Genomic DNA, 282,675 nt, shown 5'->3' on the forward strand with positions numbered 1-282,675 from the left:
ACTTCTTTTCACCTTGCAAGTTTGCCCTGGCAGCAGCAGAGCTTGGGGAAAGCCCAACTGAAATGAAGAAAAATCACTGCCTTGGCCATGTAGTGGCAAACTGCCATTCTTCAAAGTTATTTTCGTCTCTCCCGGGTCACTGAGTCGGTCAGAAGTTAATCAGCATTTCCAGACCAGGCTGTGCAGTGAGAGAGAGAGAGAGACACCTCTGGCAGCAAGGACGGGAGTGTGCAGCCCTCTAGTGCCTGCTGCCAGCCACGGTTCTGCCACAGTGGCCGTGTCCCTGCCGAGCTGCACAGCTCCCACCTCTGCCGTGGGGACCTGTCACTCCTGAATCTGCTCCTGGCAGGCAGCACGTCACAGGCTTTGCATCCTGAGACCCAGGGCACATTAAAAGAAAAATAAAAGATCCCAACATTTTGGCTTTCAGCTGCCTTCAAGTACAGAGTCTGCCCAGAAGCTCTCTTCTCCTGTACCTTCTGCTGTTCCAGCTCCTTCCAGTCACAAACCTTCCCTCAGCATGCAGGGCTGGCACATCTGCATCTGTACTGGAGGGTAACATTCCCATCAGGCCACATTTTTTTCAGATCCCCCTAACTTAGCCCTGAGTGCAGAACATTTCCTCTTGGACTGGGGCACCAGCTCTGACTTGGGATGCAAACCAACACTTCCTCGGGGTCTCTGCTATACTGTCACAGCTACTGCACTTGAACACCTTGCACACGATCCAGCTGCCCTGTCCCTTCTGGCACAAGCTCCTCACTCACCCAAAGGGGCCCAAAGCTGGGCTGGCAGCCAAAGTGGCATCAGGGCTGCAGCCCCTGTGCCAGGTCAGCTCTTCTCCACCCACACAGCAGCTGCCTCCACCCCTCCTTAGGGTCCCTGCTGGATTTTAGGGGTCTTCTCCCCTTGTATCCCCGCTTACCTCTACCTTCTGTGCCTGGCAACTGTCTGAAGACCCCAGAGTGCACCTCTGGGAGACACCCCGCTATTCCCCAGAACCACACCAAGCTACCAAGTTTGCCTACAGTGACGTTTATTTGCTGACAGTTCCCCTCAGTCTGCTCTTACCACCTCCCATCATTAGGTCCTAATGATGCCAAGAACTCATGCCAAATGCTCTCCAGGTGCTAACTGAATCCACCTTCCCTTTCTGCTGCAGACCTGGGCCTACAGCCCTGGGCAGCTTGGCTTAAAGGCCACATTTGTGGGACAGTGCTTAGTCTGCCTGCTACAGCTCTTGGCAGACACAAAGACCTTTCCTCACCTCATTGATTTCACATAGAAGTAACATTTTTTTGTTTGTGATGCTGAGGGCTTGGTTTAGCTACCTGAGCATCTGCCCAGCGGCAGAGGACACCTGAGACAGCCCTGGGGGTTGGCAGAGATATCAGAAGACCCCAGCAGGCCTGTGTCCTTCTGCAAGCCAGGTGGAGCACCCCAGGCCATCTCCAAGGGCTCTGGTCTCTTTGTTCAGGCAGATGTAGTAACCCCATCCTTGCTATAGCAAACCCATTTCCAGATCAATGCCTTCCTTCTTTCACATCTAAAGAAAAGCATTTGTTGTCAAGTGTCTTCTCTTCCACACCAGCCAGGACATCTCCCTGGAAAACTCACTCTGGAGCCCCCTTGGGCCAGCCTGTGGGGAGCAGAGCACAGCTGCTGCCAGCTGGGATGGGTTTAGCCCCCCGTGTTTAACGGGCTGGGCTAGAAACAGGTGCCTGTCCCAGGATATGGATTCCTCCAGAGCCAGCCCTAGCAGCTATTCCCAGGACACCCGGCCTGCTCCCGGTCAGGTGCTCTCCCAGCAGCTTCCACTTGCCCGGAAAGCTTCAAAAGGCCCAAGTTTGTTGTGTTTTCCTTCCCCGCACAGATGATTCACGGCACTCTTCTCTGTAAACAGTGGGTGGATCCCGGCTGGATTTCCGGGAGTAGCGCAGCCCCGATTCCGGGCTCAGGGAGCAGCAGCTCCGCTCCTCCTTCTCCACATCCTCCACATCATCTGTCCACAAGGGCAGGAGCAAACCTGTGGTTCACGCACACCTTCAAAACACTTATGGAGCGTGGAGGGAAAAGGGGGAAGGGGAAAGTGGGCCCTGAGCCCGGTCACTGGCTGCAGGGGAACCGCCGGGCACTGGGCACCCCTCTCTGCCGGGCCCCCCTCTCTGCCGGGCCCCCCTCGCCTCCGCAGGCTACTTTCCCCCCTCCCCGAGCAGGAGCGCAGCCTCCCGGGCAGTCTCATCTCAGCCGCCTGGGACTGGCTGAGGAAAGCTCGATGCCAAGAGTTAACTGCTCTCGCCTCCCACTGTGCCCTACTTACAGGGCGAGACCAGCGTTTGCAAAGAGAAGTGCTGGCAAAGCTCAAAATCTATTTATTTATTTTTTTTCCAAGGGACTAATTGCAAGGCTAGCTGAAAGGATTTACTTAGGGAAGAGCTGACATTTCCCTTGGTATTCCTCATCGCGCATTTGTGGGCATGGAGCAGTGTCGGAATCAGCATGATGCTTGAAAACTTCCCTTTATGTGCAACGCTGTCCCTAATCCAAAAAAAAACCCTGCAAAACTCCATCTCCTCTCAGATGAGACCTTGGGGCAGGCAGGAGCATCCCTGTCAGGGGGGCCGTTAGGGGCTGGGGCCACCTACGCATTGTCCCAGCACAGGGGCAGTGCCCTTACTCCCCGTGCCCCAGCGCCGGGCGCTGCCGGGGGCTCTGGGAGCCCCGGGAAATGCCGGGATTTTAGCCACTAGAGGGAGGAAAGGGAGGCTGGACATTACCGAGATGGTGCACAGAGCTCCAGCACTGTGCAATGCATCTCAGATCCAGACACAGACACTGAGATCTCACCCTGAGGTACCTCCCTGAGCTGGGACCCGTCCCAGGACCCATCCTGCTCCAGTCACACACAGCACCTGGCTCTGGCAAAGATCTTTTCAAGCAGGAACATGACTTGCACATCAGGGAAATTTAAACCTTGAGAAAGTATTAACCTGGGTGCAGAGCATAGGGAGAAGCTCCCCCAAGATGATTCTGAAGGGAAATAAACACCAAATTCTTAGACGCTGTTTTGTGTCACTTTCATTCCTGGCGAAGCTTTTTCCACCCTGTGACCTTCTGGGTGAATCCACTTCCCCATCCAGTTCCCACCACCAGTAGGTGACTCCAGCCATGCAACCTTTCCCCCAGCCCCTCTTTCACCCCTGCCAAAAACTCAAGCTTCTGCAGGTGCTGGGTCAACATTTGGGATGCTCCCAATCCTCCATCCTTCTTGCATGCTGCTCCTCTCCTAGTCTAAATCCCTGGAGCAGACTCTCATCCCAAATCCTGCCCATTTGCTAATGGAAAGCTCAGATGGGGGAGCAGCCCCACTCTGACACTTTCAGGAGATGCTGAAAGGCAACACCCCACTTTGCCATTTCTGGGAAGAGGCTCAGCTTCCTTGAAGCCTCACTTGCCTTCACTCTCACTTCTGCTCACCAGCAGAGCTTTCCCCTCTAGAGAAGCCTTCCTGTCTTCTGATGGAAACCTGCCAAAGTTGGCAGTGGATGCTGCTCGGCTTCTGGCTGAGTGTAACCGGCCAGGGAAGCTCTGTCCTGGGGAAAAGGGATGTGGCCATTCCTGTAAGCCACCCCTGACACCCCACACAGAGGTAGTGGGAAGGGGGTTTGGCTGGAATTTGTCCAGATGCACATGACTTCCAAGGAGTGACTCAGCCCTGTTGTTTTCCTCCCATCCTTGCCAGCAGATTTGATTCCCAAATTGCTTCAGGGCTGCTGGAAGACAGGGCTGCTGTGCCAGCAATGGGTCAAGGGGGCACCTCTGCCTCCCCATGCCCTCGTCTCCTCAGCCTTCCTCCATCTCTCAGACTTGTTCAACCCCAGCCACTTGTTTTGCTCCCTCTGCAAAGCTACATGGAAAAGGGGAAGGCTGCCAGCACCCATGGATGAGGGTTGGAGGGGAAACAGGAACCTTGAGGGAAAAACATCCCAAGAAACTCCCTTTCCCCCTGGCCATGCTTCTGCTGGGGCTGCCAGCACTGAGGGGACTGGTTTATGCTGGCAGATCACACTTAGTAGGGAGCTGCATGGGGTATGTGCTGCTTTCAGCATCTCTTTGGGGGAAGAAGGAGTTGCTCCAGAGAGATAAATGCCATCTCTGATGGTCACACCATCTGAACTTCTGCGCATTTCCCATTCATGAAATCTCATCAGATTTCTATCCAGGTGGTCAGACAGCAGGAGGTCTCAAAGGATGCAAAAATATGGCATAGGCTAAGGCCAGGTGGAGGGGGAGCCCAAGCTCAGAGCAACACAGCCTGAGCAAAACCCTGGCTGCATACAAAAAGCCCTGCTGGGCAGAGAGGCAGAGCAAGTCCCCTTGGCAGGAAAATACCCACTGCTGGCCAGGCCTTTGCAGGGGGAGGTTTCTTGCAGGCCATCATTGATGATTATAACCACGCCTGAGCTCCTCTGCAGCTGTGCAAATGCTCAATGCAGGGCCTGGAGGCAGGAGTCCACACCAGCATCCCCCAGGCTGTGAGGTCTGAGTGCATCTGTAAGCCCTGCAGGAGCAGCCCATCCCACAGGACACTTGCTGTGATGGAGGCTGCACCTCAGCCCCTCCAGGTCTCCGTGTGCAATCAGGGCTGGAAACACAAACAAAGGGGCTGAGAACAGGCTGAGCACCAGCCAAGCTGCTTGTCCTGCCACCCCAGCTCTGAGGCCTCTGGTGTGGCCTCTCAAACCTGGTTTTGAGGATCAGGCTCTGTGGACAAACCAAGGCTGCTCAGCTCTTTCAGCAAGGGCATCTCTGTCTTCGTGCTGTCAGGAGAAAAAGCACCTGCTGAGCCCAAGCTGTCTCTTAACATCACATCCTTCTTCCCAAGGGCAAGGCTGAAAGAAGCAGTTTCCCTCATGTATGATGTTTCTCAGTGGAGGAACAGGGGCTTGCAGGCAGTTTGCTGGCTTAGGGGAGAGGGAAAAGGAAACACACACAAGGGCCACTAAACCTCACAAAACCTGATGTTTGTGGGTTTAAGTCTGGAGATGGACTGAGCCTCAGCTAAGGCTGAAGTGTGGAATTAGCTCTGTGTTAGACATCTGTGAGTCTACACGTGAGAGAAACTGCCTGTGGAGGGGCAGCAGCTGCTGGCTGGGCATGACCCTGCATCTTGGCACTGCTGTGGGCTTCTCTACTAAAGGGCCAAACAGTGGCTGTTGCCTCCAGTGCCTCCAGCCACATCTCTCTTGCTGTGCACAGCCTGGGGCTGCAGCCTAGAGCAATCTCCCGGCAGGAGATTGGATCTCCCAGGAGGAGACCACCTCAGATAGCCATGAAAGCCCTTGTCCCACTCCAGCCCCAGAGGCAGTGGCTGCCACTGGGCCACTCCTGGAGGCTGCAGACATTTCACTGATCCTCTTTCCAGTGTCCTGCCCCGGGGCAAGGAGCAGCTGCATCAGCTTTTATCCTAAACCCCACAGAGCCGTGGGGCTCAGGCGCTCAGAAAGCACACATCAGCCCTTCCCTAGGGCTACTTTCTGCTTTCAGCAATAACGCTGAGGTGTTCTAATTGCTGGCTTATTTCTGAGCCCTAAACCACACCCTGGTCCTGCTGCATGGCTTTCTCTGCAGTCACAGAAGATCAAAGGTGGGGGATTTCAACCTAATTTCTTTGGATGGGTAGGAGAGGCCAGCTGCTCTCTTCCTTTGCCACTTCCCCAGAGGAAGAAGGTGGATTTTCTCCCCCCAGGGTGAAGTCCCAGCCTTGCAGAGGCAGTTCCCCAGCCTCCTCTCCCACAGGACCCCCCCAACAAGGGCAAGCCCCTTGTGTCTAGCCATGCTCCCAGCACAGTGAGGCTGCAGGAAGCTCCCACTTCCCCCCAGTAAATGCCAAGCCATTGTCCTTCCACAGGGGGCTGGGCCAGGCTGCTCCTCACTCACACCTGCTGCCTTTGGCTGAAGGAGACTGGGGGAATCTGGAGAAATGGGGATTAGGAACAGCATCAGGTCCCACGTGTGCCAATGTCATGGGGAAAGGGTGGGTCCTGCATGCTGCAGTGTGACCCCAGAGATTGCTTCTGCTCCCTCACCTCTGCTAACCAGACCTACCAAAACTGGGATTCAGACAGTCACTCCAACTCCAAGCACATTCCTCCTCCTCTTCCTTCCACAACCTGCATCGTGGGAGCTGGCAAAGTTGTTCACCAGAAAAAGTGTGCACTCCTTTCCTCCCACCCGTGCAGGGTCTGAGCTGCCTTGATGCCCATCCCCTTGGCACCAGGCCTGCAGTGACTTCCCTGTTTGCCCTACTTGTGTCTCTCTCTTGCTTGCTTCTTTGCTCCTTCCCCTGTTACCCAGTGGTTTTCCAACTCAGGAGCTCACCAGACCCTTCCCAGCAGGCAGACACATATGGAGCATGGGGGTACCCATGTGCCAAGAAGGGTGCAAAGAAGTGGCCAAGCCAGCCATGGTACTGAGAAGGAGGATAATCCTTCTGGGGGCAAGATTTGTCCTGCAGAAGGTATCAGAAGCAGTGGCCAGAGGGATGTCCAAGGTCAAGGACAAGCAATGCAGCCAGTGCTAGGGAGGGATTTGGCCAGGCCCCATTCCCAATGGGGACATCAGTGTCACAGCCATGATGCTGCACTGCTGCCTTGGAAGAACTGAGCAGGCAGCAAGAAAGGAACAGGGAGATCTCCAGACCTCCAGAGCGGCACTGAGAGCTGCCAAAAGTGATAGCTGTGGGGAGGGAGTGCTGGGTGCTGTAAGCTGTGTCATGTTTGGGTGGAACTGCAGCAGGTGAGCAGGAGGGCAGCCCCGCCTTGAGAAATCAGAGATATTTCAGGTCACAGACATGTTCCTGTCCAGCCCCTTGATGGAGCTAAGGGGCAGAGAGTGGCAGTCATGCAAAGTTGTGGTGTGCAGCCAAATCACACCTGAACACCTGAAAATACACTGCGAGGCCCGGAATTGCTGATGTTGCCTGCTTTGAGGACTTGCATTGATAAAACGGTGGCTGCAGCTTGGTCACCTCCATGACAGAGCCTTCCAGGTGCTTCCCACTCCAGAAACATTATGGCAGCTCCTAAAAGACAAAATCACTCTGTAAATTTTATCTGCACCTGTGGGGCAGCTGTCGAGCCTGGGCAGGGCAGTGCAGGCAGCCAGGCATGTGAGGCATCTCGCCATCCCCCATCAATTGATTTGCCAGTTTATTTCTGGGTTTGTTCACCATGGCACAGAAGGAGCAGTGGTGCTCACCCCACCATCAGCTCAGTGCTACAGCCAGTGCTGGGGCCCAGATTTTCATTTCCAGACTGCTGGCAGAGAGAAACCCCGAGGGACCTGACGTCACTTCTGAGCAAAAACAATGGTTGTGCGTTTGGTGGTACTGACAGAATGCTCAGTGAGAATGGGACCTTAAGAAAAAGACTACTTTTTAAGAAAAAGGAGTCTCATCAGATACATGTGTTAACCCTCCAGAGCTGGCAGTAGCTAGCAGAGGCTTTATGTCCCAGGGAACATCATCTATCAATGTCCCCAGAGAGGGCAGCCAGCTCCATGTGGTGCCAATGGGCGTGCTACTGGATGAAACACTGGCTGTGGAAGAGAATACTGGCTGGCACATTCCCAGGCCCTTGGCAGCACCTGCTACTGGCAGGGCTCTGTGGGCTGAGGACGGACACAGCTCATCACAGGTGTCAGTGATGTGTATGTCACCCCAACTCTGGCGCTGTCCCCACTTGCAGAGGCACTGCATTAGAGGAACTGAATGGGTTTTGGTGGGGTGAGGCCAAGGTATGTCTGAGTCCCGGGGGGATTTTCACTCCCAAAGGAGGAGGCTGAGCTGGTCAAGCAGCCACCCTTGAGCTTGTGCAGGGAGGCAGCACTCAGGTGCCCCCTCCACTTGGCTGGAGAGGAAAATCTGCCTAACCCAAGAGGGTCGTGGAGTGCTGGGCCACGGGCACAAGGCACTCCCAGCCACGCCGCAATTTCCCGGGAAAGCGGCCCCCTCTGGCATCCGCCCCTTCCCGGGAAGGAGAGGCTGCTGGGGGCCGTGGCCCTGGCACGGGGATGCCGGTTGCTCCCTCCCACGGCTTCCCCTTTTCTCAGAAAGCCTGGAAACCAAAGGTGAAAGAAGTGGGTGGAAACTCTGCGCTGCCGTCCAGGAAGAGAAGTGAGTGAGTAAGTCGGCTGCAATATTTAACGGTGCCTGCGGCCCCGCCGCCCGCAGACCCGCCTCGACGGGAGCCGGAGCTGTCGGGTGAGTGCCGGGGTCAAGGGAGGGTCCGCGCCGGAGCGGGGGGACCGCTGTGGCTGCAATGAGGGCATTTCTTGGCTGCTGCTCTCCCCACGGAGCCGCAGCCCGGGCGCTGCAGAGGGCGGCTCTGGCCGTGCCGAGCGGCGGGGACGCGGTGACGTCTCGCGGTTGATGGCAGCGCACCCGCCCGCGGCTGCGGGGAGCGGGACAGGAGGTGCCGGACACCGTGTGTGTGCACGAGCATCTTCACTTCTACCCGCAGCTTTTTTGGTAACCTGCAAAGCTGGACTCACGCTTCTCATACTTTAAACGGCGGGGGGCATGCTCCCGGGAAGACAAAGTGAAACTCCCTGGAATAATGCTGCAGCCACCATGTCCATGTCAGCGCGGTGCCGGTGGCTGTGCAGCACCCACAGGACTCCGCTGCTTGGGCCTAGGCACGTCCTAGCTAATCAGTAACTCCCGGGATAATTAGCTGCAAATGCCAAAAGGAGGGCGCTGCTGGTTTTGTTGTGGGGTTTTTTTTGTTTTTTTTTTTTTTTTTTTTTTGTTTTTTTTTAAGACATAAAGCAATAAATCATTAACCTCTAAGCGCTGGAGCTGCCTGGGAGTCACGTCCCCTCTGGAGCAGTGGCTTGTGCTTTGTCTCCCCCAGGAGCGAGGGACAGGGCAGAGCTCCAGCCTGTCCATGGAGCCACGGGAGGGAGGGAGCGGAGAGCGAAGGGCAGAAAGAGCGCAGTGCCTCTGGCAGCTCAGGGCTGAGCTGCTGCGGCGCAGCTCTCCAGCAGCAGAGCTGGCCATGAGTGAGCTTCTACTTCTCTGTGTCCTCCCATCGCCTCCAGCGGGGCTTGCCGTGGGGAAATCTGCTCATGTGGCCATTTCTGCTGTGCTCCACAGAGAAAGCCCCACAGCACCAGTATCCTCCTGGGCACCTGATTGTCACAGTGTCTCTCGACTCACCATCATTTTGGGCTGAGGTCAGGAGCCTTGAGGAGCTCTCAGCATTTGGCCAAGGGCTCCAGCTCCAAGGTCAGGGGAGGCAGGTTGCAGTGGGGCTATGAAACCCCACCTGCAAAGGTGGCAGCTGGCTTGATGCAATTCCCCGGGGTTGAGCTGGGGCAATGGTCACCCCACAGTGCAGTGCTGCAGTCTGACCCTGACACAGCCTCCAGAAACACAGGGTCAGGTGAGGGCAGGGCACCTTCACACCAGCAAAATACCCATCACTGAGGTGGCTCCCATATCTCCATTCATGCCTGCTCTTCCAGGTATTACCTGGCACCCCACTTCAGTGCAGACCCCCTACGGTCTTGGGATAATCCCAAATACACAGGGCCAAATCCAGCCCTGGCCCTGCCTGGGTGAATGAATACAGGACAAAGCTGGGTCAGGAAAACCAAGGAGCAAAAGCAGAGCATGTGTTGTGCTGTGGATGCCATGCCATGGGCATGTTGCTTACAGGAGCAGCCAGGAATGAAATCAGAATTGGAGCTTGTCTGAGTTTGCATTTGAATCATTTCTTTCCCAGCTGATCTCCCATGGGGCTTTCCAATGCACTTGGACCAAACTGTTTCTGGTGCATTTTGGCAATGGGGTGCCCAGTCCCAGCACCCACAGGTAGGATGGCAAAAGTATCATGCTGGAGCTGTCCCTGCCCCATGCTGGGGAGGGTGGGACATGGGGCATGTGGGAGTTCATGCCAGATGGCTGCTGGGCTGTCCAACTCAGCCCCAGCACCCACATCACCTCCCTGGGCCATGGTGCGAGGGAAGGAGGATTATGAGGGAAGGCTTATTGGTGTTGACCTCCATCCTGCTCACCTGCCTGTCTGCTTGAAACCCTTCCCCTTTTTTTGCAAATCAGCCCACGGAGGAAGATGAGGAGGAAGGCTTTTCCTTGCCCTGCACCTTTCAGTTTCGGAAAGCAATGGTTGCTTAGAGCAGCAGAGGGCTGAAGGCATATGGATGGCACTTTGAACAGTAGACATCCATCAATTATGTGAAGCAAATGCCTCAGAGGAGAGTTTTACATCTTAAAAAATAAAATACAAAGGTTTTCCATCCACTGGATGCAGGGTAACATCCCCCTGAGCATGAGATGGACAACAAGCAGCCCCAAAGCATCCCAACCCTACCAACCATTTCAGGCTGGCAGGTGCTTCCACATGGCTGCAATGTCTCTGGCAGGCTGCCTTCCTGCCCACTGGATTGCACGGGTGGCTGCCTGCAGAGCAAGGGGAGGAGGAGGAAGAAGGAGATGAGAGTTTGAGGAGCTCAGAGCTATTGAAGACTCTCTAACCCTGACCACCTGCTGCAGGGTGGGGACCCTGGTGTAAGCTCTGCTTTACCCCATCTCCCTCCACTGCTGCCCCTCCAGGCAGCCCCTGTGGTACTGCTGCACGTGGTCCCTGGGATACACCAGAGCTGGCACTTTCAGCCTGGAATTCCTCAGCTTTTGCAACAGGGTTTGGCTGCCTTGCTAGTGCATCAGGATGGTGAGTTCATGCTGCCCCAACTGAACTGTAATTCCCAGCGGAGGGATTAAAATAGAGCCCGGGGCCAGCAGTTGTGCAATCCTGGAGTTCACTGCTCGTGCAACAGTTGCTCAGTGCTTCCCCCACTGAAATCTTTGCCATGCTCCAAAGTGGTGTGTGTCATTTCCCGTCTCTTCTGCTGACATACAGGCAAAGGGCTGGAATCCTCTCCTGGTGCTTACTCCTGCCTGAGCCACTGTCATCACAACTGTGCCAAATATTGCTGAGCCAAGAAAAAGCTTTTCAGCCATTAGCTCAGTCCCCAGGTTTGAAAGTGAACTTTTACCGAGAGGTGAGGCTGCCCAAAGCTGCTGGCAGCATCAGCAGCTCTGTGGGTGCTCAGGGGGATCCCCGTCTGTCCCTCAAGTCTGCCCCTCCATGCATGTGAGCTTTGCAGCCCAAACCAGAGGGTGGGGGCAGTGGGCAGCAAAGGGCATGTATATAGTTCTGGGATGCACCAGCAAGTCCCAGGTTAACCCAGATGGAGACCAGTCCCTCCCTGAATCCACTCTGAGTTATCTGGAAAAGGTCTTTCACTCTATACAGAATTACCCTGTGTCCCTTCCCACTTCCAAATGGGCAGAAAGCCCCTGCACCTCATGGTCCACCCATGGTAGCACCTGCTGCACAAACCGTTGCCCTCAGCTGGCACCTCCCAGTTCAAGGGTTTCCTGTGGGCACTGGTTTCAGTATGAATGGAGCAGAGGGTCAGTGCCTCGAAGTGCTGAGCTGCTCTTATAGGACTAAGCATCCCCTTGGCACAGCTTGCCCCTTTTCAGACACACACACTGAGGAAAGAGCGTTTAGGAAGAGCAGTTTAGACCAAGGGTTGTGTGACACCTGCACACAGAGCAAATACATAGGGGGTTCTCAACACACCTGCCAATACCAGTCCTAGGTGGCAGAAATGGTGTTTCTCTTACAGCTCTAGCAGGTTTGCAGAGCTCAGGGCTGACCTGAAATTTTGCAGTGACTCCAAACAGCATATGTTGAAGCAGTGGGAAAAAAAAAGAGCCAGCCAACTTGAGCAAAGTTTCCAAAGAAAGCTGCGTCTGTCTGTGCCTCTTCTGGGGTGAGAGGTGCCAGAGTCTTCTCCTTGTGGCAGCTCCCAGTTGCAAAAATCTGTGTCAGCTCAGTGCCTGCCCTGTGTCAAAGATATGATGAGCTCTTTGCTATTTTTTCCCCCCTTGCAGATGGAGACACAGCTGGCTGGAGCTGGGGAAGCTGACTCGCACTGGCTGCTTGGCTTTGAGAACTGAATTCCATAGGCGTTAAAGCCTCCAAAATGCCCTATGGATTCAGTTCTGCAGCTGGGCAGCAACTGAGCCTCAAACCTTCAGGAAGAAAAGGCAACTGTGAGCTCTTCCTACAAGGAATATGTAAATTTTGTTCCTGCACAGAGACCAGGTTAGGGGTGGAGGGGAGTTATGGCCACCACAGAAATATCTGCTATCAGAGAGCTACTAGAGGTTTGTGGCACATCTTCCCCCAAAGGAAAAAAACCACCCAATTATACAATGTTTTCTTCCTTCTGGAAGTGAAATGGAATTTTAGAAAATAAATACATTACTACCTCCTGATGTACTGCAAGCAATTGTGAGCCTCTGCTAAAAATACACATTGTCAGAACAACAGCCTGGGTGTGCCCAGCAATCTCCTGTTCAGAGTCCAGGCAGCAAAACCAAACAAAACTTTGCAGAAGATAAACAGGACAGGATGAGTAAAGTTAAGGGTTATGCCCTCTGTCTCCTCATGGGCTTTGGAGATGACCCCAGCAGCAACACATATTTAGAGAAAGTATTTGTGTAGGCAACAGGCTCTATCCATCACATACCTCTGGGAGAGCCTGGCTGTGCCCCTTGATTTTGGGGACATTTCCACTATAACATGGTATCATGCTGCCACCAGGAACCTAACAGCTGGAGGAATGGCATTTAGGATAATTTATTGTGCAAGTCCTTGTAATTTATGTAGCATTTCAAAATCACTATATGGCAAACCCCATGCTCTTCCTCGCCTTGCCTAGAAGAGCTAGTTTGCACCTCTTCCAGGATCTCACCTAAAGCAGCCCCTGCCCATGGCAGGCAGCATCCAGTTCTGACAGCTCAGCTGTGTCCCAAAACAGCTACAGGGGATGGGGAAGAAGCTCCTTCCCACACCCCACTGAGGTGCTGAACCACTGTGCAAGGATCCAGTGCATGAACTTTGGTTTCACTGCCCAAAGGAGCTGCTTCTTCTGCTGGAAGGACAGGGAGTGTACCACCAATGCAGGCATTTAAGTGCACATCCCTAGCTAGGTAGGAGAGCCTGCTCAGCCAAGGAAGAGATCAAAAAAACCTCAACAAACAACCAACCAACCCAGCAGGAACTGCTGCCTTTTTCCTATACTAGGTAAGCAGAAGCATAACTTATTAGCCAGCTGTCAGTAATGGAGGCCTTTTCTAGCACATTCAGCAAGTCCCACTGCCACTGTTTGCAACACAGCCAAAGAGCACCAGTTTGGTTCAAGGTTTCTACAGCAGTTTTTCTGATTCAGACCTCTTGCAGCTTTGTCTGGCAGCAGAGTTAACACATTTCCAAGAAGCTAAATGGGGAAGGGGAAATGCAGACAGTTGCTGAGACATTTTGGCAATTGGTTAAACAAAATCTGTTGCACCAACGAAGAAAAAAAAATTAAAGAAAAGCCACTTGCTTTCACTTTATTGCAATTCAGAACAACCAAAGGCCTCCAAGTTCATTCACCCTCAGTCTCTCCTTTGCTATGCAGATTGATAACATCCCATTCCCTCCCATGTGTGAGGCCAGGGGGAGACTAGGAGACTAGTGACAGAGAGGTGACAGAGGGTGACAGAGAGGGTCCCCTATTCTTCTGTATGCTTATAAAGTTCCTGCTCGTCCCTACAGAAGCTGACAGAAAATAAGCTAGGGCAAGGCAGGATACTGCCAAGTGGGACAAGGTACCATGGCTGGGCATGAACCACAGCAGAAGCCATCCCTAATTTCACAAAGTGTCAGATTTGATCGTAAGTTGTTCACAAAAGAGACTGATGTAAGGTATTTAAGAATCAGAAATATAAGCATTTGCATTTGGTTTTTTTTTATTGTTTATAGTCATTTAAAAGGTAGAAGTTTTTAGAAGTTTGCAAGTAAGTCAGACCCAGCCCCTCACAGCCCTCCAGACTTCCAGCACAGCTCTTCCAGTACAACCACCAAGCCATGGAAGTGCTGTGATTCACACAACTCCAGTAACCTCATTGGAGAGCCAGCACCTCCAACGAGAGCCAAGTCAGACCCAGAGCAGGGCCTCAACAGCAGTTTCAATAAGGACATGTGGCCAGGAGAAATGAGCACCACGCTATCAAGTGTAAGAGGATGGGGACACCAGAGTGTAGGGAAGTGCTGCACAGGCCTCACATGGTGATAAAGCACAATGATATGGTCATAAACAGCAGTGACAAGACATGCAGACAATTGTTCTTCAGAGTGTTCAAAGAACCCCTGTGTCCTCTGGGACCTGCACTGCCCTCAGCCTGAAGGAAATTCAGCTTTTATCGCTCCAGGAAGAGAACCAGCTTACAGGCCCTTCCCCTGGACAAGGTAGGAAGAGGCCCATCTTCTCTGATCAAGAGCTGCAGTTTGGAGATCCCCCACCAGGCTGTGACCAGTTAACCAAACCAGTGGAAATCAAATGCTCATTTTAAAACCAGGACCAATGAGCTGACCCAACAGTCCAGTGTCATGTGGTTTCTTCACAGGGTGGGCATTATGCATCAATAAGGGTAAATCTGCCATAAGATTGTGGTTGATGGGGAGCAGTTAAAAGAAATCAACAAGAATGGTGGCATCCATTGCTTGTGTTACTTGCCAACCACACCAAAACCAGCTGCCAACTGGCTCCCATGAGGGTACTGGAGCATCAGTCCATTGGGTATCTGACTCCCTCAATGTCTCAGTTTCTTTTTCTTCTTACGGTTCCGGTCCTCGCTGCTGTCATCTGCCTCACTGGCACTGGGGGTCACAGCCTGCTGGATGACCTTCTTCTCCACTGCATATTCCTGGTCTTCTGTCTTGGGGTCTCCCTTAACCAAGAACTCCCCTTTCCGATAGGATATGGAAACATTGGTCCGGGGGTAGGTGCCATAAACCCTCCGGAGATCATCCTTCACAAATTCTGGGAGGTCTTTCCTTGGCCCAAACACCTTTCCAAGCTTCCCCCATTGAAGCTCCCCTCTCATTGTGAAGCCTTCTGGCCACTTATCTCGATACTGATCTGACCTCTGGCAGGCAGCATAGGGATGGTAGTTTGCATAGGGGCTGTAGATAGGGATAGGGACCATAGGAGGGAAGTGCCAGCTGTGGTATGGATGGATATAGGGACTGGAGGCACTATAGAGATGATGATACTCCACCTGACCTCCTGCATAGTCAGGGTAGCTGTTCCTGTCCACCACAAAAGTGATGGGTCGACTGTAGAAGTTGTGCATGTGGATGGGAGGGAACATCACAGATCTGGATGTGTCTTCTGCTCTCCCAGGCCGCAGTGGTGGGTAGGTATAAGCAGAAGGTGGGATCATGGCTGGGTAATATTCCCGTGGCACAAAGCTGGACTGGTACATTGTACAGGAGCCTGGGGTTTTACACAAGGGGCACTTCTCTGGAGCAGTTGCTAAGTCTCAAAAGCTGTGAGGACAGAAGGGGAAGAGAATCAATTTATACTGGATATATACATTTTGGGGCGAATAAGGAGATACACTCACACTGTAAGCATACCAACTAATTAATAATTAATACAAGGAGCTCCCCACAGCTTGCAGGAGCAGTAACCTACCAAGAATAAGTAAGCCACATTGCCAGTGACTGCTTGTTAGCTCCTCTGCAAGACATTATTTAACCCACACATTTCTGAGTTGCAAAGACGAGAACAAGCTGACATAAAGACCACTGAGAGCAGAAGAGCCAACCTCATATCCTCATGACTTGTGTTTGCAGTGCTAGGAGGCAGCAAGACACTGCAAGGAGCTGAGGCCCTTGAGCAGGCATGAAAGTGGGAAAGGCAGGCACAAGGGAAAGAAACAAAGCAAGCGGGCAAAGAAAGGAAAGAGGCAACACAGCCCAACCCTGCTGCAGTCATGTCAACTGCCGTCCTGCCCAAACAAGGAAATCTTAAACAAATAAAAAGATCTTCAGCTGCCCTTGACTCTCTCCCCATCCCCCCAAAGCCCTGCTTTTACTCTGATAAGCAAACAAGAGCTGTACCTTTTGTTTATTTCTAGAGCAAAATCCAGGCACATCTACACTTCCTCTGACAAGTTCTCATGTGCAGGTTTCTCCTTCTGGTCTCACTAATTACCATTCACGTTTAAGTGCGCATTTACCTTGAGCAACTCTGACCTACAGCTGAATTTGCTCCTAGCCTGCCTTTGCCAGTTATCCAAGCACCCTCCAGGGCATGAAGCAATGTCCTCCCATGACTCATTATTGTCTCCCCTAGGGCCAGAAAGGAAGCTGTATATAGCATAGGGTTGTTGTTTTTTTTTTTTTTTTTTAAGAAGAGTTTGCTATCAGAGACAAGAAAAGATCATGCATAGGACTATAGGCAGCAAACTAGATTTTTTTTCCCCACAGAGTTCAGATCCTATGGGCTCTTCTTGCCTTAACTAGAGTTGCCTCTCCCACAGGTGTTAACCAAGAAAGAGAGATGAAAGTTCAGCTGTCCCCTAAGAGTTGCCTGACACAATCAACGCTGGGTACTGCAAAATGTTTTTTTTTTTTCTTTTTAGCTAGCACAAGTTCTTCCTTTTCCTAGAGGTTCATAATGTACATTAACTAGCTCAAGCCTTTTTTTTTGCCATGGGTTCAGGGGTAGACGCCTACACTCCACAAAGGGAACAGCAAAACAGCACTGGAATATTCAGTCAAGACTAGGCAGCACCCTTAAACAAGACTTGCAGCCTTGGAGACAAAGCCCATCACAACCATCACCCCCTCAGATAGGAGGAAATGAAACAAAGTTCACAACCTACTTGCCTAACTTGCTCAGAATGACCACAAAAATCCAAAGGGGTGTTGTATGTCAATGGCAGCATAAAGTGGGCACGTGGAATAAATGGTCTCATCTTGAAAACCAGTCTCAGCATCTCTTTAAGTAGCTCATTCATGCATTCCTTTTGAGATCCACACTTTGTAAAGTGCTTGTATTTCAGAGCAAGTGGTCTGCACAGAGAGTGTGCAGTCATTGCATCCATCATATGAAATAAAGCAAGCCCAGCTTACACCCCTTCTGTTGGGTCAGTGTGCTGCTCCAAGCCAGTTAAGAACCACTCTGGAGAAGCTGTTCACATCTAGCTGATGACCAGCTCTTGCTCAAAAGCTTCTGTAGCACCCTGCATTTTGGCTGTCAGCATCATTGCTCCCAGGTCTTCCTGGCAGCTGCAAGGAGAAGGACTGACAGGCCATCTAAATCACTGGGGGTTTAATCACAAGGCAGCCTGAGCACAGCTACTAATTGCTTTGATTTTACACTGAAGAAAGATAAGGGGAACAAGCTCGTGTCTTAGGACAGAAGGAGAAGACAATCAGGATGACCCACAAGAGGAAGCAAACTGAACAGATAAGAAGGGGAAACAAGATGAGGATTAAGCAGGGCTAGAAGTGCTTCAGGGCAGCATTATCACATGCCCTACCACAGAAGCCAACACATTTCCCTGGAAGCAGATCACCCGGGGGGGAGTGTGTTGACAGCCTACACAAGACTTCCAGCCCCGGAGGAAGTTTGCAAACCTGTCAGGGCAAGCCTTGACTGGGTGGCCTCTGCCAGCCCCCCCTGCACAGCTGCTGCCCTGCCCCTGCCTGCTCCCAAGCACAGAGCTCTCAGACTGCCCAGCCACAGTCTTACCTGCGGAGGCACCGAGCCCCAGCTCCTGGCTTGCACTGCTCCGAATGCTCGGGTGTGTTGCAACAAGGTTTTGGTATGCAGGAGGCACAATGCTCCTGCCCTGCCCCTGCAGAGCAGCACCCTGGTGCCCCCAGGGGCTGACAATGCGATTTACCCCACCATTACACAATTGCCTGTTGTTCATACCGACCTTCAGGCTGAGCTACAGCATGACAAATCCACGTGTACAGGAGAAAAGGGCTTTGAGAACACCAGTACCAGCTTGCCCGACCCAATCCCTCAGTTACCAGGAAGTAAAAGCAGACACTGCTGCAGGGAAAACAGGGTTTGCCCAGAAGGTGATCATTTGTCAGGCCATCTGATGGCTGGAAGGCATCATTAATCAGATGCTTAAGAAAACCGACTCCAAACACCAACATCAAGTGGTACCACTTGAAGAAGGAGTCCAATTCCTTCTCCTCTTCCTCTTCTCAAGGAGACCTTATAGCACCTAAAGTGCCTAAAGGGGGCCTCCAAGAAGGCTGGCAAGAGAATTACACAAGGGCAAGCAGTGATAGGACAGAGGGGAATAGTTTTAAACTGATGGAGAGTGAATTCGAATTGAATATTAGAAATTAAAATTCTTTACTGTGAGAGTGGTGAGGCACCAGAGCAGGCTGCCCAGAGAAGCTGGGCAGATGCCCCATCCCTGGAAGCATTCCATGGGAGACTTGATGGGGCTCTGAGAGCTCTAGTCTAGTGGAAGGTGCCCCTCCCCATGGCAGAGAAGTTAGAACTGGATAATCTTTAAGTCCTTTCCAATTCAAACCATGCTATGATCCACCTGCTCTTACTTCTCTTGTTTCTCCAGTACCAGCAGCCAGAGGCTGGCCTGGTCTTGGAAGTAAATATGTGACAGCCTCCAACTCTTCAGGACCAACTACAGGACCAGAAAGGGAGAGGGGATCCTAGCTGATCTGTCTCTTCAGACTACCACCCTCCTTTGCTCCACCTTCAAGCTCTGTTATCCCTTGGGGAAAAAAAAAAAATTAAAAATCACCACATCTGTAACTGAGCACTTGAATGTCCTGAGCAGGAACAGGCAAAGCAGACCTTAAAGCCTGAGCTGAACTCTGCTAAATGCTTGCCTGCTCCTGAGAGCCACTGACATCCATCAATACATGCCAGGTATTGGTGGCACAGACAGAAAGCCTGGATGGACAGACAGCAGGCTGTGCCTGGGAGCCAAGCCTCCCCATGCCAGGGCATCCAGAGCAGTAGTTGGCAACAGGGAAAAACAAGGGGCCAACACAGCAAGAGACAAGGCAGCCTCTCCTTTTAAGCCTTTCCAGCAGTTTTGACCTTGCTGGAAAAGGGTTCAGATCCCACTTGGCTGTTGCTGAATGAGACACCAGGCACAACAAAAAGAAGAGAAAAGTCCAAAGATGGTCACAGAAAATTAACGTAAGATTGTCATCTCTTCTTGGTGAGAACACGATACTGCAGACTATTCCCAGACTTGCCAGAGCTGACTCCAGCAATTCCCTTACCCACTGGCCCAGTCATCTGGCAGGGCCTTTCCCTCCTCAAACATCTCAGTGGAGGTCAAGGGGACTGACACCACAGCTCCCAAAAAAAGGCCTGCCAAGCAAAGTGTGCTTCACACCAGCTGCCCCACATAGAGTTGCTATGGAGCAACCAAGCAATGTTTGCAATACAAAACTAGAGAGGACATTTGATAAGAGAAGCTTTTGTTTCAGTCCTCTCAGTTACTACAGGTGATGAAACCACCACTAGTCAAAACAGAAATGCCCAAGTCTGGTAGAGCTTTCCTAGTATCTAAAGCAGCAGAAATTACCTGCTAAAAACACAGGGGACCATGGTTTTTCTGAACATCTCAGGGCAGTAGAGATTTACTATCACCTTGGCTAGCTTTGAATTTGGTGAGATTTCTTTTTAGGTATTTCTTGAACACAAGATACCACTGTGAGCTACAGAAAACAGAAAAAAGTAAATATTAAATTCATGCCAGACTTCACATTCTGTAGGAGAGAGTCTGAAGTGAGCCTGCCTGTATCATGGGCAGTACCAACACACAGCTGTGCCACAATACCCAACATGTGAATCTTCATACAAATATTTCACCTGTCTGGAGAGTCTGGTTTCACCAAGTCCTCTGTCCAGCAGAAGCAGGGTCCCCAGGTCAGGCAGGCAGTTTGGATGGGTTTAGATACTGCCTCAGGGAATATGCTGCAAGCCAACACAACTGTGGAGACATTGGGCCCATGGGAGAGGACATGACCATCTAATTTACTGTAACACTCAACCCAGACTATTCTCACCTCATTCCATAGCTCTGTGATCAGCTCACAAATGAAGATACCATTAAGTTACCCTTTCCTCTGCTCGAGAACTCAAGCTTTCAGACTATTCTAGCTTTTTTCCTGACCTCCACCTCCTCCCCCACCCCACAAAAAACCACAGATCTCCTGCCATTGCCCTGTAACAACTCCCAAGGGTACAGGGATGAATACTGCAAAAGCGCCAATTTCCCCCAGCCAAGAGGATGAAGAAGTAATGAGTTATTTCCAGTAAGTCCCCCCATTTCAAGCAGAGTCTGCAGAATTGTTACCACCTTACAAAGCTTTGGTAAAGCCTTTTAAAAAAGAAAAAAAAAAAAAAACAGCTTCAAGGACTGCTTACAGTGAGAAGTTAAAACTGAATGTTTTTATTAAGCCAAGGTTTGTCCTCCATCACTCTGGTGTCAGTCCCACACACTTATCCAGCATCCTGGTAGCTGGAGATAGTGCGTGGGAGAAGATCACGACAAAGCAGTTTCATATTTTTCCTTATCACTTCTATCCCTTTATTGCCAGGTTAAGGTCATGCCTGGTTTGAAGTCTTTTCAATAAAACTTATCCAGGAGAAGACTCCCAAGTACTTTTTGGGGAGGTGAGAAAGCAGTACACAAAAAGCCACAACACAGTAACTTTGATCCTCCACCAGCAGTACCGATCCTTAGGACAGAGGCACCTGGCTGCCTTCCTAAATGGGATGCTTTCTCTTAGCCAGACATGCCTGGCAGCAACGCAGGAATTCCAGGAAAATGCAAAAGCTTGTTAAAAGCTGGGCCTTTTCAGGCCTTCATTTTTATCTAGAGGACCAGATTCCCATACTAGTGCTGCTAAATAATGGAAAAACTTGAATTTTTAACAGAAACCCACTCACCCCCCAAACATAAAATAGCACCACATTTTGGTACACTCTGCAAGAGAAAATCAGCCCCAGGAAAGTACTCCAAGAAGTGTTAAATACTCGCACAAGGGGTGACTGCATCACACCCAGTTCAAGGTACCAGCACAGAGCAGTGATTAACAGCAATACAAATCAGTGCTGTAGAGAACAAGCCTCCACACATCACTAACCCAGTCTGAGGAACTCCCCCAGCAGTGCTGGGGCTCTGACCCTGTTTCCTCTCACCTCCTTTCTATATCAGGAATTACTTCACTGCCCAAGCCAACTGGAAGAATACCACAAGCACAGCTGATACAAGAGCTCCATGCACAATCCCTTCAGCTCAGCCAAGGGGAGAATTTAACTACTGAAGCCAGAAGACACCAGTCTCACCCTGCTGTTACTAGTGCACCATGAAGAAAAGAGCTCCAGCTGGCATTGGTAACTCTGGAAATAGCAGCTAATGCATACTACAGTCAGTCAACCCTTACAGAGGCCCTTTGAAGAGGGAATAGATCCATTTCAGCTATTCAAAGCAACATTCCCAGAAAGCACTGAAGTCTGGTGTGGGTCTGGCATTTGTTTCTGAGGTCTGTGCAAAGCCCAGACTCTGTATGAAATCAAAACACCAGGAAATGGCCAAGTCATTGCAGAGCAAGTCTTTACTTGACAGCCGTCATCCAAAAACCACCTTCCTGTATAACTCTGCTCAAATAGCAGTCAAATGCAACTCACTGGTGACAGAGAGGTTTGGAGCAGCCATTCCTACTCTGACTGCAGCTGCTGGGTAACACAGCAGCTCTGGAACAGCTGTGCCACCAAGAATAAAACATGATGAGTGTTACCATAGGGTGACTGCATCAGCAGGCAAGGCTCTAGAAAACATCCCTGCTGCTGCCAAGGTGATCCTGACACTGTCACCTATTCAGCCTCTCCCTGGGCATGCATCTGCTGCACCAGAGGATACATTTTGGAGATACTCCACAGTTTCTCTTTTTCTGACACATTCTCCTTTCAGCTTAGCCTAATTCCTGTGTTATTAAAGCTTCCACCACCACCATTCCTATCTTCCCAGTAACCACTGCAGGCACCTTTTACATCAGATGTCTTCCTCACCTGAGGTTCAAATCTGTGTCCCATGTCTCAGTATCCCAGCCACCATGTTATTTCTCATTTAAACCCTTTCCCAGATGCAGCTGTGTATCTGGACACTACTGTTTTTTTTTTTTTTAGTTGAGCATATTTTAATGTGTATGTCATAACATTCAGTCGTTAGGATCCCCTCCATGTTAAAACACAGCCTCCATAGACCTGCTCCTCCTCTCACTCAAGAGTTCATCTGATACCCATCATCTCCATCCACACATGTTCTTCAAAGAAAAGATCTCAGTACCAGGTAGGTCAAGCTTCCAAATGAGAAGGTCCTGGTTGAGCCCTCAGCTGTGACTTCTGCCCAACTATTCCCCTTCATATTACAGTGTTGAGGGAACAGACTCAGGGCACTAATTGTACCAAGCACACCAATAAGTCAACTAAACAGCCAATAATCTCATTAATGCACCAGTAGCATCTCAGGGCTATTTATACCACTTTGCACACAGCTATGAAGCTACTAATGAAGTCTTACGAACCACACATGATGCTGTTGAGTCACCCTTCCCTCCCACAGCACTTAGCACTAGGATGCACATCTACCCCACTTTGCTCTGCCCTCCCACAACAATTCTTTCCAGGATAGACCTGATGTAGAGTCCAGCAGGTTGTTCAAGGAGCATCACTTCAGCATTCCTGTGAGCTTGAGTCCTCAGGCTTTGCTATCATCCAGACACCTGCAATCCTTCAGTCAGCTGATCTCACTTTTGTCTCATTTTATACATTACTCTCTAATTTCAGGATCCACTTTTTCTGCCACGTTCATGCTTTCTTTACCTCAGTCTCCTCCCAAACAGCCAATCCACCCAGATTATTTCTTCCTCAGTTTTGCCACATCCATAATTAAGCCTGACAATTCTGATATCGTTACCTTGGTAATCTCAGCCTTATGTGGTATTACTGATATGGTGCAGGTGGCCTTGAAAGGTTTTACCCTGCAAGAGCTGCTTCAGACACTCCATAATTATTTGGTTCCTCCTGGTTATATATTGTTTACTTTACACACTCCAAGACAAATCATTCAATTCCAGCCTTAATTCCCATACCCAGCTCCAGTTACCTACCGGAACTTTCTTATCTTACACAAAGACAGTTTGCATAACAGAACAACATGTTTTGTACTTCCACAGCATCCTACTCTCACAGCTGCTCGATTACAAATCTTTGTCCTTGAAGTGCTCTTGGGAGAGTCTCCTGATACCCTGCAAAGGAGTTAATGGATGATACAGCCAGGTTCTCCAGAGGGAGGTTGTGCCCACAGTGGGTTTCCTCTGTTGACAAACACCAGTGTCACAGAAAACTATTTGCATTTTAACTCTTTCTCCTTTAAATAGACCTTATGCCCACATATCCTGCATTGAGGATGGATATGCAGAAGTACAGAAGGCATTATCTTATGCATTAACACTACATCTTCCCAGAGTGTCAACACCCTAAACAGTAGGACAGGAAAGATTATCCGCTCTTTGGGGTTGTATTACATACAACATACCCCTCTGGCATATAAGGGAGTTTTCTGTTACAACAGCAATACACGCTGCATTTCTAGTGTAAGTTCAAACATCTGAGCTAGAACTACCCATGGGAATACTGCTCTTATTGCATCCCCAAGGCAGACAGCTGCAGCATCTGCTGATCTACAACTTTGGTATAACTTTAAAAAAAACCAACCAACTACCTTCTGTTATGTACAGAACATAGCTCACAAATAACATTATTGATTTTTTTTTTAAATAGGAATCAAAAGAAAATCTTGTGTTTCCAAGAATATAATCACTCAGGCTTTTCTGTGTCATTTTTTCTAAATTAAAGTGTTTAAAGCCTCTCATCACACAACAACAATGATTTACATTAGTATCTTCCACAAGCAGGTGGTGCCAGGAATATTACAGAGTAGAGCACTAGCAGGAGTCAATACTACAGCCAAGTTATGCTACTATACATGGACTGGCACCCACATGATCAAACAGCAGATGTGAAAATGGCACCACCTGCAAAGGGATTTGTGTTTTTAAGAAGCCAGGCAAAATACAGAACATCTCAGTCACATACTGCTCTGCTACTGCAAACATTAAAGATAGCATATAACTGCAGAAACATTGCAAAACAGCCCAGTCTATAAGTGCAGAACATAGAGAGAGATTTGCTGGGCATGTGTGTACTCACATGTGGAGAAAAGACAACCAGGAGAACACCTTCACTTAACCAAGGAGCAGTAGGATACACAACCTGATCCTAAGAAAGCAGGTTATTTCCACAGGCTCTTTTTCACTCAAGTACCTTAGGGACACACAGAGAGTAAAGAGATACCCTAAGATACTGCATTAGACCTAATAGAAGCTTTTCCTGTGGTAACTAAGGCAGCAAAACTTGTCTGAACATGCCTTATACCTTAAGATGATAACAGGAGGCTCATTCCTTCAGCAATTACATTACATGCTCAGACAGGGAACAAGAATACAGGATACAGGTAAAGAAGCAGCTAAAATCAGCACAAAAGCCAGCGTGGAAAAACCTCAAAAGTACTCACCAAAACTTTGGGTTCTTTCTCAAGTCAGTAAAACTTAAAGAACTATAGCCTTTAAAGCAACAGACTAACTGACACAGAAAAGAAGCCTCCATTAAACACTACAAAAACAAACCTTCCACTTTTCTCTCAGTGCTACTTCCCCCCAAGCTTTTTACTCACACTCAGCTACAGCTAAGCTGGTATTTGTACTCACAGCTCATCCAGGTTGTAATTAAGTAAGAAGCCATATCAATGGCTCCCATCAGCACTATGTTATTGTAAGCACCTGCACTGTGCTGGACCTTCACAGACAGAAATCTCCACAGGAGTTTTAAATAGGTGACTCCTTCTGTAAGGTCAGCTCATCATCACCCAGCACAACAGCAGCAGTAGTGCAGCTCCTTTGGGATACTTACTGATTCTGTGATCTTAAAGGTCTTTTCCAAACTAAATGATTATTTGATTAGTGCCTTATGCCTTGCTCTGCTGCAGGTGATCTCAATAGCTGAAGCTAAATACCTACAAATCACTCTTTAATTACAAACCATGTTGATTACAATTAGTTGTCTGGCTTCTAGGAATTTATAAAAATAACCTGCTTAAGAAGCTACTAGTAAGTCTAATGTGCAAAACCATTGGCAAGTAATAGTGTGCAATAATACCTTTCTGTGCACAGCAATTGGCTTTTGCTTCAATTTTTCGTGGTGAAATTTCCCCTGGTGAAATTTGAGAACAGCTTAATGGAAGCAACTGTTGCAGTGAGAGACCAAAGGTGATACATATGCTGAACAAAGGAGTTGCTTCTTTGAGAGAAAGAGCCACAGAGAGATCTTAAATGATAATGGACAATAATAGTCCCTATTTTCTGAAATACACAGGATGAATGGAAATTAATCATGGGAGAGAAATGCAAGTCTCTGATTACAAAGAACAGAGACAGGATATTTGCTGGATTACTGCCCCACCTTCTGAAGCAGCCATGTATATATTTTTGTTCCCACTAAATTGTTCTGCAGCTTGGCACCTGCTCCTTGGAGAAGAGGAGGCTCTGGGGAGACCTCACTGCTCTTTACAAACCCTGACAGGAGGTTGTGATGAGGCAGAGGCTGGTCTCTTCTACCATGCCTGCAGTGAGAGGGACAATGGAGATTCAGATTCAATACTAGATATTTTTCGTTTGAGTGATCAGGCATTGGAATTGGTTGCACAGGTGGTGGAGTTCCCATCCCTGGAGGTTTTCAAGTGGCCTCTGGAAATGGCACTGGGTGATACGGTTTAGTGGCTTACAGGTAACAGTGGTGGCATTGGGCTGGCAGGTGGACTGCGTAAACTTGAAGATCTGAAGCAATATCGGTGATTCACAATTCCCTGACTCCAAGCGCTGGCGTTCCGGCCAGGCCGCGTTTCCATGGCGACGGGAGGACTGACCATAGAGGTGGCGCCACACCAGAGAGGCTCGTGCGGCTGGGGGCGGGGACACGCAAATAAGGGAGCGGAGTGCCCTCACACGCGATGGCCGCCGGGAGGTGCTGGCGGCTTCACTTGCCAGGACGCAAAATGGCCGCGGGGCGGGGTTGGGGGTGCGCATGCGCGGCCGCGCTGTGCGACGGCGGAGCGGCGGGGGAGCGCCGGTACCGGACGCAGGTAGGAGGCGCTGACGCGGCGCGCGGGCGTCTCTCCCGCCTCATCGCTGGTTCCGGTCTGTCTCCCTCCCCGTCGTGTGGTAGGCTGGCGGCCCCTCGTCCGCTCAGTAAGGTGCTTCGGGTAGGGTGGGAGAGACAATACCCCCCGGGGGGCCGCATCTGCGGGGCAGGGGGCACCCCCTGTCCTTGCAGTGGTAGAGCCCTGGCGGATATTCCTTCTTGTTATCGTGGATGATTCCACTTCGGGCCTGGGGGTGCCGTCGCTCCCTGGTCTCAGTGCCCGTGGGCAGGGGGCTCAGCGCTGGAGCCGGGTCTGCCTCCCGGCAGGGGAAGGCGGCTCTGGCATCGCCCTCTTCTCCCCGAGTGTGCCGCGGGTCTCTGGTGTCCCTGCTACTTCTTCCCTCCTTTCACCTGGCAGGCTTCAACCCACTGCCATGGAGCCTGCGGGAGAGTCCACCAGGGAAGGATGGCAGCGCCTCTGCCTGGCCACCCAAGGTTGCCAGGCCTCTCCTCAGCGTGGAGGGTCCTGCGGATGGGGTACAGGGATGTCAGCGCTGCTTGGGCATGTCCAGAGTCACGGTGTCCCCATGTCCAGCCTGGCTCCCTGTGCTCCTGTCCTGCCCAGGAGGCCAGCGGCTGCAGTTGGGGACCCACTCAGTGGCGTGTGGCCTTGTGGCTGCAGCCGGGGCCCTGTGCAGGGACGGTGCCCTGGGAGGTTGCACAGGTGAAGAGAATCCCTGTTCCCGGGAAGATGTGTAGCAGAAACTCCTGGTGACTGCACTTGGCGGAGTGGTGAAAGTTGCTTCTCACCTGGAGTTTCTTCTTAAGTCTTAACAAAGAACAGGCAGAATGTGTGCAGTAATCCCCTCTTATAGCTCCTTTGAAGCAAATCTTGGGGTTTGTTTTCAATGATGATTTCAAATTTACTTCTAGTTTTGTAATTTGAGGCCAGAGTTACCTGGCATTGGTTCCCATCCTTGTGCTGTGAGGTCCATTACAGGATTAGAACTTATATTGGCAGTAAATGATCAGGAACAAGTTTTTTAATACATCTAACACACTTCCTTTACACTGTAAAACAATGAGTTCTTTAGACAGGGGATGTTGCATGTTGTTAAGGTAAAAGCCTTGCCAAGTTCCATGGCTATGAAATCTGCCCTGTTATCTCTGTATTGACAAACCTTGTGTTCTTATTAGGCAATGAGATCTGATTGAACAAGATTGCTCAGCTGGAGCACAGCTCCACGGAAGCTACCAGCTGGTTCAAGGTATTAATTGTCTGTGTGGCAGTTGTGTTTGCGTGTATGAACTCAGCAGGGGTGATGGAAGCACATGATTGCTTGTAATAAGAAGGGTATTACTTAATCTTATGATGCACAGTCATCAATTGTTGAATTGGTAAACAGTACTGGGAAACACCCTCGTAACCTCTTTCAGTCATGTTTCCATGCCTGATCCAGGTGGTTTCAAAGTTTTCATTTCTTCACACATCAGATACAAAGCTGCTGGGAGCCTGCTTTGGGATGTTTGTTCATGTTTCACACAGGACTGTGTTTAATGTTCCCTCAAGAGTCCTTGTTACTAAGGGATTATCTGAGGGTGTTAGGAGGGTTTCAGGAGAAGTATGGAGTGGAGAAACTGAGAGCCTTGGAGTTATATTCATCTCTAAAAGGGTGCACAATATCCAAGTTTTGTCAGAGGAGCCTAAATTTTATGAAATGTGTATCTAGGAAGGAGGTTTCCTGGGACAGAAATAGGATTTTGAGAGTTTTTTTAGTTTTTTTTTTTTTTTTTTTTTTGTTTAAGTGGAGGCTCTGTTGGTTTCATTCATTCACATAGCTCTGTGGGGGGATTCTTATTTTACTGACAGAGTTCTGCCAGAATCCAGGTAGCTTTGTGAGGTGAGGACCCTCTGAGATGTATTGTGGAGGTGTCCTGGGGTACCACATATGTGAAGGAAGGAGTGTGCAGAAGCTGGTCTGTGCTCCCAAAATGGGCTCATCACTGACAGATAACCCTGACCAGACAAAGACATCCGTGACTGTCACTTGCAGGCTCTGGGAGGAGTTGATGTGCCTAGGGCATCAGCTCTTCCACAGGTGCAGCTCCAGCCCAGCTTCCCTGTGAGTGGGGCCGGACCCCCAGCACCCCAGTCCTGTCTGGCTGTGACAAATGTCTATAAATAGGGTTTTCTCTCAGGTGGTTTTTCCAGCTGCTGGGTGGATTTATTGTGTGGAAGCTGCAGACATACAGAGCTGGCTTAGTAAGCCCTCAAAACCCAGAATATGCAGCAGAGGCAGTGTAGTGGCAGCTCAAGCAAGCACAAACATATCCTAAAGTATTATTTGGGATTCCAGCCTGCATTACCCACACAGGGGAGAATGAACACAAGAGCCATCCTGATACTGCAGGCAGGTCTGCAGATGGCTGTTTCAGGTTGCTGAGTGGCAACTTGAGCACATAAAAATCATCTGGCCCTGCTTAAAAGGTTGGCTTGAGCCAAGATTCACATGTATGGCTCTTTTGCTGGCTCAGTACAAGTGGCTTCAGCTGTGGAAGGCTGGAGCTCAGCCTTGTAGTAAGGCCAAGGCATTGCCGAATCACCACGGGACACAGGGACTCGTGCATCCAGCTGTGAGCTGGCTAGGAACTTAGAGCACATGTGTGAGCCCCAAGCTGTGGTGTGTTCCAGACACAGCTGGATGCCAGCACTCTCAAACAAAAGCAGTGCTTTCCTGGTAGCCAGTATTCCAACATCCTCCTCAGGAAGATAAGATCTGTGGACGTCACTGGCAGGAGCCAGATGTCAAATGCGGAGGAGGAAATTTCTCAAATAAAGACTCATTGCTTTTTAATTTATGAGCTTGTTCCTTTATGACTGTGTTAGAGGTTCAGTGTGAATGAATGATGGCTATTCCCTCCTGCAGCTCCTTTTCCCATTCCTTCTTACAGCCTCATGTTGAAAAGTTCTGACATACTCCATGAATAATTCTCCATCCCAAGGAAAAGGTTATGAAAATACCAGTGTGGCAGTAACATAGTCCTTTGGGTGTAGAAGTGAAATCTGTTTTTTACAGACAACTGTGATTTGTTTCCTTTTAACTGCACATTTGCAGATGAGGAGGGAAAAAATATCTAGCAAATGACCTAATGACTATCCTAGCAAAAGTGACATCACTGGCAAATATCAGCTGGCTGGAGGGGTTGCACATCTGTGAGGGAGTGATGAGGGAGCAGAAAGGAAGTGGAACTTCACCCTCTTTGAACAGTGCTGTAGCATTTATATGACAAAATGAGGTGTCTCTGGAAATTTCAACAGCTGTGGTTTGTGCAACATGTGCTCAGTGAAGCACTTTTTGGATGGGGACAGCATGAAGTGCAGCACTGAGACCAAGTCTTGAGCAGGCTCTGCTTTCACTCAGCTTTTGGATAGCAAAGGCAAGGCCAGGATAAGAATCACCCTAGTAGGTCACGCTGTTAGTCTGTCTGTCCCCATATCCTGCCCCATGATGGCAGCAGGAGATGCTTTTTAGGGGGAGAGCACACGAGTCTGGGCACCATTTATGGCCTTTCCACTTGTCCACCCCCAGCCTGCACAGCTGGCTTGGGGCAGTTAGAGGCGATTTCCCTGCCTTATTCCCTTTAGTAGCTGTTTGTGTACAGCTGTTTTCTGTGAATTTGTCTAATCCTTTGAAGCTGCTGCCCAGCTCTCTAATATCCTTTGGTAGTGAATGTCAGGTGTTTACTACCTGCCAGGTAAAGAAATATTTTAAGCTGACTTCCTGTTAGTTACAGTGAGTGTTCCCAGTTCTTGTGTCCTGACAATTCCATGAAGGGGCCCAGTACATCGATGTCTTCATCTCCTCCACAGAAGACTTTTGGCGAGAGACAGGGGGCTTACCTCTGGGGCAGAGGACTTAGCTCTTGCCTTAACTCTCCCTTCTTCTTAACCTTTGTCTTTATGCATTGTGACTCCTTTCCAATTCTTGACCATACAAAAAGAAATTTCCCCTTGAGGCTTGTCTGTCTTTAATTACGTCTATAAAGGTTCATTGTCTGGCTGAATTCTCTTCCAAGCAGTGTCTTCCTTTTTTCTGGCCATGGGTTTTGGCCTGGCAGGGATGCAGAATGGTGTCTGAGCTCTGCAAGGGCTCTGCAGTTGGATCCAGTTGAGGTCTAGTGCTTTGGCTGGGAGTGGAACCAAGGTGCAGTTTCAATCTAGTGATGTAATTGATTGGAACAAATGCTGTTCCTGCTCCTTCTGAACTAGTTATGAGGAATTCCTTGGCCTAGGCAGAGCAGATGGTTATTTTTGCTTTTCTAATCTTGCCTAGAAGTGGTCAGGCTCATGGCTTCAGGGAAATGCTGAATGGGACTGGCCTTTTATCAGGTTTCATACCCAGACGTTTATTCTTCTGCTTGATTTCCTGCTGGGACTTGCTGCAGCTGGTGTTGCAAGCCCAAGAGGATGGTGTGGTGCGTAGGTTCCTATTTCTTATGAGTTCAGTCTTATCCCACATTGCAAAGCCCCCATGATGTATCTGAGGTGGGTGAATGCAGACCCTGGAGGGCTGAAACAGGAGTGGCACACAGCCCTTTATCTTGCTTTTGACAGTGCCAAGATAACCTTTTTGTCACCCTTCATGTGTGTGCTGTGAACAGGGCATGATGGCATGGGCTGGAGAAGCTGACTTGTACTGATTTAAGAAACCCTTATGTCTCACATAAGTGCCTTGTGTTTGCCTTGGGTCTGTAGCAACTGGCATGTGAGAAAGGGCTCAGCCTGAAAAGCACAAGAGAACCTTTCTGGCCCCAGCTCCTGGCCACAAGCTCCAGTCGGTGCAGGTGTGAGGAGTCCTCCTCTCACACTCAGCCCCTTGAGAACATACAGCGACTTGTTCTGGTCTAAGGCTGCTGTGTCCACGTGTTTTATTTCTGTGTATGTTGCTGTCCAGCCAAAGCACCTTTATCTCAGACTATGGTCCTAAGACTTAGGTCACTCCAAGACAAGCTGGACAACTGCTAAGGCACTTCTGGTTACCTTTATTGCATGATGGCAGCATGCCTGCTGCAGTTGTGTTTTGGTCGTGTCTCTTCATGCCACAAAGCAGCAGCACTGCTCACCATAAATAACTCCTGTCTGAGCCAGCCCAGGTGCAGTAAGCTGTGACTGCCTAGGGAAAGCATTGTGCACATGTGAGGTTACATCACAGCTCCTGTCATTTTTATTTGGATAAAAATTTATGTGAGTACCTAAAAATACCAGTGACTAGGTGTGTTTTCTGAAGGCTGCTTTGTTGTTTGCAGCTATCTGGCTTGATTCTTCCTCTGACCTTGCCTTTAAAGAGCTGGATTAATTGTCTGCTTGCTGGATAACAAAGAACATTACAGGGTAAAGGACAGGGCAGGCTCCTCAGGAGGAGGCAGCCATACCCCCAGGAGCCTACAGCCCGGCTTCAGCTTAATGAAACAGCTTTAGTGCAGCAGACAGCTTCTAGTCTCTTAAATCCCCTCCAATCCACTTTGTAGCAGCTCTTCAAAACAATACAAATTCTGATTGCTGCATACAGAGATTTACCAATTAACTTAATCTGTTAAAAAAATTGATCTGTTTGCATTTTATTTTATTTATTTTTTTTCTCTCCTGCAGGAGCAACAATGGATTGGCCCCATCAAAGATGTAGTAGGTGTTGGGAGAAGACATCTCACCTGAAATGGAGGTGATCGAAGGAGCTGAACACTGACTGCACCAACATGGGGCTGCGACTGCTGGCTTGTCTTTTCCATTTGCCCACTGCAGTGATCTACGGGTCTCTGTCGCTCTTTGTTTCCATTTTGCACAACGTGTTCCTCCTATACTACGTGGACACCTTCGTCTCTGTTTACAAGATTGATAAACTGTCCTTTTGGATAGGAGAGGTTAGTTTTTTCCATCGGCTTCTGCACTCTCTAAGTAGGAAACTCTGAAACCAAGACTGCTCCTTGCTAGAAATGTGAAAACTGTTCATTGTAACAGCAGTGTTCCCTTTTGGAGAGGGAGCGAGGGAGCCTTCCAAGTACTAACTTGGGCTTTTCAGTTTTTCCCACCTACATAAAAATAGAACAAGCTGGGACAGAAAATGCAGGAACTTTGTTCTTAAGACTGCCTTTCCTCTGGGGATGTTGGGGTGTTTCACAAGCAGTGAAAACCACTGGTCTTACTGCCAGTTGCCCCAGACAGGGGCATCATACAGTGGTGATGGGACAGGGAAGGTGTGCTGGGACAGTTCCTGCTGGTAGCTCACCATGCCAGCTCAGCACTGCTTGCTTTGGTGACAGAACGGAGCTGTCCTGTGGTTTGTTTCACTGTCCTGTGCTTTATTTCACTGTCCTGTTTTCTTTCCTAGACAGTGTTTCTGATCTGGAACAGCCTCAATGACCCTCTGTTTGGCTGGCTGAGTGACCGAGTATTCCTTAGCACACAGCAGTAAGTGGAGTTCTGCTTTCACAAGAGTCTGGGAAGTTGTTTAGTCTCTGGGGAAGATGTTGTCAAATTGGCAGCTTTAAAAAGATGGCGTGGGAATGGATTACTGGGCATGGAACTCTTAAATACCTCCTTTTCATGGCATCTTTGAAGTTCAGTGCTCATAAATGTTGTTTCAGTACTTGCCTGTTTAGAGAAAGTCACACACACTTATTGGGTGGATGTGGCCCTAACCCTTAACAGTCATGAGTGGTGCAGAACCTAAAATATGGGCATCTAAAATCTCAAGCCCCTCCTATATGACCAAGCCTGTTAATGGGTTGTTAGAGAGTGTGTACATGGTTTGGGAGGCACAAGTGGGAAAAGTACAGTTATTTCCACATGAAATGCCTTAGACCAGTTGTTCCCAAACTCTATAGGATGGAAGGCAAGACAGCTCTGTATTGTTGGCCATTAGCATTTCTCATGTATTTATGTCAACATTTTAATGAAAATAGTGGTGTGGCTTCCTGAAACTAGTAAAAACATGAAAATCATTTATATTGCACAAAGTGCAGACAGTACTGCACTGTCAGGGAGACAAATGCTCTGGGAAAAAAAAATCCCTTTTTGGCTTTCTTAAACCCATATTTTCAGTGTATTCACTGTTAGCTGAGAAGGTATCTGATGTGGATGGTTGTTACTTGAACAAAAGCTGTATTTGTGTCTGTGCCACTTACATGACTTCCTTGGAGAGGAAAAATATGTGATCATGCAGGGTTTTGTCCAGGTATTTTTATATTAAAAAAAATATAATTTTTTTTTTCTTCTGTTGCAGGGCAGGAGCAGAGATTTCGTCCCCTGAAGTAGTTCTGAAGAGGCTCAGAGCACTAAGCCACAATGGCCCCCTCTTTGCCATTTCTTTCCTTTCTTTCTGGGTTTCCTGGGCTCATCCTGGTTTGCAGTTCCTCCTTTGCCTTTGCATGTACGACAGCTTTCTCACCATGGTTGACCTCCATCACAACGCCTTGCTTGCAGACCTGGCTGTTTCAGCAAAAGACAGGACGAGCCTCAACTTCTACTGCTCCCTCTTCAGTGCCATAGGCTCCCTGTCTGTCTTCATGTCCTATGCAGTGTGGAACAAGGAGGACTTCTTTTCCTTTCGCATATTTTGCGTCCTGCTGGCCCTCTGCTCCATTGTTGGTTTCACCCTGTCCACACAGCTGCTCCGCCAGCGGTTTCAGGCTGATGGGAAAGCGAAATGGGACCAGGAATCAACCCTGAAAGAGTAAGGGTCACGAACTATCAGCAGAGACAAAGGCCTGACATAGATCTGCAGCAAACTAAATGTGTGAGAAGATCCAGAATGAGGCAAAAATTGTTAATTATCTCTCGTTCTTGTCTATTAATACAGTTTTCAGGATCAGGTGTCACACTGCCTCCTCTGAAAATAGAACAAAACTGTCTTGTGTCAGCCCTAGTCCAAACTGGAGGCAGAGGCCTAACCTGCTATATGGCCATCCAGTGTTTGGAACACAAAATGAGTTCATGTCTAGAGCACCCAGTGAGGCCTATGAGTGGTAAAATGTCAGAAGCAGCTTACGAAAGCATTTGTGCTTGAGCATGAGACCACATTGCTGCCCATGTCCTACGGAATTGGACAAGTGAATGTCTGTCTCTGTCACTCAGTTCAGCTGCCTGATAGTGGCTGAGCTGTTGGTAGGCCACACCAAGCTGATTTTCCCTGTTCAGCTCAGTCCTTGGGCTGCCTCACTTGTCATCTCTTGTTATGAGCTGCCAGCATTATGCTGTAGTAGCAGCAGATCCTGATGAGATCTGCCAGGTGAGCTAACTGCAGGGACCTGGAAGAGGAAGGCATGTATAGTGGAATGGTAATCAAGTTATAGACTCCACTGTTTTGATTGGTCCAGGAATATGAAAGGTCAGGGTGGGGGCTGAGGAGAGACAGCTCTGCATCTACACAGGGAGAGCTGGCGACTCTGTCTTGGTGTGAGGGATTTATGGTTGCTTTTTATCCCTCCTTTTCCTTGAGGCTGTACATTGAGAAACTCTCCGTCCCCCAGGAGAAGAGGATCACCCTGGCAGAGTATCTCCAGCAGCTCTCCCGGCATCGTAACTTCCTCTGGTTTGTCTGCGTGAATCTCGTCCAGGTAGGCACAGAAGTGACACACTGCGATTCGGAGGATGAGTGCTGGCTCTGGCTCTTTGAGATGGATGATTCAGCAGTATGTAAGTTCCTGAGGAAGGGCAGAGATGTTCCCAGCACCCACTTGCTCTTGGAGCCTCCTGCACATGCTGGCTGATTCAGCAGCTGGTAGCCACTCTCCCTGCTTGTGACAGGATACTTCTGAGCAAGCTGTGGGGTGCCCCTTCCTCTCTCTGCAGTGTAGGCTGGGTTATGGAGGCTGACTGAGCTCTGTGCAGCCCATATGGGGTGCAGAAGCACAGGGCCTGGCTCACAGAGGGGATGAGTTTAGGAGTGCTGTTTGCTGGCGTGGCTGTCAGCACAGTCTCCTTTCCCTTTCCGTTTTCCTGAGGCTCACATCACTGTTCTCGCTGTCCAGCTGGATCCATCTCTCAGCTGGCTTTTACTATTTCTGTTCTTCACCCTCTTCAGTGATGACTACCAAATGCTGGCAGCCTGCCCAGCTTTGTATGCTGCAGTCATGGCTCCCTGAGGATCCCTCAGTTTCCCTCAGGCAGATGCTGGTTTGCATCTTTGTGTTCAAGCCTCACTGCTTTACCGATGTCCTCCTGCCGGCTGCCTCTTCCCTCCTGCCATGCCACTGTCTCTCCCAGCCTCTGGTCACTGCTGTCACCTGCTGGCCCTGTCTGCCCTAGCAGCACTGTGCTGTACAGCTGGGCAGTGGGGCTGACTTGGGCACAAAGTGGGCATAGCTGATGGCATTGCAGCTCTGCAATCTCAGCCAGCAGTGTCAGAAATGTCACAGCCAAGGTCTTGCTCTGCTGAAGTACTCCAGGCCTATCCTGCATGATCCTTTGGCATGGGGCTCCTAGGATAACAGAGCCCAGTGGGCTGTTAGCCTTTTCTGTTCTTTCTCACTGCTGTTCCTGCTGACCAGCTCGTCTGCATGCTGCCTTCACAGGTTTTTCACTGCCATTTTAACAGCAACTTCTTCCCTCTGTTCCTGGAGCACCTGCTGTCAGACCAGATCTCTGTCTCTACTGGATCCTTCCTGCTTGGTGAGTTTCAGGTGGGACGGGAGGGAGCGGCTAAGTTACACAGGACCTGGCCCAAGTCTGGGTTTGCCCTTCCCAAGCTCCATCTGGGGAGAGGTGTGCTCACATGCAGGACTCTGGGCTGTAAGATTCACACATGCACGCACCCCACGTTTCCCTGGGACCTCTGAATTGTCCTTCCTGGGCACAGAAGTAGCTCAGAGCCTTTTCTAGTAAGGACAAGCCTGGTGTGCTGGACACCAGACTCCAGAGAGGTATTGCTCTGAGCACTGGAGGCTGCAGAATGCAGTGTTCCCAGGATGCAGCAGAGAACACAGCCCTAGATTTTATCCCTTTCCTTCTGCAGCATACAGACCGTTTCCAAGCTACCACAGATATGTGGGCATTGGTCCTAGAGTTACCCTGGGAGGGTTCTGTGCAGGCCAGGTCTGGTCAGGCAGTCCTGCCTCTCTCATTTCTGCTCCAGGGCTGAGTTGCGGCCTCTGCATGACACTGCACAAATCTTTTTTTCCTTTCTGTCCATGAGGTTGATGGAAGAAGGTCTCCCTCTGTAGGAGAGTGTGTGCTGTGCCACAGTGCCATGGAATAAATCTGCTGCAGCCTTCTGTATATGTATATTCTGTATATGCGGAGGAGCTGCTCTGTATTGTCCTGCTGGCAGTAGCCAACCTTTCTGTCTCTCTTGGTATCATGTCTGGGGGTATGGTGGAAGGTGGAACTCCATCAAGATGTTTCTGCATCTGTCTCTGTTCAGGTGTTTCCTACATTGCCCCCCATCTCAACAACCTCTACTTCCTGTCGCTCTGCCGCCGCTATGGGGTTTACGCTGTGGTGCGAGGACTCTTCTTCCTGAAGCTGGCTCTGAGTGTTGTCATGTTCCTGGCAGGACCTGATCAGGTGTATCTGCTCTGCATCTTCATTGCCAGGTAGGGAAGCACTTCCCCTGCTCTCTGCTTCCTGGGAAGCAAAATGCATTGTCCCTGTTTTAAGAAGAGGAGTGGAAGTCAGGGAAGAGGGGGCAGGATCATACATAGGCCATGTGGTTTCCAGCTCTGACAGTACATGGGACAGGTCACTGCAGAATCCACAGGCTGTCCTGCTGCAGAGTAAGGGAGGCAGTGATGTTCAGGAGGTCACAGACCAGCAGTACTGGTGGCAGCTTGCACCTGCATTTGCCAGCTGCTGAGAGCTTCTGTCCTCTGCAGCCCTCGGTGTGTGCTGCAGCTGCCTGTGAGCCACAGGCCCCGTGTGTCCTGTCCCCAGGCCTGTCTGTGTGGGAGGTCAAGAGTAAGGGTACTGTCTTGCAGGGTACTGCAGGGTAGAAAGTCTTACTGATAGTGGTGTTCCTCTTCTGTAACTAGGGCACCTGAAATTCTTATTTCAAGTATGGGGAAACCTTTTCAACCCTTGCCATTTTTTATGATCTTACACATTTTTCCTGTCATTTGATAGCCCTATTCAGTGCTTTGCCTGTTGTTTTGCAGCAACCGCGTGTTCACAGAAGGGACCTGTAAGTTACTCAACCTGGTGGTCACTGATTTGGTGGACGAGGATCTAGTCCTGAACCGTAGGAAGCAGGCAGCCTCAGCCCTGCTCTTTGGGATGGTGGCTCTGGTCACCAAACCGGGCCAGACTTTTGCCCCTCTGATTGGCACCTGGCTGCTCTGTGAGTACACAGGTAAGGATGGTCCTGGGGAAAGCAGTGGAGCAGAACAGGGCAGAGTTCAGTGTCTGGCACCTTGTGCTGTGTTCTGGGTGGGTGCAGAGGGCTCTTCAGTTGTTAACCTGTGCCTGGTCTCTGCATCTCCACGGCTGGTGACTCAAAGAGAATGGACAAAGATCCATCCCCACAGCCCCATTCTCACAAACTCTTCTCTGACACCAGGCTATGACATCTTCCAGCGCAACCCCCTGAACAATGTGGTGAGTGCCCAGCCGAAGCTGGAGTCTGCTGCAGCCTTGGAGCCAACTCTTCGCCAGGGCTGCTTTTACCTCCTGGTCTTTGTGCCCATCGCGTGCGCCCTGCTGCAGCTCCTCAGCTGGTCACAGTTCAGCCTGCGTGGGAAGCGGCTGCAGGTGGTGAAGGCTCAGCGGCAGAGCCTGACACAAGGCCAAGCACCAGAGGTCAAAACAATCTAAGGGTGCCTGAGCCCCCCAGGATGCTGCTGGTTCCAGGCTGGTGCTGGAGGGCAGGTGAAGGGCAGGGATGGTGGGCTGAGAGAGCCTGATGTTCATGGTTCAGCTGTGAAATGCTGTGATGCCAATGTTTGTTCACTCCAGGTGGTCATCACTGGGGAAGGCAGAGAGGTTCAGCATGTGCGGGGCCTGAGATAGATCGCTTGATCTCAGGAGCAAGAACATTTTATCCCAGCCTGTCCCAGGGAGCAGAGCTGCTCATTCCAGCAAAGAGGTGCTGGGTTGCAGGTGCTAGAAAACAGACACATCCCCTAAGTACTTCTCTGCATTGGGCATGGCTCTAGGGAGCCACAGCCTCTGCAGCTGAACAGGAGGAGACTGCACAGGGAGTCCTTCACTAGAGCCTTTCACTCTTGTGCAGTGGGAGGCTTCTGAGGGACCAAGTGACCAAAGGAATGATTGTCAAACAGGAGCAGGGATGACAGGACCTTGAAGGCCTTTCCCAGTAGAGAACCCTCTGCTGGGAAAGGTAGAACCCTCCCACTTGCAGTGCTGTGGTTCTTGGACCAAATCCATTCTTAAGCATTTATTGTTCACGAGACAATATGCTGCACAGCCAGGATCTGCTGGGTGTGCTGTTTTATGCTGAGGTTCCCTTCTCTGTGGCCTTGTAGAGGAAGTTGTTGCTGGCCTGGAAAAGGTGCTGGGCTCGAACTGAGTTCAGAGCCTTGAGCTGTATCATTTCACTGGGCATCCCATTGCATGTGTTTATTCCTCATTTGCCCTCCACAGTCCCTACTACTCAGTGCTGTCACACAGCTGTACCATGAGTCCCCTCCCATTCTGGGCAAGGTCAGGGAGCCAACCCCTAATTCAGCCGCTGGCAGTGCCTCCCTGCCCAGGGCAATCCCAGGTGACCCAGTGAGGCAGCCTGGTGCCCTCCCCTCTTGCAGGAGAGCACAGCTTGAAGGAGACACCAGGTCTTGCTTTTGTGCCTTTGATTCCTCTTTGGAGCCTGTCTGACACAGTACTGGGCAGTCACAGGGTGGGGATTTTACCCCTGTGGGGAGGGGCAGACACCTCAGCTCCTCTGTGCTAGAAACAGCGGCCAAGTTAGATCATCTCACCTGCTGAGAGCAGGTCAGAGAGCTGCTGAGAGCTGCTGAGCCAGGGACCCAAGGAGAGCAGGTGCTTTGGTCTCCCTGGTTTTGGCTGAGAGCAGATGACAGGTAATCACTGAAGGGGTCCCTGAGGCAAGGGAGTGACTCCTCACTCCCTGTAATGTGTTTGGGGGCAAGGAGAAGGGGTGTGCCAAAGCCTGTGCCTGCCTGCTGCAGGAAGGTGGGCTTGGCAGGCAGTGTTTGAAGCTGTTGCACGTTGAGGGATGTTCTTTGTTTAGTCCCAGGTTCCCTCTGGGGTCTCAGCCCACCAGCGTGCCATCTTGCCTCAGGACATGGCTGCCTTCTGTCTTGGACCAAGACATTCCTGCCATGAGGCTGCTGTAGTTCTTACTGGTTCAATCATAAGTGATTTGTGCAATTTCTGACCAAGTTTGAGAATGATTCTCCATTTCATAAATTAAAGATGATCTTTTTCTGAATTGCTTGATGATTTTCTTCTAGCCAGTGGCTCGAGCCTGGCTGGGTGGATGTGGTGCTGTGGGGACACAGCTGTGGCTGGGTGGAGACAAGGGGACAGCTCCTTCTCCACAAAACTGCACTGAGGCTTGGCTGTTTCTGCAGGGGGCAGAGGGGATTACCTGCCTTTGAAGGGAGGCATCACTTACCCCTGCTGCTTTGGAAGGGCCCAGAGTTGGGCCTGTCCTGTTCCTATACCACTGGGTGCTGGGGACAAAATGGGACAGTCATAGCACTGTGCACTGTGCCACCTTCCCTTTGAGAACAACTACTCACTGCTCTCTCTGCAAACAGCAGTGGCATCACCCTTTCTCAGCCCAGGCTGCCGTCTTCCAGCCTTTCACCTTTCTGCAGTGACAGAAGATTCAGGGATAACGCATGTAAAGGAGAGTAGATGTGGACACCACGGCTGCAACCCAGGAATCTCCTCCCACAAAAGCCAGACCAGGAATGCAATCCTGGACCAAAGATGTTGTCTGGCCAGCAACAATTCTGCACAGGCAAGAGAACACAAGTTACCACCTTAAAATTGCAAACGTGGGCGGAGAAGGAGGCTTGAGTGTTGTATATGAATGACTTTATTTAAGTATGCTGGGCACCACCAGGCAACATGGTTTGGACAGTGTGCAAGGGAACAGTCAGGCAGACTAAACAAATGCTAGATTGGAGACAGCACCATCCTGCCCAGTCACTGCAGGTTACAAAATGGAGCACTGCTGCTGCAAGGCCAGCGGAGGGGCTGGGGGGAGGAGAGCACTGCCTGGGGCACACAGTAATGGAATGGAGGGGAATTTGCTGGAATTCCCCCGTGTGCTGCAGCAAATCAGCAAGAACACAACCAGTTTCCCAGCAGAAGGCTGAGCATTGATGGCTCTTTTCTGACAGGTTCTTGCTTAAAAAACAGTCTGCTCCGATGGGGCGAGGGGAACAAGCAGCCTAGCTTCAGCTGGAAGAGACCACCCTACCCACCTGCCTACAGCCTCTCCAAACCCAGGGGTGAGCCCTAAGAATGTGGTTCCTGCAGTGGCAACTGGCTGCTGCTTACATTTGTCTCAGCTGGGGCAGTGCACTGGTGGCCTTTCCCTCACCTCTGTGGCAATCCTCCAGCTCTTACCCCATCTCTGCACCTGAGAGTGACCCAAAGGTGATGTGTGGCAAAGAACAGAAAAGAGAGAAACAGGGAGGAACTGCCACCAAGTCCAGCTCCATTGCTACTGCCATGTTCTGCAGAAAACTAATGGGGAAAAAAGAGAGCACCGAATAATGCACAAGTAAAACTGGAACAGTGGCATGCCCCAACACAAGCAGGTCTGCAGGCTGCCCAGGGCTGTTAGAGCAGTACAAGCAAAGCAGCCAGCAGGTGAGCAGAAAGGCACTGCAGTGCAGCAGAACACAGCCAGCAGGACAACTTCCTGCTCACACACGTGCCACCCACAGCGGCCTCCCAGCGCTTTGCTCCTCTCCCCTGGTGCATTCCCAGTGACCAGCGAGTCCCAGCGGAGCAGGGACGGGGGTGGTGCAGGGCTGGCCTTTCTGCTAAGCGTGGGTGCTGTGCGCAGTGCGAACATCGAGCAGCGGGCAGCTGGGCAACAGGTGCTCAAAGAAGACCCAAAGCGTAATTCCCAGGTGCTGTGGTCAGTATTTGAGATATCTTCAGGCATTTCAATAAATAAAACAATTCTTACATTACAATGCACCTTCCCAATTATTATTTTGCCCCAGAATGGATAAAGTACACAAGAGTTATGCCTGGCTGTGAATACATGCTCCCTTTGCCCTGACATGGCAGGAAGGAGGGAAACAGCCTCGACTCTTACAAAGAACATGAGAAGTCAGCACTGTAAATCTTGGCAGGTTGAGGGGGAACACACAAGTGCCTTCACGCCCATTCCGGGGTACTTGCTTCCAGAGGAGAAAAGGTATTTAAAACAAGGTACGAGAGAATAACCGTCTAGTACAATGATAGCTGATTAGATTTGCTTTGTTCTACTCCATGCAATACAAACTAAGTCCTATCGCCAACTTCTCCAGCTGTGGTGCAGACCCCACATCAGGCTAAGAAGTTACACACTCATACACACACTCACACACCAAAACAGTGGGGGCAAATGGACTTAACTGTTGAGAATGTGCTTTCTCTTAATAAAAAATATATTAAAAACAACTTCAAAAACTTACTGATGGTGAAGACACTGCTGAAGAAGGAAGTAGCTATGGGGCCTCAGCCTCAGCTATGTGTTTCCAGACAATCCGGGCATTGCAGTCAGGCTGACTAAAGCCTGCACGAGCAGTCTGCAGTGGTTGGCTCCCTTCTGGCTTGCCAGGCAGTTTCTATAAGCTGTTCCCTTTGTTTTTGCTTATTTGTTTTACAATGACAGATGTGACTGTGATACAGAAAATAAGGGACTGAAATGAGAAAGGAATGGGCCATTCTGGAGAAATGTAGATTGGTATTTTCTCCTTTCCATAAAAAAAAACCAAACCAAAACAAAAAAGTTAGTAGTACTAATACAACCCTCCTGCTGCTGTCGTCTTTGCTCAGTGACATCGGGGCATGCTGGCGCACACACACACACACAGGCAGCTCTCAGACACTCGGACTCAGAAAAGCGAGTTTAAGTGAGTCTTCGGAGGAGACTGAGGACAGGTCCCAGGGCTAGAAGGTTTTTCGGTGGATGGCACGAGCTCCATCTTCTTCATATTCCTTTTTCGAAACCCACATTTTCTTAAAGGTGTCCAGAGAGGCCAGGATAGAGCCACTACAGAGAGACAGGCATGTTACGGGTTAAAGGAAAATGCTGGGGGCACTCTCACAGTATCTCTGCAGAGATGGGCTGTTTCTATCATGATGCTTCCCCATGACAGTAAGGTGCCTAGGCTCAGTTACGCATGACAGACACATTCTCTGGACAGTCACTCCCTCTCCTACTATCCTCAAATGTGCCAGTGCTACAGAGCCTGGCACCACCTGCCCCCTCTCACATGACCTGGTGACTGCTGCTTCATGAACACAGCAAGCATTGCCCAGCTGAGCAACACAACCCCCCTGACACACAGCACCAGCTGGGATAACAACATGAGAGCTACTGGGCTGTGCCTCCCCAGCCCAATCCCACAGCAAAATGTGTTGCTGTACAGCACATACATACCCAATCCACGTGGAATACAATCTCTCCTGAGGAGCCGATATCTGGAAGAAAGAGAGAATCAGTCTGTACCTCCCCAAGCTCCAGTCTGCTCCTCCTAGCACACTGCCCACACTTCACTCCAGCTAGCACCTGACACAGATGTGACCTCTCCCAACAGAAAGACACCTGGCAGTCCCCCCAAAACAGCCACTCTTGTCCAGAATCCTGGACAGGGGTCATGTCAGAGGAGCCAACTTCTCAGTGATGAAACCTAACTGATTTTCATCACAACAGCAAATGCTGTTGGGCATGTGAGTGTCTCAGGAAAGGCATTTCTGATTTGAAGTAAATGGCAGCTGCAGTCTGAGCGAGGTTTTTTCAAGGTCACAGACCAATACACTTGGTAAGTGACAAACACAAAAGGGATGGCTCTTACCCTTATTTTGACATCCTTCGGAGCCAGTTTCTTCACTTCGCTCAACAGCCTGTCACCAAAGCCTACACAAGACAGAAAACATGTAGTGTGAGCACCTCAGCAAAATCCCAAGTCCCATCCACTAACAATGTGGACATGGCCTGTGCAGTCCTATACAAATACCCCATTCCACATCTTACACTAAGTCCAGTCTGGGGAGGCACAGAACACAGACAATGACGTAACAGGACTTTGTCTCACTGAAAGCTCAAACACTGGCACAATGGGCTCTATTCCTCAGCAGCAACCTGAGTCAAGCAAACAAGGTTTTTAGCTAGGACCTCCTCCTTCCCTAGGCATTCCTCCTGTGTCCAGCCCATTTGGACAGGGGGTTGAATGGGAAGACTGGATCTGTTTGGAGATGTCAACCACTGGATAATAGACTGATGGGTTCTGGCAGAGTGTATCTTTAGGTCAGCAAGTACCAACTGAGCCCTGAGGAGATGGGTTGAAACCTTTCTGCACACACATAGCTGACACTCATGCAGGACAAGGACCATTGAACTCTCACGTATCAGAGACCTAAAGAAACCTTAGAAGATGGAAGAGTCCTTTTTGGTATCTAGTCTCAGATATTGTGAGCTACAGCAGCAGGAATAAACACAGCTATTCAGTCCTTCCACAGGCATTGACTGGAGGAACACAGTAACAGCCCTCCAAGCCCAGAAAGTGATGTACGAGGGCAGGTGTCCTGCATACCCAGCAGGATATGACTAGGACTCAGAAAATTAGGAAGTAAATGCCCTGATAGAGCAGAATTTACACAGCCCTCACCCCAGAGGATAAACTGGGTGATCTGGGTTATCTTCCCAGTTTCACATGAGAAAGAAGCAAGAGATCAGGTATGTCACAGCACACTGAAAGAGGAGAGGCAGGAACCTTTGAAAAGTGTGGAGCCTCCAGACAGCACAATGTTGGAGAACAGCGTTCGCCTCAGATCCATGTCTGACTTCTGAATGGCAAAAACGAGCACTTCGTGAAGTCCTTCACATTCCTCCCCTATCAGGTCCGGCCGGAACAGGAGCTCTGGGGCTCGGAAGCGGGCAGGGCCAATCTGCAAGAGCAGAAGTTAGGACACAGGCAAGAGAACAGTGTGGCTTTCTTCACTACCTACAGATGGGCCTGCCTTTCTTAGGTGAAGCTTCAGAGTAATGAAACTTCCTGGACATTGATGCTGCATCACTAGATCCCAAGTGAATGCCAGTCTGGACTACAACCCCTACAAAGGGCACCATTTCCAATTTGCACATGAAAGAGATGAAGAAACTTGTTCAGCCCCATACAGCAGGTCTGGTATAAAGGGAGCAAATCCAGCCCTGGTAGTGGAGGTAAAACCTGTATTTCCTCTCTTTCGACCATTCTACAGTGGGCTAAGTCTTCTAAGGAGTATTCCTAACTCCTCAAGTCAACTGTTAATGCACAGGAGACAATTCTAGACAGGACAAAAGGCACTGTATATAAAACCACTGATGGATTTAGTGAGCTGACACCTACTCACACTCCATACCTAATCTGCATAAAGTTTATTAGGTCAGAGTCTGCTCTCAAACAGCTCAGAGTCCCCATTGTTACACTGCATCCTTACTCAGGACTTCTAGAAGTTGTGAGGTTTCTAGTAAAGTTTTCTTTCGTTAAAGATTCTAGTGCCCAGTCAACAGCCTAGGATGAGTTATGGTCTTTTAAAATTAACCCCTCCCACCTAACAGCGCATGAAATTTCCCATCACTGTGGAGCTTTTCTGGAAAACCACTGCCTCACATGAGGAATTCTCCAAGAGTGGTTCTTACAAACCTCAATAGTGCTTCCATCTGGCAGGTAGTACTGAGCCTTCTCAGTCTCCAGAGTCTCATCCTTCTGGGGGTTTATTGACAGGTAGCAGGCACGCTGGAGACGAAACAGAGTCAAGGAGAGGGAGATGAGATGGGTAAACCCAAATGCCTCTGATAAAATGTTTTTCTCACTAATAATCAAAATCCATGTATCCCTTTGGGGAGACTGATTTCAACAGTATTATGTGCTGGAGAAAAGACCTTAAAGGTTCACAACAGGCAAACTACATTGCAATATCCCACTTGTGATCCCTAGCTGCCATGGATTTTACTCCATGAAGGGAAACAAACACTACTGAAAGCCATCATCAGACCCTGAAAAACTGCAGCACAGGTAAATGCAAAACTAATTCTGAACCACCAGCCCATCCTCACGTCCATGTTAACAACCTCTCAAAAGTGATTAATGTGATTTTGACTATAATTCTCTCAGAATACAGGACAGCTGAGGTTGCAAATGACCTCTTGCAAATGATCTTGTCCACGCAGGGTTCCCTAAAGCAGGCTGTCCAGGACCACGTCCAGGTGATATTACCGAGGATGGAGACTCCACAACCCTCTAGACAAACTGTGCCAGCACTTGGTCACCCTCGCGCTAAAGAAAGTTTATGTTCAGACAGAACCTCCTGTGCTTCAGTTTATGTATCTTGTCCTGTCACTGGACGTCACTGAAATGAGTCTGGCTCTGTTTTCTCTGCACCCTCCCTTCAGACATTTATATACATCAATGAGACTCTCCCCAAACATTTCTTGTGGCTCAACAGTCCAAGCTCTCCCTGCTTTTCCACATGTAAGAGTCCTTTAATCATCTTAGTTGCCCTGGACTCCCTCCACCAATGGATTTAGGTGCAGAGCTAGGTAGGCTGAAACTTCCCACCAGATTTCACAAGCCACAACTTCCCTTGAGAAGAAATCCCCTCTTGGACAAACACAGAAACAAGGCAGGGCATCACCTCCTTGATGGTCTTGACAATCTCAAACTCAGAGGTTGTGTGGAAGTCATAGCCTTCCTTCCGGAGATAGAGGCGCAGGAAGCGGGAGACATCCCGGCCAGCGATGTCAATCCGCATGATGGAGTGAGGCATGGCAAAGCCTTCATAGATGGGAACTGCATGGGTGACACCATCCCCAGAGTCCAGCACCACTCCCGTGGTCCTGCCGGTCGCGTAGCTACCAAAGGGACAAAGGCTCAAGTCAGAAGAAGCAACTCAAAGCGAGCTCAGGCAAGCAGCACATCCACATTCAACTCAGGAAGCAAAGATTTCACATAAAACAGGACCTAAAAACCCCTCAAAACACAAGCTCTGTTTGCAGTTCAGCAAATTTCCTGTAAACTCTTTATTACACAAACTGAGTTTCAGTTCTTGCATGAAAAGGGGGGGAAGACATCAGTGAGGTCTCCCACAGTTTTTTTTGTAGAATGGATTTCACAGCAACATTCCACGAACACAAATCAAAGACAAAAGACACTTACAGGCTAAGCACAGCTTGCATGGAGATGAATAGTGCTGGCACATTGAAGGTCTCAAAAAACACCTCAGCAGCACGCTCTCTGTTCTTGCGCGGGTTTAGGGGTGCTTCTGTCAGCAGCACAGGATGCTGGGAAAGAGAAGAAGGAGCTGTGCTGCAGTAACCAGGAGGCAGTAGGGGTATGTTCCTAAATGTTTCTGCTTATTTATTCATTTTAGGAACCACTGGTGCAAGAGGGCAGGTACAAAGGAGTAATTTCAGCTGAGCTGTATTAGATTGAATAATCTCTATTAGATTGGAATACCAGCAGGGTTCTGGTCTAGTTATAAAGAAGTGTTAGGAAATGTACTCTGTGAGTAACTCTGACCCATGAAGGACAAGTAGGATGACTCTCAGTGACAAAAAATCAGCCAGATTAGCCAAAATACACACCCTAAGAAAGGGTGAAGGCATATGGCCTTTTAGCACAGGCAGACAGAAATATTTCTACTCCACAACTTAGATTGCTCTCAGACATTTAATAAGTTTTGGTCTGATCCTTCCAGACCACAGGACTGTGGTTTTCTCCTTCCTCACTTCAACTCATATCACTGCAGAGTGGATATGCCTGATGTGCAGGCAGAACAGGAAAAGTCAGAAACACTTGGCCAAGAGTAGAATCATTAGAGAGAGTGTGAATAGCAAATGTGAAAGGCAGATTTTCAGTTAGGCCAGACCATCAGATCTGGAGAAGAATTCTGCTTGGACACTTCTTGTGCAGTATCTCTTGAGAGGTGAAAAAACCTAATTTAGCAACAGACACGCATTCAGAAAGAAGGCCAAAGGAAAAGTCCCAAATCTTTCCAAGTTCCAATGCTCCTGGTATTACACACGCATTGAATGACGCCTGTGCCTTTACATAACGTGGTCTCTCACCTCTTCTGAGAAAGTCTGGAGCTGGTCTTTAGAATACACGTACTGCCAGATGCGCTCCATGTCATTCCAGTCCTTCACTATGCCATGCTCCATCGGGTATCGGATCGCAAGAAGACCTCTGTGCTCCTGAGCAAACAGGAAGAACAAGAGAGCATCAGAGCTTTCAACAATCACACTTCTGAGCACTGTGACTTACTGTCAGACTCACCTACATTTTTGATTCCACTAAAATATAACTTATCTATAGCATACAGGGCAAAACCTGAACATTCATCACAAACATCTCTCCCAGAGAAGCCAAGACTAGACAAGGCCTTTTCATACCAAGTAGGAATGTCTACATCTGACATTTGCAGAGCATATTCCATCAAAACACTTTTAAAGTCAACACATAGACACCTATCATACGGTATCTTTGTATTACCAGATCAGCCATGACATAAAAGACCATAATAGGATGTTACTGGGGAAGCAGTTTGAAGGGCTCACAAGAAATGTGACCACACAACTGACTACATGCTGATAGAAGCAGGACTGTGGAGAGAAGCTTCCTGCCCACAGCAGGGAGATATACAGCAATTGAGTAGGGTCCATTTCTAAAGTTCCCAGTCAAAGTATGTAACCACGTAGAGCTAAAAGTAGCCTAAAAAGAAAAGAGAGATATTGAAGACTTTGGGAACTAGGTCTGTGTCAGCAGATTGGCACAAGAATTTAATTAAGCTTTACACTCCACTGTGGACACACATGCAAGTGACAATCTGTTCTACTCTTCGGACCTACACGATACCAAAGAACCACAGCCCAGCTGCCATATCCCCCCCTTACAGCAGCACACTGAGATATATGGACAAGTGCAGTGTACAGGTGTTCTTACCTCTGCCTTTGGACCAATGAAAATGTCCCCTTCTAAAGCACCAGCCATAACACGAACGTGCTTTGGTCTGCCCACACTAGAACAGAGACAACAGAGTAAATGCTTCTACAAAGAGCTCAGATGCACCTAAGGATTGCATACTTTGTGTTTCCCTCTGAAATAACCAGAACTTTCTCAGTGGGTGAGTTTGGGGGTGTCACCAGGTGCAGACAGACCCAGGTTTGCTCTGAGCTAATCTCAGAAATCAGAGGTGAAGGGGACTGATTGTAGACAGTTCTGAACTGGCTGGACATAAACCAGCTGAGTCTGGCCATATTTTCACTGATTATTCAGGACTCACCTGTTTCAACAGTGCCTGGGATGAACATGGCTAGACTGAGCAATTGTCTGAGTTGTTGGATCCACATGTGCTGCCTGACCTCAGGCAGACTTCTCAGCTTAAACATTTGTGTCCCATACCCCACTATCCCATATAGAAAATATTGCTCAGAACACAAAACTACTCACTAAAACCCCACCACACTGAAAATAAAAGCCAGTGACTATTCAGAGTTCCTGTTCCAGCAGTCTTCATCCTGGCAAAACTCTTAGAAAACTCACAAAAAAGTCTGGCAGGAATCAAGACATCATACCACACACTGAAAAAATACAGAGGTCTTCACACTTCTTATGCCAAATTTTACTTTTTCCAGGTCCTTTTCCTCATGTGTGCAGATTAAAGGATCCTACAGCTTTGGTTGTGTGTTGAGCCTGACAAAGTGATGTCATCTTTTATGATGTGTGTGTATGTCCCCAAAAATCTCAAAATATCTAACAGTGGAGCTCTCATCTCCCTGATGCTTCTCTGCAGCAGGCAGAAAAGAATAACTCAATTTTTCCATTCATAAAACTGGGCAATTCTTCCCCTCTACATATCAAAGAATTGGTACACAGTACTAAGTTACCAAGACCAGCAGAGTACTTACTAGTTAGGAAAGCAGTATTTTGGTATTTGATCGCCCGCAAAACCTGCTTTAATCACACCCGAGCCCTGTGGAAGCAACAGACAAATACGTGAGCTTATCACTCATTCCACCATCTTCACAAGTTTTAGAGGAGCAGCAAAGTACATCAGGACTGCCAGATCCTCTCCTTTCTACTAGGAATAAAGCTCCCAAGGGACTGACTCTCCAGGCTGCTTGGGGATGGGAAGTGCCAGCTTGGCTGTTGTAGAGAGTGACTGGCACCCTCTCTGGCAGTGACACATCTCACAGGGAACAACCATCCCGTGCACCCTGGTACTGCTCTGCACACACCCAAACACCCTGTTATAGATGAGTATTTTTCTAGCCAGGGTTACGTGAGGGGTGCAGGAAGCTAAATTCACACTCCACAGGTGTCTATTGATCTTAGATAACCTTTGGGGGGAGGAGAACACTCCAGAAAGCCCAGCAAGAACAACTGAACTCTGCCAGCTTCAGGAGGCACTGGAAGAATGAAGGCTACAGGCCTCTCAGAAGGAGATTTGAAAAGATGGAGGGAGGGCAGATAAAGTCAGAGAAGGAAGTAGCAAAGAATTGTGAGAAACAGACTGGAGAAGAAATAGGGAAAAGATGATCAGATGGTGGATGAACTAGCTGATGCTGAGGAGGCAGAAGTGTGGTCAGAAAAGGCACTGGAAGCCAACCCAGACTGGTTGGGAAAGGACAAAAGTGCCGGTTACACTGCAAGGGGAAAAACTGAGGGCAGGAAGCACAGCTGATGGGATAGAGCTTATTCAGAAGAGTCAAAGAAGAGATGAGAGATGGCAGTCAGGAAGGCACAGATCCAAGAGCCTTCTGCAACATTCAAAGTAGCAAACATAGGGTGGGTAAAACCAGCCACAGCAAGGCCCTGGCAGGGAGTCAGTGCCAGGCATCTGGCCCCACAGCTCTCATTCCCTGTCCGGAAGCATCCTGGAACACCATCATCAACTTGGATCTGTGCTGACTCCTTCCCCTCCTCCATTTCCTCTCCCTGCACAAGGGAATGACATCTTGAAACAATGAGCAGCTTGCAGGAACACCCAAGTTTTGCTAAGGAGCGGATTTTCATAGGATCTCAGATAAGCCGTTTCACGGGTAATCCCAGCCTACCATGGGCACAAGCTCTTCTGCAAAAAGAGGAGCAGTTCTGCTTAGCCCCATGGTGGGAGCAAAGTGTGTGTGAGCTTGCACTGAAAGCTCTGACCTGTGAAGTGCCTGTTCACTCTCAAGGGCTCTGCAGTAGGAATGCTCTGGTATGGAGGCCAAAAATATATTTTGGCTACCCCACCGCAGTTTAAAATGAGTAGCAACACAGCTCCTCCATAGCTTTCCACTTCTCACCACCTCTGCATGGGTCAGCATCACCACTTTTGCTTTGAGGCTGGGCCCAGATGAGTTGCTGAGGGCTCTGACAAGCAAGCTCTGGCTGAAGTGGTTTCCAATGCTGCCTTCCCAGTGCCAGAGGTTACCAGCCAGAGCAGGCTCAGCAGAAAGGAATGTGGGGTGGCCCCAGCCTCTCCCGTTCACAGTCCAGTGCTTTACTGCCAAGCTACTTCCATCAGCAGCTTCATCAGGGATGTCAGGCTCTGCACAGCGTGTGTGCACTCTGCCACCAGAGCCAGGATACTCCTGCCTCTAAACCACCAGAGTCAGATTTGCCAGGACACATCTGTAGGAGAGGAGTGTCAGGAATACTCTGCAAACCAGACACAGCTATTTATAAAGCATATGAAAGGCAGATTGCTTGAATCCTTGTCTCCTGATAAACACCTGCAGCCAGGCTGGCTCCAGGAGCACACCCAAGCTGCCAGCTGGGCAGGACTAACTACTTCCTTTCCACACAGGGACTCAGCTCCAGGTGCATCCCAAGGTCTGCACTAACTGATAACAGTGTGACAAAGTAGCAGGTGAAGTGTTAAAAAGACTTCCCTTGACACAGACTATCTTCTGGCTATTCCCTTCAAAGTGAAGCAAGGAACAAACCAAAACCACTATTTTGATTTTTCTTATCATAGCTTATAAACAACTCTCTACCTGGGAAAGAATACCATCCTGTGGCAAGTCTTCTAGAAAAATAATTGAATGAAATGCAGTAACATATTGTAACCAAATTAGAATATTGCACTTAGTGAATATTTTGTTCAGGATTATGAGTGATCTTGTTGCTAGCACATTCTGCTGTGGAGAACTGGTTTCAGGAGAACAATGATGTTCCTATTTAAACTTAGAGATTAAAGCTTCCTTATGTCAGGCCAAAAATTGCCCAGTGTGTCCTGGTGAGGTTCTTAGCAAGTTATGTATTTTAAGATTTACATACTGAAGTTCAGAGTTAACCAAATGTGTTGGGAGTTCAGAACTCCAACTTGGAGTCAAAGACAAACGACTGCTTTGAATGTGCCGGTGGGATGGGGCTTCAACACAACTGTGCTTCCAAGTGCCTGGGAACAAACCAAGAGCAGCTGTTTGATATCTCCGCACTACAAAGACCTGACTGCACTTTCTGACCTATTCAATTTTTCTTGAAAACATTTTACTTCTTTGAAGATATGTGCACACTGAGTAAATCTGTTTATTATAGACCAGTTTGAGATTCCTATGCAATGAGAGGAAAATGTTTACATTTTGAAATAACTCTGATTCAGAAGGTTTAAAGACCTATTTTTTCATCTTTGTTTCAAATAAGCAAAACCACATGCATATTCTCTTTTGTTACAAACTCTGACTTATTAAAACTTTTTAAAAAATTGAAAAATTTATATACTTCCACCAGTAACTATCCTGGCTGGGTTTTCATTCCATTTTATCTGGCAGCGGTTTATTTTTTTTTTTTTTAATCAGAGCAAAAGAATATAAGAAGAAAAACTACATGTAAAATGTAAAAGTCAAGAAAGATAAATTCATTAAAAATTCTTGTGAGTGTCTTGAAGGAACTGAACATACCTCATCCCTGAACATACCTCATCTATTAGCTCTGTGGCCAATTGGTTATGGATTCATTCATCTTGGTGCATTTAGGACTCAAATTTAAATGGAAATCACGAATCAATCTTCCATGTAGCACTTTCTATGGAGAGTGCACATTTCATATTGTTGTAAAACTGTTTTATTTGATACAGAATTTATAAGATCAAGAACAAACCAAAGACACAACAGCACTTGCTGACAGCTCAGTTGCATAAAATGCCACCACTTAGACTACAAGGCAAAGAAGAGAATTCCAGGTTCCATGGAGGTCAAGAAATTTTCACTGACTTAGGCCACAGCTGGTCTACTGACATGTGCATTATGCTCAGCAGGGCTCCTAGACATTCAGAGAGAGCTTGCTGGACTGCATATGGGAATACAACTCTTAAAAATTAGACAATGGAGAGTATAAAGTTGTGCTGAGGTACAGCTCCAACCTCCCACTGTACATTACAAAGCTCTCCTACTGAAAGCATACAGTTAAGAGCAATGTACTGTAAGAGAAAAAAAATCTCTGCTAATTTTTTAGCTACAGAACTTCATGTCCTTTTGGAACACACTGAGATTCTAGAGCAGGGCTGGAACTGGAGGGGTCTGGCTCTCACCAGCTCAGTATCTCACTTCCCCCTTCCCACACACAGGCATGTGAGACAGGATAACATTCAGCCTTCAAAAGGCATCTGCAGCTCTCTGCAGAAAAGCAGTAATGGAACAGCAGTGGGAAGAGTGGTACCTGCTCTGTGCAGCTCCACTTCCCATCCTGCCTGAACTCCAAAGAGCAGCAAAAATGCAGTGTCACCACGAGTCTCCTTGGCCCACAGCCTGCCAGCGTTCCAGGCAGATGCAACAACAACTGCTCCATTCTGCTTCTTGTAGGGAGGGGAAGGGGGGAAGCTCGTTTATCGGAGAGGCAAGAACAAGAATTAGCTTTTATAAGACCAGCTGATAAAATGAAAAAAGACACAGAATCAGCTGCTGGCACATGAGCCTTCTTCAGGTCTGAGGCAGAGGCAGCAATCATTGCACTAAATAACAAAAGGACATGCTGAAATTAAATATAGGCTGCTACTACATTAATAGCTCAACAAAGCGATCCTCACAGTGCCAGAAAACCTAGAGGTAACTTTAATGTTTAGCTAATCACTCAATAACGCAGCAGGATCAGTGCTGATACAGGCATTCCCAAAAACAATCAACCTAATGCATTTTTTAACATCTTCAATAAAGAAGATACATGTTTTTCTCAACATAGTCAATTTTACTGCTTATTCTCATTTTCTATTAAATACTTTCCTTCAATGTCTAACGCAAATCCCTCTGCTGTAAGATTCCAGGGAAATAAACAAAGCCAAAACTGTATCAGAGAGCTCATGCTGTAGAGAGGAACTTGGGATCCATAATAAAGAAATAGTCAGAAGAATAACCACCTTTATCTGAGAAGACCTACAATTATTCACCTTCTGAAGAGTTAAAGCAATAGGTGGAGAAGTACCAGGCCAGGAAACCCAATTCATATGGCAAAAAAATTCAGGAGAAATTAAGCTTGTGGAAGAAGAATGGAGCACAGTACTGACCCTTCAAAACAACAGAATCTCAACCACTGGCGATAGAGGTCAGAAGGGAGGAGCACGGGTTTGTGACTCAGTACACTGAAGGAGGCTCTGTCCAAGAAATGCCCTCCCATTCCTTCCTGGATGGTCCTTCCTCCTGGGAGGGCAGCATGGATGGGGCAAATCAGAACTGGACCCAGAAGTACCTCAAAGAGGCACGGAATCACTGTCATTCATCTCCCGCAGAGCTATTACACACACAGACTGAAGGTCTGCTTTGTGCTAATGAGCAGCATCAGCACACTGGAGCAGCCATCTGCAACACCACACTACGCTGATGCAACCCCGGGCACAGATCCGTCAGCAGTGGCATTCCAAGGCACAGGAATCCATGCCTTGGGAACGGCACTGCCTTGTTGTGACCACTGTGCTGGATGCGCTGAAGGAGGGGCAATACAAGAGGTCAAGGCTTCTGTCTCGCTGGGCCTGTGAGGGGTGCCTGGCTGGAGAGCTCCATATCCTGCATGGGCCCAGGGAAGCGCCAGCACCCCCAGAGCTTGCCGGGGGTGCATCCACGGCCTGCCAGGAGCACGCTGGAACCCTGGCGAAGGCCTCCCCTACAGCACGCTGGGAGTGTGGCCATGATCTGGCCCGGCACCCCCATTGTCCCCCCGCACAAAGAGGGGTGGGGCGGGACCGGGGAAGCCCCGCCTGACTGACAGCGGCAGCTGCCAATGAACGCAGGTGTTCTGGCGACGGTCCCGCCCCGCTCCGGCAGGTAGCAGCGGGCTGTCCCGATGACTGACAGATGTCTCAGCCAATGGGGGCGCGCCGCCCCTCCCAACCAGAAGCAGCTCGGCGGCGGCGGGGGCTGCGCCCCCCAGCGCGGAGCAGCGGCCCCGCTGCGGGTGACTGCCAGTCGCCCCAGCCAATCGCGACTAGCCGACGCGCAGCGGCCCCGCCCCCCGTGGACGCCGTATGGCGCCGTGAGAGGACCGGAGGCGGCGGCCGAGCCGGCCGAGGTGGGGGGGCGGCGGCGGCGGCGGCGGCGGGTGGGGCGCGGCCGCCCCGATGACAAAGGGAATGCGGGCCCTCCCCGCTCCCGGGACGCGCGGCCGCCCGGACTCACGTTGTCTATCACGACGGGCTGGTTCGCTATCACATCGTAGGACTCCATGGCGAGGACCCGCCGCAGCCGCCCGTGAGGGAGCAACAGCCCAGCCCTCGGCGGCGCATGCGCGGAGCGGCGACGCAGCGCCGCCTGGGTGATGTATTCCTGCCGCCGCGGCACCTGCCGGGAGCTATAGTCCGGCGCTGCGCAGAGTCAAGCGGGGAGGCGCGCCGGGAGCGGCGCATGCCGGGAGCTGTAGGCCGGCGCCGGCAGCGAGCCATGCTGGGAACTGTAGGCCGGCGTAGGAGCGGGGCGTGCTGGGAGGCGGAGTGCGGAAAAAGGGAATCCTGCGGACACATCCACGGCCCAGAAACCGCTGCGTGTTGCAGTCCAGGAGACAGCTGGGTGATTCCACCAAGAACGCTGCATCGCAACTGGCTGGTTTATGCTTAATAGATTTTCCCCTGCCTAATTTTTTCTAATAGGAAAGGAGAAAAAGATGATCCCATAAACTTCTGTAGCGGGGATCTATGACTAAGGAAAGCGTATTACTGTCCCATAATTTCATGTGCTCATCTTTACGAGCTACTGGTCATAACACATCTGTTCCCTCCACGAAATACCAGTTTCTCTCAATTTTTGAGGCACGAGAGCCACACAAGAGGTGTCAGTATAAAGAATGCACATCATGAACATGTCAGTATTGAACAATGAACACATTGTCATTTTCTATTGACTAAGTATTCTAAAAGCACTCAGAATAATCGGTGCCTGAAACTCTGGGTCTTGAAATTAATTAAAATGGACTTCCATGCCAGTGAGCACACCTGAAGGCTTGATTCACCTGTCTTGTCTCACATTTCTCCTGCAGACATGGACTTTTCTCTTGTAGTTCCTGCCTTTAGCCCCAGCAGATAAGTTTCATCCCAGATGTTTACCTTTATAAACCTTCTCCATTCACCTAGTCTACAAGAGGGAGTTTTTGTACAACAGGATTGAGGGATTTAAATTAAGGCCAGTGTTGTATCGCTTCCGTGAATGCCAGGAGACACTCATGGGTGTATGGAGCAAACAGAGCTTTTCATAGGTACTCTGTTACATTCCCCTTCTCAGCTGACTGTAACTGACTACTCAGGCAGATGTCACAAAAAGTAGTATGGTAACAGGACAAGTGAAATATTTTTCACTGTGGGAAGTGAGGACACCAAATGCTTACCTCCTCTATCAGGAGATTGTCACTCGGCGTCAGCTTGTCAGCTTCTTGACCATGTGTGTTCTCCCAAATGGTGTCGTGAATGTTTTTAGAATAAACTCTCACCTTTTTAAGTGAGAAATGTGAGCATGAGCGCCCACCCTCTCCTCTGAGCACTCTATAGCTCATTTTTTTCTATTTGCTGATTAACAAGCAGGACCCTGCTCTAGCAAAGGTGTGAAGGACTATTGTGCACACACCATCCACATGTACATACCCGGCTTTGCATGGCCACAGTTGTAGTTGGGGCTCAGGAATGAGCCAGATCGTCAAGGTGAGCCCCCAAACTTCACCTATTGGCAGCTTCCAGCTGCCTGCAAGGGCCCTACCGACACAGAGATCGCACGGGGAGAGGAAAGGTGCCTTGAGCACTGGAGGAGGTGTAAAGGTAGCAGTAAGAACCCCCGCTGTGTCCCAGGCCTGCCCGAGTGCGGGACCTCCCGCTCGTCCCGGGACCCGCTCCGCGTTCCCGCCACGGCCTCGCGCGGGCATCGCCCCGCCCACCGCGGGCCCCCGCGCCGCCGCTAGGGGGCGCGCCCGCAACGGAGCGAGGGGCGGGGGCAGAGGCGCGGCCGCCCTCCGGCCCGCGAGCTTCCATTGGTCAGACCGTCCTGTCACTCACACCGCCCTTGTAGCGGGGCCCCACCCCCTCCGCGCGGAGCCCCGCGCAGCGCCGCCATTGGCGGAGCTGCTCTGTCACTCACGCGGCCCGGCAGTGGGCCCCGCCCATCCTCCGCGGCTCCGCGCAGCCGCTTGGGCCGGGCCGGGCCGGGCCGGGAGCGCCTGGCGGGAGCGGAGCGGCTTCGGCACCAACTGGGACGGGCCGGGACCAGCCGCCTCCGGGACATGGAGGGCGTGCGGCCGGGCGGGGGGCCCCCCGCGGGCGGGCCGGGGTCCGGCTCGGGGTCCGGGTCTGCGTCCTTCCCGTCGCTGTTCCCGCCGGGGCTGCACGGTATCTACGGCGAATGCCGCCGCCTCTATCCCGACCAGCCCAACCCGCTCCAGGTCACCGCCATCCTCAAGTACTGGTGAGGCGGCCTGGATGGGGCCGGGGTCTTGCGTGGAGCTGGGGGGAGCCGTGAGGCCGGCGCCTTGTGTGGGATAGGAGAGGGTTTGGGAGGAGTGGTGGGAGCGGGAGAGGTTTGGAAGAAGCCCGGGGGCTGGGGACGTTGCACGGGTAAGCTGGAGGGGCTGGGGAGGGTTGCAGCAAGGGGAGAGGGACTGGGGATTGCGTCCTGTGTTAGGGGTGAGGTGCAAGAGTTTTGGGGACGTGCAGCGGGGGATGGAGGGATTGGGGGTGCAGTCGGTTGCCTGGGGCGTGTGTTTGGAGGGGGCTCCTGGGGAGAATGTGCTGGCAATAGGAGAAGGGTCTAGAGAGGTCGCACTGAAATCAGGAGAGTGCATTGGGGGTTTCTGGGGTGATTTGGAGGGTCCCTGAGTGAGGGGTTGCTGATGAAGGCCCCAGCTGGGGCAGATCTTAGGAAAAGGGAGTGTGTTTTACTCAGTGGAGGTGTTCCCACAGAAGGTGAGGGTCTGGAGTTTCCCCCTGGACAGGAGGCAGGAGCTCTGTCTCCTGCCGGGACCCTGGGGTTCCAGTGTGGCAGCAGTGACCAGAGTGAAGCCGCTGTTGCAGCCTGCAGGCCGGACACATGCCTTGTGTACCCATACAGCCCACGGGGCAGTGCCAGCTTCCCTTGCCCTTACACAGCCATGTGTTATCACAGACTGTGGATCTGCTGTGCAGTGTCTCTGCTGACACAGTGTCTGACACCAGGAACAGCAGTTGTTTATGTGGGAGAGTGGCATGAAGGAAGTTCTTGGATGTTTAGCTATCAAGATAAGTGTCTAGCATCTAATCCCGTGTGAAGAGGAGTTCCTTTTGCGTTTTGCTGTCGCTTAGCTGGTCAGGCCCCTCTTCTGGGGCTAAGGAACACGATCAAGTCACCCCTGAAAGTTTGCTTTACATGACATTGGCCAGTCCCTACCCCAGCACTTGAAAAAAACTAATAAATGCTGAACTTCTTTATTTACAGCTCACTTCAACCTGTATGTTTTTATCTAATTAGAGTCCTGAACAACAGTAGAATAACATCCTCCCTGTGTGCTGTTCTGACAGACAAAGCTATTGCTGTTGTCCACAGAAGTGTAGTTTTTTAAGTGATTCTAGCAAGAAGTTTGTGTGTTAGCCTTTAGTGCCTAGGAGAGTATTGTATTAAAATGACACAGTGGGCTGCGATAAGATTTTGCAAATCTGAGACCTCAAAATATAAATTTCTTAGTCATCTATGCACATCAGTACTTTGGTGGTGGTCTGATCAGTCTGTTTTTACAGCTATGTCTAATCTTAGATACTCACGAAGCATTTCCAGTCACGTTAGCACTTCTTTTCTATCAACAGCTTAAAGCATACTGCCTATAGTGGTGTAGGATTTGTGGAGGTTGAGGGAAATTTAGGTCTATAGTGAAGAATGGCAAAGACCGTTGTTTGGGAAGAAACCTTGTTGCTTAAGGGATTGATGAGGGTTTTGCTGCAGTTGGAGCTCAAACACTAAAATAATTACTGCTGATAGTGATGGCAGGTTGCAAGTAAGAAGTAATGTGAAGGCCTGTTTATCCTGGCATTTTCCACTTAGTGGTTCCTCCAGCTGTTAGCTCAGCCAGCAGTGAAAGCTGAGAGCTTCTGTTGTGAAGGTGAGCTTTCTACTGCTGTCCTGTGCAGGAAATGCTTGTGTGAGGTAAAGCCTCCATGGGCGCCACAAGTTCTTTCTTTCCTGTTGTTGGGTGAAACTTGGAGCTTGGTTTTGTTATGTCTGGTAGAACAACTCCTGCCACAACACTCTCTGTCCTACTCTGCCTGGGCTGCCAGCTATTAGCTGGTTTAGATTAGAAGAGGAAATGGCTGAATGAAGTTCTCTGCCTTTGGAGAAATATTGTAACACTAATCAGCTTTTAATTATATGTATCAGTTTCTCTATGGTTAACAGCGATTTGGTTTTTTTGTTCAGGGAGCTGACGTTGTAGTCTTTGGCTTGCAGATCAGAGCAGATCCTAACTGTGTAACGTTGGAGAATCTGCAGAACTCCATGCCTGTTGCACAAAGGAGTTTAGCCATGTGGATTATTTAACGGAACTAGTCTTCTAAAATGCTATTTGCATAGCTTGGGATCCAATCAGAACTTCTTGGAAGAGTTTCTGTCTGTCTTTGTGAAGGCCGTGCACCAAGATGGAGTTTGTCTGTTGATATCCAGTATCCACTTTTGTTACAAAAAATATGGTAGAGTATCTCAGATTGAAAGATCTTGTTGCATAGAATTGCTGGTGAAAAAATCAAATTTGTTCTCTTTTTTTTTCGTGTGATAAGTTTTGAAATAAGCATAATTTGGGCTCGACTACTGGGTTTTTATCACCTGTCTTAAATTTAGGCCATACTCTCAAAAACCTGTGCAGTGAGCTGTGGTCTGCGGCCATTTGGGAATCACAGACTACTTCTGAAGGGTTGTCAGAAGGTGGCTGTGAAAAGCAATCCTATTGTCAGCTGCTGGGAAGTGACTACAAACAATACACTAAGGACTTTTCAGGGTGAATGAATTAGGAGTTTTCCAATGTCTTTCCATTGTGGGTCTCTTTCCTCTGTGTTTCTCCTTCCACACAAACTTCAGAGCGCTCTTAACATCAGTCAAAAGAAGACTCTTGGTGCAGATGCAAATACAGGGTTTCCCCTGAGGCTGCCCTTCCTGCTCCTGAATGAGCTCCATGAATAGAGAATGTAACAAATTTGTACTGTACCTCTGGCTTTGAAGTTGGGCTCTTCCTAATAAAATCCTCCAACGCTTCCAGCTCTTTGTGTGAGTGCATGTACTGATATGTAGATTGTGATACAAGGTCGAACCCTGCTGCGGCGGCCGTGGGCGGGAGGAGGATGTACCTCAGCAGTGCCGACAGAGAGCAGTGAAACCTGCCACCGAAACTGGATAAATATCTGTGCTGACTAACCTTTGGTGAGCATTATTGCCATGGCTGTGTTACTGAGTGCTGCAGGTAGCTGGCTTAAAGCTCATGCTGGATGTTTGTGCAGTTACAGTGGTTTTGGGATAGGTGTATGGCTTGGATATATGTTGTTCAAAATTTAATTAGTCACTGCTGCAGGCTTTTAGTTTATATCTCTTCCAAGCCTACTACATTTCTTAGCGAGTAAAGATGGTGTGACTGGATAATTGAGCAGCATGTGAACTAGTTGGTAGTGAACTCTGGGCAGGGCTGAGCTCAGCTTCTCCAGGTCACCTGCTGCCACGTTGCCGTGGCCACCTCTTGGTGGTGCGGTGCTGCAGCTCTCCTGAGAAGTTTGGCCTTTGGAGACAAACACAGGATTGCTGGCAGGAGTGGGGGAGAAGTGTCTGGCTTGCCTGAGGCTGTCCTAGGCAGGACTTGCCATCTGCATCAGACCTGACAATCGTGTTTGAGTAGCCCTAGGGAAAAGCATGTGCTCATGGAATAGTCCCTGTCCTGAAAAGGGCAGTATAGAGGTTTCTCTTGTGTGTTGTCAGTGTCAGAGTACCTGTGTCAGCAGTGTTCCAGCATTGATTGTTTGACTTCTAAAGTGTTATTAAACCCAGTTTGGAAACAGGTTTTCTTTATGTAGGAGATGCTGGTTGCTTAGCAGTGTTCCCTTCATTGCAAAGCCCACACAGCTGCTCTGACCACTGACTAACCTCTCACACTGGTCAGTGCATGAACCTCCCTCACTCCAGATCCTTCCAGTCCAGTAATAATTGTGTGTGGCTGCTGCTGGTCACTGCCACTCCTCCAGGGTGAGTGACCATCCTGGCTGGAATTGCTTCCATCTGACTGCTTCCATCATGGATCCCTGGAGGGCTGAGCACTGGCCAGGACACAGGTGCCGTGCTCTGAACAGAGCCACCTGGATGGGTGTTTCTGATCGAGACCTCAGCCTCCAGTGTGACCTGATGCCAGTGAAAGGGAACAGGTGAGAAAAGGGTGTCAGAGGGGACTTGTTTTTTTCCTGAGTGTTTCAAACTATTGCTAGACTTTGAAAACAGGTTTTTTCAGGTGTCTACTGAAGATCAGACTCAGCTCCATCATGGGGGTCTGATACACTCTCCCTGTGTTTGCTCACCACTTTGCCTTTTATGCCATGCGGATGCCACTTGTTATATGAGGAGGCTGCATGTAGCCTTTGACAATGGACACCTGTGCCACTACTGGGGGTGAGCTGCTCATCCCCTCTGTCCTGCCCCAGTATCCTGGGCTGCATCCTTGACTGACCTGTTGGAGAAGCTGCAACTGGTCTCAGTCACCATGATGGCAATATATGACTTAGGAGTGGGAAGCTGTCCTACGTAAAGTCAGTCATGTTAGGCAGCTGCTCTGGTTTTTTGCCAGCAGCAGTAGGAGCAAGGCAGCACAGCACACCTGTGGAGAGGCCTTTTAGTACACCAAGCTGATAAGCTGTTTTGTACAGACTTGATAAAGTTGGGCAACAGGAGGAGGGCAGAGAATATAAAACAGTGTCTCACTGTCACTAGGGCTGGATCCATCTGTCCAACCATGGAGACTGTGTATCATGATACACAAACCCTCAGGACAAGTGAAGGAAGCACAGCCATGCCCTGAAACCTGCAGATGATTGTGTAAGGGTCTGTCTCAGACAATACACATGAGAGGAATTGATGTGTAGAATCATTTGTTCCAGTGAATGGGGTCGTGTGAGTTTGGATTTTCTTGTTTGGAGCAGCTGGGAGTTCTACTTGAAGACACAGTGTGTTGTAGGCACAAAGTGGTTAAACAGCTGCTCAGCTGTGCCAAAACTGCTTGTGGGTAGGTGTTTTGTGATTGACAGGGCAAACAGCAAAACAGTCCAGCATGTTTCTTCCTTCAGCAGGGAGTTGTCCTGTCTTTGCTCAGACAGAGGTGACGTGAGTGGCAGGAGGATGTGCTCTGCTCTCTGCTGGCACACAGCCTCAATTCCCTGTGCCTTGTAGCAGGAAGGGTGGCTGCAGGCTTTGGTGGTTGCTGTGTAGCATAACCTGCCTGTGCTGCATTAACTTTTGAGTTATGTTCTTTTAAGGAAGCCATTCTAATGCTGATGCACAGAGTACAGTGGTGCTTTTTATTCATTCTTGGTTAATGCAAGTGGTGTATTTTTAGAAGTTTTGCTGCTAGTTTTACTGAATTAATGTTTTTCTCTTCCACTGTTTGAACTATTTTGTCTATGTTCAAAAGTATGGATTACTCTCTTCAAAACTTAGTAATTTCAAAGTCTGCTTGGAATAGCATCACTTTTTCTGAGGTATGTGCCTCTGGACTGAATTAAGAGTTTGCAATGCAGATACAGCCATTGCTCTTTTACTAGTACAGTTTTTCAATTTTCTTTGTGTTTTGTGGAAGCTTTAATATGATTTTCCAGAGGTTTTTATGCTTTAACATTAAAAACATTTTTAGCATGTTGCACACATGTACTTTGTCTTCCTGTGCTCAAAGCTTTCTGGACTTAACCTAACCTTTCTCCTCAATCTTTTTTTTTTTTTTAGAGGTAATTTGAATGTTCTAATTTTTGTTTTAAATCAGGTCTTTGTACAACCTCTTCTAGCACCTGGGGAGACTTACCCTTTGTCTTGAGCGAACTAACTTATGTAAGAATATTTCTGTTTTTCATGCAGGTTGGGAGGACCTGACCCTCTGGACTATGTTAGCATGTACAGAAACCTGGGAAACCCAGCACTGAATGTTCCTGAGCACTGGCACTACGTCAGCTTTGGGTTAAGTGACTTGTATGGAGACAACAGAGTACATGAGTAAGTGTCATTTAGGTTCTGTAGCTGTGTGTTGAGTTTTGTGTTGCATTTTGGGGGTGTGTAGGTAAAACCCTGTCCTGCTGCTCATATTATTTGAACAGCTGGTTTTCTGTTGAGAACACTCTAGCCCTGGTCTCAAAAACAATGACGTATGCCTGTGCTTGCATGTAGAAGACATTCTGTGTTCCCCTCTGCAGGCTTTGAATGCAGTATATTTCCTTTCAGTGTTGAGTGAGTTTTTCTTTAAATTTCTTTCAGCTTGTTGGGAAATTTTCTTTTAACTGTCTGTCTTGTTGTGTTTTTCACACTCTGTAATCTGTTATGGTTGTACACTTAAATCCTGACCTCTCCCTGTGCATGTTAAATGCCTTCCTCTGGAAAACTGCTGTAAGGGCATTTTTGCTGTTGCTGGCACAGCAGTGTTACTGTCAGCAGACTGCCACTCCAGTGGCTGCTGTATAAAGTGCCAATTTGTGTAACAGAAGCCTAAAACTCTAATTGTTTGACTGTCTTTTTTCCAGTAATTAAATTATTATCTTAGGTTGTTGGTATGAATGGTTTCTAGCAGGAACTTTGGATTAGACCAAGCAGGCAGCACGAGCTAACCCTATTCTTGTTTTTCATTAGCTGACCTTACTCCTTAACTCCAGTTGAAGTGAGTAGCAGTAGCCAGTCCATCATGATTTTGGGGCTGTGAACATGGCCTTTTAACCAGCCAGAAATGGCACAAGGTTTCTGCTGTCACTGTTTACTGAAACTATCTTTGCACTGTGTTATAGTTGCAGGATAAATGTCCCTGATGAATGGTGCAGCAAAGGCTCCAGTTTGTTCACACAAGCTTTCCTTCGTTTGTTTGTCTTGGTTAAGATTCAGCCACCATTTTTTTTTCCATCAAAGTGCTTCTCTTGCAACAGCAGCAGTTGGGCAGTTTCTTTAGCTTTACCCATTCCTCAAGGCAGTTTCTCCTGTTTTTTTTCTCCTTGTGTTTGTGATTACAGAACTGTTTTTCAGAAAACAAGTCTGGATTTTATACAGGGCCCTAATGTCATAGAGATCTGCCTGGGACATTTAAGCAGCCATTAACAACAAACCCCAATTGATAGTTGCAGTGGCAGAGGAAAAGTAGGGCAAGTGAAAGAAATGAAGTTTAAGGCTTCCTTCCCTCCCAAGAGATCTTACTGTGAACGTGTAGGCATTCACATGGTGCTTTTGTTCATAGATCAGGTGTGTGTTCCCTCCTGGCTGGAACAGCATCCCCAGCTCCACAGCACTGTCCTTGTGTCACTTGCCCTGAGATGTTCAGCTGTCTGCTGTGTGTCACCTTTAATTTGGCCTCATTCTTGGAGCTACAAAGCTTAATAGTATTTGTCCTGTCCAGTAGATTGGTTCTCCCTTGTGTCCAAAAGCCTTAATATACAATTATGCATGTGGTAGAGCTGTCAAGACCTACACATCTCCTAAACACTGAACCTGAAGTTACCAGCTGATATGTGAGAGAAGGTTTTCAAAGGAGCTGAGCACTCACCAGCAGTTCTCACTCCCAAGAGCAATTGCCGTTTGCTAAAACTGCTCTGGAAATTTAATGGCTGCGGGAATTGCGCATCACCAGCCCAGCCCTGGGTGCACACTGTAGGAATGTGGTGGATTTTCCTATGCACTCAGGAGTTCTTGTTCTCTGACAGGGAGTTTAATAAAGCTTTGTTCAAGAAAATGTCTTTTTTTTGCTTGAAGGGCTTTGGGATTCTGCTGTCCCAGGTAAAGTGTGCTGTAGAATGGTTGGCAGGAGCATGGGGTTGCAGGGCAGTTTAAATCTTTGGTATATTTCCTTTAATACCAGTGTGGCACTTTGTTCAATTGCCCTGGCCTCTGGAGACAGGAAAGGGTTTGGTTTTTTTTTTTTTTTTGTTTCCCAGCTGCCTACAAAGAGTGCAGAGCTGGATCTGCTTGTGACAGTCAGCAGGATTCCTACATCAGGGATGTGCTTCCATAGCCTTGCTGTCCTTCATACTTTAGAAAGGGAAAGACAGAACACTGCCAAAGGTCTTGTTAATTGTCCAGTTTGGGTAACGTGTAGCTTACTTCTTGTGGACCTCTCATGGTAATACAATACAGTCTAGAACAATTATAATGCAGTATTAAATGAAAAGGACTTTTTGATTTTTTTTTTGAGTGAACTAACACTGAATTGGAGGCCCCGTATTTTTATTTATAATGGAATAGCAAACAGATGTAGCAAATAATGTGAAAATGTTGACTTTAATTTATATTTTTTAATAAGAACCTGAAAAGTCTGAAGTAGAGCTCTCCCTGTGCCTCCTTGTTGACAGATTTATTTTCAGTTAAAGCAGCACTGTTTCCTGCTCTGCTTACGTATCAGCTGTACTCTGCTTACAGAACCAGTCTGGTTTTAAGAATCTGTAGAATAAGATGGAAGAAATCTTAAGAATTTAAAACAAGGAAACCTTTTTCATTTAAAACCCCTTAGTGTTTCATGGTATAATGGCAACCATGACACCAGCTGTGCTGGGCTGATAGCTCTAAAAATCCTAAATCATGATGTCATGACAGCATTAGGGAACCACAGGCCTTTCAGTGGGATTTCATGCCAAGCTGCTTGCATGGAAATAAGTTTCTCCAGTTGAGCATGTTGCACAACTTGAGTGGCAGCAAAAATCCTTCCAGTATGTTTTTGCAAGTTATACTCCATTTTTAGCTTTTTCTATCTTCTTTCTAATCAAAACAAATGTGTGACTTCTTGAATCTATTTAGCAGGGTTAAAGTAGGGCCTTTTTTCAGACTGTTCTTGCATTCTGAAGAGATTCTGCACTGCAGTGGTGAGTGTGTGCAGCCTGCTGGCAGGAGGCATGTGGCCAGTGCAGTTGTGGGAGAGGAGATGCTGAGTCCTGCACTCTTCTCCACCCCTTGCTGGCAGCAGCTGCCCACAGCAATGCCAGCAGCAAGGAACGTGTCCCTGTGTGTCTGCACAAAGCCAGTGCCTTAGCTGGCAGTTGCAGGTTCGTGCTCTGATGCCAGGCCGTCAGTGAGGTCAAGGGACAGATCATCCCTGCAGTTTACAAACATTATGGTGACTTCTTCCTTGGTGGAGAACAGGTGCATGTGGAAGGCAGCATCAGCAGGTGTAGCTGGACTCAGACTCTATCAGCGGCAGTGCCAGCTTCAGCTGACTCCCTCAGGAGTCTCTGACCCAGGAGGCAATGGGCAGAAACTGATGCATGGGAAATTCCACCTGCAGATGAGGAAGAACCTAATTACTGTGTGAGTGACCATGCACTGGAACAGATTGTCCAGAGAGGTTGTGGAGATACTAAAGAACTGTCTGGACGCAATCCTGTGCCATGTGCTCTGGGATTACCCTGCATGAGCAGGAAGGTTGGACCAGATGACAGTGGTGCCACAGTGTTTGCCAGCCCCAGATTGTGCTGGCACAGGTTTGCAGGGCTGTCCAGGGACTAAGAAGGAAAATGTTTTTTCCCAGACTGGCTTCTGACTTCAGTTTGCTCTAAGGCTAAGGTTTGAATCTCCACTTAACTGTTCACTGTTCTGTAGTTTGAGTGCTCATTCATTTTCTGAACACTTTAAAGTGCATGGAAAGTGAAAACCATGATGCAATAGAATTCCTGAACACCTTGAATAGTCTTATTTGTATTAAAATTGCAGGGTTGTAATTCAGAGCTGAAATGGAAAGTAAGGCTTAAATTATGGATAGATTGAGATAAGATTTTTATTTGTGGTCTTCCCACATCCCGCAAAGTGACATGCCAACTGTGTTTTGATGTTTACTACATCAGCTTCATACTGACAAGGGTGGTGGGGTTTGGGGTTTTTTGGTTTTGTTTTTTTTTCCTGGCCCCTAGCCAGGAGCCGAAGTGCAGCATCCCATTTGCATAAAACCAGAGAGATTACAGCTGCCTTCATCTCTATTACAGATGCAGGGTACCACCCGCTGAGACAACAGGTTCCAACTTGCTGTGGTCCTTTTGATTTGTGCTGCTTTCCATTTGGATCAGGAGGGAGCGGTGCATGCCGGGATAACGTGTTGTCTCTGTGGGTGGTGCCTCCCTATTAAAGGTGAGGGTAAGCAGGAGCCTTTCAAGATCTTCAGTCCAGCTTGTGTTCTGCTTGCTTGTATAGATCCTCTGAATGACCTTAACTTGTAAAAGGGCAAGGATGCTTGTTAGAGTTGGGAGGAAGAAAAAGGAGCGCAAAAGTGGATCAGGTAACCAATACAAGGCTTGCAGAGGGGTGGATGTTTTCTGGAAGGCTTTTTCTGAGTATAAAAGGAGTTTGAAAAGAGTATTTAGAAAATAGCCTGGAAGTTGGAATGAGTCCTCTCTTTCTTTTGAGTGCATGCTGGCTTCTCCTTTGAACCTGCATGAATGTAGGATGGAGTGGTGCTGACAGCTATCACTTTAGTGGCCTCTTAGTTCTGTAGCCTTTCATAAATTTAAAAGCTCACTGCCCTCAGCTTGCCAGCCTTTAGCCTTAAATTTTGCTATTTAATGGGTCCCTAAGTGCTTTATAAACCACATGCCTAAAGCACTGCTGAAATATTACACCAAGCTCCAAGGTAACTGAATGCTTTTAAAATGGTGGAGAGTGACTCTGCCCCTCTTTGTTTTCATGATAAAACAGAGGGCCTTTTGGAAGATGGTAAATTAGAGAGAGGTGGTAGATCCATATTTCAGATAAGATTTGTAAAGTTCAACATGTCTACCTTGAGAGGTTGCTGGAGGTGAAGCATCTGCCCCAGCTAAAGAGAATTACATGGAAGAGGATATCGGTGAGCATCAGTTTAAGAAAGCAGTACAAGAGGTAGGATTTGGAGGAGAGAGGGTCCAAGGTGGGCACCATACTCTGGACTTCCTTTTTCTTCCCAGGTCTTGTTTGCCTATCAAAGGCTGACCCCAAATGTAGTGGTTATTTTTTCATTTGGTCTTCTGTCTGAGGCAGAGGGGAGAGAGGAAGGTTCACGGCAGAGTGCAAAGGGAGAGGCCATAGAATTAGGGAGTTCTGTAACAAAAAAAAAAGGGTTTTCTTTCTATGGTAGTTTATTTGAGAATCTGTCAGAGTAGGAAAGAGTAGTTTAGATGCACAGCACAAAAAATCTGTCTTTTAATTTATTTTTTTTTGTGATTAGATTTTTTTCATACCTTTAAAGATATGAGTTAGAATGAGCTTTTCTTAAAATTAAGGTACTTTTAACAAGTCTCACCTGTGTGGATTCTCTGGAAATACAGGTGTGGTTCTACTTAAACTTGCTTACTGGGAATACCTGTAGATCCTTCTCTTCTGTCTGCCTATTTGTTTTTGCATACTTTGCAGAAATGTGACATTTTTGGGACAACTCTTGCTCTGAAAGACTGGATTGATTTTGACCAATGAGTTTAGACATTTTAATGAAATATATGCACAAGTGTGATCACGTAGGGTTCAATTCTCTATTTCCCAGACAAAAACATTACAAAAAACCCAGTTAAACCATCATGCCTATTTATGTCCCTCTGAGGGTGTCCCTCCAGTGACTGCCATGCACCAGAACCCTCTAAGGCTTGTGTTTCACTGCTGGAGGCAGACCTCCCCTGAAGCTATGGTCACTGCAGGGAAATCTGATTTTCCTCCTCCAAGGCAGAGTGCACTTGGCTTCCAAATGTCACTTGCTGGAGGTAGTTAGTACCCTTAATGAAATGGAAGATGTGGGCCACCTACAGAGAGCAGCCTGCTTTGTGCTGCGGTCTATCTGTGTTTACGTGCAGGGGCTGTGGGACGAGACCACTCTTGAACTGTGCTAGATTTGGAATGTTTTTTTGAAGCATTGAAGGAAATTCATTTAACGTTTACAGCACAGTAGTTGAATTTACAAGAAAGACTGTTTTCAATTAAAAAAAAAAGAAGGGAAAAAGATTGGACGAAGGTTTAGTGCTGAGCATTGAAGGCAAACGCCACTTCCTGTTCGATTGTGGGTCTGCGCTCCAGTGCTGCATCCTGTTAGGATGAGCCTCTTGCTGCCTTGCAGGGAAGGGGCATAGTGCTCAAAGTGGATGATTTTATGGTGTTTTTTTTGCCAACAGAACTTCCACATTTATGATCTTGGCACATTGGAAGAGAGTTGATCTGAGACATGGCTTCCTTACTCTGATCTCCAATGAGTGGAGATGTGGGAGAGTTTGCAGGCTCTGCTCTCCCAGCAAGTTCAGCCTGCCAGGAAGAGAAGTGACTGGGGATCAAAACTGGGTCTTCTAGTGAAAGGTTGCTTTATGTGATAAAGATCTGTTTATGATGTTTTTAAAATCAAGAATTAAAAAACAGCTTTTTTTTCAGTGCAACATGAAGGTTAAAGTATTTTTGAGTGGTGCAGCCATTCCAGCTGTGAGATCATTGACATTCATTGACATTTTTTAATCCATTTGCTGCCTGGAATAGAGATACTAACAAAATAAAGGTTTGAAGAAATAGATCCGAAGGCTGTCATTCATACCTAATCCCCTTTCTTTTTTCCTCAATGCATTTTTAGTGTTAGGAACATGCCTTCTTGACTAGTACTAGAATAGTGCATGTTTCTTGATGAGTCCTTGACTATAATTGGTAACAACAAATTACCACTGGTAATAAAGTTACCAATTTTATGTGAAATTTGAGCTATTGGTGTTTCTCTCTTCTATGCTCTGTGGTGATGACCTAACTCAGCTGCCTCTCTACTGTCATCTCAATTTTGAATCAAGGCCCAATAGGCAGTGACACCAGGCTAACAAAAGAGGGCTGCAAATCTTGGTGGTCTCCCATTCAGATGGTATTGCCTTCCTTGGACAAAGGGGTGAGTAGGGCTCCTGAGTGCCACTCTGCTTCTAGGGATGGTAAACAAGGAACGGATCACTGGTGGGAGGCATTTTTTCATCACTTGACAAAGCTGGGTAGATGGGATACCACCTGACAAAGGGCTGAGGTTTAAAGGAAGATTTTGCAAGGGCTCTTAAGAACAAAAAGAAAAAAAAATAGGCCAGAAAACTGTTTTTTTCAGGATGTAAACAGGGTGGGCGGAGGTGAAGGGGGACTCGGCCATTCTTGGGGAGCTCTGATTTAAGCTCAGAGGATACAGACAAGGGAAGGAGGGAAGAGTGCACAGATGGCTCATTGTTTTGTCTAGCTCAGCATTCTTGTACTGCCGAAGTGAAGGGCAATTGTTTTAAAATCCTTTTTGCAAAAAGTGCTCTTTGCTTTCCAGCTATCCCTGGTCCCTGAGATGCAAACTGTAAACCAGAGGGACTGGTCTTAAATGCCCATTTGTTTTGGAGGGTCAGTCCAAGGGGCCCTGGGCAGTTGCTGGGTGGCAAGGCATTGCTTCTATAAAGGAATGGGGGGAAAAGAGTACTCCTGGGAAAATGCACTGCAGCATTTGGGGAGGAGGCGAGAACAAAAGGATGCACTCGGAGGGACTGATGCAGAGCAGTGTCTGGCTTGGGGGCCTTTACCAAAGCTATGAAATGTAGCATGAAACTGGCACATACCTCACCTGCCATGAGGTCTGATGTACAGTATACTTTTCTTACAGTATTTCACTCTTTTTTTTTGTATCAAATAATTCATTATATAAAGAAATACTGCCATTTCTATACTGTTATTCTTTCTACTGTTCCAGTTACACTGGCACCGCTCCTTCCCCTCCTCCCCTGTAAATTGTTGTGGCCTTTCTGGAGCAGGGGCCTTTTTTGGCATAGTCGACAAAAATAAACCATAAAGGCAGCTGTTGTTATGAATAAGGCTCAACAGGGGAATTTTACCAGTAGAACTACAGCAATATAATTATACTGGTAGACTAGTTACAGTAAATTTCCTCATGAAGACAAGCCTTAAGTTGACATTTCCTAGCTAAGTTGAATCCATATGTATAACCTTATTACGCAAAAATAATATGTCTCTGGGACTTGAATTCCTTTTTTACCCAGAAGAGTAACATTAAGCAGAAAAGCAAAGCATTTAGTATTCAGAGATAAATGGGGGATTTTCTCTAACAGAATGGTTGTGATGAGCTGTATGCTGACCTCTGTGTTTTTTACTGGGCAGGTTATTCCTCCAAAAGTGGTCAGGAACACGAAGAGAGTGTTCCTGCTTGCTGCACTCAAATGTAGGCAGAATTGAAATATGCTGTAAGTTGACATCTCTCTCCCAGCTTTGCTTCTGATTGAAAGACAAGCTGAGCCATTTTGCAGTTTCCATAACTGAAGTGGTTTGACCGAGAAGCAAAACTATTTTGCCACTATTAAAATTTTTAGGGGTAAGCCTGGAGCCACTGAAGGGATGGTGAGGTAATGACACTTTCTTTCCTCCTTTGTTTGATTTTTAAGAGGCAAAGATTTATTTTATCCTTTTGGACATCATCTTACAACAAATAGAGTTCATGTAGCATTCACAAGCCTAGAAGTTTCAGGTGCTTCAAAGGGAAGATAGTCTTGCAGGAGAAGCTTAACACTTAAAAGCAGATTAAAAAAAATCTGTAGACTTTTCATTGCAGATGTCTCATATTTCCTTTTTGGGAGTCTTTCACCAGCAGGTGAAATTGATTAAGATCTCTCATGGTGCTCATCAATATATTTTTAAGTGCACCCTTTGCAATGAAAAGAGACTATGTAACAGCTCACCAAGGAAGGCAGAATTGTCTGGGTTTCTATAGTTGATGAAGTGAAAGATCAGGGGTTGAATTCGAGATCCATCAGGATCGGAGAGACATAGGTGGGTTTAGGTTGGAAGGAACCGTAAAGATCTTCTAGCTCCAATCCCTGCTAGACCAGCTTCCTCAAAGCCCCATCCAGCCTGGCCTGGAACACTTCCAGGAATGGGGCACCCACAGCTCTGCTGGACAGCCCTGTGCCTCAGTAAAGAATTTCTCCACCCTCACAGTAAAGAATTTCTTCCTAGTATCTAATCTAAACCTACTCTCTGTCAGTTTAAAGGCATTCCCCCTTGTCCTGTCACTTTGTGCCATCGTCAAAAGTCTTTCTCCAGCTCTCCAGCCCTTTTGGTACTGGAAGGTGCTCTGAGGTCTCCCTGGAGCCTTGTCTTTTTCAGGCTGAACAGGCCCAACTCTCTCAGCCTGTCCCCAGTCCTCTGAGCCTCTTCATGGCCATCCTCAGGACTTGCTGCAACAGATCCATATTATTTTTAGGATGGGAGTCCCAGAGCTGGATGCAGCAGTCCAGGTGGGATCTTGCAAGAGCAGAGTAGAAGAGCAGAACCACTTCCCTCAACCTGCTGGCCACACCTCTGGTGGTGCAGCCCCAGATACAGTTGACTTCCAGCACAAATCAATTCACCTTGCTTGTTCTCATTGAGCATTTTGCCAACCAGCCATGGGTGCTTACAGCCTGTTTGCAGGCTTTTGGAGTTCAGGCTCCTAAAAGCTCCTGAATACCTTTTACGCCCCGAGTTAATTTATTGCACAGCTGAGAACTTAATTGTATGAGAGTTATAAAAGTGTGCTCAAGGATATGCTAAAGTTTCCTTCTTGCATGATTTTTCTTAAGGTATGTTCTTTAGCCAGCAGGAAAGTAATGGGAGACACCAGTGTTTATATTCTACATAAGGTATTGGAGTCCTGATCCTTGCCTGAGACCTTTAGGCAATGCTGAAAAATACTAACTGTAGCTGTCAGTGGCTTTGAGAGTTTTTTCATATTCTTTCCACCCTCCCGTACTGCTTTTGAAAGGTGCTTTTGTTATGCGAATAGGTTCCTCCCGGCAGCTGCAGAGCTTTCCACAGTAGCAGCTAGGAGGGAGCCAGCAGACACTGCAAGGAAAGCTGGTGCCCTGTTCCCGGCTGCTCACCAAACACAACAATACTGCCCTTCCCAGCCATGCTGGCTCAAACCAGCCCTTTGCTCATGTTCTCTTGCCTGGTGAGGTTGCAGCTGAGCCTTTAGGTGAGGTTGTGGAGATGTATTGCCATTCTCTGTCTATCAGAGCTGAGGATTCAGATCCAATAGGAAGTGGGACCCACGTGCAGATGGAAGTTTGTCTTCTCTAATGCACTGTGTCGTGCAGTGACTGTGTGCTTTGTTGGCAGAATCACCTCCAGCTCAGGCCAAATGAGAGCTCTGTTCTTCTGGGCCTTGTAGAAACAAAGTATGAGTAGTTCTGAAGTGCAGCATAAATAGGCAGCTTAAGTAAAATGTTACAGATCTTGATAAGTTTTCTTTTTCATTAGTGCCTTCACTCTTGTTCTGTGAATGCAATAGTAAATCCTTATTGTACTCCTAGCTTTTCTTTCCAGATCCTTTCAGTGGGCGTTAAGATGATGCCAGTCTGCTGCAACTTCCCAGGCTTTTGCAGTGAAACTGTTTGCACTTTCTTTGTCAGGAAGCACAGCCTCACTTGTGGTGCTGGTTGTGGTGGTTCAGAACTTGCTCTCAACATGTCACCTGGGCTGGGACTGATTCTGCTGGCTATGAAGTGGAAAGCCAGAGTAGCTCTGTGGGGAAATGTGTGAGCCCTTGAGCTGAAACACGTCAGTAGTCTAGTTACTTGATTGCACAAAGATTTATTTATTTTTAATAAGTTGCTTTGGAAATCATGAAGAGGAACTGGTTTAGTCTTGTCAGTTTAGCTATAACTGTAATGTAAGAATAAACCATCACCTACTGGTATAGCTACATCCAGGCACCATAAAATAGAGAAAATAAAATGTAAACTGCCCTCATATGAACATCTTTTGCTGGAGTAGGGAGTGACATATCCCATGCAACCTCCTGTTTCGTATTTGGTTGTTTTAGTCATTTCCCGTGTTCTGTATTTGTCCATGCTGTGCAGAATGTGGAGTTAATTTCCCACCTTTTGTGACCTTGATAGATGGAGCATAATAAGCATTTCCTATATGATGAGCGTGTCACATTACTCTTTGAAGCAGGGAGCTATCATTATTTACATCTGAGAATCAAATCCCTAAGTAACTTGTTGAGGAGAAGTTTGTAGCAGACAGGAGGTTCAAACTTAGGTTACCTGGATGCTGTTTGAGCGCTTTCAGAGTATTCTGAAGTTTCCTGTTAATAATGAGGCAGATTCATCCCTTTGGCACTGACAGGGCCTTTGCAGCCTTTTGCCCTTAATCTGCAAGCACTGTCCCTACAGGTGTGACTGTATGTTGGCACTCTCCAGAACAGGACAATAATGCTTCCATGCCTCTAGAGCTCAAAGGGATTAACCTCCAGCAGCTAAGCATGATCTTGTCCTCCTTCCAGATGCTACCACTTTCATGGCATGGACAGCAGAGCCTCAAAGAAACAACCCCCAGATTGCCTTAACTTGCAGCCCAGCATATTTAGGTGACCAGAAAACTAATGGTGGCTTACTTAAACATACAAGGCTGGAGATAGCACAGTTCAGGAGCTGTTTTGTAGGTGGTTGGGCAGGAGCTGAGTATAGGAACCACTTCTGTCAAAATGAGTTTAACACAAGTATTTGTGATCAGCTATGGGTCCTGCAAGTGGAGTTCTGGGTACAGAGTATCAGTAGCAGAAGTTCATACCTGTGTTGTTGGCCATGATGATTTGTAGAATCACTTGGATTGGAAGGGACCTCCAAAAGTTTCCAGTTGATGCTTTCTCAGAGGGCTGAGTTCCCTGGATCACATCCCTAGATCTGATTCCAGAGTTTGATCACTATCTAGTGACACTATATAAAACAGTTGTGCCTGCAGAATTACGAATAAGGTTGACTTGACTCTGTAGGTTTAGAGGAAAAAACAATTTATCTGTTGTATCAATGTTTTTACAGAGGCAATTGTGTAAAAACGAAATCTAAACTGTGATTCTCCGGGTTTCAGGGACAAGATTGTAACTGGCTGAGTTTTAAAGAAGCTGAATAGTAAAATCTGTGAAATCAGTGTTGTGTATATGTGAGTGAAACTGTACCTTGTCTCCTCTTCCCCCTCTGCCCTGTAACAGCTCTTCCCTCATTGAATGGTAGCTCAGTGAAACACAATTCTGTTTTCATACTGGCCAGCACAAATCAATTCACAAATTTTTACTCAGCTCTATCTCAGTGTAAGCTTTCTAAGTGGATCTACATGAGTTTTTCAGAAAGCTGAGAAACTCCTCCAAATAACTTCAGAGTGAGTGCTCTGCATCTGTTTGGATTTAGATGTTGGAATAAATCTCTAAAAACAATTTAACTTTCTAGAAGAGTTTTCCATTTGGTTGATGGCTTACACATTTGATATGATGTACTGCAAGAGCAAGCTCTAAGCAGCAGCTGCTACAGACTGATATCTCTGAGCCCTGTGTCACTCACTTTCCAACCGATTTTACATGAACAGAAATCTTTGAGCATGTGTTCGTTTTATGTTTATATTTGTCCTGCTTATCCATGAAGTTTTTTCTTAAATTAAGCTGCAAAGCAGTCCAGTAAGATTGTGTGTGCAAGTTTGGAGTAGCAGGAGCTCATGGAATTTCCTGCTAAGTACTCTGAACAGATAACCATCTGACATCCAGATAACCACCTCTTGCTTCTCTTAAATGTTTTTATGTGAATTAATACTTTTTTAAATGTCAGGAGACAATCCAGGAGACTATGTGAGTAAGCAGGTAGGTTTTGGCTGAAATTACTCTTCTGGATACTTTTTAAGCCTTTTATGTAAAGGGGTTGCTGTGCCTATTTTCTTATGGAATTGCTTTACAGGAACCTCCCAGCATGCTGTTGGGGCTCTCAGATGAGAGTTTTATAGTTTTATACTGTTTGACAGCTGCACTAAAAACAACTGCTTCCTGTTAGGCAAGATATTGGAAGCACTAGGTAGGGTCCTTTTTCTTTTCTTCCTTTTTTTTTCTTTTTCCTTTAAGCTCTGAAATCTGAGGGTCATTTGCTTATGGTGGGTAGAAATTGCACAGTGCACCTGAAGCTTGAATTCAGAAGACTGACTATGCATAATCTTTTTTAAGGCACATCAGCTCTTGCCTGACACCCTTCCCAGGAGATAGAGACACTGAAGTGTTTAGCTCAGTGGCTGCTGAAGTCTTCTCCTCTGGTTTTGGACAGGAGACCACCCTTTGTGTTGCTTTTTAGTGGACAGTAAAAAGGAAGTGATCCACATCTCAGGTGATTCAGGTGATTTTCAGGGAGGACCTGTGAAGTCAGGCACTGGCTACCTTGATGCTTTTTGTGACACCAGTCCTCTGTGTTGCTAATAGTAGGCTCTTTGCTACCTGATAGAAAAATCTTCTGGGACAGGTATTAGCTCTGCAGCCTTGAAACACTGTTGAGTGTTGGACTCCCAAGTGCTTAGTTCTCATCAGGCAGAGTGGTGGATCCTGTCTGTCACCTTGATTTGACCATCTCCTTGAACTTTGAAAAGATCCTGAGATGCTGATCTGGAGTACTGAACTATGGATTGGCAATTATTCTTTTGAGGATTTTTTGGTGGGTGGGATGGGGATTGTGGGCACAATTAAAATTGGTCCTGATACAAATACCAGCAGCTCTTTCTGATGTCAGGTTTAGAAATGTAATGATACTGTATTTCTGCAGCCTTCAAAATGGTATCAGAGTAGCTCACCAGCAGCAGAACAGGTAACTGTCTTTGTAGAAGATGTGGAAAGATGCAATTAAGAAGTTTAAGTAAAAGACATCTTAAGTGGTTTCAGAAAAGTAGTGTTGAAGCAGCTGAACATTGAGTCTGAGACAAGTCATTCCAGAGTGCTGTGACCTTGCTTCCCAGAAGAGAGTCGGTTTATCTCTCTGAAGCTGTTGGGAGTGCAGCTGTGACTTCTGAAAGTGCAGTCCTAACTATCCCCAAACAGCCTGAAAGGGCTTTCTTGTTGTTCTCAGGCTGAAATAATCATAGTGATTTCCCTATGTAAACTCCCGTTTCCAGGGATTGGTTCACCTAATATATTTATATGCACATACTCTTAAACTCTCAAAAAAATAAATACCTAGTACACTCTGCTCCTTGTACAGAGCTGTGTAGCTTTCAAAAGCAGAATTGCAGAAATACTGCCATTTGCACTGCAGTGAAGCAAATCTTCCCTTCTTCCTTGCAAAAGTGAGAATGAAAATGCTTTGGCATATAGCTTTGATTTAAACTGAAAAGCCTCTGGTTTTCAGAGCTGCTTTTAAAGCAAAGGGGTACTTTGGCTTTTGATCCTCTTAAGCTGGGTTATTTGATGTGAAAAACGTCCTGGGTACTCTGCTGCAGAGGGGAGCAGCTTTTCAGTTCTCTGTGTGTGGTTTCAGAAGAGGGCCTGGCAGAGTGTGGGGTGGTGGGGGGCTCGGGGGGGGCCTGGTTGCACAGCTCTGTAAATAAAGGGGCCTCTATTTCTTTGGATTCTTTTGCTGGAACTAAATATCATGATCAGTGAAACTCTTACCTCATTAAAGGAGCAAGGCAGGCTCCTCCAGCATATGTGCAGTGCTGCAGTGTGGTTTGTTCTGAGCTGATTTGCTGAACAGATAACGGGAGTTTTAACCTAAGAATGGCATGTAATGTATGACCTTGGCTTTTGAAAGGTTTATTTTTGTTCTTTTGACAAAATAAGGTTTTAATATTAAATATGGGGTTGGATTTGACTTGGCAGATACCAGAGCCTCTATTACTGCTGTAGTCATAATATTAAACTATCTGCTGTGTGCCAGTGAGCATGCAGCAAGCCAAGAATTTTTCCATCAGTGTTTATTTTTCTGAAAACTTACCCAGTTGCTTTGCAGTTGGGTTGGCTAAAAAGGTGATGTGCCCTTATGTTGGAGGGAGCAAAGCGGTGGTGGGCACAATATAGTCCATGTAGACTCTTTATACTTAGCATCTTTAGTTTTGGGGCAAAATAGGGGTTCCCCCTCCCCCTCTTCCCCTTTGTATTTTAGAAATGTTTAGAAGAAACTTTCACTCAAAACTCCAGGGTTCACCAGAACCAAGGCATAAAACAAACTATGTGAAATATTCAGATCTGTTAGTACAGAAATTTAATGCTGTACTGCAGCTTTCAGTCTATGTAGCGGGGCCATGCAGGGATACAAAATACTAATTCTGAGCCTTTCTCCCTGCACATGTTCCATGTCAGACCATCATCTTACTGTAAAGCTGAGAGGCTTTTGGACTGCTGTGCTGCAAGAATTTGACTGAATAAATTACCTGTAAAGCACTTCGGTGCTGAGATGCTGAACTAAGCTCCAAAGTCCTTATTCTAAATTGGCTGTAGTTTGAATTGGTTACCTTCAGATTCAAGCCACTACCACCCTTCCCCGCCCCCCCACAAAAAAAACCCAAAAACCCGCACTAAAACCCAAAAACAAACAAACCACCCAAAAAAACAAAAACAAAACAACAAAAGCACTCAGCCAACCTAACCAAGACCAGAAAAACCTACACCAAACCTATCATCTCATTCCTCACTTCCCGAGCTCTCAGAGAAACTAGCCCCAAATAGTGCCAGAATCTAGTTTCTGTAGATCAAAGGCTGTAGTCAAAGCATGTTGCCTCTGCAGCTGGCACAGGAGTTGTGTCAGGCTGACCTGCTGGGAATGCTTTCCACTGGAAAGGGAGCAGGTACAGGTAGCAGAGAATGTGGGGAGGTCTGTGGAAGGGTTCATGGCTTCCATGTGCTTTACCAAGATTTCTTCCATCTGTGTATTGTTACCCTTCCACCCAGTTTGTTTTTTTTGTTTTGTTTTTTTTTTTTTTGTGGAAATGAGGCTTGTCTGGTCTTTCTGTTCTGGAAATATTCTTAGGGTTTTTAGCTTGTTCATTGTCTGGCTGGATGACAATGATTGATTTTCTAGAAATTTTCTGGAAGTTTGGGGGGAATTTGGAACTTACAGGAAGAAGCACAAGTTTGAAAATCAAGCCTGCAAGGTGTGGTGGGTTTTTTGTCCAGCTTCTTGTCATCTTCCTAAGATAATGCTTAAGCAGTTGAGACCTACTCTGAAAGGAGAAGACTGCCATGAGGACCAAGTGTTTCCACATGAGGAGTATCTCTGTCCTTGTGAGAGATGATAAGCCATTTGTTCTGTCTTCCATTGGCACATGTATCTGGAGATCTTAGGTTTCTAGTTGGGAAAAATAATTTCCCATGCTACTTGCCTTTCCACTAGCAGACTGATGCATCCTTATCACAATTTTGAAGCTGGGGCCAGTGTGAGCACTTGCAGTAAAAAGGATATCTGTAAGAGAAGCCAAGCTGCATAACTTTGCTATTGGATAATAAAAGCAAAACCTTTGGCAAAAATACTAATAAAATTACTATGCTAATTACATTCTGGATATTAATATTTCTTTCTATGAAAGACCTGTCTAAATTAAGCATAAAGTATTTCCAAAGTAATCATGAGTATTCAAAGCCACACATGTCACAATTTCCTCAAAACCAGATTACCAAGCTAAAATTAAACAGATCAAAGACTTTCACTTTATTGACTGTTACTTCAGAACAGCTGCACAGTGCAGGTGAATTACATGTTTTTAAATTTTCCCTGTATTTTCACCAACTTGTGACCATTAACCATTCAAAAACATTTTAAGTCTAATCTTTAAATACAAATCTCTTAGATGCAAATAAAATTCTTCTAAGATTTAACTGTTAATTTGAAAATATAAGCATTGTATGCTGCTGCATTTTCTGAGTGTTCTTTGGAAGGTATGTCTTGAATCTTTGGGGATTTAAAAAAAAAAATCTTATAATGGAAGTAGCTTAATGCTTGTTTCCTTACCTTTTTTTTTTCTTATTTAGTAAGTCTCTGTTTAAGAGTCACAGTACCATATGAACAAATCCATTTAAGTAACGTTGCCTGTCAGCTTTACTGCTTTGTGACTACTGGTGTGTTGTGACCAGCAATGTTCTCCTAAATACAAGTGTTGCTTTAGATTTGATGGATATTCACCTAAACACTTCTGTTATTCGGTAATTTTCATATGGATCAATGTAAAGCATGTGTGGTCTTCTTTAAACAGTTATTTTTGGGAAGCAGAGATCCAAGAGGTTAAAAAAAAGCCCACTGAACTCTAGCTCATTTCATATTAGAAGTAAAGCTGTGTTGTTTCAGAACATGCCTTGAAAGGAGGAAAGTCAATAGGGAGCCATCTTACTTTCAGAAAACATAGCTGTGAAACATCAGCTCGAAGGCTTTTTGTTAACTTTGATCTTTCTTAAAACTGACCCATTCATAATGTATTTCAGTTTCTGGTTTATGCTTTTTCCTGGAATCAGTTCTTGAAAATTATCCACTTTGAAGCATTTTTATTTCTCCCTTTAAGAAATATTTTTTTTTTTTCCTTTACTAACTGATATTTGAAACTAATAAAACACTGTAGGGATGCTGGTTGTCCAAGATACAACTTTGCATTTGTGAGGCTGCCAGTGTCCTGTATCAGTCAGTTAGGTAGATCTGCATGTGTGGTTACAGAACACAGGATCCAGATTCCACTCCCTGGATGGCTGGTTCTGTGAGGAAAACACTTCTCCTTTTTCCATGGTCCTAATCTCCAATCCTGCTCTGGTTACAAGAAGTGTGTCATGACTTTTTATTTTTCATTCCCTCCAGGTTTACAGGAACAGATGGACCAAGTGGTTTTGGGTTTGAGCTGACATTCCGGCTGAAGAGGGAGACGGGGGAGTCGGCACCACCCACCTGGCCAGCAGAGTTGATGCAAGGCTTGGCCAGATACGTCTTCCAGTCAGGTACCACAGGGTCAATACAGGCCTTGCTTTTTCCTGTTCTGCTTCTAAAGGGCCACATCTGTTACAGGGTGTGACACTTGTCTCATCAGCACCCAGTCAGGTCTTGGGAATTGTCTTGTATGGGAACCCAAAAGAGTGTGTTCCTTCCTCCAGCCCGGTCTGCAGGGACAAAACCAATTGTTGTTCAGGTTACTGCAAATCCTGAGTATTTAAAAGCTGAAGTTACACAACAGTCAGTAACTATGGGAGGTCTGCCCAGTGACTCTTTCCTGCATAGCTGGGTTCACAGAATCGCAGAATCACAGATTGAACTAGGCTGGAAAAGACCTTTGAGATCAAGTCCAACCTATGACCTAACACCTCCTCATTAACTAAACCATGGCACTGAGTGCCACATCCAGTATCTTCTCTCAGCAAGAAAAACACATTTGATTATCCTGAATGAGGAACAGCCATCTGATAAGGTCTCACTTCTCAGCAGAACTTCCAAAAACATTGGAGCTCCATCACAGGCAAATCCCTTCCCATGGTCCTGCAGCCAAGCAGTAGCAATGCATATAGACATGGTGTTGTTGAGATGTGAAAATGTAAAAGTTGTAAGGAATGCTAAGGGCTGGGAGGGCCAAGGAATTAACAGTTGTGAATCATTACTGCTGGTGGAGAATTGCCAGAAAACTGGGAACCAGGGTACCTACAGACCATCCTCTTGCACTGTTCTTTCATAGTTTGATTTACATCAGCAGAATGAATGTTACTTTGAGTGCCAGCACATGAAAACCTGTGGAATGGCTGATGGCTAATGTACTTGAAAGGCACTTTCCAGCATCACAAGATCTGAATGAAAATATTTAAAGAACATTTTTAACTTAATTTGAGGTCCTTTATAGGTAAAGTACCTTGTAAATCTATGATTATTGAATTTGTAGCATTTGGTACCTGCTGAACTAGTTCATAAATTGCTCAGTAACTTCTGATTCTGCTGATGATTTTCAGTCAGCTGGAAGAGTCTCAAAAAAAAAAGGTCTTAAGAACAGGATTGCTCTGCTAACCTCTATGACAAATCTGAGGAAGTGCCAATCTTTTGGGTATTTTTCTAAATATTGGTAGTCATAGTTCAGTGCCAGCCCAGATTATTGCTTGTCCTTTTGTAACCTTTGCTACGTAGCTGTCTTCCCCAGTTACCATCCAAAATTTGTCTCACTTTTCTGTCTTGATTTTTACAACTGTTAAGCATCTAAATCTATGAGACTGTCATTATGTTTTACATTGTTCGAGATTCCCATCCTGCCTAAATTGTATTGCACAGCAGCTTTTTGCTACTGACCATGCAGGGATGAATTCATACTCACATTTTCTATGCAATGATTGCAGGATCTGAAGAAAACATCTGAATCTAAATTCTCCCTCTTAGATACAAAATAATGTACATGTTATGTGTCAACGTATACTAAAGATCCTACATCCCAATTGAAACATTTAAAATTTCCTAGTCCAGGCTAGTTCTCACAGCAGTTGCTTGTTGGTCACTGTGTTTTCATTGGTGAGAGGAGGTCTGTGGAATGAAATGGGATTTGGAAGGGTACTTAAGGGCAAACTTCTTGGTGACTAAGTTGGCAGTCAGGGCAGAGACTTCCCTTGTTTGGTTCCTGCAAAAATGCAGTCCCATCTTTTTGAACCTCAAAGCCAAAGAACTGTTCTTAGAATGAAAAGAGTGGTTGTGCCCATGCTTATCAATCTGGCATGAACCATCCTCCAGTGTTATCTTCTGCTTATCCATGCTGGTTTTTACATTATATCCACCATGACTCTTTAAAGGCACACTGAAACTCATCCATGCTGATGGATTCTAGCCTCTGGGTGTTTAGTTTTCAATTTGCCTTATGAAAAACAACAGTGTATGAATCATAAATTCACTTCTTTCTTTGACTATGTAATTGGGTGTGAGCCAATACCATGCTTATCATACAGTGGTCAAACCACATGCTGGGTTACCTTAGGAAAAGCATGAGCAGCAGATAGAGGGAAGTTATTACTTCTTTGGCATGGCACTGAGAAGGGCTTGCTTCAAATATTGTGTCCTGTTTTGGGCCTTTAAGAGATACTGAAAAACTGGAGAGTGTTCGAGGTGGTCAGGGTTCTAGGACGTGTGAGCCATGAGGAGAGCTGAAGGGCCAGTTTAGCCTGAGAAGAGAATGTGCAGGGTGATCTAATTGGAGCCTACAGCTGTAGGGAGGGTAGTTACAAGATTGTGGGGTCATGCCCTAGATAGTACATCAAAGGGCTACAGCTCTGAGTTGCTGTATGGGAGGCCCTGGAAAAGCTTCAAGGAAAACTTGCTCACAAGGAGAGTGGCAAAGGACAGAGAATGGTTTATAAGAGAGGTGCTGGAACTCCATTCCTGGAAAGGTTCAGGAATGGCTCAACAAAGCTAAGTTGGTCCTGATCTAGCATTGGGGATGGCTCCCCTTCAAATAGGGAGGCTGGACAAGTGACCTGCAAAGGCCCCTTAAAATACCATGGAAGTGTTGGATTTTGGGCCTTTTTTTCCATGCTGCTTTATGCTCTTCAGCAAGCAGCTGTGTGTTGTCACTGACTGTTACCAACCATTCCTTGCCTTGCATAAAACAAATCTGTGTGCTGTTGCAACAAGTGAAAAAGCTCTAGTTTTATTTTAGTACAAATTTGATTATCACATATCTCTTTGAGAAAAAATTTTCTCAGGCTAAAATCATCTGGTTAATAATAGACATCACATTAATCCTGATAAGATGATGCATTTAAAAGTAAGACTTGTAATGGGGCCTATTTTATCATGTTTCTTCTTGATCTTTCAGGGCAATGCCAGTTGACCACAGCTAGATGCAGTAGTTTTCTAATTTAGTCAAAGATCTCTCACTCCATTGCTCTGCAGAGTCTCCAGTACTTCTACATCTGACGTGTCCTGCTTTATTTTGTTGTACTCCCTTGAGCTGTCTTGTCTCAGAATGGCAGTGTCCAGAGCCGTTCTCCATTATGTCGCTCCTGGGTAATCAGGCACCCAGTCCTCAGCAGTGTTACTTTCTTTTCTGCCTGGTAGAGTTTCCCCCAGTTTGACATTCTCACTCTGCAGAGCCAAGTGAGCTTCTGCCATTGTTTTTTCTCATTTTTTTACAGGACTTCTCTATTCAGATGTTGAAACTTTAAAACTGTGAAGTATTTGAAGGGTTGGTTCTTCTGAAGCCCATTGGGCATGAAGCAGGCTGTGGCATGACAGCATTGTTTTACATGATGAAAGGTTTCTTTTTGCTCAAGTTCTTTCTGACTGTAGTGCTTAGAGCATTTGTCAAATGAAACTCTGGTAAGTGTTGTTTAACTCTGGTGTATGTACTTTAATGTCGTCCTCTTCAGTTGTTTAAAAAAAAAATAAAACTATGGTGTATCTTTAATACTCCAAAGTAGCCTTAAAAACATTTGAAGAACTGAAACAACTGAAGTAAAACTTACGAATCCACTCTGAACAAGAAGTAAGAAAAAGAATAAAATCAGCAGAAACTTTTTGGATGGGCTCCAAGCACTTTGGCATGTCAGAAAATTGTTTACGCTGAAAGCTGTACTAAGAACTAAATTCTTATCTCTTGATAAAAGCCAACTTTTTAGTTATCATAGAGGTGTGCTGCTGAGTCCAGCTGAAGCTGGGGGAGAGTAAGGTGTAGTCATACTCCTGCTGAGCCTGAGCATTTTCAGGTGGTGACGACTGAGTTGAATATTCACCTAGCAGCTACTGCTGTCCTAAATACTTTTCCTGTGTATTGCAATTGCAAAGCATGTCTCATTGCAAGTGATGTATTTTTCTAACAAATTCTTCTAGGCAAATGAGTGTTGCATTCCTTTGTTTCTCTCTCTCCTGCACTGTGGCAATGCTTTAGAAAAGCAATCTTCTGCATTGAATTTCAGACCTCTTTCAGCCTTGGCTTCTCTGTTCACTGTAACAAGCGCTTGGTGCTTTTGATTAAAGGGCAGTACTTACCCTCCTTCAACAACACCAAGCTTTCAAGTCTCAAAGAGTTTTATTTGTGGCTTTATCTGTTCTTAATTTTATCACTGTTTGACCATGACCACAAATTCCAACTCTGTTAGTTTTTAAAAATCCCCAAACCTTCAAACCTTGAAAATGAAACTTTGCACAATTCTGTGACCTTAGCTTGTCATGGTTCATGGGTGTACTGCAAATATCTCACGGTAGAACAAATTTATACTTCAATTCAAATGAAAAGGAAGAAACGCTCTTCCTACAGAAAGCTTATCCAGAGCTTACAACAACTGTTAACTCTTTATGTACTACAGTACTAAGACCCTTAATCACTAAAGAGGGACTATGGTTTGTGTTTTCCTGAAATTAAAGTTTGCATTTTTTTTCTCTCTAGGATAAATTTATGTTGTTTCCAAGGGTCAGTCTGATATGTGTGATGAGGGCAATATATTGATGTAGCATGGGAACAAGTACATGTGTGTATTGAGCTCTTGCTGCTTCCATGTTTTTAGCCTGAAAGAAAACAGCTGCAGCTGTCAGGTATGGGTTTGGAGAAATGGTCATGAAAACTCATCATGCAAAGAGCCTGAAGATAATGATGTGGCATATGTCATGGTTATATTCTCCACAATGCACAAGCTGTGGTGGGGAATGAGCCCAAAGTATGAAGAGCATGTCCATGAGTTAGAAGCTTGCAGGTTGGCTGAGCTTGATGACATTTACCCCAGAACATATCAGCATGAGCAGGCTGAGTCCCTGCTGGTTTAGGGGACACAGGTAGCACCACAGGAGACTGGAAAACTGGCAAATACTGTTCTTCACATCCCATTGAAAAACCTGTATCAAAACCAAAACAAACTCCCAAAACAAAACAAAAAGAAAATCCAAACCAAAACAACAAAAAAAAAGCCCACCAAAAAAGTTTCTAAGTGGTCAATCAGATTTCAGGTCTTAAGAAACTGCTAAGAGAAACAAACCATCCAGAAGGCATCCACAGAATAATGGATGTTCCAGCATGGATTTATCAACAATAAATCAGAAGAAAGTAAGTTACATAGGAAGCAGTGAATGTTGGTTACCTTGATACTACTGAGGCTTTTTACATTGTCCCAACAAGTGTGTGAACGAGCTATAATTCTTACACTGAAAGTGGGGCTCAGTGGGATTAGGGGATCTGATGGGGGTCTCAGACCTGCAGGCATGAGCCAGCAAGTACCTTGGCACCTGCTGTCCTGCCATACCCACCAGGCCTTGGCTTCGCATCTTCTGGGGTCCAGAAAGCTTCAGAGTAGTAGCCTCAGTGACTCTTTGCTTGCCAACATGTTTTCAAACATTCTTGACACAGGCCAGTTTCTGTGTGTAAAAAGGAAAAAACCAAAACAAGCAACCAAACTCTAAACCTAAAACAAACTACTTGCTTCCTTGAATACAAATGAAGCTTCTCTGGCTTGTTTGTAAAGCTGTTTATTTCTTCCCAGGAGAATGACTAAAGCCAAATAAAATGTGCCAGTAATTCATACACATTTTTCCCTGACTGTACCCTTATCTTTTTCTTCCCAACCCCAGGCCGATTTATTATTCTCTTCTGGTTGCTATGGCTCTGGAAAATATATATTTTTTTCTATCATCTGTTTATAATATTGACCCGTTTCCAGTGTAGAGCTGGCCTGTCTCCTCTCTAGTATTCCAGGATTTTAGATTAAAATTGTATGGTGATTAACTGTGTTTTTTAGCTCTACAAAGAAGTATAAATCAACATCAATTTCAATTCAACAGAACCTGTTATGCAGTGAACTCTGCTGTGTGAATGCTGAAATTGTTGCACAGTAAATTGCTGTAGGTGAACAGGACACTCAACCAAGTGCACAGGGGCTGCGTGCCTTTATTCTGCAAAGGGGTATGGAAACATTAAGTCACTGGTTCCAATTTAACCCAAGTTTGTCATGGCCAAAAGCTCTCATCATCTGATAGTTATTCAGCAGTCCATGAGAAATTGGTTGGGTTTTAGCCTAATTCCTCTTAGATGTTTCCCATAAAACAAGCTGTTCTGTGAGCAGCAGCTCAGATTGAGCCTGGGCCTTTGCATTTTTGTGCAGTGTCCTGCACTGCTGCAATAAATCCCCTCTCCCCATAGTGCTGCCTTTGAGCTCACCTCCCCAGTACTTCCCATCCCTCCCCCATCTCCTAAGCCAGCCTTGTCACATCCCCTAGCTTCCAGCTGGGACGTACGTGCTGTGAGTGGTACCAAATGATGTGCTGGCTGACAAAACAAACCAGTTGCTGGCGTGCAGAGTGGTTGGCTGATGAGCTGGGCACGACAGGCAGCTGTCAAGCTCGTGCCTTTGTCCCTAACCTGTAGCTGGCTTCCTCTGGAGCTGGATGGCATTGCTGATGTTGTTGGCAACAGAATTGCCAGATGTAATTCTTGTAAATTGTCGTGAAAGGCATTGCAGCGAAGTGCTGGCTGCAGATAGACCTGGCTCTTTTTACTCCCCGTTGTAGATCTGGGTTCCCATAGTTAAAGTAATGCAGGTCCTCTCTGCAGGCTTGCAAAACTTAATATTAAGTAAGTTTGTATTACTGTAATTTTTGGGACCTCCAGAGCCCAATGCTTTTATCCTCACTTGTGATTTTACACAGCTCTCTTTTGTGGGTGGCTGCAGAGGCACAAGCTTGCCAATCCTTGGAAAGCAGCTTTGCAGTGGCCTTGGCCATGGCTGAGGTTTCCCTGGCTGTGAACTAGTACCAGCTGGTGGCCTGTCCTTCCTCTCTTCATCAGAGTGCTGTCAGGTGTGGGTGGTAAACTAGGAGAGGGCATAGAGCAGGGACACAGCTGTGAATGCCACCACGTGTGTGGTGTGCCTGTTCTTCCTGGCAGCGCAAATGGAGTTGCATGGCCTTAGATTTTGTGTGATTACACTGAATTCACTTCTCTTCCTGTTTCCAGTAGGAAGGGTATTGCCCCTTTACAATGCTAGAGGCACCCCAGTGCCAGACTCAGCCCTGCCCTTTGCCTCAGAGCACTGTCACTTCATCAGCCACTGATGGGATAAGCTGGCCATTATTTTTGCTGATTTGTTATGGGTTTAGTGAGTAGCATCTTTCTGGCCTTTGTTTGTGAATTGCTGGAATCTTGGGCAACACTAGAGAATCTCTTCCCTATACATTTAATTCAGCTGCTGTATAGAAAAGCCCCTGCAGCCCTTTGGGCAGGTTTGAGATGTGCAGGATGATTTCCCAGGAACATGAGAGGAAGGGACCAGCACCACTGCTGACTGATATTGCCTTTTGCTTCATCAGCATGCGTGCTCTGAAGCAGGGCTGGGCATGAGGCTCCTCCCAGTCAGAAGTGCAGGAGTAGGAAAGCATGACTGGAACCCCAGGAGTTTCCAAGGACACCTGCACTCTCATTTTACTTGGAAGATGAAAAGTCTATGTCTTATGTTGTCATTAAGCTAGTTGTATAATATAAATTAAAGTATTTTCTTCTCTGCCTCTCTAATCTCCCACAGTTTGGGCTTTTTTCCTCTCCTGCAGTTTGTCTGGATTCATGGTTATTTCCTGTGTCTTGCTGTGGAAGCCACTGTTGTCTCTCCAGCTTTTAGTTCTTGGCTGGGAACAGGTCTCTGACCTTCACCAGCCCCAAAGGATAGGTTCACACTAAGGCACGGAGAGACTTTGCCAGGAGCAAAGGCACAGAAAGCCTTTGTTGCTTATAAAAGACTTTGTTGAAATAGAAGGAAAGCTGTCTTCCCCTAGACTGCTTTACTGATTACATAGTATTTCCAGGCAGTAAGTGAGGGATCTCAGTGCTGCCTGAAAGAGAAGGCTTGTTTGTAGCTGCTACTGCAATTTAGATAAAGTAGGTTTAGGCCCAGTTTGAGTTGGCGAGATTTCAACTGATGCTGTCCCTTTTAATTCTGTCAACTCATGTCCTGTTCCTGCCTGGGAACTGAACTTGGCTTGTTGTTTTTCAGCTGTTCAGTACAGTTCATTCAGTTGGTTTATTTAAAAAAAAAAGAAAAAGGAAAAAGAAAGGGGGTGGGAATTTGTCTTCTCTCTGTGTTTTACATCAGTCCATGTGCCCTGATGCTGCTCCCAAAGGGTCAGGGATGAGCACAGCACCAAGACTTGTAACTTTGATACATGGTTATACTTAGAAATGCGCAACTTATTTTAGCTTTCATATTGCAGGTGGGCTGCTATTGGGAGGGAGAGGGAGGGAAGAAGCTGGCACAGAGACCTGGAGGAAGCTGTGTGACACATCTCTGTGCAGAGATGGCAGAGGGACAGCCAGCAGGCCCCACGCCCAGGGACGCCTGGATGCTGGCCCCAAGCAGGTGCTCATCCACAGTGGCTGCAGTTCAAGATCAGGACTGATCTGGCTGTTTTCTGCCCAAAGTGGAGGGGAGCCAAGCTCTCTGCAGGAAGCCTTTTCTTCCATCCTATCCAGAGCCTCCCCACTGTAGGGGAGTGAGGAGGAGCCCACATGTTGAGACCAGCAAGCTCTGTGAGGAAGAATGTCTCTTAAGGCTGGAATAAAGGAAGCAGGGGAGAAGCTGCACATGGTGAGCCCTGCCTTGGATAAAAGCTCTGTCCCCTGTACTGAAGGAGGAATGCAGGACAAAGGAAACAGCACAGGGAAGGCAAAAAACTCCCCCTCCTGCTGGTGTGAGGTCCTTTGGCCTCTCATATACAAGGTCTTTGTCCCACCCGGCCTTTCCTGGGAAACGGAAGCAACTGCTTTAGCAGTTAAAAGCTTCTGCAGAGAACAGTATTGCCTCCTCCTATGGAGGAGCTGAAAGCAACAACACAGAGGGATTGTTCTGCAGTTGCAAGAGCATCCTCTCTCACTGCCTGTGTGCAATTGTTTGGGATGCACAGAGGAGAGTTTGAAGGTTACACGTACTGAGTAGCCTTCTGAAAAGGACTGTGTTTTCCCTTGACAGCTGCCAAGCCTATGTTAGATGAAACTGCAGAGTAGAGTAACTGCAGATGAACTGCAGAGCTGGAAGTTGGGTTCACTGTAACATATCCACCTTCTTACACATTCTATTGAAGATCTGTGCAGCAAGTGGTGCTCAAACTGTGCTTTCTGACTAACTCACTCTGCCTGTGAGAGTGGCAGTGTGCAGAGCTCATTACAGACCGTCTTCTGACAGCCTCAGAGCCAAAGATCCTTTGCAGCAGCCCGCTCAGCCAGGAGGCAGCAAATGGGCACAGCAGGGGAAGTGTTTTGTTCTTGGTGGGAAAGAGAAACTGGGAGAGTATATTCAGAGGTTGTGGGCAGCCCAGAACCTGAGGGAAGTGGACTCTTGTGCTTTTTGATTTAAAATTAGGGGCTTAAAGGAGTCGTCTCAGAACACTTGGGATGGTGTTTCAAATGATGCTCCATAAACAGGCTGTCCATTTTCCATTTGAACCATAAATACAACTCTTGGAATGGAATAAGTGTGTTTTTCTTGCAGTGCTGTAATGGGTTGGTAGAGCTCAGTGGTAATTATTTTATGCAAGCATGTGTGAATGCAGAGTTTTTCTGTTTCCTGCCCTTTGGCCTCCTGCTTTGCCAAAGTAAAACAGAAGTTTGGCCTGTGCAAGCTTTAAATTCCTGAAAATTTAAGGGAAAATAATCAACCACTGAGAAAATGACACAGTGCTCTCTTGAAGACCTCTGCCCTCTTGTCCATTACAAGTCCCACAACTAATGCCTGAGTAATTAGAAGCTTTTTCTGAAAGGGTTATAATGTGATAACTTTGTGAATGTTTTCTCACAGACCATCTCCCCTTTCTTGCAGTTTCTTAAATAATTTTGCTAAAACAGATACCCTGGTGCAGTCTAAGAGTCTCTCTGTCAGATGTCTGTGCTGTGAAAGCTATTCAAAGAAGCTGCTTGTGTGTTCTTTGGGTTCTTCAAAGACAGATCCTGCCTTTGCATTCCTTCAAGCTCCTTGAAAGCTCTTCAACAGAAATGTCTTATAGATGCATATCTAGGGGAAGGTCACAAATGACTGTACAAGCTTATGGTGCTTATGGGTCCATCTAAATATCCTCCCTTCTCAGTGGCCTGCACATGTGCAAGTATGCAGGAGGTCCAACAAGGAAAAAAGTTTTTCTCACCTGCTGCAGTTCTGTTCCCTTCTGTTCCCTGAGGACATTTAAAGGTTGCCAAATGCTGTGGGCACCAGTCTTTGTTCTAGTTGCACCTTGCTGGGAAACATTCAGGTAACTGTAAAACATTCTGGCTTTCCTGTGCCAGAACTCAGGATAAAGTTTGTAAATGACAGGTAAGTATCTCTTCAGACTGGTCATGTGGGGCCACATGATGTGTAAATAAACTGTCATTAAATACCTGTTTTGAGCTGAGTCCTTATCTGACAGGAGATCCTGCTGTATAACATCCTTTCTGGCTCCTGGGGCTCCACCCCATCCTGAGGCTGTTCACTTTTTGAAACTGCTGACGATGTAACTGCCATCCTTTAAAGGAGTGCTGCAAAATGCATCTCCATCCTCCTGAAGGATGCAGAAGACTGGTAGCAGAGCTAGTGGGCAGGGATGGAAGGGTTTCTTGCCTGACCTGGAGCAAGCACATCACTCCTGCTCCCTTATGGTTGCTGGAACAGGAAGATGGAGAAAGTAAAAGGAAGACTGGGGGAGGTGAAAACATCCCAGCCCTGCAGTACCAAAGGGGAGTGGGTCTGAGTGATGGGGTGTAGAGGAGCAAGAGCTTGGAGCAGCAAACTTCTGTGGGACTGAGAAGAAGCAACTCACATCTGTGTTCATTTTCTTTTTCTGCCATACTCAACAATGCCAGCTAAGTCCTTTCATGCTGCCATGCCTTCTTCCAGCTTCCCCTTTCTGGAGAAGGGAGCCATGCAGATAAATCTTCAGATGGGTGAGAACTGTGTTGTTGTAAAAGCAAGATGAGAGATGCAACCTGCCCTGGACAGTGCTTATACAAAGGGGACAGCAGACACGATGAATGTGCCAGCTCCTGCTGTTTGCAAGAGCTGCAGAAGCCTGAGGGGAACAGAGTGGAGGAGCTGAATGAATTTTTGGGAAGAGAGAAAGTGTGGGAGGAGGTGGCTGGAGGAGCAGGCTGCACAGAGTCAGGGAGAGGACGGGGGCCCACCACTTGCAGAGGGTGGGAGTGTGCCCTGGGCACTGGAGTCACTTGCTGGGAGCCTGCTGAGAAATTCCCAGAGTTTGCAGTCATGGAAATTGTGTACACACGTAGCATGGGGCAGGAAGAAGGAGTGAGCCAGATATACAGATCTGTAAGGGATGGAAAGAAATGTCTTGGAAAACAGAAGGGGTAGAAGAGGCTCAGAACCAAATTGGTTATTGTGCAATAGCATTTAATTTTTTTTCTATATTGCTGCACTCTGCAGTGTGGCAGAAGGCATCTGGGTGCCTGGGGTCTACTTTGTGATAAGAAAAGCAGTATTTGTAACTCCATCAGTGGAAGCTGCAGTACAGTGAGACACATTTTCCTTCATCCCACTGCCAATAGTAGTGATGCCTCTAAGCACAACACAGATAAGTGAGGAATCACCTTGTCCTGCTGGTGATGTACCCTGGGAAGGTGTGGGAGGCTCTTCATTGTGCGTTCAGTTCAAAGAATTAAATGATCAAGTAAGTTTGTATGTGTTTGCATAAATTGATTGGGCTCTTTTGTGAGGGCTGTTAATTTTCCAGACTTAACACCCTGGAGCTGTGCAGTAATCATTTTTGTATTTTCAACCTGCAGAGCAATTTTTTTAAAATAAACTGCATCATGCTTCTCTGCTTTCTGAAACTGTCTTCAAACCTCAGAGGTCAAGCAGTCCTTACAGTAATGGTAATCTGGTTTTTTCCCTGCTATTTTTTTTTAAAGAACCTTTTATCTAGGCCCCTTGTTTCTAAAAGCCCAATTTGAATCCCTGCAGTGGAGCTATTGTTTAATTGTATTCCTGGGATTTAATTCTTCCTAAGGGATCTTCTCTATGCTGCATGTCTGCAGGAGGCAGCAGCACTGTGTGAATTTGCACCTCTTTGGAGTGCCAGGGCTGGGGCAGCTCCTGTTCCCAAGGCATGAGATAAGGGGCAGCAAAATTGAACTGAAAAAGAAAAACAGGGAGGAGGAAAAGCATTTTTTAAACATAGTGCAAGTATATCACAGCTTGGATTCTGCTAATTCTTGTATATTCTTAAAACACGTTCATCTTGACTTGAAAACAAAATTATAAACTAACTGGCAGTGGGCCCCACAGATTATATCCCAATTGTTTTTTGCCTTTACCAATCCATGTGTGCAGTTCTTTGTAGCTTAGAAAACTAAGCTGGAAACTGAATTTAGCATTAATTATCCAGTTTAATGTGGCTGGCAAATGAGTGTAAATAAAGTAATTTTTTTTAATACTCTGTTTTTAAAAATTTTTCATCCATATAATGAGTTGCAACAACAGTATTACTTTGAGATACTGAGGCACAAATTTCATCTTTAGCTTTTGTATTGATTTATTATAGCTAAAATCTTTGCATGCATGCTTATATTTATTATTGAGCTAGTTAGAAATATATTAAGTAGGTCTAGTGAAAAATATAGCTATTACATTTCAGCATTGGACTCTGTGTTTGCCCTTAGTTTCTCTCAATTAATTCTAGCTGTTTGGTCTGCAAAATGGTACTGAAAAGCAGCATCAAATCTTACTTGTGACAGATTGCCAGATTGTTTTTTTTTTAACAAAGCCAGACTGAATATTAAAAATGTGTTGGAGAAAATGCATTTATATAATAAATTATACAGACCATATACATGGGGCAATGGCAATGCAATAAATTACGTTGTTTCTGTAAGTATTGGATAAGCTGCATTCAATTTAAATGTCTGGCTGCATCACTGTCATGCTGGTCAGGAATTCACTGGGGGCCTTTTTAACATTCCTGCACCCATAAGTCATGGAGTTAAAATCCTTCTTTGCCCTCAAATACACAATTTCTCTGAGTTATGCAGGCTGACATCTGTGACTCGCTGCCTGCAGTTTAGCTGAGATCTCTGAGTCAGGTTTGTAGCCCTTAGAGCTGCCAGTTTTCACACTGCTGAGCACTGTGGATAATGTAGGTCTGGCTTTGTGAGGCATGTGGTCATCTTGTTTGTGTGCCAACATCTCCCATGCCACACACTGATGCAAATTTGCTGGGGTGGTTTTTTTTGTTGGATTTTTCTTTTATTTTTAGACCAAGGTAGCAGAGAATTGCCAAGCATTGTGTAAGCATAGCTAAGCAACATCACTGCTCCAAGGGCATGATCCAGGTAGCTCTGCTTTTGCAGGGGACAAGCAGGACTGCTTCTTTCAGCATCATCTTGCACATGTCCCCAAATAAAGTGACCATGTACTGATGGCCTGGCTTTCCCCAGAAACAGAATAAACAGAAACATGCTCTTGAAGGATGTAAGTGGCTGTTTTGCCAACACCAGGCAAATGTAGTTAGTGTACTTAGGGCTTCTCCCACTGTGTGCTGTATCAGCTGCTAACTTGTAACACACTGTCCAGGTGGATTTATCTGGTTACTTACTCAGCCCCCTCTGTTGCTGTTTTTAGCTGGCATTTGGAAGGAGGAGGTGTTTTAGATACAGAGGAATGATCAGGCTGCAAATCTGTTCTTCTAATTTTAAAATTTATCTCAAGAATTATGTGGCGGGACCATGTCAGAAGGGACAAGTTTCTGGCCTCTGGATTAACCAGGGTGGTGCAATTTGAACTGCCTTGGAGCCAGACAGGCTGGGGACAGGAGTCTGCGTAGACTGGAGAAAGGCTTAAAGTTGTCTTGCTGTCTTCTTGCTGGTGAAACAGCATCAGCTCTTTGTTTTCCTCCTTAAGTTGCCAATGCATATGCAAGAGAAGATACTGGACTCCCAGATGCCCAAAGACTGTTTGCCATCTGCTCTGGGTGCAGGGTAGCCAGCTCACTGGAGGTGTTCCCTGACTCACTTTCAGCCTGGAGCTGCCTTTAGGATGGAGATCTCTCTCAGCTCCTGGTACTTCTGTAAGTTTGCTGTCCTTTTCAATTTACTCCCTGTGGTGATTAAGGGAGTAAGGACTTGTAGCAGGATCCCATATATGGAAAGCTGACAGGTTTAAAAAAGGAATTGAAAATACAGTTGGAAGTAATCTGTGTTTCTCTCTAGAGCCAGGTAACACCACTTGAGCATAGATTGCATGCATTATAATGTTTATGAAACATCCCGAGGCCAAGAATATGACTTGGTTTTATTTCTTTAGGCATGAGCTATATTTAGTCAAATTAAAGGAGGGAGGAGGAATTCACGCCAAGAAAATACATGAGCAAAGTTAGACAATGAAAATTTACTAGTCTACAGTGGAATGGTTCCCTCTGAGTTATTTCCCCAGTTCTCATTACAGAGCAGTTGGATAGTAAAGTTAGGAGAGATTGTGCTGCTGAATTATGACTGTTGCTGCATGAAGGAACCTTACCTGCTTTATGTGAGCTGTAAAAGAAAATTGATAATGGCATTTTAAAGGCTTCAAAATATGGGTGGCTTAACAGAGTGGTCTGGTATAACTGCTGCTTTTGCATAATAGAATAGTACAAGAGCTGGTCTATGGCAGATTTAGAGACTTTTCATTTTTGTAGAGCTAGAGAGAGACTTCTATAATAGACTTGCTATTATAAATTATGAACTAAAATAGTAAGTTTGAATTTAAATGTTTTAATAATTTCCTTGTTGAGTTCTTATGAAATCAATACCTCCCTATAAAGCAGTTGGATTTCATGGAATCACCAATCCTCACCAGAAAGAAATAAAAGTCAGTGTTTTTTGTTAAAACATAAAGTTGCAGGAAAAGAACTAGTTTCAAAATTGTGAGGATGAGTCACCTTGCTGTGCTAGGTTTAAGGCTTGTTAGTTAGTGCCTCTTCCAAGCAGGAAGGGTGCAAGAGTCCCAGAGGGTTCTGTGAGCAAGCCTGTGTATTTACAACACATCCCCTGCTCCCATGGTAACTGCTGAAGGATAGGAATTTATCCTGGGGCAGATTGGGTACCTTAGCTCATCCTGTCATGGAGGGAACACCACCTCAGGTTTACCACGAGGCAGAAGTATTCAGCAGCAGTCAGCTTCTGTGCAGTAAATCAGAGCCTTAGTTTACTCCTGAGGATTTGCTGATTTATCCATAGGCTAAAATAATTCAGATTTAACTTTTTAACATATTTTCCTTTAGTTCCTTTGTTTTTAATTTCTCCTGTTGATGGCTAGATAATTTCTGTGCTTTGCCAGCTGTTATATGGATTTGACAATTACCTGGTCATGTCCTGGAACTTTTTCTGATGACTGTTGGTTTTGCTGTGGTCCCCTAAAGAGACGAGGCTTATCCAGTTGTGGTGTTCTCATCCCTGTCCTGTTTTGAAAACATGAGTGTGAAAGGTAGGAAGGGAGGATACCAGATACTCTCCCTGTTTCCAGCATGAGGCAATAGAAATTATTACCTAGCCCTTTATTTCTGTAATTTCTTAGTTTTTGTGGTTACAAGTTATGTAATCCAGGCTGTTCTCAGTGCTGCAATGATCTCTGTACAAGAGCTGATCTTACATCCCACATGGGTGACAATGCAGCAAGTGGAAAGCTGGGTTTCAGGCTGTAATACCAAATTTCTTGTACTCTCACAGGTTTTAATTTGGCTTCTTGTTATTTGCAGATTTTTTTTTGGTGTGATTTAATTGAGTAGTCAGTGTGAATTTTGTGGTGTTCGTGTGTATGCAAGGGAAAGGGAGATTTTCTAAGTGTTCAGTGTTCACATGGCCATAAACAGGTGGGTTTCCAGCAGAGACATTTGCATTTGAAAACCTGCTCTAACCGGGCTGGGCTTTCCCAGGAGAAGCAGCACCAACAGTGAAACGCAGCGATCGATCAGCATAGAATTGTGTGAGCATTTGATGGGCAAAATGTTGTGGTATAAAGACAGGGCCCAAGAATAAGCTCTTTGTGGCTTTGTTTCATTCCTGAAAACTGTGACTGAGAGGCTTTTATCATTTTAAAAAAATTAATCAGCCACATTTTATCTAACTTGGAAAATATCACAAGATATCCCTTACAACATTCTAAGTGCTGTTTCTTTAACCAGATTTTGATACTAAAAAAAAAAATAATTTTTCATTTTTCTGCTTATATTTCCTCATCTCTAAAAGTAAAGTAATATTTGAACCAGTCCTTTTGGTCCCAGAGCTGGAAGCGTGTAATTTAGTGTACATAACGATAAACCCTTTGAAGCAGCTTGCATTCACTATGTTTTCTTTCTTTCCTAATTTTAACTAAGGAAAACATTCCCTTACTTATCACAGCACTTCTGTTAGATGCCTCATTTTTCAGGCTAAGTTCCTTATGGTAGTTAGAGTTTATTTTAATTCGTAATCAAATGAGCTGTCCAGGAAATTCATCTGAAAAAACATATATAACAAATGTTCAAACCCACACCAATGGGGACACCCAGTGGAGACACAATGAGTTGCCCAAAATTACAGCCAGGAGCAGGCCAGCAGCTCCTCATCAGGGAGAGGACTGCAAATATTTTTAACCACAGCAGTTCTGAGGGATCTCTCATAAGTTTACCTGCCTGCTGCTGAGGGCCCCCTTGGAGCATCCTGCCTTTGCTGCCCTTGCACAAACCCATGCTTGTCATGGCAATGAATAAAGTCTGTTGGAGAAAAAAAAATCTGAAAGGATTTTTTTACTAAAAGTTGTCATTAAAGGAATTATTAATAATAAATTTGGTCCTGATGCACAATTATTGCAATGGGGTATGCAAGCACCCAGTTCCTTGGTGGTGCTGTTTAATGTGACAGGGAATGAATTGCAATTCCTGGCAATTCAAAAAGCTTTTCTCTTGCTGTTGCAGACACTGCCATGTTCATCTGTTAGCCCTGTAGATATTTAAGGGCTGTCCTGTTGTGATGTATTTGGAAGGTCATGTGGGAAGGTTAGGTGAAGATCCAGGACCATGGGGAGGGCACCTCTCTGCATTGGATCCTGCTCCTGTAGCATGGGAAATGCTCCAGTCTCGACAGACAGCAACTCAAATAACCACTGTTTTCCAGTCTGCACTGGAATTCTTTGTCCTCTTCCAGTGGGCCAGGCCTCCTTTCCTGCTGAGTTCTAAGTGTGGCCTTGGGAGAGACCACAGCAAGGACAGCAGCCCAGACTGCCTTCATGGATGAGCTTGGTTAAGGAGAGGGGCACTGGGCCTGCCACTGACTTTGGAAGCAAGCAGACAGTACTCAGTTCATCCCTGGAGCACTACACCTATCTCAGAGGGCAGAATGTGGATTCCAGGTTGTTTATTTGTATGTACAATAAAGCTCTGCTTGGACAAGCACAACACCCAAGATAAAAGCAGTTGGCTAGGCAGCATTACCACACATGCTCCAGGAACTGCATGCAAATGGAGTGTGCTTTAATTGCTGTGAATGTGGTCATGGCTGGTTGTTTTACTTCTAGTTCACTCCGAAAGCAAGCATTAGCCTTTCCTGTGATGGGGCTGCATCAGACAGATGGGTTCTGGTGTGCCTTCTGGCATGCACTAGCTGTGGAACATGGGATTATCTGGGGTTTTGTCTTTCTAAGTAGGAGGGGAGGAAAAGAAAGGAATGCCTGCCTTGTTTTGATGCAGTCTGTTCTGACATAGAATGAAATTTATAGCCTATTGGTTTTCTCATTGTTTGGGAAAGAAGAAACATATTAATTCTAATTCTGCACTAGAGCCGCCCAGACAACTAGGAGAGAGAGTGATTTTGACTTACACTATCACAAGTTGGGCAGCAGAATTTTTATTAAATATAAATTATTTTATTAAATATAGCAGGGTATTATTCGTGTTTAATTCAAATTTGAGAATATTTTCTCTGTGGCAAATTAAGAGTGTGAATTGCTGTGGCATTGGGCATCCAGTAGGGCCTGCTGACTTTTTGTGCCTTCTCAAAAAAGGAGACTAGTAGTAAATGAGAGACAGGCTAATTTTATTTGCTAGTATTTCCTGTTGGGCTTAATATCAAAATAGGACAGTGGTTTTGCCTACAGGACTCAAGAGTGGGCAATTTTGAAATCAGTGTTGAACTCAGATGACTCCATGAGACTCCATTCCTGTTTCAGGTGGTTCAGAGGCTCAGCAGAGCTGGCCAGGGGCAGTCACTGTGAATAGTGACCAGTGACTGTCCCAGCCTGGGCCAGAGGTCCCTGCCTGGCAGCAGTCAGGAGCAGCTGCCAACAGAAGGAATGTTCTAGCAGACTTCACAGACTAAACATTTCTTGTTTCCTGTCCTTGCAGAAAACACCTTTTGCAGCGGTGACCATGTGTCGTGGCACAGCCCTTTGGACAACAGTGAGTCTCGAATCCAGCACATGTTGCTGACAGAAGACCCCCAGATGCAGCCGGTGCAGACTCCTTTTGGGGTGGTCACTTTCCTGCAGGTATGGCCCAGCCACCGCGGCTCCCACTGCCACCTCCTGGGCGTGCAGTGCAGCTAACATTGCTTTGAGCTATGTAACTCAGATAGTTATTATCCTGTCTTCAGTTTCAAACATGAACATTGAAAAAAAAAATGTTGAGAGAAACAGTTTTAAAAGCTAATGTAAAGATAAATGAAAATTAATTCTATGGTAATATTGGTAAGTGATCCACTGGTTTGAATGCCAGGAAGAGAAGAGTTTGGAGCAGGACTTGGAGCTGTTTTAGCAGTACTTAATTGCAGAAATGTAGCTTGCACTGCCGACACAAAGATTCTTTAGAGGCTGAGTTTTCCTGTATTGATCTACTGTTTAAGAAAGGTTCAGGTTTGCTTTGCAAAAGAAACACTAAAAAAATCTCTTGTGATTTAACTCTGCTGTTCAGCATGGAGAGCTTCTGTGGCCAAACAGGTTTGCTTGCTTTCCCAAAGTCCTTTTCAGTGATGCTTCTTAGATAGGGGCTGCTTTGGATATTTTTAAATTGCATATTGGGTTAATAGCCTTAGTGGAAGAATGGCATAGTTTATGCCAGCTGCTGATTTCTTCATGCTCTGTGGAATACTTCCATCCTGTGGGAAAATGCAAGTGTCTGTATTTTACAATTTAAGCTTCTAGTTGCTCCCATTTGTCTTTGGCTGTAGTTGCAACATGTAAAAGGAAGTTCTGTTACCACAAACCTGCACAAGACAAGTGCTCTGCAAGGCTTTTCTGAGGTGCCCAAATGTCTGTGTTTTATCAACAAAAACAAGGTGGGTGTGAGATTAATAAGTGCAAGGTGAGTTGTGGGACCTGGAAGGAGAGACAGAGAGCCAAGCTAAGCAGGATAATCCCTGGCTGATTCTCCAGTTAGTACTATGTTAGTCCTCATCTCTTCTTTAGTGCCCAGCTGTCTTGAATCAAAGAACAGTCAGCTTGCTGCATCCTGAGGCCCTTGGCCTCTAATCTTCCACAACACATACAGCTGACTTGGTTTTCCCCTTTGTTTGATGCTTGTTGTTATGAATTTATTTTGACCCATGAGGATAAATGATTACAAAAAGCAAAGAATGAACACAAAATAATTTCCTGTTTAGAGTCTTGCTGTTTGTATGTAATTAGTGAGTGAAGGCCCAGGGAGGGGTGTCCTGAGGCAGGGGTGATTCAGGCTGTTGATGGAGGAAGCCTTGAAGATGGGTGGGGATGAAATGCACCTCCAAGGGCTGGGTCCTGACAGTGAACTGTGCAAGGGGCAGGAGAGGTGGGGGTGTCAGAGCTGGGTGCCTGCTGACATGAGAGTTTTCCACATAGATCTCTATCAGTGCAGTTATGTGCCTACAGCAGAAGGCACATCCTTCTCTCTGCTTGCTGCTCTTCAGAGCTTAGTTTCTAGTTTTCCTCTTTTCTGATAAAACATCAGTTGAACAGATTTTGTCGAAAAATTCTGTGTTGTTGGAAAAGACTTAAGAGTATTGAGGAAGAAAACAGAAGGCCGTGGCAAAAAATATTTTTCATCTCAGGGTGAAACATTGTGCTCAAAGGCACAAACCAGTGGTTGATACAGCAGGAAGAAATTGCCTTCTGCTATCAGCTGAAGGGTGTTTCACCCCTTCATTTGAAGCAGCTGATCTCAGCTGCTGTTAGAGAGACATCTGGTATTGCTCAGTGTGGCAGCTCCTATCCTGCAAAGCAAACACATCCTGCATTATACAGGAAGGCAGAAGTGTGCAGTTGCCTGCAGTGACAAGTGGATTATGTGGTGTGTAAGCAGCTTTACTTTATGGTGCTGGGTAAGATGTAACCAGTCAGCAAACTGAGTTGGTCAAGGATTTTATGAGCACCAAAGCAATCCCATGTGGCAGCAATTCCCTTGCCTGGTTGAGATTGCTTGTGCAGTATTGCATTTGCCCCTAGCAATCGGATGACAGAGCAGTGTTTGTATGTGCTCAGCCCCTAACCTGTCTTGCTCTGTCCTGTCTGTGTGGACTTGATTGAAAAGTCAAGCAGACTAGTGTATAAACCCTGATTTGTCACCAGACCCTCTTCGTTGTTAAATTCACACACTCTGTACAAGATTAAATGTTACATGACCAGGGCGCTTCACATGGTAAGTGTAGAGAGAGAGAGGGAACAAGGTCTTGTGGGATCCCACTGTTGTCTCAGACTCCATTTGTCCTGGCATATCTGGTTAGATTAAAGAAATGGTGCTTCTCTGAATGTGCACTGTTTGATGCAGTACCACGTGGCACATTTTCTCCACAGTTCTTTCATGGTTCCCACCCAGTTTAGTATGTCTGTTGTTATTTATTACAGATTGTTGGGGTTTGCACTGAGGAACTGCATGCAGCTCAACAGTGGAATGGTCAAGGGATTCTGGAACTGCTTCGGACTGTCCCAGTGTAAGTGGTCCCATAGCCCATACAAGGGAGCATTTCTATAGAGAACAATTCAGTTGTTTATTTTTATTAACAATCTTTAACTTGCTGATGGAACTTATTTAATCTGTGCTGTAGCAAGAGATGGGAATTCACTGCAAATCTGTTCTCACGCACAGACACTTAGATGGCAAATTAATGCATGTGGAAGTCCACATGTTCAGGGTGAAAGAGAATGAGATCTTGAAAGCTTAATTTCCTTCTTCTTATGCCTGCAGGGTTTTCTCATTGGTTCTTCCTGGGATAACTGTTACTGGTGACCTTGCTGTTTAGTTCAAAGAAAGGAAGGAGAGGGTCTGGCTTACAAAACTGTCAGGAAGTACTGTCTAAAAGTGAGAAAGTCACTCTCAAACTTGGCCCACTCTTGGTGGGCCAGTTTGCAGCAGGAGGAGCATTCGTGAAAGTGAAGTTAATTGTTTTGCCATGGGAGAAATAACAAAGATGATGTTGGGTTGAGGAAGATTTTAAATGGTAAATTATATGTTGATGCTTTGCTGCCAGAGTGCAGCTAAATCTTTTTGGCTTGCAGGTACTTTGCTTAAACATTTTTAAATTCAATGGAAGTTATTGCCATGTGATTATAACTCAAAAAGCCTTACTTTTTAAAGCAAAATAATTCTGAATATTTGTTTCTGGGCACAATAGTACACTCTCTAGTGTCACAATAGCTTTGAATTGATTGATTATTTGGAGAAGCTGGACTTTTTTAACTTGAACTTTTCCCTTTTAGGCACAAGTGCAGATAATTCATGCAAATGCCCTAGAGTAGAGTGAATTTGTTCAGCTGCAAGCTTTGTTTCTGGGTCCCTGAGACAATAAACACCGCCTGCAGCTCCCTTAGCTCCTCTTAAGTCAATACAGATACAGCACCTCTCTCCTCAGTCTGTTCTCATGTTGGTTTTTGGCTTTTGTGCTGTGGTATAAGCACCTTTCCAAGGTAAAAAACGAGACCCAAATGTTCATTGTTTGAAGACAAAGCTGCAAGCTACTAAGCCGTTGATGTGGAATTGGGGTAAAAGTCTCTTGCACCCCAGTGAGGAACTGTGGCAGGTCACACCCCTGCAGTTAATAATTCACAACTTCCAAAGTGATGTGAAAAAGCAAGTGGCTATCCATGCATCTGAAAACCTGTGAAATATTAACTTTTTTTCCTCCCACTCTTAAATGTTTTAGGAGACTAACACAAACTAGGCCAGAGGAGGGGGCTTTTGACTGCAATAACAATGTATCTCATGAAAAAATGAATTTTTTTATGGCAGTTCCAAAAGACTTCAGTTTTTACTTCAAATGAAAAGCACTATCTAAGGCTGACTTCTGCAGTCTGGCTGCACTATGACCCAAAGTGAAGTCTCTGAGTATTTAATCTTCACAGTAATCTGTTTCCTATCACCTTTGTTGGGAAACACCTTGAGCCTTCCAACTTTTATTGCTAATGATAACAAAGATTTCCCTGAGCCATCTGAGTACTTGGCCATGAAGTACCAACTGAGTAAAATGTCTGTTGTGATAGTATTTATCAGAGCAATAAGCTCTTTGTGGTACTGAACATGACTGCCAATCTTGGCAAAAAGTGCAGTCCCACTGGGGCCCTGCTCTATTCTTAGATATGTAATAGAGGAATAAATCTTGACTCCATGCCTTGCCCATCTTTCTTTGACTCAGGCTGCACTGGACTTCTCAGTCCCAGTTTGTTTCCTGTAAGATTAAAACCCCTCTCAGTCTTGTGTGAGCAAGGGGGCCTGCACAGGGGATAACAGCCTGTGTCAGTCCTGACTGCTGTGCACGTCTGGGTGCTGCCAGACACTGAGCAGATTAACTGCTAGGTCATGGAAGGCCCTTATTATTTATTTATTTATTTATTTGGAAAATGTAAAGGGCAAATGCATGCTGTGGGATGTATACACCACATAGAGGGGTTTCTAGGCTTATTTTAAACCCTTATCTTGTGCTTCCTTGCAGTACAGGTCCACTCTGAGGACCCTGCTGGAAAGTTCTAATCAAAGGGCTTGTTTGGTTCATTACCTGTCTTTCTTTGTAGAGCTGGAGGCCCCTGGCTGATAACAGACATGCGAAGAGGAGAGACCATATTCGAGATTGACCCACATCTGCAAGTATGTCTTTAGTTTATAAAATGTCATGTCTCTTGTAAGAGCCAACTGTTATACAACAGTTCTAATATTTTCTGTAAAGGTGCTTGGATCTTCTCAATGTTTTGTAATAATCCTGGAAAAGTCTTAGAAACTCTTTGCCCTCTTAGAGGTAGTTCAAGAGGGATTGTCCAGTCCCACATGAATGGCAACTCTAGGAAGAAAGATAGAGAAGAGAGTAGGAAAATGGAATCTCCAATTTGAGACAAATTGGAGATATTGGATTGGATATTTTAGAAAGGAGGAAGAAAGAAGATGAAGGACAGAATAATACAAGATTTAGGAATGGTACACCAGGAAATTCCTCCTTCCTTTTATGTGCAAGTGTAAGATATAACATGTAGAAATCTCAAAACCAACTATTTTTTCACAGCAAATGTGATAGTGTAGCTCATTCCTGTAGGATATCACTTGAGGCCAAGTAGTTAGTGTGGACTGAGAAATTATGGGAACCCAAAAGTACCACATGCAGTTATTAATAATCCATGCAGGAAGAGATATTAAACCTTCTTCTTCAGAGTTCAATTTAATTTCTGAAATTTAAAGATAAGAATAGGACCTCTATGGAGAGGTTACTGTACTGTGGACTTCTCCTGATCCATGCATTTGGGAGACAGTTCTGCAATCCCTTCAGCAGAGCTGGAATACATGGTACTGGAATGTGTCCCCAGCAAATCCAGTGTGGTGCTGGCCATGTTTCAGTGAATCACTGAGTATTTGCCTTTAACAGAGAACTTGTGGCTCAGCCTGGTAGGGCACGTGCAAATGTGCATGTTTTGTACGAGCAGTCGCTTATGGTCTGCATGTCTGTATCTGATTATTCTCAGTTGCATCACAGCATCTTTTACTTTGAAAGCTTAAGAACAAAACCAAATTCTACTTTTACTGGTTTTAAGGATTTGTTCATCTAGAATAACCCCAGTCTGAGGAACACAAAAAAATGTTCCACAAATGTTCCAGTGTGGGAGCTAATACAACTGAAAGTCCCATAAAGTTTTTAGACTTTCCAGAACCTTGCCCTCTCCTCTCCTGGAGGTGTTTCTGTTGTCTGCACACTGGTGATTCCTAATGATAACAAGGTTTTCTTCAATTTACTGTAAATGAAAAATAGCTCAGCTTACTGGAATCTGAGTCAGCCAAGGCAAGTTAAGGCAAATAAAAGAGTACCTCTGCCTCACCAATGTGTCCTGCTGCTGAAAGCTGCTACGTCTGTCCTTCCGGACTTCCTCGCATGGAGCACATTCCTGTTTCTGTTCTCTCTTGCCCTTGCAGAAGTGCAGATGGGCAGGTGTGTGTGTGCACACCTCCCTCCTGCTCTGCTGCTGCAGCCCCCAGGGATTCATAGAGCAAAATCTGCCCCCGAGTCCCACAAAGAGCCTCTGCTGAGTGCAGGGAGTAAGGCTGTGCCAGGCTGCCTTCAGCCCTGTCATGTGCCTTCTGCTCTAATTAGTGGGGAAAGGATAAAGTGTCATTTTCTTGGTGTTGGTGGAGGGCGTGTGAGACCAGAAAGGCAGCAGTGGAAGAGAGGTGGAGGGGTGGGAGGGAACAGGCAGAGAAACTGGACAACTTTCTTGGGAGCCAGCAAGCATGTTGTCTGCCTGGGAAGCAGGCAGAGCTTGTTTGGAGGCTGCATTGTGTCTTGTGGGAATTGGTTGAGGCCTAAACTCAGCCCTGGCAGCAGCAGCTGTACTTTCTGTTCAGAGCTGCTGAGAATGGATCCCAACTAAGATGTCATCCCAGGATGTCGGCAATTAACACTGTGGCAACGCTGGCTGTTTTCTGTTCAGCCAGGCTTCCCTGTAGGCCATTCAGATTTCCCTGGCAGCACTGTCAAACAATTCCTGTCGGTCCCCAGTTCTGTGCCTATTCTCAGTGCTTTGCTTCTGTTTAGCAGATATCTCAGAAGAGAATAAAGCTGATTTGAATTTCCTGAGTTGTGGTTGCCGCTCTGCAGGTCACACTGCAGTGCTCTGGCTCGTTTAAAAAGGGATCAATGACTTAGAGCCTCAGAGCATCCCTCCCACATGCTGAGAGGAAAATGGGACAGAAATATCCTTTCTTTGAGGAAGGAAAGAGCTGAACCTCCTTTGCCCTGGGCTCCTCCAGCCTCCTGTTCATGCTGCCCTTTCAAGGAAGAGAACAGCTCCTCAGTCCAGGCAAATCTTTGCTGGCTAAAGGTGGGGTAGAACTGTGCATTGCCAGAGCTATGAGTCTACACTGATTGGGTTTTTTTTTTACTTTTCCCCTTTTAACATCAATACTTGCAAACATTATGAAACAGGCATGCAAATTAGGCTGCCTTAAGCCAGCTCGTTTCCATCAGCTCCCCTTGATCTCCAAGGGATGCCAACAGAGCAGCACTTCTTCCCCTGAGGAAGTGCTCTGCAAGCCAGCTGAGCTGCAGATGAGAGTCCTTCCCCCTCCCCGAGGCTCTGCACTGTGTCCACAGGGTCTGCCTGGGAGTGGGGCCCTGGCTGCAGGGATGGGGGAGCAGATCCCACCAGAGCCTCACAGCCCTCTGGCCTCTTCTTCTCCGTGCTCAAGAGCAGGTTTGGTGGCTCTCTCATGCTTCCCCAATGACTGGGATAAAAAATAACTTTGCTGACAAGCTACACCTCCCCAGGCCAGCTCATTTGGGTCCTCACAGAGCAGCATGGAGGGTTCCCAAAGGAGCCACGTGCTAAATCTCAGAGCATTGTCTGCATATGTAGGAATGGATGTACTTTTATTTCTTTCCCCACAACTTCTATTTCTGGGTGACACAACTAATTTTATGTTTAGGATAAAACAAAAGAAAATCACAGCAGATTTATTATTTCTCAGATTTTCCTATTACGTTTTCAAGAAGCCAGTTTCCCCTGACGCTGGAGGAAGATCCTAACAAGGGGAGAAAAACAGAAGAAAGGCAGTCTCTTGAATGCTTAAGTCTAAGTCAAGACTGCTCTGGTCCTGCAGTCAGCCACAGGCTCCTACCTCAATTTTGGGCCAAAGAGCGGGTTTTGGGAGGTGATCCAGATGAAAAAAAAAGAAAAAAAAGAGTTGGCTCAAGGGAACGGATAGGAGCACATGGAGGAGGGTGGGACTGCAGTCATTGCAAATTACATCAACTTAAACCGCTGTGCAACCACACCCTGAATGCTTGTGTTTATCTTTGAGCTGCTCAAATCCTCTCTTGAATGGTCACAAGAACAGGCAATGCTCTTCCCTGGGTGCAGCATGCACAGCTAGGCGAGGGGAGGGATGTATATGGGTTTAGGGTTTAGTCTGGAAACTGTTTCTTGGGGACAGATTTTGCAAAGAGCAAAATGTTCGCACAATCTCATCTTCAGTGGCAATGTCAAGCCAGAGGGTACTTACATGGGGTGGAGAGATCCTCTCCCACTGTGTGTGACACCACTCTGCTCTCTCCTCAAATCTTTGACGTTTCTTGGGACTGCCTGCGTTTCGAGGTGACACAGATGTATGCAGAGAGATGCAGATCTTGCTGGTGCCACTGAGCACCACCAGAGGCAACACCCCTTCAGAAAAGGTGGAAGCGAGCCTGGCTGGTTCGGTGCCAGGGAAGAGGTGCCAGGCCTTCCTCGGTGTAGCACAGCCCCGAGTTTGTTCGGCTCAACATTACCCCCTTGTGGGTCACAGGTGGAAATTCAGACTGATGCCCATGTCCAAGAAGGTGGAACTTCCTGAAGAAGTTTTGGCTGTAGCTTAGGGCAGTCTTGCTGGCAACAGATGCACATGTCCTCAAGAAAATGCCTGGTGCCTGAGAGCATCCAGCTGCTTATAGTTGGTGTGTGACACCTTCTGAGACCCAAACACTGGTTACGTGCTTGGAAAGTCCAGCTTGCAAGGGAGGGAGTTTGTTTATTTGCCAATAGAGAAAGCTATGCAAAAGCTTTGACATTGGGAACAGACCTGCGTTTCCTTGCACGTCCAAACTTGCATGTTTGTCCTTTATGAGGACACCCCAGCACATTGGAAAGCAGGGATTCTCTGGGCAGTTTGCAAATGATGAACCCATGTGGATGAGTCTCTCCATGAGCTGTTTTCATTGTGGGATACTTTGGTAAGGTTGGAAAGAGAACTTTAGTTATTCAGGGGTTTGTTATCATTGACATATAGGAGATCGACTGCCAAGCTGTGCTTCATGTCTTAAATATTTCAAGTTGGTGTAAATCAGTGCTAACAGTGAAAGAAGCAATCCTGAACACCCCAGGCCATTGGTTTCCACCTTTCTCTCTCCCTGCTTTGTGCCTGTCAGGGGCACATAGTGAAGCAGGGGGGACAGGGTGAGATTTCAGACCAACTTGCTATGGAAAAGGTTTGTTTAGTTCAGAATGGCTTCCTGATTTGGCTCAATGTGCAGTTGCTGTTTGCTGACACAGCAAAGCATAGGGTCCAGAGAGTGGAAATTGCCCACAAAAGGGGATCTGCAGGTGAAGGTTGGGCTGTGCCATGGTGGGTCTCCAACTCAGGCTCAAGCCACGCTCAAAAAAAGTCTTGGTGTTTTGAATCTTTTCAAGCAGGAGAGAGTCGACAAAGGGATTGAGACAGATGGCTCAAACCTGAGTGGAGTGAGTGCCAAATGTGCCTGGGATGACCTGAGCAGGCCACCAGAGGATGATGAAGACAGCAGGAGCATTTGCATTGGGACCCAGCCTCGGCGGCTCTCTGGGAAAGGTAAAAGGTCCTGGGCCAGGTCACTCTCGTGGCCTTTCAGCTTCTGTTCTGCTGGGTCTGGGCAGTGCACTGAGCCATGCCGCATCCTCGAGTTCATAACAAACTCCACTGCCATTGGGAGGCTTGGTGGGTCTCAGGGCAGCAAAATGGATTTTGGCCTCTTTGAAGAACTCAGGAGAGAGGAAAAGAGTTCTTGGCATTATTTTGTCTAAACATTTCTTTTAGTTTTTAGGCAAATTGTAATCTGAATCTGCAAAGTTAAACTGAGCACCTGCTGAAACCAAGACTGTAAACACCTGCAAGGTGAAGCAATTTCATTTTCCCAGGCTGTGTTTCCTTATTAACATTATCCCTTCTTGGGAAGCAAATTGGACTGACTCTGCACATTGCTGCAGCTGAACTCAAGGAATTTGTGCAAATACAGAACTCTAAAAAGAAGGATTAAAAAACCGTGGAGTTTCCCTTTGCAGTGAGATGCCTTCTCAGGGTAGAGATGTCATAGCCATTACACAGGCTTGAAATTATGCATACTACCTTTCAAATGGGTGAAGCAACATAAAATTTGAGGGCTTGAGATTTCCTGGAATTAACAATGGTTTCCACAGGAATGGCATCTGTTCTTAAATCCATGGTAAAAATAAGTTAAATGCATACAGCCTGTCTTCTGGCTTCTGTGCAAATATTTTGAACTGCACTAGATCTAAAAAGGCTGTTTTGCCTCAGCCTTGAAATGAAAAGCTCAAAAGGGGTATACATGATGAAATTTGTATATTCTTCAAAAGATTTTTAAATAATTTGGGGTTTTTTTCTCTACCTAATTCTCACATTTCTCAAAAATAGATGAAGAAACGTCTAAGAAAGGCAGGAAAGCTTCCTATTGAAAGTATTTGGCCAGTACACATTTCAGAAAAAGGCAGAAGTAAAAAGACTGCATCTGAACTGCATAATTTGCAACTTATTTTCAGATGTGAGCTTGAGGCTAAAGGTTGCCCTGCATAAAAATCCCTCCCTTTATGAATCTTGTTGTAAATTAATCAATAGAAATCCAAAGCCAATTGCAAAAAATTTGGAAACCTTCATACATTCATCTGGAAAAGGAATAAGTTCCTCTTATGCCTAATGGGAAAAACTATTTCCAGTGCAAAGGTTTGGAAGTGTCAGGAGGTTCTATGAGAGTTAGAGAACCAACAAACACCTCATTTATGAAAATTTACAAAACTACTCAGAATTTCTTCATCAGGAGAACTCAGTAACAAAGATTCCAGCTCTCCTTGCCTGACATAAAAATGAAGCCCAAACAAGAGAATTCAAGCTGACATTATACAGTGAAATAAGGAAGTTGAGGAAAGTGCAGTTAAGTGTTACCGCATAACATTTCTACACTTCTTTCTGAAGGGGAAGAGTTTAGATGAAACACACCTGGTATCTTCTTGTGCCTGTGTTGTTTCTGGGGATTCTAAATCACGTTAAAAAATTCTCTTTGCAGATACAGAGCAAATCAGGGAGACTTTGCGGAGAGGGCTTGAGATTAACAGCAAACCTGTCCTACCTCCAATCAATGCACAAAGACAGAATGGGTTGAACCTCGACCGAGCACCGTGAGTTTCACCCTGCACATTCACATGGTGGCAGAGGGAGGCTAAAGAGCTCAGCATGGAAAACAAAGTTAAGGTTGGGTGGGAAAAAACTTGGCAAGGGGAGAGGAAAGCTGGCAGTGAACACTTGCAAAGTGCAAGGGTGGAGAAGAGTTGCTCAGGCTGGATAAATGGGCTAGCACTCAGGAGAGCAGCTTTTTAGAGGGGTTTTGGACAAACTGTGCTAATGCAGAGTGGCTCTGACTGTTCTGTAGAACCTGCTGGTCTTCAGTGTTTGAATTCAGACCAGAGTGATCCCTATAAAAAGTGCTGTGCTGAAAAGTGCTATGGTATCAGTAGAGATAGGTGGCATAGGTGACTGCTGATATTTTTTCCTGAGTATTTTGTTTTCAAGCTCATAATTGCAAACCTTTCAGTTAAAATGTTGATTTTTTTTTCCTTTAAAGTGACTTTGATCTTACCTTGCTTAAACAGGTGGGCTCTGTCAGTAATTACATGCCAATAACACCTGGGTCTCTAATAGCAGTAGTCTAACAGATGATTTAAGTAGGACTAGGGTGGCCCATAGATCTCTCTTGTAACTTCTGACTTAAGTGAATCTGTTATCTGCACTTCTGTCTTTCTGGGCTTCTTCCCTTCCCCTCTTAGACTTCAAGTGCTAGTTCAGTGCCTTCCCATCAATTTTAATGTTTTCATCTAAATGATACAGAAAGACACACATCTTTGCTGCATTCTTTCTTCTTGGTATTTCCTTTGGTTTCTTAGTCTCTGATGAACATCTCTACCTTCAGCTTTCAAGAGTAAAGATGAGCATGAAATCAGCACTTCCTGTAGTGCCAGGCAGGGACAGCACCCTGGTCTGTTTCAATTCCTGTTTCATTCTTGATTCAAACATTTAATGAGAAAAATATTTCTTGTTGCTGTCCTTTCTTGTTCCATTTTGTGGGTGACTTCTGATTTGCTGACTAAATGAATGTTTATGAGTTGCCTAATCCTTTGGGGGAAGTATTATGTGTCAAATGCTGATTCTTTTTGCTAATATGTAATATGAGATATAGGTACTTATATTAAAAAAATCTCAAGTGACTTTATTATTGCTTTAGGAATAATTCTGCTTTTGCCATATAGTAATTATATGGAGTCAAATTCTGATCTGACTCAGGTTTTGAGTAGTATTTCTCTGCCTGCAGGTTGGTCACATTGGACCATTGGTTGGTCCCACTGAAAAAAATATAAAATTATACCATGTGATTTGCACCAATCACACCCAGCCTTGGAGAGCTCAAAAGCACTGGGCAGGATTTCTCACAGATGCTGGGCTCCTGCATGCATCTGCATGCTTACACTTGCCCAGTGTAAGCTCTGAGTCCTCAGTGGTTGAGGGTGACCACAAACATTTTGGGTGCACATCAGGTCAAGGAGGCAGCTGATGGGTAAGCCTTAATGCTGGGAGGCAGTTGTTTCTTAGATAAGAGAGCTTTACGTTATTCAGGGTGAGATAAACAGAGACACATTTGAGACAGAGTGGTGAAAGGTTAGCAGAGGTCTAAGATGAAGCACACAAATATTTACCTGGGTTTTTAACTGCTCTGAGACAGAGGAAGGCGGGTCAAATTCAGAGCCTCACATCTGTAAGAGTGCTCTCTGTTGCAAATCTCTCTTACCTGCAGCAGCTGCACACTCACCCTGCCTGAAGCCTGAGTGGCAGGAATGGCTGGTTCCCAATGTTTGCCTCCTAGGAGGTCAATATATTTCTCTGAGGTCTATGGTTACCACTGGGGAAACTGATAGGCTGTTTCTCCATAAGTACTTCAGTTAAGGAAAGACAGCTATCAGCTGTGTTACTGTGGTGATACTGTTGGAGGGATAGGGGAAATCTCAGCTTAAACCAGCAGTGTGTCCTGATACTTTCTTCCTCCATCTTACTAGATGCTGCTTTGAGAGGAGTTTGGGAAAGGTCTTCTTTTCTTTGTGCAGTTGTTTCTCCTCTCCATGTAGCAGATACAATGGGACTTGTTCAGTGCATTGACGATACCAAAAGGGGTGGTTTGTGCTGGAAAGCAGTGTTTACTTTCAACCTCTGACTAACTAGTACTTAAATCAGACCTGATGATTACTCTTACTGTGGCTAAATCTGATCAGTCAACACATTTTCCAGAACAGTGTGGTATAGATGAAGCAGAAGAGGAAGATCTTGTTATGTCTCCGCCTTCCTTAACACACTGTCTCAGCATGTCTCATGCATTTGAGCAAAATTGCTCAATGTGCAGTAAGTACAAGAGCATGATATGGAGACTCTCATCTCCAGCTGCTGCACAGGAATGTAACTTAGGAGCTCAGCTTTTGCATGCAGTAATATACCTACATCCATGTTCCCTGCAGGTACCTGCAGGGGTACAGGCTGAGACACAAAAGGCACAAACCCAGTGCAGTTATAACTCTTCCATAGGACTCCTGAGCACCTGAGATGAAGGACATTTCTGTACATAGATCTAGTTGTTCTGGTGCGATCCTTGCTTGCATTGCTTGGGCCTGGTAGGGCTGGGACTCAGGTCTGTCCTGTGCTGTAAATCTTGTGTAATCAAAGGCAAGTAATTTAGCTATTGAGCTTCAGTTCTGAATCAATAAAGTGGGACTAATAACAATGTCATCTTCTCGAGGCACCACAAGGATAAATATGTTAATGATTACGAGGTGCTGGCTGACGGGAAGCAGGCTTGTGTGTAATCATATCCTGCACTGTACACACCAAATCATAAAAAATCAAACCTGTGGTTCTTTGCAAGGGTCCTGTGAATAACTAGTGCATTAGAAGTTCTTTAGGAACTTGACCGAAACACTCTCTTGGGGCATGGCAAATTGTTTCAAATCTGCTTTCCATAGGGAGCACTGCAGAACCCCAGGCTGTCAAATTTCCACCCAACTGACAGTAGGATGTTAAAGTCTGACACAGACTCTAAGGGCTTTGTGTAGAAGAGGAATGTGCTGTTTATTTATCATGGATTTGCAACCACCAACTGCTTTCCTAGTAGCTTTCTTCCCTTTCTTTTATTCTAACCCTACCACCCACACACAATAATCTATCAAGGTTTAAAGCAGACAACCTGTTCTGCATTCAGCATCACAAATAGTATCAGAAACACTCAAGCTTTTGAATATTTATTTGTATAAAATGTAGAGGATCCAGATTCCATATAGATTTCCCAGTCTTTGTATAGTTACAGTTTTCAGTGCTTATGCAAAAACCTCATATTATTTGGTTGCAGATAGGGCTTGATTCAATATTTTGGCTCCAGCAAAGCATATACTGACATGTTAAGCATGCATATTACTAGTTGTTCACTGTCCCAGAGTCCTAAAAAAAAGTTCCTTTGAGAAAAAGCTGGTTTGTGTCAAAACCCTGCTGGGCAGCTGTAGTACTTTGATTCATTAGTGTTATTACTGTAGACTGTGTAGCCCTTTTTCTCCTAAGGATATGAATAAAAGCACACTTAAAGCTTAAAACTGCATCGGACATCTGTTTCTCAAAATGACTGTTGGCTCAGTTCATAAGCAGCCATTAAATCAGTTTGTACGTATTAACAAAGGAACATGTGAATTAATCTTTGGAAACATGACTAATCATTTTGAACATAGGTAACTGAATACTCTCAATTACCACTTGGAGAAATAAGACGTGCATGAATACCAGTGTACATTTCAGTGACGCATTATTTGTTTCTTAGGACCCATCAGCTTAGTAGGTGCTGCTGAGACACACAGAAAGGCAAGGCTCCCAGTCTTCTGAATTGTGCAGATTGTCTCTTGTTGGATACAGAGAACTGTTTTACCCGTAGGGGATGTTTAAATGTCAGACTAAACACTGTTGCTGTCAAGCCCTCAGTAGGCTAGAAGCTCCAGATGTCAAAGTTCAGTGACACTTGTGGAGTCTTGCTTCGATCACTATTTAATTTCTTGATGTAATAATTTCTGGGGCCAAGTCTTTGGTTGTCTCTGGTAATTAGCTCTGTGCTCTCCTGTGCAGTAGGTGAGTAGAATCTCCATGTTACAGATTAGGACAGCAGAGTTGATTTGCCACAGTTGCAGTGAGAGCCAGCACTGGGATAGGGGAATTCTTGACCTTTTCCACCCCTCAAGGGCCCCCTTGATCATGCAGCATTGCTGAAATTGATGTTTTTTCTGCCTCTTGGCTGACTCAGACTGTTCTACTGTGAGTTGAGGCATGGAGTAGAAACCTAGTGCTAGCACACTGCATTACTGCATGTGTTGAAGCTAAAATTATCTGTGATTGTTACATTTCATTGTGCCAGAATTCAGGTGTGCCCACGCACACCCCAGTGTCTGAACATTAGGTTTGAGTGATAGAAAAGGGTCTCCAAAGTCTGTATTACTTTGATAAGGCTGTTCCATCATGTCTCTGCTGTTTATAACTCTCCCCCTTCTCAAGAAGGATCAAGTGGTGTGGTGTGTGGTTCACATGCCTGACACTCATATTTCTGTCTGGGATTTCCCAGGTAATTGTGCTGGTCCCTTATGTATGATGTCCCATTTGTCCAGGGACCCACAGAGACCTCAAGTCCCATCTGCATTCAATTTCTAGGCAGAAAGACAGTTTGAGTCTAGGGAAACCTGAACATATGGTAGCCCTGTAGCCATGTGCTAATTCCATCCAGCCCTGAACAGTTTCCAGCTGTGCAGGGAAATGAAGGCAGGTTCCTGGCAGAGTAGGGGACAACCCTCCGGCAGGTGGGGCTGGCAGGACTGTCCTGGCAGTGACCTGCTGGAGCTCTGCACTCCGAGCATCTCAGGTGGTTGCCCTCCCCTTGTGGGAAGAGGGAGGAGTCTCCAGAATTCCTCCTGGGATAACCCCAGACTATCACATGGTGTGCCTCGTTTGGAGCACATGAGTAATAGTGGCACTGCTTTCCAGGGCTGGAGTCCACTGCTCCTGAAGTTCTTGGTAAATAGGGCACATGGATGGAGCAGCACTGGGTTAATGCACATTAACAAGCTCCATCTGAGCAGCGTTTCTGAGGAAGCTCTGACAGTAAAACCAAAATGTAGGATTTGCTTGGAGGCGAGTCTGCACTTTGCTTCTCCCAGTTGCACTGGGTTTTCATTCTGCTTTACTTGGGCAGAGGGAAGCTGTTGTCTTTGTAGCTGGTTTCCTGTCTTCAGTTCTTGGAGGCAAACTTTACATAAAGAGGAGCATTTCAGCATTCTCTGAAGCTGTCTGGTTCTGGCTAGGCTTTCTGATTCTGCAACCACTAAGCAGTAAGTTTCCAATCCAGTCCTGCTTATTTAGGCATGCTCTCTCATCAAGTCGCCATTCAGTGGTGTCCTGGTTGAGTCAGGAATGCTGAATGGAGGGAGGCAATATACGTAAGGGAATGTCTCTCAGCGTGAGGCTGAGTGCTGGGTGACAAGATTACAAACTAGAAAAGTAAATGTCTGGAAAACCAGTGTCAGGAGAAGTGCAAAGCAGTCACCATGCTAATAATTTGCACTCCTGCATAGTTTTCCCCATCTAAGAATCCGAAAGTGCTTTGCAAACATTGACTTAATCCTTGCAACGTCCCTCCGTGGAAAAATGTCTCGGTTTTACAGGCAGGGAACTTGAAGCATGAAAGAGTTGTTTGACTTCTCTCATGAGTCTGCAGGGTGCCAGTGGCACAGCCTAAATCTCTCAATTCTACTTCAGCTGCAGGTCTTGGAACAGTCTGGCCCCTGCAAGCTCTGACAGTGGTTATTATGCAGCTTTCTAAAGGGATATGTGAGTGGCAAGAAGATTGTTGCTACTGGCATTGTCCTAGCAGCCCTTCCCTGCCAGGAAATGCACACAGAACATCGTCACCATCCTGTTTAACCAGGCTGAGGAGCACCCAAGTCTGAGCACTTGGAGTGGGCTTGTCTCAGTGTGACCACGGCAGGAACTGTGTAACCATGTCCTCCCCAGTTCTGCACTCGCCTCTGTGCATGCCTGACGGGTGCTGGAACTCTGTGTGCCAAGGTGCTCAGGGCTCTTTCCCACAGCTGCTGGTTTGCCCTTCAGGGGAAACTGTGGGAAAGAGACTGAAAGATTGTTGGCACTTAAGTGATCTTTGACCATATCTTCATGAGGGAGTGAGGAGGTTTGAAACAGCCACGGTTGGAAAGGGAAGAAGGGGGAGTGGAAGGAGGGGGCGGGAGGGGAAGAAAGGAAAAGTGGCCCGACCTTTCTCTCTCAGCTGTGCAAGCCCACACTGATGGTTTGCATTTGCTAGCTCACAGTACTGAATTTTATATGGAGGGAGCAAGGAGCAATGACAGAAACTAACTTCAGCGAGGCAGTGGGCACCCACTCCTGGAAAGGGCCCCTGCCATGGCCAGCTTCCAACAGCATGTCCTTTGTGGTTTCGATACCTGTCAAGGTAGCTTGGAAATGCAGCAAAATTATGCTCCATATCAGCAACAGAGCTTGGAGGGGAACTGAGACTTCCTTCCTTGACAGATCCATGAGATCAAGCGCTCTGATCATAAAGCAAAGCGCAAATGCAAGAATAAATAAACCTTTCTTAATCCAATCAACCTGGTTATTCTTGAATCCCATAAAATAACTGCCAGTGGTTGCTTGAGGAGTTGCTATAAACATGACTTATAAGGAGGGGACATCCAAACTTTGTGCAACCTAGTGATTGCATTGGCGATTTTCCAGGATCCCCAGGGGCTGCTGCTAATTGGCATCAAATTAAGCAGGTTGCAGCCACCCTCATCTTTAATACAAAGAGAGGGCCCCCGGGAGGCTACAGGTTCCAGCGTGTGGCCTTCTCACATCAAGAAGGAGCACAGCACACTGGGACATCGAGTCTCCTCAGGCCCTTTGCCCTTGTTGACAGATCTGGAGAAGCTGCAGGCCACACTGGACACCTTTACAATGGCTTGATCATGCTCTCTTTCTTAGAAAAAGAGAAAAAAAATCAAGTATGGCTTTGGTTAAGTTCATGTTAATCAGCATTCATGAGACTTAACAAAAAAACAACAAACATAATTTCCTCCCTCTCTCCTCCACCCAGAAGCAGACTACTGGTAGAAACTGAAGCTGGAAAAAATAGTTGAAAGTCAGCTAAAGTCACCTTGGTAACTGCAGCAATACACTTGCCCAGAACAGGAGACATCAAACCCAACTACAAACAGCTTTAAAGAAACAAAAAGAATGTAATCATCTAAAGAATTAATCTGACAACTGCCCACGTTTACACCTCCCACAAGCTCCCAATCAGAGGGAAATGTGCTTTAATCTCCTCCAACTCCCCTCCAGTTTCACAAAACACTAGATGTGCAGTCTTTAAACTGGGGCATTTCCGGCATGCTGCTTCCATTTAAATCTGCTGCCTTTCCTAATGCAGCAGCCCTGGCTTTTGCAGAGTTGTTTTTTCTGGACACTGAGAAACATGAATTTTTTTGTGGGGGTTGGACAAAGTATTAAATCTGGGATAGACAAAGTTTGCAACATTTTTTGTGATAGTCAGCTAGATCTTAGTCATAACAAGTAAAACTCCACTGACTCTTGCTGCTGATTTATTTGGTGATGGGGTGGAGGAAGCAAAGACTTACGGGTAACTGACAGTCGTAAAACCAGGGATGTTAGTGTTAGAAAGCAAACTTTTTCTACTTTTTTTTTCTGAGTCTGAAAACTACAAGCTGTGGATGTCAATGTGTGTTAGGATGTGAGCTTTTTATTAATAACAACCTAGAGGTCCTGCTGACCCTTCATCTGGGTGATCACCCTTTGGAAGGGTCAGCACAAGGATTTCCAATCCCAAAGAGAGAATTTTACTGGGTCTTTCTTAGTCCCCGTGTCATGCAACATTTTCCCAAATCTGAAAATGATGGCACTGTGACCTCCTAATGTGTTATGTGCATTCCACTATATACAATTCTTGTTTAGAAAGGTCTACCTTAGACAGAAGGTTATTTGGTTTCTGCTATTGGAGTTTCACCCTTAATTTTAAATACCTGAAATTGTGTGAGCTCCTCTGAAGGGAAACAAGAGACACAGAGTATGAGTATTTTGGAAAGGATTAATCCTTTCATGTCATTCACAGAATTAACTACCATTTTGCTTCACCTTTTTGACAGAGGGGCTGGTTACTTATTAATGTGAAGTCATAATTATTGACAGCCGTAAAGTCATGACAGTTCCATTTGATAGTTATACATTAGTCAACATCTTCTCTTGAGCATGTAATGACAAACAGCATTTGCTGGTTTTAATGAGACTCAGAAAGCTTTGCCCCTTGCCTCCAGAATTATTGTCGTCATTCCTATTACTGCATTAACAACCGGAGGCTGTTCCCCCTCCGGACTGCAGCCCCATTTTGCTCGCAGCTGTACTGGCTAGCATGGTGGAAACCTAAAAACCCACCTTCAGCAAGGAGGGATTTGGAGCCCAGGGTTGTGGGGAGCTGTCCTGCAGCTCTCTGTCCTGCTGAAGCACAAACCTCACACCGTGGATTGCCTGTGAGGCTGTTCTGGGATGTCCCCATGGCTGGCACGCTTAGTCCAGGTGAGCAGGGCACAGTCTCTTGTCTGTAGCAGTAACATTGATGTAAAACTCCTGATCCACTCCACAGTGCCTAAATTCTGGAACTGCATTTAGGAGTGCAAGTTTAAGGCTTGCCTGAAAATCACGCGTTGCTAATGGCTGACCCTTTTGGTAGGGGCTGATAAATGAATGATTGGAAGCTGTAGACCACAGGCTGACTTTCCCACAGCTCACTGTGTATATAAGATCTGATAAGGAAGTTGAGACAAAGCTTAGCTTAAGGTCAACTGATCATTAATCAACTGTAACTGCATTTCTCAGGTAATCAGCCTGAAAAATGCTGGCCTGCTCCACTCTTTGAAGACCCAACCTAGAAAGAGCTATAAAATGTTTGCTGAAGTAGATTAAACACAACTTTAAGTGCCACACATAGACTACAAAGCATGTTGTGTCTTTGCTTCAGAGTTAACCCACTAAACTGATACTCTGTTGACTGTCAGTCCATCAGCCCACCCTGTGCATAAGCTGTATCCTGAGGTACCATGTCCCTGCTGGATTCATTACTACTTTTGTGTGTTGCTAAAGAAGAAAATAGAGCATGTTTTACAGTTTTTATCTTGCAGAGAGCTGAGCTGCTCTGTTATCTTTTTTCTGCATGTCTCTGACCTGGCCATGCAGTGTTTTTGCAGGTTGGACCATGAGATATCAGAGTTTAGCTGTTTCAGAATGGGCACTCAGCAGCGTGGGTGAAGGGCTCACATGGGACTGTGTGACCTGGCAGAAGCAACAGGCTGATCTGCACTGAAATTCACACTGAACTGCACTGCTATGTGTGTGGCTGGTAGGAGTAATTTAGGGACAGCTCTCAAAGGTAAAATCAAGTAAAGGTGTCATCTAGGTCAACTCATGATGGTGAAGCTGATTCTTTACAATCATTTCCAGATGTACACTAAAGACAGTTCAGCTTGGATGGAGGAAGGATCCAGGCTTGTTTTAAGGCATTTTTTCCAGGTTTGTTCCCAAATGGAACCACAGCTTGATAGCCTTGTTTGGCTTTTGGTTCTTGTGGCACAATGGAGGTACGTTGCAATGTGGAATCTCAGGGCTCTCCTGCTTTCCCTGTCCCTCTCCTCTGGCGATTCTGTACTGTAGAAACTATCTTAACAAAGTCTTACCTCTGTTAAATTCTTGTGGAATGCCAGGTGACAAGAATATAAATCACTTATCAGACACTTCTCATCAGTCCATGTCATCCATTAAAGTCATAACCCATCCTGTCCTTTATTCTTTGTTCCAGACTGTCAAGTAAGGGATCATGCTGGTGCTCTTTGAACATATAAAGTGTTTATGGTCAAGTATTTTGAGATAGATCGTTTTATTATCTAGAGGATTTGGTCTGGCAAAGTTCCTAATCATGTAACAACATAACCATGTTGTAGCTTCAGAATATGCTGGTCTTGCAGAAATGAAGGAATAAGAAAGCAAAGTTACTATTGTCCTAAAGCAGCCTGACTTACAAGGCAGAAGAGTCTGTGAATCTCCTACTTGTCACATGGAGAGTTTGTCTTCTGGCTGTTGCACTTGATGCTGGAGGAAACAGAAGAGGAGGATGGCTTTGATTCTCAAAGCCTTTTGGTTGAACTGTGCAAAAAAAGGCACAAAGGACTGGTCTTTTGTGCCTTTTTTCCTGCAGTCTTTCCTGCAGGCCACTGCCTGAAAAATCCTGAAGATAAAGCAAAAGCAGGAGGAAGGACACACCTGGTAATTCTTCCAAACCATTTTAAAGTGTTTAGAGCTCTCTCTAGAGACTTTAGTTTTGCTGCAGTCCTTTCCAGATTTTTTTTTTAATACTGGGAAGGAATGCACCATGTATATGCATCAATTCAGAGCCCAGGTTGTCAAATCAAGGTGAAGAGCTGCATGCTGGGACTGGTAGGCTGAGTGAGGCTGTGTCTCTGCAGGAGTGGTGAAAACTCAGATGTGTCTTTGTCTTTATGACAGTGTTTTACTGAATCCTTCCATATTTGCAATCAAAATAGCACACAGTACTGGAATCCTGAATCTGTGCATTTTATCTGTTCTCTCAGAAGCCGTAAGGACAGTTTGGAAAGCGAGAGCTCAGCAGCCATCATTCCTCACGAGCTGATCCGCACGAGACAGCTGGAAAGTGTGCACCTGAAATTTAACCAGGAGTCCGGAGCACTCATCCCCCTCTGTCTAAGGTGAGTGAGTGAAGCCATCCTCCTCCACAGCCTGTGCTAACACGCTGCTTTTGCCTTGTGGCATTGTTTCACCATACAGACATGCATGCAATGGGTCTGTAAAGGCCAGAGCTTAGATATTTTGCCAAAACACATTAAAAACAGATGATTCTTTGCATGATTCTGTGCTCATCATGTTAAGATCGTTTCTCATTCTTTTTACATCTTCCAGTGTCTTTTGAGAGCCGAAACAGGACAGAGTTAGTATAGGGGCTTTTTTATTAGTCTAATGCTAGCAACCCTGTGATAAAGAAGGGAAGTCTTAACATACTCTGTCAAAGAAATCCTTAAGTTATTCATTCTGACTTACAGACTCAGATAAGTGGTTGTGCAAAACCTGTTTGCAATCAGTTTATGCATACAAGTGTGGATTTTAGACAAATTATGTCACATGACTGAAGGAGCAACACATTGTGTGCATACTCTACACATTTTCTTTTGAAGGTTCAGTCTGTGCATATCACTGGCTTCTAGTTTTCCATCATTTCAGCCAGCATTATTTTTAAAATCCCTGTGCAAATGTTCTAGTATCTTAAGATAAAAATGAACTGTCGTGTCAAGACAAATGATTGTAGGTGATTGAGTTACTTTAGCTTAATGAGTTACATGTTGGTAGTATCAGAGTTATCAGCAGCAGGTGCACACTTGCCTGGGCCTGTTGAGAAACCAATGGGAAAGTTAATGCAAACATATTTTATTTTACATCACAAATGTGTGAACAGTCTGTCCTGATCAGTTAGCTCATCTGACCAGCCATAACTCACCAAGCAACTGTGACTCTGGTAGGCACTAAATATATTACCTGAAGCTTTCCCTCTTGCATGTTAGAAGCCATGCATGGGTGTCACAGATGCTTTGAGCTGAAATACAGAGCCATGATTTTCCTATGCATTGAATGAAAAAAGGGAAGTAATACTGTAGAGGGTCATGTAAATGGTCAAAACACACTGTATGTGTGTTTTCTAGGCATTTGCTTAAGTAATACAGGTGACATTTGTCAAACACCAGGACAATTGATTACTAAGTGTTGTCACAGAAATGAGCCTTCTTAGAAATGTGTCTTCACATTCCCACACAATGTGGAGTCTGGATTCTCTTCTGTAGTTTCCATCTTGCTGGAAAACTGTTAGTCCCCTGTCTTTACATACATCAGCACCTCATCATGGGGATAGGCATGAAGTAGGTTTAGTTGTATTCTAGCTCTGTAACAAGGTCCTGAGATTAAGGAGGAAGATGAGGGGTAGCTCCCTGCCTCAGAAGGAGGCTCATCACCTGCTTTTTGGAGTAAATCATTCTTATATTCCTGAAAAATATATATTTGCTGCCTTCAAAATGGTTTCCCATACTGATGGCAGAAACGATAGTGAAGTATCTCCATTGTTGTGTTGAATGCTGTGCATGCCCTCTCAACTCATGCACATGTGTTTAATTCCCCAGGGGAAGGCTCTTACATGGACGGCACTTTACATATAAAAGTATTACAGGAGATACAGCAATCACATTTGTATCAACAGGAGTAGAAGGAGCCTTTGCTACAGAGGAGCACCCCTATGCAGCCCATGGACCTTGGTTACAAGTGAGAAAACCTGTCTCCTGATTTTCCCCTTTCCTCCTTTACTGTGACCTAAAAATTATCTTGCTAAGGGCTTATGTTGTTTAAAAGTGTAACAAACCTGTATTTTCTTCTGCAACATCTCTCATAGCTCTTGCACAATATTTTCAGTAATTATGGCCTCAAAAAATAATGGTGAAATGCTGCTATTTATATTAGTGGAACTCAAAAAGATAATTGACTGGAAAATTCAGACATCATCTGTGAATACAGTAGTATCCATTTCTGAAGTCGGTGAACACTTTACAGGCTGTATTTATTCTTGATTTTTTCCAGAAAGGAATTTGGGGAGGCAGAGTGGAATGACCTAAACAAGAATGGAGCCAGGGCAGAAGAGCTAGAAAGCTGTGGGACTGTGATCCTGCAGAGCCAAGATCTCAGTTTGATCATCCTTAACAGGAGAGCAGCACAGAGAGCAATGCCTTTCAGTTTTAGCTCTTTTCTATTGATTCTTTGATAAAAGATTGTGGTTGCTTGAAGCACCCACACATTTTTGCACCCACATGTTCTTGGTGTCACAGATTTTCCCTGGAAAATCCCCATCTGCTTGAAGTTGAGGGTCAGCCCTAGAGCAGTGATGCACTAATGATCTGACAGTGTAGCGCTGTTCTACCCTTGAATTTCTTTATGGTTATGAGCATATTGTGGAAAAAAAAATCTTGAGGGAATGTGTTAATGCAGAAAAGCCCATTGCTGAGGGACTATGTGTGCAGTATGTCTCTGCCTCACTGTAACTGTGGCATTCCTGCCTCCCCTTCTGTTTTGAAGACAGGGGGTTGTTTCAGCATTGCAGTGTTGCAGTTAGCCTTCCAATGACTCGTTTTCAAGGCATTCTGCAGTCTGCATTCATAGGTCTGGAGGACATCATACCTTGGAATCTGTATGACTTGTAAAGGAGCTGATCTCGACCAGACCCATCTCGTGCAGGGATTTTCAAAGAGCCTGCTTTGATTGTTCTGACTGGAAAGTGCAATGCTCCTATAATGATTAACAGCAAAGAGTCAGGTTTAAGGGTGGGTCATTTGCTGTTGGTTCCTGTGCTTGCCAATACATGATACACAGGATCTTGTGACTGTGTTAACTCCAAACATGAGTGTTTGTTTGCATTTGCATCACATCTTGAAATATATTGATAGGTAGAGTAGTCAGGTAACCTCTAAACAGCGAAGAATGGCAATAATTATGTCACCATACAGACATGTTAACCCTTATGAACCTGGCTGTTTTCATGCCTCTTATTTTGGTGCTGAAAAACGTGTAAGATTTTTGGAGTAGGTGGGATGGAAAGGTGAAGAATTGCTGGCTCAGATGGTAGGGAGAAGGAGAAGCAAGTTCCCTCACTTGTCTCCTACACAAGGCCAATGTATTGGATCTTCTTGTCTGACATAAGCAGCTCGGCTGCTGGCCCCTGCCCTGTCCTGTGTTGAGTAGAAAGGAGGACAGGCTGAAGGGGGAGGAAGGGAGGCTAAAAGCAGCCTGGGACAAGAGGAGTAGCACCCGGTTGTGAGATGTGGGAGTGTCTGAGACTCTTGGCTTAGTATGCAAGGGAAGACTTGATCCGCGCTCAGCCGTTCCTTGTGGTGTTGGGAGCAGGGGAGGGGGAGGTTTATGTGGCTTTGCTTCAGAAGTAAAAGAAGTTGTGGTGCATAAAATTTCCAAGGAGGCGAGCTGTGTTTGGTTTAGTCCATTGCAGCCTGGGCTGGCTGAGTTGGCAAGCCCTGCTAAGCTTTCACAGCAAGGCCCAGAGAGGATTTTTCTTCTCCCTTGCTTGGGACCCCAGGCACAGCAAGGAGCTCCAAGGAGAATTGGTGGCTGAAGGCACATTACTGCAATGCAGGGGCATGTTGCAAAGACAAGTAAATGGAGGAACTGTGGAGAAGAGGAGACATGGCAAGCTTTTCCTCCTGTGGACTTTTTCCCTATCTTAGGGTATAAATAAGAGCCTTAAAAATCCCGGCCTCGGCTCCGCAGGAGCCAGAGACTTACTTTTCTTGAGTCTGAGCTTTGGTGCAGTGAGAGCCCAAACCTGCAGACTAAACACAGTACCTCCTGTTTACATCTTGTGGGCTGGAGTGGAGCATGTCCAAGGTGGGACAGGCCAGAGAGCTGCTGTCTATCAGCCCCCGCTGCCTGGGCTGAGCAATGAGCTGAGAGTCACTGGGCTCTGATGGAGGGTTAGCAGATGACAGGAGTTTGGCAGGTCCCAGCACCATTCCAACCAGACAGGTGTCCATATCACCACCACAGCTGGTACTCAGCGGGAACCATTTTAGCAGTCTCAGCAGAAAAAGTAAGGAGTCATTAGACCAGAGAGATTGTACGCCCCAATTCTATCAACAGTCTTTCCAGGTCACGTTTGAGGCATGTTAGTAGGGGAAGCCTGTCCTGCTGCTGCCCATGCTCTGGGGATGATTAGATTATTTCATTCTCCAGAGCTGTCAAATTGGCACCTTTCCCAAGTACTTGGAATTTTTTTTTCATTAAAGTAACATCTAATTAGTTCTAAGAAGCTAAATTCTATTAAAGGTCTAAGCATGTTAGGCTGGTTTATTTCTGAACTCCTTCCACTATGTCATGTATTGTTGAATAGGGAAATTGCTTTAACTCAGAAATGTACAAACATATTCAAGAAGTCCTCCTTGTTAACACTAGACTCCTGTTTATATGCTAGTTACTGTGGCAAAGTCTCTGATGTGTAACACTTGAATTAACATTACACATGATCAAAGGCTTCCGGGGTTCTTTCTTCCACTCCCCCTACCTCCAGTGCTGTGACTGCAGAGCCCCCACATTGCCTCCTAAGCACCTCTCCTCTGCTTTCCAAGGGGTAGATGTTCCAGATGCACAGGGAAAGGCTGTGCAGGAGGTGTCTGGCCCATGCTGGAGGGTTAAGGATGCTGATCATGCAGACAGACTCCAACATAAACTGCCTCACAGTGACATTCGGATTTGTGGTGGAGCGTCCTTGGTCCAACATCTGAGCTGTGCCAAGTGTGCAATTCATCACAGATTGACCTTGTTTGTCTCTAAAAGATTCCCAAAGCAAGGTGAGGTTGTGCGTGTGTTCTCTCTCCCTCCCTTACTTTTGTTCCGACAGATGATAGAGACGCTCTGTTGAAATGTGTTACTGATCAAGCCCGTCCCAATAAAGTTGCCTGAGCCTTTAATACATATTAATATTATCCTGGGGTAGTTTGTGTCAAAGCCTGTCAGCATGCATCATCCTTTGGGAATTACCATCATTAAGTCTACAGTGATGGGAGTCAGGACATGCTTCTGCAAAGCTCCTCTCCTTTTATGTGGAGCTCTCTGCCCATCTAGCACAAAGCAGGCTGTTCTCCCCTCCTGCCTAGCTCACCTGGACTGCTTACTCTCCCCAGAGGGGAGAAGGAGGTTTGTTTAACTCTACCTTTAGATAATTTCTGCTCCTGCTGCTTTAGGCAGTCATTGTTCTAGGCAGGAAGATGACATTCAAGCCTTTGATCAAGTGCAACGTGCATGTTACGCATCAGATACTACTGCAGACTCTGACATACAAGCCAATACAGTGCAGTAAAAACAAACCTATAGTTAGAGTCCTCGTTAACTGTAAAATCCAGCACACAGAATGTAAGAAATATCTCTGCACTTTAGCCTTGCCCCTGTTACACATATGCATTTCAATGCAATATCTAATTGAAGAATCATACACATTTTTAACAAAGTGTGCTTGCCTCATTCTCTGCACAGAGATGCAGTATGTTTGGGGGATGAATCAGGAGCGTGGAGTAAAGTAGACTCTTTCCTACATAATTTCCACTTTATTTGTTAAAATTGGAAAGTGTGTAATGAATGAGGCAGGTAATTGCAAAAAATCACAGTAGTCATATAGTGAAGCCTGTTAAACATTGCCCTGGAGAACTGGGTCCTGTTCCTGCCTCTACTATTCTTATTCCAGAGTCTTAAGCTAAAATATTCTCACCTGGCAAGTGACTTTGTGTTCCTCATTTTCTGGATGCCCAGCTCAAACCTGAAGTCTGATCTGTGTTCCAAGCAACAAGAGGAGGTCAGGAGGAATTCCCTTGTGCATACCTCTGTGCTACACAGGACTAAGTGGACTGGAAAACAGGAATCTGCAAGTCTTGAGATGGGCACTCACAAGAAGTAGACATTCAGATTCAAATTTTTCTTCACTTATTTTCCTATGTCTGTTCAGAAGAACATTCTTCCAGTCATCCTGTGAAGAATGCAATGAATTCAGTGCTTGCCAGGCATTCTCCACAGATGAACAGCAGAAACAATTTCAGGAAGAGATTAAAATTTATTCTTGCAGGTCAGGAGAGAGATAGGATTTCTTTGGGGCAGGGATTCAGCCTGGGAGCTGTGGTAAAAGACCCATGTTCAGTTTCCTGCTCTTGCAGATTTTCTCTGTGACTTTTAAGTCTCTACTTCCTTGAGCCTCCATCCCCCATCTGCTGTACGGAGGGGAACACTTCCCTGCCTTGCAGAAATGTGAGGCCAAGCACATCAGAGGCTGAGAGTGGTGGACAGTAAGATTAGGTACTTCCAGTGTTATCCATGCTGGCAGTAGTTGGATGGAGATTACTAAATAAAGGGGAAGAGAGTAGGAGAGAATGGGGAAGCAAGTTGAATGATAATGAAAAGAAATGATGACTAATGCTGCATTCAGTGAGCAGAACCATCCTGAGGACTGAGCAGGGCAGAGGTCTTGCTGGAGAAAAACTGCAGGTGATCCTGTGATTACAGATTTGTTTCATAAGGCAGACATGTGCTGGCACCAAATTAGCATGCCATCATTTCTGTGCAGCAATTTCCCAAGCTTTGTATGCCCAATGTCACTCATCTCTGAGTGCAGAGGGTATTTTTTCCAGGTAATGTACTTGGGTTTGGGACTAATCCTGTTAGGCAGGTGGAGGCTATGGATCATTGGCACTTGGCACCCCCTGATTCTCAGCACAATGTGAGTGTCTCTGTGTGAGCTGAAGAGCTCACAGCAGTGGTGGGGTGTTATCCTCTGGCAGCAGGCACTGCTGGGGGGCCCTCTTTGCTCACCTCCCTTGCCAGTAGGTTCCCAATGTCCATCTGACAGCATGTAGATGTTAGGGCTGTGGAAATGGGGTTCTCCAGGCTCCTTGCCCTTTGTTGTCCCCAGCTTTGGCATCTGATCTGCCCTTCATCCTGTTTTTCTGTGTCTCTGTCTTCCCCTCATCCTGGCCCGTCTCTGCTTTCCTCTCCTCCCCTTCATTCAAGATGGAAAATTCCTTCTCCTCCTCCTCCACATGGTCTGATTTCCAGCAGAAACACTGAGAGTGCTGGAGAGTTTCCCTGCCATTAGTCCTGATGTGCCTGGTGACATAGCAGTCCCTCGCCTCTCACAGGCATGATTAGAGGAAAAATCACTCCTTAGCTACCTCTGCCCTATTTTGAGGCAGAGCGGCCTTGGGCTGGGATGTGCTCAGTGAAGGAGGACCTTTCATTTCTCATGAAAGCTATGGGCAAACAGTACTTTCAGAGACTTCTGACTTAGCAAAGCATTTTCATGATCAGGAGAAAGACTTTCCCTTGTCCTCCAGAGCGCTCATTTGATAATCTTCATCACCCTCTTCATAAGGAGTGGTTCTCGTGCCAACAAAATTATCATGTGAATTTGCTAGTACTGTCAAAATACACTTTTTCCAAAATACCTCTCTCGATTCCTTTTTCCCTTAAAACCTTTAGAAAAAAAATGAAAAACAAGGCATCCAGCATGGAAAAATAAGTTGAGGCTTAGGACAGCAAGGTCAAACCTTTCATAGAAAATGTTAAATGTGCCTGTAGGCAGGATAGGTACATGGAAGCCGTGGGAAGCATCCAGCATGCAGGAGCTATCAACATGTGCTATCTATGCTGGCAGTCACAGCAGAGAGGGGATTACTGTGAGCAGGGTCATGGGGGACGATCCATTCTTTTGGTTTGGCAACCTAAGTGAAAAATCTGGGAAAGAAGATCAGTCTGAGCCCAATCTTTAAATATTTTCAGTTTTTCTTGCTGAAACAAAAGCCTTAAAGAGACCAAAAGCTGAAATAAAATCCTTTTATGTTGAATGAAACCAGAAATAAGAAATAAGAAAGTTTTCTTCAATAAAAACAGGGAAAAAATCTGGTTTTGCAGAATAGGGCTGGAGGTTTTAGAAGTTTTCCTCCTCTAATCAATATTTTAGGGATCTAATGCTTGCATAGGGTATGAGAAACTCATACTTTATTTCTTTTCTTTAATTTGAACCCCTATTTCTACTTCTTTGCTTTATGGGCACTACAGCTATAGGGTATTTTGGTTCTTCCTCAGCTCTTCCAATTGGAGTTGTTCCACATCATATAAAACACTGAATTAGTCACAGAGACAGAGTGCACAAGAGAATGACTTTGTTCCGGTAGAGTCAGGACATTCCCCTGGAAATGAGCACATCTGGTTCTTCTCTCTGCTCGACCACATGTTAAATCATTTATGCACATTGGCATAATGGCAGCAACAGAGATTCAAAGCAACATTTGAAAGAGCTACTCTGCTGCTGAAGATGCTCACTTGTAAGTGGTAGCTATGGGTCATGTCCTCTCATGAAGACATAGGCTTGATTTTTGGTCTCCCCACACTTGAATAGATGTGTTATTCCTAGCGTGGCGAGTTTAGGAACACCCACAAGCTGGTTTGAGCTGTGTACAACTACAGCCTGCTCTTCTCCAAAGCAGTTTTATGTGTCTACTCATGAAATTACTTTTCAGAATGTTTTGAGTGGCTTCCCCCAAATTCTTGAGCAGGTCTTAGAAATGTAAGCTAGCAGTTTTCCAGTAAGTTATCGTGTACTCCAAACACTCCCCAAAACCTTACTGCATTATCCCTTTGTGTTCTTCTCCCTCACAGCTGAATGAGACATTTCATCTAGGGTGGAAATGCACCGTTAGAACACGATGATCCTCCCAATGTCAACTCTCCTGCAGCATGTTCTCTAGTACTTTGTCCAGGCTAGTTTTGGATGAGTCAGGTTCTTTCATCCTTCTTGATCTGACTGGCTGTCTATCCTGCCACCTAATACCCCTCCCTTGCCATTCAAAGGAGACTTTGATTTTGGCTACTTTGTGTAGGTTGTCTTCCACCCACTTAGTGCATTCCTTGAAATGTCTGTTCTTCCTTTGCTTTTTCTCTCTGAAAGAATTGGATTTGCCTGTTGTCTTGGCTTCCTTGACAGCCCTTTCCCCAGCTGAGCCAAATTTTATGTATTGAATCAAAGAAGCCTTGACTGCATGATAGATCTTATCAGCCTGGGGTCTAAGGAGCTCAGGTTCTCGGGATCAACCTTGTGACCGAGAATGTCATGAAAAGATCTCACAAGGTCAAAATCTTTCAGTGTCATTCTGTATTTCCTCTTCTGGGATTGTAACATCATGGTGTGAAGCAATAGGGTCCCTGAGGCATCTGTGAGTGGATGTTTCTCTTTTACAAGGGGGGGGTGTGAATCTCCTGCAAGAGCAGCAGTGGAATTTCCCATCAGAGGTGTTTGTTGCAATACCAGTACCTTTGAGGCTGTAGTGAGAGCTGTGATGGATTCAGGCAGCAGCACGGCCTTTTCAGACAGTGTCAGGGCTGGCCTGATGTAGAACAAGGTGACAAGACCTCTGCCCTGAACCACTTGCAGCATGAGCAAAGCAGTGCAAAGAAACCAGGTCAAGGAGAGAGCAGAGAGGTGGGCTAGGGGCTGCCTGTGGCACAACACAATCCCCCCCATCAGGGGATTTTATTGGTGGAAATTTCACTGGGAAAGGCTGACACAGTTTAACTTAACTTTTTGCTATGTTGACAACAAGAATTAAGCTGAAACATTTTCAGGGCAAAGGACTCATAAAAGTCTCTGGATACATTGCATGTAACAGATGATTTGGCTTAGGATACAACTGTTCCACCTGTTCCAGGCATAGCACCCAATGGATGAACAGTTTCTTACAAGGGTTGGTGTGGTTTACATAGGGCTTATTGCAATGTGTCCTCACCTTCTCTGGCTGGACATACAGGCCAGCTCTGTACTAAGTCCAGAACTAATAAAACATGGTTTCCTTTCTTTGACAAACTTGCTAGAAAAGCAACTTGCAGTGTTTAATGCAAACAGAGCACTAGGGCAAAGTGTGTGATTGTTTGGTTTTTTCCTAGGTAGGCAAGAAAATTGAGTATTATCAGTGAAAGCCTCTGCTTCAGTGTAGCTGGGCCATTTATTTTCTTGTGTCTTGCCCTGGGCAAAGCATGTTTCCTTAAGTTGGGCAGAGGTGCAATCTGATTGATTCCTATCTCAGCCTCTGAGAGTCTTCCTTGATCAAAGACTTGCCAGCTGTGCCTGGCATTCAGCATTGGTGTGACCTCTGTCCCCAGGAGCCTTTCCTGAGCTGAGAATGTCAATCCCTCATGGCAGTGTTGAACCCTGTAGTGAGAGATGGGGTGTTAACTGTGGGGTGGTACCTGTAAGCTAGCTATAAAATCTTTAATGTTTTACTAAGCACCAGGTGCTTTCAAAGTCAGCCAAACTCATCTGGAGCCCCATGATCTTGTGTACACTTTTAGATTTCATCCATTTTCGTATGCCTGCAGCTGAGTACCTGTAACAAGTCATGATACAGATTTCTCAGCCAGATGTGAGTATGAAAGCTCCAACACAGAAATCTTCAACACAAACTCCTTCAGGTGACCCATAGGTGAGCCCTGTGAATAAGAAGTAGATTTCAGCAAGCTCAGGTGAGACTTGCCACGAGAGGGAGACAGCATGTGTTCCCTGAGCACATCCACCTGAATGAGACAGCCTAGCCTGATGTTCTGAACATGTCTGGACACTTGCAGCTGTTAGTGAAGTGGTGAGAACCCAAACTTTGTACTTCAGTTGTGCAGTAGGTACCTGTGATAGAAAACAGGGACTTATCTTCTGGCTGTTGTCATCTTCCAAGCATCTGTAGCATGACTCAGTGCCACAAAACACAGAGCAAATGGAATCCGGATCTGCTGGCAGTGGTTTAGCACATGTCCAGGCCTCTCTAGGTCAGGTCTGGGAGATCCTGGTGCAAGCAGGACTGCGCAGCACCCAAGGAGTTGTTTCAGGTACCCGCAGCTGGCTGGCAGGGCCATTCACTGTTCATACTGCAAACAGCCATTGCTCAGGCTGAGCTGCACCCTGTGACCAGCTTTGGCAGGCTGGGTGTTTGCACAGGGCTGTGAAAACATAGTGCTGTGAGACTGGGCTGCTGCAGCACCCAGGACACCTGCTCAGGACTGCTCCTTTGCTTCCTCAGCACCAGCTGAGAGATTTCATGGGAGAAGAGGCTCATTCAGTGCACATGGGATGGCTTCGTTTGCCCTCCAGATTGTGTCAGCTTTTCCCATGGGTGCAGCACAACAGTGGGGCTCTGTTTTCCTTTGGGAAGGGAATAAGCTGCTTCATCATTGTGATCTCTGTGTAGTGTCCTGTTGATAAGATCAGTCAACAGCATCAGAGGAAAACTCAGATTCAGTTCTGAAGTATAAAGTGAGTGAGGCCTATTTGTTTAATTTGAGCTTCTAAGGTTTAAATCCCAGAGGAAATTAAATTAGGTGCCTAGAGCAATGGCAGTCTGTCATGTTTATTTGCTGGGAATGTCACCTTTAATATCATGCACATACAACGTGTGTGTGTGTGTTAATGTAATGGGGCATCATACTGTGCAGGAGCAGGCATGCTACAAGAACTGGAAATGTGAAATATTGTGAGTGAGGGGTGCTGAGATAGGATTGGATTTATTTTCAGCCTTGTCCATAAGACTCTCTCACCAGCAAAAAGGTGGTTTAGCTAATTGCAGGTGAGGATGGCAGCCTGATCTATATATGAGCACAGGCGTTAGTGCTCTTGGGCCGTTTTGATTGGGCTACTTCTAACAGGAGAAATCTTGTCTAGACGTGAATCCAGGATGACAATACTTCTTGCTTCCAAGCCCTCTTAAGCAGTTGGTGTCCTGCTGGCAGATGCCTTCCCCCTGCATGCTCAGGAGTACCTCAAGAGTGCCAGTTTCCTGTGTTGTGGGACATGGCTGCTTGTACATTTGGTTACACCTGCACTTTGGAGTGTCCCTTCTTCTCCAGGAAGGAAGGCTACTACCCCAGCAGTGTGGGGTAGTAGCATTTGGGGTGGGTTTTTTTCTGACTTGGACTGTTAAGGACAGGCTCTGAGACACACACTGCGTGTGTGAATGTCACTGCAGCAGTTTGTCACTGCAACCTGTGACACCTGCCAACCACCAAAGTTAACTGTCCCTGCAAGGCTTGCAGAAAGCACTGTGATCTTTCCTCACGTGCTGCACAGAGCAGGCTGCCATTGCTTTGAGCCCCCAAATGCAGCTGAGCTGAGTTGTGGTCTCCTGTCTCGCTCCACTTGTCAGACCTTTCAGGGAGCCAGTTCAGCTCAGTGCCTCAGTGGAATTTGTGCTTCTATTTCAGCTGGATTACCAAAATTCATGAGAGAGGGCAGTGAGCTGTAGACAGCCATCTTAAGGCATCATACCCCAGTTTTGGGGCTAGGCACAGTGCTCCATGTAGGTTTGTCCTTAGCCAAGACCTGACCTGTCCCCTCCTTCATTCTCTCCACCCTTTGCTGTTTACCCCTGCATACCCTGTCTTGTCTTCCTACAGCCTCAGAGCAGCTGGCTGCCTTGCACATGTGGCTCCCATTTCTCTCCTGCCTGTGGCACCTTGGGAGTGCCCAGGGGTCTTCCTGCTGTGCTTGACTTCCAGTCTCCCTGCCAAAGCTGCAGCTCCTCATTCCTGCTCTCTCACCCATCCCAACCTCTGGCATTTTTGCTCATCCGTGGATAGCTGAATATTCATTTCCTCCTGGCCTGATTGCTGTGAATACCAATTCCTCCTCCTTTTTCCGGCTGTTCTGTAGATTTTGATGTCTGCCAAATTGTTTTCATTCCCTCACCCCACTGCAGACTGCACCTCCGCAGAAAGCGATCCTCTCGGTGCACAGCCCCAGCTCCCCACCCAGCCCTTCCTCCTGAGCTGAGTGATCAGGTTGCCCTCCTGCCTCCAACAGGGACAGACTTCTCCCTCCTCCTCCTGCAAACAGCCAGCAAATTAGTGTATCCAGTTCAAGAGGCAGAAGAGTTGCAGCCCCCTGCAAGGAGACTGCAGCAGTTTGCGGTGGCACTGCGTGTTTCACTGCAATGTTCCTCAGCTTGCCAGTCTGCAGATTGGTGCCAGGTTGCAGAGTCCTGTCCAAAGCAGCAAGCTGCTGGCTCCAAGCTGAAGCAGAGCTTTTCAGGCTCAAGGTATGATCAGAAAGGCCTGATAAAGGTGCCTGCATTCATGCTGAGCAGCTTGGTGATAAACCCTGGCCTGGAGCCTGCTGCAGGTTGAAGCTAAGTGAAGAGAGGAATGTAGTGGAGAAGGGAGGTTGTGGTTCCATCATCGCCCAGGAAATCTGTGTGTAGTGGCAGCAGAGTGGCAATGTTGAGAGGAGAGGACTGCAGACACCTTGGATTTGGATTTAGTGGTTTTTGGATCTCTTGTCTTGCCCAAAAAAAGAAGAAAGGGAGACCAGAGTATTCAATTTCTCTTTCTGTTCAATAGTCCTGCTTATGTGTTGCCAAAATGGAGCCCAGAGGCTTCCACTTGCCCATGGCATCCTGGCAGTCACTCACTCTCCACTGGCTCTAAGCAGCCAGTGGGCACAGGAGGTGGGCTTCCTGCAGGGCAGTGGGACAGCCTGGCTGCCCCTCTTTCAGATGTGAGGTGGAGAGCAGTGCAACTGGCTACTTGGCTCCACCACTGTTTGGTGCTAGAACAGTCCCTTCTCTGGAGCACAGGGCTCATGGCTGGGAAGAACAGGGAGAGGAAGGGTGAGAAAGGGGGCATGGGAATGGTGGGTTCTTCTGGATGGAAAATAATGCCAGAAAGGAGGAAAGGGTGGACCAGAGGAAGGAAAGGAGGAGCAGAGGGAAAGAAACAAACCTGTAGGCTAAAATGGAAATAATAATCCACTGGATGCTGCTGCAACCTAACTCCCAGGAATGCTGCTCCAAGGCCCCCTCACTGTGTGGGGATGTTTGCCTGGTCCTGCACGGCCGTCTCTGCTCCTGTGCCAAACCAGCTGTCCTGCCTGGAGCTCTGGCCTTTGCGGCTCTTGTGAAGAGGGCAGGATGTGTTTGCTTTTGCCTATCACATATTTTTTTAAAGAGGGTGGGAGTTCCTCTGCTTGAATTTCCAGGGCTGATTTCCCCCGTGATGTTTCTGGTTTCTGTGACTTGGGGGACTTCATGGTGCTGGGGTCGTGGTCCTCATCCAGGACTTTTGACTTGACAGCAGCTGTTTTCTTGGACTGCTTCATGCTTGCCAGCCTGCTCTGAGATGAGCCAAAAGCTTTCCCAGCACAGGCACGCAGGATGGGCATGTGCCATCAAAATATGGGGGTGCCTTGCGTGGGCACCTCTGGGAACACTTCCCATACCCAGCATCTGGTTCATGTGAACAATGTGCTGTACTGGGGTCAGGCCCTTCCCCATGCCCAGAGCACCAGCTCTGTATGGATCTCTGTCTCTTCCTATGCTGCTATTTCCTGATTAAACTGTGAACTTGACTTCAGTAGATCAGATGAAAGTGGCTATCTCCTACTGTCTCTCCAACAGTTGTTATCTTGACCCTTTTTCCTCCTTCCCCACTCTTTCTGTCTAAAGCAGAGCCTCTAATTTTAGACCGAGGGAGATAATTGAGGGTCAAAAAAGATTGCTGTGTAATTTCAACATTTTTTTCAGTGGTTGGGGTGGAAGACAAAGTTAGGAGCTCCTTGCCCTCAAACCTTTGTATTGCGGTAAAGAAGGACATAGGGGAAGGAGTGAGTTCGTACAGTCTGCTCTGTGCAGAAGTCATGCTGTTCCTGCAATTAGCTAAAACTAAGAGTGTAAAGCATGAAATACTGTATTTCCTTTGCAGATCCTATTGACTGAAGAGTTCGTAGAGAGAATGCTGGAAGATTTAGAAGATCTGAATTCTCCAGAGGAAGTAAGGCTGCATCATTCCTGTATCTTCCATGTACTGTCCCAGAGAGCTCAGCCCATCCTGCAGCTTGTCTTTGATCCTCCCCTCAGCCTGCAGGCTGCAGCCCTGCCCCATCCATAGACTTGAGGCCATGCTAAGCCTTCACATCTGCTGTGAACTACTGAGGCACTGAGAGAAGGGATTGCAAGAAATACTAGACAGGGATAGGTATTAAGGGAGACTCTGTGTTTTGATTTCCATCAGCATCTTTTCCAGCAGAGTATCTGAGCACCCCAAATGAAAGCAGGGCAGCCCCCAGGCCAGGTGGCAGGGTTTCCTCCATGCCGTGCATAAATTAGTCCTCACCAGCAGCTCCTAGCACATCACCTTCCCTGCTTTCAGAAAGGCTGAAAGTGGTGGTAGCACATATACTTTTGAACAATCTGTTGTATGGGCCTCCTTTAGTGGGTTTGGTAAGCAGGCAGGGCTGTTTCACATCTGCTACTTGGCCTTCACCTGCTGGCCCTGCATGGTGTGTGAAGGACCATCACCAGTCTGGAAGCATTACAGCAACAGCCAGGGGGCTTTATAAAGCTGGTACTAAACTTCCCACTGCCATGTGATGTCTTCCTGGGGAACATTTAACACCCCGTCTCCCATGCATGCCATATAAATATTCTGCTTGACTTCAAAGATCAGTGGCAGAAATGACATGTAATATTTTTAATCCCATTTTTTACAGCTCCCTGCAGACTCTAAAGAAACTTTCCTTGGCTTGTAGAACAGCCCTCCCATCCCTTGCTCTGCTCCCCTCCCCCCAGGAAAATCTCAGGGCTCTAATTGTTTAATCCAGAGTTGACTTAATGCCAGGGTGTTCCTCACTGTGTGAGTGAGGGGAGCATGCTGCTGGCTGTGCAGTGACTTTCAGGCCAGCTTTTATCCAGTTAAACCTAATCCAAAGCTCATTTTTGCTAGTGACATGGAAGCCCAGGAGCACTTTGGTTTGAAGGCCCTTTAGTGAAGGCTTTGGACGGCTCGTGTTCCTTCACTGTCCATTGAGGCAAAGAGCATGGCAGCTCCTGGCACAGCAACAGGGTGTTTGGTTCCCACTCACTGTGACTTTGCTGAATTAAAAAGTGAAAAACAAACAAATGCAAAGGATGACTTCTCCAAGAGGATTGGTTTGGAACCACTGCTGTTTATAAAAAGGAAAATACTTGAGATGAAATGTGATCTTTCAGCATCCAGATTCCTCCAAGGATTTGTAACTTGCAGGATCCGGGTCGGGCCAACTGAAAGCATTCCTCAGCAGGCCTGACTGTTGCTGATGATGTTCATGTGGTAGAATGAAGCACTGTGAGGAGTCTTTCCTTTGCCACATAAAGAACCACCTGTGTTAAGTGAAATGAAGTGTAATAATCTGTCTGAGTATCTTTACATGTTTTTCACATGTCCTAGACAGCAACTCAAAATTCCCTGGGCTGTGCAGGGCCAGTAGATTACATGGTGCAAGCTACACACAGGGCTTGAGTTTATAAAAAAACTTAAGGACTTGAGCTGTTTGTTTCCTAGAGGATAACAAACAGGAGTTTGTGGTAGCCTCTATCCTGAAGAATCCTCCTGCTGTGCCCCCAGATCATGGATCAGACCACGAACCACCAACATATTAAGGTCAATGGATACTAACTGCAGGTTACCCTCATGGGCAGCTGCAAATGGAGCAAGGTCAGGAGCAAATTCATTTTAGAGACACCCTTGCTGTGGAGCGGGCAGCTGGAGGGGGTCTCCTTTAGCAGGAGCCTCACACTGAGCCTGTGTTGGTGCCCATCAGAAACAGGGTGCTTACAGGAAGAAAGACAAGTAATTGGATAAAGATTGATGATTTCCAGTCGCTGTCCTCTTGTACCAGCTCTCTTACTCAAACAGCCCTGGGAAGCCTATGGTGCTGCTGGCCTGGGTCTCAGGACTCTCCTAGGAGAGGACCACTGTATCCATAACCACTCTGAATTAGCCACCTCCAGGGCAGATTGTCACTGGTGGTGTTGTGTCCCCACGAGATTCCTCCCTGGGAGTCCCATCAGGGTGTCAGGGAGTATCACAGGGCAAGGCAGTGCAACACTGGGTGCAGTACAGTTTTGAAAACAAAATGAGCCTGCAAACAGGCTTCCAGAGCTATTCTCCCCCCCCCCATCATGTGTTTTGGTCCTCAGGTTGGCCACTGGGATTGCATTAAATGCCTATACAGAACTTGTTGCCATTCAGCTGTGGATGGGGCAGATTTGTGGCCTAAGAGATTCCACCCCATGCCTTCAACCCCACCCCACAGCTGTGTTTGAGAGACCTGTGTGAATGCTTGGACACTGGTCACGTGGTTGTGAGAAGGGTTGGTGGTAAGGCTCCTTGCAGCTCTGTCCCTGAATTGGTTGTGTTTGGGTTGATGTTGGGGCGACTTCCTAGCCCAGGCAGGGACATCAAGATGGGACCGGTGGACTTGCCTTGTTTGGGAAACATTGGCCACAGACGGTGCTGTGTAAACCAGACTGGGGCAAAAAATCTCCCTTCTGTGTGCTTCAACCAGTGTTTGCAAAACAGCCTGAGCAGCTGAGTGCCTTTGTGAGCACAAGGCATTGTAGGGCTCTGTGAGGCCTTTGTGCCAGAGGTGGGAAGGACTGCAGCAGGAATGCTGTGCAGGCACATTGGCTCTCCCCAGCCAGGGCAGCACAGTTTGCCTGTCACCAGAGAGCTCTAATGGCTCACCTACATTCCACTCTGAACAGCAGGGGTTTGAAAGCTGCCCTCCAGACTCCCTTTAAAGCAAATGTGGGCTCTGGGGGCTGGGCTGGGTGAAAGAAGAGGAACGTGGTTAGATAGGAGGAAAGACACTTCTGCTGCAAATCTTCTGAGAGATTGGGAAGTGGAAATAGTGATGGGGCAGAAACCCTCCAAAATTCATCTGACGAAATAAACAGCGCCTGGGCTGAAAGCTCAGAACTTTACTTTGGCAGCTGAGACAGGCCCCATTATCTAATGTCCACTGCTGTCCAAAACATACCGATGGGGAAATGTTTTCTTAGTGGCCTCTTGTTTTAAAAAATAATAATAACATGGGGCTGCCTGCCTTCACAACAATTCTGTTTTTTCTGTGCAGATTGTAGTGATATGCATTAACTGGTTCTCTTTACTGTCTTACAGTTTAAACTTCCAAAGGAGTACAGCTGGCCTGAAAAGAAACTGAAAGTTTCCATCTTGCCAGATGCCGTGTTCGACAACCCACTGCATTAGAGCTGAATTACACTATTCTAACAACTGGGAGAGCCAAGTTACTGTCCATTACCCAGTGACTCACAGGATAATTAATGCAGTAAAAACTCTGCCTGCAAATAAAAAGAGTTTGCTGCACAACCACTGCAAACAGAAGAGGAGCTACTCAGCACCAGCCCAGACCGAACTGAGCCCTTTCCTTTATCCTTCCCAAGGCTGAACTCTCTGGGAGCAGCCTGCGTATGTGTGAGTGCGAGTGAGAAATATTTAACTATGAAAATTAGTAGTAAGGATCTTTTCTCTCTCCTAGCTGCAGAACTCCCCTCTGCCTTAGCCCAGGGTGTAGACGCTCTGCACGCCTGTATTTACACATACATTTCTGCCAGGTGCGAGCCTATAATCCATGGATTAAATGTTCTTTACGTGACTCTGGAGTCCTTTTGTTAGCCAAACTTTTACTGACTGCAGAACTGTTCTTCCATGTGCTATTTTTTTTTTCTTTTTAGAAACGGAATGGTATTTCCCCTGTTTAAAGGAGGCCAAAAGCTCACATGCTTGAAGCTGAACAGATTTAAAGATGAACTTTCTAGTTCAGTCAAGAAAAACAAATCCAGATCCTCCCTGCCCTCAAATTAGGCATGTTTTAAGTGTTGGTCTTGGTGCTATTAGCTATGGTATCACTGCAAACAGAGGCAACTTTATTCTTGTGCATCCTGTCCTTGTGCCTGAACCCCAGGGAAGGTCGCAACCTCTGGTTTTGCACAAGCAGGAGGAAGAAAGCTACCGGGGCGGGGGAGATCTCCTGTTTACAGTGTGTTTATCTTTAAAGAGATACTGTCAAGTATTTTTTCCTTGCTGTTGTACAGAATTTGAGAAGCTAGAAAGGATCATTTGTTCACAGGGACAACTTCAGCAGCTCTGCAGGATCAGGGGGCTGCTTGAAAGCATGTGAAGTGGAGATCTCTGCTGCCCTGGCACAGCAGAAAGGAGTCTCAGCCTCAATGAAGCCAACTATTCTCCCTGTTCCAGCAGGGTTGTGCCCTAGTGCAGCTCCATTTTCCCCTGTAGCCTCGCTGTGGTGGCTCTTGTTGCTGACCTTCCTCCTTTCAGATGGGTTTGAACTGTAAAGCATCAAAACCAGTTTGAAAAGACACTCTGTAGATCCCTGTGGCTTCCTCCTTGGAGCAAAAGGAGTGTGCAGAGGAGCCGGTCTCTGCAGTGCCAGGTTGTGTCTCTGCATCAGCTGCTGGCCCTGTGGATACCTGCAGCAAACACCGAAGGCTTTACCCCCTGCTGCTGCTGCTGCTGCTGCTGCTGCTGCTGCAGGGTGTTTCTGATGCATATTCCCCAGCCTTCCTCTGCCCATTGTCTTTTGGTGACAACTCTTCACTCCTTGTCAGGGAAGGTGCAGCTTTCCTTCCACCCCTTTCTGCCTACAAGATAACTGGTGGTTTATGCGCACTTGCTGTGTGATCCTAATACAAGTATAACAAAAGCTTTTAACACTTAACTCCCCTGATCAAACAGCAAAGTCCAGGAGGCCTCACAGTACCCTGGGGTCGGTTTTCTGTTTGTTTTCTGATTTAATTTCTTCCCAGCACAGTCGGCTTTGATGTTTTCTGCATATATTTGAGGCTGGTTAATGTTGGTCAAGAAGCAGAGCTAGGAGCCACAAAGCTTTCCTTGGACTTGCTACAGAATTCCTCTGTGGCCTCAGGCAAGTCACTCAATGTCTCTCTGTGCAGAGAGGGTGACTATTGACTAGAGGGCTGTAGGACCTACCGAAGCATGCCAGGGTTTGCAGGGGAGGGCGTGCTTTGTGTACAAAGTAGTATTTGTATTATTATAATTGTTTTTATATTATAATTTAAGGCAGGCCAAATGCAGGGTCCAACACTGCTCTGCAGAACCTTCCTTTCTGCAAAGCTATGAAAGCAATTTACATGTAAATGAGTTTGTCATTTTGTCTGAACTCAGAGGATCATCTTAAAATCCTGCTGTGAAAGAACAAACTTTCAGATATCTGCATGTGCCAGCCAGAGTGATTTCTGTGCTGTGGCAGGCTGCATTCATCCATGGGATCTCTTGGCCAGTTTTCATTGTCCTGGTTAGCACTAAGCATCCCTTCTGCACTGTAGATGTATGTGCAAGAGACAGCGTGGGTGAGAAAGTGCCATGAAAACCTACCAGTCCAGCTTCAAAAACACTGTGCCCAAGTGTCCCACCACAAGATAATGGGCAAACAGATAATTGTGGCAGTGGGGAAAAGGCAAAGGCAGCAACTACAATTTTGTCCCAAAGCCATCCAACAGCAGCCCATGGATGCTCTTGCACAAGCTTGCTGGGGGTGCTGCAGCAGAGCTGGCCTGTTGCCACGATGCTGGCTGCTCTTCCTTGTTTCCAGATGCTAGCTCTCATTAAAAGGAGTTTAAAATCCACGTCTTGGTGGAGAAGGGACATTTGGAAGGTCAATTGTTGCTATTCCTGCAGAGATCAGCACGGGGCAGAGAGAAGTCCATCAGACCCTCTCTGGGCTCCGACACACATCTGGAAAGCTTGGGACCTCCTGCCCTATGAACTCTTTGAGCCTTCACGGCAGGGATCTGGTGCTGTATGCAGGGAAAGCACCTCCTCCAAGCTGGCTCGTGCTCCAGTTCTGCCTTTCTCATGCAAGTGTTTTCCTCACTGTATTTACTCTCATCAGATGCTCTGGGCTGGTTTTCCATTGACTTCAGAGGGAGCACGCTGAATGCATGTGATAATCCACCCAGTATCCTTGTGTGTGTATGTGTATTTTTGTTCCATGTCATGTATTTATATATAGTTCTGTGTATTTGAGTTATGAACAGGTGGCATGCCAGAAATCTCTATTTCTGAGACACTTTCTCACAGATCTTTGCTGGTAGCCAGATAACAATTGAGGGAGGAAGGCTGGAAGGGAAGGAAGTGAAATCTTCCTATTTAGGTAAGGGGGGAAATATTAGACAAATAATTGCTAAAATAGAATTCTGTGTCTTATTGTTAGAGCAGCTATGAGAACCTGGTGAAAGTCAGCCCTTAAGCTCCCTGGTCATGTTGCTGCCTCTCAGAAACTTATCTAAGAGTAGGAAAGTTGCAGTTACTCAGTATCCTGAAGAGCTGGGCAGCCACAGGACATCCCCTCACGATTCACATCAAGTTTGCAACCCTGCCAAAGGCTTACTCACTGGCAAGTAAATGAGATGTGAAGTTTGGATATTTTCATCTTGGGGCAAGAGGACATGTCTGTGTGTGAATGAAATGGAAAAGAAACCTTTGTATTTTAGTGAGCAAGTAGTTTGAAAGAGGGAAGTCATCAGTGTTAATAAATACCACAGTGTTTTGCTAGCTCAAACCTGATGAGATGGTAGGACCACTGGTGCTGATTTTTTCTTGATTGTGTAGAAGGCCTGAAGCAGGTTTGTATGGACCCAAAACCTGTGGGGCTTGTGCTGGCTAAAGGCAGTGACCTGGATGGAAATGAAAGCATTCTGTTTAGAAGCAGTGAGTACAGGATTTTTCTCTCTTGAAGAAATCTGGCAATGCAGGTCAATTCAGATATTTGGAAAGATGAAGAGCCTTGAAAATCCAGCATGTGACAGCAATTCTGAAACAGGAGAAGTCTTAAAAGCCAGGACTACTCTCTCTCTCTCAATTTCTGATTAAAAACAGGACAAGGAATGTATAATTTCAGTATTAAAGTATGTAGGGTGTGATCTGAGCAGAGCAGTCAGTCTTGTAGCTGCTGTAACCATATTTTCAGTGGCTTAGATAGATGGTGCCTGCTGTGTCTAATTCTTTGAGGATGGTGTATATTGGTTTTACTCTACATGGAATTGCCAACAGTGATTTGAAATTATATTCTGAAGCTCTTCTCTTTAAATATTCAGTTGCTCTTGGATGGCTTTTGAAATTACACCATCAGGTCATCAAATCGTCTTGGGATAAGTGAGGGTTGTGTTGTTTTTCATCTGGGACCAGTAGAAATATTTTTTTTAACAACCCAAAACACTTGAAAGCAATGCTTGGCTCTTCCCTCCTCCTAGGTTGGTATCCAGAGTCCATGTCCTGCTTTGCCAGCTTGTACCTGGCCAGGGCAGGGCAGCATCACATTAGGTGGGGAGAAAAGCTTGAGGCCAGAGGAAGCCCTTAGATCCTGTGTCCAGTTTGCCCCTAGCCCAGAGCATGGCCTTGTGCCTTCTGGCTCCACTGTATCAAGTCTTGGGGCTGTATTCAGCCCCTACTCCATCTGGGCCAGGTGAGGAAGGGTTCCAGCACCAGGAGAGCCCTTCCACCTTCCAGGGACTGGGTGACTGCCCTCCTCTGAGAGAACACATTGTGCCTTAATTTTTCCTGTGAGTGAAGCTGCAAGGGCAGACAAATTGTGAAACAACCAGGAATTCCTTTATGTGCATCTGTCCCTATTAATAAATGCCAGCCGGCACAGCAGCAAGACTGTATCCAGAGCAATCTCAAAATCCACATTTGCCTATGGGGTTCACCTCTTATGATTTTAAGCTGGATTTAAGTCTCTCAACCTAACAAGCTCTGTTTCAACCCACTATTTTTATAACATTTTTTTCTGTTGTGCAGTGTCTGCCTGTTCTCTCTTATTTCAAAAAAACCCAACCCTTGTGTTTGACATGAGTCCAAAATTTCAAATGGAGAATAGGCCTGAGGTTGCAAATGTGCTTTAAACGTGGTCCCGTATCGACTTGCCTCTCAGGCAGTGAACCTGTCGTGTATTGTGCTTCACCACCTCTTCATTTCTACCATGATTCTCTTTCCCCTAAAGTCGCTGACAGACCATAAAATCATCATAAGTGGCACATCAGTTCACAAACGTCATTTCTGGTCTGCTGTGAAGGGGCTGCCCCATCCCTTTTCCTTGCTGGAAGACCACAGCATCGTTCACCTGCTTATGGAGCCCTGAGAGCAGGAGAGGATCATCAGCCCAGGAAGAGCTACACATGGCAGATGTGGCTGGCCAGGGCCTGGTTGTTTTTAAACTCTCCTGATGCTGTGCCTGCCCTCTTTAAAAAGAGGAAGAGAGAGAGAAACAAACCCAACCTCGAAAAGCCAGAAGAAAATTTCCTGCCCATTGTCGCGTTTTGCAAACACTGTTCTTTTCTCTTGCCCTCTCCCTCCGCTCCCGACGAGGCTGGAGATGAAAATGGCTCCTTTGTTCCTCTCCCTGGGGCCCAACTGCAGCGAAAGTGCGGCTCCGGAAACTCCAGAGCCTGGGAGCCAGGGTGGGAGGGCCCGAGCTGTCACCGTGTGTGGTGGGTCCTACACAAACACGGCTTGGTGACAATGCCCCGAGCAGGGTGGGAGCAGGAGGGCTCCCTGGTGCTGATGACGAGGCTCCTGGGCCTGTCTCCCTACAGAAGCAAGCAGGATGCAAAACACGCAGGGGCTGAGGAAAGGGAGGTGGGTGTGAGTGGCCATGTTGTCCTGGTAGGGACTGATCACGGGCTGGGGAGCTCTGGGCGTTTTTTGCTTTCCCCAAAGTGGGAATCTGCAGCCCCGTGGAAGCAGGCAGCATCCTGCTAGGGGCTTGTAGTGGTTCCTGGCTCCTGCACTGGGATGCTCCTTGCACCCATCCAGCCTTGTAGTCCTGGTATTGTGAGTTTGGCCACGGTCATGCTCCAAACCCAAGTTTACTCTTTCAAAACCCTTCTCTTGTCCAGCCCAGGCTGGACACACTACCTTTTCCCTTTTTTTAAAGGGATGGAGGTTTTGCCTCTCGCTGGGGACACTACTTGTTTTGTGTGCTGAATGGAGCAAAGGCAAGGTTCCCAGGGCAGGGGACACATGGGTGACTGGGACCACAGCAAACCCTGACCTTTGGGGTTGCCCTTGCAGCCCTGGGGTGAGCTTTCTGTACTTCAGCTGTGTACATGTGTGTGTGTGTTTGGGGGTGTGTGTGGGGGTGTGTGTGTGGTCTGCAGACGCAGGGGTCATGTGGATGGAGGAGCCCCAGGACACTCCCAGCGGGGCTGGAAGGAGCCTGTGTTTCTGTGGCCGGTGTACCAGTACCTTGTAGATGGCCTTTCTTCCCTCTCCCCTCCTCCTTTTTTTTATAAAAGACAAAAAACAAACAGAAAGCTAAACTAGCAGAGGTTTTTAAAGATTTTATATTAGTTTCTAATGTAAATTCTTACATTGTTATTGCAGTGCTGGGTGTGTTTCGCCTGCACGTGACTTTTTGTAATATTTTTGTGAATCACTAAACATTTTTTTTCCTCCCGTGTAATCTGAGTGCATTAAAGGTATTTGCAGAATTGTCAGTGTCCTTCTCTGCGGGCAACCTGTTGGGACTGACTGTCTCCTGCTCAGCTCTGCAACTCCTTTGGCAGCTCCTTCTCCTCGTTGACACCTTCTTCCCTGCTCCCAGGAAAGCGGGATCTCTTGCCCAGACCTCTGGACTACAAGTGTGGGAGGGAAAGGAATCTTTTGTTCCCCTAAAAACTCAGCAAAATGACTGGTCCCAGGACCTGCCAGATTCAGCATCTTCCATGAGCATCTGCTGACAAAACCCCTTGAGTCAAGGCAGCCTGAGTGCCCTGACAGCCAGGGTTCTCCATGCTCTTTGGACAAGCTGGAATAGGGAGTGCTTGCACGTGGGTCCAAGGATGCAGCCAGTTGGCTGAGAGATGGCAACCTCGTCCACCAGCACAGGAAGGAGGGAGCTGGGGTGAGTGTCAGGTCAGGTCCGTGTTCCTGTCCTCTGCCAAGTGCCTCCTGGCTTCAGTGGGATTTGTGGGGGTGTGGATGTGTGTGCAGAGAGTGAATATGTTACAGAAGAGACACAGCAAACACTTATGAAAAAATATTACCGAGCTAATGTTGCAATGATTTCCCAGTAACACAGAACGATTTTGCAGTAATCTTTTTACACTCCTCAGTAATAAATGCCTTTAAGGCCAGAGAAAAAGGGTGGAATATCTGGGCGGGGGGGGGGAGGGAGATTGCAGTGCTCAGAGGGAGGATGACAGGGAAAGGAAAGGATGCATGGAGAGCCAAAATCCAGCTTTAGGCAGGTTTTGCACTTGCTCTTCACAGGTGTTATCTGAGCCCACCCTGCATCAAAAGGGGAGCAATCAGCAGAAAGGGTTTCTGCAAGGATTTCTTTTCCTTTGAAGTTTGGAGTGAAAGCCATCCTTTTCCTGAGACCTCTCCCACAGCTGCATCCAGACACAAACTGCCCCAGCCCCAGTGCAAAGCAATGAGATCTCCAAGCTCTGCCAGTGCAGAACAGTCCCTGCTGTATGTGACAAAGAGAACATCCCCTCAGCTTGGTAAGGTTTCACCGTCTCACTTGGGGAAATCTTGATGATCAGTGGGGTTCCCCAGTGAGGTTATTTACCCGGACAGAGGCCTGGGGGGAGAGAAGCCACCCACAACTGTTCTTTGGCCCAAGAACCCCTCATGCCTCTTGCCTTCCTGGTTTTTGAAGTATACACAAGCACAGGGCCGCCCCTTTAGGACATCCCAGCAAGGATGGCAGAGCCAGAGCAGCAAGGGACCCCGCATAGTGCTGCGACCCCTCACTGTCAGCCACTTAGTAAATTTAATTAATGAATTAAACTGTCCACTTGTGCCTTTCCTGTGGTGGCCAGGCAGTACCCCCTTTGCAGCACTGCATCCCAGCTGATTCCTCTGTTCAGCCCCGAATCCGGAGGGGACCCTGGAGCTGTGGCACAGCGGGGTGCCCCTCTCCTGCTGGCACCCTTCCCCCCAGGGCCCACCACCGGCATGGCTGTGCCCAGCCCAGGCAGCCTTGCTGCTCTGCATGCACCCCAGCCAAAAGCACCTTCGGGCAGTGAATTTAATTAAGGTTTCTGAAAAGCAGTGTCTGGGAGCCCCTCCTGGATCTGTGGCTCTGAACTTCATTAGGAGCGGTTTGTTGCTAATAATGCCGGCAGCTTCTCTAATTAATAATGGAAGGGCTGTGAGCAGATGCCAAGCCAGGAGAGGGAAGGATTTGTTTGTTTATTTCGGTCCTCTCTTGGTGTTTTTTTTTCTGGAGTGTAGAGAGAGGGCTGGGGCTCATTTCCCATCTGAGAAGTGAATGGCAGTGGCTGGGAACCTCAGTGGGGAAGAGGGTGCACCTGTGAAGCTGAACAGGGAGATGGAGTGGGGTGGGAGATGGGCCCCCATGGGTGGAACAGAGGAGCATCCGCACACCAGGGGCTTCTGCTCCTGTGGTGCTCCCTGCCCATCAGGACAGAGTCAAGGTGACTGGACTCGGGCACCCAGGAACAGTTCTGACCTCCAACCCCCTCACAAAGCATCACCCCCACAGTATGTCCCTTCCCATGGCACATCCCCATCCCATGGCATGTCCCTTAGCCCATGGCAGAATGGTGCAGACATGGGAAGGAAGTGTTCTGCATGCTTCAGCCCCCTCCACCACAAGGATGTGTCATACAACACCCAGAAATGTGGGCTCACAGGAGATGAGCACACCACGTCCCTTTGGGTTTTGTTGTTCGAGTATTTTTTCCCTCTTTTCCCCTAATTTCTCTCCTGCTTGCTGTCTCTCCCAGCTGATGTTTGTGGCACAGCTGGCCACAGCAGCACCTCAGTGCAGAGGAAAAGCTCCTGACACAACCCAGTGCACAGGGCCCAGTATCTTAACACCCCGTATTCCTGGGGGCCCGATGGCTAAGCCATGGCTGGAGAGGGTCCCAGAGCAGCCAGGCTTGGCCAGATCCTGCTGCCTCCCTCTGGCACAGGACAAGCACCCCCAGCCAAGTTTTGGGGACACCAGGGAACCAGCAGGCATCCTTGTCCTGTTGCTTGTCACAGCCTCAGGTCTGGCGTAGGAAACCAGGACCTGGCAGGACTGGGAGGAGACTGTAGGGACACCTCCTGCATGCCCCAGCTCCCTGTCTAGGCACCCACAGCCTGCCTAAAAGCTCCAGCTTCTTCAAACAGCTTCCAGAGCAACTGTTCCTGCTGTCAGGCAGGGTTTGCACTGGGGAAAAAAATTACATTACCTTGCCCTGTGACCTCCTCGCTCACAAGAACTGAAGCAGTGTTTGGACAGGCCATAACAGCTCAGCCACAGTGGCCTCAGTGCAGGCTTTGTCCCCTCTGTCCCCTCCATGCCCCACTGCTCACCTGCCACAGGGAAGCACTGCCTGTAGCTTCATGTCAGGCAGCAGCCATTGCCACAGGGGCTTTCCAAGAAAGCATACCTCAGGTTTGCTTTTGTTTTTCCTAGGGGAGGAGTATTTTTAATGCCCTTTCCCAGCATTCTCATTTCCTCAGACTTTCTACGCTCTGGCCACAAATCATAACCTGCTGGAGGGCAGCGAGCAGGGCTGTCCCATGCTGGAGATGCTCCTGCTGCAGGAGATGGGGTACCCACTTTGGAAGGGTTGGACAGCAGGAAGCAAAGGAAAAAGCATGGTTAGATATTTAAAAATCTCCAGGAGTGTCCAAGGCCAAGATGACCTGGGAGACCCAGCTCACTGCCCGGGCTGGGATCATCCCTGTCTGGGTAATGCACAAATCCCTTCTGTGGCTGTTAAAAATGCTGGAGCAAGCGTGGGGCCATGTCAGCTTGTATGTCACACTTGCTTTTTGAACAGGAAATTTATCAGAAGCTTGCAGCAAAAGGGGAAATATGAAGGCAAAGGGGCTCAGGAGTGGAGGGGTGGCTGGGCTGTGTGACAGGGAGCATCCCTGGGGCACAGGGCGCTGTGGCAGCCTGCCCAGCCCCAGCACAGCCAGCTGAACAATGCTGCGAGGCGTTGGGAACACGCTCGGCACTGGGAATCCCAGTCCTTGCCTTAAAAGGAGATTTCAGCGAATGATTTTATTGGAAAATTGTTTTCTGATTATTCAGCTTGTTGAAAGTTTCATTTCATTATTTGCAACATGGTGGGAGGGGGGCTTCGGCTGCACAGGAACAGCGATGGCCAAGGATGTTTCCGTGAGTTTCCAGTCCAAAAGAGCCCATTAAATCATCATGTTTTACCTCCTGTGTTTGCAGAGCAGAGAATTTCCCCCAATTCCCCTTGCACCAAGCCCAATAACTTGTGGTTTTGATTCAAGCGGGTGGCCCAGGACGACGTCCTGTCTCGGCTCGGTGACTTCAAGAGAGGAAGAATCTCCCACTGACTTCCCTTGGCTGTTTGTCCTCGTGGCCAAAAAAAAATGCACCCCTGAGAGCAACACCCCACTGCCAACTTATTTCTGATGCAGCTGCATCCTGCTTGCCTGGAGCCTCTTTTGGATGAAGGGGGATGCCCAGACCGCCCCTCAGCTGGTGCAGGTGTGCCCTCTGAGCTGCACGGATTGATACAGAGCAACAGCAGGCTACCCCCAGCCTGCCCTTAGCAAGCAACTCCAGGGTTAATAAACTTCAAACAGATGTGACCAACGTGTCAAGACATGAGAAGTACGTGGTATGGATGTTTATAAGCACATCGACAGAAGGCATTCATAAAAGGTTATAAACTGTGGTAATAAGCAACCCATCAACTTGTTTGGACTCTAACACTTGATTAACCATTTATTAAAAGGTGCAGTAATCATTTATAAGCCATAAGTGGGACCGAACGTAAAGTATGACTCCTTTTATGTTAATAGATGCCTCAAGAATTTCCTCTCCCTTTCTGACATGTTTTGGGTGGTTAAAGGCTAACCCTGGCTGCCAGGTGCCACAGCCCCTCCTTAGTGCTGTGCATTAGCTGGATTCACTCCAGGAGCCTCCCGCTCTCCTGACACCCGTGGAGATGTGGGTGTCCCCACCAGAGGTTTGTCCAGGGCCCTGGGGTTTTTTTCATGGAGGGCTCTGAGTTTGTTCTGGCCAGGCTCTGGGTGACCTCCAGCAGCAGTCTGTCCCCTCAGAGACTGGCAGCAGGGAGGGATGGACAGAGAGGTGTTTGCTGCCAGCAGTGCAGGGGGCAGCACAAGGTGGTGGGCAGCAAGGGAAGCCTGGCAGCTCTGCAGGGAGAGGAGGGCCATCAGATGCAGGAAGAGCTCAGGCACTTCTCCCACGCTTTCCTGCAGAGCCCACATGGGCCCTGCTGCCCACAGGTCCCCACAGGTCCCCAAAGGAGGATCTGTGGGGGGACAGTGAGCACCAAGTGCTGAGCTGAGCAGAGTGGATCATGGACAGGGAGACTTCAGAGGGGTTAAAACCACCTGCCTAGAGACTCTGGAGCCCTGGGATGCCCAGGAGAAGGAGAGGGCACAGAGAGAGCTGGGAATCCCCTCCCTGCATTCCCCATGCAGGAGTCTGTTCAAGCCCCAGGCTGCCAACACACCAGGATGAGACAGAAATGCCTCCAACACAAAAGCAACTTCATCCTTCTGTCAACAGGACCCTCCTTTTTTGTTTGCCATCACACTCCTACCCCCAGACAGGTCGTGTTTTCCTTCCTGGTGTCTTAACAAAACCTAAACCAATAATTGCTCCCATTACACAACCAGGAGTGACAGTTTATTAGCCATGCTTCCTGACCTAATTTATACCAGTGCTCTCCTGCTTTTCCCTTCACTGTGGGCAAACAGACCTTTAGGCTTTCTGAGGGGAAGTTTAAACCCCAGTAGCAGTGAGTGCATGGGCTGCAGCTCTGGAGCAATCCCATGCCCTCACCTGCCTCACTTTCTCCCAGACTGAAGCCCTGTGGTACCACTTGGCTTTGGGGCTTTAGGTTTGGGGTTGCACAGAGCATGGCAGCCTTGGATGCTCTGCCCTTCACGGGAAGGCCCAAGAGCTCCCTGGCAGGAGGCTTTCTAGCAGGTGTGTGGCACTGGGTCATTTGGCTGGAGCCGACTTGAATTGCAGGGAACATGCAGAAAATGAACAGGAAGGCTGAGAAACTGATGTGAAGATTGCAAAGATTACACCTTGTTCTGGGCAGGGACCACAGGGGCCTTCTGGTGGGAGAGTGGCTGAATGGAACTGCAGATGGGAATGGAGGTGGTGGGATTGTATCTTGCTCCCATCCTGTCTCCCATGATCAGATCTGGGGCTGGCATCCTCATGTCCCAGGCTTGTTGCTGGGCTGGCAGCACTGAGGAACTCCATCTTTCCCTCAGGGAAATGCCTCACTGTGGTGTGGGATGCTGTGCCAGGGATGGATGCACCAGGGAAAGGGCCAGTGCAGGACTGGGCCACTGGTAGCCACGGGCTCAAGGCAAAGGGCTGCTGCTTTCTGCCCCGGCCTTGGGGGCAGTGAGGGGTGTGTGTGTATCCCTGCACCGTGGGGATGGTGACACAGCAAAGCAAGAGCCCCGGGGCAGGAGGGTTTACATGGCCATTTGGAAGGCTGTAAATCCTGACCTCACCACTACAACACAGATCAGGTGGGAAATGCCTCAAAAAATGACTTTTCTACCTGTGGCACAGCCCTGGGCTTTGGGGAGTGCCAGCCTGGACAGACTGTGGGTGCAGCCAGAGGGATTCACTGCCAGAATGGCCTTCCCTTTTCACAACCTGTGGTGGGATACTCACCACACTGGGGTCTGTCATCGATTGCTACCATCCTTTCCAGACCCCTTTTAAGATGAATGAGTTACTTTTAACCCCATCCAGTACGTTTTTCAGAGTGCAGTGGTGAGTCTGCCCCAGAGCTCTGCTGAGGAAAAAGAAATGCCGGGCAAATTCCAGGGATGGTGGCTGCCCTGGATGCTCTCACCAGCTATGCCCTGTTAAAGGCTGCCCAGCTCTGGCAGCACTTCTGCAACTGGCAGCAGAAGGTAAAATGAGACCAAGCTGCATTTTTTCCCCTTGTCCACCCAGCAAACTATTACAGCTTCTCTGCCAGGTCCTGTCCCCTGGGTCTCCGGGGAAGGAGCCGCCCCAGGAGGGGGAAGAGTGGAGGAGCCTGTCTGGCCGCCAGTCTCCACTGTGCTCAGAAAAAAAGAATAAGAGAAAATTGTGCTGGGTTTTTTGTTTGGTTGTTTTGGGGTTTTTTTTAATATATATGGAGGTTTTGTGGCTTTGACGCAGTTTCCTGAAAATCCTGCCTCATCCTGCCAGGGTCTGAGCAAATGCACATCCCAGCCCTCGGCGTTGGGGAGAGAAGGAGGAGAAGCCAGGGAGGGAGAGAAGAAAGCCTTTGCCAAACTGGCCTGACCAGAATGTGACACAAGAGCAGGAAATGAGTCACGCCAGCAGGGCAGCTGCTCCCAGGCATTTGCATAGAAAGAAACCCCACCAAGCAGGGAACTACACCGGCCCTCATCCGGCTCCCCCTGCTCCAGCCCCGCAGCTGCCGGACCCGCTCCGCACTCACCAGCACCCGGCAGCACCCCGAGCTCAGCCAAGGGGGTGAGCCCTGGAGCATCATCCCTGCTCCACAGCTGGCTGGCTGTGCACTCCTGGATTTGGCCAGTCAACCTCAGACTGGGCTGTTACACCCCAGATTTGCTTGAACCAAAGCAGAGCTCCCCTCCAACACCCTGACATACAGTCCCCCTTGGCCAGGCCTCAATATCCACTTTGGCTCATGCTTTAGGCTCAGGGAGGAAGGGAGAAAGCCCAGCATTTTTGCCCCAAGAGGAGCCCCAGTTGCACACCCATTGCACAAGGGTAAGGCTCTCTCATGGGGCCTTACCATCCCTGCACCCAGCACAGCATTCCAGACCTGCTCCCAGCTTCCAGTGTCACATGTGGGTGTCGCTGGATCCCAGTGCCTGTGGGGCTGGGAACCTGCTTTGTGTGCTGTGGGGACCAGGCTGCACACCATTGCTTCTGGTCCCTTTTTATTAATGTCAGATAGGAGGTTTCCCCTGCAGACACACTGCATACGCACATGTGCATCTTCTCCCAAAAGGTTTTGGGCTGGGAGGATGCCACAGCAGGCAGGTGACAGTGTGTGAGGGACAGGTGTGACTCCATGGCATGGCTGGGCACAAGTGGTGCATGTTGGTGGTGTGTCCTGGGCTGGGCCAGCAGGTGACATGGGGACCTCTGTGTTGTGCCTCTTCCATGGGGCTGTTTCCCTCCTCCTCCACCACAAACAGGAACAGGGGATGGCCATAGCAGACAGATTTAGTGTTGGAAACCAGACTGTTGCTGCCCTGCAAGTTCCTTACATCCTTAAACCCAGCTTAAAACTTAAACTTCAGTGAAAACCTTCAGCATGTTAATCACATGGAGGAGGTGGAGGGAGCTTTCTCCATCACACAGAGATACCTCACCAGCCTGACATGGAAGGGGACAGAATGGGAGTGATGTTTTTTCTCTGATGGGTTAATTGTGTTATAAATTACCCAAGAAACACAGCACTTTGTATCACTTCCAGAGGGCTCGAGGCTTCTGGGGAAGGTGCAGAGCTGGGTGCCAGAGCCTTCAAGAGTGTTCCCAAGGGAGGGTGGTGGCAGACAGGGATGGTGTCACATTAACAGCCAACTGCTCTGTAAACCTCTGCAAACACCCTCCCTCTACCATCAGCTCGGCAGGGTCCCAAGCCCCAAACACCAAAATGAGTTTGGTACCTTGGCTCTTCAGAGCAGCCAAGTTCATCCCTGCTCCCAGGGACATCATCTGTACCAGGCAATGCCACCTCAATGCCAGACACCAGTGACAAGTGCCCGAGCATCGTGGCTCTGCAGTCCAGCCAGTGCTCACTGAGGCTCAGCAGAGATGCTGATACTTTACTGGGGAGACAGGGGGCAGGAAGTGGTCTTTCCCCCCCTCTGGCTGGGAAAATTGAGGCTTAGGGGAGGTTGAGGGATGAACACCAGGACTCAGTTACAAACCACCTCTGTGGCCCCTTGGTGTGGTCTGGGACCCATACCGAGATGCTGGTGGAGGGGAGACTGAAGTATGGGCAGGCTTTCTGCAGCATGCTCCTGCTGCTGTTCATCAGCCACCCAGCACTGTAAGGAAGGGGTTTGGGAGCTGTGTAGGCAGAGGGAAACCTGTCTACAGCCTTCCTCCAGGCAGCTGCCGCTGGTTGTGGAAGGGCTGCAATGCCCAGCCTGGCTTTGGGGCTGGCTTCCCTTGCCAAGGGAGTTTCTCTGGCATGGGCAGGGAGATGGCATCATCCAGATGTGGGTATGATGACAGAGTGCCAGTCCCAGGACAGAGGTATTCTCAGCAAGGAGTAGGGTGGGTCTTTCAGCTTGGCTAAGCCCCATCCCATCCACCTTCCTCTTTTAAGTACTGGTAAATACCAACCAGCTTTCCCAGCACAGCCACAGTGGGAGTACAGAGGGCCTGAGAAGAGCCCTGTGCTGGCTGGGGTGGGGATGGTGGCTGTCACTGGAGGCTGTCTGGTACTGTGTGTGTTTATAGAGAAGTGAGAGTCATGAATAGTTTTGCGCTGACTTTTCGAGGAGAGGTTTGCCTCCACACGGCCTCCGCCAGTCGCCTGCGGTTCTGACACATCTCATGCTGCCCTGCCCAGCTCCCACCAGCCCTGGCTGCCGGCTGGCTGTAAAACCCTGGAGGAGAGGTGCAGCCCATGGGCTCCGAGGCCTGGCACAGGAAATGCATGGCAAACCGCTCCCTTTTCAGGAATCAGCACTTGAGCCCCAGGACGGCAGGGATGGAGGGGGGCACCCAAGGGGTGACACGGGGTGAGCCCCAGCAGAAGCCATCACTGTCTCCTTATCAGAGTGTCTCTGGGCAGGGCCTGCCTACACACAGGGGGTTCCTGTAAAACACAGTGTGGAAAGACCTGGATAATCCCTACACTGGGAGTGGTGTGGAATGCTCATCCCTCTAGCAGGCTGCCCTGGGTGGTCCAAGGCACTGGGATATAGGGTGCTATAGCAAACACTGCTGAGTGGTGTCTTCAGACAGTTTGAGGCTGCAGATGGGGAATTCCTGCTAAATCCCTCCCAGAGGCAAATTGCAATCAGAGAGCGTCACCCAAGGGTCAGGTTTGGGCCAGATCCCGAAGCTGCTCACTGAGCCCTTGCCCTCTTGTCACTCCACCACAAACCTGACTGTGGACCCTGAGCATTTTTTGATGTAAATACTCTGTTTTGAGCCATTGACGCTCTTGCCAGTGCAAAATGGATTTCCACCAGCAACGTGCTTTATTCCCAGCAGCTTGGCACATATGGCAGGGGTTAGATATACGGTCCCACAAAACAGCTGCAGAAAACATTTGGCGGGAGAGCTGTTAACAGAGACACCTCTGTGCCCCGAGCTCTGGCAGAAGGTGCTGGGGGTTCTGATTTGGGAAAGACCCCAGGGGACAAACGGCTGTGGCTCTGCACAGGGAGGAAATGCATCTAAATGCAAAGTAACAGCCCATCTAGAAGCCAGCCAAGAGGACACAGGAGGCTCTTGAGGGCACTTATCCCAGAATATTCTGAGTTGTAAGGGACCCACAAGGATCATCGAATCCAACTCTTGGCCTGCACAAGACATCTTCAAGAATTAAACATCCTCAGTGTGCCTGAGTGTGTTTTCCAAATGCTTCTTGAACTCAGGCAGGCTTGGTGGTATGACCACTTCTTTGGGGAGCCTGTTCCAGTGCCCAATCAGAACCTTTTCTAATATCCAACCCCAACCTCAACCTCCCCTGACACAACTTCAGGCCATTTCCTCGGGTCCCGTCCCTGGCTGCCAGAGAGAAGAGACCAGTGCCTGCCCCTCCTGTTCCCTCCGCGAGGAAGTTGTACACAGCGATGAGGACGGTGCCCAGCACCAGCTGTGACCCAGATGTGCACTGGTTCCCGGGCAATCAGCCTTTTTACGGACTGGCACCCTGAGCAGCGCGGGCCGCGTAGGGACGTCGGTGGCCGGGCAGGGGGGCCCTACGGTCGATGCAGCGGCCAGACAGGACACGCCAAGCGCGGCCTCCTCGAAGGCAGCGGCGGAGATCGGCGGATATCGGCGCCGGGCCCCACCGCGGGCCGTGTCCCCTTTACGGCGGCGGGGCCGCGGGGCGGGGCGGGGGCGGTGCCCGGTGACGCGCGGGGCGGTCCCGCGGCCGGGGCGGGGCTGCTCCCGCCGCAGCACAGCGGCAGCTCCGAGGCGGCGGCGGCGGCAGCGCCCGGCGAGACCCACCGGCACCGGCGCCTCCGCTCCGCCCCCCACCCCGGCCGGCTCCCGAGCGGGGCGGGGCGCGCCCGTCCGCACCCCTTTCCCCGGTTGATCGATCCCCGCGGCCGCCGCCCCCATGGCCGCCCCGCCCGCCCCCCGCCGCCGCCCCGGCCCCCCGCGCCGGGGCTGAGCCCGAGGCGCCGCCCCCCCTTCCCCTTCCCGCTGTGGGGCTCCGCGCCCCCACCCGCCTCTCTCCGCGTTCCTTCCCCCCCCACCCCCTCCCCGGCCGCGGCCGCCTCCCCGGGGGCGGCGGGAGGAAGCCGGGGCGTGGGGCTCCGGCGCCCAGGGCGACCCCAAGATGGCTGGAGGAGGCGGCGGGGGCGGGCGCGGGGGGCTGTGCTGAGCGGCCCCGCCGGGACGGGACGGCTCGGCTCGGGCTCGTCTGGCCCCGCAGCCCCTCCGCAGAGCCTCGCTGGGCAGGCGGAGGAGGTGGCTCCCGGGAGCGGGGTTGTTCTGGTGACTTTATTTATAATTTCTTTTTTTAAATACCCTTTCTTCTTCTTCCTTTTTTTTAAAATTTATTTATTTTTTAATTTTATTTTTAACGCGCTCCCGGTCTCCGTTCTCAGCCGGGCAGCTCAAGATGGCTGAGAGCTGACTCGGCTCTCCCGGAACCGCTCGCTCCGGCCGACTCCTCCCGGCTGCCCGCCGCCGCCTCGCCCCTTCCCGGCGGGGCCGCGCCGGGGAAGGCAGCGCTCCGCCGCAGGCTCGGGCGCCGTCCGTGCGCCCCGAAGCATTGTTACCGTCGGGGGCTTGCGACCCCCGGGCCGGCCATGAGAGTGGGCTAGGACGGACCCTCCGGGCGCCTTTTTCCCCCCAGCCCTGGTGGGAAGTGAGAGCAGGTTGATTTGGGGTTCGCGGGGCTCAGAACCCCCCGTGGCAAAGCCCGTCCCCTCTCCCATCCCTCTCCGGGAGCGTTGGAGGAGCTGGGCGGGCTGTGCTGGGCTGGCGTTTGCTCTGAATGACCGAGCTCTCCCATTCAAGACCTCGCAATCTCGAAGCAGGCGAGAGAGCTTTTTTTTCTTCACTCTTTTTTTTTTTTTTTTTTTTTTTTTTTTCCTGTCTTGTCTTTTTTTCCCCCTCTTCCTTTTTTCCCCTGCTGCTCCTCCGATTTAGAAGCAAATCTCGGGGGCCGCAGAGAGAATTCGTTTTTCCGCCATCGTCATCGTCGCTATTATTATTATTTTTTTAATCTTCCTCCTTTTCCCGTTTTGGATCTTAACCCTTTGATCTGTTTCCTTTAAAAGACTCTGATTCCCAACTCCCATCAGGGGGAGAGGGAGGAGAAATACAGGGAAGGGAAAAAAAAAGCCCGAGCGAGTCGCTGCCCTCAGCTGTTGGCCAGGTTTGGTGGGGGACAAAAGTCCCTTTAAAATATTGAATGTCAGTTGCAAACCTAAGAAAAGAAAAATCTGATCCGGAGCGCTAAATTTAGGAGCTTTATATGGAACTTGGACTCTGCTGCTGGATTTTGTATGGATTTTTTTCAACCTTTGGTAAGTTTCAGTTCACCTTCTGGGGTAAAAAGGAGCGAATGGCTTTTAGGGGTGGTTAGGACTTCGGGCTGTAAGTCCAACAGGATCATGTTGGGGTTTTTTTGACCATTTGTGTTGTTTTTTAACGAAGCGATGGGGACGTTGCGTTTTCTTGCCGGATATTCCTAGAGTGCTGCTCTGTGGCTTATTTTATCCCCGATTTTAAAATCTGCTGCGGTTTATTATTTATGGCGTGTGCTGCGGGGAGGGGGGGAGCCTGTCCGTTCACCTCAGCCTTCCCCTTTCAGGGAGGACAGACCCCGGCGTCCGCCCCTAGACCGCACTGAGCGACCGAAGCGGCTGGGGGGAAGCGTCGACAGAGCTGCCGGCAGAGATGGCCGAGAATTGGAAGAACTGCTTCGAAGAGGAGCTCATCTGCCCCATTTGCCTGCATGTCTTTGTGGAGCCGGTCCAGCTGCCCTGCAAGCACAACTTCTGCCGGGGCTGTATCGGGGAGGCGTGGGCCAAGGAGTCGGGCTTGGTGCGGTGCCCGGAGTGCAACCAGGCCTACAACCAGAAGCCCAACCTGGAGAAGAACCTGAAGCTCACCAACATCGTGGAGAAGTTCAACTCCCTCAACCTGGAGAAGCCCCCCTCAGTCCTGCACTGCGTCTTCTGCCGCCGGGGCCCGCCGCTGCCGGCCCAGAAGATCTGTTTGAGGTGCGAGGCCCCGTGCTGCCAGTCCCACGTCCAGACCCACCTGCAGCAGCCCTCCACGGCCCGGGGGCATCTCCTGGTGGAGGCGGAGGACGTGCGGGCCTGGAGCTGCCCCCAGCACAACGCCTACCGCCTGTACCACTGCGAGGCCGAGCAGGTGGCCGTCTGCCAGTTCTGCTGCTACTACAGCGGGGCCCACCAGGGACACTCGGTCTGCGACGTGGAGATCCGCCGCAATGAGATCCGGGTGAGTCCAACCATCCTGGACGCTCGGGTTTGCCCAGCCTGGGGACCACCCAGCCACCCTCTTCCCTGCCATGTCTGTTCCCCTGTGTTTGTGTAGGACCTACACAAAATCCATCCTGGCACTGCTCCTCCTTCTGCCCGGGGTCCCCCTGTGGCAGACATGTTGGGTGGTCTCCCAGCCAAGCAGTGACGGAGCCTGTGGGTGCCAGGGGGGCTCCCCGGGGAAGGTGTCTGTGCTGGGGGGGCCTTTGTAGCTGTTGAGCTGTGGGACCTACGGCCCCTTGGATGTGCACTCTGCAGGGAAGGGTTGCAGTCTTGGGCCAGGGGCGTTTGGAGGGGCTGTCTGCCAGGTTTGTGCTGGGCTATGCAGCTGTTTTGGGGAAGGCAGAAGAGCTGCCTGCAGCTGAGGTCGAGTCACCCCAAAATTTGGCTTCCTGGGAGGACAAAGTGGCTGCAGGAGCAAACCCTGTCCATTGTAAGGCCTGTGAATGTCAAACTGCCTGCTCTTCCCACTGCCTCCCACTGGGGCCGGTGGCCGCCATCCTCTTCCCCCCGGCAATGGAAGAGCTTCGTGTCAGAGACCCATGACGTGTCAGAGACCCATGACGTCTCACTGGTGGGGATTCAGTCTTGGGGTTTGGCCAAATAATGTGATTTTTTATTAGGGGGCACAGGGCTGCCTTTCTCCCTAGAGCAGCTTGGGCTGTTGTGCTGGATTCGAGGGAAAGCGGGTCTGTATTTTGCTCTTGGCCAGGCCATCTGGCAGGAGCTTTCACCACTGGCTCCCCACCCTCCAGTTCTGGCGGGCATTTACCAGCCCTGCGGCCAGCCCTGCCCTGACCCTTCTACCACCTTCCCCCTTTTCAGGGTTGCCCCTCCACTCCCCCTCCGACCCTTCGAAAGAGGCTCGGCGCTTGTCTGCCGAATAAATATTTAACAATGAATTGAATGGTGATTACTGTAAAATGGGGATGATTTCCTGTGTATTTTAATGTTGCCAAAATGAGTCACCATTTAGCAATAAAAAAAACCGAAGAAGTCATAAATAAAAATTGCAGTATAATTACTTTCCAATTGGATGGCCAGGCCTGGGAGTGGGGCGGGGGGGTGCAGCTCTGTGTAGAGAGGAGCCAGCCTGAGCTCACAGGAAGGTTATTTTCCTCTCCAGGTTTTCTGGGGGAAAACCAGGGACCTCCGTGGAGGTGCCAGCAGCTCCGCCACACACGCTGGAAGGGGAAAGACCCAGTCAGTCTTTTGGAGAAGCGCTTTTCTGCTTCTATTTATAGGGAGTCATTTTGGTTTCCCTCTGCCAGGGTGGGGAGCCACCTCAGGAGGGCTGTGCAGGGCTGGGATGGGGTTCTCATGTGCATCTCCCAGGAGCCTTAGCCAGGGACCGAAACTATTTTTCCAGGTCCTTTTCCAGGACACTTTGATCTCATTTATTCCCGCTCTTGCTGCGTGTTTTTTTTGTTGTTACTGCCGTTGTTATGGCTGGATGTTCGCCGCTTCTTGCGGATGCACACTGCTAATGACCTGGCAGAAATCTGCCACTGCCTAGGCTGGATTTTGGCCCTAGCTTGAAATTTTAGGATATGTGGCCAGACACCAAAAGTGTTAGACGGTTGTATCGTAGAGCCATGGAATTATTTTGTGACCTTGGCCAAATCCCTTGGTACCTCCATCGCCACATTATCTTAATTTCCTTTCTCTGTGATGATAAGCTTGTCTCTTCCCGCTGGGCGCGTGGCTCGGTTGGGTGCACGGAGTCTGGGTCAGTGAAGGACAGCACCAAGCTGGGGGACGGTGTGCCCAAAGGATCCTCCCTATCAGTTGAATCAGTTCTTCCATGAAGTGGCTGGAGTAGGAATGAGCCCCTGGGAAAAGCACCCAGCAGGTTGCCAGCCCTTGCTCCATGGCTGCGGCTGGGTCTTCAGCTGAAAGCTGCCGGTTGCCAGCCAGCAAGGAAGGTGGCCTTGCCTCGTCGGCTCCCGAATTAGGGTGCATGAGCTCAGCTGGTGACGGCTTCCCGCCGGCGGGAGCCGGGCCCGGGATTCCTGGCTGCTTGCTCACCCTGCAGCGGCAGTGAGCCGCACTTGGAGCATCCCGAGAAAAGATGGACTGGGACTGGGGGGCAGATGAGTAATGCTGGGCTTGGGAGGTCCGGGGGAGGCCCCATTGTGAGAGGTTTGTTCCGTGTGTGGCTTGTGTTCAGAAAGCCGTTAATTGAGAAATGAGTCAAAGTTGGGAGGATCGGAGCCCTGACCTTGGTGCGAGGGACTCGCAAGTGTGGGGGTTGCAACGCCAACTTGCTGTGGAGGGGATGTCCCCCATGGTCCGGAGGAGGGACTGGAGCCTGCAAACATGCTCCCCATAAACTCTGCTTTTTTAGCATTTATTCCTCTGGCTGTGTTGCCAGCCTCCCTCAAAGGGCACCTTACCCCTGGTTACAGACTGGTTTGAAGGGGAAAAGGGGCTCAAAACTCCTTGGGGACAGCACCAGCACTTTGTCAGCTGAGCTGGCAGGTGGGGCAGGAGTGCTCTGGCTGGGTGAAGGAGGCTGGAGATGGGTGTCTGCCAGAGGAAAGGGGGTGTCCGTGCAGGGTTTGCCTGAAGCAGAACATGCGCCTGGTGGGTTTGGGGGAAGGACCCCGCTCAGCATTAGGTGCTGCACAAACCCGCAGAGCCCTGGCTCGGAATTAGTTGAACTCCATGGTGCAACTGTAATACAAACAGTAAATAAAATATGTGGTTAATCTTTCTTTCGTGGGCGTATAAAGCGCTTACCTCCCCTTCCCCCCGTGAGATGTTTTCTCCTTTGTTTCCTGTTTTTGTAGTGCTTAAAGAGGAGAGGGGAGGAAAGAAAAGCCAACAAGGCACTCTCTTTTCTTTTTTTCTTTTTTTTCTTTTTTTTCTTTTTTTTTTTTTTTTTTTGCTGCTTCTTTTTGTTTCAAGGTCTCAAAATGAAACAGTTTTTCTTCCATCTTTGCCTTTGCTGCCCTAGCCATGTGCCTCCTGCCTGCATGGGGGAACCTGCTTCTAAGGCTGGAAAAGAAAGTTGCTCCAGTGCGAGGTTGATGTGTTGCTTTTTATTTTTTCTCCATCCAAAAAGGGGAAAAATACATTGCTGGGACTGGAGTATGGGTAAGAAGTCAGCAGTCAGAGAAAGAGACTCACTTGTGGGGTATTACTATGGTTGCCCTGTCTTTGTGGGGGACATGGTTGATTGAGGACAGGTACATCTGAGCTTGCTCAGAGGTTTCCCACCTGCCCGTCCTCAGCTAGAGGTGCCACCAGTGGAAATGTCTTGGGTAGAGAGGCTCTGCTTCTGTTTTGTTTTGGGGGAAGGAGATCAATTTCTCCCTGTCCTAGCTTCCTAGAAATCCCTTCATATTCTGAAGATATCTGGTGGCTTTGAACATTAAGTGGGAGAAAATGCATTGTGGTGCTGAGACCTGGAGGAAAACATTGGGAATCCTCCTGGAGGTGTGTAGGAGCAGCATCCAGCACTGTCCATGGAGCAGTGCATATTCAGCAAATCCAGGGGGACAGGGACCAGGCTGCTGGCTCCATCTGCAGTTCAATGGGTTTGGGCTTTCTTATTTGGCAGCACCCCACATAAGGCCAACTCATGCTTTCTAAATTATGAGAAGGAGGAAAGCTGAGTGCTTGGTAGGGGCACAGGAAGAGATGGATCTCAAGTCTGTACCAAAAACTCTGATACTTTGCCAGCTTTGGCCACCACGAAGTCCTACATGGCATCCCCATGCTGCTATCAGTGCCAGGATGTTTTGCTGGGACCAAGGGAGTCCCACTGGTGGGCAAGCTTGATATCAGCTTCACTGCTAGGCTTCTGGCATGAGCTGCTCTAGGTTGTTTTACTCTGAAACAGGTTTGGTAACTTGTGATGGACTGGATTTTTACAGGCTTACTTATTTTCCAGATGACTTGTTTATGAGGAGCACGGCACGCAGCTCACTGCAGGCATTGTGAGTACAAGTGCCTGAGTGCTTGAGTGCTAATTTAGCTCTCGTGGCTGTAGGTGGTGTGGCTGGTGCCTGGCAGGCGTTTGCTGTGGCACTCTTTGAGCATACCCAGACAACTTTTTCAGCAGGTCCTACGAAGCAGGAGATGGGCACCTTCTCCCTGTGCCTGCCATCTGAACTTCCACCAGCACCCCAGAGCTGCACTGCCAGCCTAGCCCAAGGGTTAGGTCAGCCTAACCCAGGTCTTTCTTTCCCTGGCTTTGCTTATGCCCTAATTCCTGCCCAGGAACGTGGTACTGTGCTCCTAAATGTGGCTGATCATTGTGCCCTGGGATGCTGTCAGCTGGTCACGCTGCCATGATAAGCACTGACTTCTTGGGCCTTGGGCAGTGGCAGAAATCCCAGCACCCACCTAGCCTGGCTCCCGAGCTCTGTGCCACTCACCACATGGATCTGTCAGGCTTTGCTGCTCGGTGTTGTCAGGGGCAGCAGATTTCAGTTCAAGCTGTAGCAGCCTGAGCTGCCCTAGAGTGGTCTGGGGGGGTCTGAGCCACTCTGCTGCAAACCCCTCTGGGTTTGCTGGCCAAGCAGCAGTGGGTATCCTGGCAGTCCCAGATCTCTGGCTGAACTGGAGCAGTTCCCTGCCTCCGCAGGGTTTGGATTAAGGGCTTTTCCCCGCTGCTTTCCTGCTAAGCTTGAACATTTTCTGTGCCCTTAGCCCGTCAGGTTGCCAGTGGTTGGTTGCTCCAGACCTGCAGCTGCAAGTCTTTTGTGTAGAGTCAATCTGAGAAGTGACAGCAGAGATGGAGAATGCTGGGAGGCAGCCTGGTGGCTTGGGTGGGAGGGAGGAGACTTGTGTGGAGGGGACAGCCTTGGTTAGGGAGTAGGGACTGCTGTGGAGAATGCTCTCTTCCCATAGGGGAAATGCAGTGTGGATGGGAGCTTGGAGAGTGAGGTGGAAAGAGGAGAGATAAGGAAAGGTTCACCTGAAGACCTTGAGCTGCTTTGCAAGGAATGGCAACAACATGTAGCCCAGGCTTACAGCCCTGCTCACCAGACTGCCCTGGCCTACCTAGAGCTTTCCACCCTGAAGCCCTCCCTCAGCAGTGACTTTGAATGAGCCCCTGAGACAGAGGTGTTGTGGTCTGGTCTCTGAACTAGGAGGTCTAAGCCCAGCTTTGTCTAGTGATAGGGCATAATGAACTTAGCCCAGACCCTTGTTTTATCTAAATCTATCGTGTGATACTTATGTGAGCATCATGTGTCTTCTGGCATGGAGGTGATCAGCGTGCCATTCTCCTCAAGCCCCCTCCGTGATGGAGGGGGAGAAGTAGGAGAGGCATGAACTGCAGTGGGATACCTTGGACTTGTCTCCACCCCTTGGCCTCGTGCCTCACACGAGGGAGTTTGGGTGAGCCCTTCAAGGAATGTGCAAGCCCCAGGACTGTCCTTCCCTTCTTCTCCCCTCCCCTTGCTCCAACAAAGCGCTGTTCTCAAGGTCTCCTATGTGCTGATCCAGGCCTGGTCCTGCCCAAGGGGCATCCACAGCCTCTCTGCTGCTTTGGTCTTTGCCTCTGGAGCCAAGGAGTTGCCTCTGTCCTCATCTGAGCGGGAGGAGCAGAAGAGGGGCTGGCGAAGGGGGTGGGAGGAGAAGGCAGATTTCCATGTCTCACAAAGGGCACAAGTGATCAGATTCGTGCAACTGCCCAAGAATAAAGAGGCTCTTACAGTGCTGGCTGCCCTGACCTCTCTCCTCTCTGCTCCAGAGGACAGCGTGTGACCACACAGGGATTTCTTAGCTGTACTTGGGAGGCGGGCAGCGGGCTTTCTGTCCCCAGATCTGTCTGCAGCTTACCTTGCAGCATATTGGCCTATTTTTTGCTCTTTACCTATCTGTTTACTGGAAATCTTGGTACATGGTGATAATTTCTTCTTTTCTTCTCTTTGATTTCATGTAATTGTTTTGGGTTTTTTTTTTTCAATCTGACACTGAAATGGGGCTGAGAGCAGCAGTGCTTCCAGAGCAGGGACAAAAGTAACCAGGAAACACAGGGCAAGAGAGGAGGGATCGACACCGAAACAATGAAATAGCCAAGCAAGGAAAGACTGAATGCTCAATAGCACAAGCCTTTGCAGAAATGCCTGGCTAGTGCAGCATTTTATAATCAGCTTCTGTGCAGGGCTGGCCTGCAACAGTAGTGTGATGGGGGAGGAATGCTTTGAATTAGCTGGATGCCAGAATTAATTCTGTCAGAATTCAAATGTACATGTATGTACGGATTTATAAATAAACACTTGGAGCAAGATTTTGCTTTGCCACAAAGGCTTTAGGGCAGAATCTGGTCTGGCGTGGCTTTTTTGCTTTAAAAAAAATAAAATGCTATGGATCTGGGCTAGGTTCTGGTGACTTTGTCAACTTCTTGCATTTATCAGCAGCCTGTAGGCTGAGGAGATGCTGGTTGTGTTGAAGTAAGGGGGATCGCACAGAGGACACGGAGCTGCTGAGCTTGCTTGCAGTGATAGCCAGTTTTCTGCAATGAACCCCACCTGTGCTGGAAGAGAGGGTGAGGAAGATGCTGGGGGACTGGTGGGGAGATGTGAAATTTGCAGGACCAGGGATATCCTGCCCTTCCCTTTCCTTCACGGAAGGACAGAGGCAGCTACCCCTCCTTTTCCTGGGAGAGCCATATCCAGCATACTTGGGAATGGGAGGAGGAGATGTCTGGTCCCTAATATGGAGGGAGGGGTGGTTATTCACAGGCATGAGACTCTGGATGCACGCAAAAGTTTTTACATATGTCCCCCAGATGAACTCCGGGAAGAGGTTCTCAGTCCTGGATCCTTTCTGATAAGGACAGCTTCAGCCTGTTCTCACCAGGGCATCATGGTTGTCCCTCTTCTGTCTTGTGATTCTCTTGTGATGGTAGCATGAGCAGAAGTTCCCAGCTCAGCTCAGTGCCCTGCACTCTGCAGCGGTGCTGTTGCACTCCAAGCACACTCGAAGTCATCTGTTTGCTGAGATGATGTACCAGAACTGTTAAAAAAAACCCAAAACACGAATTAATTAAATTTCTCTGTTTCTTCTCTTCCCCCTACCTTTCCTTTTTCAGTTTCTTGCTGTGTGGATGCTTTGATGGGGGGACTGTCTCTGGAGTGGGCTGGGAAGAGCCGAGCTGTGGATGGCTCCAGATGAGGCAGTTGGCAGGGAGTGATGTTCCGGATGGCTGTGTCTCTCTGAAATATGAGTAAACATTGTCAGAGCAGCCGACTATATGATCTGAGGCTGATCTGCCTTTTCTTCTCTCTACCCATCTCTCCCTGTTCAGTATCCCCCATTTGCTCAGCATCACCCAGTTCTCCTCTCCCTGCCTGGGTGACCTGGAAGCTTCATCCTAGAGCTGTAGCTTTGGAGAAAGGGAAGGAAAATCCTGCATGTCCTAATGGAGGCAGTGTTTTCCCTTGCCATATGACAGCTTAATCTAAACCCTCATTTGAGCCTGTTATTGTGTGGCTTTAAAACCCCATCCCCTGGAAACTAGTCTCCCACCCCCTTCCCTCCCAGTCAATCCTGGTCGGTGGAGCCGAGCTCCAGGGTTTGGTGCTGGGCCACACGCAGACACAGATCGATCACGCTGGGGGGTGGGTTGATATTTCTGTGGCAATGGTTTTTATTGCTGGTTGCGGTTGTTGGGTTGTTGGTAACTCGGGGGGGCTGCTGTGCACTGTAATGGGCTTGTGCAAGGGGAGAGAGAGGGTAATGTGATTGCGTCCTTCTGCTCATTATCCTCTTGCTGCAAGGGGGGGCCGCATCCCTCTCCCCCTCTGAATCCATGTGGAGCTGCCGCCTCTGCGGTGGGAGCAGGTTTTCCCTGCAGGTGAACTCCTCTGCGCTCAGACAAAGGGCTGGGGGTGCCGGTGCCTCCCTTTGTTCTTTTCCTGTCCTGGTGCACCCGCCTCTGACGGCAAAAAGCCCCTTGAAGCGTGCCTCTCAAATGGATGGAGCGGAATAATGTGCTGCGAGGTCTCTGTCCCCCTCACAGACCCTTTGGGGACAGTGCGGGGGCGGGTGCTGCGCTCCCCCTTCCCTCTGGTATTGTGCTAGCCCTTAGTGATGGGGGTGGCCAGTTGCAGGAGGGAATTACTGCAGCTCTCCTGCCACAGCTGCACTGTTGTTACTGGGTGGCTGAGGCCTGCAAGCTCTGTTTTGGTCAGAGGTAGTTTGATTGTAGGGGGTGGGGATGGAGCCTGCCCCCATCAAGGGAATGAGAGCACATCTGGGGGCTATTTTCCTGCCTCTGCCTGCTGGCATCCTGCACAACAGGGTATCTGGGCAGGGAACTGGAAATAGTGCCTGGTGTAAAGACCACCCCTTTCCAAACACAATTCCTGAGCATGTAAGCCCAGCAGGTAAAGCCAAGGCCTGTCCTCCAGCTGAGGAATTTGTAGCTTTCTACTTAGAACAGGGGAGATAAAGATCATTTTAATCTCTGCAACAATCTAAAGTCTGGATGGGGAAGTCAGGGTATTACCCTAATTTAGAGGTAAGCAGAGGTGGGGAAACCTGCTAGGAGTCAGGAAGTCCGTGGCAGTGTGGGGAAGCAATCCTGGAGACTGGAGCTTTCTTTGCTGATGGTGGTACCTTGCAGGATGTGGACCCTGTTAGCTGCCCCATTCAGGCACTTCCTCCCCTGGTCTTCCCCAGGGCTGGTTCCTGCTACAATCTATGAATGCACATGGTATTAATCTCCATTTACCAAAGTGCTTTTCAGCAATATGATAAATGATAACAAGGTGAAGAACAAAAACTAAACCTTCCTCTTTCTGCATTAAAACTGCCCACTGGAGCCTTCTCAGGAAATATTCCTCCTTCCCAAAACCAAGGCCTGGCTTCGCAGGAGAGAGAGACAGGAGGCAGCTGAAAAGACAGCCTTCATGTACACGCTGCATCCAGTAACTGTTGACAAAGGCATTTGAGGAAAACCTTGTGCTTCCCAAACAGTGGAGGCTGGGAGCATCTGTCAGTTTGGTGGGGGATGGAGGTATCCAGGGGACAGGGAGCCTGTCAGCCCATCTCTTCTGGGTCTGTTGGAGGGAGCAGGCATTGACGTTTTGAAGGTCAAGCAAAAGTCACGAGCTGGCCCTGTGGCAGCTGTGCTGGCTGGCAGGTAAGGGGAAGCCACCACAAAATCCACCTGGTTTTCCTGTGGGTACAATCTCACCAGGGAACGAGGAGCTACCGTTGTTGGTCCTTTCCGCTCTAGAAAATGGCAGTGGGTCACAGCTAGAAATGGCTTCTCTGGTTGTACACTGACTGCTGACGCTGCTCCCCCAGTCCCTGTGCAGTTCTCAGCACATGCCATAACATTTGTGTCTCCACCGCATCCTCTTTGAAAGAGGATAATGAAACTGAGAGGGGGAAGCAGGGCACACTAGAGGCACCTTGGACTGCCAAGCTTGAGGAAGCAGTGCTGGTCTGCCAGAGACCTGAGGAGCTGGATTTTTGAGTCAGAAGATGAAATGCCAGGTAGGCAGAGAGTGAAAGACACCTTATGTGAGGACGACAGCTGAGTGTCAAATATGGCTCACGTGAATCAGCAGGACTGGAATTGTGCAGAGCAGCAGTACCCCTGGCTCCCTGGGAGGATGGAGCTGACTGGGGTCTGAGCTGTCGAGCTCTGATGGCCGAGTCAAACCCAGAAGATAAATGATACTTCAGGGGCCTGAGATCAATAATGTCAAAGGCTGGTCCATAATCGGGTGAGATTAAAAACCAATGACAGGCCTTCTCCTAGGAGCACGAGTCAGCACGTTGAAGGAGAGCAGCAGGGTTTGCTTCTTTACAGTTATTCCCTGGCGGTGCCCACATCCAAAATCCACCTTCCCTGGCTGCCCTCTGCAATATCATTGATTTCCCTTTTCAATCAACATCGACCACATCCTGCAGGTCCCCTACGGCTGAGCCCTCTTCACTGGTCCCTGTGCAGCTGGTCCAGAGTGCTCCTGTCCTTGAGAGAGTGGCTGAGTTGGAGACAAAAGCAATGTAGTCTGGTGCTGGCCACCAGCCTCTTTCAGTGCCTGAGGGTGAGCTGGGACTGCAGGAGGTAGAGGAGGAGAGGAGATGCTGAAGCAGGAGGTCGTATTGATGCTGTGGGTACCGTGATAGGCCATGTTTTGAAAGATGCTTGGCTTTGGGGAGCATATACTGGGGAGAGGAGTTTGGGAAATGAGGGCTGCTGATTACTCTTGTCTTTGGTCCTTAATATGTTATTTTTATCTGTATTTATCAATGGGTACCATGAGTATTTAGCCACCCATAAGCAGGAGACGGGTGGAGTGCACGCTTGTGCTGATTTTGAGGGTGCGGATGTTAGATCTTGTCATAGAATTGTTTTTTCTCCTGGTTGGGTGCTAAGCAGGGAGCTGTGTCCCCTGGTTGGCAACAGCCACAGCCTGGCATGTAGAAAATGGGAGTGATTTATTTGCAGGAGCAAATTAAAATAAACTTGAGTCCCTTCTTTTCAGTGCATCCTTAAAGGGTGCAGGCAGGGCCATGCTGTTGCTCCTGTGAAGGGCACTAGGAAATACGATGTTGCCTCTCTTTTCCGGGTGCAAGGGCGATTGAAGTAGAAGGGGCCATGTTGTCCCCTGCTGCTGCCCCTTTTGCACACACAAGGAGCTGTAGATGCTGTTTGCCTTTGCCCCAGGCTCCTCTTCCCCTTCCTCCCCACTCCCCCACCCCTTCCCCGCCAGGAAGCCTGGCCTTTGTGTGAAGTGATGCCTCCTGACATCAGCCGGGCGCACAATTTCCTCCGCAGCAGGGAGGGTGAGCGGGCAAGGAGAGGGGTGCCATGTTCCCCAGGATGTGATGTGTGGTCTGCTCTTGCTGGAGCACAGGGTGTCAGCACTCCCAGGGTGGCTGTGTACCCATCTGAGATCCTGTAGGGGGGGGAGGTGGCTGTCCCCAGCCTTACTGGTATGGTGATTCGGTGGAGCTTTGCCTGCTTGTGCTGTTCTGCCTGAAAACACCACACCGATGTGTTGCTTTTTGCTGCCTAAGACTCTGATTGCTTCAGTGGCATCTTTATGTGACCCCTCGAGGGATGCATTGGTGGGCTTTATGTAGCTGATGTGTGACCAGCACTGGATGCAGGGTCCTGCTCTGGGGTTGGCATTGCAGTGCCATGGAGCAAAGGTGGAGGGGCTCAACAGCAAGGCAGGAGCAGGGCTGACATCTCCTGCGGGCCAGGGCTGCACCAGAGCTCTGGGAGCATCCTGCAATCCATGCAGACACGTCGCTTTAGAAAGGGCAGGTTGCAGGTCAGCGACGAGGGGATTTGTGGGGTGTGGGCTCTTGGCTTCTCCTTGAAAGGGAGCTACTGCAACACATGGGAATTGGCCAAGTGCCTGCCAACAGGAAGCCACTGCTGGCACCTTGCCAGGAGTTTGGGGACCTTGCATCACTTTAATTTGAGATGTGTTTACTGGGGGATGGCATTTTGCTGCTGGCTGTCTGGAAACTACAGGTCCCAGCATGCTCCTTCACTTGTCACCCAGAGGGAGCGTGGTACCACAGGGTTTGTAGTCTCAGTGCTTGCCACTTTCGGGTTTTGCTGTAACTCAGAAGGGCTCTGATTCAGCATCGCTGGGCACATCCAGGCTGCAAGACATGGGACTGGTCTCTGCCTCCTGTTTTCCTATCCTTCTGCCACCCACTTGCTCACTGCAAGACCAGGTTGGCCTTTTTATGTCACCAGGCTGGGGAGGGGATCTGGTCCTATTCTTACTCGTTTGCAACGTAAATATTTTGGTCCTGAATACGTTGCTGGGAGCTGGGTGTCACGTTGAGGAGCATGATTCATTCATGCTGTGGCTGCTCGGAGCACAATGAGGCAGCCCTGGGACAGGTCCCAAAGATTTCCTGTGATCGCGGCTGGTGGGGAATTTGGGACGTCACGTTCGAGTAAGTCAGAGCGCTTTTTGCACAATTCCTGCAAGCCAGGAGTACTGTGCCATGCCTACTGTATTTGGGACTTGCCATCCCCAAAATGTGATTGTTGTGGGTGGCTTGCATTTCCAGAGGGAGAAATAATGAAGAGCAAGGCTGAGCTGCAGTTCTTGCCTTCTCCAGCTGCTGGTGTGCAGAAAAGGTTGCTGGGTGTAGGGTTTGTGCTGGTCCCAGCCAGCATAAGAAATAAAGGTACAAAGCAAGGCAAGTTGAAAACCTGCGTCACATCAAGGAGACTCAGGCAGAGTTTCTCCAGTGGGACCAGAGCATCCCTGTGTATTTTAGAGGGATGTGGGACAACCTGAGGTGAGACACTGGGCAGACGGGGCTGGGGCAGTGGAAGATGCCCCTCCATCCCACCCTTCCACTGGCAATGCTGTGCTGCCAGAAGGGACATTTCTTGTCCCACTTTGGTCACTGGTGCAGGATGGGCTGCATCCTCCACCCCAGGACTGGTTCCCTCCATCCCGCCATGTTTCACTTTGTCCTCCCCATACCACTGAGGGCCAGGTGTGGGCAGCGCCCAGATTCGTTCTGGCATCCTTCGTTAGACACTGTTTGTTCATGCTGCATTTTTCTTTTTGCTGGCTTGTTTGGACACGCACTGGTACATTCACGGCACTCAGGCAGTAACGTGAGTCTCTTTCCCATTAGGAAAGGGGCCAGGATTTGGGGGAGCTGGGAGGGTGGCTTAAGCAGTAGTTTTTGAGATATTTCCTTCTGCTGCCACACCCTGCGTGAAAGAGCAATATCCGCGGCTTCAGCTGCTATCGCAAGGCTCTGAACGTCTCTCTTTTAATATAGATTGGTATCATTTTGCATTTTAAAGTAAAAACACGCTGCAAGCTGCAGACAGCTGTCGGTTGGCAGCTTTGTTTGAACATCTGGTATTGCTGGGCTGCTGTTCAGTGCGATCTAACTATGGGATTCATAAAGATTATAATCCGGGCTTTCAGATTCTCAACAACCACCTCACCAAAAAAAAAAAAAAAAGATTGGTAAGAGAAAAAACCCAGCAGAGAGGCAATGGAGGGTCCTTGGTGTTCAGCAGACTGTGGTCATGGTCATTTGGGTGGATGGACTTGCTGTACCCTTCCTTGGCTGCCCACAGGTGCTGACAGGCTGCTTCCAGCCTGCAAAATGCCAGGCACTGGGGAGCTGTGGAAGTGCGAAGTCTTTTCCCCGCTTCTGTTTTTTCCAGCTTGTGTGCTGAATCTGGTCTCATACTCCTCTGGGTGGTGTCTGGCGCTGGTGAGCTGAAGCAGCAGATTCTGCTGTGGCTTTCAGTAGATGTTTCTAACAGTTGTCTGCAGCAACAGGACTTGGTTTCTTTTTCTTTAAAGTAAATGATGGAGGAGCCAAGGCTCGCAGTAAACATTTTGGCATGTCAAAACCTCATTTCCAAGAGAAATTGAGTCCGCTTTTCTTGAAGCAACTGAAAGGTTGAGATAGCCACCTCTGTGAGCCCCATCCATCCTTCTGCGAGTCAGGCACTTTCCTTGGCACCTTTGAGAATTAAGCGACCTCTAAGCCCCTAACGAGTTTTATAAATCTTGTTAGTTGATCTGCATTTTTGCAAAGCTCTTTGAATCCAGCCTATTGGTGCATAAGTCACCTTGACTTTCCTCAAGGCTTTGACTCCCAATTCACTTTCAGGCTCCATTTGTCAGTTGGAGGTGCACAAAAACATCCCCCTTATCTTTATTAGAGAAAAAAAAGCTGCCTGGAGAAATGTAGCTGCACTTTAGTTGGTGCAGGCCAGTAATAGACATGCATATAAACCTGTTCTGTCCTTGTTTGTGTTGATTTAACTTACCAGTACAAATTAAAATAGCCTTGAGCGGTTGAAAGTTTAACTAGATCAGTTGGGAGGAAAAAAAATAAAATCATGGCCTTTAAATCAAAGGAGGGTTTTCTTTCTAGTGCTGCCTGAGTCTGGAGAGGTGCCTTGTGCAGCTGGACCCTTGTCTTTGGCTCACCAAGTGAGACTGATGGGGCACCTGGCTGCAGGTCATTGCCAGTGGTCTCATGGCCGGGATGTGGGTACACGTGGGTACTGCTGCTGCTCTGCCCCTCAGAGGTATCTGAGCTCCCCATAAAACCTGTTTATGCTTCCAGATCCTCATTCCAGGCTCCCTCCAGAGCAGAAACTAGAAATCAGGCAGGGTGGGAAGCCAAAGAGGCTGTTGTTCAGAGCTCAGGGCTTCCCATGGCAGGACTCAGCTTGGTGGGTGCAGAGTGGAGGTCTTTGGGCAGGGGAGAGGCTGCTCAGCCTGCAGTGGGAGCAAGGGTGGAAGAGGCTGGCTGTGTTTCACCCCTGCAGGCAGAAGGCTCTGAGATCACACAGGCCAGCTGGATCTTGAATCCAAATGTTTATTTGGAAGGGGGAGTGAGGGTTTCTCAATTTTGCAGGGCTTGCAGATGGGGGTAGGTTTGCTGCCAAGCAATAGGATGGGTCTTTTCAGGATGGCTCCTTTTTAAGGCAAGCCATTCCCCCAGCCACAGTTTGGGGACAACTGGCTGAGACCCTGAGATTTTGTCACATTAGGAAGATCTTGGAATTCAACAGAGCTAGACAAGACTGGGACAGCAACAGATCGAGGCAGGATTGGGGGTGCTGCCAAAGCCTGTTGAATTTTTTATGGGGGTTATGGGAGGAGCAACTGAGAAATGATATGTCAGAGCAATAGGACTGGTGTGAGGAGTTTGTGATTCAGCTGAGTTTCAGCACTGAGTGATCTCCCTTTGCTGCCCAGACTGCCACCACTGGAGCTGGCAGAGCGCTTCTGAGAGCCAGCTGGGGGAGATGATCCCACCAAAGACAGACTGCTCTTTTTTTTCTGGATGAATTTTTTATCTGTATCTGTGGTTGGGAAGGGGCAGATGTATGAAAACAGGCATGAGGGAAAAAAGGATTGTAGGGCCCCCCTAATGTCCATATAAATTGATTGAAGCATTTGAGAAACCACAAGCACAGAGTGTGCTGAAGACAGAAAGGGCAGGACTTATTACATGATCTTTTAGGCTCTGAAAAACTGTGAAATCTGGTGAATCCCACTCAATACAGTTACAGGCCCCAGATTTCATTTTCTGGCATGGCAGGGATGAAGCACAAGGCAACGCTGGTCATGGGGAGCAGTTGTGCTCCAGGTGTTGGTGTCAGTCTGAGCTCCCAAGTGGCTGGAAACAGTTGCTCAAGGCACTCGGGTCTGGGTGTCTGAAACTTTCGGGATGTCACAAACCCTGCACTTTCCCTGCAGTCTCCAGTGCTGGTGCTCCTGAGTTGGTTACTCAAAGGGCATTTGGTGCTGGGCAGAGCAGGTTTGTGCCAGGGCCTGCAGCCAGACCCCTGTGCTGGAGATGGCTCAGCAGCAGGGTGAATTTTGGCACTCATTTATAAGCAGCCTTAAACATGTACATTTTCCCCCTAAAACTGAAAGAGGTGGTGAAAAGAGCTCCTCCCCTGCATCCCTGGTGGCAAAGAAGACGCAGACCCTGTCCTTCATAAACACTGAGCTGAGCCCTGTGACTCTCCCTGGCTCTCCTCACTCCTAGGTGAAGGTGGCCTGTGCCGTCCTCTCACTGAAAGCCGCCTGGGGTGGGCTGTGTTCACACCCAGGCCTGGCTGGGGATCTCTTCTCCCTCCCTGCCCAGCAGACAGAAATGAAATTTCTTGAGCTCCTCAGTGCCCTGAGGGCCTGGTCATGCCTGCAGCCCCAGCCCTCAGAGGTGGCATTTCCATCTTGCTCCTGCACCACCCAAAGGCATCTGCTGTCCCTGTGGCATTGGGACACAGTGTGGGAGCATTTTCCCTGGTGGGATGCTGTCTCTCCTGGCAGGTGCAGGGCAGAAGTGGCTCTACTGGCCAGGTCACTAGTAAGGCTCTCCAAGGCTCAGTTTTGAGACCACTCTTGTTTAATACTAGGAAGGGTCTAGAGAGAGATCTGGACAGGCTGAATAGATGGGCCAAGGCCAGTTATATGAGGTTCAACAAAGTGAAATGCTGGATGCTGCACTTGGATCACAACAACCCCACACAGTGCTACAGGCTGGGGGGCAGAGTGGCTGGAAAGCTGCCCAGCAGAAACAGAGCCGGGGATCATGAGCCAGCAGTTGCCCAGGTGGCCAAGAAGGCCAATGGTATCCTGGCTTGTGTAGCAGTTCTGTGGCCAGCAGGACCAGAACTGTGATCACTCCCCTGTACTCAGCACAGTACCTCAAATTTCATGGTCAGTTTTGGACCCCTTACTGCAAGAAAAATATTGAGGTGCTGGAGTTAGTCCAGAGAAGGGCAACAGAGCTGGTGAAGGGTCTGGAGCACAAGTGCTGTGAGGAGTGGCTGAGGGAGCTGGGGGTGTTTAGCCTGGAGAAAAGGAGGCTCAGGGGAGACCTTATCACTCTCTACAACTGCCTGAAAGGAGGGTGTAGCAAGGTAGGGGTGGGCCTCTTCTCCCAGACAACAAGTGACAGGACGAGGACAAGCCTCAAGCCATGCTAGGGAGGGTTCATGTTGGGCATCAGGAAGAATTTCTTCACTGAAAGGGAGGTTAAGCATTAGAATGGGCTGCCCAGGGAGGTTGTGGAGTCACCATCCCTGGAAGTGTTCAAGAATGGCTGGACCTGACCATTAGTGCTAATGGTTTAGTTGACAAGGTGGTGTTCAGTCAAAGGTTGAACTCAAAGATCTTGAAGGTGTTTTCCAATCTTAATGATTTTATGATTCTGTGATTCTATCACCAAGGCTCATCTTTGTCCTGTGGAGCCAGCAGCATCAGTCATGACTCGCCTGGCTGCATGCTCGGCATGCAAACTGGCTTCTTGTCCTGGTATTTGTCTTCCTGGTGCATTTTCAGCCCCTTTTTTCCTCTTCTGCACATGTTATGAGTGAGTCTTGAGCCCCAGATCTGGCACAGGCAGTTTGCCCTGCTTTCACTGCCTCTAGTTGTGCTTTGCATGGAGGGAGCCTCTGTTTTGAAGGGTACAACAGCCATACTGGAATCACCTCATACCCAGTATGAGGAAGGATCCTTCCTCCAGGACTTGCAGGGCTGCTGGTAGAGAGGTGATGTGTCTCCAGCCACTGGCCTCATCTCTCTGCCCCTTAATCTCCCTTATCCTCCTTTTGCTCTCAAAGCAAATCTTCATCCCTGCTCCGAGGACACTGACAGCAGTGGCAGCTGGGCCATGGCTTGAAGCTGGGGTCCAAAAACTGTAGGTAGAGCCCCAGCCTCATTCCCCCATTTGTGTGAGAGGCACAGCATGAAGTAACTCATGGTTGCAGTGAGCAGGGGGATGCACAGAGGCCCAGGAAGGTGAATTAGCATTCTCAAGATCCTCCTGAAGGGTTGCTTTCTGACAGATAATACGTCCCCATTTCCTGACCTCCAGAAATCCTGCTGCCGGCCCAATGCTACACAATGCCTTGTATTTTCTCTTTATTAACAAGTTCTTCCTTTCTGCTAGGTGTAAACAAGGGAAAGAGCTGTCCCAGGCTGCAGGCACCAGCACAGCCCTTTGGTGGCCCAGGATCTGCTCTGGTACAGGGACATGCAGAGAAGTATGGTCTGCCATGCCCACTGTCCTGGGATGCTCCAGGAGCCAGGCCTGACCTGATTCTGCTCAGCAGTCATGAGTCATGGCTCCATGGAGCATCCAGCTGCTGTGTGCCAGTTGTGCTGCAGGGATGCCCTGTGCTGGGGTGGCACAGGAGGTGGGACATGGGGCTGTGCCTGTGGGGTAGCCAGTGGAGATGGAACATGGGTCTAAACCTGATGGTTTCTTCTCCAGGAAAGGCTCAGAGGCCAGGCAGCATCTCACAGGGTGATGCAGGAGGTATCCTCGCCCATTCCAGCATGAGAACAGGGTAGAGAGCTGCTCTTGCAAGAGGCATCTGTACATCCTCTTCCCCCAAACTGGAGCTGATTATTTGGCCTTCAGCCCTTCTCTATGAAGCACCAGCTCTCCTGGTGCTCAGGTGTCCCCTCAGTACTGGAAAAGGGGTCTCTTTGGTGCCTCTTCACTGCATGGCTGCTACTTCCATCCCTTCCTAGCAAGGGCAGCTATTAATATCTCAGACTGTTCCCCTCCCCTCTTCCTTCCCCTCTTGAGGATAAACCAGCCTGATCTCTGCACAGGGAGCACTGTGAGAAAAGGCAAAGCCTGGAGCACTGTGTTAGCTCCGGGCTGGCCAGGGGAGGCAAGACCTCGTGCTCCGGCTGGAGACCTTCCCTTCTGCCTGGTGCTTACTGTAAATGTGTGCAAGATGAAACCCCAACCAGAAAGCATTTCCTTCCTGCCTCTTTAAGTGGATCAGCCTCCTGCGTGTGTTGTGAGGGCTGTGGGGAGTTTGAAAGAGCTGGTTTTGCCTAGATCTGGTCAGCAGGAGACCACCAGCAGGGTGGGAGGGATGCTCCAGGGGTTTGGGCTGTGGCAGTGCATGATGCATTATCTCATGATTTGAGATCCTGGTTTTGGGGGCAGTGGGGTGCTGTGCCCTAGATGTACACAGTGTCAGGGTTCTGATGTGTTAGCAGGTGGGGTGACACTTTCAGGAGGGATGAAAATAGCTCATCACGTGGGTTTTTCTCAGAAAATGGTCCAGCTGACAGTGGAGCGGGGCTGGTGAGAGGGAAGCCTGTGTGTGGGAGGCCTGGGGAGGCGAAAGGTTGCACTCGCCTCCTTGGCCCAGGGCTTTTGGTGCATTAAAATTCAGTCACTGTGACTTCAGGCCCGTCTCCAGCAACGTGCTGGGACATGTGTCTCAATGGGGGCTCTTGATCCCGGTCCCTGGGCTGAGCTGCAGGTGTCTGGAGCCATTCCCGCTGCAGGCATCTGCCCTTTGCAGCTTCCTCGCTCCGGTTCCACCTTCCTCCTCCTCCTCCTCCTCACCCTTCCTGCCCCTCATGCTCCAAGCTGCTCCCTCCGTTCTCGCTTTCCGGTGACTGCAAACAATGTCCTTATTCACTCAGTGGCTGGGATTTGGCGGCGAGGGGAAGGCCTGGGCGCAGAGGAGGAGGAAGGAGCGAGGCAGAGAAGTGAGTGTGCCTGTCCTGGGTCAGCTGTCCAGCTGTGGTTAGAGGTGCTCAGTGGGGCAGGGTGGCTCTGCTCCCCCACTTTCCTTCGGGAATGAGGGCTGTGCACTCCTGTGGTTTGTCTACCTGCCCTGCTGTAGTACCCTCCAAACCCACAGACAGTTTCAGCAGAGTTTATTGGGGATTAGCATCCTGCAAGCATCCCGCAGGTCAGGATGTGGGCACTCGGTTGCTCTTGCAAGGTGAATGGCCCTGAGGGATGCACAGTGCCTATTAGGCATCAAGAGAAGCTGCATGGGCTCCATTTGCCCTGTGAACACAGTAAGGCTTTTCACTGCTCCAGCTCTTGTTTAAAACCACAGCAGCTCAGCAGGTCATGGGGCACCGCTCTGCCTCTGGTGAAGCTGCCAGGCTCCTTCCTGATCCTGCTAGGAATTGGGCAGGGGCTGGTGAGCACTCCAGCCCCCAGGGAAGGGGTGCCAGAGGCTCTCCCCTGCCAGCTCTCCCTGGGAGGCACACAAGGGCCCTGACCAGCCTCAGGGAACACAAAACCTTGGGGCATGTTGTGGGATTTTGCTGCCCTGCTGCTGGCCCCAGAGCAGTGGGCTTCTGGGGGCTGCAAAGAGGGGATGAGGGGAGCGCTGAGCCTCAGGCAGGGCAGGGCCATAATCCACTGTTCCTGTGGGCTCAGCAGTGACCACAGGCTTAGCTCTGCCCTTTGGAAGAAGGCAGTGTTGAGACCAGCCTAAGACAAGTCAGGGGAAATATTGTGCCCACAGACTGCTCCCTGCCTGGGACGTCTTGGGTGGGTGTGAGCTCCTTCCTACACCCCAGTGCCCTCATTTACAGTGGAGGTTTTCCCAGCTGGTTGAGCTGGACCCGTGTGTGTAACACATCTGAGCCTTGTGGTGCTGCAGCCATGCAGTGGGTCTCGGATGAGAAGCATAGGTGCCCTGTATCATCAGAGCTGCTAAACTCTTTATTACTATCTTCCTGTCTTGTGGCTGCAGGCATTTAATGTTGCAGTAGTTCTTTGTTGGGACTGCCCTGTCCCCCAGCAGACATATCCCTATGCCCTGCCTGGCAGGGTGGATGTGTCCCATGTTGGGGCAGCCACTGGGAGCTGGGGTCAGTGCATAGTCTGCACCTTACTGCACTCCCTCTGAGCAGGGGATGCAGTAAGGTGCAGGCAGGGTGAGGCAGGCAGGGTGTGGTTTCCCTGGTGGTGGTTTCCTCCCAGCAAGTGCCGTGGATAGCGATGGTCAGCAAGCCTTCCCCCAGCACAGTCCCATGGGGACCAGCTGTGTGCATCCTCCCTGCAATGAGACCTTGCAGTGTTTGCTTTGCTTCCTGCAGAGATGTCCCTCCAAGCAGTGTTTCAGTCCCAGTGCATGACCTTGGTACCCCAAACCCATCTGACTTGGCACAATTGCTGCTCAGGATTCACTCTCCTCTGCCTGCACAGGAGAGTGCACCCTCTCTCCTGAAGGGAAGTGGATGATAGTGTCTCCTTCTTTGTCCTTCCACCTTTGGTGGTCCAGCTCCCTTGCAGACTTGATGCCCACGGTGTGTTTGCAAGCTCCCTGTAAGGGAGCTCCCTTTTGTACCCATACTTCATTTTTCTCCATGAGGAGGGGGGAGATTATGTTCATCTCCTGCAGAATAAGCTGGTGTCCATGAACTAGCCCAGTCTCACTGGGGCCTACAGGGTCATGGTGGACCAGCCACTTACCCCAGCCACCGATTAATTTATTAACTAATGAGATGAATTCACTCTCAGCTGGTGCTGGAATAAAAAGCATTTTTAGTATGCGTTTTGCAAACTGGCGACGTGTCTCGGAAAAGACAAACTGGGATCAGAGTTGTGCACAGCCTGGGAAGGGTGCCTGGACAGAGGGAGCCTCGGTTCTCCCAGCATCAAGGTCATGCATGAAATATGAGAAATTACCCCGAGAAATTCTGATCCTGGAGGAGGAGGAGTTCATGACTTCAGAAATGCCAGATTTGGGAGGGGATGGAAGGGGAAGGGATATATTTTCCTTTTCAAAATACCTAAGGAATTCAGCCTGTGCTACATAGACAATGAGATTTTGCCCCTCGGTGCCAGAAGGGGTAGTTCATACCCTTGTGTCTTGTTAAGGTTTTGTTGCCGTGGGTGAAAAGCCCTCCCATTCCACTGCAATCCCAGGCACGTACAGTTTTTAAATCACCCTAAAAAAAGAGTGGCTCAAATATGAGGTTTAAAGAAAGCGCTGCATGTCCTCTATTCTGTCTGATTTCTATGGCTTTAGTTGGATTTTGGTCACTTTTTCCAGCTGTGAGGTGATATTAAATTAACTTATATATGTATAAAGTTATTTTTACATATGTTTATATGTATATTTGTGATTTCACATAATTGCATGATTCCTGGAGTGGAGCAGTCTGAGGTTTGTTACAAAACACAAAGGTTGGCAGCTCTGCCACGGCAGCTGCAGGGCGATGGTACGTGCATGTCCGGGGCTGTTCAGTGCCTCCCTCGGGGGTCCCTCAGACCAGTGGGGCTGCCAGGGTGTCCTCTGCCTGCCTGGCATCTGGCAGTGATAGGAAACCCTGCTTTCCCCTGCTAGAGCATCCCAGCAACATCAGGGGGAAGGGCAGTGGCTGCCTTGGATATATCAGATACCTGATGGGTATGACAGAGTGGGATGGGGATTTGGCCTCTGTGCCCAGCGAGGGATCCTGTCCTATGTTCCTATGTTTTTTACCCACTCCTGTCCCAGCTGGCAGATAGGGAAGTCAGGCTGAGGATGGGGCTGCTCCTGGGGGCCTGGCTAGACTTGGCTGTCCTCCTGGTGGGCTGGTGTGGGATAGGTCTGGCTGTCTGTGGTGGAGATGGCGAGTCTGTGGCAGGGAGGGAGGTGTAGGGAAGAGCTCGGTGCAAAGCTCACTGTGTCCTTTGGCTGCCCAGCGTGGGGCGTGAGCAGCTCAGCCTGCACTGCACGACCTGCCCAACTCCCACATTCAACTGGCCTCCTGCAAGCAGGGATGTTGGAAGGAATCTCTTTCCTTGGAGCCCAGGAGCAGGCTTGTTGCCTGCCACTTCTCAACCCACCTACACAGGGCTGTTTTCTGTTTAGCGCAATACAACAGTTGTCCACCTGCTCCACAGTTCTGCCTGGTGCTTGACCCAAAACCCTGTCTGAGCCCCTAGAGAAACCCCCAGCAGCTCCGCACTCAGGCCTGGCTGCTGGCACAGGACCTAGGATACAGTTCCTGCCTGCACCCTTGGTTCTCCAAGGTTCAAGCAAATCGTGTTGCACTCACTCTCCAGAGCTCAGTTCCCACCGTGTTAAGTCTGGGAGTGGACTGCAGCCTCCTGCTGCTGCAGCAGCACAAAAAACAATTGTTTTACAATGAAAAAAATGAGATTTTTAATGTATGCCTCAAATCTTTCTTGGTGTGGATACTTCCAGTGATGCCCGTGGATGCTGCAGGCCTCTGTGTTTCTGTACACGTGCGCAGCAAATGTCCCCCCGTGGGCTGGGGGTCTGCGTTGCTGTGACTGCCCCTCAGCCCTGTTTCAGTGGATGTGCTGTCTGTGTGTCTGTCTGCATGGGCCTGGGTGGGTGCACAGGCGTGCATCCTGGGCATGCATGTGCAGTGTGCTGTGAGTGGGAAGCTGGTTTTTTTTAGCTCCTCGTTATTATTAGTGGTAGGAGCCCAGTGACAGTAAGGCTGGAGGTGCCTGAGACCTTAAGAAAAACAACAGGAGGGAGGAGGCTTCGCATTCCTGCTCCTGAATTGAGTCGGAGGTGACAGCCTTTCCCTGCAATGCAATTAATCCCAGCAGCGCCTCTGCCACCCTCCCCCTCCCGCCTCGTCCAGGAATTAATTACTTGATTATAAATTCCCGAGTGGCGGTTCATAATAGCAATAATCCCCTCGAAATTCATTCTTGCTGCCGGTTTCTTTCCATCTCGCCCCCATCGTTGAGTCTCGAACGCCATATCTCCTTGCCGGGTGAAGCCCTTCTCCTCACCCCATTGGTGTCCTGGCTTTTCCACCCAGTAAACATGAAGGGCGAATATTTGGAGTCGATTTTGAGGGTGTTTTGGGAAGCTCTGCTCCTGCTCACAGGGATGGAGCCCTTCTCTCATGGGCAGTGGGTTTCTCCAGGCTGGGAATCGTGCAGGAGCGAGGCGCTCGCGCTGATAGTTGGGGATAAGGTTTTGTCCCAGTTATTCGGTGGATGGCCCAGGCCCAGCCCCAAGGAGTGGGGCTGGGGGCTGGCAGTGTGGCGGGGGGAGGCTCCTTTCCACCTCACTCTGTCCCTCCAGATTACGCTGACGCTGGCTCTGGAGCTTGTCAAGGAGGCGGGGAAGGGAGAAAGGATTTGGCGTGGCGTACGGGAGCGCGAGGGAGGTGGTGATGTCTCACAGGAGCCTGCTGGCGATGGGTGATGGGCCTCAAATGGTACTGCCTTAGTGGGGGATGAGCCTCTCTGGCTCCCCGCCACAGTCCCCAGGGCTTGGCCCTGACCTAACCCCACTGACCAGGCTGCAGAAAGTTACCTGAGGTGCTGCCCCCATCCAGGGGACATAGCCCAGCTGATAACACAGCCCGGCACAGGCAGCCCCTCTGCCATTCCTGCCATTGAAATAACCAAGTTCCCTGCTCCACAAGCTACACGGGGGCTTTCAGCCTGGCAGTGGCATCCTGCTGGGAAAAAGCACCATCCCTCCTGAACCATGTGGGCAGAGCCAGTGTGGGCAGCACTGATGTTCACTGGCACATGCGGCCGCTGGGCTCTGACGATGCTGCTTTCTCTCATCTCTGCAGAAGATGCTGATGAAGCAGCAGGACCGCCTGGAGGAGCGGGAGCAGGACATCGAGGAGCAGCTCTACAAGCTGGAATCAGACAAGCGGCTGGTCGAGGTAACCAGTGCCTCACCCTGCCACGGCCAGTCCCAGGGACTGTCACCCTGTGGCACAATGGGGACAAGCTCGTGGGACACAGGGGCCAGGTGGGCAGGGAGGAAGGCAGGCATGCAGGGGAGGAGTAACTGGACAGACTTCCAGCCTCCATTTCAGTGTCATCAGTTGTCATTTGGGGAGAATAAAAAAAGTGTTTGGAGCTGCTCTGCAGCCTCATGGGCCCTGGGTTGAGTTGGGAGGTGAGGAACAAGGTTGCCCTTAAATATCAGATGGCACATCCTGCCTCAGCTCAGCACAGCCTTTCTCAGGAAGGGAGTGCCTGTGGTCCTTAAAGCCCCTCGGCCTCCCAGAGCACGAAGGGAAAGCCTCTGGAACATGAAGTGTCTCCAGCCTGGGATGGGGCTGGGGATGAGGATGAAGGTGGGAAAGAGTATGCAGATAGGGATGGGTGGGATTTTTCAGGGGAGCACACTTCCATTGGTGGTGTAGCAGGTTGTTCCTTGGCATTGGGTCTCTGGAGCTGATCCCCACACAGACCCCAGGGAGTATGTCCAGGAATCTGCTGAACCAATCAAACCTTCAGAGTATCCCTGTTGTGTCTCTGGCACATAGAAGTCCTCCCATGTGGGAGTTGACAGCAGGGTTTGAGCTGTCTGGGTGTTGCAGGAGAGCAGAGCTGGGGTGCAGCTTTCAGGTTGCACTCTCCACTGCTAAGAAAGGACCCAGGTGTCCTGGAACAACCAGGAAGAGGTCAAAGAGCACAGAGCACTGACCCTCCTCCTCTCCCCAGGAGAAGGTGAACCAGCTGAAGGATGAGGTGCGCCTGCAGTACGAGAAGATGCACCAGATCTTGGATGAGGACTTGCGGAAGACCATGGAGATCCTGGACAAGGCCCAGGCCAAGTTCTGCAACGAGAACGCGGCCCAGGTTCTGCACCTCAATGAGCGCATGCAGGAGGCCAAGAAGCTGCTCAGCTCTGTCCAGGTCATGTTTGACAAAACTGAGGACATCAACTTCATGAAGGTAAGACAAGCTGCCCATGCCAGGGTGGGGCGGGGGCTGTGGAGAGGTTTGGTTGTGTGGGAAGAATTGGGTATGTGTGGGGTGTGGTGGGGAGCAGGATGGCGACATTGGCAGGGCTGGCTGATGTCTCCAGAGTGCTCAGCAGTGGAAGAAGTCAAGGAGAAGTGAGGCAGGCTCAGTGCTGGCCTCAAATGAGGAGGTGCCACAGCTGGAGCAGCCCATGCAGGGGAAAGGGGGCTCAGTGCCCATGGTCAGACTGTCCCCTCCTGGGGGGCCATGGAAGCTGACACTGAAAGGGGGCATGGCCACCATGGCAGGGATTGGCCTTACTGACCAGAGCTTCTCCTTCCACTTCTAGAACACCAAGTCTGTGAAAATCTTAATGGACAGGTAAGCGCAGCGGGACAGACGTGTTTGGGGAAAAGGGTGTGTTCATGTCCACAGGGGTGGCAGCAGCACAATATCCAGAGGAAGACCAGGGCCAGGGATGCTACAGGGTTTGGGAGAGGCACGTGCCATGCTCAGCTTCCCTCTCTCTCTCTGTGAGGATGAAAAAATCCCCTCAGCCATTGAATCAGGTCCTCCCTGTGGACTAGGGGAATCTCAGTGTTGTGCTTGTGGAAAAGCAGAGGATGGGACCAGCGGGGTTGGGATGCAGGGCTCTGTCCAGCTCCACTGGGCAGAGGCAGGGCAGGGAGTTAAAGGCAGCACTAGCAGAGCAGAGATGAGCTGGGATGGCCATGCAGTGGGGACATGGACTGCAGGAGGTGTGCCCTGGCAGGGGATATTCAAGCAAAACTGGACAGGGATGGTCCTGCCTGCCAGAGACGGCCAGGTCACTTCTGTCCTCTACCCTGGGGAGGGGGTTTGGCTCCAGGAGGATGTGAGGGGAGGAGCTGTCCCTCTCCTGAGTTCACCTTGTAACTCACATCTCTCTGCCTGCCATCCCCAACAGGACTCAGAACTGTACAGGTGGCAGCCTGCCCCCACCCAAAATCGGCCACCTCAACTCCAAGCTTTTCCTGAACGAGATTGCCAAGAAGGAGAAGCAGCTGAGGAAGTTGCTGGAAGGTGGGTGAAACCTGAGGGGTGCAGGGGCATGGGACCTCACTACCTCCTGTATCCGTAGCTGGCTGCCCTGCAGATCCCAGTACAAAATGGTGGGGAGAGCTCTTTGGGGCAGGGACCCCTCGGAGCCCCTCTGCAGTCAGCAGGGAGAGTCACCAAGCCAGTTCCTGACTCTGATGAGGGCATTTTCCTTGTCTTGTGAAATAGCTATGTTTTGTTGGGTTACACAAAACCCTGAAATACAGAGCTTTTGGGGGTTTGGCCATTGCCAGGAAAAGTCAGTGGAAAGATGGGGGTCAGCATGTGGGCAGGGACAGCCGGGGCCTGGCATGGTCCCACAGCCCCCAGCCAATGCCTGGGAGCAAACCACGTCCTGTGGAGCCTTCCCAGTCCTCTCCTTGGGGGATTGGTGTTTATCCCCCAGGCTGTCCCACTCTGCTCCTGTTAGGGACTGTGTTCATGAGCTCTTTGCAGAGCAGTGCCCGGGGCTGCTCCGAGCCCGCTGCCAAGGGCCCAGAACTGAATCTGCAAGTCCACCTGCACAGGGCTGTGTGCGTGGTTTGCCACTGCACACATGGGGCTGGAACGTGGGTCTCGGGCCTCCACTGCAGCTTCGGATCAGCAGCCAGAGCACCCTGGAGCTGTGCCACGCTGTGCTTAATCCAATCCCCCTCTCCTGTTCCCCTCCACAGGTCCTCTGAGCACCCCCGTCCCCTTCCTGCAGAGCATCCCCATGTACCCCTGCACCGTCAGCAACTCCGGCGCGGAGAAGCGCAAGCACTCCACCGCCTTTCCCGAGGGCAGCTTCCTCGAGCCATCGTCCGGGACTGTGGCGAGCCAGTACATGAGCCAGGGCGCTTCGGCCGGCGAGGGGCAGTCCGCACAAGCCATGGTGCCTTGTAGCTCCACGCAGCACATAGTTGGACTTCCTAGCGGCCCGCAGCCAGTGCACTCGGGCTCCGTCTTCAACCCATCTCACTACCCCAACACCACGTCATCTCAGCAGTCCGTGCTCTCCCAGTACGGCGGGCGCAAAATCCTCGTCTGCTCCGTGGATAACTGTTACTGTTCCTCGGTGTCCAACCACAGCGGGCACCAGCCCTACCCGCGCTCGGGGCACTTCCCCTGGACAGTGTCGTCGCAGGAGTACTCCCACCCGCTGCCGCCCGCCCCCGCCGTGCCCCAGTCGCTCCCGGGACTTGCCGTGAGGGAATGGATTGACGCATCCCAGCAGCACGGGCGGCAGGATTTCTATAGGGTCTACGGGCAGCCCTCGGCCAAACACTACGTCACCAGTTAACCGTCACACTCTCTGGAGAGTCCTGCTCGATGACGTGTTCAGAGAGAAAAGTCTGGTTTGGTTTGGCTTTTCTTTTTTTTTTTTTTCCCCCCACCTTTTAAATCAAACCCAATTTTTTCCCTGCCTCACGCCCCTCCAGGATTTTGGGGAGGGTTGTTCTATCATATCTCCTTTTTTTTTTTTTTTAATCTTTTAAAAATGAAATAATTTTTTTCATTTTAATGCCTTTTTTTAATTTAATTTTGGAAGTCCTTCCTGCCCCTCGCTGGGTAAACACGAGGGAGAAATTACTGAGAAGAAATTGATGGGGATTTCAGTCGGACATCTGGGTCTGTGCGTTGTGCTCTTCCTCACTCCTCTCTGCCTTTGGAAAACTTCAGAAGGGACAATGGCACCTTCTCTCTTTCTATTTCTCCGAGTTCATTTTTTCTGGTTTGGTTCAGTTTTTCCCCTTTCCCCACCCCTTTCTTTCCCTTTTTAAAAAGAAAAAAAAAAAAGAAAAAATCTATCATTGATTCAGTATGAAATGATACTTGTAGATTTTGGGTTTGTTACTTTTTTTTTTTAAAGGCTGATTTTTTTTTTTTTTTTTGTGTTACAAGGCCACTTCTCATGCATATTGGCATTTTTTTCCTTCTTTCAGAGATTTGTAAATACACAATGGCAGGAAATTTAATGCACAAAAAAAAAAAGGGAAAAGAAACTTTACAAAAAACCACAAATAAATAAATAAAAAAAAATCTGTTCTAGTTTTCAGGAGGGGAAGCGTGACCAAAACGCACTCCCCTCCTGCATATCGCTGATGCAACTTCCTGTAACAAGCACTTTGTATAAAAAAAAAGTGGACTTCCTGCTATAAGGCACAGGTATTTATTCTGTAACCAATTTTAGACACACACACACACACACACACACACACGCAAAATATTCAAATAAATGTGATCACTTAGTGCAAATGCCTTGCTCTGCTGCAGCTCTTCCCCCGGGAACGCCAGCTCCGGCGGGAGGCTCCAACCTGCTTTGGGCAGGAAACGCTGCCCAGTCCCGCAGGGCCCGGACCATGGTGGGGGATTCCAGAGGGGCTGTTGGGAGGGAGCAGCTCGGCCATGGGGCAGCAGTGGGTCCCAGATGCGGACAGGGTCCCCTCCAGTGCCCAGGCCGTGTCCCAGCCCCGTGGGAAGGTGTGCTGGAGATGTGGCTCTCCACCAGCTCCCTCCCAGGCAGCGAGGATGTGAGTCAGGCACGGAGCCGGCCAGGCCGCATCCTGCCCATGGGCTCCAGAACAATCCCCATTGTGGGATGGGGACTGGGCTGGGGACAGCAGCTTTCCTGACTCTGCCAGCATCCACCGTTCCAGCCATGCTGCTGCCTGGGCACCCAGCCCTTAAGGCTTCATCTCCACCTAAAGCCCCACTGCCTCCAGGGGCTTTGTGGGTGCTGGCAGCACCCCAGGCTGGTTTGGGGACCCTCTGTGCTCAGTCAAGGCTGGGAAGGGCGAGGAGGAACCTTTGTCCAGGATGTGCAGTGGGGCCCTGGGCTGGCCTGGCTGGGGCTGTCCAGGGGTGATCTTCATCTGGGGAAAATGAGGCTGACATCATAAAACAGAGCAGTGTCCTAGAGGCAGGAGGGGTTTTCCACTGCTCTCTTCAGATTCAGCTTGCTTTATTTTTTCCTTGGTTGCAAAACACCCCTGGTTTAGTTCCAGTTTGAATTCCCCTTGTGCTACTTTAGTGGGAACTGGGAAGGGGAGAAAGTCTCAGTGAGCTGAAACGGGAACAGTGGGTTCAAGGGAGGAGGACCCTCTCACTATCTCCTCCCATTCCATTCCAACAGAGGTGGCAGCCCAACCCTGGACAAGTTCCCAGGCAGTATTGGGTTGGGGAGCCAGTACCTCCTGCCCCTGTGTGTTCTTGTACACACAGGCTGCAGAGCCTGGCAGCTCAGCCCTGCAGTCCTGCTGGGTTCTTCTCAACCCTGTCCTGCTCAGGCTCTTCAGGAAACCCCCCATCCATTGGGATATTTGGGGGTTTGCTTCTCAGTCAAAATCAGTCAAAAGCAAAGCACTCCAGGGTGGCAGGAGGGAGCAGGATGCTCTCAGCCTCCACAGGGATCCCATGATGTCTCCCCTCCATATTCACAGGGCCGGCTGCTGGGGGGGAAAGAAGAGCCCCGGGCTGATGAGAATACAGGTGAGATGAGTGATGTCCCTCCCTGGGGAGGAGGGTCCCTGATGCACAGCCTGGGCCAATCCCCATCCCAGGGCACTCCCCAGCCATGGCCCCTATGCTTGGTGCCTCTAGGTTTGACTGCCCAGCTGTCCTCCTCCTCATCATCAAACTCTTCCTCCTTGGCACAGCTGCCTCCTCCTGCAGCAGCAGCTGTCACCACAGGCATTAAAGCACCTGTCACCTACTATGGGGGAACACAGACACAGCCCCCCCCTGCCGGGTGACCCCCAAGAGTTAGGACTCTCCCTGCCATGGGCCACTCTCACCCCACACCTTTGCTGAAGGGATCAGCCCCAAAAGAGTGGGTGCCCATGCCGAGCAGAGGGGCCACAGCCCCTCTCTTGCCCCCCCATCCAGGAAGAGTCCCCTGGTGTCCTGGGTACCTCAGTGTCCAGGACCATCAGTGCCATCAAGCCCCCTGTGCTGCTGGGGGCGAGGAGGAAAGCAATGGCCCCGTGGGATCACCCCGTGGAGCAGCAGGAGGAATGTGTGCCCGTGGCTGTTGGGATATTGGTGTCCTGGGAGGGGAAGTGCTGAGGCTCGGGGGCACAGCGGGGTTTTATTGATGGATGGCTCTGTCTGGGGGGTGGGGAGAGCAGGGGGAGCAGAGGCACATCCATAAACAGCTCGAGTTGTGAATGGAAAGAGACGGATTAGGAGCCAGGTGAAAACATGTCACACGGCGGAAAGAAAAATGAGCAGCTGGGCAAGACCAAATTGGTGTCTGATGAAGGACATGGGGCCTGGTGGAAAAAGGATCCCGGAGCTGGCGGTGCTGCACGGGGGAGGCTGATGGGGAACAGCTGGAGCTGGACACGCACATCTGGTGGAGCAGGGTGGGGGGAGAGGCAATGGCTGCTGTAACCACCGTGCCACCGGCCACTGGACTCGGCACGAGGCTGCGGCTCAGCCCTCGGATCGGCACGGCAAGAGGGGCTGATGCTTCGCTTTCAGGGTGATCCTGGGAAGGGGCCACAGCCCCGTGGCCCAGCCCTCAGCAGGGATTTACCTGGTGGGGTTTAGGCTCTCCTGTGCCAAGGGGTCCCCAGGTGGAGGAGCCACTGCCTCTTCCTCCATTTGCATACATGTAAATAAGCAATCAACATAATGAGGGCGAATGCAAACCAGGCTTTCAGTTTTCAACCCAGTCCTATTTTTAACCTTGGAGAAGGGTTTCAGCAGGAAGCTGCAGGCCCTGCCCTGGTACCCGTCAGCACGTCCGGCTGTGTGGGTGCTCATGGTGATCCTTCACCCCGAAGCACTGCTGACCCCACTGGGTCAGTGCCTGTTGTGCTCTGTTCCCGTTACCGAAGCAAACACAAATCCCACATCTTTGTGGAAAGATGGATCACACAACATCACACCCTGCCTCACAGGAGCCTTTTTGGGCAGCTCTCCCACCCACTGAGCCCCAGGTCCTGCTTCCAGCCAGGGTGTGCACCCCAGGAAAGCCCTCGCTGCCTTGGGAGAGAAAGCTCCATGCTTAAACATGAGGGTATATTTAGACATTGTCAATTTAAGTTTGCACATCAACCTTATAAATATGAAAGCCCATCTCCACGAGTTAAGATACCTCATCGCCCCTTGGAAAATATGCAGAAATATTAATTAGCCAGGTTTGGGTATTATCTCATAATGAATAAATGAAAAGACTCACTGCCTAAGATGAACCACTGGAGTTTCCTTGGGTTTTGTTGCTTTCTTCTAAGAAAAGTGTGTTTCATTTTTACCCAGGCTGGCACAGGGAATCAGAGGATGCAGCCATGCCAGGGCCAACCAAGGTGGGACACAGCAGACTGCTCTTTACCTGAAGGGATCCTAAAAGCTGCTTGTTTTACACCCCCTGATTTGGCCCCAGCTGGCTGCACTGCCTCTGGAGACAGAGGGGCAGGGATAGAGTTGGAATCCTGTCCCAGCTGCAGCAGCCCTGGGCCCAAGATGGAGGTGGAAAATACAGCCCCACTTCTCAAAAACTTGATGTTTTGCTTCTTCCCTTCCTGCCCTCAATCCTCGCCTCCTGCCCTCCTACTCTGTTCCCCTGGCTGCTTCACTCCCTCCAGCTGGGCCAGGATAGGAACTTCCCAGTTGCTGTAGAAACCCAGATGAAGGACACACTTCAAACAAAAATGCCAAACAAGAAATGGCTTTGTGTGCACCCGGATGGCCGCTTTTCCTTGCCAGGATGTGGTGGCTTTGAGGCCCTTCTTTGGGGCACCCTGTGGGGACAGGGAGGGCTGTAGGGACATGGGAGGCTCCCTCGCAGCCCTGAAAGTTTGTGTTAAGCAGTGAGCAGAGGCTGGGGGTCACTGGAGACTGCACTTCAAAGGTGCCCATCACCCATGGGATGCTGCACTGCAGCCACTGGGGTTTTGACATTCCTGCCAGCTCTGGCACCATCTCCCCCTCCGGTCTTACAGCTGGGACCCCAAGGGGCATCACCACCATGATTTGCAAGATTTTGGGGTGGTGGAGCAGTTTCCAGCTGGCGGGAAGAGGCTCAGGGCTGAGAAGGGGACAGCCGGGCAGAGGATGGGGACACCAGCACAGGGCTCAAGGTCGAGGTTGGATGACCTGGATGGTGGGTCGGGTGGCAGAGCCATGTCCCGCGGGCACAGGGAAGTGGCACCAGAGGAGCTGGATGGGCTGGCCCAGGCAGCGGGCGCTTGGGCCAGAGCCGTGGGGCCCCCCCGGCGCGTGGCGGCTGGCGGGGCCGGGGCGGCGCGTGGGTGCGGGGCGCTGCCGGCTGCCGGAGCTGCCATTGTTTGCCTTCAATCAAGATGTTTCAGGCAGAATCAAAAGCACCAACTGGGGAAATCATCATCACAAAAAATCTTGCGCCTGCAAAATAGGTCAAGTAAGACTCCAAAGAGAGAGAGCGTCTGATCTGCATTGCAAGGAAGAATAGCAACAGCTGTGATCTCCAGTATATATGGATGGGCTGGGGGGGGGATAAATATATATATCCATGCATATGTATAACCGCTTACAGCTGTTGGGCCGTATGTTCATTAGGGCCAACTGTTTTGGAGGCAGAGGGATCAGTGCTAATCGGGAAAGGGAGTTTATCATCACATTCAGAGGCAAAAGTGTCAGGAGCAACTGCAGCCCCCCCGCCCCGCAGCCCACACCAGCTGTGCCACGCTGAATGCACCCAATTCAGGGCCCCTCCCAACCCCCCCGGGCTGTGAGAGCTGCAGCTCCTGCCCCAGCTCCAAAAGCAGCCGCCAGCCAGGCCCAGCTCTCTGCCCAGTCCCAGACCCAAGCACTGTCCCCAGGTGCAGAGAGGCTGCCACGCCCATCTCCCCATACCCCAGAGCAGCTCTCCATGGCCCTGCCACCAACACAGCCCCTCACAGCAAGGCCCCTTCGCTTATCCCTTCCTGGCTTTGGCCTCACAGGTGCCAGCTATAAAAATGAACCCAAAATACATATAAATCCTCCTGTCTGACATTAGGGAGGGTGATGGAGCCAGGCAGGACAGCTGGCTCAGCCACCCCAAGACGCTGGGCTTTGTCTTGTCAGTTGGGACCCAGCTGTCGCAGGCTGGGGACAGCACAGTGTCCCAGCCCACAATGATGCTCTTGGCAGGGGGAGTGTTCCCCAACAGTGTCCCCCTCAGCACTCCAAGCTCCTGCCAGACAGAGAAGCATTAAAGCCTGCAGGCTGTGGCTCCCATTGGTAGCACAAATGTTGCAAAGCCAAGCAGCAAGGACAACTTCTATTTAAAAATATCTCTCATCCAGGTGATTTACTTGCAGGGCGTTCCTGCCAGTTCCTAATGCAGCTCAGACTTGGGGCCTAACCCACCTGCCAGTTCCCTTTCCTCTGAGGGTTATTTACTTGGGGCTGCGTTTGGCTGGCTGACTGTGCTGCCCAAAGGGCTGCAGCTCTGAGACAGGCGGTCACAGAACGTTGCAAGCAGAGAGGATCCTTCCAACCCTTCCTCTTCTGAATGTGATTTTTTTCCTTTTCCCATTAAAAATGCTACAGATACTCATCTTGGTTAGACAGCTACATAGGAAATGCAGAGGAGGCACCCCCCACCCCGTGCTGTTTCCAGCAAGCCTTTCACAGCATCCCCCAGCACGGGCACAGCCTGACCACAGCTTTAGAAGTTTTGCTTCCAGTTGGTGCTGGGAAGGGAAATAAGTGAACAGATTGCAATAAAAAATCCAACAAGCCCAAATTCAGCCAACTGAGCCCGAAGCTGCCATTTCGGCAGAAGCCAATCACGAGGCTGCGGTGCGAGTTTGTTTCCACTTAAACAAAACGAAATAAAATGAAAAAGGCTTCAGCCAGTGCCTGGGTGGGTGCCCAGGTGGGTGGGCTGGAGCACGGCCGTGGCCATCAGTCCAGCTTCCCCACTCCAACGTGTCCCAGCAGAGCACGGCCGGGCTGGGGAATGCCAACGCGGCAAGAACACGGAGGCTGAAATATCCGGCTCTGCGGCCACAGACCACTTCTCTGCTCTGATAAAGGCAGGAGTCCGGGGGTGCGAGGCCATAAACAGGGAAATACTGGTCAAAGAGGAACAAAAATCTCAGTGTTTTTTTCTCCTGCAGGCTGCAGATTATTATTTTCTTTTTTTTTCCCCTCCCCACGCCCAATCCGCTTGGTTCCTTGTCCTTTCGGGAGCACTAAATTCATCATGTGGATGTGAAGTGGGGCTTGTGCGGGGAAGGGACCCGCGGCTCGCTCCAGCAGACGCACGCAAGGTCACACGCAGCCTCCCCATAAATTACCACATCCCACCCCAAACAGCAGCAGGAGAGGGGAAGCACAGCCCATTCGGGGGCTGGGGGCCGCAGGGGCTGATACATAATGCTGTGACAAGTCAAACAACTCTCAGGGTGTTCACTTGCCAGAGAAATATTTTTCACATCCAATCCATTAGGCAAACAAGATGAAAAAGTATTTCCTACTTCGCTGAAAAAATACCAGGACTGAGTATAAAGCGTGCCTTAAAAAAAAAGAGAAAAGAAGTTAAGTGTGACCATCTATAATGTTTTTTTTCCAGTGGCTCTGACAGACTTCCAGGCATCCTGACTGTGACTGTGCAGGGAGGGACCTGATGCTTTAAAGAGTTCTAACAGTTCCTTGCTTTTTGGCTCCTCTGGGTGTTGCAGAAACAGTAATGAGTCAGATTAGCTGGAAAGCAACAGATTTGCTTCCCTCCCTCCTAACCCCCTCCCAACCTCATTTCACTGAACCAAACCCAAATAGTTTGCTGCTTTTCTTTTTCCCCTTCCCTTTTCCTGCCAGGTCACTAGAGAACGTGTTTCATGACATGCTTTTTTTAACCTACAACATGATTTTTGAAAAAAGAAGATCCTCCCAGAATTTCCCTTTCTCTCTGGCTGACTTCTCTGATAGTTTTGGAATACTGAAAATCCAAAGGAAAAAGGCTTCTTCAACAGTTTTGATCATTTCTAGTACCAGCAACCATTTCTGGTGGGGTGACAGGCCCAACAGAAGAGCAGCCTTGCGACCTGACTGGAAGCTCCTTGGGAAGAGACAATCCTAGCAGAAGATGAACCTGCTGAAGAAAAAAGGACCACCCCCAAACACCAGTTGTCTTTCTACTAAATTTTAATTTATTTCCTTTTTTTTTTTTTTTGACAAAGACATCTAAATTATACACTGAGTAACAACATGACCAGATATTGCAAATATCCCTTTTTGGTGAAATACAAAAAGGGAACATAAAAGAAAGAGCTTGCGTGGACCTGGCCGGCCCAGGGAATGCAACAGCCACCATCTTTTGCTTTTGGAGGAGAGTGAGCATGTTGGAGTGGGCTGGTCTCATCCCAGTACACTTCATAAAAAGAGTCTGGTGAGCAGTTATAGTTTTGACAGAGAGAGAAGTCATTAATGTGCAAGAAACATCATAGGTAGTGGGAAAATGGGAGAAGGTTGCAAGAGGCTTTGGCAAGCATTCTCCCAGGGCAGGAGAGACATTCTCCAGCGAAGCTGCAGGGGAGGACACGGCCACAGCTTGGGAGAGGATGAGTCCCCACACCCCATTCACATCAGAGCAGGGGCTTGGTCTCAGGTTTTCTGACACGCCCTTGGAGAATTTCACTTCTCCAGCACCTCTCCCCTCCAGGGAACGAATGGGGCAGGAGCAGGAGAGGCTTCTTTCATCTATCGCAAAGGTAGAACCAGATTTAATGACGTGAAAGTGAAGCATGGGAAGGGAATTAACCCCTGTGACAAACATCCCGAGGTCTGCCTGTCACTCGGAGCCTTTAAATCATGGCTGGGTTTCTTCCTACCACAGGGGCTCTGGCTCAGCCGTGAGTCACCACAGCAGGGTGAGGTTTCACGGGCTGTGTTACGCGGGAGGTCAGGAAACAGGAACACAACGGTCCCTCCTGGCTTAAAAATCCAGGAATTGGTGCGACGTGTGGCAGAGCTCCACCCATACCAACAAGCCGCCTGATTCCCCCAGCCTCAGTTTAAAGGAGGGCGAAGCTAACAGCGCTGGAAGGACGGAGCCCTGCGTGTGCCACAAACCAGGGCGGGGCTGAAGGGCTGGCAGAGGGGCAGCATTGATCGCTGGCAGGTGTTTCTGGCTGGCCCCAGACAGTTGTCCAGGTGGTTTTCAGCCAGGTGCTGCCCAGGGCAGAGAGCCCTGCAGAGGCCATAGCAGATGTAAGTACATTCAGATAACGAGCAGCAAGTGAACAGAACCTCAAATTCTCATACATTTTCACCAGGTTGCACAGAGAAACGTTTACAATACAGTGAACATTTACAGCCATCACTAGGATGATATACTTAAGACACGGTCATTTTAACCCCCCACCTCCATCCTCCAAGCACAGCTCACTCTATCACGGTCTTCCTCTCTTACCATCTGGCATGGGAAAACCAAATTAACTACTGGGTTACAGGTGACACTCTGGCAGGTACAGATGCAAGCAACCAATACGTGTAGCTACAAGTAAACATAATGAATGAGCCAGCAAAAGTTTCTGGATCCTGAGTTCAATAAGGCAATTTTCCCTTCCCAACTAAAGCGATAGGAAAATTACTACATATTTATTTTACACATATTTCCAAGTTTAACCAACATGAGACTTTAAAAAACCACATTACCCTCCTGGATCCTTTTCAGCCCCAGGAAGCCAACTGTGGCACTGGTGGGGTGTCAGAGACTAAGTCTGCCACTGCTAGAAGAGTAGGGAGCAGGAAAGCACGAACTCAAATCCTCTGCAAGTGTGAAAGATCAATGCCTGAGCTCCAAAGGGTGCTCTGCCCTGCCCTGCCTGGGCCAGAGGAGAGATACCTGAGCACCTTCCTCTGCATCTGGTAAGCAATGTGGGCAAATCCAATGCTTGGGGACTATCTATCACAAAGCTCTGCCACTCGGCCAGCACAAGCCTGCCCACAGGAAAGGGTTGTAATTCTTTACATTGCTTGCATCAGGCAAATGCATTATTTGCAAGGAAAAGGTGATGCTGGGATGAATTTCTCCTCCTTGGACTGACCTAGGAACATGCCATACTCAAATTTGCAGCGTTCCGATAAGCCTGCGCAGCTGGGGAGTTACCGAGCAAGCTGCATTTAAATGAACATCTCATCTTATGACTCCTTACTCAATCCATGCAAAGCCAGAGCTGTGTCACTTTGTCATTAGCGATTGCTTAACAGCTCACTTGAGCCCGCTCTTCCCCCCCACCCCGCTCCCCAGTCGTCTGGTTTTTAAAGCAAGGCTCTGCTACTCCGGCATGCGTGTCCTGCCTCCCTGCTGGAGACAGATGCACTCGGAGGGTGCTGACTCACGGACACAGGCAGATTAAAGTTGGATTGCTAAAGCAGTTGCTGTCCCAGCTGTCCCTGTGCCCCCAGCCACAGCAAAGACAGCTGAACTACACACGGATCATCCCTGAACTGCTACTGTACATCCTGATGTATGGGGGGACCTGGAATGAGCCCCAGATGATTTTAATATGCCAAGCTGTAACACACAGACAGCTAGGGGCTGCTTCACGTACAGTGCAGATGTTTGTGCCGTGAGGTGGAGATGTCCGGGGAAGGGAGGAAAAAAGAGCTGGGAGCTCCAGGGGTGTCAGCCGTCTGCCTGGGTCCATGAGTCAACTCGCTGACGCGTGGTAAAGCCACATGCTTTAGTACATGCAGCTTTCCCATCCTGCACCACCGTCCGTCTCCAGGAGGTGGAAGGGGTAATGCAGTCCCCAGTCATTCTCTGGCCTTTCGCAGGCAGGCAGCAAACAAAGCTGGCAAGCAGGGCAGTGGGATTATTCTACCATCTGTGCATTAGAAACTGGCCCAGGAGTCACCAAGCTCGCTTCAAGCAGGACATGGCTACTTTGGCGTGCTAATCGCTCCCGCTCCCCTGTCAGTCTGGGGCTAGATTTGAATTGGGGAGGAGGAGGTGGAAATCACATTCTCTTTCCCATTTCAGCAACTGTGTCCTTTTAAAGGGAAGCCGGCCCGGGGAAGAATGAATGCTCGTTTTACAGAGCACTTCCCATCTGCTGTTCACCAGGATCCTCACTCTCCACCCGGGCAATCCACAGCCAGCACCAGGCTGGGGGACCTCAGGCACTGGACAGCCAGCCTGCTATGGGGCAGTCCCCAGAAGAACCAGGCAAGGCATGCTTAGCTGGTGGGGTAGGAGAACACATTTTGCACATTTCAAAGGAGGAAACCTGGGACCTGATATCTCATTCTAGAAAGTAATCATGGACTTAATTGCATTTTCCTGCAGAGTTGCCTTAACATCAAGGGAAAATCAACAGGGATTGTTCAACATCAAGACTAATCTCACATATGGAACTTATTGAACGGAGGAACAATATTTTTGCTGGCTCAAGGTGAAATGCTGGGCTAAATTCTCCTTCAGCTGCGAGAAAAGCCCTAGGCACGCTCATCCTGCATTATTCCAACTGCAAAGAGCTTCAATTATACACATATAACCCTTCTCTCCCTTCTACAGCGGTGTCGCAATGCAACAGTGCCTCGTTATCATCAAACTCCTCTTTTATGGCTATAGGAATATGTGGAAGTCTTCTACCCTTTTTACACAAATGACTCCTTAGCAGCTTTATTTTAAGAAACTACCCACAATTGGTAACACAACTGCATTTTATCTGTCACTGAGGGGAAGCTGTGACTGATGCCGAGCGTGTCCTCAGCAACCGCGCCTATTAGGGCAGCTCCTATGCATCTAAGCCACTACAGTAACTCACCACTCCCTCTGCTCCACGCTGAATCAGTCCTGCTTCTGCTTACAAACTTGCTTGCTAATCAGACATTTAATACTACTTATGCATAGGGAAGAAATATGTAATTCCTTTATTGGGATAAAAAAAATTATACTAAAGAGCAGGTCAAGTTCCAAATCCAGCAGTAGGTTTAAACCAATGTTGCTCCCTTTTTTCTCTCTCTTTTTTTTTTTTTTTTCTTTTAACAGCTGTAGCTGTGCACAGATGGAAAAACATTTGGTCAGAAAGCAGCAAATTAGTGTTTTCAGGCTAGAATTCTGCTTCCACCGCTCCTCCATTTCCATGCAGCTCAGAACGCTTTACTTCTTCTTAGTACTGACATTTTTGCACACCCAGTTCATGCCGTCCTTCAGACAGAGAAAGGTAACATTAGTCAAGTGACAGGAGGAGGAATCCCCCAAGCCCACCCCTCCACCATTCTGCAAGCATCATGTTCTGCCTCCTCACTGACCCCCTGCCTGCCCTTCTGTCCCCAAAACCACTGTGGGTTAAAAAAAATAAGTGCTTCCTTGCTTGGTAGATGTTGTCACACAGAGGTTATTAAATCTTTCATCTGACCATAAAAAAGTACCATCATCTCATCACATCACTATGTGTAGGTCCTACGAGGAAGGATCACTTTGCAGTCAAGGTACGTCAGTAGCAGATGAAGGCCCTGTTCCAGGTTTGGCTACAGATGATTTGTGTAATCTTGGACAAAGTCATCTTATCTTTGAGACTGGATTTTAGGAGACTGCTTGTTATACAGTCAGCCCCCTGTTAAGAAAACAAGTCTAATTCTCTGTTCACCTGCAAGCCTTGAAATCCAGATCCATGAAAGTCACTGCAACAACCAGACCTGGACCCTGCTCCCTGTTCCTCAGGGCCCCCACAGAAAATGGGCCCTCAGTGATCCCACAGGGGTTCAGTGAGAAGCTATGTGGTCCTGTTTTAAGAAGCTGATATACTCCTTAAGGTATCTCTGTAAAATTGTGTGGGTGACCTCTCTGGCCAGTGCAAGCAGGATGGCAACAGTTGTGCTGTGAATACCCGATTTGTGAGTTTATTGCTGAGATCCCAGAATGGGATATGCTATTGAAAGCCAAAGCTTCATCTGCTCCTGTCACTTATCTGTTAGGAGACGTGCCCAATGGAGTGAAAGATGCACAGTCTCCTCATATTTGTGTCCCATCAAATCCCTTACCTCTGTCCTGTCTACGAGGTATCTCTGCAGATAGGGAGGCTGAAGGCAAAAGGTAGGGTTTTGGGGATGAGAGAGGAGCAGCACATCTTTGTGTGGAAGTCAGGCAAGAATCACCTCAGAGTTCAGAGTGGAGGGATTTCACTGTATTATGTTCAGTGGTCATTTTTGTATCATTACCACAACAACCTTAGTTAGACCCTAAGAAAGGTCAGAGCTTTTGGGCAAACGTCACTGGTAGCCCTACGGTAGCAGTGTTGCTGATTTCCTATTCCCTTGTTCCCTGACTGCCAAAAGGCTGCCAAGGACCTCGGCTTCTCCAAGGACAGGCAGCCCAAGGCAGAGTACAGCAGGCCCTTTGGGTGAGCTGACACTCACTGCTGTGCTTCTATGCTGTCCCTCAGCCACAAAGGTGGTGGCCATGTCAGAGGGGAGCTAAAGAGTTAAGAGAGAAGAGAGGGAGTCCTCAGGGCTTAATCAGAAGCAGAGAGGTTCTCACTTGAAAATACCAATTCACCTTGATAACTGCGCTATGTGACACTTCTTATCTGAAGGGGAGCAGCAACTTTTGAAATCAGCCCTTGTTGCTGTGTTAAATAAAGAATAAGTGAGCCCAGTTTGTGCTGGGGTGCACATGAGTCCCTACACTAATAACACTTCTAACTCTAACCTTGGGGAGGGTTGGTGTCTCCAGTTTCATTTATTTATCTCCCCAGCAGAGATCAGTGTAAAACAAATTGTCTGAAATCCTCTGAGCAAATGGGAAAAGATGAGAGGTAGATTCATTTTAAGGCCCGGTAGCTTTGTGTCTTCCCCTTTCAATAACACTGATAACCTAGGTGTAAAACATGTAATGCCTTAAGCAATCAATAGCATGGTTTAAAGCTTATCACTTTAGAGAGAGAGGGAGCGAGTGATTCCCTGCATGAGGAATGCCAGGGCTTAACAATGGGGCTGGAAGGAGAGGTGTCAAGCCTTTGACTTGATTGTGTGCTTTAGAAATCTGCATGATTGCCTGCAAAGAGTAAAAATAAATAAATAACTAAAAATGCTCCCACAATGATTTCAGCTTCCCCTGCCTTCGAAGCAATAATCACATTTGCACACATCATGGCATACAAGGCAAGCAGAGCTCCTCATTCATTTTGAATGTAGGTTTATTTGCTGAACCAGAACAGCTGAGACAGCTTAAAGTAATAAATATCAGCTGACACCCTCTGCTATTCAGCACAGTAATCCCAGAAACAATACATCACTGCAAAACAACAAACACGCATCCTATCTTCTACCTAATCTGACCACAACCTGAATTCACAGTGATTAAAACACTGCCTGCTGCCACTGGGGAGCTGGACAAGGAGAAAGGCAGACCACTGCAGCACCAGCACAGCGAGGGTCATAAAGCAGAGTTTATGATGGGATTTACCATGGCTGGGAGCCTGGCTGCATGAAGCATTTAACGAGGGCAAGAGAATGACATAGCAAAATGCAAGAGGAAAGGTGAACTCCAAACACACTTGAAATACGTAAGTAGGTCACCAAACTTTTAAAGCAGAAATAGATTTTAAAAACTCTCTTCTGGCATGAGTTAATTGACAGGAAAAATCACATTTAATTGTAAATATCCCCCTGCCTGACAGTGATAAAGGGAAAATTAACATGTTCAGCTGTATCAGAAAGGTGTATGTGAGATGCCTTCCTCAGCTACGTCTGCAGCTTCTGGTGCAACTTTTTTTTTGAGGGGAGGTGTTGTTCTGCAGTGTCCCCAGATGCTTTGGAGAATACCAAATGCAATGGAAAGCAAAAAAACCTAAAAGGTACATTTGCAGTTTTTCTACCTATGGTGTGAAGCAGGACAGAGCATTGGTGAGATAAAGAAATCCAGGGAAGCTGCTACAAACACAAAGAGCTGCTATGGGAAAGGCACATGGGAAGCAGGAAATAGTGCTTGAAAGAGTCAAGTCCTCAAGGAGTCAACTGTTGTCATCCTTTGTCCCTGCACACTCTGTCCCTATATCTGCATGTTTAAAAGATGGTTCTGTGAAGAAAGTATAATCCCTACAGTAACATTTAGATCTTGATAGATGTCCTTGTGCTGCTTTGTTGAGACACAGAAACATTGGCAGGTACTCTGAGGACTGAGGCGGATACAATATTAGTATTCCAGCCTCAAGTCAACCCTGGGAAAACTTAGCCAGGGAAAGATTTCAGATCTTTCAGCTTTGCCTCTCTTAGCTCCTTAACAAGCAGCTAGTAAACTTTACCAAAGCAAAGAGAGAGAACCCTAGGGAAGAGGATAACACTCCTTGCAGAGAAATGCTGCTCACACAACCCCGCCTTGCTGCAGTCCCATCTGCTATTGTGTCAAGGGAGTTGTACTCCAAGGCCCTTTGGGAAAGTACTGGTAGAGCCTTCCCTGGGAGAAATAAAAAGTCCTGCTTAAGATTAGCCCACTGCTTGCTTATTCTCTGCATTATCAGCTTTGTGGCTATGGGAGTGAAGTAATCTGACTTCAAACACAGCGAACAAGTCCCTTCCACCCCATAAAAAGCCTCGTGATTTCTGCTCCCCTGCAAGCCCGGGATCAGGCAAGGCCACAAACTTGTGACCCCTAATGTGACCTTAAGGACAGAAAAGCTTAATCCTTTCATGTAATCCTCTGTCTGCCATAACAAATTGGGTCAGGCAAGTGCAAAATTCTCAATCTCTAGCATTTTTGGTATGCGTTATTTTAACTGTCACTTTCTTCTCCCTCTGCACAGCCAGGACTGTGCCTTCATTATCTGTCATTTCCTTGCACCTCTAGTGATCATACAGGCTGGCTCTTACAGGCTCCTGCCAGTACATTATCCATTGGGTTTTGCCTGGGTGAAAGCTTATTTTCTTGTCCTCTGAGACCTTGTATCCCTGTAGACTCTCTCCTTACCCTACTTAAAAATCAGAAGACACTGCCTTGTAATCTGGAAACGTGGTTGCTTTTCCTCAACATTCACAGGCTCTGCCTGCTCCAGGAGAGCTGCAGTCATCAAAACTGGTTTTAAATCATATTTACAAATACCTCCAGAACCTTGTTAAGATGTGGGAGATCCCCATCCAGCCTTTCCTTGCTAAGACTAAACCTAAGCTCTGCAGATACCTCATTGGTATGTGGTATCCACCAGGGATGGTCTTGCTCTGAATCTTGCCCTTATGAAAGTGTTGAATTGCAGCACAGACATAACTTAGGTCTTGGGCTTCATTCTCAACTAGGTTGAAACAGCCAGGGAAGAGAGAGAGGCTCAACCTTCCCCACAGTCCTTTGGGCCAGATGGGCTCTGGCATAAATTGGAAAAGTTTAGTGGCTACTCTCAGTTTCACTGCCTTTTAATGGTCTCCAGAGGGTCATTATGTTTGGGAGACTCTGGACACAATACACTGCATCATCATTCTGGAGGACAGTTCCTCAGGGCAGGCTGAACTCCGGCTGCCTTGATTGGAGAATCTTGCTTCAGACAAGAAACAAGCTACAGAGCACACATCAGTCCCAAGCCTTGAGTCATATTTAATATCACACCCTGGCCCCTAAATAACACCTCAGCAAGAGAGGAGGCAGGAAAGCAGAAGGGTTCTGTTTGCTTTCACACCAACCCTGGCTGGCCAGGGTGGAATGTACACAGCTTTTGCACACCAAGGGCTACAATTTGAGACCTGGTCACAAATACCCCAAGAGAGCCTACATGGCACCAGAGTCACTGTGAGGCAATAGTTCCCTTATGTTCCTCTGCTGTCATCAGTAATCACCCCCCTCATTTGCTGAGGTCTCAGTGTAGGCTGGTCAGTACCCTGTTCCAGAAGAAGAGCCCAGATGGCTGTGGCAAGGAGAAAAGGCTTTCCTGCTTTTTAACTGGGGCTGAGGGTAAGAACAGACATAGGAAGACATTTTGCTTGAAAAAGCCTCGATGGCACCATGAAGTCTGATTAACAAGACAAGTGCTGCCCACAGTTCCAGTCAGGAGGTAATGAAGTCTTCAGCTGGCATAACAGAGGCTGCCAGCTGGCATCCAGAGACACTACATGGAGTTTCCAGTTAACCCAGTCACCTCTCTTCTGAGCCTGCTCAGGACACTGCTAGGCCCCTTTTCCAGAGTCCCTAATGGTTAATTTTAAAAGAGAAGATGACTATATGGATTCCCCCCTTAATTAACATTTTATTAAATAACTCATTTCAAATAATAGTTAAATTCTCTAAATTTATATCATTCTATTAACCATAATCTAATCTCATTAACCTTGAAATCCCCAGTCTTAACTACCCAGTTCTATACACGATGGTGCTAGCTGTTAAACTAATTAAATGACCTTCAAACTATTTCTCCTTCATGTATCAGCATTATTTATCTTTGCTCATTGCTCTTCTTTCAAGCTATCACAAACATCTTCCCATATGAACTCTGTTCCTGCATGTGCTCAGTACAAGATATGCCACCAGTCTTCCTTGCAAGATCCATCAGCAATGTCTCCAATTCTACTCCAGCTAATCCATTCCATCACCTGCTCGTTCCTGGGCTTTCATTCTGAACACCTGATGCTTCCCCAACTCCATTTATTTTGCTGCCACTCATTGTCATTTCTCAACAAAGTCCTTAAAGCAATGACCTGAGATTAAACCACATATGGAGAGCTCCTGTTCTGAGCCTCTGGTACCTGTGGCCCTGGTGTACCACAATCCTCAAAAACATCTTTCCTAATCTCACTCTTTAAACAAGTTTTTTGATTCTCCTAAAGTTTGACCTTTCCTTCACATCCCAGGACTGAAGACACAGCTTTTTCCTAGGCTGATCTGGGTTTAGTTTAAAAGCCATCTCCCCAAATATTTTGTTCCATTTGCAAGGAAAGGGAGTGCTTGACATTCTTGCTGTCTGATTTGACAGAGCTGAGGTTATGGCTGAAGAGAAAAGTAGGGGCTCTTCTTCTAGAAGCTATAGAGAGTTTGCGACTTTCCTGACTTTTCTGCAATAATCATTTATGGAATAAGCTGCAGTATTTAGGGCAATGAGACTGACTACAACAAAGTGGGATGTTATCTGGCCTGCATCTAAACTAATTTGTCTAGATAAGCATGATGAACAAAATACATAGGCCTGCAAATACTTTTATTTAGTTCTGGTCTTCTACTTTCTGGAAGTGAATGCAGAAGCAGATTTCATTTCCCTGGCAGAGGGTATTGGACTGAGTATTTGCAGTACTGGATGATTAGGGATGTGCAGGGAGGGAGGCACAGTAAGAAGGTGCTGTCAGTGGAGAAGTGTGCAGCCCACTCCAGAGAGCCCACAAATCTGCCTGAGAAGGAAGCACCTTTCAAAGCTCAAGAACAGAAAGTGACACTTTGTATCATTTACTTTTCCCACATCCAACACACACCTCTGAATTTCATCTGTCTCTTTACTGCCTCTTTGCAGCTGGAGAAATCCCTTAGACTTCCATAACCTAGAGAAGGGCCTGAAGAGGTAGGAAGGCAACCTATGTTTGCCTGAAACCCTGTCAACTGCAGCCTCGTTTTCCTGGTCAGATTTCTTTGGACTGGAAATTTCAGAGCCGAGATTAGAGCTGAAGCCCTTTACAACACTGGCTACAACATAGCTGAATTTGTAGCTTAGATAACTACAGGCCCTGTAGAGAACCCACCTGCTACATTCAGGTCTAAAAATCAGGTTGAGAATTTAAAATCAGAACTGCTGTACTGGGTCAGACCAATGGTTTGTCCAGGCCAGCATCCTCTTTCTGAATGCCAGGGGAAAGACCATGTAGGAACAGAATCTGCCTTACTCTGTTCTTTGCTCCCAGTGCGTGGCCCAAGCTGTTCCTCAGTCAAAAGCTGCCTCCAGACCTTACTGGTCAGTGATTGCCTGCACATCCCTTCTTCAGAAATTCATTTAAGTATTTTTCTGATACTGTTTTTTTTCTGATACCTTTGGTCTCCCCAACATCCTGTGCCAATGAGATCCAGAATTTAATTATGCCACTTGCAAAAAGTACTTATTTTTATTTCTTTTAAACCATTTTCTGATTATTTCATTAGGAACACTCTTCCTCTAGCAGTGTAAAAATAGCATACAGTCTATCTGACATTTTTATGCCTTATTTTATAAATCCTGAAGATGTTCCCACTCTCTGTCCTCTCTCTTACAAACTACTAGTCCTAATTTATTTATTATCCCTGTATACAGATGCCACTCTGTGCTGCTGATCATTCCTGACAGAGGATCCTCAAATCTCTCCTAATTCTAAGCAGATATGTGGAGTGTATTTTTTTCTGATTAGGGAAGTTAAGCGCCTGGAAGAGGTTACCTAGAGAGGATATGGAATTTACATGCTTAGATATAACTTGACTGGACAAGACTTTCAGCAACCTCCTCTAGACTCACAGCTATCCCTGCTTTAAACATGAAGTTGGTCTGAAGATCTTCTGAAGACCCTTCTACCTAATTTTTTGTTGGACTTTATGATTCTACTATTACTCCTAAAACCTTTTTAAATGTGGCAGAGACAGAATTTGAGGTCATATTCAAGGTATGGGCTCACAATGACTTTAACCTGCTAGAAAAGATGTTTCTTCATTGCTTTCTTGTAATTGTCCAGTGTTTGAATTTTCCTCTCTGGCCTTTGATGAGCTCTGTTCCCAAGGCTCTCCTTCGGAGTAATGGCAGCTAATTTTGAGTCCATCGTCGTATAATTAGGATTGTTGTTTCTCATGTGCATTATTTTGCACTTGTCAACACTGAATTTCATCTGCCATTTTACTGCCCACTCAGCATGGAGGGCTGCTTCTGTGATTCTTCATACTCAGCTTGAGATCTCACTATTCTGAACTGCTCTGTAGCATCTGCAAATAAGGTTTTACTGAAACTGCAGTGAAGATAAATGTCTTCACCATTCTGTTTCTTTAAATATCAGTGAAGGGAGTACTCAGATTTCGAGCTCTGCAAATACCTCATTAATTCAGGAAAACCTAAGAGTGAAATAAACAAACCTAGGTCCCATTTACATTACAAAGAACTACTATACCGCAGGAACTGACTACAGCACAGGAGCCCAAGACACAACTATTACAGTTCAGCACAGGGACACAGTGCAGGCCCCTCGGTGTGTTTTTGCTGCCCCACATGCTGACATTAGAAGTGGTTGTTGCTCCATGTGCAACTCTAGCATTTCTCTGGATCAGAAAAATTGATCAGTTTTTCTCCCTAGTGCCTGGGTTTAGTAAAATGCCAAATGACATCAGTAGCAAAGGTAAATCAGATTTCTAGAGTGCACACTCGTACCAGTCAAAGGGTTAATAGTAAAAGACAATTTGTTTTGTGAGAATGATTAACCTGACGGCAGTCTCTTTAAAAGAAATCAATGTCTTCATCTGGGCCAGCTAAGGGCTCCTGGGTGGGGAGGGAATCGCTCTCCCCTTTACCAGGGATGGAGAGAGCCCCAGGGCCCCCAGCTCTCCCTTCCCTTTGCACAGGACCCAAGACACGCACCCCCCGCATTTTGCACTGCAAGGCTTTGGCTGTGCTGACCCTCATCGGTGAGGCTGGTCCAGCCCCACCCTGCAGATCAGCAATCTCTTACAGATGGCCTGCTGGCACAGCAAGCCTTCTGCAGAGCCTCACCTGTACTCCCTCTCCTGAAAGAGCTGAACAAGACTGGATCTGCCAGACTCTGTCCCGGATTGTGTGCAGGTTCAGTCCCTCGGCAATCTCCGAAGCAGGGGCAGCCGTCAGCAAATCCTGCTTGTTAGCGAATATGAGCACGGGCACTCCACTAAGCTTTTCTTCATCCAAAAGCTCAGCCAGCTCCTGTATCATTTACAAGGGAGTGGGGTGGGGGGAAGATGGTGAGAGGGAAGGGAAGAAAATTTTCAACCACCAATGCTTGTCTCTAATTAGAAATATATTTAGGGCAAATGCTAGAAGAGTGTGTTCCAGTGAAACCTAGATCTTATTATAAGAGAGCAAAAATGTATACAATCATCTCTGCCCAAGGTTCAAAAGCTATTTCTTCCAATTGCAGGTTAGAAAAATCTTAATTTTGGTCTGAAATTAGCAGTTGCCTTAAAGGCTACGACTCTGTGTTTTACCAGTCTCTGATCCCAGGAGACCAAAACTGATGAAACAGCAAAAAACAACAAGTAAATTGGCAGTATGAGGAATCTGTCTTAAATTATTGCCTGACTGACCTGATTTGTACCTGAGCAACCATTGACACTGGCCCTGGTATCTTTGCTCATCATGAGTTTCAAGGGGTTGTTCAAAGTTTTAGTCACTACAATTTAAATAGGAGAGGACTTCCCAACCCCTACCTCCCTCCCCAAAATGGAAATCTCCCTCCCACAGGAAAGTGTTGATAATTTTGAAGGCATTGATTAGCTGAAGACAAGCTAGATGAGCCTTAATAGTTGAATTTTGGCTCCATATGCACAGCACACATTGGATGGCATCTTAAAAAATGGGTTTGTTCATTCAAAATTGGTTGACTCAAAAAAATTTTTTTAATAGCTCAAATCTGAATCTGCAGTGGATCAATGGTGGCAGAAATACTTCATGTCAGACTGCTGGTAGGTTGTGCAATGGTCTCATGTGAAACCGGCACTCAGTCTCAAGTCTCTTCCCTATGGGAACATATGACAAACTCAGCAGAACATGAACCTGTAGGGACTGCTGGCATTGCAGACAGATGAGTATAGGAGATTTTTGTGGCCTCCTTATTTAGCTGGAAAGGTCTCATGCTCTCAGATAACATTCTAACATCTTTTATCCACTGAATAGAAACTTCTGGATTAAACAAGTGCAGTCGGGGAGATGCTAAACTGCAGTGGAAAGACAACTCCATCCCCCCCAAAAGCAATGTTTGGTTTGGAAGCCAGGATGAGAGGATGGAGTTATAAACAGAACTGGCTGGGAAATTTTCAACAAAATAGGTCTTTCATCTGACACGGCTGATTTATTGAAACCAAAAGTGTTTGCGGAAATATGAGGAGGGGTTTAGGTTGGCTCCGCCTGACTCAGGCAAGTGATCTAAGCTGCTGCTTCCTTTCCATCTCTTTTGCCCAATGAATATTTAATTACTGATATAAAATGAAATAGCTCCAGCAGGGGAAAGATTCCCCCACCCCTAGAACAACCAACAGTTCTGCTGTTGGGGTATGTCCATGAGACTTGAGAGGCAAAAGATCAAGTATGTCCTTCAAATCAGGCAGAACAGAAGGCTTTAATCTACATCTCCCATTTCTGTGGGGTAAATCTATTGCTAGCTATTTTGGGACACTGTCACTTTCAGAATTTTATACAATGAAGTTTAAGTCCTATTTTTGTTCCAACCTAAAACAAAAAATGTTACAAAACATCAGAACTTTGTAAAACAGAAATCTTATTTTCTGGCAGTATTACTTAGATAGTTCTTAGCTTTTTTACAATTACATCCAAAAGACAATCAAGTCAATATGATTTCCATTTCAGCTTCGTATATAAGAAAATAGGATTCCTCAGGGTCTTGGTTTGGCAAGCTTTAAAGGACTTAGAGAAGTTTGTGCTTTCAGTATTAGGCTCCATTTGCTATTATTGTATAACTTTAATGAACACTGTTCTATTTAAACAGAATTAGGCTACCTATTTTCCTTGTTTCACATCTACCAAAATAATCTGTATTGATGTTGAAAGGCAAGTCTCTTGAAATGCAAATTTCCTTCATAAACAACAAAATCTTCTTCCTAACTTTTGTGAGCAAGGGGCACTCAGAAGTACTGAGTTACTTCAAAGGAAGCTGGGCTTAAGTAACTTACCTGACCTGTTTCTTCAAACCTCTTCCTATCTGCACTGTCAATGACATAGATCTGAAAAAAGAAATGACAGGAAAAGTTACTCTTCCCAGAAGACACTCTTCGACAGCAGCATGTGCTTAAGTGAGTTTACACTTTTGGGCACAAAGATCCTTGCTATTATTTGCAGCAAATGTTGACAAAACTTCATGATGTTCTGAAAGGAGAGGAACCACCTCTTTTAATGCCAGAGGAGTGGACAACCATGTGGGTAGAATCAGAAAGGAGCTGGAAGAAGTACTGGGATGCTGTCACCATCACCACAGCATATATTATCTGAAGAGAACGGGAGATTGCTGGTATTGTTTCAAACTTATTGTTACAAGCTGAAGCTGAGCATAGGAGGGCAAAACCTGGGGAGCCAGACATGGCCTTTCACCCCAGCAAAGTATACAAACACTGGCCTGGTGTGACTGTGCCGTGCTGCCCTCTAGCATCACCTCCTCAATAAGCCACCAAGGCACACAATGGCACTCAGGGGACACATGAATGTGTTGGGGACATTGAGTTTGTCTCCATCAGGCAATCCTACTGTAGCCTCTTGGAGAAGGTGGTTGGGTATGAAGGCTGGATTCAGCCTGAAAGACTCCATCTTCAGTTGCCATCTAAAAAAATGGGGAACCTCAGTACAACATGCAGGCAAGAATAGACTGGTATCCCTTTTTCATTGCTTGATACGTGAAGGTTTTTGAAGAAGGATGCTGGGATAGCAGACAGGGATGGGACTGGTGACAAACACTGAGCATTTTGCTTCCGGTTGCTGCCATTCCCCATCAGTAGTGATTGAAGCTGCTAGCATGTCATCTGCATGCTCTTTGGTGGCTTACAGGGAGCAAGTGTCAGCCTGGTTTTCAGGGAATAGATGAGCACAGCACCCTGCCATCAAGATAAATGGCATCCTTGCAGGCAGTCTCAGCATAAGACTCCATGCTTCTAGGATAATTTCGATCAAATAGTAGGAGGAGGGAAGATCTCTAGCAGCAATATCTATTAAACTATAGGCTTTCTCTTAATGAGCAGCATTTGAGTTGTTTGAAATGGGACCAAACACGCAGCAGGAAAATCTGTATGCGAGGCCTGAGGAGGTAACCCAGCAACCTCCCAGCCGCAGTGCAGATCACTTGGGGGCTGATGTGCACTGACAGGGGCTGGGGGACACGGGCAGGGCTGGACGCAGCTGCGTGGGGATGCGTCAGCAGAGCACGCACCCGCTGCCACGTGATGGGGACCAGCCCGTGGGCATGACACACGGGCCTCTCCCTGCAATGTGATCCCAGGCACGTGCACCAATACTGCATCAGCTACACACGGCCTCCCCGCCCCTACCAAGCATCCACCCCTATGCATCCCATGCAGGGTAGGAAGCACAGAGCAAAAGAAAGGAAGAAGCTGCAGGGCTGGCAGTTGTGTTCTGGGGCGAGACTGGACTGTCATCTGTCCTCCCTCTGGACATCTCTGGGGAAGTCCACAACACGTGAATGCAATGGTCGAGCGCTGCTTGTGAACTGAAAGGCAGCACCTTCCATATTGCAGTGCTTCTCTAGCTGGGAAGGAATGGCTCTGGGTCCCATCCAGCCAGGCTTTCTCCTGCACCGCTCATTCCTCACTAGGGAGCTGTTTTGCAAGATGAGAACTAGATACAACAGTGCTTGGGGCAAAAGCCACAAAAGCACAGCACAGAGAAAGCAAAGTATGTGCCGAGTGCCTACTTCCAAACCAGCAAGCACTGTGCCAAATAGCTGCAGGTGCCTGTCTGAATATGCAATCAGCCAGATATCCACACCTTATTTGCCTGCGTTAAGCTTCCAAATATCACAGGTGTGTGATGCAAGACCAAGCTCTCATTCAAAGGCACCTGCATGGATTTGAATTCGTAATTACTTCCTGCTTTTTAATACTCTTTAGAGGGTCCTTTCTGTTTTATGCAATGCAGTTTAGGGGAACAGAGAAGCAGGGGGTCCTGGGAACTGTAGTGTATCTCATGTCCAACCTCTTTTTATGGCCAAGGCCACACAAGAGCCTGTTTTTGCCTGTGGGGCTTGGTAACATAGTTTACCAATTGGAACACCATGCTGGAGAATGGAGATTTGAGAAAGAAATTCCTGTAAAGCTGGGTACCTCCTTTAAGAAACAAGCCAAAACACAGCCTGGAATAAATGGGTTGGGCAGAAATTGCAAGTGGTGGGGCTAGATGAAGAAATAGCATGAGGGATAAATTGGCTCAATTTATAAATGCACAATCTGCACCAGGTTTGTCAGAGGGTAAAATTACTGGCTAAAACAGGGGTAAGGACTGGCAGAAGACAGAGCAAGCCATCAGCATACACCGATCCCAGTTTTGGTTTGTATGGAAATAGCAAAGCACTGCCCCAACATGCCAACATCTCCCAGTTTGGGACTGGGTGTCAGCATGAAGTGCAGCTAGGGGAACTCAAGTCCATCGGTGCACCAGCTATTTCTCTGAATTCACACTGCTGCTTCCCCCAAACGGATTCTGCTTCTATCCACCCATTTTCTTAGTCATATGAATAGGTTTTTTTTCTGTACATTGCTTTAACTGGGGTGAGAGAGGGGCAGGGAAAACAACTCCTTTCATCTCCTTCAGTCTTCAAATACACCTTTATTTCTGCACCTCCCATGCAGCACACACTAGGAAGGGTGGAAGGCAACAGGCCACTGTAGTTTATTGTCTTTGCCAGCAGAGTCTTCCAGATACTGTTTTGTGGTTGCACAGCCTCTGCATCCTGAGCACCTGCCACAGCAGGAAGAGATCCCAACGCTGCTGCTTTGCAGGGCTGACCTTGATCTGCATACTTACTGCCTCCCCACCACCCACAGCGCTAGAGCCTGGGCTCAGTGGGCACAGTCACCTCACAGCCACACCATCTCTGTCCTCAACAGCCACAGAGGAGCACAGTGTGTGTCCTGCTCGTTTCTCAAACCCAGATCATACCCCATGAAAAATCTCACAGTTCCTTTTTGCAAAAGCAATCAGCTGGGTTTATGCAGTGGTGGCTGTCCTTGAACTTTAGATTCCAAATTAAGGCTCAAAAACGAAGATTGGCAAAAGAGAGTGTCAAGGGTTTATTAGTCCCATTTAAGTAACAGCTTCATTTGGACAATGTTTTCTAAGCCTGCAGGCACAGCCAGGCCTTTCAGCAACTGGACACAAGCCTTGGTGAACAGAGTCCTATTCCTAGTTGCACTGATTCTTCCGTGCAAGTGCACTAAAGCTTCTGACACATTACTAAGTATGTGTGTGACGGGAGGGAGGAATGGTGTCCTTCTGAGAGAGCTTCCTACTGTCCCATGGGAGCCTGCAGACCTTGGTTTTTCTCTCTTCCCACAGGCAAGAGTCTCTGCTTGGGGCAGAGAGAGGCCTGCAGCCCCCAGTCTGCTTTCACTCTGGCATATGTGGCTGCATGCTAGAGGTGATCTTTGAAACTAGCCAAGACAGCACCTGAAGGGTCCCAGGGCAATGTGCTCTGGCATGGAAAAACAAAGGTCCTGCACTGTAAATGTAATTGTGGTCATCTGTAGCTAATTGTAAGGTAAGTACAGCTAAGTTGTCGAAACCATTAAAAGACAGCCTTACGATTAAAGGAGAAAAAGAAAAGACAAGGAGTCTCTCTGTGTCCCTCACTCAGAAGCTTTCCTATCTGATGCCAGACAGAGCATTTAATTCTTATGCCTCAGTTTCCCTACCTATAAAACAAGGGCACCATACTGACCTACCTCTACACATGATGTTTAAGTCACTAATGCCCATGACAGGCCTTCAGAGTCTCCAGTGAAAGGAGCTATAGATGGGTAAAGTACATGTTATTAATGTTCTTTCATTTGAAAGAGACTGAGATGAGAGGAAAGGAACTGGCTATAAACAGCACCATCCTGTGAAAGTAAAAACATGCAACTGAATGATTTCTGCAAACATAACTGTATTTTTCTTACTGCACTCAACCAATCTTGCCATTTAGCTCAGAATAACTCCTGTTACAATGGCAATGGTGTTGCTGAGGGCTGGGATATTACATTACTTGTTTCTGAATTTCTGGCTGAGACCTTGGAAAGCCATTGCATGAACACAGCATTCAGCTGCAGCCAATACTCACAAGGATATCAGTGTTTTCAAAATAGTTCCTCCAGTATGGTCTGATCTTCCTCTGTCCGCCTATGTCCCATACGTTCAGTTTGAAGCCTTGAGACTGTACACTTTTGATGTTGAAGCCCTGGAAAGAGCAGAAACAAAGCCACATAGAGCATAAACCTGAATGGCTGGAGCATATTTGTAGCCAGACATTAACACCTTATATATCCCATGCCTGCAATGTGCATTGAGATGGGCTGGGCAGCCACAAAGATGCATCAGCTGTGGGACAGGCACCAGCAAAAGCAGCCGCTAAACCATCAGTTTGTCAGTGCTCTTGGGTCAAGGGTTGATGCTGTCATGCCTATGGAGACATATGATGCAGTTAGTGCCCTTAGAGAGCACAGCAGGGTGGGTGCAGGAAGAGGTGGGAGAGCTGCAGATAAGGAGAAAACAAGGGCACTGTGAGAAGCAAGATTGAGCTTGTGAAAGCTGAGTAGACAGTCACAACTAATATGAAGCCAGAGGTCTCAGCTCAATTCGACACGACACAGCTAATGCTGGGCTTAAAAGAGCAACAGCTGCACGTCTGAAGGGTCCATTTCATCAATTAGAGCACCAACTGAAAGTGCATTCAAGTAGAAAAACAGGATGTGGTGTGGGCTGGCAACGTGCTGCCACACCACCCAGGGGACCAAGGCTTGGAATTAGGGTGCCAGGGCTGGGAGCTTTGGGAGGCAGCTACAGGGTGGGGGGAAGCATATCCCATAGCTCTCTAGCAACCTCCTCTGGAGCAATGCTGCAGTGCTTCTGATGGGAGCCATCCCTCTCCTCCAATCCCAAAGCTCAACAAAAGGGCACGAGAAACATTAGAGAGGAGCACTGGTATATGCAGAACCCTTGGAACTGGTTGGGTGAACAGACAAGGGTTCGTCCAGTGCTGCAGCATCCACTCTACATGTCCCCTGTTTGGCAAGAACAACAGGAACAAGTCTCATCCATGCAAAAGCCTTTTGCAGAACTCCACAGCACTCATCCACTTTTGCACTACCTGACCAATGTGGCCTGAAGCTCTCTGGCTCCTTCAGAAAACCTCCTCTTAGGCAGAAAAGACAGGAACTTAATGATGGTGCACCAGGCTCCAGTTGCTCCCCCTTTTAGAATCATGAGCACTTTGTATAACGTGGCAGGTGGGACCACAGTAACTGCCTCAAGAAAGAAAGGCCTTCCTCACCTGTGTTGGGGTGATGTGGCTGATGTCCTCTGATGCCAGCTGTTTCAAGAGTGTGGTCTTGCCTGCATTATCCAGTCCCAAGAGGAGGATTCTCACCTCCTGGTCTGGGGTGCTTTTTAGTTTGCGCAAGATTGACAGTAAACCCTAAATGCACAAGAGAGACCATAGCTGTTATTTCCCCACCCCAACTCTCGTCCCCCACAATGTTATACCCTCCTCCCTTGAAATGGATTCTGTCTGGTGGTGGCTCCCAAGACACCCTAAATACCTTTCTGCAGTCCTTACTCCCATTTCATTTCCTACTCCTCCCTTTGCCCCTATTTTCTTCTATCTCAGAGTACCAACAGCAAGGTCTCAGACAGCACAAATGTCACGCAGTGGGGTGCCCTGCTGGCTGCACTGCTCTTGTCACACAGCTGTTTGGCATTCCCTGTGCCAGGGAGACAGTGCCTATGCATACCCCGTGCAGATCCTTGCAAGCTCTTCATTACTTTTATCAGAGGGAAAACCCCATTAATTTGATCTGCCTCCTAGGTAACTACAGGTTACAATGTACCTGACACTGGTTTTCACAGTAACTACCCTGGTCATCTCAAACCCTGTTTATCTGTCTAAAACACGCTGAACCCACGGGGCATGTGCAGTTCTGATTCTCAGGATGTAGCACTTAACAACTACCTCAGATTACCACACATCCTCCCTAAGAAAAGCACAGTGGATTCCAGTCATTACCCAGGCTCAGCTCTCTGAGCTGACAGTATCACTCAGGATTAGGAAACAGAATATGCAGGTCAGCTCATTTACAAACATGCACCTTATAGCAGCACACCCAAGCTTTTGTCAGTGCCACCAGTCAGAGACCAGCACCTCTCTAAAATGGCTGGAAAAATATTCTGGATCCTGGTACATAACCAAGAGATGCAAATCACCCTGCTACCACCTGCCTCTCACTGCCCAGCCCACCCCACAGGAGAGGGACAGTTGCAGCCAAGGGCACAGGAGCAGGCTGTGACACCAGGAATGCCTCAGTGTCTTTGGCATGCTGCCACACTACTCTGCAGCCCCTGCGTGTCAGGGACTCCTCCTCAGAGCCCAAGAAGCACACACCACACTGACACCCTGCCTGTGGACAAAGGTGCTCTTGCTAGTAGTTTGCCTGAGAAAATCCAGGAAACACCTACAGCCCCTTCTGAAGACCTCAGCATTCCTGTTCCATCTCTCCCAGACAATTCCCTTGTTGAAGCCCACTAAAACCAAGAGCCAGGAAGAAAGTTCAAATATCAGCAGAAACCTGAGCCCATGGGGCCCACATCTCAAGCCTTTTTGTTCTCTCAACAGCAAAATGGAGAAAATGCTTCTTGTCGACCTGCAAGGGTGTAATCAGTTAAATGTCTTGAAGTGCTTTGTTGCTATGAGGAACTAAACCCTCTAAACATTCCTGCTGAGAGCCAAGGACTATTTGAGCCTTGAAGGTTGCTCCTGATCCCCTCCAGATCGTGGCAATCAGAAACTTGTCCTCAGGATAAAGAGCTGCACGTTGCAGTCCAACTGTCACCACTGCAACACATCCCCTGTCTCCAGCAGTGTCCTTCTGCCCACTCCCAACCTCAGCCATTCTGCAAATGCTGCTTCTGACTGCTCACCTCCCTGCTCCCAGGTGGGAGTGCTTTGGGAAGGACTCAGCACCACAGGTCGTGATGCTGAAGCTTTTAGTAATGCTCGGAGATTCAAATGCATGTGACATCTGATCCACCCCTGCAAGCGTTTTCGATTTCAGAGTAATTTAATGGGTTTCTGTGAAATTACCAGCTACAGCTCAAAAAACATGTGTGATGTGTAAGAAACAGGGAGGAGAGAAGGAACTTGGTAAAACTGGGTTTGAAAAGTATGTGTAGAAAGCTGCAGGATTGCCACTGTTGCCTGTGCTTTTAAAAAGCCCTGTGGAAAGCTGAGGTTCAGAAATTCAGAGCTTGTGCAAGCAACAGCAAAACTGCAATCTTACTGCCCAGTAAGCAGGCTCAAGTATCACCTATTTCATAGGTGATAGGCAGGTAAAAAACTGGGAATCCAGGCCCTGTTCAAGAGCTGTGAATTAGAAATGGGCTCTGCTTGGTAGAGGGTGCTATGCCTGCTCAGTACAGGCACCGGCACAGGCACAGTAAATCCCCAAACAGCTTTTAGTTGAAATGTACAGGCCTGTAACACCACGTGCAGGGCCCTGAGGGCCAGATGCTCACAGCTGGCTCTCACCCATGGGCCCATGGCTAATGAATTTGAAGGGCTGTGTTCAGTGCAGCCAGTGACTGCAAGCCCTGCCAGCCCAACAGCTCATCTCCCTGGCCACAGTGCCCAACCCATGTTCTGCCCTGATGATGGTCTGCGCTTCCACACGTCTGAGGAAAGAGAAAAGGAACAGCAGCAAAAAATACCTCTAGTGGTTACTTGTTTATATGCATGTCCTAAGTGCCCTTGACATCATTAAAAAGCACAAGTTTTAACTGCATGACTAGCAACACATTTTCTTTTCACCTGCCGTCAAATTTACAGTTGTGTTTGTTGGCTTGTAAATCTGTGGATTTCAACTCAGTGTGGACAGACTCCACAGGAGCAGGAACTCTAAAATTCACACATTCTCCTTCCTTTCTAGGGAAACACTGATTTTCCCATTCTTATGGGCCTGACCCAAAGCCAACGTACATCAGCCAAAGCACTACTGCCGACTTTGGAGAGCTCTGAATCAGGCCCTATTATTTTAGTTTATTGCTCACAGTTAAAAAAAGAAGCTGTTGAAATGCTAATCCTATTCACAGCTCCACTTGCTAAGAGCAGAGCAGTGTATCCCAGAGCAGATCAGGATTAGGTGCCTTTATATTTCAGAATTCAACTCCAAAATACTGAGCGCAAGGAAATGTATTACAAAGTATTGCTTATCTACCATGGAGCAATTCTCAAGGGTCGGGAAGAGGAACAGTTGTAAATGTTAATAGAGCTTCTCCCATTGTAGATGGATGCTATTTCTGGGCTAGTATGACAGCCTATGAGAAAACGATCAGCATCGTTCCATATTCTACTCAAGTGACACTGCTGCATGGCTGATCACAGGATTATCAGGGGTAGCCAATAGAAGAGAAGATATATATAGAAATAAAAGTATTCTCTAAGGTATAAAGTAAGCTGATTTAAAAGGCTGGAAGACAAGCAAGGCAACATAGAGAAGTGGACTTTATTTCAGTAGCTGCCAGCATGGTCTGTATATGCAACTTAAATCAAGAGCCAAATAATAGTATTGGTTCCCATGACTGTTACTACTTTGTAAATAGTATTTAAAATGTGAATCCAACATTCTCCCTGCAGTTAGTAAAGATTTAAAACTAAAGAAAGCCAAGTCCACATGCATTTCTCATTTTTTTCTTTTTAATTTTTTTTAATTGATCTTGGGAGCACACTGGCTAGAAAGACAGAAGGCATTTCCTGACAGCTTAGTAGACTGGAAAAAATAACTCAGCAGAGTTCCCTGCTGCATGCCACCACAATGTGGGACAAGCAGCCCCTGTTGCACACACACTGATGGACAAGCACTCCTCTGCTGGCAAACACAATGCCGAAACTAAGGGGCTGAGGAGAGTCAGAAAGCAATGCCTTGTTATTGATGGGATTTGTCAGGTAGAAAGCCATGAGATGGGAAGATCTGCTGCAAAGGGGATGCACAAAAGCAACAGAGGAAGAGCAGATTTTTGAAGCAGGGCAGGTAAGAAATGTTTCATGCTGAGACTTAGCCAGTAGGGAGAAGGGAGGATTCCCAGGATGCCTGCATAGCAGCCAGGCCAGTGGCACTTGCTCACTGGAGTGTCCAGGGTGAGAAGCAGGACAAGTCTTGAGCAGGCCAGGGTAGATGTGAGCTGGCTGAGGAGCTGCAGAGACGCCTCACAGGAGTGTAAGGGCAGCGTGTCAGCTGCACAAAACTAAGCAGACTGCGGCATCTGTAACAGAGAAGGGAACTGCAGATGCTGCTCAGATAATGAACAGCACAGCATGGCAGCGTGTGCAGCCTTTGGAGAAGGGCAACCAGACAGAGCAACTCAAGGCTGGGCACAGTCAGCCAGCACCCGCTTCTTGGTCACCTCTGGGTTAAGCAAACTATGTCTCATATCAGATTGGCTTGTTTAAAAACATCTTTGTCCTTGGTGGAGAGGGTTTTCTTTACAAGCACCGTGAGGAGACAGACTGATGGGGTCAGCAATGAGGAGACTGTATTTTCCAGACAGTGAGCGGGGACATACAATAAAGAAAAAGAGACTCCTGACAATTACTATGAAATCAGAGTGGGGCATTAAATTCGAAGATGCAACTAAATGGGTAAGAGCACTCATAAACACATTGAGCATGAAAGCAAAACTAACCATCTTATTAACATCCTTCAGAAAACAGGGATGTGCGGTTTTATGAAAGTATATCATTGCTAGGTTTAAAATACCCACCAAATTATCAAAGGACTTTCAATTATAGCTGCATGCAGTAATCCTATTCTCTCTCTCAAAAAAAAATCCTACATATATAAAAATACAGTGACATTTATAGTCCTAGCTAAGGGTTTTGTGGGTTTATTCATGCTGTATATGGGTCTCTTGAACTAGTTGATGCATGTAACTACATCCTGTACCACAGAAGCCACTGAAAGGAAGATTCACTTTACAGGCCAAAGCAAAAATTGGTTTGGGACAAACAGAGCATTGAGATAATCTGTTTAAATATTGTATCAGATTGGCAATATAAAGCCATAATGGAAAGAACAATTCTCCCTTGTACTGAGGGCTGGATACACGGAGCATGGATAAAAAGCGTGGCCCACAAGCTGCTGCAAAGCACGGTTGATTCTTATTAGGAAAGAGAAGTAAATGTATTTTGTTTAACTTTATTAGCCACAAGGCTCAGATAATGAATTTAAAATAAAGCCACCCTCAGACACCACCAATTCCTTATCTACTAGATGTGGACATTTAGGTAGAATCAATTCACTTCACCAAGATGCAATAGAGCCACAAAGCTCAGCAGCTCAGCCTGCCATTACAACCACATCTTCCCCATCTCTATACCCCTGCAGAGATCCCCTCTTCCCCACTACTGCAACCACAAGTCACTTTATCCTCAAGACTCATCTCAGCCAAGCACATTTGCCATCAAGATGACAACTCCCCAGCACTGCTGAGCTCCATTCTCAAACTTCTGTGACTTTCCTACAACCGTGGGAGAAACTTCACAAAATATCCATAAAACCAGCCCATGATTCTTCTGCTAATTCCTTCTCTGCCACACCTACAATCCTTGATGAGGTTTAGGCAGCAAATATGTCAAGTTCAAACCTGTCTTGGATTCTACTTATTCGTATCAGTTGATTATCTCTCACCCCAGACAGACCATATTTCCATGGCATGGGAGCACCATGGGAGCTGGCACAGCACCTAGCACAGCTCTGGGCACCAATTTATTTATTTGCTTTCTATTAAGCAATATGGTAGCAGTTCACCATTTTTAAAGTGTAAATTAAAGATAGAGGGTACACATGATGATTTCAGAAAGTCACACAGGAGGAGCTGACACAGGGAAGGACGAGGGGCTTAGCTGAGCCAAATATCTTGCCTTGCACAGTGGATATATGAGGCTACATTTGTCATCCAGGGTGCAATCCTGCACACACAGAGCTGGAGGAGGGGAGTCCTTCCTGACAACTGCACTGATTAGCTGGTGCCCTGAAGAATGACGTCTGATTACCTTTATCTTCGGCTGCAGAACTGCAAATGTCACTAATGGTCATAAAATCATCCAGTCTTTTTCAAAATACAACCGAAGTAAATTAATCTATTGAGCTCAGTTTATTCAATACTTCTTACTCTGGCAAAACTCCCAAAAAATCATTTGCTTGCTGCATGTCTCCACCATATGGTGTCATTCAATGCAGACTTTCTTTCCTGCATTGAAATCCAAAATTTAATGGAGTCGAGTCACCTACAGAGTTTTTCCAGCTCAAACCTACTAATGTAGTTTTCTGTCAAAGAGGTCACACAGCACTTTCCAGTTTGATACATAAACCAATACCAGCATGAATCCTCTTTTCATAATTAAAATCAAACTCCTCTGGTTTCAGCAGGTTCGAAAGAAGTATTTTGCCCTGTGCAGAGAAGAGCCAATGCCCAGCACTGGACAATGTCAGCAGTGTCTGTCTGGTTTCAGAACTTCAAAGTTTTGGCCGGTGACTGGTATACTCTCCTATCTGCAGGTGATTTCTCATATCAACCTCACAGCAATCAGTAAAATAAACTAGAAGTCAGGACATTGAACTGTACTGAAAACTAAAGTAGTGAGACACTTATAATACTTGAAAGCATTTTTAATGGGGCCGTTTTAAATAGAGCCTTACTGCCAAGGAACAAGGGACAAAATAAAGAATTTCCAAGTATGAGGTAGTCCTAGAGCAGGCAAGACATACATGATGGTTTTCCTAGAAACATGAGCTCAAGAGCAGGAGAAAGATGCCTGACTATGCATTTAGCTATGCTGTTATTTTATCCTTTTCACCAGATGTGCCTTATGTCAGCTAGGCACTCTGTGACTCAGTTTCCTTAACTATAAAACAGGGCCACACTTTGACAAATCTGGTTTTGACACAATGATGTCATCTTCAATCAATGGTTTTAGAAAAACACTGGTGATCCACTGGCCCCAGCATCTATCACTAATATACCACGTCTCTTGGTAAAGATTGTTATTTCAGTGACAGTAGGAAGCATTACTGTGATGAGGAAGCCACAAGCTCTGCTTCACACAGCATTTCCTAAACTTTGGAAAGCAGCATATCCTTTCATGTAGCAGCCTCCCTTCGCCCTTGCCATGCGCCCACTGCAGATGCTGCTTAACGGTGCCAAAGACTTTCAGCTCTACACATCTCTCATGCTTTGCAGTTTTATGGCTCATCCTTCCCTCCATGCTCCAACTATGACCTTCCACCACCCCTGCCCCACAGCTGTGAGAAATCCTCGTATGCTCTGCAGAAGAAGACACTGCCCCTCTGTACTTACTCACTCGGATGAACACTGAAATAATTTAAACCTCAGCATTAACCCTCTTAGCACTGGAGTTGGAGCAAGCAGTTGTTGAGGGGAGTTTTAGCGCTTCCCAGTGCCAGCGGGACATGGCAGGAACGTGCTCACAGGCAGCTACCATGGCTCAGATGACAACCAGTAAATTGTTACATCAAGCTGTCTGGATGATTTCTGACTACTGACCCATACCCCCAGGCTGCCATAGCTGCTTTGGATGTATTTGCTGCTGTTTCAGAGCTTCTACCATAAATGATTATTCTGTTTTAGTGAATGTTGAGAATCTAGAGATATAGTGCATTGCTCTCCAGTCCTCTGTCCAGTCCACCCAGCCCACCAGGCACCCCAAAGTGCCACCCACCCTGCCTGAGAGGCTATAATTCAAAAAACAACTCCAAGAAGTGGAAAATAGACAAAGAGGCAGTAAAATGTTGTATCAAATAACACGAACGCTGGCGAACACCCAGTCACCCTCTCCGTACACAAATGCCTGGATAAGAGCAGCCAGATCCCAGACTACAGCAGCTTATCAGGACATCATAAGGCAGAAGAGCAGATCTGGCAGCTGCAAGCCAAATGTGTCCCACAAAGCACTGCACTGCTGGAGGCAGCTGCCCTCATCTTTACAGCAGATGTCCACCCTGTGATGGCTTTGGTGCCTGGTGTGACATTCCCTATCACCAACTCATCTGAAATAGAGCAGATCCCACAGGCTTTATCTCAGTCTTCTTCTCTGTGACCCAGCAGGTAGGGATGCAGCCAGAATTAACCCAGTGAAGATAAGAAGCTGCCTTTGGTGCTCTTGCTTACACCTCCTTCCATGCATGAATCCCTCTACTTGCACGAATCCAACTTATGTCCAGAGGGCTCCTGGACAAAATAAGGCTTTACCCTTGGGAAAGCTCCTTCCCCATTGCTACTGCCTTCTGCTTGTGTTCTCTCTTCATGCAGCATACTCATGAGTGGATCTACATCCACAGCAGCTCTCTGTCACCACCCCTCAGCCATAGTTCCAACCCCTCCTTCTAGTCCTCACTGTACTTTGCCAGCATCCCACTTGTCCCACCCCAGCTACTTTGGCATCTAAACTCAAATTGTTTCCAGCACCTGGATGACCCTGGTCCATCATCCAACCTTCCTCCAACCTCAATTTAGACTGCACTACACACCTCACCTGTCTCCCAGCATTGCCCTCCACCCAAGAGACCCAGTTTTTCCCTTCAATCCCTGCTAGTACCTCTCATACAATTTATTTCTCTTTTCCAACACTTCTTTTCTCCCTGGGATCTTTCTTTCTCTCATCAACATCAAAACTTCACTTCCAGTCTTTCCCACAGTTTATTCTTATTTCTTCTTTTGAACCCAAACTGTCCCTCATCTTGCCAGCCCATGGCAAAAAACTCCAGAGCACACAACATCCCAGCAAACTATCCTAGCCAGCCAAACACTGACTGGGTTTTCCACTGACTCACCAGACTGTCCATCCCACCCAACTGGCAGTTTTCTTTCAGCCCCTGAGCACTCTGTCCTGGACATCTCTGGACACCTAACCCCTTCATCCAGTCTCTCTCTGCCATGATTGGTACACAGCCCCTTCCCAGGCTGTGTATCAAAAACCAACCCTTCCATCTCAGCAAGCTCTCTTCTAGCTCCCTCAATTTCTACAGACAGGATCCAAGTCCCAGGGTTGCCTCCTCCCACCTTGGCTGGGTTGTCTGGTGCACCTTTAGAGTCCCAGACTCTTCACAGGCAATCTTTGAGCACTGCCTTCCATCCTTGCCAGGCTCTTCCATTGCTCCTTCCCTCCTCAGGTCACTGCCATCCTGGTCCCCAGCCCTCCCAAGCACCCACCCCTCCATCACACCTTTCACACCTTGACTGAATCAACTCCAGGCATGATGATTCCATCCCAACAAAGAGCCCCCCATAGCATCCTTGAACCTCCCAGCCACTGTCTAGACCTGATTCACAGAATCACAAAATCAATTAGACTGGAAAAGACCTCTGAGATCAAGTCCAACCTATGACCAAACACTTACTAGAGCATGGCACCAAGTGCCATGTACAATCTCTCCAATCTTTCCCTAAACACCTTCAGGGATGGTGACTATACCACCTCCCTGGCCAGTCCTTCACAATGTCCAATCACTCTTTCTGTGAAGAAATTCTTCCCAATGTCCAGGGCCTCAACCCCAGCCAGGATCTTTCATGGCTGGATGCCCCAAACTTGCTCTGTCCTCATTCCTTTGTATGGGTGCCTGAACCTGCGCAGCCCCAGGCCCCCATACCTGACTGGACACCCCAGGTGGGCACTCAGACCCCAGGCCGGTGTCACACAGTCACAGGATGGGTCAGGCTGCAAGGGACCACAATCCATCATCTGCTCCAAGCTCCCGCCCAGGCAGGGTCATCCTTGAGCACATGGCACAGGATCGTGTCCAGATGGTTCTGGAATATCTCCACTGAGGGAGACTCCACAAACTCTGAGCACACTCTTCCAGTGTGTGGTTACCCGCCCGGCAAAGTTCTTTCTCGTATTCGGGTGGAATTTCCTGCGCATCAGTTTCTGCCGTTGCCTGTTACCCTACTGCCCGACACCACCAAGCAGAGCCTGGCTCGCTCCCCGTGGTTCCATCGCCTCGGCCCCCCCTCTCATGGCCCAAGGCCTGCCCGTGCCTGCCACGAGCCCGGCCGGGCCCGACAGACCCTCCGGCCCCCACCACCCCACGCTCCGCGGGGGGATCATCCGCGGCCTCAGGCGGCCCCGTCCGCGCTGGTCCCGTCCCTCAGCCCTCAGCCCTCAGCCCTCAGCCCTCAGCCCTCAGCCCTCAGCCCGCCCCGGCGGCCCCGGGCCCGGCCCCGCTGCCCCCGCCCCGCTCACCATCCTCGGCGCGGCCCGGGGTTACCATGGGCAACTGCGTCACACCCACCCGCGCGCCGACGTGCCCGCGCCGGGGGAGGGGCCAGCGATGGGCCCGCCCACGAACGAACAGCGCATGCGTACTGGGGCAGGCCTGCCGCGGGGGTGGGCGCGGCCGCTCGGGGCTCTGTGATTGGCTGAGGGCGGCCACGCGTCGGAGCGCGGGGGCGATGAGCGGCGCGGGGCGGGAGCGGGGCCCGGGAGCGCAGGTGGGACACGTGGGGACGCGACGGGGTTGGGCTGGGGCGTGCCGAGCCGAGCCGAGCCAAGCTGAGCCAAGCTGAGCCGAGCCGAGCCGACATAAGCCGTGACCGAGCCGGGCTGGAGGTGTGCCGGGGCTGTGCCATGCCGGGCCGAGCCGAGCCGAGCCGGGGGTGTGCCGAGCTGTGCTGTGCCTTACATAGAAGGGCAAGGAAATTGGTGAAGGGTCTGGAGCTCAAGTCTTATGAGGAGTGGCTGAGCGTTATGGGAGCGTTTAACCTGGAGAAAAGGCTCAGGGAGACCTTATCGCTGTCTACAACCACCTTTGAAATGAGGGAGTGGGCCCCTTCTCCCAGGCAGTCAGCAACAGGACGAGAGGATATAGTCTGAAGCTGTGCCAGAGGAGGTTCAGGTTGGACATTAGTAAGTGTTTCTTTACAGAAGGGTGGTTAGATACTGGAAAAGACTGCCGAGGGAGGTGTTGGAGTCACAGTCCCTTGGAGGTGTTTAAGGAAAGGCTGAACATGGTACTTGGCTAGGGTTAGGCACTAGGTTAGCCATGCTGAAGTTGACGTGGTGGTGTTTGGTCATAGGTTGGTCTCAGAAGTATTTTCCTGCCTAATTCATTCTGTGATTCTGTGCTGTGAATCGTGGGCATGTGGTGCAGCACCCCGGGGAGCACACAGGGCAATGCCATGGCAGTGCAGAGCAGCATTAGAGGGATGTGCAGGATGGTGCTGTGGGGGGCACAGCACAATGTGGGGGTGCTGTGCTCTGCATACTCGGGGCCGCAGAGTAGTGCCCCTGTAGGAGTACCTGCAGGGCAGCCTTGTGGAGGGTTGAGCTGGGCCCTACAGTGCTGTGCAGCACTACACCACCCCGAGGAGGGGGTGTGGGGTGCAGCACAAGTGGGGCAACCCCAGGCAAGCAGGGTGATGTGTGAAGGAGCGGCCTGACTGCAGTGTTCTGCTGACAGCAGGAGTGCAGGGGCCTCCTGGGCTCAGGGCTGCTGAAAGTCCAGTTTTCCTGTTAAATATAAACCTGCCATGGCTCTCACCCAGCTGACTGCTCCTGTGGCCGTGGCAGGCATGCACTCAATGAGCAAGCAAGGCAGGATCCTACTGAGCAGCCTTTTCCTCTGCCCAGACCTACACCAAGATGGCCACAGGTACCCTTAGCTTCAACATCGACTCCCCACGCTGGGACCAGAGCACCTTTGTGGGGCGCCTGAAGCACTTCCTCAACATCACCGACCCTCGGACAGTGCTGGTGCCAGAGGAGGAGCTGGACCAGGCCAAGGCCCTGGTGGAGAGCTGCAGGTGAGGGGCAGGGGTATGAATGGGGCAGGTGCCATCCCTGTGTTCATGGCCATCCCAACCACTGTGCAGTGTTGAAGGGGATGGAGGCAGTCATTCTCAAGCAGGTATGCTGTGGTGTAACATCTGTTGGAGGTAGTTTTGGGGGGTTTCCCAGGCTTCTCCCAGGAGCTTCAAGCTGTGACATGCATTCTTCTCAGGAGATGTTTCCTCTGCCTTTCATGTGGTGCCCGGAGCTCTGTGCCTCAGCAGTGCTGGGTGCTGGCGGGTCTGTGCAGCTTCCCCTGATGGGTTTTGGGTTTGCAGGGCCGGGCTGGTGCCGCCAGGAAGCAGCCAGGAGCAGCTGCTCTATGCCAAGAAGCTGTACGACTCAGCCTTCCACCCTGACAGCGGTGAGAAGATGAACCTCATTGGCAGGATGTCCTTCCAGGTGCCGGGGGGCATGGCCATCACTGGCTGCATGCTCCAGTTCTATCGGTGAGCTTCTGGGTACACCAGGCTGGGGACACAGCCCTGACAGCCCCCAGCCCCTCTCGAAGTCCCCACTGCCCAGAGCATGGCCAGCCTGCCTCCTCTGGGGCTGGGTGCTGCCCAGGGCATGCCCTTGGCTGCTGTGCTTGCCTGTGTCCTGTGGTCAAGCCCAATGTCTCTGGGCTCTGTCCCCAGCACCAACCTGGTGGAAGCATCACAGATCCCCCTGGCATGCCTGGGAATGGTTTCACCTCACCCTGAGCTCAACTGAGATTTTCCCATAGCTCCTGTAATGATTAATGCAACCACATCCTGCTTGGCTGCTGCTCTTGGTCTGTAGCCCATAGCAGTCTTTGGAAATGAGGACCAAATGTGCCCCTAGGCCAGGCTGCTTCAGCATCCCCAGCCCCTTCTCACAGCTCCCTGCCTTTCCCTTCTCCACCCCCCTGCATTCCAAAGCGTGCTCCCTGTGTCCCTTCCTGCCCCACGTCAGTGTCTCTGAGACACCAGTAGAAACCCAGGCACCCTCATTCCCCAGAGCCACTTCTGTCCCCATGTGTCCCCTCCTTGCTGCTTGCTTTGACAAAGGCTTATCTCAGCCCAGCAGAGGATGGCTGCCATCCTGCTGAGAGCTTATCTCAGCCCAGCAGAGGATGGCTGCCACCCTGCTGAGAGCTGTGTCTCCCACCCCTGCCTAAGTGCCTTGCACGACTGGGCCCCTCCTTCCTGGGCCCCTCCTTCCTGTGCTCCCCAGGGCAACCAGAACCCCTGGGATCTTTTCCCAGGTCTGCCACTGGCTTGTCACTTTGCCACAGTTCCTCAGTTTCCCTTTGGAGACACCATGATGAGTGGATTGCAGGCATCTTGGCTGTCTCCCTGCCAAGCCTGGCCACGGGCACAGGCCATGTGTCCCTGGCAGCCCTTGGGTGCTCTCCCATCCCTTCCCTCCACAGGACAGTGCCTGCAGTGGTCTTCTGGCAGTGGGTGAACCAGTCCTTCAATGCCTTTGTCAACTACACCAACCGCAACGCTGCCTCCCCCATCTCTCTGAGGTGAGCGAGCCCCACAGGATGGAGTGTGTCCATTTGATGCACCCCTGGATGCCCTGTAAAGACCCTCTGTGCCATGTCTTGGGCACAGAAGGAACAGGGCTGAGTCAGAGTTGGTGATTCTGTTGTCTCCCTTCTTTGAAATCACTGTCCAGGCAAATCGGGGTGGCTTATGTCACGGCCACCAGTGCAGCCCTGGCCACCGCAGTGGGACTCAACCTCTACACCAAGGTATGACAGGCTAGGGCCGGGTGGGGCAGCTGGGCACATCCTGCTCTCCCATGCTGATGCCAGCTTGTTTCCCACAGCGAGCCCCCCCCTTGCTGGCCCGCTGGGTCCCCTTTGCAGCTGTGGCTGCTGCCAACTGTGTCAATATCCCCATGATGCGGCAACAGTAAGTGTCACATGTGGCTGGGGCGCTTGAGGGACCCAGCTCCCTCCAAAGGCAAGCTGGTGGCAGCCAGACTCCTGGGCTGCCTGGTCTCCCTGCCTTGGATTCCCCTCCTGGGAGCTGGAGAGGGGTGAACTGGGGTCTATGCATTTGCAGTGTCTGTGATGGAGGGTGTTGGGTGGGATGGCTCAGCCTCCACCTAGAGCAGGAGGGGGATTTTTGGCTGAGGATAGCTGCTCTGGAATCTGTGCTGGAAGATCCCTCAAACCCAAAGATCTCCTGCATGGCATGGGAGAACCCTAGTCCATGATATCCTGATGCTGGGACACCCCAGTTGGGGTGCTTGTGGTGACCTGCTTGTGGTGATCTGCTGCTCGGGGTTCCCCACAAGTCAGGGCACAAGGAGCTCGGGTACTGTGTGAGTGACTATGCCCTGGCTCAGCTGTGTATCCAGGCAGTGTCTGTCCCTACACAGCCAGATCCTGCTCACAGCTGTGCCCTGAAGATGGCAGCATCGGCTGGGCTGGGGACCATGGTGCCCTGGGGTGCTGGAGCCCCGTGCCCAAGGGCATCAGGGGCTGCTGTGTATAGACGACTCCCCTGGCACCCCCTCACCCCGTTGCTGTGTCCTTATGCTTTCCTGGCCATCCCATCCTCCACTCACAACTGCCTGTCCCCTTCAGGGAGATCATCAATGGGATCACAGTGACAGATGAGAACAACAACGAGCTTGGCCACTCCAGGGTGAGTCTGGGGATGGGGATGCGGGTTGGGGCAGGGCACTGCCGGGGCTCACCTGCTGGTTTTGCTTGCAGAGGGCAGCAGTGAAGGGCATCGCGCAGGTTGTGCTCTCCAGGATCACCATGGCAGCACCAGGCATGAGTGAGTGCGGGGCACGGGGGTGTGCAGCTGAACTGAGGACTCTCCAGGACCCACCACCGTGCCCTCCCCTGCTTCAGTTTCCCTCATGAAAAAGAGGGAGAGTGGCCCTGCATCCCAGATGGCATTTACTCTCCTCATCCAGCCATTCCCATCAGAGGTCCCCCAGCCCCCTCCATACAAAACCACAGCCGGGAAGACAGGGGGCAGTTTGGCCCCATAAGGATGCATCTCTTGTGCTCTCTGGCCCTAGCCCCTCACCCTGCAGCCCGGCACCCCCTCTGCTTCTGAGACCCTTGACATGCTGCAAGCCCAGAAGGAAGGGCAGGAGCATGAGGAGCACAGACCATGCTGCCCCAATGATGGATGTGTGGGGGCCTCGTGTCAGGTTCTTGCTGTCAGCAAACGCCCGGTAGCCCCCAGCATAACTAGCTGCTTCCATGGCCTGCAGGTGGATGGTCCTGCTGGGACAGCCCTCCAGGCTGGCTAGCAGGATAGCTGTTCTGGGATCTGGGCTGACCTTTGCTCTCTGTGCCTAGTTATTTTGCCCATCATCATGGAGCGGCTGGAGAAATTCACCTTCATGCAGGTGAGCACGTTTCTGCTGACAGTGGGTTCTGTGGTGCTCCAGCCCATATCTGCTGCTGATATGCTGGGGATCAAATGGGGATTTGTAGAGCCTGGCTTGCTTTGCTCCCTACTTCAGTCATTGATACACTAGTGGCCTCTCAAGTGACATGGGGAGGCTGTCGGAGGGTGGCAGGGTTTGGTGCGCCCCAGGGGTGTTGGGCATTCAGTCCTACTGAGGGGAGAAGTCTGCTCAGCCTACTTGTGGTGAGGCCAGGGACTCAGTCCTGGCTCTTCTCTTGCAGCGGATCCGGGTTCTCCACGCTCCTCTGCAGGTGCTGCTCTGCGGGGGCTTGTAAGTATCTCACTGCTCAATCACCTGTGAGTGCCTGGAGTATGGCTCCAAAGAGATGCTTGAAAAAATGTTTCTTTCCCTGAAGAAATTGCAAAGCTGCTTACCTTTCAGCTTGGGCTTTCCCCAGTTATTGGGAGTTATGGGGTGTGAGCAGCACTTCTTGGGCTGAAATCCCTATGAGGGCAAACAGGCTGGGATCCCCAAGACTAATGAAGACTAAATGCTCTGCTCTTCTCTGTCCCACAGCCTCCTGTTCATGGTGCCAGCAGCCTGTGCCCTCTTCCCCCAGCGATGGTACCTCTTCCACTGCTTCCCCCTCCTGCATGGGATCTTGGGAGCCTTCCTCCTTCCCTAGGACTTCTCTGCCCATCCCAGGAGAAGCATGATGGGCACCCACCCTCCAACCCAAGGCAGTGCCTGCCAGCACACACTGGTGCCCAGGGCAGCAGGAGAGCATGTGCCTCCCCTGCTCTGTGAGCTCTGTGCTGGGACCAACAGGACACCCAGCTCCATGGGCAGCTCTCTGCCTTCCAACACTGGGAGGGAGGGGTGGCGGGTCTTGCCATGAGCCTGCAAGATCCCAGGGACTGCAGAGGCCTCAAATGGCAATGGGAAGGCAGGGTGGTTTGACTGGTGTCTGGGGAGGAGGATCATGGCTCTCAGTGTGAATCTCCCTCTCCACAGCTCCCTTGCACTGGCTGACCTTGAGGTGGAGCTGCGTGACAGTATCATGGCCAAGCATGGGGACCAAGTGCCATATGTCTATTTTAACAAAGGACTGTGAATGGAGACTACCTCAGGAGCCATCACACCCCTCTGGCCTCCTGCCACCACCATTCCCACATCTCCTGAGCAGGGTCAGAGGCACAGTCCAGCCCAGATCTGCACCCCCACCCAGCACCTTCTCTGCAGCCTTCTTCCACTGTAGAATCAGGATCTGACTCTGTGTCCAGCTTGCAGCATTTTGGCTTGTAGTGACCCATGCCCATCTGCTGCATGGCATGGACATGGGTCCATGATGTCTCAGCCTACCTATGTCCCTCTTGCCCTGAGGGATGCCTGCACTTCCTGTGCCTTCCTTTGGCCCAGCCTGTCTGGGCCTCACTGGGTCTGGCCCCATGAGGCTCTCTCCCTTGGGGCTCAGAGCACATTTCTACCTCTAAAAGCAGATATCCTGCCATTGTACCAGCAACCAAACCACATTCCTGCCTTAAACCACCACAGTAGCCTCTTCCCAAGAGATGGATCATGTCTTGGCAGGTGTGAAGGGACCTGTTCTCTCTGCACTATGAGAGTCACCATCCCAAAGTCCAGAGACCAATGCTTGGACTATGAATTCCTTGCTCTCAGGTTCAGGTTCTATTCCCTCTGTGTTTGCCACAAGCCAGGAAAGAAGTAGCTAATTGTTTTTAGCTCCGATTTTTTTCATTCCTCTGAGCTCTGTCACCCTTGTCCTACATCTCTGGTCCCCACAGTGAAACCATGAAACTGCAGCTTTAGAGAACAATTGTCTCTGTGCCCCCTTTGACATGGGGAAGAAGACACAGAAATCATGGAATTGTTAGGGTTGGAAGGACCTCTGGAGGTCATCTATTCCAGCTCCCCTGCTGAGGCAGGGTCACTAGAGCAGGTTTTGCAGGAATATATCCAGGTGAGTTTTGAGTATTTCCAGAGAGGGAGACTCCACAACCTTTCTGGGCAGCCTGTTCCAGTGCTTTGCCATCCTCAATGTAAAGAATTTTTTCCTCATGTTGAGGTGGAACTTCTTGTAGTTTAGTTTATGGCCCTTGTTCCTTGTCCTGTTTCTGGGCACCACTGAAAAAAGCCTGGCACCATGCCCTTTGCACCTGCCTTTGAGACAGTTATATGCATTGATGAGATCCCTCTCAGTCTTCTCTTTTTCCAGACTGAACAGACCTGGCTCTCACATTCTCTCCTCATAAGAGATGCTTCAAATCCCTCATCATCTTTGTGGCCTTCCACTGAACACTCTCCAGTAGCTTCTCTCTTTCTTGTCACAGAGCTGTCAAGGCATTCACTCAGGCTCTGGATTCAGTCACTGCTGCTGCATTGCAAACAGCAGAGGAAGGTTGAAAAATAAATGTGATTTTTAAAAACCAGCTGTGGGTTATGCTTCTGGCTGATCAATGGTTCTCTGGGCTGGGCTGGTATATGGGTCTCATGCTTGCCTTGGAAGGGAAAAGTGTGGGCTTTGTGACTAAGCAAGCATCAGGGTGAAGGTGAGCAAAGGGGCCAGGAGAAGGAGGAAGAGTGTAAGGCGTGGCATGAGCTCTGAAACCCTTGGGCATTCAATGGCAGCCTTCTCCAAGGGGTTCTTGGGGCTGCAAAGTCCCACGGCAAGTGACAAAGGTGATTGTGCTCTGCTCACAGTGACAGTCATCCTCTTCTGGGGCCTGGGAGGATAACATTGGGTGACCCTACAGCCATGGGTGCTGTTTATCTTCATGGCCAGGCAGAGTTTCATGGTGCTATCTTGGGTCTGCCATGAGGTCTCTCCCACCCCAAAGGAGAGCAGCTTGAGTGTGCTGCAGCCTAGTCTGGGGGAGAAAGGAGCCCAAGTCCTGGACTAAGGCCCCTGCTTTCAATCGTGGCTGCTCCGAGAGTCCCATGGCCCAGATGATCCATGCTCCTCCCTCCAGTCAGGGATATGTGTCAGGTCTTTAGGGCAGCAGCATTCTCACATCAGCCACGTGCCTGAGTAGAGACACATACCCATTCAGAGAGAGCAGCCAAACCCAAAAGGTACTTCTTGAAGTGCCAAGCTGTATCCACAGCAGGTTTGCTCCTGCCAAAGCTGCAACAGGCAAAGGATAATGTCTCCAACCACATGTAGCTACTCCTAGAAAGCTGTAAAAGAGCTCTGAAATAATTAACAGCAGAACACAAAGTAGGAAAACTTCCTTGGGCATTATTAGATTCCTTGTTAAAGCACAATTAAAGTAATAGATAAGCACATGAAATAAAACAGATGTCACTCCTGCTGGGAGTGGAGAGGAGCCACAAGGAGACTGCCCTCTGCTTTTCTTAAGCTCCTTAGCTCACACTGCTCTTGTCCTACACCCAAAACAGCCGTGAGGGCTTTCAGAAAAGTACCTGTAGCAGTCTTTTGGGTCCAAGGTGCCTCTGGCAATGTTTGTAAAATGATGTGCTGTAGCACCTAAAAACTGCCTTTTCCCTATTCTTGCTGTTCACCCCTCCTGCCTTGGCAGTTTGGAGGGGTCCTGGCAGGGCAGGGAGTTCTTTGGGCAGTGATTCTGGGGTAGCAGCCACATGAAGCCAAGTTTGGGACCATGACAGCAAAGCCTCAGCTGTTTGGCTGCTCCTTTTTTCCTGCCCTGAGGGGCAATGGAGCACAGAGACCCCCTGAAGTGCTATTGCCATCTTGTATCAGCTCTTCCCTTGCCCTGGGGAGTGGGACATGGTGCAGTTTATTGCTTATGAACAGAGTAAGAGGTTTGCTCTGGGCTTATAGAATTGGCAAGCCATGCTCAAGACAGAGCTTCCTCCCGCCTCCCTGAGCTTATAGCAGTGGATTCTCTCTTCAGATCAACATGGATTTATGCCAGCTGACAGTTCAGCTCAGCAGGGTTTCTAGGTTTCTAGGTTGTAGCTGGAATCTCCCCCCGAGGATTCAAGTCATCTCAACAGCTCACATCACTCTGGACATGGTCACTGCAGCCAGAGCCTGCCAGCCCTCCCCAAAACCACAGTTAAGTCTGCAGCCTGCTTGGTCTCACTGGGGAGCAGAGGAGTTGCTGTCAAGCTGTGGCCAGTCTGGCCTCCATTTCCCATTGCAACAGGAAGGAAACCTCATTGCAAAGAGTCAGAGCCAGACGAATCCCTGCTTGGGAAGAGCAGCAAGTGTTAATTGCTCTCCAACAATGAGTCACACCTGATCTGGGCTTGTCCTGTGCTCCCTGATCTCCATGCCTTCCCCCTGCTGTGCCTCTAATTTCAGGGCTAGCTGGGAACAGGAATAAAGCTCCTTCAATAACTGTGAGGCGGAAATGTCAGTGTTCCAGCATGTTTACGACCTCACTTCAAATGGTAACCACACCAAAGATGTCACGTTGGTGTGCAGCAGAGCCCAAGCAGGGGCTGGGAGGCTGTTGGGCTCCCTCAAGCACTGGCAGTCCCAGCAGGAAGGGACTGTCTTCGGTCCCAAGGGCTGCTGGAGGCCGGGATCTGGTGCCACAGGAAGAGGAGCGAGCATGGTGAAGGTGTGACAGCTAGCAGCAGGCAAGAGAGCTGATCTGGTTAGAAAAAAGCCAGGGCAGGAGAGAAGTTGCTAAATCAATTATTTTTTTCCGGCCTTTCTTAATGTGTTATCTGGGCATCTGATGAACCTCATCATGCCAATCTGGCATGGAGGCTGTCTGGTACACTGGGAGCGGCAGTGCAGAAACCCTCTGACACTGCCCCTGGAGCGTGGGCTGTCTCTGCCGAGCTGGGAATCAATGCCCAGTGCTCAAGATGCCCCCACTCCGGCTGGGAGTGTGGACAATCACTGTGTGGGGACATGCTGGGACACAGCCGCTGGAGAAGATCCTCTTCTCCATGTTGCTTATGTCTGCCAGTGGTGCTGGCACCAACAGACTGCTACCCACTGGCACCAACAGACTGCTACCCTCTGGAGGCCCTGAGCCCAGTGCCATGCCGCTGCTGGCATGCCAGCCCCCGCTCCATGCCCCGGTGTGCCCCAGGTCCGGCCGGGCTGCGGAGGTTTGGGGCAATGTGAGCGCACTGGGGAGGAGCCTGAGCAGAGCTCATGCTGAGCAGGAGTGACCAGCTGAATGGAGGATGAGTGCCTGGCGGCCACAGAGATGCTGTGCGTCTGTCTGTGTGTGTGTCTGTCTGTGTGTCAGTGTGTGTGTGCGCGCAGCCCCCGCACCCTCTCCAGCCGGTTCCGCCACTCACAACATGGCGCACCGAGTACGCCCTCGGGCTCCCTCCTCGCTGTGCCACACTCAAGATGGCAGCGCCCTGCGCGCAGACCCCGCCCCTCCCGGTTCTGCCATAAGCGACATCGCGCTGAATCAATGGCAAGCGGAAAGCTGCGCCGGCCGCCCAATAGAGGAGTGCCGAGGGCGGGTCCGGGCGCGGGGTGCCCCTGGGCTCCCGTCCCGGGCCGCAGTCGGGCCGGGGAGGCGGGAGCGGGGGGTGGGGGGCATGGCGAGGAGGCTCCGCGCCGCCATGGCCCTGCTGCTGCTCCAGGCCCTGCCCGAGGGGCTGCCCGCCGGCGCGGAGCCCGCCCAGGTAGGGGGGAGCTGCTCGGGGGGTCTGGGGTCGTGCCGTGCCGTGCCGGGGGGCTGCGTCCCCGGGAAAAGGGGCGGCTGTGAGTGCGGGGGCTGCGCCGGCCCTTGGGGCAGAGGCTCCGGCGGGGCTGGCCGGGTGCATGAGGTGCCAGGGGGAAGAGGCTCTTGGGGGCCCGCCTAAGGTTTGGGGAGCCCCGTGACTGGAGTGAAGCTGGAGATGTAGAGCCCTGGCTTTGGGGGTTCCTGTGTGCCGTGGGGATGGAGAGGTGGTGTAGGGATCCAGGCACCGGTGGCAGTGCTGCTTGCAGGGGCTTTGTGCGGCAGAGTGGCTGCAGGACGAAGGAGAAAGGTGTTTGACTGGACATGAAGGGAAAGGTGGCTGGAGTGAGGGCAGGAGGCTGCAGCTGGCAGGGGCCTGCGGGTGGAGGTGCAGGTGTCTTTCGGAGGTGGTGACAGGGAGCAAGGTGACCTGTGAGGGGACAGGGCTGAAGGAGGTTTAGAGTGAGCTGGATGGTGGCAATGGGACAGAAGACGTGGGTCAGCAGGAAAGTAGGACTTGTGTGGTGCTGCCCAGGACAGGTCAGCTGGTCTTCCCGTGGCAGGAACAGTGGAGAAGGAACTTCGGCGCAAACCTGACGGCAGCGGTAAGGAAGAGGGAGCGTGTTACAGCTGGGATAGGGGGGACCAGGCCTTGTCTTTGTAGGCTCTGACCACCCGGTTACTACTTTTGTCATGCCTGGGAAGGGTTTTAATGAAGTTGGCTCCCTCTTTTTCATCTCTTTACTGTGTCTTATGTCTATGCTACAATATGTACTGTTCACATCTCCAATGGTGGTCTTGAGTCCAGCAGTGCAGACACCTGTAACTTCTCCCACCTTGATGTGTATGTTCAGTGACTCTCAGTGAGGACTGCACTTGGCCAAGCAACCTGTGCACAACCTGCATCTTGTGATTCATGGAGTCATTATGCCTTTTTCACCCTGTGGAGAGCATGGATGGAATATGATGACTTGTGGTTTGATATGGTGTATTCTGTATAAAGTACAAATTGCAGTTTGCATTTGTTGAAGGTCAGAGATAGTGAGATGCTGATCTGTGACTGTAGGTCACAGGTGTCATGGGTTCCGTTGTGCTTAATGTCCAAGGGATGCAGATGGATGTGTCCTTCTGGAAGGCATCCACTAAAATACTTCTCAATATTTCTGCAGGAGGAGGAGGTGAGGAGTTTGTCTACAATTACAGATGTTATGCCTCTTTTGAATTCTGTTCTTTTCAAGGTGTTGAGAGCACCAGATCTACTTTAAAGGCCGTGTAATTCGCTGTTGGTAGAGCCATTCCAAATCCCCTTCAGCCACACTGAGACTAAGGCTTGGCTGTTCCTGCTCTAGAAATGAGAATGTAACAAAACACAGGATTGTGTTGAACTGTGTGTTTTCCACATTGTCTCAACTGCCTTTAATAGATGGAAGTCCTGGTGCTTGCTCCATTTCACCTGCAGGCTGAGGTACATAAACTAAATGTAAACAAGCACATCTCAGAACCGTTTTGCTCTCTGGTTGTTGTGGTACCCAGCTCTGAGCAGTGGTCAGGTGGTAGGATTATCTGTATGGTAGCTGTGAGTCTCTACAACCCCATACATGCTAATAAAAATGCCATACCTGCTTTGAAGACTGTGCAAGATGCTCCCTGCCTCAGACAGTTTATACATTAGTCAAACAAATAGGAAGTAGAAAAGGAGGAAAGGAAAAAGGAGGAGGGCATGGAAGCAATTGTACATCTGGATTGCATGTGGAATAGTGGCATTTGTGACTTGTGGATATACTCTCTAGTCAGTGCACCAGAAATAATCCTAAAATAATATGTCCTGAGTGGTACAATACATGAGAGTGGGGGAGAACAGGTTTGGCTGCCTACGTTTTCTTTAAGAGCACTTGGATAGGGATGCATCTTTTACTCATTTCCTTTCCATAGTCTGTCTATATAAAACTCTCACAGCTTTTTTTAGATCTTAAATGTATACTCTGTCTGTCAAAAGGCTGAAATTATCTCACTGCACACTAGAGATTGACAGCTGCCCACTCAAAAACCAGCGTGGTAATGTAGGATCTTGAGAAATGAGCATGTAACAAAACTTCATCTGCTTTGGTGTTGCCTTAGAGCCTGATTTCATCAGAGCAAGCCAGTGAGTTCACAGAGAAGACCTGCAGCGCGGCAGTGCTGGACTTGGAAGATCTCTGCACCAAAGGTTCTTGTATTTCTACCTGAAACCCTGACAGCATTTGTCTCTTGTCCTCTCCAAAGTGCTGTTGCCCTTGCTGCCTCTGGTGAATGCTGCCTACTTCCATATACCTTGCAGACATTTGCTATGTCCCGATTGCTTCTGCTGCCAGGGAGAGCTTCTTGCTCAGGGTCTGTGTCCCCTTGCCTGGAAGAACTGTTCCACAGACATGGTGGTCTAAGGCTGGGCTGCAAGAAATGTGTCCTTTAAATAATTCAGGAGGTGGGGCTGTACTGCCTGGCACTGAACAAACATTCAGGAGAACACACTGTGCTCTGCAGGAGTGTCTGATTTTAAAGGTTAAAATAAATCCAGGCTGTCCAGGATTGTCAAAGACCTTTCTTTTAACTAAGGTGGATCACAGAGAAAATGATGAGCTCTTTATCTTCTATCCCAAGTCCAGGTTTATCTGTCTCCATGACTATTCATTGCAGTTTCACTTATAATCAGAGCATGAAACTTTGTTAACTTGAGTGGAAGCATTTATTAGTAAATTACAGGCAGAAGTATTCCAATTATGTTGTAATAAAATCAGGATAAACATCACAGGAAGAAGAAATCTAGCTGTGTTCAGTAGCAGCTGTAGAAGTAGAGTCTTAGAGCACACCTTAGCTATGTGCTTCTTCTCAGTTTATGGCAGAAGGAAATAAGAAATTAATGTATTTCAAAATGAAATTGATAAAATTTCTAATGAAAAACTTTAAACTTTAATAATTTTTCTATCTTAGTTTGTCTCTACAGGGCAGAATAAAGGTTATTTGACCATCTCAATAATCTGTCTGCTTCCCATGCCTGCAACTTAATTATTACATAGTTTTCTCAACTGTTGTTGTCTTTAGAAACAAGAGATTTAAGTGAATGTTAACTATGTGACAAGTCTGTGGAATCTGTCTTTCTCTAATAAGGTGGTTTTGAGCCAAAATCTGGCAGAAGCATGTTCGTAAAGACCGATTTAATCCCAAATTAAAGAGTTTGCTTGAAGTACTGTGACTTGAGGCATGATTCATCATATGTGACAAAGAGGACAGATCCTTGCTTTGAGGAACAGCTCAGCACGACTGTCACTGTGGCTAACACCCCTGTAACCCAGAGTTTCCGTGACCACAGCTCTGATTGCACCAATGTGGCGTTACCATGCTTCGTCCAAGGCTTTGGCTGGATTCACACCCTTTCAGAGCATCACTTCAGGTAGTCTGTGAACTGAAGAGCAAAGTTTCAATCCTCATGTAACAGGCTCCTCATCTGTAAGTTTAAAGCAACGTTTTTGATTAAGGTAAAGGTAATTAGTTGCAACTGCACTTCTGTGTCTCCTGAAATGGATCAGGTTCCTTCAGGAGGAGAGCTGCTTGTGTACCATTGGATGTATTTTGTCTGCCATATCTTTGTCTGAGACTCTTGGTTTTTTGGCTTGCTAATATCCACAATTTTGGCAGGAGGCAGCAGAGATCAAAGTACGTGATGCACTTGCTTAGAACAGGAACCTCTAAATAACTGCAGGCTGGGATAAGGACTGCTCTTTCTGTGATGATTGTAACACTGTGAACTCCAGTGTCTCATCTGTATAGCACGCTTTCCTGCTGATTAAATTTTGTGAGTTGCACTCATAATTACACAAAATGCTTTAAGACTTTGAACTTGCTTCTCTGCAGCTGGGCAGCAGATGGAAAGCCAGGTCTGAAAATGTCCAGTGAACCCTGGGGAGGAGAGTGGCAGATTTCTTCATAGAAGTCAAGGCATCTCTGTGACTGGGACCTGTCATTGCCTTTCTGAGAATTTCTCTGCCACCCCGCAAATATTAGTTAAGGAAAATAGAGTTAGCACCTGTTTAAGAATGAATGTGGGCAACTGTTGCAGAGTTGTGTGTGAGAAGGGAACTTGGAAGGTTTCATCTGCCAGAGTTGTTTTGCTATGGTTGGGGATTTTTCCATCCTCCCAGCCTGTTCGGCCAGGTCAGCCACATCTGGCTAGTGGGAGCATCCAGTACTGAGTGTCCCTGAGCAGTGGCCCTGCTGAATGAGGTGCTGCTCTGCTCTGAGGTCATGCCCAAAGTGGTGATTTGCCATCGGCATGGAGGCAGAGGATGGATGCGGCCACGTTTCAACAGCAGTTATTCAGACCTGGCTAAAACACCCACTGAAGCCTCACTTTCATTCCCAGAAGTGCTGCTCCTGTAAGCATCTTCAACAGCTGCTTTTCTGCTGGCAAAAATGGAGGCTCTGCTCTTTTATATGGCTCTGTCAGCCTGTATTAACATGGTGTTATGTTGATGTTCACCTTAGTCTTTCTGTGGTATTAGAAGGGCACTAATGTTGGTAATAGTTTGTGTTTCTTTATGATCCTCCATATGGCCATCCTCTGAGGTAATGGGCAATATATTTAGTAAATGCAAACTGCCCACCTTTTCTTTTTTGCCTTTTTTCCCTTTAAGTCACATTGGGATGATTGGCAGGATTGAACAGACTTTTGCTTGTGGCAAAAAGCTATTGTTGGGCTAATGATCCTGTGGCCTACTTCTCCATGCAGTGCTGTCACTGATGTGCCCTGTGGTTGTGGCTGTGCCTATGCAAAGGTCTCCTTGTCAGGCACGTCCAGCAGTTTCAGTAATGCTGAGCTGCACGTGGCCTTTTGTTCTGTCTCCTGACAACGTGTACTTGGAACCAGGTTTGGGGATATTCCTCTGATCTGAGCTGCCCTGCTTTACAGGGTAAGCATTTGCCCTTTCTGGATAGCTGCATAGGAGTCCTCTGAGCTTATTAATGTGTATAACCAATGACTTTATGTCTCTTACAGAGTCCTTTCTTGCATTTGTTTCAGAATGAAACAAATGAATCCAAGACAAGCAGGCAAGCTGTGCTGCTGTTTTGCAGTGTAGGGGAAAGGACTCAGCGTGTCAGAGATCTTAAAAGCTGTCTGTGAGGCAGGGCTGGTGACAGTGCTGGAAGGGCCATTAGTCATGGCAAGGCAGAGATGCTCATTGCATGTTGCAGGACAGCCTGATTATGCCAGGTTTTGGTTTGTGCTTCTGAGTCAGAGGAAAAGAGCTCAGGGTGACGGATGGTATTCTTGTATGAGTTCATTGAGAGATGCTGACAGGGAAGTTGGATCCCTCATCCCCCCTGCTGTCGTGTGTGATTGGAAAGCCCACAGCTAAGAAGAGATGTTTTGAGATGCCAACACCTGGGTGCTGTGGCAATGGAGCTGTGACAGGTGATTGTGTGGCTAAGGCTGTGAAGAGTGCACGTAACAAACGTACCTGAAATAACAGCTGGCTGGAGAGGACAGGCTTGCCAAGCAGGAATTGCATGTCCTTACCTTGCTTGTTAAAAGAAGTGTGTTGGTGTGGCAGTCACAAATGAAGTTTTTTCCACGATTTCAGCAGTAGATACTGTTTGACTGCAGAGGAAGGCTCAAGGTGCTGCAGAGACCTGCTGTTTATCTGCTTGGACAAGGAAAAGCTTGATTCTTCTCTAATGATGTGATTATCAGTGGGATCACCACCTCCAGTATTATTTTTAGATGATAGCTGTGGTCTGTGCAATTGCTTCTGGAACTGAAACAGAGCAGTTTGCATGCAGGGGTTTGCTAGGTGCAAAGTGAGGTAGGTGATGGTGGCAGACTGATGCAGCAGGACAAACCATTTAATGCCAATGTAGCCAATGCTCCTTGGCATGCTCTGCCCAGAACAACACCTGCAAGTAGAAAGAGACTGTATTTTGTGTGAAGACACCTTGTGGTGCTGCTTGTTTGCAGCCCTTCTCTGCTGAGCCAGTATCCCTCCACCTGGCATTGCCCAATGCTGGTCCAAACTGGTCAGAGAAAAAAAGGACATGAGAACTGTGTTGCGTAGGAGATTCAGATGCAGTTTTCAGACAGTTCCTTCTTCCCAAGCACTTTTATACTGGCATACTGTAAACCAAATCCAAACACTGACATGCACAGGAAGCTTATGAGGAAGTGACTGAGAGGAGATTCCCAGTGCAGATCCCAAGGCACAGAGCTTTGGCCAGCAGCATTTTAAATGGCTTCTTGCTGACAATGGGTTGCAGAGGTGTAGGTGGGTGTGGCAAGCAGCTACCAGGACTGACAAGTTGTTGGGTGCTAGGTTTAGGGAATAAGAGACAACATGGACCTTTCCTTTTTTTGTAAAGGATCGAGACCTTGTGTTCTTGACAGCAGTCTTTAGGACTAGCAGAGGGAAGAGTGAAACTCAAGAAAGGAAAGATCTTAGCAATAAAGAAGAGAATTCTCCTTTCTTTTCTCTTTATTCTTCTCCATTACTATGAAGTGGAAGTCTGTTACTTCTAATGGTGATGTGTTTTTATTTCATTTCTAGTTTTGGTGTGTGCAAGGCAGTAATAAAAATTTCAGAGGCAATTCAAGTGGAGGTCCATGGGGTTTGGTTTTTTGTGTTTGGGTTTGGGGGTTTTTTGTGTTTTGGTTTGGGTTTTTTTGTTTGTTTTGTTGCTTGTGGGGATTTATTTTTGAGATCTGGGAGGGAACAATGGGAAAAGCAGATACTAACCCTCTCTTGGCTCTACTTCAGGCTGAGGGAGCTTGTCAAGATACTGACATTTGTTAAATGTCCTGGAGAAGGGAGAGAGAGTGACTTGAGCAGGAAAATGGATTTTATTAATGAAAGAAGATAGTTCACAGAAGAAGGTGAGCTTTATGTAGTTATCAGTGTCCATCTCCCCATCTGTTTTGAAGCTACCAACCAAATGAATGAAATTTGATAGGAAGATACCTCAAAGATGCGTAAAATTTCAACATATTTCCTGGAAACAGGTAGGCACAGAGACACCTTAAAAAACCAAACAAACAGGGGTTCACTGGGTGAGAAGCTACACTAGTGAGCTTATTAGCACTGGGAAATTTTTGAGTTGGGTTGACTGACATGATACATGCCTTACCTCTTACCAGAGCCTCCGTTGGAGCTCACAGTTTGTGAGCCTGCAAAGTCAGTCAGCCTTGTGGAAAACATTTATGAGAGGTCAGCTCCAGTGGTTACAGAGCTACTTTTATTTTTCATTTTGTCTCCCACTGGCTAAAGAGCAAATTGAAGGTGAAAAGGTTGATAAGCTGTAGCAACAGCTATGAAAAGTGTTTTTTGCCAGGAATCTCACCAGCCATGCTTAGTTTTCCCTGTGTTAAAGGTGTCAAGTGTTCCTTTGGAAGCAGGGAAGACACTTGACCATTAATGACTTGCCTACAGACAGTGCAAAGGCTTTCTAGGGAGCAGAACTGATTCACTCTTTTCTCTCATGTCCAGCATGAAGATATGACCAACAGGTCAAGTACTGTTGTCCACAAGAGACCTTTTTTTTAACTTATTGTGGAATCAGAGCTGATAGTCAAGAAAGAGAGTCTTGGATAATACTTCCAGTCAAACAATGGTGTAATGGTGGAAGCCACACCAAAGGCCTGATACAGAAAGAGTGTAAAATATGCAGAAGTCCTCTTCCTTCTAAGTTCTGTATTCCTTACTCTGTGTAATAAGTTTTTTATTTGTTTACACTGTATCAGAAGTCACTTGTTTGTTTTAAAAACCTCTTTCTCAGTTTGGGATCCCCTTTAAATCCCAGGTGGTGGATGACTGCTGGCAGGAACCCACGGGAACTGCATGTCTTCCATCTCCAGCAGAAGATCAGGCCATGCTGTTACATAAATTATCCCCTGTGACAGCCATCCCACTGGTGGTGGGCAGAAAATCTGTCCCACAGAGGTAGCAGTCGGTAAAAGCACATTTTAGAGCTGAGCTAAACAAGAATTCGGAGTGACTGGTGTGGAATGAAAGGGTTAAGTGGGGGCTGAGATCAGAATGAGCCAGGAGGTAAGGGAAGGGCTGGAGGAGGTGGTGGGCATAGTGTACAGGGGTGTTGTAAACACTGAACAAAACCTTTGAAGAAGGCAGTCTTCAAGGCCACAACACTGGGCTGACTTCATCACATCCTGTGTATCAGTTGTAACTGTAAAATTACCAAACTTGCCTCTCTTCTTGGGGGAAGGTAAGAATTTTCCTCAGTTATGATCTGAAAGACCTTTACTCTGCTTGGAATGCATGTAACTACCTGAATACATGTGAAAGTCATGACTCATGTCTGGGTCTCCTGTGTGATTAATTCCTCCTTTTCTTAGTGGTTGCCTCATTTGTTTGCAGACTGCTTTAACAGTGAATGCTGAAGAAGAGGAGGAGGAGGAGGGTTATGCCTGTGTTGAATTGTCTGCAAATTACCTTGTCGTTTTTGACTTCTGTCTTTTTAGAAGAGGCAAACTTCACAAACAGCTTACATTTGACTCTCCAGCCTCCTGTGATCTGCAGCTTAGATAAAACAGGCTTGCAGACATCTGTCATTGCTGATTGTCTCCATTTACTGACACTTAGCACTTGGACTCCAACAGAGCCTATCTTAAATCGCCGTGTCAAAAATAAGAGCTCTTATTTTCCTCTACTTTTTTTCCTAGCTGTATTGTTTTCTTTTTGTCTCATTGTTTTGCTCATTTTTCCTACTCATCTCACTAGGAATTTTTTGCATCTCACATGCTTGGTTATTAATATCCCTCTCATGTTTGTGGCTCTTTGTTTTTACTGACTTTCTTGCTTTTCTGCTCTTTTTATCTCTACTTTCCAGAGTCTGTGATCATACTAAACCAGTGGTTAGGCTGTCAAAACAAGAGTTAGAAGATTTTTCTCCTCAGACCTATTTTGTGCTCTTAGGCCCATCATTTGACTCCAAAGTCCAAGGATCATCCTGCCAAAGATGAATTCAGGAGCTCTGGAGCAATCATTTTCTCTTCTAAAACCTACAGTCTGCTTTCTTTAGAGGGACTAGCTGGAGAAGCAGTCCTCCTTTATTTTCAGCATGATATATATCTTTTGAGAAGCATTGTGCCAGGAAAACTTTAGTTTAAGGGCCAGACAAATCTGTTGTTGCCTTGTTTCACCTTTGCTGGCATGTAACTTCAGGCTGGTGTGAAATGTAAGAGCTTGCTGTATTCCAGGTGTGGATGAGGCTCAGACTCATCTCCTTTTTTCTCAGCCTTTAACAGGGCAGATAAACTTTGGGCAACACAAAGTGTGAAAGTGATGGTTTCTTGGCTGTGTTATGTTATGTTATCTAACAGTATATAACCAAAACTCTTCCTGCTGTAATCCTACTCTAAAAGATTTTAGAAGTGCAACCAAAGGATTAAGTACATTCAGTGTGTCCTAATAAAACAGGACTAAATCTGTGTATGCAAGGCATGAACAGTTTGCTTCAGCTGGAAAATGTAGAGATCTTCAGGGGAGGAAAGCAGCACTAGATGAGATCTTTACAGTGACCTGGCTGGATGGTGTGGGCCATCTTGATCTTTTGGAACCAAACAAATGGAGGGTTTATTTGTGTCTATGAAACTGTGTACCTTGCATGAGTGTTATCTGTAGGCTGGCTGAGTGCTGCTGTTGATGCAGCCTTTATGATTACACAGAAATAGTTAATTTTACAATTCTGGAAACCTTAAGTTCTAGTGGCACTTCACAAGCTGGGACAGACTCTGAGATGAATGACCCTAGATTTTGTTTATTTGTATTCTTTTGCTGAGAGCTCTTACTATCAGTGGCTCTTCTCTTGCACAGGCACTGCCTGCCAACCGTCCTTCTGAAGGCACTTTCCTTCAGGACAGGGTGCAAGGTAAAACTTGTTTGTGATTTTAACTAGTGTCTCTAATTAAAGAAATGGTCTTTAAACATACTTCTTTTATCTGGTTCAACCTAATAACCTCTTCATTTACAAGTCTTGCACTGCTTCTGTGTTGATCAGCTTTTTCCCTATCCTGGCAGCAGGCATCTTGCATATGCTTGTTATGAGGGCTCTCGAGGGTGAAGTGCCTTGCTAGTTTACTTAACCCAAAAGATAGTGCAACAATGGGGAAAAAGTAGAAAATTTTTGGAGTTTAGCTTTAGTTTTGGGTTTTTTTAGAGTGAATCTATAAATATTATTAAAAATATTTTTAAATGCCCCAATGTACTCCCTTTGATGAATAAGTAATTTTGCAAGAACTCTTCAGTTGTGATCCTGGCTTACCACATGATATTAAGAAAGTAATTTCATATTTCTCATCTACAATGTGGACATTAAAATGGCAAATGTACTATGAACTGTATTTTTTGTATCAAAATACTAGGAGATTGTGTGGTACTGGCTGTATAAATAGTATGTAATTTTCCTCTTCAGCTGGATGTCTGGCTAAAAGTCTTCAGGTCTAAATTATTAATTGTTAACTAAGAAGCACTTGCTTTTCTTCTGCAAGGTTTTGGTCCAAAGGCTTTTAATGCCCTCAAGTACTATGGTCAAACTTTACCTAATTGTCAAGATACAGTTTTATTGTTCTTGGCTTCTTCTGTACTTGAGTGGTGACTGTTCTTCTATTTATCTGGAAACCATTACTGTAAATAATCAACATGTGAAGACACATGAGGATTAAGCTTTAGTGCCCCTCACAAATTGCATGTGCTCTGTTTGTGCATGGAAAACTATTCCTTCAAGTGAAAGCTTTTCCTTCTTTGCAGCTGAGTTAATTGGTTCTGTAGCAAAGTCAAAACATGGAATTTCTTGTATCTTATTTCCCCTTGGAGACAACAGCACACAGAGATGGAGATTTGGAACCAAAGCAGCAGGTTCAGCGAGCAGAGCAGTGGGAGCTGGCTGAAATGCAAATGCAGAATCTGAAAAGGGAGTGCAGAACCCAAACTGGCAGCACAAACTGTTTTTACAGCTGCATTTTGACTTCTGGATGCTTAGTACAGGGTAGTCTCTTTTCTAGGCTTTTGAACTGCATACCAAAATCTTCAGATGGCCATGAACCATGAGAGCATACCTTGGGAGTGAAAGGGAGAGGGAGCCTGGAGCAGGTTGCCAGCAGATCCTGATCCTTGTGGGATGCTCTTGGGCTGGGCAGGCAGAGGAATGATTTCCAATTGCCCATGAGATGCCCTGGACGTCATCACGAAAGCTTGCCTTGCTTTCTTTGGCACCAGGAATTCGACTGCCCAGCTGCTGGGAAGGCTCAGACATCTGTGTTAAGTTCCTCATAGGATGAGATACCCAACCTTTCTGCAAAGAGTAAGATCATCTGATGGGTCCAAGGGGGACATTTTATATGTGCACACTGAAATTACATCCTTAATTTCCAAACAAGTGTGTGTCTTGCACTCTCGCTATTTTACATTTCACCTTTCATTTGGTGATGAAATGAGCATTCTAGTTTAACTTGATAGTTCTTCAGTGCTAACCTGTCTTCTCCCCAAGTGTGTGGGCTTCCCATGGAGCAGAAGTCTTCCAGATAATCCTTGTCCTTCCACAAAGAGGAAGCAGGCTATTTCTGCATGGGTGGTGGGTGTTAGTTTTTGCATTTGTTGCTCTCAATAAAGTGAGAGCTTGTTCCCTTTCTGTCAATAACACCTTTGATCCTCTTATATAAAGTGAACACTGGGTGTCCTGCAGAAAAGACCTCTTTAAAGTGCCTTGCAATGTTATGCTTCTAAATCATGGTTAACAAAATTTCATAAATCCATACTGGACTGGAGACCAAGTACAGTTCTCTATACTGTATTCTGCAGCACACATGATTTATTCTCAGCTTGACCTCATGATTGACCTCATGTGGACTTGTGCCCGTGTAAGTAGCAGCTAAAATCAGTGGTCTGAGCACTAATCTACAAGTTGCAGACAGTAGGTTATTTAGTGAGAATGCTCCACAAGTCTCTTGCTGCAGCATTTTCATTCAAAAAGGTCACTTCCATGAGTTCGTGCACAGCTGAATTTAATGTTCTTTCTCAGCAAGGCAGGCCACACTGGAGAGTGCATAATTATAATAAATACAACTTTGTTCTCAGCTGAAAAATCCATCTGAAATAAATTTTTCCAGCCCTTCCAAGAAATGCTTTTAGTAAGATAAATAAAAGCAATTCTTGCCGATTTCACATTCATTCAGCAGGAATGTTGGTGGGTGTAGGGTGCCTCCACTTAAGTCACTCATCACAGTGCCTTCTGGGCTCAGTCATATTCAATAGCTGGCTAAGGATAGCACTTGCAAATTGGGTTTCTCGCAAACCAATTAAACCCAAGTTCATTATTTCTTGCTTGGTTTGAATCCTGGTTATTATTTTGAGTAAAATTGTTCTTAGCAACAAGTACAGAGAGTTCAGTTACACTCTCAACTCAGACAAACTTTAAACAATGCTTTGATAGGTGCATCTGGTTTTTGGGATATGCATGTATTTATACAAGCTTTTGTGGCTTATTTTCTGGTTGGCACTTCTGTTTAGTCAAAGAAGATTTGTTTTCTTCTGTGTTCTGTTTCGCAACAGTGGAAATACTGAAAAATTCTCAGCCTAAATATGGAAGGAAAACTAGGGGTTGTTCTTTTCCTCCAAAACTTCTAAGCAAGTACTTTAAAAAAATCCCCTCTTTGCTTTCATCTTCCAAGAGACTGAGCAGAGTGTGAAATGTCCTATCTTCTCTTTCTTTTATTTTTTTTGTCTAGGTATACAAAGAGGCTCTGCTAGTTGATTGGGTTACTGCTACTGGTAGAAGCTCACAGTTCTCCTGGCTTCATGTGCAGTTCTCCTGGCTTCATGGTTACCTTTGAGATTTCAGAGGGGCTTTGCAGGGTGGTTTTTAAATGTCTTTTTGCTTTCCCTGCAGAGACTCTAGATAAGCAGTTTCCAAACTCCTCTACTCAAAGCTACCACAGCTTTTGGTTTAGGATCTCCCTGGTTCCCATTGTTCCTACCATTGTACAGTTGGTTGTTGCTGCAAGATCACTCTTCTGAAGGGCTCTGCTGGGATCTATGAGACTGCAAGGGAGAAAAGACTCAAATAGCAGTGTCAGTTGTAAATGAAAGGTAGCACAGTGATTCTGCTCTTGCCCTGAATTTGGACAGCCCTATGCTGTACTGCTTGGCATGACAAAGTAGCTGCATGTCAGCTGTCTTGTCCTGTTTTCTTTTCACTTTGGAGAGAGGGAAGCATGGAGGCCTTTCTAAAGGAAAGAAGAGCCTGATATTTAGGAAAGAAGAGACTTGACTGTGAAGGGAGAAAGCAGAGGGAGGTGACTGAAATCTGAGTGCTCTGACTTCATTAAATGCGAGTGATAGTCCGGGACCTGAGGATGTGGGGTGGAAACTCGAATTTACTTTCACTCACCTTCTGTGTGCTAAATTAGATAGTCATCTCTCAATGACTTGGTATCTCTTCAAGCCCCAGTGGGTTTCCATTGACACCAGAGAATGATCAAAGGGTAAATATGCTCTCTCTTGCTAGACTGGACTCGTGCCTTATGGTCACATTCATTTAATACCGATTGGGAGCAGATTTAATTAGCACTTAGATCATGATGGTCTGCCTTTTTTTCTCAAGGTATTATTTTCTCTCCTTGCTTATCTACTTTATTCCACTGCCTTCCTTTTCCTGATGCAAGTCTTTGTGTTCTCTCTTTTATCTGTTGAAGCCATCAGGACTTGAATACTTGGTACTTGCTAATGAAGCTTGCTTGGCAGTGAGAAGGCATGGGAAGCTTACTTGAACTAATTGTTTTAGGATCTCTCCAGGCACCCTGACCCTATGCACAGACATGGTTTATTTTAGAAAGATTGTCTTAAGTTAGAAAATCAGCTCTTGTTCAAAGATGAAAACACACATTGATCAAAACCTGAATTTCATGTGGATTGTGTAAACATGTAATTTGGGTTAGATCCGGGCATTGGAAAATAAGCAACAATGTTGTCCAGGAAGTTCCAGTGCAAGAAACGTGGGGAACTTCAGAAAGTCACATTAACTGTCTCCTTGGGGAAGTGCCTCAGAAATCCTGACCTCTGCATTTCTGCCATGTGTGTGACGCTAGTGGATATGATCACTTGAGCAGTTGCAACATTCTTGTGTACATAAGTTTGAATGACATTATGAACTGTGGAAAGAATAAGGCTGTGCTTCCCAAATTGCCCCCCAGAGACTCTCCCTCTGGCCCTGCACATGAGCAATCACTTTATTGTCAAAGCACTGTCTGCTTCCATCAATGCCATGCTTCCTATGGTCAAATCACAGAAATCTTTTTCTAGGGGTCTATGCACTTGAATTTCTAGGGGTGATGGCTGTGGTGCTCTCGGACACCTCTGCTCTTTGCCATCATCTAGTGTGTAAGGTTTCGGGCTGACACAGATATCCTGTTCCTATTCCCATCCGCTGAAGGTTTCCTGTCAAAGATGTTAGTTTTATTTCTCTTTATCAGCCCTGACAAAAGTTGTTATTTAAATGTTGCTCAATATTTTCAACATGATTTTGGGATGACTGCTAATTCCTTCAATGCCTTGTTTTGTTTTAGAATTTCTAATCCCATTTTGTATGACTAAGTTTGCGTGGTTTCCCCAGAAAGGATTAGGGCTTACTGCTATAGGTACGTCACCCTGCCTTTGAAGCTGCTTGCTCATGCTTTCCTTGGCAAGCTCTGGCAGATGTGCTTGGGAACAACAGAGATGGTATCTTTCTGAAGCTGTGAAAGGGTTAATCTGAAGCATGTTTATGAAATCAGTTTGCTCACCCTTACAAGCTTTTACTGCGATCTTTTTGAACGCTTTTGGAAGATTTATCACCTGCTTTTGGAATTTATACTAGATTTTTCTTTCCTTTCTTGAAGCTATTTTAATGCTATGTGTGATATTGTGAAAATTACCTATGATACCTTTTCTTGGCAAGTCCTTAATTGCACACCTCTTGGATGCCAACTGGAGAATGTGACTGTCTTCATGTGGATGGCCTAACAGTTTTGGCTGGTATTTTTGGGATGGCTGAAAGAGAGTAAAGCAGCTGAAGCACATCTGTAGTTCCAAAGCAAACCCAAGCAAAGGACTTCATCCCCTGGCGGGCAGATCGCTGTTTGTACAGATGCTTCTTCTCAAGAGCCTTTTTGTAGGATTGGTCACACTTGTGGGTGAGTTTGCATATGTGATGGGGAGAGGGGCTGCTGGCTGTTCATGGGAATATTATATTTCATCAGGGAGATTAAAAATACTACTATTGATTAGGAGATGGCTTTAGAGATTCTTCAGTGAAATGAAGCGCCTGCACATATGCAGTACTTTCTGAAAAATGTTAAACAGCATCTACCCTCTGCTGGGAATTGTTAATTGTGCTTTTGGCTCTATCTGCGTTGCTGGCACATGTATCATTGTGAAATTTTTACACCCAAACAAAATATTAGAGAATGGTTCTCTTCAAGATGAAGTGATAGCTGCCTTCAGCTGATGCCTCTGAAACCAGCTGAGGAGTGTGTGCTTGCCTCATTGGGACCTGCACCTACCTGCACTGCCACAGCACCAGGATATTGATGCAAGGCTCCTGCATTGCAAAGAGCCTGGATAGTTCTGGTGGGGTAGATGCTATGATGCCAGGCTCTGCAGATGTGCATGATGCCGTTGAACAGAATGTGAAAGCCTTAATTCCTAGTAAGTCATCTCAAAGTGGATCTATTTGTGCATTTTCATATAAAATGTGTCTTCATTTTTAGTAAATTTCTAAAGCCATGACAGAGACTATTGGGACTTGCTGTGTTTACCCATGTCTAGTAGTGAATGCTGAGCTTTGCAAGTTCTGGCTTTTGTTACAAATTCATGTGTTGTGTACTTGTAATACCAGGATCTTCTAGAAACCCATAGGAATCAAGTGACTGTTACTTGTATTTTCTTGCTTGTTAAAATGGCACAAATGTAGACTTATACTTCTGAAGACTTCTTTTCTTCCCAAGGAAGTATCATCTCCTGGGATTTAAGTATTTGCTGATGCAAATATCTGTGATCACAGTTGAAGAACTACTGAGTGTCACATCGTTAGGTCAACAGTTCAAATCTAGTCCAAAGAGGTAATGGGCATTTTTATACCCCTAATGCCTTTCATCAGGACTTATGTTTACTTGCTTAAACTAAAATTGGAGCATCTGCTATTCAAATTTATGGTTCAAGTGGAAAATAAACACTAGAAGCAGATCTTTCTATACCAGAAAATCCTGTTTCACTTGTGTATCTGTATATGCTTGTAAGCCCACATGGAGCTTTAGAAGGAATAAAGGTTGCAGGGAAATGGATGCATTTAGTCAGGTCTGGTATTTTTGGTATGCTTTTCTATGACTTTTAAATTGCAAGAGCTTTTGAATAAAATATAGGAGGATACAGACTTTGAAGGCAAAGAGATTTTGAAATTGAAAATGCAATGGGAGAGTATTTTGAATGGCAACTGAAGCACTTTTGGACGAAGTATTTCTGAAATTCTTCCAGACAGCTGCTCTTCTAAAGAATGATGGTTGGTTGGTTGGTTGGTTGGCTTTTTTTTTTCTTTATTTCTTTCCTTCTTGTTTGTTGCTTGTAGCATTCATGTCAGAATCCTTGTACAAAGCAGCACTGCTAAATCTGACCTCTAAAATCAGGTTTCTGGTCAAGAAGTGTGCACTTCAGTGTAGAGTAACATCTGGTACTTGTGATAACACATTGGACTGTACCTTGCCCAGGCTGCAGAGAGCTTCAGGGGTTCAGTTCAGCCACACAGGTCTTTGCAGCGTCCCAGTTCCTCTTTGTGTCCTCTTTGAGTTGTTTTTCTGAAGTTGGGAAATCTTTGTAGTCTCTTTGAGATATGCTGTGATATGGAAAGCCTTGCTAATCCCTGCAGCCAGGGGCTGACCTTCTGCGTGCTGGGATCTGCCTGCAACCACCTCTTTCTTCCAACCTTTTCCTGAATGTTTCCTGAGCGCTCTCTGGCTTGTTTCAGGGACCAGCTTGGCAGTGTTATCAGGAATCAATAGCTGGAGTCCTTCAGGAAAGAAGTTGAAGATGCTGAAGTATGAATTCTGGTGTCCTGGTTGTTAGAATCTCTTAGCAGAGACGTCAAGATGTGAAGAAGAGAGATGTGAAAGCCGGTACACGTGTTCTTTTCTTTGTGCTCCTGAGTTGAGAAATTAAGATTTGAGCTGGCTTCCCACCCCAAAGGCTGTTGCATAGCTTCCCATGCATCTCATGCCATGGGAGATCACTGGTAACTTTTGTCAGTATTTTGAGGTACAAAAAGTGGGTTGTGAGGCGTGGAGACAGAAAAATTAGATATTTAATGGCATGGAAAAAAAAGTTGCCCATAGAGCTTGAGTCATCACTGTGACACTTTGTTATGAGGGTTCCAGTCCTGTGAGCCTGGAATATGTGTTTTCACATGTGGTTACTCTGTAAAGAGTCTTCAGTCATGTGAAGGTCTGAGTTCTTGGCACTTTGGGAGAAATGATGAGATAGTTAATTTTTAATCCTGATTCCACTTACTGCTACCATGTTGCTGGTTATCTCAGAGGCCCAATGTATTTATGGCTTCCTACTTAGAATGTCCAGTTACAATCAAGTATGCCAGAAGCACTGAGTACATGTTTCTCTATCTCTTTTGATGCTGATTTTATAAAGTCAGTATTGAAGTCTGCTATGAAAGGAATACCAACCACTAAACTATTTCTGCCAGTATTTTAAATCTCTGATTACTTTTTGGCTTGTAACTGATATCAGCCATAAATGATGCATGGCTAGGAATCTTTCTAAATTATCATCCATCTTTTTGCTGGAGACCAAAAGAGGAAAGTTACTGAAGTGGAAAGAAAACTTTTTTTCTTAAGCTGAGTCATGAGAATATTGGCAAGTTGCAAGGGAAAATTTAAATCTGGTGTTTGCTTACTATAGTTGACAATGAAATCCTCCTTTACAGGAAATTATTAGAATGAATTATGCTTTCAGTCTCCTTGATACTGTGGAAGAATAAAAGAAAATAGAGTTGTCTTAGTTTTAAAATTTATTTTTAGTATGGATATTTGGTATAGAACAGGGGTAAAGAAAAGGAAGATGCTTCTTTTTACTGCCAGTTCTTCAAAGATTGACCCTAAAAAAACATGGTCATCCTCAACAATTACTAGTTTTCATAAACAGTATGATTTTGTATTTGTTTTCTTTTACTACCTGCAAATAACTAAATCACAGAATGTCCTCTTCTGAAACCTGTGAACTTTTAAGAGTTCTCCTTGTTTTCAGTATGTATACAAATATTAATACCGAACTGCTATGAAAAATATCAAATGAAAAATGAAACATCAAATCTTTTGCTTATGTAAAGTAATAGGTGTTCTCTATAAACATTAATGACTTAATCTGTTTCTGATACAGTAAATTCTGTTCTTATTTTGCTAGTAGAGAAGGAAAGAATAGAAAACAGTGACTTTGCCAGACATGAAGCCCAATACAGTTTGAGAATGGATGACCAGTTAATTGGAATCCCAGTTATGTTTTGTATAGAGGCCATAATTTGTCTTGCACAAGAAACCTGACTAATGTAAAAAACCAAAAAGTGTTACCTGTCTTTTTGAAAATAGATTAAACAGACTGCAGAAGAACATATTTGTCAATGGGAAGTAAACATAAACTTAGGAGGAGTGCAGGCATCAAGTATAGCTGAACACAACTGTGGAGAGTAAAGACAGAACCTCTTGCCCCTTGCTTTTCAGGCTGTAAGCAGGACCAGAGAATGCCTTTCATGAGGGTGGAGCATGATTTTCCATCCCCTTTGTGTGTGCAGTTTCTTCATGTAAGTCTTGGTGCCAGGCTTTCATGACACAGACTGGGGGCCACATGGAGTGAAGCTGCAGGTTTGTCACCAGCCCACAGCTCTTGCACTCCTGGAGACAGAGAGGTGTTTAAATATTAGTGGGATTTGATGTAGATAAAATAGAACAGGAGAATTTCAAGGTGTCCCTGTGCAGATTTTTGTCATACTGCCAGATGTGCTTTACTGAACTGTTGCATGTAATGAACAACCTTTTGTGATTGCATTGATCAAGATAGCACCTTGGGTGTGTTCCTCATGCAAGGGGAAAAGTGAGGTCAGTGGGAATGAATGTTGTGCTGCAGCTTAGACTGGAAAAGAGATCCTTTGGTGTCCTGGGAAGAATAAGTCTCGGACTTCTGCTGTGGGGCATTCAGTCTAACATGGCATCTTAATGTTCTGTGGCAGGTGACTTTTCTGCATTCCTTGCTGGGCTGCCCTCCTTGTTCAAATGATGGCCAAAGTACTTTGTCCTCTGCATTCTCCTCTGGCAGGCAGTCCTTTCTCTTGTCCTGGTACATGTGCTCTAGCCTTGCCTGCCATCTCCTTTTGGCTCAGAATTAGCTGCTGTGTTGTTCCTCGTAGATGTGGTCACAGGTCCCACCCTTCAGAAAATTGGAAGCATGGTTTTCAGTCACCTCCACAAGCATGGAGAGCCATTTGGATGTTGGTTTTTCAGATATCTGGATATTGTGGTGGGAATGAAGGCAACCAGAAAAGCAACAGGCAGGAGAATCCTGTCAGCTACATCTGCCAGTAGCCCTAGATAAATAAAACTGAGATTAACTTATTATTATTATTATTATTAATCTCTTAACTCCTCCACCTTTCAGGTTAGATCTGCTTGTTTGTTCAATGAGTGAAAAGTATTGTGTCTCAGAACATGTGCAGAAGTAGAATGGCTACATGTAGGGCTCTCAAAAACTCAGGGAAGCTGATGTTGGCATGCTCATATTCTACACTGACAGAGTGACATTCCTGGTAAATGATGGCAAAACATAAAATCTTTTTTCTCTTGCTCTTCTTCACAGTTTAACTCTCCTTATGATGTTTATCTCTGATCAGAGGATATTAACAAAATCTTTATCTTCTTGGTTTTACAGTTTTGGCTTAAAAATTCTCTACTTGGCAAAACTTGGCAAACATTGCCTTAGTATGCAAACAGTGGGGATGGGATAGGGGAAATCACTTGGCTGTTGAAAAGCTGCATATGGGAAAGTCACATGGAGGTTTCAGTGTTTTATTTATAATTCTGCAAAGGCCTTTTCTTATTGGAAAAATAGGAGAGACCAGATAGTGACTTCTGGAAAGCAAACAGCTAGATTCTTCCATGAGTATTTTTAACATAAATATTAACTTCACAGATTGTGACAGTATTTTCTCCTTGAATACTTGTTTTTAGCATTCAAGATGTATAACTGGTAAAGTAAAATTGTAAAGAAAACTAACTCCTGTAGCATCTGTTTTTTAAATTCTAATTGTGAAGCCATAAGAGATGCTTTGTTTTCATTTAGCAAATACATACTGAGTTTCCAGGAAGGTAACTTGATTTGCAATAAGCATACCCAGTATGAACCATATGCTTTTCATGTTTGTCTTTTATTGAAGGATTAGAGTATTTCAAAATCTTTTTCAGAAGAACACTATTAAGTAATATTTATGTAAGAATCTTTTGCATTTTCAGATTTGGCTGTATATCTGAAGAGACATTTCCAAACACAAGTCCTTGGAAGGATTTTGCTAGTTAATAATGTAACCATGAGTTTTATGTCAGCTTGATTCTGAGCGGTGTTTTGCTGATACCAGTATAAGTTAACTGTATTATGTGAAACTGCTTGTACAGAGCTAAAGGAGCAATAAAAGTGATCTGCCCAAGAGGCTTTAGCGTTTTCCCTCTGCTCAGATTGCTGAACATGACTAAGTCTTTGCAGAATGACATCTAAGGTTACACTTGGAGTCATTAGGTTATAAACAGTCCATAAAATGTTTTGCATACTTCATGTTAATATTCCTCAGAAGATCAAGATTCCCTGGGGAGAAATGAGAATATGCACCAAAAACATTCTCAGTCTTGAGGCTTATCCACAACTTCCTTGATCACTAAAGATCAACTGTCTCATGAAGACATTATTGCAGAACAAATTTTGATGCTGCTCTGAGTGTTTATATACTGGAGGAATCTACTGGGTAGTGCCCTTTCATGTTTTTGCTGACTGGCTGAGTTGTAAATTACATTTGAAAGCCTTTCTGACTCTAATTTGGTAGATTTATATGAACCTTCATGTTTAAGAATGTTTTTGAGCCCCAGGCTGTGTTAGGAAAAAAACATGGTAAAAGTGTTCAGATCTTGACAGAATGTCTGAATTGGTGCTATTGAATAGATAGAGGGTTTCTTTCATTTCTGTTCATTCCTAGTAAGGCTTAGAGGTGTCGGGGGTGAGTTCTTGACGTTTCTTGAAGATGCCAGAGTCTCTCTGAGAGATCTGACCCCCCCCCACTTTTTTTTTTTTTTTTCCCCAAGAATAAATCTGTCTCTACTGTGAAGAAATGGTTGTTCCTAGACACAATCCAAGTAAAGCTGAGTCTGTGGGGAGACTGTTGAACTTGGGAAAAGGGTCTTGTCTTTTGTTCTGGCGTTAGCATTGACTGCCCATACTGAATGCTTGGCATCTGCAGTGGTGCAGCAGCAGCCTGTGCTCCTTGGCTCTGTGGTCAGCTGACCTGACCTAGGGCAACACTCTGAAATAAAACAAAACCTCCAGACCACCAGAAAGTGGTGTTTCTGTCCTTCAGAAACTAAACTTATTTCAGATTCCACTGTTACTTTATGAAATACTGGGATTTAATAGACCTGGCAGGATGGCTCGGGCAGTGCTATCACATTACAGCAAGATCTGGGCTCTCAGTCAAACCCCTGACTTGGTGTCATTTCTCATACCTAAGGACTCAACTCACAAGGGATGTTCTTGGCATCTGCATCCATGGAAATTTCTTCCAGGTCATCTAAATGAGAGCAAAGAGTGGAGGACTTGAACAAGAATCTGGTGAGAACTGCTGTAAGCTGCAGACACTCCCAAGCTAGCTGCAGCTCAGGGACTGTAGGAGCCACTGGTGCATCTTCCTCCTCTTGGGAAGTTTAGGAAGAAGCATTTTCCATGTGTGTGTTCAGTTTTTGGAAGCCTGGCTGTTCCTGGGGTAGTTCAAAAGCTGTCTGCAGACAATTTGACGGCATCACTTCATGCTAATGAGGAAGCAGCAGAGTTGTGTTTCCTCCAGCCTGCCTTGAAAAGGGAAGTAGAGAGGCTCAGCTGTGCAGAACTACAGGGCTGTGGAGCACAAAACAGCTCAGAGACTTTCCTCTAACTGCACAACTCAAGAATGCACTAGTTGCATGTATGAGAATTCACCCTGGTCCAGTGTGCTTTGTCTCACAACAAAGCTGCTTGATTTGTCTCTCTTATGCATCTGGTTTCCAGTCTGAATCCTTCAGGCATCTCTGAAGGTCTCTTGGTGCATGGTGGATGCACTGAATGCACTGGTTCTGCTGGCTTGCTTTGGCAGACAAAAGTTCCGTTTCACTAATATGTTTTTATATTTACAAAAGATGGCTTTAGCTTTTTTAATTTTGCTTGGCTTTGAGTTTCCCAAGAATTTTGGGACATTTTTGAAGGTCAGTTATTTTTCCTCATGGTGACTTCAAGTCAGTGTGAGCTCAGACTGCAATAGACATTCTACTGTGTGTTGACACCTTTAAAAGATAAAGCCATGCTGTCAGTTTATGCTGAATTCTTTCCAAAGATGGGGTATATGTGGTAAAAGTTCTTAATATTTTTCTTTCTCATCCCAGACCTGCATTTGAAAAGGATTCTGAAATTTATTATCATCTTCATTATATTTTGCTGATATTAAAACCATCTACTAAATCCAGCCATCTAAAACTGAAGGGACAGTAAAGATTTTACTGATTTTATCATTTACCTTTGGTGTAAAAATTATATTGCAGTAAGGAACATACAAAGGCTTAGAAAAAGGTTCTGCAAAACAGTGTTAGATATAAAAAAGAAAAAGAAAGGTATTGATCTAAAATTTAATGAATGAAGTGAATGTACAATAACTCAGTAACTGATACAGACTGAAAGTAACTGTTTGCAGCTCTTTTGGTTCTGGAGGGAAAAGACCCCCAAACAGAAAGTATACCAACTCCTAGTTGTAAATCTGCACATATGAAAAGAAATACTAAATGTATAGGGGGTCAGATTAAAGGAAAAAAATAAGAAAAAGTTAGAAAATGGTTGAGTGCTTCAGTCTCTATTGAAGTACTAGAATAAATCCCTGGAGGTTTTATAAGTATCTCTAAGGCAACAGGAAATGAGCAGTGTGGATTTATCAGGACCAGCTTCATGGGAGGAGGCTGATGAATTTAATTTGATTAATTCAATGGATGTTTTACAGCCCAGCCTGAGTGAGGCAGCACATTGGTTTTGGGATACTCAGTGAGGATCTGTGTTCAGGAGGGTCCTTTAAGTGATGAATATTTGCTGAGGAGTGTCTGTGGTGGTGACTGGATCCTGGAGGGGTTTGTTCTGCCTCTCTGCCAATAGTTTGGGAGACTAAGAGAAAACACTTGAGATGCAGATGGAAGTTTGTGTGTGTTTTAAAACAGGAGAACAAGTTGAAGAAATAGCCTGAAGTCTATTTCGCTTTTCCTCCTCACTTTCCCTTAAGTAAAAATGCAGAATATTTAGCAATGGAAAAAGTGAAATAGTCTGGGGTTTTAGACCAGAAATTGAATGCAGTTCTTTCAGTAAAAAGCTCACCAAATCTTTAACAATGTAGAATTGTCCTATACAGGTATTTTGTAATACTCCACGCTAGTAAGTGATATGCCCCATTTTGGATCCCACATTTTAAGGTGGGTTTAAGTTTCAGACTGAGAAACCCAGTAAAACCATGATTTAATCCTTGTAGTCTAGGAAATAAAGTCTTCTTCTGTCTTCTGGAAGCAGCTTATAGAGGAATGGAACAATTTTCTAGGTGAGCTAAGTTAAGAAGATCCCTATGATCAGTTGTCTTGTTTTTAGTGGAGAAAAAAAAATTACTGCCTTATCTTGCACTAAGGCCTGAGTTAATGTTAATGGCAACGAACAACCTTGTGTTTAAAGGGCATCAAGCACAGGAGTACACATCCCCTGTTGAGGCAGTGGGTTCTCTAGTGACTGCAGTTGCCTTAAGAACAGGTTAGAGAAATGTTAATGCTTTGGGTGCAGTGAATTGTTCCTGGAGCAGTTTGACAGCCTGGTGCCTCTGGGTTTGCCTCTTTGATTTTCAAACAGCCCTGGCTTTTGAAGCCTGTGTTAAGAAACAAGTGCTGAAAGGAGGACAAGTCTGATGGTCAGTGTAATTAAATCTGTAACTAAATCCTGCTCACAAATGTTGCTGTCTGTCCCTAAGTTCTTTATGTATTTTTTCCTGGAAGATGTCTTTCCAATGGTCTAATGACTTTACAAGGTGCAGGCTGGGTCTCTGAAATTAAATTGGTTAGTTTTCTCACTTGTTGACAGGAAATGAGGGTTGGTGTGATGGTGTTCCAAAGGAGATGTTCAGAACTTGTACTCCCCAAACTACCCCCTTCAGGGGAAAAATACTACTGTAGGAGCCTGTGATGTGTCAGAAGTGAGTATTTCTAAAAATTGAAAATATTTCCTTGTCTTAGAGTTTCTTCATTCAACAGTCACCCACAGGGCAGTGAGCTTTCTGAGTGCTGAGGGTGATATATATTGTTTACCTTTTGAAGAAGAAAATATTTTGCTAGTTGGGGGTTTGTTTGGGTGTTTTTCTGTTTGTTTTTTTTTTTTTTTTTTTTTTTTTACATTTACTGTTTTACTGTAGTCACTCTAATTAGCACTACCTACTTTCCTGTAAAAAGGTAGGATGTCAATCAGGTTTTGATCTGTTTTGATTTTTTTAATACTGATTCATACAGACCATTTGGTTTATGCTGTGGGAGAATTCCAAAAGAAGCAATGTTTGCAGTAGTAAAAGGTCACTGGTTTTGTGATCTAGAGCACATGCATGTCTGGGAGCCAGGCCCGAGCAAGGAGAAAGCAAGTGCTTGATCTTCTCTCTTTTACTGCAGCCTTGCTGCAGAGAAGTGCATGAAAGAGCTAAAACTCTGTGGGTCATCTGGTCTTCCTTCTCCTCTGCACAGCCAGGGGAGTGTTCACTTTATCCTCCAGTGCAATAACAACCATTACTGGAAAATACAGCAGTTTGGATGAAATAATGCCCATAAAGGCAGGCTATGGCTATCAGTGTTTCTTCCCAAAATAAGACTGAGTTAAGATTTTAATTACTGAACTCTCTGAAATAAGCTTTGCACATGCTAACGGGAAAACCCTACAGATACCAGGAAGGAAGGTGAGTGAGACACGGGGTGTTGGAGGTATCTGCCCTTGAAAGGGCAAAGCTTCCTGGCCAGCAGGTTTGTCACTGAAATTTAGAAACTGGCTGTGATTGCGGGTACCACCAGTGCCTTTAATGCTTCAGCAAAGTGCAAACTGCGTAATGCCAGGGCCGGTGCTGAAAGGCGACACCGGGACATCGCTTCCTCCCCGCCGCCTGTTCCTTACATAACTTGGGGCTTCCCGGGGCGGCCTCTGCCTGAGCTGAGCCGCCAGGAAATGCCTGGGCAGCCGGTGCAGCTCTGCTGGGCATAGAAAGAATAGCAGTGAATTCATTCTGAGTCCAATGGTTCTGGTACCTCAGGTGCTGTCCCTGTTCTGTGGTTAGGGAAAATGAAGCAGGATGGTGAAGCTGGTGATGGGAGGCACTGGATTTTTTTGCCCTGTATGGTTGGTTTGAACCAGCTTTGTCTGCACCCGGAAAGTTACATCTGTCAGCTCTGGTTCATGTACACCTTGTTTTCTGAGGGCTCTCTCAAAACATCTGCTCTCTGGTTGGCAGAGCAGACAAGTGGGTGGCCTTTTGGGGGGCTTCTTTTGTTTTCTTGGTAAAGATGTCAGTCAAAACAGAACCTGTACTGTAATAGGAGAGAGATTAGGCTTTAAGGTATTTTATATTGTATTCTCTTTCACAGATACCAGTGAACTCAGCTTCAATCTGCCCTTAACCATACACAATGCTGATTTATTCCTTACTTTTGTTTACTCATTTTTTAATTTCACATACTTGGAGAGATCATAAGCAATGCAGTAATTCAAGTTAGAAAAGACAATCTTTTGTTTAAAATGTGGTTTTCTGAAGTGTTTTTTCCATAAAGTTGCATTTTTAAGGAAGTTTTTAGCAGTGGAGTTTAAGACTGAATAGCTCTCATAGAGTTTTGTCTAGAGATTTAAAAGCGATGTCTTTAATACTGTTTTGCTGTGATCTTTTAAATGCTTGTGGTATTGAGCTTTCTTAATAGTTAAACTTGTGATTTCCTTTCATTCTTCATTTTGGTTGTACGAAGAAATGTGATCTTCAGTGCCCTTCATTTTGGAAGAGGAGAAGTCTGTCTGTCTGCTAGTCAGACCACCATGCCATGTGGGTGGAGGGGCTTTCCTCACGCTTGTGCCAAACTCTGAGCCCCAGCCTACTTGGGGCTGTAAGAATGAGTTTGTGTTCCTGCTAGATAACAGAAATCCTGTAAAACTCAGATACTGCACAGCCCATTGGGTTAATTCAGAGACTTTTAATTTTGGGAATACAATATTGTGATACACATGTATTTTCTAAGAGGAAGAAGATTCAGTTAAAGCAGTTGTTTGTAGTTTGAGTACTGTAAATGCAGTCTCCTGCAAACCAGAATCCGTTTATCAGTGGAGACGTAGGCACAGCAGGGTCTGGAAGGAAAAGTCCAGGGATAAAAAGTTCTTGAAGGTGTACCTATCTAGAGAGCAACTTGAGGACATTTGCCTCAGCCTATGCAATATTGCTCTGTAGTGTAACATTACCAAACCATAATATCCAGCAATGTGCTCAAAAAGAGGTGGCTGCTGATGTTTTTGGTTTTTTGTGGTTTTTTTTTTTGTTTGTTTGTTTTTCTGAAGGATTTCCCAAAATCTGTTCCTCCAAAGAAGGGTTCAAGCTACAGAGAAGTGGTGTTCTGCTGGAGAAATGTAATTTTCAGAACTTAATGAAAGAGCCTCTTTGTTGTAAAACAAGCTACAGAAAACAAGACTGCTGGGATTTGAGGGGCACTTTTCTAAACTTTTTCAAGATGTGAACTTATGCTCAGGAAAGGCCAACAAACTTAAGAGAAATCTGACCAGACTATATGCATAACAGATCCTCCCAGCAAAGTCTTACCTGATGACAAAGCTTTTTTAACCAGTTGTTTACCTCTTGTCAGGTTAACCAATTCATGGTTCCTGAAGCAAGAGCTGAGTGTCTTTGGGCCATCAGGTGCCCATTTGACACCACTGTTTCTGAGCAAGGTGTGGGTTTTAGATTTATAAGAAAAGCAACAGAGGTTAACATCAAATTTGTAATTTGCAGGGATACCATCACCTAAAATCACAGGCATCTGCACGTGTGATTGCCTATCATGTCTGCTATCTGTTCCTATCTCTGTGGGTATTTCCCATAACCAACATGCTTGTGCATCATGTGTGAGACTGGATTTTATCTGAATATTGGCTTTTCACACAGTGGCACTTTGTGAGACTGCAAAAGGGGCAAAGGACAATTAACTTGCTTGAATTTTATCTTCTTGCACATGGTAATGTAATGCATTTTGGCTGATCCCTGACCTTCTTGTGCACTCCAGGATTCTGTCGTAGGTATATCTTGGTAAATCACGTAGCCACCCTTATCTTCAACAGATTGTCTGTTTTTGTGGTAGGTTCTTTATAAACACATTTGCAGGCTCTGAGAGTTCATGCCCTGCCTTATCTGTAGCAGGCCTTGGCCTGTGTAGTTGGGCCCAGCAGCAGCAGTGCTGCATCCCAGATAATTGCTTCATGTATAAAAGTATCCTTCTCTTTGAGGATCTCTAAGTTAAGACTGTCTGCTGTATAATTGCCTATTGACTTGGCCTATGATGAAAAAATCCATCTTCTAGGACCCCAAAAGGTATTTAGAGCAGTGTTACTCCATGGAATCTAGAAGCAATAGAAGAGTAAGGAAGATGAAAACCTTAAAGTCAATTCTAGTCACCCCAGCACTAGTGTTGTTAGTTTTGGCAAATCCTGTCTCAACAGTAAAGCCAGCTGCCATTTTGGCATCAACACAGACAGACTTGGCATGATCCCTTCTGGCATCAAAAAAATGCTTCGTGGGAGCTGGCACCAAAGCTGTGAAACAAGGGTAAGTAAGGCCCAAGGGAAACGCCAAGCAGCCATGAGATGAGCACTAAAAATAGTGAGTTGCTGTCATTTGTAGAGAAATCAAATAGCACTTGTAAGAGTAGGGCATCCAAGTTCTCCATCAAGGTTGTGCTGGTAAGCATCTCTGGGACAATGCATGTCTGTGATGATGTGACCAAAGGGCACACACAGGCAGTATTTTTGGTTCCCACATAGTGCAAGACTCTAAAACTAGAACAGACGCTTACCGTCTTAATTCTGTGCTTAGGGGATCCTGTTACTGTCTGCAGACTCTGCCTTCTTCCCTGTCTGGAGCAGATCGTCTCCTCCTGAGCCATTACCTAAGTCCTGTTTGCATACATGGGCATCAGGAAGACAAGAGCTGCACTGCCAAAAAGCAAGGAGCCAAGCTGGTGTCCCTGCACCACCCCGGATACACCGTGTCAGTCTCTTCAAATATTTAACAGCTGAACTCTCCACTCCCTCCTCCTTCTCCCCCTCCCAACAGGCTTAGAAGAAAGCTGAGTAGGCTTTACCATGACTTCATTACCCACTCCAGACTAAAAGAGAAGCCTGACATCTTCATTTGGGCATTTCAGGTGCCCAAAAACCTGGGAATGCTAAAGGGGCAGAATCAACCCAATCTTTTTTGAAGCACTTAGCATCACTTCTCAATAGGGCACTTTCAAGCCTTTAGTCCCTCTGTGCCTCAGGGATGGACTTTGAAGCTTTTTAACACCTCTGGGCTTGGATGGCAGTGTGGGTGTTAGAGTGGTCACACAAAAGTAAATGATTCACACAGACTTTGGCATTACAGTTGCATTGGTTTGGCCACAGCTCTGTTGCTGTGAAGGAAAGCACGCTGGACCTGTGGCTATCATTTTTTGCTCCATGGGGAAACAGCAGTGGGAACAAGGTTGTAGCTTGGAAACCTCAAGCTACACTTAGAAAAAACTATTTTGGTCTCAGAGAAGAGCCTGAACTTTTCATTGCTGCCACTCTCCCTGAACAGCAGAGTGGGTAGGAGTGTCTGAACAGCCTGGATGTGGTTGCTTTTATCTCCTCTGTCAGACGGGTGTTGGAGAGGACTCCTCTCGGGTATGTCCTCCACAACCACCCCTTGTCTGCTCCCTGCCCTATCCCTGAGTGCCCTTAGGATAGCTTAATACAAAAGGCAGCTTCAGAGGAAGGATTGCTTGCTGTAAGAAAGTGCAAAGGGAAGTGCTTTACTGTGGCATTTCTTCACCCACAAAGGAGCAGGGAAGAGGAGGACAAGCTCTCACTGAAATAGCAGATGATGGAGTGGGTAGTGGCTTCCTCTGTGGGGCACACTACTTGAGTTCAGGGCTTACACATCGCTTTTGGGTGGAGATGTGGCACATATTTGTACTTGCCTGCTTGGCTGACAATTGCTGTTTGGGATTCAGTCGGAATCGAGAGTCAGTTGGAATCAAGCATGAGCTGTTGGGGCTCTCAGTAACACTGAGTATATTTTAAAGTATAGGGTCTCATCCTCCCTGATCAACCGGTTACTCAGAGAGAAAGACAGGTAACAGCAGTGAGGTTGAAATGCACTGTCCCTGCAAGAGTTTTTTGCACTTCTGAATCACTGAGCTGACAGAAGTGATGGTCTGTGGGGAAGAGGCATAGTTTCTTACCACTGCAAGCCCTTGTGCTTTGTTGCATATTAAAATTTATTGATCCATCAGACTGGTTGCACTGCTAACTCACACGCCGGTTCCAACAGATATGGTATCTTTTCCTGAAATTATTCTTTGCTTTCTCCAACAAAGATTAAGACAGTTAGGCCTGAAAAACAGTAAATGCAATGACTGCAGTGTTCTTGTTTTGTAGTTGAAGTGCATGTGGACTGGGGGACCCATTTTACCCCACTCCTAAACAATACAGTAATACTAGACAGAGTGAAAGGTTTGTTTTGGGCCATTTGTCCCCTGAGCAAAAGAGTAGATATTCTAGGTTCTGCAGGTACTGGGAGGTTACCAGCCTGACCTCTTCTTCTTGGTCCTCTGGAATTTGTTGATGGCATTCTTGGTAGGCAGTGCCAATGCTGTATGTTACATGAACCCAGGACACCTGGCCCTCACACTGGAAAGTCATCGTGTTCTTGTAGTGCTATCGTTGGGGTGGGGAAGTTGCCCTTCACTCTTCAGGGATCTATGAGTGCACAGGTGGGCAGACAGAAATGGTTTGTAGGCAGATTTAGCATTGCATTGCTCTTCCAGCACTGGTCATCTTCCAGTGTCTCATGCTAGTTTTGCTAGCAAACTAGTCCCTTTGGAATATTTGCTGTCAAGATGGAGCTTGTTGTTCCTGGATTTTGTCTTATTCTAGAGAAACAGAGATCTGCTTTTACACCTTTCTGTATGTTTCTTTCCTTTTTCTTTTCTTTATCCCCAAACTATCCCCAGGATGGGGAAAGGTAAAGTCACCTTTGTTGAGGTTGCTTCTTTCACAGTGGGTTTTGAGTGCGTGCCAGATTTATGAAGTCTCAGTCCTAGCACCCAGGGCTGCAGGCTGACTAACAAAATGGTGCTCCAGAAACACTCCTCTTATCAACATGAAAATAACAGAGTGCACTGGGGAAAATGGAAGAATAATTAGATAAAATTGTTCCAACTTTATGGTCAACCTGTGTATGTAGCTGCAGAACTGTGGTATTAAAGTTTAAGTGGAGGATATTACACATCGCCTGTATTTACTGTTCAAAACCTCTCTCTGCCTAGGACTGTAATAGTGGAGCAACTGAGAGCAGCCTCATGCTTCAAGCCTGACAGATTTGAGGTGCACAACATCAATTTTTGTTACAATTTTGTTATCACAGCTGGATCTCCTCAGGGTGTATCAAAATCAGTACTATACTTTGCTTGGTTATCAGACCTGCTTGCAAGCATCTCCCATCAAACATGGAAAGCAACTTTGAAATGGCCCAAACAACTTCCATCATGTGTTTCACTTGCATGTTATATCTGAGGTCATGAGGCACAGTGTGTTGGCCTGTGAAGGTACTGAGCAGCATCCTTTGCTGGACATCATATTTGGGGCAGATGGCATGTTCTGGAGCAGTATTACAGGCTGGTAATGCCTAGAGGCCTCTTTTCCAGTAGAAACTTGCTCACCATTTTTCTGTGGTGGGATCCATGCTGACATGCCAAAAAAGGATGGTTGGTGGCTGCCTGAACAAGCAAATTTTGAAAGTAATGTAGATCCCATAATCTGTCTTGACATTAGTCCTGACTTTTCAGAGCCCTCAAGAGAGTCATCTATTGAGGAACTGTGTGAACAAACACAAAACTTGTGTTTGTTTTGTCATTATATCTTAGATAGATGCACTCTTGTGTAGCCTTTGCAGATCTTAAATTCCGGGTTTGTGTAAAGGTAGTGAACCCATGCTGATCCTGCCTTAGAGCTGCTCTTGCTTTCATTAAAATAATTATTATTTCAGCTCTGGTTTCCCCCAAGCAGAGAACAATAGAAAATTAGAAGGGTTTTGGAAATGGACAATGAGCAGCTGAAGGCTTTGGGATAAGATTTTACATTAAGAGGATAGGGAAGATTGATATCTTTTATAAGAAGATAGCTAACAGGTACAGAGTAATGAATGGGTGAGAAGATGGATGAGGACTTCTGTTCCCACCTGCTAATATTATGAAAGTCAAATTAGAAGGTGGTGAATTCATTCCTGATGAAAGAAACTATTTGTTCACAACCACTGTCTATGAAACTCACTGCCATCAGGCAGAGCTTTGGGGCAAGAATTTACAAACTTAAAAAAAGAGGAGGGGTAAAAGGATACCAGTTGGTATATCCAAAGCAATTGCAACGATTAGGAGAACCTAGGTGTTTTGTAGAGGTTCTAAGGGTGTTGATCAGTGTTTTATAAGGGTATGAGCTACCTTGTCCAGCTCTTTTTTTTTTTTTTTTTCTGTCCCTCCACAGGGTTTTTTCCGTAGTCACCTATAGCAGACTTGTGGAGCATGTTACTGGCCGCTGTCACTCAGGGACTGCAAGAGAGGGTGGCTGCTCCTGCTGCAGTCCAATGTGGTAATGCCTGCTTGCAAACCACCTTTTTTGTGTCAGTCTTTCCAGGATTGCTAAATTCACACATAAATTAGGATGCTTTTGCTTTTCCGCCAAGTTACTGCTTTTGATGGTCCTTCACAAGTTGTCTTAGATCTGGAATGATGCTTTGCCTTCTGAGTGTGTGCTGGGGAAGAGGCGGGTGGTTAAAGTTAGATTTCTTCTGCCAGTAGGGATTTAGAAACTGCTGCATTAGCTCAGCCCTGGGATCTGCCTGGTCCACAGCTCTGGATAGCAACAACCAAAATCGGATGTTTCAAAGGCCAGTGCGAGACCACAGAAAAGATTACTAAAACAGAAAGCTGCCCTTTTATATCACTGGTGTTTGTCCATAGAATTGGAAAAGTAAAGGCTGAGAGTTAGTTTGATCCAAGAGCACAAAAGCTGGAAAATCCCATTGCCTGGCTGATGCTATTTAACACTCATGTTTTGTATCCTCCAGGAAATTGCTTCGTTGCTTGTTTTCTCTTAGGGAAATCAGGGATGTGCTTACCCTTAAACAGCATTTTTAGATGGTGCCTTGAAGTTGGTGTAAAAGTAAGTAATGCTTGTGTGTAGTCTCACAGCCCAGTTGTGGCGAGGACACACAGAATGAGGTTCTCATTTGGGAAACCACTCTGGGCTGGACTAGGCTGGACTGAGAGGAGGCAGCAGTGGTGGTCACTGAGTGGTTCTGGCATGTGCAGAAGGGGTTTCTTTTTCTGACACTGCTGAAAGCTGTCTAGCTGTTGGGTGGCAAGGGGTGTCTGTTCTGCTTTTCTTTTTTTTTTTTTTTTTTTTAGTTTCCTCTTTGATTTTTTTTCTCGTGTTTCTAATTAGCATATGCAAGAATTGTATGTGATTTCTCTCTCTCTCCTGAAGTACCAAAATTACTAATAAAACCGCTACTAAAAAAGGCATTCAGTGAACTCACTATGCAAAAAAGTATATTCCTTTCCTTGTCATTTATTTTAATTTTTCGGGCTCCAAAGCCAAAGAGGTCAAAAGCCAGGGGAGTTTGTCCTCTGTCAAATATCCATGGAGCTGCTGCTGGGGCATATGGGAGTGGCAATGGTGTCCCAGGCCCCCCCTCCCCGACAGACGAGGACAGCTGCTGATTAAAGAGAAGCACAAAAAAAGAGGTTGCTGAACTTTCAAAGTGGAGGTAGAAAAGGAAGTTAAATTTAGATTACCTTCTGCAGTGTCATCTTCTGCACCACTGTGGAACTTGCTGTACTCCTTGCTTGAGGGAGGACAAACAAGACATGCCATCCTGGGCACCGGATGATGAATTTGTTTATAAGGCTTAATTGCCCCTTGGCATGAAAATGTGAAATGAGCTCAAGTAGAATGAGAAACTTTTTGACAGGGCTAGTCAGATTTTCCTTGGGGAGAGGTGGATTTGAAACTCTTCCCATCACCTGTCTGATACTGGAGGGGTCCAATCCTGATCCTTCTGAAATCAGGGAAGTTGTTGCTGTTTCTTTAGGGGGACAGCTGTTACCAGGGGCTGAGAGTTGAATGGTGCTATGAGTCAGAAAAAGTGGAACTGTGGTGGCAGGCAGAAGGTGGCAGGGAAGTGCTTTGGAGCTGTGAAGACTACCCAGGTCCTCAGGGTCTGGAGGTACTCGGAGGAACCATGATGGTGGCATCTAGGACTCCAGTGCTGTCCAGCAGGCAGCATCAAACTTGGCTTTCTCCTCAGAAATAGATGAACTGTCTATTTTTGCTTAGCGAGATTTAATCATCACCACGCTGGTGGCTCATGGCAACATTTTTAATAGACTGCCCTCCATTGCAGCCCCCTTTAGCGGGGAGGAGAGCACTTTTGCACTTCTGCTCCACCAGGGCTCCCTGACGGGTCCCGTTTGCAGCGACCTGGTGTCACCCAGCAGCTCAGCACTCTTAAGGTTCAGGGCTGCCTTTTGGTGTGGGTTGGTTTTTTTTCTTTTGTGGGGGCGTGGTGTTTTTTTTTTTTTGTTTGTGTTGGGGGTTTTGTGTGTGTGCTTTTGTGCCGGGGAGTTGTTTTAGTTTTTTGGCTTGGGGTGGGTTTTTTTGTTTTGTTTTTTGGGGTTTTTTTTCAGAGCTGCCCGACCTGATGTCATTTCCCCCTTGCAAACACCCCGGCTGGGCTGCGTCTGAGATATGTCACAGGGAGTGGGAGGAGGAGGAGGGGGAGCCAGCGAGTGCGTGCAGTGTCCCAGGACCCTGTTTACTTAGCATTCCCAGCTGAGGAAGCCCTGGTTTAAATAGGATCGGAGGAGCGGGCTGCCCACAGCAGATGAAGAAATGGTTGCTGTGGGGCTTTAAATTCCTGCCTTCCCATGTGCTGGCGTGGAGGATGAGCCTGCAGAATGCCTTTCCTCCTGGGTCTCAGACAGGTAACCGACCGGCTGAAGTGCGGTGGGAGCTGCTTGCTCAGGTGGAGGATGTGACCGATTACTTTTATGTTTATTTCCCCCACCTCTAAGGATATAATTTTGACTTTCCCAAAACGGAACTGTACAATCAGCACTTGCCCACCCGTGGTGTGTGATCGGAGAGCACAGTTGTGCGAGAGACGCTTTTTATTAGCGAGGAAGGAGCAAAACTGTGAGCCAGGGATAGGAACTTCCTTGTTGTTGTTGGAGGCTTTGAGCAGGGAGGCTCTTTGTGTCGTTGGGTTTTAGGGTGCTTTCCACAGTCCTTAAAATGAAATTGCGTTTGCATTTCTTAAAAATATGCCAAACTTTGAACTCTTTTCTTGTACAGGCATTATTTTGTATGTAAAACTGTGGATTATTAAAAAAGGGGGAAAAAAAGAAAAATCAGGGAAAAAACCCCAGAAAATAGCCAGGAAGAGGTATATGTGTGTGTGTCTGTCCCCTATCTCTAACAAAAGGCACCAAATGGAAAATGGCAACATGTTGTGACCCACAGCTTGGTGATTTTTTAATTGTTTTGTGAGAGTTTGAGCTAGAACAAGAAACTTGGGATAATTTAATAGCTGGTAACATCGAGTGGAATGAGAAATGGTAGCAACTGCCCAGCTGCTCTCTGCTGGAGGAGGTGCCAACTATGTGTTCCTAGGCTGGGGCGAGCAAACCCTTTTTTTGGTTTGGGAGGCACGTCTGTAGGAGAATCTAACTGTAAACTCTTTCCAGCACTGCTGTGATCTGTAACCCACAATAAATAAATACTGAATTATGTCAGAGTGCTGCTTGCAGTTTCTAATTTAAAATTAAGAAGTCGAGATTGAACCGTAACATGCTTTAAACTACCCACTTTCAGTTGTTTATCAGTGCTAAAAGGCTGCGACGCTCTGCTGAGTAAACAGTGCTGTCTCTTTTTCCTTATCAGTTCAGTTTTGGTGAAATGCAGCTCTCTCCCCACCCCCACACCCCTCCATCCGAAAAGAGTTTTACATAAGAAACTACCTCTAGCACAATGACCTTCTGTGATTGGTGCAATAGCTATAAATAATAGTTCACTTGTTAGCACTCAGGGCAAAGAGACTTGCCTTAAAAACTAGGAACTGAACCAGAGGGGGAAATTCAGGCACAAAGGCTGAATGGCTTTAGGTAACTCTCAAATTGCAGTGAGATGTAGCTGCTTCAGTGCTGACATTGCTTGAGACTCACGGATGTGTTTTTCTCTAAAGTTCCTGTTTTTAAATAATTCATTTTGTTTTAGAGATGTGTTCAGTGCAGCTGGGGTGCTGCATAAGGTGTAAAAGTAGAAGTTAGGTGTAATTTGGCTTCATTTGCTGGAACAGTGAACATCTGGTTGTCTCAGTGGATGGATGGTACTTTTTTCTCTGCTGGTAACTTTTCAGCATCAATAGAGGCATTTACAGGAAGCAGGAAGAAAAGGTGTTGCCTCAAGAACGCAAGAGCAAAGTTGACTATTTTTATCCACTGATAAAGGATATAGTGGGAAAGAGCTGCTTGAACTTTTCTTAGTTCTAATCATTTTTAGTTTTTTTTAAAAAAAAAAGTATCTGTGAGTGTGTCCTGCATGCAAATATTATTCAGAAATTTCTTTTTCCAAGGGTTGTTACTGAACAGTGCTGTTTAATTGAAAGTAGGGGAGGAGTTCAGGAACATCTCATCACCTCCATTGTGTCTTGGTTTTTACTTGGTACATTCAGACTGTAAACACTTGGCTGTCTGGGATGCCCTTTGTTGTTCTCACTCAACACAAGGGCTGCTGATCCTGGGCTGCAATCTCAGGGAAGAGGTGCTGAGTGGGGTGCCCTCCTATGAGCTGTGTGATGAGGATGGAAGGATCAGAGTGAGACCTTTGGCTCCTCAGGACCAGCACCCCTTCCTCTGCACCCCTGGACTGCACTGAACAGCTGCTTTCCCTGGATCTGCCTTCATTTCTTCTTTGGGAGCCAGCAGCATCGTAGCATTGCAGGTGGACTGCCAAACACCTGGTAAAAGTAAGGTGTCTGGTTGATTTGGGGTTTTTTTATTGTTGCAGTGAGGATGATATTTAAATGCCTAAAAAGCTAGGTCAGCACTATCTGACATCAGCGCAGTGTGGGTGTTTAAAGCTCCCATCCAAGGAAACATGATTGTAGGGGATCTCTGATTTTAGTTTTGAGTGAGCATTTCCTCCTAAAGTTGGAGGGGGTAGCTTGAATACATTCACCTAGTTTACTGCAGAAATGAAAAAGGAAAAAAAAAAATAAAAGAAGAAGTTGAATTCCAAATGCTTTCAGTTTTAATTTTAACTGCTTGAGGTTTTCAGCATGGTCTTCTGTTCGGTGGTTTAGACCAACAAAGTGCAAGATGACCTCCTCAAAGCTGTAATTTCCTAGAAGTCTAGAAGACTGTATGTTTAATGTGAGAGGGCTGAGGACTGCAGCTGGGAAGCTTCTAGCAAGGGGTGAGGAAGTAAACATATGGTGCTTAAAACACTAATGTGTAGTTGTCAGAATCTGAAATTGAAACTTGCAGTAAACAAAAATTAAACCAGCTCTTATTGAATTATATCAAAGTGTCCATGATCTGTGAAAGGATAGTGTCCCTTTAAAGATAGTTGGAGTATTTCTCCAGGATAAATGGATGCAACAAACCAATTTGTTCCTCAGATAAAGGTTAATAAAACCTTGGAGGTTCTGCATCTGCTGGGGGTGAGGACGGGTCTACTGTGGCTGATTAATCATGGTGATCTAAATATAATTCTCCTGATGCTGGCATTAGTGAAGCAATAAATGTTGTGAATTAGAATTCCCATTTTGGAGATCTTTATTGTGCCTGAGACAGCTCAGAGGCATCATTCCTCCCCCACTTATTATACTTTTAAAAGTGTTTGCATATTTGCACTTACTACACTTTTTTTCCCCACATTCTGCAAACAAAATTTGTGGCGGGTGACTTAAGAAGAAGCGTCCAGACTTGATTTGTTTCCTGGCCTCAGCTGTCTGTCATAAGGCAGGCTTACAGGAATCTGTCCCCTGGTGTGCTGGCAGAGCCTGGCACTTGAGGTTCCAGTAACTCCCAGCAGTCGAAGCCAATTTCATCTGTGGCAGTCTTGGGTGTTTTTGTTAAGCTGAACCCACCAAAGGCATGACACCTGCTCAGATAGTGGATTTTAGCTTTTATGTTCCAAAGGACTCACAGGTGAAATGTTGGTGAAGGCAGGAGATGTCTGGAGGCTTTGGTGCAGGCTCAGCCACACCGGTATCTGTGGGTCCTGAGCTGCCCTGGTGACCCAGGGTTCCCCAGCAGTGCTGCCTGTCCTTGCTGTGATCCCACCTGCTGGCCTTCTCCGAAAGGATCTACTGAGTTTAAGATTAACTTTGATTAGGAACTGGGGGGCTGCTGGTAAACCAGGAATTGTTGTAAACCCTGTGGCAAGATTGGGCATTCCAGCCTAGTATTTTCAGTAGCAGTTTTAACTTACTACCCCTTGAGTGCCTTATCAGACAGAGATCATTTTCTTTGGTAATTCTGTGTTTGCATTCTCATGAGCTGTTGCTGATGCATTTTGCTAACCAACACTAGTGATAGTCTGATATGTGAGATTGAGTAACAGCCAAGTGGGAACTGGTAAATAGTGGATATCAAATAGTTGTTTCTGACATATTTAATATACTGACAACCACTTCCATTCTGTTACTCAGAATGCTTGAAGAATATATATGGTTCAAATACTGATTGTGAGTTACTCAAAATACAAACTTCAATGCATTTTTCTGAGGATAGTGTCACTTGCTTAAATCCATCCTGCTTGTTATGGGTGTGGCTGGGTACTGAGAGCAAGGGACTGCTGCCTGCGATTAATGAGATTAGTGAAATAACTAGGTCAGGATTTTGATTTGTTATTAAATAGATGCTTATTACCAAAGTCCCTATGAGAGCTTTGAAACCAGAAGGTCTGGAGTGGTCACACGTTGAGCCCAAGTCCTGTTAAAACCAGTTGTATCTTGCCCTTCAGCAGATGCCATTTTGGCAGTCTCCCTTCATCCTGTTGATGGGCTTTTATCTGAGTCCCTCTGTCTGTATGCCTCTTATTCAGGCCTTTACTCACTCCTGTCATCCTGTTGTTATTCTCCATCTCTTCCTGTTAAAATAGTAATTTGCTGTGTAGTGCCTTGGCAAATGCTGTAGTGAAATTTGGAGAAATTAGGGAATTAGAGTAGGTAAAAAAAACTGGGTATAGTAGGAGACAGGAATGGCCTATAAACTGCTGTAAGTAAATGCAAGTCACATTTCCAAGTGTTTCCCAGGGTATTACCAAGGTTAGGATGAATGGATACTCTGCCAGTTTGAATGACACATTGAGGCCATATAAAGGTGCTCATATTTAGGGTAATGGAGTCTGGATTTCTGTGGAAAGAGGAGACAGAGCAAAAAGCTAAAATGATTATTAGATTTTGTGATACTGGCTGCTGCTGGTTTTGGTTACCTGATTAATGTCAACTGAGAAGTCAACTTTTGTAGGTTGTTGGCTGCCAACTATGCACTTCTGAGTGTGGGCTGTGATGTTTGTTGCTGCAGTTGCACATATTAATTTTCAGCTTGGAAAAGAGCCATGCTAGCCTGGAATTTGCTCATCTTCATTTTTCTCCCTTCTGACTTAGCAACAGTATGTGCCCAGGTTAACTGCTGACTTTTGAGTAGAAAAGAGAGAAGTGCCTTGATCCTTTTATTGTGGTGGAACTCCACTGTCAATCAGTTATTTCCCTTCATTTCCAGCATTGGCTTCAGACCTAACAGATTTACAGCTATTAAACCCAATCATTTACCACTGAGAACCTTTACAAAGGTAGGGTAAGGAGGTCTGTTCCATCTTTCCTTGCAGCTCAGTCAACCTTCAGACCTTCATGAATGCCTCTTGTCTTGATTGTGCCCCAAATTTTGACCTTTAATTTGTCACATAGACCTCCAGTAAAGGTCTAATACTTAAGTGGAAGGTGAAGAGAATAATTGGCCTTTTTCCTTGGCACTGACGTTACTGTTTGCTGTGGCTTCAGATGTGACAACATACAGCACTGCCTTGAGTTCTCTTATATCTGCTGCTGGATATTTTAAGGATTATTTGTAAAAGCACTTGACAGCAAAAGTGGACTACTGGCAGAGTTGCAGAGTTGCCAGTATGGTTGTGGGTTTATCACAAATACCAAATATCAACAAGAAAATAAGTTCAAAAAAAGCATCTTATTCACTGTTACTTTATAACGTTTATGACATGTGAAAACGAATTCAAAATGCCCCATCTTAATATGAAGAGACTCTCAAAATGCACCAGGTAAGGTCTTCCCAGCTCAACCAATTTCATGACAAGAGCTTGTACCACATATCACAGATTGTTTCTGTTGAACTGGGCTGGGAGGGAACAAGGGAGCACAGGCTCCACGTCTGCAGAGTGTTCTCCCCGAACGCTCCAGCTTTTTGTGTGTCAGGGACTGAGTGATTCCAGTTTCTCAGACCAACTCCTAGGATAGTACCAGGAGGCAGTGATACAACATGCAGCCTAGGGTACGTGCTGATTTACAGGACAAAGTGAATCCCCTGAAACTAGCTGGGAATCTCCTAGGCTTTGCAGGTGGCAGATAATGGACGGCATGTTCTGGCTTCTTAGTTGTGAAACAAGACTACTCTGCTCTAATGGAGCTGAATGCTCTTTGAGAGCAGACCCGTGTAGATCCTGCTTAGTAATCCTGCCTGGAGGCATCTACAGTTAGCTGAACAAAGGCTGGTGGGGAGGGATGTGCTTGCTTGCCTGGACACCAAGAAAACGAGACCCTCCTTCAGCAGGGAAGCCCACTCTGGAATGTAGTAGCCACTGGCTATTGGGTAAGAAAGTGCTTTTGGAAAGAAACCCTCCCCCTTCCTTGTTTTAAGGCCGCCTTAAAAATATTCCAAAACTCTTCTGTAATAGTTCAATAAAAACTCCATGCTGGTAAGAATGACTAAAAATTACCATTACAAGTGCTGCTTGCAGTGGAAATTAAAAACAAAGACAGGTCAATAAAATATGAGTGCTTCAACTTTACGTCTATGAGAGTTTTTTCCACCATATATGTTTTTCTTTATAAAATTACTCTTTCAGCCCTGTCCCTTGTCTATGGCTCTTAGTGTGAAAAAGGGAATAGTACACTTTCATAGCACAAGCACTTGGGATATTGTTTCCAGGAGACATTTAGACTCTAGATAACTGTATTGCTGATATATCTTAAGTAGTTAGTTTGGCAGTCTATCACACAAAGAATGCATGGGAGAAGGAAGTAGAAATAATAAAATGCTGCTGGTATGAAAAGTGCAGCCTGAGATTTAAATAGAAAGTGAAGTCATATCCGAGAGGTTGGAAGTAGGTAGAACTTTCCTAACAAAGAGTGTCGTGGTCTCTGTCATGGCCAGGGTGGCTCTACATAACCTCTTCCTTGACTTGCAAAAAAGGAGCAAACTGTGTACAGTGGCTCAGCTTTTCACAGAAATGAGTCTTGACTTAAAAGAGGAAAGGAGACTGAAACACTTGTTCCAAAGGAGTCACCTGTAGCATATCCCAAAACAATGCTCTCCCTGTGCCAGAATCTTTCCCTAGTAGACCTCTATTAGTGAAGATCTGTTGCCTTTACCTTTTATCTCTTTCCCTGTGCCAGGCTGTGTAACCCAGTGTTAAGAGGTAGCTATGCTCTGCAGTAGTAGGACCATGTGACCTGCTGGGATCCTTTCCAAACCAAATTATTCCTTGATTCTGTGAAACTGTTTGGAAACACGGGTGACAGTTCTGGGTCTGACATGTGGCCCCCTATTCTGACAGCTCCATGTTCCCAAAAGCCTGCTGGTGGCTGGGCTGGCAGAGGGCAGCAGAAAGGCTCCAAAATGAGCTGCTTGGACTTGGAGGAGTGTGGCTGGTGGAACTGCAAGGACTTCAGAACCCCTGCTGTTCTGAACTGTGGGAGCTGAAAGCCAGCTGTGGGACTATTTGAAGGTACAAGCACATGTGCATTAGCAGGGAAGAGCTTTTGTCTTGGTCAGTGTGTAAAAGAAGCTCTGGACAGTAAGATTTAAACTCTGCTCTAGATGGGAAGCAGGATGTTGCCTGAGACTTGATCTCCAGGAAGAACCTGCAGAACACCATCCTAGCTGCTCAGGATCCTCTGTTGAGAATGTCCTGACTCATGTTGGCCAGCGGGGTTAACAAGGAGCAGTCCTGCACATAAGCATGTGTGGAAAAGTAATTTCAAATATAATGAGGTTGGCAAGAGGGAATCAGTAAGTTCAAATAAAAGGATGGTGTGATGAAAGTCTCTGAAATCAGTAGTGCTGCAAATTTTTAAGTGAGAAAAATATAGTTGAAGATGTTACAAGTTGCTGCTCTCTAAAGACACTGATTTGTTCCTTATTGCTATTCTTTGAAGCAGGCAACACTGAGTGGATGAAATTTTTGGGGAGTAAGCCAGAAAGTGGTCAAGGATGGATCAAGTGTGGTGATGCAGAGAAGATCATAAAATGGCACTGTGAGACTCTGGTTTTTCACCAGCTCCATGTGATTCATTTGCTGGTTCAGCAGGTCACATTGATCTTCATGTGTCACAACCACAAACCTCAGCTAGTCATTCTCTGACTTGAGCATTATCAACAGGATTGCAGTTTTGCAATGGCATCTTAATTTCTCAATTGTCTTCATATGAGAGCCAAAATCTATGCTGTTCATCACTTACATTAGCTCTGCAAAGCAAACAAAAATGAAGAAAAATGTAAATAAACTAATAAGAGCAGATAATAGATGTGTCCTAGTTCTAGTTCTTTTGCTGGCTAAAATTACTATTTTTGGAATGAATAGCAGGCTTGAAGCAGAAAATTCTGTGCTGGCTCAGCAAAGTCTCCTAATAGTTGCCACCAGTTAGAGATGGAAACACCTCCTTACCATATAGGAAAATGGTGTTTTTTCTACTGTTGACATGCCAACTCTCAAAGCATGCCAACATCTCAAGAACCAAATGCTTGCTTTAGCTGCCTGTGGTACTTGGACTGGTCTGTCCAGCAAAATGTTTGTCTCTTCCTGAAAAATAGAGGCAATTGCCTCTGTGGATGAGTTTTAAAGGTGCTTTTTAGAGCCTTTTGTGGAAATCCTGATATCCCTGGAAGTAAGGGTAGCAGCGCATCTTATGCTGAGTTGTGTTATCTGAATTGTGCCCTCACGTGATCAAAAGTTGGTGTGACTTCTTAGGAGAAAAGAAGCGACAAGGGGTCTTTCCTGTTGAGCCTCAGATGGCAGGAGGTTGTTCTGCTTTTAGAAGTTATGTTGCTTCTGTAATTTGGGTGCTTAGGTGAGAGACCTGTGTTGGGGAGGTGTGGCTCCAACCAGGGTGCTGTGTGGTGGGGAAGTGCTGGTTCTCCTCCAGATCCCCAAATACACTGAAAACTTAATGCAGGACTCTTCTGCATTGAAGCTACTGCCTCACATCACTTGTTCAATGAGGTGGTTCAGCATTTGAAATGCACTTGGTATTTTGCATGTGTGGTGGCTCCATAGAAATTTGTGAGAAGTGTGGCCGTGGTGGACTCACATAAATGAGAAGAATAGTGCATTTCAGCCAGTGCTGGGATCCACAAATTTGCATCCCTGTCACCTACTGGTGGGGTTTTGTTGGGCTTTAGTGGGTTGGTGTTTTCTTATTTGCAAGTTGGTACTTCCAAAATTATTTTTTTCAACACAGCTTTCAGTATAAGCCTACCCACATTTTCGTTTCCTTGAAATAAACTTCAAGTGAAAGAAAGTGAAAATAAAAACTTTGTTACAGTGGTTGTAAATAATTTAAGAAATTAATCAATTTAATTAACTTAAGAAACATTTTTTTTGTTCCTTAAATTCCATAGTGTTCTTTGAACTCACAGGTTGCTCCAAAACCTATTAGAGGATGTACAAACCCACAGCCTGTAAAATACTTTTGTTTTCTTGTGTTTTATACTTTTTACCAGCCATGTTTTCAGACTAGCAGGAAAACACAGACTTCTGAGAAGTGGTGCACCATGTGGGGAACTGAGACGTCACAGCATAGACCTTTTCCATGTTAGGTGTCTTGAGGACTTGCTGGGTGATTTGCTACAGCTGATTTGGCTCTGCTTCTGGACTACTTTCTATTCCAGGAAGAAGTTTTACAGGAATGCTGATTTTCCATAAAGCACATGGCTAATTATAAAGAAATCATTTTAGATAGGAATCTTGCAGGAACATATTGTAATTATCACTTAGATCTAAATGAATCCAAGCAGTCTTTTCTCAAATTATGATGTTCCCTTTATGAATGCTTTTCCTCCACTTGGCATTCAGCCCCAGTAATACAGTGATATTATGTACAATGTGGAAGAAATGTCATCTCTTCTTCTAAGAGAATGCCTGGCTCCCAAACTGTGGTAACTTTTAGTGGAAAAGGAGAGGGATAATGAGACAGCAGCGCTGACTAGATGCTAAAACAGTGTAACTCATGGTTTTGGAGATATGGGGATTTTCTTCTGAATGGTCCTTTGTTTTTTGGTGATCCTTAGATGTCTTTTAACCTCCTTATGTATTTTAGAGTTTCCAAAGACCATAACTTGTACTTTTCAAATGCTTGCAGATCATTGAGTAAAACATTTACAAAAGATACTGACAAAGCATCTTAAAAGTGTGTCTGTTTAATTTTAGGACAAGGAAACCTGCATGGGTGTCAACAATCAAAGTTACATATGTGAAACGGGCCACTGTTGTGGACAATCCCAGTGTTGCAACTACTACTATGAACTCTGGTGTAAGTCCTTCCATTTTGTATGGCTTCCCTTCCTAACCTGCATGGCTCTTGTACCACACTACAGGTCTGGCTTGTGTCCCCTGGGGTTTTGTATTCAGCCCTTGTTGTGCATTGCCATTGCATTTCACTGCAGCACAACCCAGAGCTGATGTGATATGACAAGGGAATAGGGTTGTCACAGTGGGTGCTTTCTCAGGAGTAAGGGGTCATCTTGGCCACTGTTGTTTGCTCTTCTCACTGATTTGGGTACTCAAGATGACATTATACAGGAGTAAGGAAACCAGCTTGAGGGAGAAATGCCATATACACAGCATTAGAGCCTGACACACTCAAACAGGGAATTAATTCACTGTCTTTTATCTATTGGTTTTGTTCTTTGCAAGCACAACAAGTTTAAATTTTTAAAGATGTTCTTTCAAGGAGGAGGACCAGTGTGCTTATTCTCTTCAGGACCGTTCAGAATCCTTGTGGAGAGAGAGTCTTGGGTAAATCCTGTGGGTTTGCAGTGGCTGAATGTTGTACTGGGAGGATCACACATTGCCCGTTGCAACCCTTCTTATCTCCTTTTTCCCAAAATGTGAGATTTAAAAATAGCGAAGTTTCCAGCAAATGGCTGAGTGACTCTACCTGCTGAGTCCCCTTAGATGGCAGCAGGCAGGTCAAAGCAGGTGGTCAGCAAAACTTGATTAAGATACATGGAAAAATGGGAAGTTGAAAGCATAAGAAAGTGATAAATGCTGAGTTTTAAAGGAAGACTTAAGCTTGTTCAGTCTGATGGTGTCTTCTTTCTCTAGGAGGGACACAAAAGATTGAACATTGATGTTGTGCTGTTGTACTGCCCTGAGCCTAGGCTGGGAGGGCATCTCTGCTCCTGGAATTTGGAAATGTGGTGCTCTGAACATTGTACCCCTATATTAGAGACTGGAGATACTTTCTTACCACACCCAATGGTATCTTCTAGTTTTTATGCAACTATGATTTCTACTTAATCCCTCTGTTGTGCCCACAGTTTCACTTTCCCAAAGGAGCTTGTGTGTGGAAATGTGTTATACATACAAAGATTGTCACTTAACCTGGATCCAAGGACAGGAATAGCTGATGCTTCATCCTTTAGTCTAGACACATGCTTTTACTTCTCAAATTAGTCAATGAAGTATGGGGGATGTGGTTGTAAACTGAACAGGACTCTATAGGAAGCATCTTCAAGACACTGATCAGATTCCAGTGGCTGCTATGTCGATACTAATGGCAGGATTTTAATGTATTGCAGACCTTTTACAGCAGACTTATTTTCCAAAATGTCCAAACAGTTCAGTGAACAATTCAGGTTAGGGAGCCATGGGGCAGCTCCAGGGACTGTAGGAGGCTGAGAAACAGGCATGACTATATTGGAGCCTTGGAGTGCCTGGATCAGATTGTAGCAGTCAGCAACACAGGCCAGACAGATGGCAGGAATTTTTTCAGGCTAGAGGGGGATGCATGGACAGGGCAGAGTAGGGGAAGGTCAAACCTGGTTTTACATTTGTGTGGGTGGGAATCTAGAAGAAGCTGCATGTGTGCAAAGGCTCACAGGCTCCTTAGCAAGCAGGATCTAAATTGAGCAGCAGTGTGGAGTGCAGCTGCACACTGGAGCTGGTGGCACGGTCACCATGTTTCTCCCATGGACATCTTGAAAGAGAGGCTTGGTTGGATTGCATACAAACAGTCTGGTCCAAGCAATAGCCCCCTGCCATTTTAATGGGATGGTTTAGCTGTCTTTGTGCTCTCAGTATGGCACAGACTTTTATACTTGGCAGTGCCTGGCTGCATCATAAAAGTTCTTGGAAGACAAAACCAGATTTTGTTAGAAGGAGGCAGAATGTTAAAGGCTTCTTTTTAGAGCAGACTCCCAGGTCACAGTGAGATCATGGAATAAACATGTTGGTCACACTCACTGCTGGATGGTTCCTCGGGGGAGATAGGTTTCTGTGTGTTCACATTTCTTCTGCCTCACAGGGAGCATTGTGTATCACACCAAAATGAGGGGAGTAATTAAAACATGAGACCTTTTTTCTAGGCTTTTTGCAAATTCAGGCAAACATCCAACACTGATATATAATCAGTTAATGTTTTCAAAGCTTGTTTTGCCATTATGAATGGTAGGAAGAAAGTTTCCTTTGGATGGGAAGGGGTCATAGAGGGAGCATGTCCTTTAAACCCATATTCTAGGGCTTGTGAGCTTAGCTGCTGCTCAGCAGTTGCGGAGCATCTTTGATAGGTACATATGCTGAGGCACTCTGAAGGCCTTCAAGGTGAAAAGTGGTGATGGTAAATATGAGTAGTCTTAATATGAGCAGTGGAGAGCAACAGCTTTACATGCTTAGGAATAGATCAGCTTCTTAAAAGTTAATAATAACTTCTGGTTAATGAGCAGTTAACATAGCGGCACCTTTTAAGTATGGCTTTGTGGTTGTTCTGTTTTGATTTTAACCAGCATATGCATGTACTGAAGTAGCTTTTGAGAAGCTTTTGCTTCTCTTGACCTTCTCAGACCACCAGTGTGTGTTTCAGACTTCTCTGTGCCTGAAAATAGACCTTCTTGATAATTGTGTTGAATTAAATCCTGGATTTATCTGCCACCACAGCTTTGTGGGAAGAAGAAGCAGAGGAGGGTGGCATTTGAAATGGAAAGGAAAACTAGTTGGTCTTTGCTGGACATGTGTTCTGAAACATGATCCTGTTTTGTGGCCACTTGGAATTTTTCCTGTAAAAAGGACCTTTTTCCCTGTTACAGAATTTGAGGGAAGTTGTTTGTCTTTGAAAATGGCTGATCTCAGCAATTCTAGGCAGCAAGTAAGATTGTGGTAATTTTAAACCAGTCCTTGACGGTAGTGGAATAGGATGTAAAACCAAAGTATTATTTTGTTAATGGGTGGAGTGGAGGAATGGAGAATATGATATGCCAAGCAGGTGGACAGCCTATGTTTAAAATTAGATAACAGCCCAGTTCAGATTCCCCACCCACCTCTTTAAAAAAATAAAAAATAAAAACAGTGCTGTGTTGCCAAATAATAAAACTATATTCAGATTTATAGATATAGGTCTAATAACTATGTAAAGGTCTAATTAGTTCTTAAGCTTGGTAGCTGGTATCCTGGTGAGGCAAAAGCTGCATTATGTCTTTTTATTTTCTTCGAACATAATAATAAAAAATAAAATGGAAAAATGTACTTTACTGTTGCATTTCCTCACATAGGAAAAGATGTTTGAGTGGTGGATGAGCTGGGTCAGCATTTTCATTGAACAATTTAGCTGGACTCCCCAGAGAACTCATGGTCCCCAAGGGGAAGAATGGCAGCAGCCACTGGATATTGCTTCCTAGCAGTTTTTATTCAGGTATCTATGATGTGATTGTGATTTGCTGGAGTTTTCCAATGTTGGCCTTTTTCCAGGCCTGACAGGTGTCTTATTGCTTAGACATTCCAAAATACCACTTTTCAAAATACAGGAGAGAAGGTAATCGAGGAATGCAGTTCCTGTGTTTTGCAGGCTAAGAAGTAAGGCTCAGAGGTTCTGGATTTTGCCAGGTTTGAGAGTATAATGTGGACTGAACACTAAATCCAGGTCTGCTGACATCCATCCTTGTGCCTCTCCTTGCCTTTGGAATCATTAAATGATTCCAGAAGCTCTAAACACAGCAAGCAAAGCTGTAGAAAGTACATTTCATTGTGTGGTTGGAAAAGTAGTACACTATGCTTCAGGAATCATGGAGCATGGAAACAGGCAGCTGCTCACTGCTTGCATAAAGTTGTAGGATTTAGAAGTTGGAGGACTTAGCTGGTCTTGGGTCATGTAGGTACTGTACAGCAACCCAGCACTGGTAATGCGTGAGCGTTCATATATTGCTTGTGCCTGTTTTGTTTCTTTGTCTTTTTTAGCAGTGATACTGAGCCCCTCTGTTTCTGAAAGAAAGAAAGAGAAGAAAAAAGATCTTGACTGTTTAGGTCCTAGTGGAAGAATTGTACGAGAAAAAATGTTCTGTTTGCAAGCAGCACAGTCAATGTTTTTGCTGATTTTGAACATTCTGCTCATCTCTGCACGCTTCCCCTTGGAATCGCTAGACAGCTCTTTTCCCAAAAAGCATGCTGCCAGGAAATTCTGGCAAGGATCCGCTTAGTTGCTGAAACTAAAGCAACTGCTGTACCACGTACATATTCCAGGAGGTCAGCTTTATAATAGGAATTCATGTCCAAGAGTTTGCTGCAGTTTCCAAAACACTCAGTCAAACAA

At 47.4% G+C, this 282,675-nt stretch overlaps 8 protein-coding genes across 31 annotated transcripts in view; 5 read left to right on the forward strand and 3 right to left on the reverse strand.

The window, feature by feature from the left end:
- Positions 1–13,804: 13,804 nt before the first annotated feature.
- Positions 13,805–24,385, reverse strand: CUNH10orf95 (chromosome unknown C10orf95 homolog). Of its 2 annotated transcripts, none has more exons than XM_071446291.1 (2): positions 24,220–24,385; positions 13,805–15,473 (listed from the first exon to the last, which is right to left on the reverse strand). In XM_071446291.1, the coding sequence occupies exon 2, from the start codon at positions 15,407–15,409 to the stop codon at positions 14,735–14,737; it is 675 nt and encodes a 224-aa protein (XP_071302392.1). In that variant the 5' UTR covers positions 15,410–15,473; positions 24,220–24,385; the 3' UTR covers positions 13,805–14,734. The 2 variants fall into 2 exon arrangements, with proteins under 2 accessions (XP_071302392.1, XP_071302393.1); XM_071446292.1 differs by lacking the exon at positions 24,220–24,385 and adding an exon at positions 22,642–22,825.
- A 1,754-nt stretch (positions 24,386–26,139) lies between these two features.
- On the forward strand, positions 26,140–39,605 carry MFSD13A (major facilitator superfamily domain containing 13A). Of its 6 annotated transcripts, none has more exons than XM_071446432.1 (10): positions 26,140–26,206; positions 27,403–27,473; positions 31,856–32,124; positions 32,592–32,671; positions 33,486–33,935; positions 34,701–34,818; positions 35,776–35,872; positions 36,624–36,795; positions 37,354–37,547; positions 37,755–39,605. In XM_071446432.1, the coding sequence occupies exons 3-10, from the start codon at positions 31,960–31,962 to the stop codon at positions 38,006–38,008; spliced, it is 1,530 nt and encodes a 509-aa protein (XP_071302533.1). In that variant the 5' UTR covers positions 26,140–26,206; positions 27,403–27,473; positions 31,856–31,959; the 3' UTR covers positions 38,009–39,605. The 6 variants fall into 6 exon arrangements, with proteins under 6 accessions (XP_071302533.1, XP_071302538.1, XP_071302532.1 ...); XM_071446431.1 differs by having other exon boundaries at positions 26,183–26,317; XM_071446434.1 differs by lacking the exon at positions 26,140–26,206 and adding an exon at positions 26,210–26,312.
- Positions 39,606–41,261: 1,656 nt separating this feature from the next.
- On the reverse strand, positions 41,262–55,147 carry ACTR1A (actin related protein 1A). Its single transcript, XM_071446438.1, has 11 exons — positions 54,981–55,147; positions 49,299–49,363; positions 48,334–48,409; positions 47,460–47,585; positions 46,549–46,673; positions 46,028–46,244; positions 45,037–45,129; positions 44,125–44,299; positions 43,207–43,268; positions 42,792–42,832; positions 41,262–42,401 (listed from the first exon to the last, which is right to left on the reverse strand). The coding sequence occupies exons 1-11, from the start codon at positions 55,026–55,028 to the stop codon at positions 42,299–42,301; spliced, it is 1,131 nt and encodes a 376-aa protein (XP_071302539.1). The 5' UTR covers positions 55,029–55,147; the 3' UTR covers positions 41,262–42,298.
- A 1,773-nt stretch (positions 55,148–56,920) lies between these two features.
- Positions 56,921–145,008, forward strand: SUFU (SUFU negative regulator of hedgehog signaling). 4 transcript variants are annotated; one of them, XM_071445959.1, is made up of 12 exons: positions 56,923–57,242; positions 62,892–63,026; positions 80,561–80,697; positions 99,023–99,165; positions 101,491–101,576; positions 103,651–103,723; positions 108,280–108,436; positions 109,923–110,034; positions 120,643–120,777; positions 122,254–122,392; positions 135,401–135,469; positions 138,638–145,008. In XM_071445959.1, exons 1-12 carry the CDS (start codon positions 57,061–57,063, stop codon positions 138,725–138,727), a joined length of 1,458 nt encoding a protein of 485 aa, XP_071302060.1. In that variant the 5' UTR covers positions 56,923–57,060; the 3' UTR covers positions 138,728–145,008. The 4 variants fall into 4 exon arrangements, 3 of the variants coding, with proteins under 3 accessions (XP_071302060.1, XP_071302061.1, XP_071302062.1); XM_071445960.1 differs by having other exon boundaries at positions 56,924–57,242; positions 108,283–108,436; XM_071445961.1 differs by lacking the exon at positions 56,923–57,242 and adding an exon at positions 60,124–60,212.
- A 10,723-nt stretch (positions 145,009–155,731) lies between these two features.
- TRIM8 (tripartite motif containing 8) lies at positions 155,732–186,478 on the forward strand. The gene is made up of 7 exons (XM_071446158.1): positions 155,732–157,252; positions 157,540–158,195; positions 182,035–182,130; positions 182,921–183,154; positions 183,513–183,544; positions 184,110–184,225; positions 184,915–186,478. Exons 2-7 carry the CDS (start codon positions 157,626–157,628, stop codon positions 185,520–185,522), a joined length of 1,656 nt encoding a protein of 551 aa, XP_071302259.1. The 5' UTR covers positions 155,732–157,252; positions 157,540–157,625; the 3' UTR covers positions 185,523–186,478.
- Positions 186,479–197,051: 10,573 nt separating this feature from the next.
- Positions 197,052–223,460, reverse strand: ARL3 (ARF like GTPase 3). Its single transcript, XM_071446372.1, has 6 exons — positions 223,325–223,460; positions 213,350–213,493; positions 212,141–212,257; positions 207,993–208,043; positions 205,825–206,010; positions 197,052–197,351 (listed from the first exon to the last, which is right to left on the reverse strand). The coding sequence occupies exons 1-6, from the start codon at positions 223,325–223,327 to the stop codon at positions 197,304–197,306; spliced, it is 549 nt and encodes a 182-aa protein (XP_071302473.1). The 5' UTR covers positions 223,328–223,460; the 3' UTR covers positions 197,052–197,303.
- Positions 223,461–223,510: 50 nt separating this feature from the next.
- SFXN2 (sideroflexin 2) lies at positions 223,511–230,712 on the forward strand. Of its 8 annotated transcripts, XM_071446368.1 has the most exons (12): positions 223,511–223,572; positions 224,711–224,883; positions 225,187–225,357; positions 226,305–226,403; positions 226,556–226,631; positions 226,709–226,794; positions 227,475–227,535; positions 227,607–227,673; positions 228,210–228,259; positions 228,543–228,592; positions 228,839–228,886; positions 229,277–229,504. In XM_071446368.1, the coding sequence occupies exons 1-12, from the start codon at positions 223,534–223,536 to the stop codon at positions 229,374–229,376; spliced, it is 1,020 nt and encodes a 339-aa protein (XP_071302469.1). In that variant the 5' UTR covers positions 223,511–223,533; the 3' UTR covers positions 229,377–229,504. The 8 variants fall into 8 exon arrangements, 7 of the variants coding, with proteins under 7 accessions (XP_071302469.1, XP_071302465.1, XP_071302471.1 ...); XR_011682201.1 differs by lacking the exon at positions 229,277–229,504 and having other exon boundaries at positions 228,122–228,259; XM_071446364.1 differs by lacking the exon at positions 227,607–227,673 and having other exon boundaries at positions 229,277–230,712.
- Positions 230,713–233,646: 2,934 nt separating this feature from the next.
- Positions 233,647–282,675, forward strand: part of WBP1L (WW domain binding protein 1 like) — a 59,346-nt gene continuing 10,317 nt past the window's right edge. The window contains exons 1-3 of one of the 8 annotated variants that reach the window (XM_071446195.1): positions 268,093–268,558; positions 275,433–275,603; positions 278,304–278,406. In XM_071446195.1, coding sequence (XP_071302296.1) covers positions 278,319–278,406 — 88 coding nt within the window. In that variant the 5' untranslated portion in view covers positions 268,093–268,558; positions 275,433–275,603; positions 278,304–278,318. Of the gene's footprint in view, positions 233,870–265,768; positions 266,163–268,089; positions 268,600–270,418; positions 270,601–275,432; positions 275,604–278,303; positions 278,407–282,675 lie in introns of those variants that run through there. The other 7 variants (XM_071446192.1, XM_071446196.1, XM_071446190.1 and 4 more) reach the window with 7 other exon arrangements.

Source organism: Agelaius tricolor, unplaced genomic scaffold (assembly GCF_023055355.1).
Source record: "Agelaius tricolor isolate 1412-34295 unplaced genomic scaffold, bAgeTri1.0.p SCAF_22, whole genome shotgun sequence".
Lineage (NCBI taxonomy): Eukaryota > Metazoa > Chordata > Aves > Passeriformes > Icteridae > Agelaius > Agelaius tricolor.

Bases quoted from the DNA above. Each gene is read 5' to 3' on its own strand.
- SFXN2 (XM_071446364.1), top strand. From the start codon at position 223,534: ATGAGCGGCGCGGGGCGGGAGCGGGGCCCGGGAGCGCAG. The intron at 224,884-225,186 runs GTGAGGGGCAGG...TTGGGTTTGCAG, and splicing joins GCCCTGGTGGAGAGCTGCAG to GGCCGGGCTGGTGCCGCCAG. The intron at 226,795-227,474 runs GTAAGTGTCACA...TGTCCCCTTCAG, and splicing joins ATCCCCATGATGCGGCAACA to GGAGATCATCAATGGGATCA.
- CUNH10orf95 (XM_071446291.1), bottom strand. From the start codon at position 15,409: ATGTACCAGTCCAGCTTTGTGCCACGGGAATATTACCCAGCCATGATC.
- MFSD13A (XM_071446432.1), top strand. From the start codon at position 31,960: ATGGGGCTGCGACTGCTGGCTTGTCTTTTCCATTTGCCCACTGCAGTG. The intron at 32,672-33,485 runs GTAAGTGGAGTT...CTTCTGTTGCAG, and splicing joins GTATTCCTTAGCACACAGCA to GGCAGGAGCAGAGATTTCGT. The intron at 33,936-34,700 runs GTAAGGGTCACG...CTTTTCCTTGAG, and splicing joins CAGGAATCAACCCTGAAAGA to GCTGTACATTGAGAAACTCT.
- TRIM8 (XM_071446158.1), top strand. From the start codon at position 157,626: ATGGCCGAGAATTGGAAGAACTGCTTCGAAGAGGAGCTCATCTGCCCC. The intron at 183,545-184,109 runs GTAAGCGCAGCG...CATCCCCAACAG, and splicing joins GTGAAAATCTTAATGGACAG to GACTCAGAACTGTACAGGTG. The intron at 184,226-184,914 runs GTGGGTGAAACC...TCCCCTCCACAG, and splicing joins GCTGAGGAAGTTGCTGGAAG to GTCCTCTGAGCACCCCCGTC.
- ACTR1A (XM_071446438.1), bottom strand. From the start codon at position 55,028: ATGGAGTCCTACGATGTGATAGCGAACCAGCCCGTCGTGATAGACAAC. The intron at 48,410-49,298 runs GTAAGTACTCTG...TCTCTGTTCTAG, and splicing joins AAATACTGCTTTCCTAACTA to TGTGGGCAGACCAAAGCACG. The intron at 42,833-43,206 runs GTAAGAGCCATC...TCTTTCTTCCAG, and splicing joins CGAAGGATGTCAAAATAAGG to ATATCGGCTCCTCAGGAGAG.
- ARL3 (XM_071446372.1), bottom strand. The intron at 208,044-212,140 runs GTGAGTATTGGC...TTCTTTTTTCAG, and splicing joins TTGAAAACACTGATATCCTT to ATCTATGTCATTGACAGTGC. The intron at 206,011-207,992 runs GTAAGTTACTTA...TAAATGATACAG, and splicing joins GGTTTGAAGAAACAGGTCAG to GAGCTGGCTGAGCTTTTGGA.
- SUFU (XM_071445959.1), top strand. From the start codon at position 57,061: ATGGAGGGCGTGCGGCCGGGCGGGGGGCCCCCCGCGGGCGGGCCGGGG. The intron at 63,027-80,560 runs GTAAGTGTCATT...CATTCCCTCCAG, and splicing joins GGAGACAACAGAGTACATGA to GTTTACAGGAACAGATGGAC. The intron at 110,035-120,642 runs GTGAGTTTCACC...CTGTTCTCTCAG, and splicing joins TTGAACCTCGACCGAGCACC to AAGCCGTAAGGACAGTTTGG.